The sequence below is a fragment of the Dermacentor albipictus genome, chromosome 8, assembly GCF_038994185.2.
Source record: "Dermacentor albipictus isolate Rhodes 1998 colony chromosome 8, USDA_Dalb.pri_finalv2, whole genome shotgun sequence".
Classification (NCBI taxonomy): Eukaryota; Metazoa; Arthropoda; class Arachnida; order Ixodida; family Ixodidae; genus Dermacentor; species Dermacentor albipictus.
This window is the reverse complement of record NC_091828.1, coordinates 122,597,501-122,882,500: the sequence shown is the minus strand read 5'-3', so window position 1 is coordinate 122,882,500 and position 285,000 is coordinate 122,597,501. Positions and strand designations below refer to the sequence as shown.

Genomic DNA, 285,000 nt, shown 5'->3' with positions numbered 1-285,000 from the left:
CTACTGTTATTAACTTGCCTCTCTACTTGCATGAGTCAGACTGTGTTCATTGTAAATGCGCACCTATTCCATACGTGGATTGTGTGAAATATCTCGGAATCTATTTTGATAGTAATTTATCGTGGCAACATCACTTATCACTTGTTTGTTCCAAACTGAGGTCAGTAGCCTGGCTGTTATTTAATATCAAAAGTATTGCGCCCTTGTCTGTAAAAAAGATTATAGCACAGGCACTAGGTTACAGTGTGTTAAGGTATGGCATTACAGTCTTTGGCTTTTGCTCGGATCGTTGGAGATGCAGGGTTGACCGGATTATAAAAAACATTCTTAAAAACGTTGCGTACAATTCCCCAATAGTAACATCTGCAAACATCTTCCGTGAACTTGGGCTACCAAACTTCCATTCATTACTTATAGAAACAGTTGTCCTTAAACATTTCTGGAATTCCGATTTCAAACAAAAACGTGCCGCCGCAAGGGAGCTTAGAAAACATCTCCGTTATGTTGTTCCACGTTCAGCCACAAGGTATGGCGCGGCCAGACGCTGTGCTTATGTGCCTGACATATTTAACAAACTACCAGAAGAGTTATTTAACGCGACATCAAAAAGAACGCTCAAGCACATCCTAAAACAGCTAGAGTAAAATTACCCTCTTGTACATTGCTTTTTTCTTGCATCGCAATATTTACCTCTTCAATTTTTGTTGTATGTAGATAAACAAATGTTATCTTGTTCTTATTTTTTGCCTTTCATTTTTTTCTATTTTTTTTTCATCTCTCATCAATTTTTGTACATCTTTTGCCTTGTCTATCATATTCATTGGCACGGTCCTACAAGCCAACTAAGGCTTAGACCGGCCTGATTGTGTTGTTTTGTATATTGTGTGGCAATAAACATTATTATTATTATTATTATTATTATTATTATTATTATTATTATTATTCTTATTATTATTATTATTATTATTATTATTATTATTATTATTATTATTATTATTATTATTATTATTATTATTATTATTATTATTATTATTATTATTATTATTGCTGTTGTTGTTGTTGTTGGGCTGTCACGGCAACGCTGAGGGCCACCACCCAATGCTTGCGTCGGCGGTTACGCAAGCAAGACGTCAGGAGATTGGAATAAAAACACATTGGAATGCTTTTACGATAAAGGGCCCCTAATATCGGTTATCCGTTAAGAACGTGCATGCACAAAGTGGCCGAAGGTTTTTATTTCGACAAGTATATGGTGGTGCATGCCAATCAACATAATATCAAGTACAGCCCTTAAATTGTCTGTTAGGGCAGATACGTAGTGGCAAATATCCTGCGTCCCAAGTTGCTGTATGATATGAAACAGAGCATCAGCTGGCACTCGCAAAGTGGGGAGAAGAGGCAAAGAAACGTTAGCTTTAAAGCGATGACGCAAAGCAACGCACATAACTTCGCTTGAGCAATCGTATCATTTCTTTTGTGTAGGTAGCCGGAGACTTATGCTGTTCCATTTCAACCGTTTTTGGTTGGTCCTTGGTGTTAAGATTTGATCATGTTGCCGCTGCCTGCCATCTTCAATTGCATTGTGGTGCAATCCGTTGTCGTGCTCCGTGCTTTGAGCATAATCATCAAATAGGTTTGGAACTACTTTCTTTTATCTGTTTCATGCTGGCCTATTATTCTTGTACCGCTTTACATTTCGCTGTTTTCACATATATACAAGAAATTGCAGTTATTGCAAGCTATTGTTTAAGCCACAAACCCTAAGTATTGAGCTAAAGCTTGTTGTTCACCTATGCCAGATGGTACTGAAATATTCAAAATTGAGTCATAAAATCATGAAATAAAAAAAGGATAGGCACAAGAACTTTCTGCAACCGGGTGTACTGCTGTCTGATAGTTGAAAATGAACTTGAATGCTACAAAATGGCCATATATGCTGCAATCGGACAACTTTGGCGGGTATATCATGAGCATCAGCCAGATGTGCTCATGCACTAAGGATATTTGGAAGTAATATTGTTTGTGTCAACTCGGTATGCACAAGGGACATAGGGAAGGTATTAAGCAAAACATATATTATAGTGTTAGGCTTAGGTTATTCGTAATGTTGGTGGGTTAAGCCATTGTCGACCATCTTCTTTTTTTTTTCGTCTTTTCGATTCACGTTCATACTAAGCAGAATAAAATAATTTGAATTATTTTCCTTATTTCACATGTAACCAAGAATGTAAATCTTTACAAAAACAGGAATTTCAATGCAAACCCATTTTTTTTAATTGAAGCTAACATCTCTGAGGTGCCTCCCATAGAAGGTAAGGAAACTTTGATTTTTTTCTTGAAAACTTTATTGCACTTTTTTGTTTCAGAAGTGGTCGCGAAGCCTATGAAATCGGTGGTTTCACTTGAAGGACTTAAGCATTGAAAGCGATAGCAAGGTTCCGCGTCGCGCTCCAGGTTACGAGGGAGACCCCAGGATGATAACGCGATTACGACACTGGAATGACGAGAAGGGAAACATGATGATGCAACGGCCAGTACAGCGTGACGACGACTACGTCGCAAGGCAGTGACGACGATGGCGTGTCGACGATTACCTGATTACCATAAAATGGAGACTAAGGCATGAAGACACTGGGACTTTTACGACAAAATGACGATGTTGAAATAACCCCGATGACATGGCAATATATTCAGTAAACGCAATAAACAGCCCTGTCTGCTTGTGTTTACGCGAATACCGGACACGCTAAAACTCCGTTATAATGATCGTTTGGCCGGATGGGTCAAAACAGCAACCACTTCTTGTTGTTGTGTGCCCCATTTGGCGACGTCGATCAGTGTTTGAGGCATGCTTTATTCAATGCATACGGCGGCCTTTCCAAGTTTTTCTGTTGAGGAACCTGCCCGCCTACTTGGAATGGAATGGGTATGGTAACAAATGAAGTGGGGGATCGCGCAGAGTTTATTCAGCTCCTGTATAAGCAACGATCACACATTAGGTTTGCCGAACTATTTTTGACTCTAGCTCCTCTAATTTGTTAGAAAGACCGCGGCATTTCCATTATAAAATGGCAGGACGCTGCTTAGGTGAAAGTTTAGCCATGATGAACACCTGCTGGTATCAGTTGCGTGAGTTTGTTCCGGTCGTCAAATACTAGAGGCCACATGGTCGAATCGGTGGGCGATTCTCTTTGCACGGGCGAGAATGGCAAGGTAGGCGTGGCAATAATAGCAGGCGGCAACGTCGCTTCGAGTTCCTTCCACCGGCTCCAAGTCGCCGGCGCCCAAGACGATGACCGAGACCTCGAGACGGTAAATCCTTGAAGGAACCAAATGAAGTTTCTCTCTCTCTCTCTCTCTCTCTCTCTCTCTCTCTCTCTCCGCCGGGTAAATACCCGTGCTTTCCTTTCTCACAACAGTTGCAGCTGCCGGGACAGGAGCGCTACCTGTGCTTCCAACTCAGCAGTGTCTTGGTCTTCAGCTACCTCGGCCTTATTGAGCGTGTTCCCGACAGGGTGAGAGACCTGCTTCCCCTTTTTTGAAGTTTTCAGTGGCTTAGAAAAGGACGGGCCTGCTTGGGGGGTTATCTCTGGGTGCGGCTCAGTGTGGTCTACCAGTGGCAATTCCTGGAAGCGATGGTAAAGCAAGACAGGCTCCGGTTTGTGCCACGTTGCGTTGTGCATCCGGGCGCGAGGCACGCTGCATGGTAGAGCATGTATGGTATGTGATGTCGTGCCTTTCTGACTTGCGAAGTCCGCATCGATCGCGGGACTTTCCCTCCGGTGTCGTTCGTTCGGGTTCCGGAGATGTTGATGCACAAAACTTTTGCAGGCGTCCGCATTCTCCCAGGGTGAGGTGTACGGCATTCGCCTATCCCGTGCCGCATGTTACGTTGGCGACACAAGGAGATGCATAAGTGGCTTAGCGAGAGAACATGCTTCTTCCTAAACGGAGCGCTATCTGAACAGCTGGAAGACAGGAGTGAATGCGGCCTCGAGCTGCGGAGCCCTAAGATAGTAGCAATAACACGTGACAACAAACTAGTCATATTCGAAGTTCCGGTGATACACAAGCCATTTTCGACGTTACGTCAGCACACGGTCTGAGGTTGCAAGCAACAGTGCGAAAGCTTTCTACGGTTGGCAATACGAGGTCCACAGCACTACCGCCCGTATTTTGCCAAAAACATACACCGTCACAGCCCCTTCTCGTCCGCCCCCTATCCCCTCCCTTCTTCATCCTGCGCACATGCGCCTTTAATGTAAAACAAAAATCAATCGATATTCTGAATTGTGTCACATCTCGTAACCTTTGATTCTGCTGAGTAATAGAAGTCTATACATATATAGACTTCTATTATTCTCATTCCTGTAGTATAACTGATGGTGTGCATGGCAGACGCTGTACGTTGCCAATACGGTTTGCAAAGGCTGCTCCTTCAATTGCAAGTAATGTTAAGCATTTTCTCCTGCATTCCAGATTTGTCTGCCTGTGAGCGTAAGCAACCTAGTTTCAAGACGCGCCACTTTAGCAGGAATGCACTTGAGCGTCTAGACAGAAAGCTGCAAGACGTCGAAAAATTGCATCTGTCAACGTGAAAAAAAAAGTAAGGAGAGTGCAATGAATATGTTGATATGTTTTAATTGAATGTTGATTTAGCACTTACAATCCGTAGAACGGGCATGAGAATGCCGATTTAGAGAGTCGGAACTCTCAAACCTTTGCTCAACTGCTCAATTCTTCTTCGACGCTTCTCTTCATTCGCCGCTGTGGTAGAAATGTATTGCATTTAGAAAATATGTTTGAAGGAATAGCATATAGTAATTCAGACGATTTAAAACAATCACTCACAGGGAGCGTAAGCTCCACGCAGGAGTTCAGCCAGAATTTATCGTTCCGGCTTATCAAGTTAGGCAAGTTTATCATTCTGGGAAAGATTACTTGTTCAACACGACATTGACTTCCTTATAGTGCAATTCCGTTAGCCGTTACAAGGGATAGCCGTTACAGCGGGAACACATAAAGAAAGTTAACAGCTGCAAAAGCAACCAGAATAATGGTAAGTTGATGTCTTATTCTTCAACGGACAGCAATACTTGAAAGTTTTTGTTCATTTCAGTAGAAAACAACATTCATGTAGCGACAAAATATGCGATACAAAAAAAGTCGCAGTTTCACCCGAAAGGCGGAGCATCGTTTGCGATAGCAAATAAGTAGACAGCTATGTGAAGTAAGGATAGTATGTTATCAGGTATTTAAACTGGGAACACCTGAGGGACTCAAATGTTTTCACCGTGTGTCGGTTGCGTTCGTTGTCTCCGGACATACGGATGCACCTCCCGACTGGGTTACCACGACGTGAAGAGACCATGCTCTACCGTCTGTGGCTAGGTGTTGCCTTTACGAACTCATATGCTTTCCTCATTGGAATGGCCAACAGCCCCACGTGCGACACATGCAACATCGACGAGACGCTCGCACTTATTATCTGTGTGTGCCCGCGATATTATAGTGCTCAGAGACAAGTGATGTGCAGAATACTGCACCAGTTGGACAATCGTTCACTATCAGAACTAAAAGCTTTAGGCCAATGCTCCGAAAGAACATCCGCGTTGAAGGCCTTACTCGCGTTATTAAAGTTCCTGCGGTCTACGGGGCTTCACAACAGACTCTAAGAATGCGCCCCCTACCGCTTTGAGGTGTACGCGCTTTGTTCGTGCTTCTCTCTTTCTTTCTATCTCCCCCTTCCGCTCTGTTTCTCTTTTTATCCCCCTTACCCCTTCCCCCTGCGCAGGTTAGCCAACCGGAACTACCTTTGGTTAACCTCCCTGCCTTTCTCTGCATTATTTTCTCTCTCTCTCTAAACTTGGAAACATTTGCTTACTAACTGAATCAACAAGCATGGTGTCAGCGCGCACAAGCAAACATGAACACATCACACTCGATGAGCGCAGACACTCGCCGTCAAAAGACTGGTGTGAGGAAGCATGGTAGCAGCAGCGAGCGAAGTGACCTTCGTGCGGTCCATCGCTTCAACGCAAACAGCGGTGAGAACACAGCGCGCACAAAGGTATGAGTCGTCTGCAGATCCCTTTCAAGATACGGCGTGCGCCACCGTGCAAAGTACGCACTTGTTGTGGAAGTCAAGCCGCGCACCTTTCCCCTCTCTCTCCTCCATATATGGCACGCGAGACTGAGCCGTGATCGTCGTTTTCCTTCGCGTGCTTTCACTCGCACGTACAGCACACGACTCACGGCGATTATTTTATCGCCCTTGGAGTTTATGCGGAACATTGCGGGGACGGCGACGGCAAAAATGCGCCCGGAGTGTCCGTATATTTCCTATGGCAATAAAAATAAAAGGTGTTCTATAATTCAGTTATGCTAAATATTCACGAAAATTTTCTTACACTTGAAACCAGCTGCAATGGCCAAGTGACTACGGCGTTGCAGGGCAGTGCTCGAGGGCGAAATTTTGGTCGTGGCTGCTGCGACATTCTTCGATGGAGGAGAAATACAAAAACGCTAGAGTCCATTGATTAAGGTGCATGTTTGAGAATCCTGGGTGTTCGAAACTATTCCAGTGTCCCCCACTACGGCGTGCCTTATAATCATATTGAAGTTTTCGCATGTAAAAGCTCAAAATTTATATTTAGTTTGTTTTATATGCTCACTGCCACCAAATCTGCGACGTTTCGGGCAGTTTCAGTGCTGCCTATTAAATCCGCCGCCTATTGAAGAGAGTAGGACAGGTTGTGTGCCAATGTACAAGGCACGTGCACCTCCCCAATTTTAAGTTTCGTACGCTTTTTGTGCATGCGTGGCCAATTCATGCTTCTCTCGTTCCACTGGGTCTCGAGTTTTAGGCCTAATTATAACACAAAGTTGTGCGTGATGTATAAATTTCTGTAATTTCCGGAGAATAAACTGTAAATGTTAGGGCGTCGTGGTGCCTGCATGTCCCTTTTGTACTTCTCCGCTGTACAAATGTTGTCCAATTTCGCAAGCCAACGCGCCAGACACACCGCAGGGCTGCGAAAAGGCGAGGTTTCGTACTTTCTGAGTGCCCTTTGTTGTTAACTGTTAAAATAACCTATGTAAAGAAGAAGGAGCATAGAGAGGTCTAACGCAACTGCTTTCTACGGGAAATTTTTCGAGATAAAGAAAAAAAAAGTCTCAGGGGAGCGGCGCTTGAGTTCCCGCATCGCAGTCATACGTTTCTTGCCTCGCACGTAACGGATGACGTCAATATATGTTCTGCTTTTCTTTTACAATGGCACTCTTCCGGAGATTACGTACATGGTCTGACTCACATAACTGGATTAGGCTGCGCCAAGAATAGCTATCGCATGACACATCGGCCTCTTGCTCCATGGACTGCAATACTGTTACACTAGTGAGGTTTTCCGTTTGCTGTGTACGGCTAAACTGAGTCAAAATCATGTGTTTGAAGTTATTCTAAAAAGTAGAAAACTAGCCCCCCAACAAGTATTACTCAGTTACCGTTATTCTACAGTGGGCCCCTTTCTTTGTGTTCCTTGCGCCTGTCCCGTCTCGCTTGCTGTGTGTTGTCTTTTCCCCTCTTCTGGAAACATGCACCAACTAGCCCCCCAACAGGTATCACTTAGAAAAGGCCCCTTTGCACTTTACGTGGATCAGAAATGGCCAAACGCTGGCATGAATTTGTACCAGCTTTATCCCAACTCTGGCACTTGAGCATAGCGCTACGGAGTCCAATTTAGGCCCAGTATTGAAGCCAGGATTGGGCTAACATCGTGACAGTACAGCAGCCAATGTGCAACTAGCATTGCACCTGCGCTAGGTTGTATTGTTACCTTTATGAACGCCCACATCGGGCGCCAGTGCCCGCTTTAAGACGAATGCTTCAAATGCACTGGTTTGAGAGTGCTCAGCCGATATTACAGCCAACCTATTGCCAGTGGCATTTGTTTTATTCACTTACCCTGGGGCCCATATGGGCATTACAAGCTTTTTTTTTTCTGCATATGGGAACGAAGCCCATCAGGACGTAAACGGAGGAAGGGGTTGAGCTGGGCGGCGTCAGCTGGAGCCAGCTTAATTTCATCACACCTCCCTCACGGGCGTCGCGGCTTGACTGCTGTCAACTCCAGCATACAACAAACGGCACCTCGTGTACTGACCCTGCTTACACTTTTACCTGGTACAATTTCTTGCGTTGCGTCTGCTTTTTTAAACGAACTGGTGGCCCTCGAAAACATCGCACTCGTTAGCGTAAGCCCTTATAACACACACTTTCCACTGACTATTGGCATAAATCCCTGTATTTACACTCTTTCTTTCACACACACTTTTCTTAATTCCATTATGCCCATTCTTTCTGCCCATTTTGTTTCCAATCTTGCTAGACCTGGGTCTCTGGCTGAAGCGTCGACGATAAACAGTTGTTTTTGAATGAGTACACCAACCTAGTTTTGCATATATACTTTGCCGGACAAACAGAAAACGAACTTTTAAAATTCTAACGCCTTTATTTTTCCCCGACAGAAAGGGTGGTGTACTGTGTGCTCAAAAAAATTGTGCTGCACTGGAATACACTGTACACAATGAAAGTATAGCCTGGAACACGACTTTTCAGCATTCAAACAGAAAGCCTTTATTGGTGTTGCGGAGCAAAAATTTGCAGAAATGAATCACTTTGTTCTTTCATCCATGCAGTGGAGTGGACGTCCCGGGTGAAATTATCCCTTACTGCCACATGCTGCTGTAAAAGAACATTCAGCCATCAAATTCTAGTAATATTAAAGAACTCAGGTGTCATGGGCGACAAACAGAATACACAAGTGGAGACATATATTTGCAGCAGACCGGTATTTGCTAGGCAGAATGGAGCCAGATATTGCATCGCGATTGCGTTGAGGCGATAGCAAATCTGAATGAATAGTTCAAGGCTCACAAAGAAAAACCCTTCAGGCTGTCTTCAGTTCGCCAACGTATTCCACGTGATAGCAGCCACAGTCTCAATTAGTGATGGGCATGTTACTGCAGCTGGTTACATTCCTGAAGAGCAGTACACAGTATACAAAGAAACATAATATGGGGTGCCTTTTTAAGTGCGAAACCGCGAAAAATTTTGTGGCTTAGTTTTGTTATAATAAGCCCATACTCCAAAGAGTCGTCTTTGCCCACATCGAAAATCCAGTACCGCTACTTGAATAATTACTTATCTTACTAAATTGAACTTTGGTAATCTCGTTTCATTCCTTTCGTAATATTTAATACTCTATTTTCACCAATTTTCAATTACTTCTTTGTTGTCCAGCCCTCGACACCCAGCGGTGAAAGCCAATTCGGCCATCTGTCCAAAAGAACCCTGCCCTAGCGTATTCGAAGGGATATTCAGCAAATAACGTTACTTTGGTGCAACACAAATGGTTTGCTTAATCCATTAATGGCAAGCATTATATACCACATTACGCGAAAATCTGTCTGCGCAGTCGTCGTGACCTAGAGATGGTACCAAAAATGCTCGACGGGGCAAAGAGTAAAAACACATTGAAAATGCTCGCGTTTGAATCAAATTTCTCAGTGAGGTTCCTGTAAGCAAAGTAAATTAATGGCGTTATCGTGCACATCCGCATTACTCCATGCTACGCTGTGTAACATACGCGCCAATCGCCTGAACTTAGTGCCTAGCCCTGACGCAAGAGAAGTGTGCACGCAAGGTTAGCGGGTGATTGTGGCACAATGCTGCCGGAACCGAAGCGTACAAGGCACAATGAGCTCCGCAACTGCTTCTACGTCCTCCGAAGCTGTGACCAAAGTTTCGTGCAGTTCGCCCAGTCCTCGTCAACGATATCTACCGAAAAATAGGTTTGCTGAGCGGTACTGGCATCCTGCACATCTATTGTAAGCACGGATGCAGCTGAGGAAAGCAATGAACGCGTCACCACGATATCAAACATCACCGTGCAAACGCTAAAACTGTGATAACGGTATACGCGGTACTTTCCTAAAAAAACAGCAGCAGCACCATGTTTTCAAACGTATTTCACTTCAGCAGGTGAACACAAGCCACGTACCTGGGCGTCTCCTAGTTGTGGTTGGTCGTGGAGTGCGGTGGTAGTAGATACTTTGCGGTTGCCTATCAGGGATGGTATCTCTGCGTGTAGGATTCTTGGGACTAATGGCTGGGTTTCCTGCGAGAACGCAGGCGGGAATGTTTCCCTGTAACTTGACAAGAAGGCAAAGTGCAGTAAAAACGAGCAGTGCACTTAATCTGAAAGCCTTTGCCATAGTCCACAGGCGGAAGAGTACGTGAGGCGCAGCTTGTGCGCTTATACGCATGCTCGACAATAGATAACAAAATGAGATGAAATATTCACCTTTCTTCTCTTAGATGTTCCATTGTTAGTCTCCGGCCGGTCAGTACAATTCTGTTCATCCCGCTTATGCGCTGTTGAGCACATGTTAACCATGAATGCCGAGAAAAAAAGTACATTTACGTTTTCAACTTTGTTCTCTCCGGCGTAGGCGCGTCGATGCTTTCTGCGAGTGTTAACCTAGGAGTGTTAGCCAGCACCACGACTCAGAAACCTAACGCTCCCTGAAGGATTAGTTCTTGTAGTAACACATAAATACCGCAGAATGTGGATGGGAGAACGGCACCGCGGTAGCTCGATTGGTTGGGCATAACACGTGTAATGTGAAGACGTGGGATCGTTCCCCACTTTCGGCAATTTGTTTTTCATCTACTTTCATTTCTATTAATTTGTCATTTCTTTAATTCAATTAGAAAGTATAAGTACGTTTCCCTGTGTTGTCCTTGGTGCCTTTGTTTATTGGCTTCTCATACTAAGATCAATAAATATTGGGCCCCTCGGTTAACGTACACACACACACACACACACACACACACATATATATATATATATATATATATATATATATATATATATATATATATATATATATATATATATATATATATATATATATATATACGTGTGTGTGTATGTGTGTGTGCGTGTGTGTGTGTGTACGTGTACGTGCTAGATAAGAATGTTTTTTTTTAGTGTGAAAGTATCCCTCGAATACACGCAAAGTGCTTCGGGTGGGAAGTCTCGCGGCAATTTCGCGTGCATTTACGCATTTTTTTCAGGCACGGAAAAACACTTTTATCTAGCACCTACTGTGAACAAAAAGCTGTATCGGTAGTTTTCCATGTCGCTCTACATTTTCTCATGGACACTTTCCATCTAATTATGATATTTCAGAAGTTGTATAATTATTCGGACTAATGACCTAATTAGGTGGAATGAAAAAAAAACATAATTGAAGTCTCCCCAAGTGATGGCAAACAACATTACCTGGGTTCTCTCCTGCTACGTGCCATTCGCATTTTTTTTTTAATTCTGGGTAAAGTTAGGTGGCACAGCCTGTATATGAGTTACGCAGGCTCCGTAGGGCGGTAAATGCGCTCCATCTGCGCGCTACTGTCTGTTCCACCATGCACAAGAAGCGTTTCGTGACTTGCGTTGTTGAGGTTGTTTATTCAATTCCGCTATCATGTGGGAAGAGATGTATAGGCCAAACTGATCACTGCCCTAATGAAAGGCGAAAAGAACATGATTACAATGGGCACGCAGCTATTCAGGGACGCATGGGAATTTACTGTCACCAATGTAGATGTAAGCCGAATTTTTATCGGTGTTGGGGGGGGGGTGGGGGGAGAGAAAAGCAGAAGGCAGGGAGGTTAACCAGAATACCGTCCGGTTGGCTACCCTACACCGGGGGAATGGGAAAGGGGAAAACAAGGATGACAGGGAGAGAGAGGAGGGAAGGAAAGAAGGAAATTAGTGGTGAGTTCGCTGACGCGTGTGGTCTTATACAAATATTATTAATAGTCACAGTTGTTCGTACAAGCCCGTCGTCCTCAAGAAGCACGAAATCACCTTCACCTCTTTATGGGCCGACGAGTGTGGTGTTCCAGCAGCACCTGTACAGAAAGCGGCCGATTGTCCAGTTTTTGGATAGAGTTCGCAAGTTCTTCTTTTTCTGCGGCATTGCGTGGACAGTGGCGCAGCAGTTGGTGGATATTTTCTTCGATGCCGCAGACCTCGCATGCTGCACTGTCGGTCACTCCCATTAATGTAGAGTATACCTTTGTTAAGGAAACTCCTAACCAAAGACGACAGAAGAGCGTAGCTTCACGTTGAAGAAGTCCTAGTGGAGGTCGGAGTTCAAGGGAGGAGTTTAGTCGATGCAGTCGAGTAAGTCGTAAGTTTGTCGAGTCACACTCGGTCAGTGAGAGACTGCGTTCCAGGTGTCGAAGCTGCCTTGCTGCGTCTGTCCTCCAAAGCGGAATTGGAACGCTCTGCACTTCTTGGTGTTTTGTGCGAGCAGTGTAATCGGCGGAATCATTGCCACTGATTCCACAATGGCCAGATACCCTTGAAAGGCAATCTCGTGACCTTTTCGTTGGGCGTGATTGTGAAGTTTCACGATTTCGCATGCCAATTGGTCATGACATCCGTGTCAGAGAACTGACTGCGCATACTGCAATGCCGGTTTTGAATCACAGAACACAGCCCATATTCCAAGTCTTTCAGAATCAATGAATTCCAGTGCGCGGCGCAAAGCCGTTAGTTCTGCCGCCATTGAGGTCGTGACATGCGATGTCTTGAAACGCAGTGTTATTCCTCGCGTTGGTATAACCACCGCACTACCAGAACTGGACGACATAGTCGATTCATCGGTATAGATGTGCGCGTAGCTGCTTTGCTTTTCATGCAAAAGAAGTAAGCGCAGCTGTTTTGTAGCAGGGGCCGGTAGATCTGTCTTCTTCTGTAGACCTAGAATCATTATATGTACTTGTGGACTGCTCAAGCACCATGGAGGAAACACTGGCTTGGCTGCAGGTGCGTACCTTTAAGTAAACGACGCACGATGTGCACTGGCAGTAGCGCTAAATGTCGAGCAGGGCCTTGCAGCAGTGAGGCTCGCCACGATGTGGGAAGAGGCCCTAGCATAATGTCTGAGATGGATACGCATTATTTCAACGGTAATGTGCATCGTGATTGGGTAATCCTGCGCAATGGCAATGGTTTCAGCCGTTGATGCACTGCGCGGTAAGCCAATACATATATTAAGGGCTTGGGCTTGAATGCTCTGAACCGTACGCAGGTTAGTCTTGCAGGTGTTGGATATTGCACGCAGGCTGTACCGCAGGAATCCAACGAACAACGTTATGTACAGCTGTAGCATAGCGTGTATAGATACTCGCCAACCTTTTCCTGCAAGGAGGCTGAACAGCTGGCAGATAGCAGTCAGCCGCTTTTTCAGGTAATTCACGTGCTGAGTCCAAGACAGGTCTCTGTCAATTACGACTCCCAAGAACCTGTGACTTCTGCTGTATGGTGTAAGTTGCCTATTAATAGATATACCGTAAGCTGGCATTGGCTTCTTCGTGAATGCCACCATTGCTCACTTCCCGCATGGAATTTCAAGTCCTTGTTGACGAAGGTAGCAAGGTGTCATTGTGGCTGCCTTCTGAAGCCGAAGGCGAAGCTGAAGTCGTGTTACACCTGATGCCCAAATGCAGAAGTCGCCCGCGTAGATGAGAAGTCGTACGGGGCTTGGCAGGTTGTCAACTAATCCACTCAGGGTGAGGTTGAAACGAGTCGGGCTAAGCACTCCGCCTTGAGGGACTCCTCGGCCGCCGTAATGCTCGGATGTCGGGCCATTTTCTGTTTATGTCCAACTACTTACTCTGTAAGTAGTTGGACAGCCACACATATATATTACCACCTTTAACTTCACCTTTAACCTTCATTGGCCGCAGCTATCATCCCTTTGTCACAAGTTGGCTGAATTCATTAACAACCTTAGATTTCGACTTATTTCAAGTTGTCAGAGAGCCCACTCGAGGAACTAATGTTCTAGACATGATTTTTACTAACGCTCCTGAAACAGTCGGTCCAATTTCTTGTCTAGATGGTTTTAGTGACCACAAATAACTTCAGTTACAAATTAACGTGCCTTTAAAATTTGCGGGAGTGACGGTTAAACAGATTCGCGATAATAATAGGGCTAACTAGGATGAAATGAATGCTTACCTGGATGCGTTCTTTAATGAAACCGTCTTGCCGTCCTTCCAAAATTGTAACATTGATGATAACTGGGTACTTTTTAAAAATGCCATTTTAGCTTTAATTGTCAAGTACGTTCCTCTAGTCACAATAACGAATGATAAATCTAAGCCTTCGTTTAATAAGTATATTCATACTCTACGTGCTAACAAACATACAAACGTACTAAGAAATCGCGTGAGCCTAATTTGTGGGCTGAATATACAAGGTGTTTAAAGAAGTACTGCGCTGAAGTAACCTCGGCTAAAGGCAAGTACTACTTCCGCGACCTACCTTCATTACTAGCTTCTTATCCTAGAAAGTTTTGGCGAACCATTGCTCCAGACAGCACTATCCATCACATATAGCTACAAAAAGATAACCAAATGGAGCTGTCAGATCAAGAGAGCGCATATGAATTCAATAGATTCTATTCATCTGTGTTTACTGTTGAAGATCATTCCAAAATACCCATTATTCCTGATCATGAATTTCGATGCATGGAGCCCATTGCCATCACAATTCAAGGAATCGCATGCCTCATTACTAACCTTAGTATCTTCCTCTGCTGGTCCCGATAACATATGCTCTAAAATCTTGGAGAATACATTGTCTAGCTCTAGCAAAATATTATATCACGTTTTTTTCTCAATCGTTATCGACAAGCCATCTTCCACTTGACTGGGAAGTTGGAAAAGTAATTTCAGTGTTTAGAATTGGTAACAGCAATATGGCGGAGAACTACCGCCTTATCTCGCTCACTTACATATGTTGCAAAATACTTGAGCATATTACTGCGTGGAATATTTTTAACCACCTCGAGGTTAATAACTTCTTTTTTAATAATCAGAATGGGTTGCGATAATCTTTTTCGTGTGATACGCAGTTACTGGAATTCACCCCTTACTTGCACTTTAACATGGATAATAACCTTTAAACTGATTGCACCTTTCTTGACTACTCACAAGCATTTGATCGCGTTGCTCACTGCCGCCTCATCTCTAAGCTATCTGCTCTTAGACTAGACTCCCTAACGCTAACTTGGCTTCGTAACTTTCTATCTTTTCGCAAGAAGATCACAGTAGTCAATAATTTTGCTTCTTCTTTTTCTCATGCCACATCCGGTGTTCCGCAGCGTAGCGTGCTAGGCCCAATTTGCTTTCTTTTAATTTATATTAATGACCTACCTTCTAACATTTCCTCTTGCATGCGACTATTTGCTGACGACTGCATTGCATACCGCACTATTGAAAGTCATAATGACCATTTGATCCTCCAAATGAACCTTAACCTCTTTTATGCCTGGTGTGATAACTGGCTTATGACGTTGAACTCGAATAAGTGCAAAACAATTTTGTTTACTCATAAACAGTTACTTTCAAACTTCATGTATTCTATAGACAGCGTTTCGCTGCCCCGTGCGGTGTCATATAAGTACTTGGGCTTGCATCTTACATCCGACCTATCATGGAAATTGCATATCACCAACATATATGTGCTAAAGCGTCACAAACGCCGGGTTACTTGCGTCGAAATTTGCGCCATTGCTCAGCTCATACACGCAAATTGGCATATTTAACCTTCGTCTGTTCACAGCTTGAATTTCCTTCGTCCATCTGGTCTCCTCATCAAAAGTATTTAATCTCAATGCTGGAAACCATACAAAATAGAGCCGCTCGGTTCATTTCATGTAACTATAAACGCCATTCGAGTATAACAAAAAAAGCCGCCAGCAACAACACCCGCACGTGACGTCACTGCACTAACCCTTTAAAACTAACACGCCGAGGATGACGAGGCCGCCTTTGACGAAGATAGGTCCACCTATCGAAACGTTGGCCAGCCTGTCTGAGGCACTTCAACCCTGTTTTAAAAAAGTTTATACCAAAATTAGGCTAGGCATTTCACTCCAGGCGTTAAGTATTCGTCGTTCTGTTGTTCTTTATTCTTAATAGACAAATATATTCGCAGCGTAACGACATCTCCACTGCCACTTGAAAAAGCATTACGTACATCCAGGCGCCTTCATAATCACCTCAGCTTCAAACACATATTTGGTAAAACTAAAGCTTTCAATTCCTCGGCTTTGCCACAAGCCATCGCACTTTGGAACGACCTTCCATATGTCATTGTTTCAATAACTAACCGCTAACATTTCCGTGAGTGCTTATATACACATTTTACAAACTGAGACTGTATAATGATGTATTTTTTTGTTCTCCTTACAGTTACTTTTCTTGTTCTTGTTCTTGTTCTTGTTCATGCTCATCACGTATTTTATTGTATAATCCCCCATCACTCAATGCTCCCACCGGAACCTGTGATGTACCTTTAAATAAATAAATACGTCCAGCGGCTTCTAACGCGCTAAGGATGGCTTCATGGGTGACATTATCATAAGCCTCCTTAACGTCTAGAAACAGACCAGCAGATAGTCGTTTACAGGCCTTTTAGTGTTGCACAAATGTTACCAAGTCAACAGCGTTGTCTGTTGACGAACGGCCAAGCCTGAATCCAGCCATAGCATCTGGGTAGATTTCATAGTACCTTAAGTACCATTCCAGACGTGTTAAAATCATGATTTCCATTGTTTTGCCGACACAGCTGGCAAGTGCGATCGGGTGGTATGAGCAAATGTCCAACGGTGACTTGCCAGCTTTGACAAGTGGAATGAGGCGATCTCAACTTACGCTCAAGATTCTTGAAGCTGACGTCATAGCAAGGCCTAGCAGCACATATGCTAGTGCGTCTAAAGAAAGAGCAGAAAATCTTGCGGAAAATGGCCAGAGACGGATCATCACACAGAGATGCTTCTGCAGCGATAAGGCGACACCACTCTCGGAAACGAAAGTCTACGACATCCTCTTTCGGTTCAAGGGAAAAGTCTCGTCCGGCAACGCCACCTCCTGTTCCATCTGTCTCCAGTAACAGCACGAATGTCATCGATAAAAGCGGCCCTGCTTTTCCTGCTTCATCAAGTGAGGTGTGGCCAGCACTGCCGAAGACATGCCACGCGCCAGAGCCACAGCACATGACTCGCCACTTAACGTCAAATGTCACTTCAGTTGACCAAGTGCGAGACAAGGATTCCCAGGTGATTGCTATGCTCAAATCCCTCACGAATGTCATGCGTCTACTACTGACAAACATGGACACTCCGGCTGCTCGTAGCGCACTGCAAGTGCTGGACGCGCTGACTCCAGTACTTGAAAGCATCGCATAGCACCATGGCCCGCCCCTCGCTGCCCTTCCATAAGGAAGTCAAGAAAGCATCTTTACTGCAGTGGAATGCCCGTGGTCTCAAATCGAGAATTTCAGATTTCAGACACTACGTTTTCGAAAACCGATTTCCCATACTTGTGATTTGCGAACCGAACGTGCAGAATGTTATACGCATTTCTGGCTATGAGGCATTCATGTCCTCTACCTGTGGTGATGTAAGCAAGGTAATCGTATATATTAGATGTGATCTGACATACGTGTTGCACCCAGTCCCGCCGCACGACGACAACCAGTACGTTTGTTTAATTGTGAAAACGAACAAGTTTACGTTCACACTCGTTGCTGTTTACCTTGCTCCTTCACGCGGATTCGACTCTAAACGACTGCACGACGTGCTATCAGCGACACCCCACCCTACGATTCTCACCGGAGATTTTAATGCTCACCATCCGCTTTGGGGGAGCTTGAAGATGGACTCCAGGGGAAGGAGACTAGCATCCTTTGCCACACAGCACGACCTTCACTGCCTCAATGATGGTAGCCCAACATATTTACGTGGGCTTACATACAGCAGCTGCCTAGACTTGACCCTGGTTTCTCGGCGTCTCGAAAGAAACGTGCAATGGTTTCCAGACATCGAATCCCGTGGAAGCGACCACATTCCGACGTACCTGAAGATCAAGGGACTATTTAAATGCCCCTCCACGACACTCCGGAGAATTGACTGGTCGGCGTTTCGGTCGCACATGGAGGAAGTATGTCAGCGAGGGAACCATTCAAGTCTGGAAACCGAAATTCAAAAAGCCATGCAAGATACTACGCGTGCTTTTCAGCCTTTCCCGAAATACGAAGAATTTGAAGCCGAACTGCAGCGACTACGAGCAGTTCGCCGGCGGGCTGAAAGAAGATACAGGAGAACCAAATCCATCCATGATCTCAGAGAGGCAAGGCGGATGCAAAAGAAGATTCAACGCCGCATTGACGCACTTCAATCTCAAAGATGGAAACGTTTCTGCGAGTCGTTGGATCCACGTCAGCGATTATCTCAGATATGGAGAACTGTGCGTGGACTTCGTGTATCACCGCAACAGCGTGTTCCTTTTAAGTCCCTCGCTTTACAACAAGGTCGCAGCGAATTAGACCTTGCCGAAGAATTTTGCTCAAGACTTGCCAGCTCGCAGCCTCAACGCGCCCTTACACCATGTGCCACTCCTGTGCCACGGGACTCCCGCATGGATGTAATGTTTTCGGTGGAGGAGCTTGAAGCGGCACTAGCGACTTGCAGGCGCTCTTCGTCACCTGGGCCGGACGGCGTTACCTATGCGGCGCTCGCCAATCTTGGGCAGAATGCACGCCTCATGCTGCTAAACCTTTACAATGAGTCTTGGCGCAACGGTTTGGTTCCACGTGAATGGAAATGCAGCCGCTTGGTTCCACTTCTCAAACCTGGTAAATCACCGTTAAACTTGTCATCGTACCGCCCCATCGCTCTGGCCAGCTGCATAGGGAAAATAATGGAACGAATGATTTTGACGCGCCTGGAATGGTACCTGGAAAGTTACAACGTGTACCCAGATGCTATGGCTGGCTTCCGGCGTGGGCGCTCATCCATAGATAATGTCATCGATTTGGTCGCGTATGTTCAACATCAAAAACGGATGAAACGACTCACTGCGGCATTATTCCTTGACATAAAAGGCGCCTATGACAATGTAGCACATTATGCCATTATAGAGGCTCTGATTAAAGCAGGAATCGGTGGCCGCACTTTTCAGTGGCTGTGCAGTTATTTGACTGACAGGCATTTCTTCGTGATGACCGAAGAAGGCGCCACGACTCAACACCAAACGTTCTGTGGAGTACCGCAAGGCGGAGTGTTGAGCCCGACGCTATTCAACCTAGTGCTCGTTGGCCTAGTCAGATGCTTGCCCAACACAGTTCAAGTATCAATCTATGCCGACGACATCTGCATTTGGGCGTCTGCTGTAACACGACTGCAGGTACGAGCACGGCTACAAAAGGCAGCTACCTTAACATCACTGTACTTGCGAAAACAGAACTTAGAGCTGTCTTCAGAGAAATGCTGCCTTGTTTCTTTCACTCGGAAGGAAATGAAGCGTTATTCTGTAAGTGTCAACGGCCAAGCAGTTGCACATGCACGTAAACACCGCTTTTTAGGGGTAATTATCGACCGCGACCTATCATGGAGCCCGCACGTTTCGTACCTAAAGAAGAGGTTGCTGACAATAATACATCTCCTCAAGTTTCTCGGCGGAAAGTCATGGGGCACGTCGGTGCGATCAATGCTGCATCTTTATAACGCCTTGTTCCTCGGCTTCGCAAGATACAGCCTCCCTGTGCTTGGAAACACCTGCAAAACAAACCTGCGTGTACTCCAGGGACTACAAGCTCAAGCCCTAAGGACGTGTCTCGGCCTTCCGAGGTGTGCGTCTACAGCGGCAACGATTGTCATAGCTCGAGATCACCCAATAACAACGTACTTGGTAACCGACGCTCTCAAAGCGCATATTCGCCACGTTGCCCGACTACCTTCTCACCACCTTGCCGCTCTACCCGCAGAAAGGCCACACGCAGCTATCAGTCGTATGATTGTTGCCAATCGCACCTCATTGCCAATGAACTACATGCCTGCAGCAAGACCATCCACACCTTTATGGTGCCTGCACAGACCTGAAGTACGCCTCACCATCCCAGGAATCACTAAAAAGGCTAACATGCCGTCGTTTGCCCTGAAGCAGACCACATTACAACTTATACATGAGGTGCACAGCGGCCGCGTACACGTTTACATCGATGGCTCAGTCACATCTGCAAGTTCAGCTGCTGCTGTGGTGATACCAACAAGATCCATCGAAATACAGCTGAAAACGTCGCATGTATCATCAACGACAGCTGCTGAACTGGTAGCCTTGCGTGCGGCTCTCCATTTCATTCAGGAGGAACCACCGCATGCATGGTCAGTCTTCTGTGATTCCAAGGCAGCCCTACAGAGTGTACTCTCAGCACTGCGCCATGGATCACATGAACAGCTCGTCGCAGAGATCAGAGAAGTACACCATCGCATAGTTGACGAAGGACACGATATCATATATCAGTGGTTGCCTAGTCACTGTGGCATACACGGCAATGATCGAGCAGACGCAGCTGCCCGATCTGCCCATGACGGCGTCAGGTGCGTTGCCATTCCTCTTTCGCGAGCCGACGCAGCGAAAAAACTTGCCGTACTGGCAAACGACCTGACATTAGCTCAGTGGAATTCATCCGATTTCAGAAGTGCACGACTTCATACCCTGGACCCTACTTTACAACTCCGTATTCCGCCCGAACTTCCACGACGCGACTGTACCCTTCTAGTTCGTCTATGGCTTGGAGTAGCATTTTCAAATGCGTACTCCTTTCTTATCGGAATGTCCGACAACCCACTTTGTGACTTCTGCGGGTGCAATGAAACAATCGCGCACCTTCTTTGTGAGTGCTCTCGTTTCAACCCGCAAAGAGCAGTCCTCTCAGCCACCCTAGACAAACTGGACAAGCGCCCACTGTCAGAAAACAAGATCCTTGGACACTGGCCTACGCGAACATCAGCGCGATCGGCTATGAAGGCACTGCTGCGGTATTTAAAAGACACTGGACTTTCTGACAGATTGTGACTTCACTGTGTGACTCAGGATTGTACGGTGCACTGCATCACAGTAGGAACGCCTTTGCGGGCTGCGTGACAGTGCCCACAGAAACAGTTTGTGTGTACATGCGTGTGTGTGTAGTTTCTTTTTTTTTAATCCTTCTCCCTCTCACCTATTGCTTCCCCTTTCCCCTCCCCCAGTACAGGGTAGCCAACCGGAGATAATCTCTGGTTAACCTCCCTGTCTTTCCATTGCCTTTCTCTCTCTCTCTCTCTCTCTCTTGCGCCTATCTTCACAGGAATATTTCTTGATCAGTTTAGCCGCGCATGACAGAATTGCGCGTTCTGTGGCTCGTGATGGGGCAGTATTCTCTCGGTGTCACGTTTTGGGAAGTGTTGTGACGACATTGCTATATGCTTTCTTCCGGCTATATATACCGTGCAATCTGCCTATAAAGCCAGGTGGAATTCAGCACTCTGTTCCTTTTTCTGGCCGGCTCGGCTTGTTTCTTCCTCTCCATGTTGCGCTGTACCACTTTTAGAATGCAATGCCAACTCACCCAATTCTCAGCGCTAGCGAACCTTACATCTCACGCTTTGCCGGGCCAAGCCTTAAATTAGATTGACCTGCACTGAAAGCTTAACGCGCTGGACACAAGAAATGTGTAGCCTGGAACACGATTTTTCAGCATTCAAAGAGAAATCTTTTATTGGTGTTGCGGAGCAGATATTTGCAGAAACGTGTCATTTGTTTTTGTTTGTTTGTTTGTTTTTTCATTCATGCAGCAGAGTAGACGTCCTCCATGAAGTTATCCCCACTTGCCAAATGCTGTAAAAAAACATTCAGCCATCAAACTCTAGTTACATGACAAAAAATCAGCCGTCATCGGCAAAAGTCAGAATACACAAGTTAAGCGGAGACATATATTTGTGGTAGACAGATACTTTCTAGGCAGCCTTGCCACTGCGTTGAGCAGGTAGCATAACTGAATAAAGGGTGGAAGGCTCGCAGAAAAAAAAAAGCCGCTCTAGGCTGCCTTCAGTTGCTCAACGAATTCTTTGTAATAGCAGCCGCAGTCGCATGTAGTGATCGAAATTACAATGCAGCTGGTTAAATTGTTCAAGAGAAGTACACGTGCATAAGGCTCATTCGTTGGATATGAGCAAAACGAGAACAAGGTAAAAGCGTGAGCCAATGCTTCTACAAGTGCACCTTTCATTTTCAAAGCGACATATGAATAAATAAAGGCAAGTCCGCATATCGAAACGTTTTCTTTTGGTTTACATTGTTATCGATTTGCTCGTCGCCTTGAATTTCCATATCCCGCCTTCCCCGTGTTTACCCTATCTTCGTTGGATACGTTTTCTTTGCACACGAAATTATTCAGCTATTTGGGGGTCCTCAGTAATATGCTGCTTTGCATTACCTTGCATCTGAAGCTTTTATTGCGAGAACAAATACGAAACACCGTTTAACGCTTTTTTGAGCAGCGATATAATTTATTATTGGCACAGTAAATAAATCATAGAATATATGAACACAAATGTGTTGGGTGTAAGGCATCGTCAACCTTGTAACTGGTTTGTATTTGATTCCTTCATTCTTTGTTCAAGCGAGCTAACTAATAAACTATAGTGTCTCGCATAATTAGTTTCGCATAATCGAATTCTAGTTTTCAAGTATTCTTAGATAAGTCTTCCAAACAAACACAGGCGCTGTAAAACATTGCACGATTGGGGAAGTGAATGTTGAAGCTAGAACTGAATGTGGGGAAAAAAACGTTTTCTCTCAGTGCGCTTTTTCACGATATCTTTACGCCTTAAATGGATAATAATATTTGGGGTTTTACGTGCCAAAACCACTTTCTGATTATGAGGCACGCCGTAGTGGAGGACTCCGGAAATTTTGACCACCTGGGGTTCTTTAACGTGCACCTAAATCTAAGCACACGGGTGTTTTCGCATTTCGCCCCCATCGAAATGCGGCCGCCGTGGCCGGGATTCGATCCCGCGACCCTTAAATGGACAGCCTCTCGAGTTCATTGGCCTTCATTCGTTTTTCTGGCACTACATGGGTTCGTTGGGCATTGGCGTGAACGAAGATGTTTAGCACCTTGACTCGATCGAGGAAAGAATAAGGAGCGCTGTACGCTGTGTACACAGCACTGTGCTTGACAACTCGCACATTGAAACAAAATCAGGCCGAGCCGGAATTAACTTCTATTTGGAAACACACGGATGCTTAAGTGGCCGACTTAAGGAACCAGGGAAAACAGGGGGAAGGCGGGAGGAAACGTTTCCATAAGTGAACTTTCCGCTGTGAAAAAAATATTTTTATTCCGAAACAATTTATTGAGCTTGATTTAGCTTCTTAACATGAAAGCCATGTATACGCTACGCCGTGAGTGGTTTTTGATTGTAGCTTTTGTAATTGATGGGAGTGGTTGCTCTGCTTGCCGACCAGCTAGCGGGTCGCCATCTAATTACAAGAACGTCGATTAGAAGTTTCTGCACGATGGCGTAAATACCGTTGTAGAGTTTTAAAGAAACACCACTGGGGAGCGCCACCATGTGACTGTGCTCTACCAATTATTGTCGTCAGCAGCAGCAGCATATTTATCATCATTGCAGCATGAAGGCCTCTCCCTGCCATTGTACAGTGCCAACCGATTCCAACTATAGCGCCTCCAAATTTTCTTATTTCATCAGCCCACCATATTTTCAGCCGCCTTCGACTGCCTTCATCTTCTCTTGGCACCCCTTCGGCAACTATATTTGTCCACTGGTTATCCGTCCAACGAATTGCATGGCCTCCCCAACTCCATTTTTTCTCTGTATGTCAATTACAATATTGGCTAACCCCGTTTGCTCATTGCTACACACCACTCTCTTTCTGTCTCTTAACGTTACACCTAATATATTTAGTTTCATGGCTCTTTCCGCGGTCCTTAACTTCTTCTCGAGCCTCTTTGTCGACCTCCAAGTTTCCGCCCCATATGTTAGCACCAGTAGAATGCACTGATCGTACTCCTTTCTTTTCAATGATAGTGGTACGCTCTAAGTCCCGATCCCCCAATTCCTGCCGTATGCAATTCAACCCATCTTTATTCTTCTGTAAATATTCTTCTCATGATCACGGTCCCCTGTAAGTAATCGACCTAGATAAACGTACTCCTTTACATACTCTAGAGGCTTACTGGCAATCCTGAACGCTTTTTCCCCTGCCAGGCTATTTATCAATATATTGGTCTGCTGCATAATGATGTCCAGCCCCACTCTTGCACTTTCTTTGTTAAGGTCCTGAATTATTTGTTGTAATTCGTCCCCATTGTTGTTGAACAAGGTAACGTTATCTTAATACCGAAGGATTGCTGAGATATTCGTCGTTTAGTCTAATTCCTAAGCCTTCCCAGTTTAATAGCCTGAATACTTCTTCCAAGCTTGCAGTGAATAAGCATTGCAGAGATTGTGTCTCGCAGGTAACTTTCTATTTTTGTTGTGGAGAACCAAGGTAGCTGTCGAATCTTTGTAGATAAGCTCGGTCCCAATAGGGACGCGCAGACCTTATCGCCTGCCCTCGCTGGAGGGCTGCAGTGGAAAGATAAAAGAATGTGGCTGCCTTTAGTTTTATTCAGGTTGCTTCATGGCAGCAGTGAGAATAGAGAAACTTTGTTTGACCAACGTTTATAGTTTCCCACGGTGATGTTGCGTATTTCGCATTTTTAAATACGCGATACATTCATTTATGTATTGGAAATGCAGATACTGATACACGTCTTGCCAGACGTATCAGGATGCACATACAAGATATCCAACGCCTATCAAAAATACTATCCACGATACATGTATCTTCGATAATAGCCAGCACTGCGCACACGCCAATTGCCTCAAAAGCTACTTAGCGTTGGTACAAGAAAATTATGCGTGCAAAACATACGGGGGATTGTGGCACAATGCTGCTGATACCATTTGGACAAGGCGTAATGAGTTGCGGAAGTGTTTGTACGGCCTTTGAAGTTGTGGCCAAAGTTTCGGCAGTTCCCGTCAACGATATCTACAGACGCTTGCTGACGTTGTGCACAGCTGTCAGCACGGATGCAGCTGAGGCGAGCAGTGGACACGGGATCAAACATGACAGTGCCGACGCGATAGCCATGAAAAGGGTACGCAAGGCATCTTGTTAAATAAGTAGCAAAATTTCAGAATATTACATTTTACGTGGCGAAACGGCGCTTACATTATGAGGCACGTCGTATTCAGGGACTCGGGGATAATTCTGACCACCTGGGGTTCTTCAACATGCACCCAATGCATGGTACACGGACGTTTTTGCATTTCACTCGCATCGAAATGCGTCTCCCGGTGCAGCGATTAAAAAAAAATAGTGGGGTTTTATGTGCCAAAACTCCTTTCCGGGTATAAGGCACGCCATAGTGGAGGACTACGGAAATTTCTACAGCCAGGTGTTCTTTAACGTGCACCTAAATCTAAGCATACGGGTGTTTTCGCATTTCGCCCCATCGAAATGCGGCCGCCCTAGCCGGGATTCGATCCCGCGACCTCGTGCTCAGCAGCCCAACACGTGCCGTGATTAGGCACCACGCCCTCGGACTTAGTAGGGCAACGCCATAGCCACTACGCCACCACGGCGGGTGTTAGATGAATAACAGCAGCAGCGTGTTTTCAAGTAGATTTCGTGGAAGCAGTTCAACAGAAGGCACCTACCTGGGCGTCTCGTAGTTGTGGTTCGTCGTGTAGTATAGTAGGTAGGTCGTTGTATTGTATTAGGGTATGTATCTCTGCTTGTAGGATTCTTGGGACTAATTGCTGGGTTTCCTGCTAGAGCACAGGTGGGGATATTTTGCCGCAGCCTGAAAATAAGGCCAAGTGAAGTAAAAACGACCAGCATGCTTAATTTCAAAACCTTTGCCATAGTCCTTGGGCCGAAACGTACGTAAGTCGCAGCTTCTGCGCTTAGCTTTATGCATCTCAGACAATGGATAAAGAAATTGAAATGAAATGGTAACTTTTATTCTCTCCACCGCTGTATTGTGAGTTTCCTGCTGCATATTAAAATTATGTTCATCTTACTTATGGGCTGTTCAGCGCAGGTTAATAATCAACATAGAAAAAAAGCGTACCCTTTTTGAACTTTCTTCCCTCCAGCGCTGAGCTGTCCCTGCTTTGTGCTGCCAATACAATGGTGTACTTGTGGCAGTAGCGTTTATACGGACGTTCGAGTCGCGTTTGCTCCGTCGCCGCCGGTGTCGCTCTGCTGTCCCTGGGAAAGTCGAAGTACTAGAAGGATTCCCCGTACGCGGTGTGTGGGTGCTCACGCAATCTGCCGTGGGTGCTGGCACGAGTTGAGAAGGCTGGTGGCGTGATTCTCGCCCTGTGCCTTCCAGCATAATGTTGGAGGTCGCGTGATTGATCCGCGGCGCCTTGAGGCCGGGCTAGACGAGCTGGGAGCACGTCTCTCTTCCTCTTACAACCACGAAGTTTCAAAGAGAAGCTCTGCGACCGGTATTGCAATTTGTTTAGCCGCCAGCTCGCTGCTATAAAGGCGCTTGCCACCCGCGTGCAGACATCGACCACGCCTATTGTTGTATCCTTCTTTCTTGTTTCAGTTTCATTTCTTTCAGTGTACATATCGTCATCATCATTCAATAGGATTTCCTATATAAGTTGCTTTACTGTGACGAATAAAGAGAGTTGCATACTGCGCTTGCGTGGTCCCGTGTCATGCGTCTGGTCTGAGCCAGACACCACACCTATGTTTACATCTCTTGCATTCTCGATGTATTACTTCTTTGTTGCTAGGCTGACGAACACATTTGTGACTATAATCTTGTACACGTCGTCAATAGCATTGATAATGGAATCTTTTGATTAATTTTATGCTCTTAAATAACATCCCCAGCATAGACTTCATTCTCAAAGTATGCCGCCACCTGTAGGCAGCCACGTCTCCCACGGTTTGGTAAAGCAATGAAGTGGGCTACTTAGTGAACGTTCATGATTGTATTGCGCGTAGTGTTGCACTGACGATTTTAAGTGAAGGACAGGACGCGGGCGTACGTAGAGCCACGTACGCTACTTACGTCCACGTCCTGTCTTTCACTTAAAATTGTCAGTGTAACACTACGCGCAATATAATCATGATCCCACGGTTTATCGCGTTTTCTCAACACGACAGCACTGTCGTGTTGCAACAAGCATTGTTTGTCGAGAGCTGAAAGCGGCACATGAAGTGAGCACCTTCTCCCAGGCACCTGTACTTTCTCTATCCTTTCTGTTCTAGATAAAACCCACCGTCCGCCCAGATTTTCAAACTTCGGCTTTCATCCTATGTGCCCAGTGCGCGCTCATGAACCACAGTATATACCCACGTCCACACCACATTCTAGCTACTGGTCTTCTCGGTCGATGATCACAAGCCTGAAAGGGTTGCAGTGTAAATTATTAAGTGCCGTTTGTTTCATTGCATAATTACCAATACAACTGAGCCGTTAACAAAGACATCTACAGTAGTAGTCAACTGGACTCTGCATACAAGTCCACTTGGGATAGCCTGGGTGCCTTCAGCAGCCCGAGCGCCGGCGTCGGAGGCAATTGCGAAGCTCCTCTTCCGCCGCATCAGCTCCCTCTGGTAGCCGTCACGCGGGGAGTGTAGAAGTAAATGGGAGAACAGAAAGATAGCTCGACGAACCAAGCCTCGCAACTCAGCTGCAAGATGGCGCGTGCCCTTCATACAGGCTACTTTGTATTGTCCGACCACCGCTGGCCATAACCGACCGAAATGAAAATGGTGAAAGGGCCAAAGAAAATTATTGAGAGTAATAGTAATCGCAGTTATAATATGATAACAATTACTCGATATTCCTATGTGAAAATAATATTATTAATATTATTCCTATATTACAATATTACTCTACAAAAGCAATTATAAAGTAATAGTAATCCCGCGCAAGCCACTGGAGGGGGTGTGAGGAGAGTGTGAAATTGAGCCGCGATCACCGGCTCACCCACGCCCGTTTTCACTCGCACTACAGGATACGGCGCACGCATTTTATCACCCTTCGACTTTATATGGAACCTCATGGTGACGGTGACGGCCGAAATGCGTCTGAAGGGTTCACATAATTGCTGTCGCCATAAAACAAAACAAATTATGCAGATCCCCAAGGATCTGGGGATCGGTGCACGGAAGCATTAATGAGCTAAGAAGGTGGAATGGCGCATCACAATAAAACCTGCACATTTTAGAGACGGACGCGTGCCTCAGCCACCAAAGTTAGCCATGCATCAAAAATGAGCTTTTGTTGTGCAATAAAGTGTGTTAAATTACAACGCACGCCCTCAAACCACGACCTCAACGCTCAAAGCAGGCTGGTGAACAAGCAATTGGCAACCACGGCATGGATTCTAAGAACACTCGACGAGAGATACAAGTTGGTAGAATTCGAGGAAAGGAATAGGCTCTGAGTAATGAACGCCTTTTCCAGGAAGCGTTCGAATAAAAAGTGGACCTGGAAAAGCTCTAGTGGTGAAAGAGCAAATGAGATAGATTTCATACTTTGTGCTCATCCCAGCATAGAGCAGGATGTTGAAGTGATCGGTAGAGTAAAGTTCTGTGATCATATGCTAGTGCAGTCTAGGACTCACTTCTATTTGAAAATAGCACTAGTAAAATTGGTCAGGAAGAAACAGGCCAATCTAGACGCAGTAAGGGTAACAGCAGACGAATTCAGGTTAGCAATAGCAAACAAATATGAGGCCTTAGAACATACAGATGAAGAAGACAGTGAGGCAATGAATGTAACTGTAACTACGCTGGCTTCAGAAGCAGCAGTCAAAGTGGGAGGTAAGGCACCAAGGCAACCAGTAGGTAAGCTTTCCCAAGTAGCAAACGACCTAATATAGAAAGGACAAACGATGAAAGTGTCAAACTCAAGAGATAAAATTCGCGGCTGTCAAAGCTAGTCAACAGGGAGAAAATCAGGGATATTCGAAATTATAACGTGAGAAACACTGAGGAAGCAGTAAAAAAAATGGACGCCGCATAAAATCAGTGGCAAGGGAACTTGGCATAAGACAAACCAAGATGTATGCACTGAAAGATAAGCAGGGTAGTATCATCAGTAATCTCGAAGATAAAGTAAAAGCAGCGGAAGAATTCTATACTGACCTTTACAGTACCCAAATCTGCCACAAATAGCTCAATTCGAAGTAGTAATGAACAGGTTACAGAGGCTCCTTCTATAATTAGCAATGAAGTTAGAAGGGCCTTGCAAGACATGAAACTGGGAAAAGCGGCAGGAGAAGATGCAATACCAGTCAATTTAATCGGAGATGTAGGACACATAATGCTTGAAAAACTGGAGGCCCTTTATGCAAACTGTATATCGACTTCAAGGGTCCCAGAGGACTGGAAGAATTTCTATATTATACTTATCCACAAAAAGGGAAACGTTAAAAAATTGAGAAATTATAGGTCCATTAGCTTACTTCCAGTGTTATATAAAATATTCACCAAGGTAATGTCCAATAGAGTAAGGGCAATACTGGACTGTATCGGTACATGTATCGCCTCCTGGCGCCGCAAGAATCACTCCTGTATAATTTATTCTTCAAATAAAATTCCAGGGGGGAACACTGGCCCTGGGAACGTTAAGCTGCCACGGGAATGATAGCTAGCGCACACATTTGTCTTAAATTCGTTCTTGCTTCTTCGAGCAGTCTTGTGACTTTATTTGTAGCGCTTATTCTGCCATTTCGGCCACCCTTTGAGCTAACTTTATACTTCTAACCTCAGATGGCAATAAGATCCTGCGCATATGTATATTCATTCTAAATTGGCGTACTATTTCCACAGCACTAGTTGTTCATGATGATCAGTTTTACGAAGTCCACGAAAACATTTGAAGGAAGACGGGAAAATGTTTAGAGAAATTCATGTACTAACCATAATTTTCATGGTGGGTAAACCGTTATGCTTGCAGCTGTTATAGACACAAGTGCCAGAGCTTGCTCTAATAGTTTTGAAAGAAACTGTAACAGCGCTCCGAAGTCCAATAGACGGTGAAGGAAGTGTACCGCCTCCCGGATTGTGCTCCAGAAAAAAAAAAAAACCTGGGAGTGAAGCAATGCTACGGCTAATACGGCATATGAAATAGCTTTTTTTTTTACATCAGACGTTAGGTGACGTTATGCCAGAGGGTCTGCATGGCGAGAAACCTCCGAACTGTTATAATTTGTTTTTCAAATTCCTGGTAGGTTTATCTGCTACAGCTTCCACACCGTCATTCCTAAATGTATTTCACATACTACAATTAAATCAATAGCACGTAAAATTTATTTCTTGATGTCAGAATGGTGTATTCTCGGTTTCCAATGTTTTCTTCGTCATTTCACAATCAAATCCAAAAAACTTGAAACTTGTTAGCCGTGCACCGCTTCCATTCGGGGTTATATCTTGCAGTACCTTTTTTGAGTACATTACTGGCGATAAACCCTAGTAAATTATTGAATTTATTTACACGTTTTAGAATATGCGGAAGACACAGTTTCAAATTTAAAAAGCTTACATATAATGTTCCCACTGATTACGGTCCGATGCGAACATTTCTCGGATCTGCAAAAGAAAGAACGAAATGCACGTGGAAGAATTAAGGTATCCGCATTCTGCTACTGTTAGCAACTATGCAAACAACATTCAGCGGCACTGGGAATCCTCCCTCCGTAGCCCAAAAACAAGTCATCGGTGAAGCCCAGGCCGCTGCAGGAAGCCAACTGATTCCAGTCCGCGTCTACGGGGGAAGTAGACGGTGAAAGCGGGAACTGCGTCTCCCCCCGATCAGCCATACTCTCTTACGGGTGCAAATAAAGTGCTCTCTTTCTCTCTCTGGCCTAAAAAGTGCGTTTTCCGACAAAACTCTTTGTATTTACCAATGCCACAGCAAAGGACGGCGGGAGATTAGATAGGTGTTGTAATTGAAAGTATTCTGAAATTATTTTTACGCTGTTAAAGCTTCTTCTAAGTATTCAAGAAAATACGTCCGAATCCTTTGAAAATAGAGCAAAGCGGAACTTGAGCGATTCTCTCAGGATCTCTTTATTCATGTACCCTAAGGCCTTTTACAGGTACTATATATGGCTTGAAAAAAGCAATCCTTAAACATTATACATAGCACAGCAATCAAAAAAGAAGTAAAAATTCACGGGGAACAGATTCACTCATAATGTATAAAAATATAGCCAGGCAAAAAAATATGAGTGCACTAAAAAATGACTTTTTCTCAGTACATAGAAAATGACAAATACATGTCTTAACACGGCAAGCTGGGCGAGTTGGTAATTGAATATGTTCGTCTGCTGAACGCTGAACACGTTCGGCATCGGCTGTACCCATAAGAACAAATGCATGTCGTCTGATTCATAGTTTTATGCAGCCAGCACGTAAGTTTATTCAAGAAAGCACCATGTTTGGCCTCGGATGCGATTTCATCTGGCAGTATATTCCAATCATACATTGCATACATGCATCGTTTGATGCCCACTCAGTGTGGAGATGGTTTTTCTTATGAGGACCGATATATGGAGTGCTCGGTGTGGAGATATCACCTCTGACAGGAGTGCTCAATGTGGCTGAAGCCACTCTTTCGGCCATGGGCGCGAAGAGGAGAGAAAAGTGGCGATGCAAAACATGCAGATCAGTAGATGCGTCCCAGGGTAGTTCAAGTCAGTCCACAGTTATTGCTGAAAGCTATCACTGCTGGATTCCATTCGCGAGCAAATCGAGTCTATTTCCTTAATTACCTCCAAAATAGAAGAGTTGCCATGCCTGAAGTCTGAGATCGTAGCAGTGAATACAAAAATGCAAGAAATACATGACTTGCAAGAAATGCACTGATGGGCAGTGAAACCGCCTGTTTACTAAGACTGGAAGCGTAAAAAATACAACATAGCAAGGTGCTGTTTCAGAATATGGCACCCTTTCATGTGCACTTCTGGCGAGCTGCCACATGCACTGATGCATAAAAAGGAACAAGGGCAAGAGGCAAAGTTACTCTGCAACCCACGTGACGCCTATAAGAACATGTGTCTGTGAACCTTGATATTTTCACAGCAAATGAAAATTTGTTTTGTGCTACTTGGTTAATCACACTGCGGCAACAACACAAGGAGCAAGGACAGAAAACACATCAAGTAGGAAAATTGGGAAGACAAGGTAGACCAGTGAGAAAGGCTTGAATGAGATACGTTAATGAAAATGTCAAAGAATTTTCTGAAAGAAAACTTGCACCAACAAATGATAATATGAAATAAAAGGACAGAAATAAGAGTAATCGCAAACACGCATAGAAGCAGGCACATATTCACACAGAAACGTGAAAACTACCGAAATTTGAAATATAAGGAAATGGGGGAAATAAAAAAAATAGACAAATGGAAGAAAACATGCACACACACAGTTTTACAAACAGACGCGGGTTGAGGTATTAGGAGCGGGTTCACAAGGTGCTGTGCCGACCTGCTCGTATGTTTTTCTTTTCTTTCACCGTTATCTTGACATTGTCTTAGGAATGTTTAATATCAACATATCACGAGAATCGAAAAGCAGCGTGGAGCTGTGTAGCGGGAATGCATATCGAGCGCTGGCAGCAAACCTTATGCGTGATTGTGTCACAGCACGCATTTTACAGCTTGCGCGTGCAGTAAGCACCGATGTACAGCAATCAATTGACAGTGCTACGCAACGCTCCAACACCACCGCTAGACTATCGGCTATGCCACTGCTGACAACGATCGTTCACGCTAAGCTGGCAGCAACAAATCTTTGCGTTGGAGGATGTTTCCACAAATTATTTCTTTTGAGACACTGGTAGGTTTGCTTCACGCGCACGCTCTTCTCATTTCTCCTGAGAATGGTTTTGCTCCATCACTTCACCCCGTCCTACCAAAAACGCATGCAGCGAAGAAGTACACAAGAACACACCCACCGCTAACAGTAGGCACCGGACTTTAGCAAACTTTCCTTGTCGTAAGGCCCCTTTGGAGCTAAACAAAACAACATGTAACGAACGCGCAGAATGTTTGTTTGTAGTGGTGTGTCCCCGAGAGATCTTGAGAGGCAAAGCGTAGCGCAGCGTCAGCGATGATCGCCGCAATGTTTTTTCGTCGGATCACGGCTCAGAATAAACACACGCTGTAAAAATGGTGCATAGTAAGCTCGCAGTAATATTTACAGCATGATAGAGCATCACAAACAGTTCGAGAATCCACTCTGACTACGGGCTGACGCACAAAGCTGGCGCGGCTTGGCCCACTTCGAAGCGCGGGCGGCCATCTTCTCCTTTGGCGGGGTCACCAGCCGTGCGGCTCATGACGTCAGTCCAAAGTACGCGCCCATTGATGGATGCTCGTGTGCATCCGCCTATGGGTAGCAAATGCTAGTTTGTTATGAAGTTGTACCCGGCTATAAACTCATATTTTTCCGCAATCCCCTGAAACGTATTCCTGCCATCCTTCCTTTGTTTCTTCATTCTCCTTAGTATAATAATTGCTCCTGCTCTCCTATTCCATACCTTTCAGGTGTCAAATATCTGGGCGTTCATTTTGATTCCAGCATGTCTTGGAACAACCATTTAGTTAACGTTTGTGAACGGCTGCGCAAAATAGCGTGTTTGCTTTACTCTATCAAAGCATTATGCCCAATTTATATAAGGAAAATGATAGCCCATGCATTAGGATACAGTGTGCTCCGCTATGGAACTTATTCTTGTTTACTTTTGTTGAGTGTTTTGGCGCAATAAGGTTGATTGCTTACTGAAATCTACGATTCATGCCGTGATGTATGGTGTTCCAATTCCCAACAATTCTAGTCTGTTTCTTTTCTACCATATTCCTTCATTCAAGTTGTTATTTGAAGGAAGTGTTATTCTCACGTACCTGTGGAATAATGAATATTGCCTCCCATGCATCCCTCGCTCGAAGATTTCGCCCAAGAGATCATTTCATTTTGCCCAGAGTGCGAACTAGATATGGAGAACGTGTTCGTGCTTTTTTATGTTCCAAGTGTCCTGAATGACCTACCAATTAGTGTGTTCTCTTTAGGCAGTCGGAAAGACGTAAAGTATATTATCTTTAATTTGTATGCTTGATTTTTTTTCTTTTCTTCCTGCTTAGTTCAGTTATTTTGGTGATGTGAACCGACCTTGGTGTATGTTCTGACTTGTCCCTTGCTGTCGGGCACTGCCCCACAAACCATCCGTTGGCTTGGGCTGCAGGCCCATATTTGTACCCTGTAAATCCACAAATGTATAAGTAATTTATTTTATTATTTAAGTAGGTATTTGACAATGCTGCTATTTTTCAGGGGCCAGTAATTCAAGCACGCAGATTACCGTTGCGAGACGGGTTTTACCATAGAGCAAGTTCCCCATTTTAAGTGATCTTGTGGTGGGGAGCTATGTACCCTAATGCGCCAGCATATTGAGCACCTTTATAAGCATCATTGCTTTATACCATATATTCTTGCGCATTCTAAGAACGCGAGAAAGATAACCATGCGGAAATCAACAGCATTGATTGGCAATAGAAAAATCAAAAAGGATATTTTATCAAGCTAATAAATTTAGTAAAATTATGATACCTTTGAAGGCGTGTATGTGTTCAGTGAAGAAATTGAGGCGGCCGGTATTTGTTTCATTACGTAATTACGTACACAAATGAACCGTTAACTAGTACATAGTAAACTAGGAAGTAGTACTAACAGTGAAAGGGGCTTTACATATAAGCCGATGGGTCGTTTGTGTGCTGTCTCTAGCGGTAGGAATGTCGGCCTGAAATGCGACTGCCATGTTTTTCTCCCGCTGCCTGAGTCTACTTCAGCAACCTTCGCATGAGGAGAGGTCGTGGGAGAATATGGGGGCAGCTCTTCGTTATCGCTCAACCACACCATCTAGACTTTGCGACGCCCCAAAGCTCTCCCGCGAAAGCGCGTGAATCTGAAACAGCTATAACAGCTGGCCTTCGGTGCCGAACGTGCCCCGCAACTTTTGTTAGAAGAAGCATGGGCCCCTTTGTGTCAGCGCCTTTGCATTGGCTGTGTAGGTCCGACCACCGGCCGAACACCAGCGACCACAACAAGCACAGCGAAAGAGTCAAATGAAGTTATTCGCTTCAAGATGCACCGTGAGCGTAATAATGCTATTTCTACGCTCGTACAGGTTCACACTGTCATGAGTGTCTTCACCAAACGAGAATTAGTTCAGGAATAATGCAACCAATACACACCTTAACGCCCGAAAGGACATCTAGGTCTTTGCGTCGATGGTCTAGGAGTAGGAGGTGGTGGAGGGGGTCTCACGGGCATGCTTGGTCTTCCTAACATACTCCTGGAAGCCGTACCAGGGTTTCCCGCAGAAACAGATGTGCTGCTTCTTTGTTGCAGCATTAACAGAACACAAAATATCTACAAAATAACAAGAACCTTAAAACATGGGACTTTGTCCATAGCGTTCAAGGCGCAAATATGTACTTTCACTTGGAACCCGACTTTCACAAGCACTGCTGAGTTGGATCGCTTGCGGGAACATTAGAACAATGTTACTCTCACACTTGGAGACCTATATTAGGATATCGAAGGCTAAAAGCACTTTGGGATTCTATAGTTCTTGAGTGCAAGTGAAAATGTTACAGGTGCCTTCAGGCGGGTAAAGGTCGAATTATTTTTGCAAGGGTGAAAGGCCGCCATGCATTGTGTCTAGTTGACGTTTTCCGCTAAGTAAGCGCTGCTTTGGTGCTTTTGTTCACAAATGGATGTACATGCCACCATAGCTATAGCAGCAATCAGTACATCGACCTGTGACTACAGCAGACGAAATAAGGAACGCAATAAGAACAAAATGTAGACCCTTATATTTTTGCAACAATTTGATTTAAAAATGTGTCTCCAGTCCCCTTTTGCTAATTAAGGAATAATGCAATGAATACATACTTTAACGCCCGAAAGGACATCTAGGTCTCTGCGTCGGTGGTCGAGGAGTAGGAGGTGGCGGAGGGCGTCTCACTGGCATGCTTGATCTTCCTGACATAGCCCTGTAACCCGTGCTAGGGTTTCCCGCAGAAACAGATGTGCTGCTTCTATTTTGAAGCATTAACAGGAGACAAAATAAGCGCAAAATAAGAAAAACTTTAAAACATGGAACGCTGTTCATAGCTTACAAGGCAGAAATGCTCCACCGCGCATCAGCGTGGTCTATATATTCCTGTGTAGCGTGTGAATAACAAAAAATGTCTTTATTCCGCACGTGTTTTCCCACTTGGAACCCATTTTTCGCGTGTAGTGCTGAATGGATGTCTGGCGGAAAAATGAGAACAATGCGAGTCTTTCTCACTTGGAGACCTGCGTTACTATATCAAGGGTAAATGCACTTTAGAATTTTTGATTTCTTCAGTGCGCGCGAAAACGATTTAAAGAGAAAAGGCTGCCAGTGAGAATAGCTTCTAGAGTGTTTGAAAGGGACGGGTGGTCGCTTGGGCCCAAGCAATTTTCCTTCTGCAGAGTGTTCTTTATTTCAAGTATCCAGAGCACATATATACAGGTATATTTATTTTGTTTATGTATATATTTAGAAATACTGCTAACCCTCTCTCGTGGGTCATTACAGGGAGCGAGAACATTCTCCATGCAAAAGTTTACACATACTCAAGCACTTATATACATATATGTGCATATATGTAACAACTGGCACAACAGTAACCATAGCTGAAGCTCAAGCTAATCATCAGAATTAATGACGTAAATGCACATGAGCTAAACCCACGAATTCAGAAACATCATTTGTGTTGACCACATCTTTCGGAAGCCCGTTCCATGCATCAACTGCATCAAGAAAAAAAAACGCCGAAACAGATTTCTTCAAGCGAAATAAATCTGAAGCACTCGCGTATGATTCGCCCTCTCACTTCATTTCCTAGGCAGTAGTACGTAGCCGCTTTTGTTAATAATAAAACCGCCTTTCATCAATTGAAAAAGAAATTTAATCCCACAATGTAGATAGCGAGCAATGGCGCATCTATCTTCTAGTGCTGCCTTTAGGTGAGTAAAAGGCAAATGATCTTTGCAAGGGTAAAAGTACACCATGCTTTGTGTCTGTTTGATGTTGTCGATTAGGTAAGCGGTGCTTTGGTGCTTTCGTGCCAAAACGTATGTACATGCCACAGTAGTTATAGTAGTAATGAGCACATCTACCTGTGAATACGGCAGTCGTAACCAGGACCACCGTACGAATAAAATACATGCCCTTATATTTTAATACCATTTACATAATAAGACGGTCTCCAATCGACGGCGTGAGAGTGCTTGGATAGCCAAACTGTAAACGGCAACCAGTACGATTACGACTTACGACGTAGCCTCAAATTATTCCCATGGTGACATTGACATGCATTTTACCTTATTATTAGTCTAAGACGTTACAACGGACTGGGACTTGGCTTGCACCACTACTTCATCATCATCATCATCAGCAGCAGCAGCAGCAGCCTATTCTTATGTCGACTGTAGGACGAAGGCCTCTCCCTGCGATATCCCAAAACCCTTCTTCTGCGCCAACTGATTTGAACTTGCGCCTGTGAATTTCCTAATTTCATCACCCCACCTAGTTTTCTGCCGTTCTCGGCTGCACTTCCCTGACTTTGGCAGGCATATTGTAAATCTACTGGTTATTCATCCTACGCGTTACATGGCCTGCCCAGCTCCATTTGTTTCTCTTCATGCCAATTAGGATATAGGCTGTCCCATTTACTCTCTCATCCGCACTGCCTTCTTCCTGTATCTTAACTTTACGCCTAACATTTTTTGTTCCATCGCTCTTTGCGCGGTGCTTAACTTGTTCTCGAGCTCCTTTGTCAACCTCAAAGTTTCTTCCCAGTATGTTAGCAGTGATATAATGCAGTGATTGTGCGCCTTTCTTTCCAATGACAGTGTTAAGCTCGCAGTCAGTGTCTGGCAATACGTTCCTTATGCACTCCAACCCATTTTCATTCTTCTGTAAATTTCCTTCTCATGATCAAGGTCCCCTGTGAGTAACAGACATTAACGAACGTTCTCCTTCACATGCTCTAGAGGCTGGCTAGCGATCCAGAACTCTTGCTTCGTTGCCAGGCTATTGATCATCATCTTTCTCTTTTGTATACTAACCCGTAACCCCACTGTTACACTTTCTCTGTTAAGATCATCGATTCTTTCTCGTAATTTGTCCCCTGTGTTGTTGAACAGGACAATGATCTGCAAACCGAAGTTTGTTGAGATATTCGCTGTTGATTCCCACTCCTAAGCCTTCCAGGTTTAATAGCTTCAATACTTCTTTCGAACCTGCACTGACTAGCATTTGGGAGATTGTGCTACCTTTCATGACTCCTTTATTGACAGTTAATTTTGTAATTTTCTTGTGGAGAACCAAGGTAGATGTAGAATTTTCGTAGATATTTCCCGCGATATTCACGATCTTTCCTGAACCCCTTGATTAAGCAGTGCTTCTATGACTGCTGGTATCTCTACTGGATCAAATATAAATTCATAATCTGTGAATGCCATACGAAGAGATTGATTGAACTCCGCAGATTTCTCAATCGCCTGATTCAAGACACGGATATGATCCATCGTAGAATATCCCTTCTTGAAGCCAACATTTCCTCTTGGTTGAATGAAGTCGTGTTGCCCTGATTTTATTGGAAATGACCTTGATGAATATTGTACACAATATTGAAAGCAAGCTAATGAGCCTATAGTCCTTCAATTCTTTAACATCTCCTTTCTTGTGGATTAATATAATGTTGGCATTCTTGTAGTCCTCTTGTACGCTTGAAGTCATGAGGCGTTGCGTATAAAGGGCCACAAGCTTTTCAAGCATGACATCTCCATCTCTGTATAAATCGATGGTTATTCCATCTTCTCCTGTCGCTTATCCCCGGATCAGTTCTTGCGAGGCCCTTGTAACTTCATCCTCTTCATCACTTCGTCGAAGGAAGTTCGCACTGACATTCTTTTAAAGAAATCTCGTCGCACACTACCCAGCGGCTGCCCCTGTACTCCGGAAGCCTAAAGCATATAAACACGTTGCGTCAGTTTGCACTAACCATTCGTCTGATGTGGGCTCAAATGTAACCTGAGGAGAACTTGAATGCGCTAGGCAGCGATACGCTGCCTTCACAGTGTCCCTTCTCCATTTATCCAGCCCTTTAAGCGCCGAATCGAACAGGGTACAGAGGAAGGAATGTTTCTTATTCATGCGCTGCACATTTTACTTTTGGTGTCATGCAACAAGTTTCAAAATGCAAGTAATAAATGCACGTCTGTCTTCTACATGATGGTGATTGCCTGAGCGAATAAAAAAATTGTGCAAACTAAAATACCACCATGATGGTAGGCAGCGTGAGGGCCTCCGGGAACACTAAAGAAAGAACCAAGCACCACAAGCACGTGTGGCGTTTGTGCTAGCGCTTGTGGTCTTTGGTTCTTTGTTTACTGTTCCTGGAAGTCTTCGCGCTGCTTATCATCATGTTTTATAGCAGATATCCCGATCGAATCGCTTGTAAAATAACATTATAGAATAACATTAAAGAACATTATAGAAGAAGACTAACATTATAGAATTACAAGATAATTTTTTTAATTATGGGGTTTTACGTGCCAAAACCACTTTCTGATTATGAGGCACGCCGTAGTGGGGGACTCCGAAAATTTGGACCACCTGGGGTTCTTTAACGCTCACCTAAATCTAAGTACACGGTTGTTTTCGCATTTCGCCCCCATCGAAATGCGGCCGCCGTGGCAGGGAGTCGATCCCGCGACCTCGTGCTCAGCAGCCCAACACCATAGCAACTGAACAACCACGGAGGGTTACAAGATAATCACGCAAAGCAAATGGTATAGCTGAAGCAGCTTTAACAAATATTTGCAGCATGGGAGGACAAGGAGAAAATATACCAAGAAGGCAGGGGTGTTGAATTGAACAGCATCTGGTTGTCTTATCTACGCTGGGGAAAGGGAAGGGGACATAGGAAGATGAGAAGGGGAGGGAGAGAGCGGAGGAGGAAGAAGAAACACGGTGAAACCACTCTAACTCGAAAGCGTTCACACGGGACAGTCACCCGCAACAAACACATAGGTGCCTTTGCTATTTGACGAACTGCCGATATTTTAAACTTAAATAAATCTTAGAATACGAAGTGCGGTTTTCAGCAAAACAAAACACCAAACAAATTACATGCAGGCATACGAATTAAATAAAGAAATACTGTTAAATATGCAGGCTGCAAGAATATAGAAAAATATACATACTGCAGAAAGCTTACAGGCTTAAGAAAAAAAGTATTATCTCCCTATCACTTGGGACAATATTTAAGCATGTAGGGACATATGTTGCTGAAGCACTAAGCATGCCGCTTTTCTATATTTCCATATGAGAACCGGAAACCATTCATTCATGCGAACTTATTTGCACCCCAAAAAGAATATCTGGTTCACTTAAAAATTATGCGAATTGATATTTCACAAAATTGCAAGTCGATGTTGAATTCAATTTATACAGGGTGTTTCACGTAACTTGAACAGAGTAATTTTAAAAAGTGGTTAACCGCAGCTGAAGGAAACCAAAGACATATGGTTTGCCATCATGTGGCACTCTTCAGAGCATTTTTTTTATATTCCACCTAATTCGTTAGTTAACTAAGAATATTTATGAAAAATTCTTGATATTCACTTGAGGGCCAAGGGCATTTTGTTGCGTTGTAGAGGGTGTTCAGAAACGACCAATCCGATTTTTGAGGCAACGTACAGGCTGCGTGGAAATCTTTTTTTTTCTCTTAGAGAAAGCTCAGAAAATATGAAATAAAACAAAGCCATTGATTTTTTCGTTTCTTACAAGTAAATTTTCTTGATTTCCTACTTGACACACCTGGCGCTTCTTAAGCTAGTGCATTCATTCGGTGCCAGCTGAAAGGAAGAAAACCGGGACGAAAGGAGTTTCAAGTGTTGTTGTTTTTTTTTGATAAAGAAGGTGCTGTTCTCCAGACACCGTGCGGTTACTTTGAAATCTTCAATGAGGCTTCTAGAATCTGCCGTTGCCCTTTAGAGTTCGCCTGCGCCCTGAAGACTAATATGGCAGGCCATTTTAACTGCAGACGGATTGTAATAAGGCTATTCACTCTACAGTAATTATTAAAGCATGTGTGAAAAAGAGATAATATTTAATGGCAGAAATGTTGACACGTCGGCCTGAGTACATCTAGACTGCTACTTCACGCTGAGGAAGGAGTTTTGGACAATAACAGAGATGTGATGTGAAGAGGAAGGAGGGTGGTGGTATGGTGAATATAATGAGGACCGCACAACATACTGTTTCTGTGCAATGCGTACGTGTACACTTCACACCACAGCACAGTCATCTTCAAGAGCACTGGAGGTGGAAGCTACTGCAGTGTAGCTAGGAGGCTGTCTATAGCGTCCATAATTCTTGCCGCTGTTAGCGCCACTGGCGCATTTAAACCGGACAGTAGCAGCTCCAGGGCGTCGATTATTTGTCGCAGCATGGCTTTGATGGCTGATGACTTTGACGACTGATGGTGATATCTGAGTGCACTGTCCTTGCTCGCGCTGACAGTGTAAGGTAAGTAAGTAAGTAAGTAAGTAAGTAAGTAAGTAAGTTTATTTTCCAGGTTCAACTGGAAGATTTTCTGGCAAAAAGCTGCATGAGCAGCTTGACTATGTAATTCACACGTACTATGTATGTCCGTGTGCGCAGCGGCAAGTGTGGCCACACATTCGATTCCGGACTTGCGCGGCTGGCTTGAAGCAATGGTTTGGGGAGATCTATCGATGCCGATTCAACTACCTTCTGCTCCACCTACGGAACTGGAGCCCGGGAGTCCTCGTTTGGAACTGCAGCTTGTCCTCGCCGACGACGCGTTCGTCTCCTCCGGTGTTGCACTGACGCAGCCGCCTCCTTCTGGGGCGTACTTGTTTAGCTCATTTGCTTCAGCATTTTTTTTCTCCTTTTTTGGTTTAGGGCAGTCTTTGGAATTGGCCTCGTGGGGTCCATCGCAATTCAAGGACTTCGTTTCATTTACTGTGCATGAAGATACGAAGCACGTAATTTTAAATAATGCTTGCAGTCAGGATAACATACTCAAAGATGCCCTAATTCAGTGATGAACAGTAGTTCTGGTTGTGCATGTAAGTTCACGCAATCAAGCGTTTGGCGGAATATTCTCTATTTAGTAAAATCATGATTGAGAAACTGGGATCACTTAGTCTTTGTACGTAGCACTTGTCCCCAATAAAAATTTCTCGCATACGTTTTAGAACAGATGTGTTCTGCAGACACCCACATGTTGGAGGCTTGTTCATGTTTTTTTTTTCTTTTAAATAAACGTTTTGATATATATATATATATATATATATATATATATATATATATATATATATATATATATATATATATATATATATATATATATATATATATATATATATATATATATATATATATATATATATATATTGTTCATGAAAGAGAAAATTGCCGTTGAATCGAGTGTACAAAATGCATAAATTTCTATGAAAGAAAGCTTCGCAGTTGAAAGAAAATTCATCGTGTCCAGAGTTGCAATCCAGGACTAAAGGTTTTTTAAGGCAGTAGGCCTACCATCATAACTAAGCAGAAAACACCATTAACGCGCGATCCCATACCCGACGAAATACTCTCAATATCACTCGAAACATGATACATTGTACAGCACACTGACAAATGGGCCTACAAGCGAGCATTCAGCTACCATTGAAACGTGGAGGACCCATTGCCTCGTGAAACATTTTCCGGTGTTTTTAGAAGACACCAATTGCATAGGGAACAGCATCTTTGGACCAACCAGTAAGTGTAGGTGCTAAAAAGGCTCCGGCAATAATATTATGAACTGAATGTCGCGAATAACAGTTTACGAAGGATATCAACTTCTCAGCATTCCAATGACGTCACGTCTACTGAAATGGCTATTTTTATTCCCCACCAAGGGACAGGTATACGGAAGAAGTGTGGGGAGGGGGGGGGGATTGCGCTTGTCGCCATGACAGCAAACCGTATTGTCAAAATATTTGCTCAAACTTAATTGTGGCTTCTTCGACCTCTTTGGCAACTTCGTCATCCACCATCTTATTATGCATTTCATTTTCGCGAGACTACAGACAAAATCTTAAACATTCTAGACCTTTTCTGTCCAGACAAACCGCAACCTAAGTATGAGGCACACCGTGGCGGGAGACTCGGAAATACTTTTGACCACGTGAGATTTCTTTAGCGTGCAATGAATCCACGGCAAACAAGCGTTTTATCGTTGCGCCGCCATCGAAATACAACATACGCGACGCGCGCATCAAGCACATAACCCCAATGCTCAGCACAGCACTGCCACGGTCACTGAAACATCACGGCAGGTACACAGGGCTATTTACTTTGTTCAAAATTATTACAAAGTACTATCATAAAGCAATGAGTACGTTTGCGCAAGACCATGAAACCTGCTTCACTGTCTCTTTCAAAAGCCACGTAATGTGTGACAGTGTGCTTTCGTCTTTTCGTCTTGTTTCTTGGAGAAGCCGCATTGAAATCAAACAACGAAATTGAAAGGTAGGTGCAATGTAGGCATTATAACATGTTTATTATTTGCAATAAAGTGGTCAAAAGAGAATCGGTAACTTCATTTATTTATTCGTCTGCTTCCACTTTGCGTGGCATCGCACAGGAGAGCACGTCTTCAAAATTTTCACAATGGTGATAAAGCAGCCTCTCAAAGCTTGAACGACCCTTGCGATATTCTTCTCGTTGTAGGGCCTGCAATATAAGCACTTTAAATTATTAGAACATCTGTGATTAAAATCAGATTGGGCTGAATAGAAAACAAACATCGCAAGAACGTGAACTGCCCTGAATATTTAAATAGACTACAAAAAATCGTAAATGATCTTTACCGCGAATGGTCATGATATTCATAAAGTTGTTGAAATAATACATATAATTAAAGACTAAGCGATAATTTGGAGTGTATATTCCGGTGGCGAATTTGAATCACAGGCGCAGAATATCCCGTTGGCCGGAAGTAAGCCAGCCATTCCAACCGTGCGCCACGCAGCAGTTGCATAGACAGGCAAGGGTATCCGATGCGATGACAATCAGTGATCGCTCCAATACGTTACGACCCCTGCGTTTAATAGAGACAGGTTCGCTTATCCACGCTTCGGTATTCGGATAAATCTTTGGGAGACATTCGGACAAGTCAGGCTCTCCTCAAATCATTTCCCTTTCCCTTCCCGTTTTAATGCGAAACCATTAAACGGCTCACGAGGTGGAAAATTCGGCGTTGGCAGCGTGACCGCACGGTGCTACAAGAAAGCTACGAAGTGTCGTCCTTCAGTGGGAGTCACACCACTGAAGACATTAGTGCTTATAATGGTGAATGTAATTATTGCGCAGTTAAGACAGAGTTAAGACACTCGAAGCCACAAGCTTTAGTGGGTTCGAACCCACGAGCTTCGGTGGGAGTCGAATCCACGAGAATTGGTGGTATTTAAGGTTAAGCTTTTTAATGCACACTGAATTGAGATTATAGCTAATTAGGGCACTAGAACCTACGACCATTGGTGGTAAATAAGGCAGAGGTAATGAAGACACAGTGAATTAAGGTAGAGTTGATTAAGGCACTAGAACTCAAAACCTTTGGTGGAGTCGAACACATGAAATTTAGTGTTAATTGAGGAAAAGTTAATGAAGTCACAGTGAAGCTGAAGGTAATCAAAGCCCTTGAGCCTACGACTTTTGGTGGGAGTTCAACCCAAGATGTTTGGTGTTATTTAGGCAAAGTTTGTGCCGGCAAAGTGAACTAAGAAAGAGTGAATTAAGGCAGTAAGCCCACTACCATTGGTGAGAGTCGAACCCTCGACATTTGGCGTTAATTAAGGCGAAGGTAATGAATGCACAGTGAATTAAGACAGAGTTGATTAAGACACTCTAAGCCCCTCCCTTTGGTGCGAGTAAAACGAAAGCTGTTTGCCACACTGCTTATATTGCGCGTAAAGGCACCGCATGACAGCGCTCGTAATTATTTTTTATCTCAAATGCGTGCCAATCAGTCGTTAAGGCAGAGCACAATCTGTCTGGGCATAGGTCGCAAATTCTAGATAGTCTCGATAGGTCGCAAATTCGCAAAACCCGGGTCAAATTGATTAATGCTCCGTGTTTTTAAGAAATCTCGATAATCGCATGGAATTTTCGATATTCATTACAAAATATCTTAGAGCCAGAATATGTGCACATCACCTAAGAACTCCTGGGCCAATACCACCGTGCTTCTTAAACTCATAACCGTTAAAAACATAATGATCTATTGGAGAAAAAATGTCGTTAGTTTATTCCTGTCATATTGACAAGCGTTATGAAAGAATGACACGATATGGTTCGCGCACAAATGTGTTTTATATCGCTCAAGCGAAAACTGACTGCATTTATTATTATTATTATTATTTGTTTTGCACACATATACACATATACACAGGTAACAGGAAAGGGAAAGCGAGGAGCAGGCTGGCAACTGCCACCGGAAGGGGCACAACGCCTGCCTACTCTTCTGAAGGGAGGCGACAGCAACACAGAAATGGAAGATAGGAAGGAGGGGAGGAAAAAGGAAAAAGGAAAGGAGAGCAACAGGACAAATCGAAAGACCAAAGTAGAACACTGCAACAGGACAAATCTAAAGACTAAAGTAGAACTCTGCAGCCGGAATTAAAGTAACGCCGCGTCGAACAGCCACCACAATTATCAACCACGTCCATGGCTAGTTCGCTATGCGGCTGATTGTGTTCTCCACGATGAGACGCCAAGTGAAGCTGCACGTAAGCACCGTTTCACGTAATCACCTGCACGTAATCACCGGTTCACAATATACACTACAAGGTGTTTGAACCCGCCACCTCCCATCTTCGAAGGAAGAAGCGTTAGGGTACAGTACTGATCACACACAGTAGGGCCGGTCACTAAAGGTCACGCTGCAACTGAATGTCGAATGTTCATGCTACAAACGTGAACCTAAGTTAGTTAGGTCTATAAAGGTTAGTAGGGCGCGATGGGCCTGATCACGTTTAGATGCGCAGCCACTGGGGTATAAACATTCCTCGAGTGTCGCACACCGTAGGCCAAGGAGATGATAGTTTCTCACTAGTGACATGCGCTGCGCATTGAAAGCGGGACACTCAAGTATAAGGTGCTGAAGTGTCTCGTAACAGCCACAAGACGTACACAATGGACTTTCCGCACGCCCTTGTCTGTATAAACGTTCGTGCACGTTCACGCATTTAGTCTTACTCAAACAGAATACCAGCCAGACGAAAAAATTATAACGGACGCTAAAATTCCCAATGACCCATCGAACATAGCATTTTAGGGCTAACAGTGGATGAATATGCGGCCTAAATACATACTAATATGTCGAAGGAAGGACGTTAGGATCAAGCATGAACGCAATAACCAACTCAGCTTGAGTGCTGTAATGCTGCCGGACTGTACCAAAAGACTCCTGCACAACCTTCTCGAGCAACTTCTGGCCAGCAGCAAATATCAGAAATATTTGCGATTAAAAGGTGACCAACTTTACGCTATGCTTGTTTTATTTACGAAAGTTTGGTTTTATTGACTGGCCATAGAAAAATTCTGTCAAGTTTAAGAAATTGCTTCTTGCTATTATGTTAATTGACTGTTTGGTTTAGCTTCCTATGTCATCCAAGAAAACGACGCTTTTATGCCTCGTCATTGTAACATTACATTGGCTAGAGCAAATCAGATTATGTATGCAATGTGTAGAGAGAAACAACACGAGAAATTGCGCACCTCCATGAACCGCTCGATTTGAAAATCCACCTGATGATCCTCCACATGGAGGCCGACGTGTAGTAGGACGTGTAGTTCGAAAACCGGACTTGAAAAGAGGTTCAGCATGGGCGAATTGTGGACATAGTCTTTCCACTGTCGAAAGGATAACGGCTGCAGCGGCCAAGACGAACACAGCACGCGAACAGCAGAAATTTTTCATATCGAAATAGCTTGCACTTCAGAAAGCCATGGTTAGCGCCAGCAGCTACGCTTATATCTATGCTCAAACAATGGTCATACAACGCATATTCTCTCTTCTTCGTTTCATTTCAGTTTGTCTCTGAGCTTCGTATTTCGCGATGCTTTTTGCGTCATTTCTATGCCTAAGTCTGCCATGTTATCACTTACCCGCTGGAGACGTTCCCACCTTTTGATGCAATTTCAGGATGCCGTGTTATTCTATACAATGCTGCCATAGCAGCACGGAATAACTGCGGGAAAGATGACTCTCTATACGGAAACAATGGGTTGCTCATGCTATATTTGAAAGAGGTATATACAGTGCCTTCTTTGGTGTCTCTATACGCGACACGATTGCGTATAACGTTCCACGTTTGCAGTCAATGTCCGCTGCGCGCCTTTTGTCGATATGCGGGATTTCGCCAATTGTGCGCTCACAATACCTTTCCTTAACCAGCTCCCATAGCGCATGATATCTAGACGTTCTTAAGTAAATGTCCCTGGGAGCATCTGGCCTCCATAGAGTAAATGAGCGAAGAAGAAACCAGGCGTACGCAGCCGTTTTCATGAGATTGTCGTCACACTGTGCACATTCCTTTCTATGCATGGTGTCAAGTCTCGTATCATGGCGACTACTAAGCTAGACTTATCATAGACATAATTCAAGAAGTATTTAAGTTATAACAGAAAAGTAACCTTTATGCTCACTGGTGAGATTTGCTCAAATTTGTTACAGAGCTAAATTGGAAACACAACACGCTATTATTACCATCGGTAAAATTATTTTCGATATATAACAGATTCCGCATCGATAGTATGGTCACTGTGCTTCCGAACGACATCGAATACGTAGAAAGCATGGCTTGCTTGCCCATTGGCACAAAACGCTACTCGCAAACACTTTCATTGAAAAATACATAAGAGTGGTAGACATCTGTATTTTTTATCCACGGAGAAATAAAACAGTAATACACTCTTTCACGTGCTTTTTCTTCACGCACAAGCACCCATGACGTAGGTTTGATCCCACCCAGCCCGAGAAAAATTTTCAAGGTTTTTTGTTTTTCGCTCGAAGAGATCAAGGAACGCTTACACACCTAGATGGCCGCAGAGTGGGTGAAGTAGCTCAAGAAAGTTAACCGCGTAAAACATAACCACAAACGGCCGGCTCATATTTATACGAAATGCAATACCGTTTCCATTATGTGCCTATCGCGGGGGCGGATCACCATGAAGAAACAAGGACCATCGGGTGCATAAATATCACGCGACAACATAGAGTTCCGAAAACACCTTGATGACATTATTGCTTTGGTTATGCAATAAATCGCGCTTGGGAAAATAAACAACAAACCATTGCATCAGAGGCGTAACAAAGCGAAACAAACACATCCGGTGTTCAGAAAATTCGAGTGCAACATTAATGATGTCATTGCCGGGTGATTTTTATAGAGTAATTATTTATTGCTAACAGGAGAAATAATTCACTGCACCCCTAGTGCCTTCACACTGGGCTAGTACTTGTTGTGGGAACATTTAGAGCTAAATAAAAGAGGACAAATAAAACATTGACAACCCGCAGTGGCGTCTGCGTCAGCAGGAGTTCTGTTTATTGCGAAAGCACATACCCGCGCACTTAAGGGCCCGACCGTCCCGAGCTCAGCAGTGCGTGGCTTAGCACTGTCTGGGTAAACGATGATCCCGGCGGTTGAGCTGACGCCCATTGTTTGGACCTATATGGCCCCTTGTCGGAGACAACGAACCTCTTTCGCCTCACCTTCACGCAGACGCCACTCCCGAACTGACCCACCTAGGCGAAAACTGTAGTTGCCTTTTTTCTGTCTCTCCCTCCAACATATGTCGTTCTTTGTCATCAGACGTTTCCCATCTTTTTTACTGCGATTTTTCTGAGTAATAAGGGTTAACCTTGCGTTTAACAACCAACCTTGGCTGTACGTGTTTGGTGCGAACGTATTTCATGCGAACGCAAAGTTAGGGTTCACAGGATTCGTTTCTTACAAGTTTTTAGAAGTTGGGCTCCACTGTAGGTGGCGCTCGTTACTGCCGAAATTGGTATTTATACTTGTTGAGAGTTCTTTTGCTACTTTCCTTGATCACCATCAGAAACAACGGCGCATAAAAGAAGTCTAAATGTTTTTCGTAACCAAAACAAATAGTGCCAGCTGGTTTATGGGATTCATTCTGCTGAACCAGGAAAGGCAGTGAGGACAATCTAGCCGTTACTTGTTAGGTTATTTGACCGAAGCTCTTGGCGCAGACTACAAAGCATCGAAGATGGCTAGCAGCGATCTCGTTTTGGAGCTCCGCGGTGCTAAAGAACATCACAAGCTACTTAAGCTAGTGTCTCACTGTGACATCGCAGTGGCAGTACCCCCGGGCCGCATGATGAACACAACCTGTGATGTCTCGGTTGATGACTTGATGGAACTCACAGAAGCTGAACTATTAGAAGGCTGGAATGAGTAAAATATAATCAATTTTCAGCGACTTATGCAAAGATTACTTGTTATGATCGACACGTGTAGTGCACGCCGTAGCGATATCATCCGATACAGCACACATGACATCCACAATTTTCTGTTGACTGCTAATCAACCTCCAACCTGTGGTAGATAGGGTGAGAGGCTGACGGTCCTCCACGTCCACCTAGAGTGTCGGGAAGCAGAATCTGAAAGAAACACCTTCCTTAAGTATAGTGCCAGCACATCCCTCTTCGTCCGTAATATCACTTGGTGCCCAACCGTTTTGTGACCCCGAAGGAGCCCTAGCATTTTTGAACGATGATGAGTTGCATGTTGTTAGTCCAAGAAATGTTGCTGCGATGGATGTATATTATAGCACATTACTCAAGACCCTTGGGTTTCAGGGGCCCTGTTAAGGCAGTGGTGTTTTCTGACTGACCAGTACCTTAGTAGATCATGTCATCCTTCTATAGTGACTCTCTTGGGCTCATACACTTCACTACTCATCGACATTACCTTATCACAAATTCATTTCACGCGCTTTACAGAGACTGTTTCAAGGCCTCTATACGGCCACGTCACATCTTGCTCTCGTAATTCATCGATACATTTCGAGCTCATTATGATTTGCCTAGCGCTCTTTGGCCATACTAGACCTTTGCGCCACAAAACAGCATATATCATCATCAAACAGTGAAAAACCTAAATGAAACAATAGGTAATGATTTAAAACAAGAAATACGAAAACCTTTAGATCTATAAATCAAAATAGCAATTTATTATCATTAAGGTGCTTGGGTTTATTAAAAACGCTGTGCCTACTGGAGCGAGTTGGAGATACTTAAACCTCAATTTGTTTTTTTTTCACCCAGCATTCGCAGTAAAGCGCAGTCGCAGCTAAAATGCCTTGATCTTCTTTTTACATATACCGAATTGCGAATTAGGCATTGTCTATCGCATACACATGCCAGACTTTTCTACAGTAGTGACGCACGAGTTGCTTCAGTTCTCTTGTTTGGCGCATTTTGGCAGACATACTGAACAGGGCACGTTTTGAACCCACTTGTACATTGTGCATTGTTATCAAGAGCGTGCAGCACTTTGCACTCGATGTATTGAACATTTTCGTGGAAACCTTTAAATTATTTCCTGTAATGTACTAAATACGAGAGCTTGCGTTAAACATACCAAGACAATTTAGCAACTTGCCAATCAAGAATCCTGATTATTTTGACATTTATTGTGTAACTATCAGGAAGTGCAGGGGTTCTGAGCTTGGCTGGTTGGTTTACGCTCACCAGGGCAAAACAGCGGACACTACGAGATGGTTGAAGCAGAGAAGACAGTGGGCTGAATATTAAGTGATATTTACAGCGACGTATACCTCTGCCCCCCTAATGCATTTGTCGTATCCGCGGGCAAAAATTAGGGCCTTTCCCGTAGGTGGTGCAATACCTGGCCAAACCGCGGTGGAGGTTAAGCAGACTTTGGGCACTCTGCTCCTTATAGTAATGACACATAATGAAGAATTATAATATGAATCCTGATTTTCCTGTTATTTGTGTGTGTTTGTGCGTCAATAAAAAAGGTGAGCGTGGGCGGATCCCGGAGATACTGAAAGTTGTGATTTAATAATAATAATAATAATAATAATAATAATAATAATAATAATGATGATGCAATAACTCAATCAAGATGCATTGTTGGAAGTCGATTGGTATACTGGAATCATTTGTGAACAGTACACGAAATCATGAACAGGAGGCTTTGCCATGTACGCAAAGGACCAAATCTATGTAGGATCATACACCCTTGACTCCTAAGAGGCCACCGATTCGACAATGCCACTGGCTGTGGGGATGTCTGTGCCGTAAGAAAGAAGTAAGGAACTGTGATATCCACTGTGCATATGCGTCCAAGCACACACAAGTGTGATGTCGAGAAGTTCATGACCACGCGCTTTGCATTGATTAGCCGTGATGACGCTACCCCAATGATCAACGCTGGTGATTTCAATGTGGGCGTTTCAAAACCAGAAAGGAAATGGTTCCCTCAGTTTGAGCTAGAAGAGTTTGTTTCGAAGTGCCGCACCAATCCAAGTCACTCGCCCACTCAACAGCGGTTGTGGGTAGATTTCACTTTGCCTAAGATTCTGTCTAAGGTTCAAACCGAATGAATCAGTGTATATCACAATAATGACAAGACTATTGTCACTACTATTACCAAGTGACGAAAATAAATACATGTGCTCAGTGCGACGTGCTACAGCTTCGCTGGTCATTCACCTTCAAAGAGTGCAATGGCTTCTGATTTTTTTTTATTCGGGGACATGTAGAATACGGAGCACGTTAGAGAATAGACACGAAGTGATCTGGAAGAAACAGGGCTGGCTGACACGAAAATACACTGAACCATAGCCAAAGATCAGGGCACACGTGATAAAAAAGGTGGTTTAGCAGGTATAAAGTTATGAACAAACGAAGGAGGCAGTTAAGGTAAAGGCTTGCAATACAAATCAACAGAAAAGCTTCTCGTCTCGGCGGCCACCCGCTGACTTCTCAACAGTGCCACTAGATAGCACCACATATCGCGAAAGAAGCCTGAGAGATGAGCCCTGTTGCCGCATAACAGGCACGTACCCAGAAGGGGCCCGGGGGGCCCGCCCCCCCCCCCCCCCTGATGCTAAGTGGCATACGCCCCCCCCCCCCCCTTTTTGGAAGGCGGTAGTTATCGGCATCTACAGCGGTGTGAAGATCAGTTTTCTCATCAATTCGGTGTCCGCGTGATTAACTCTAGATGCGTTCAGTTGTCACCATCTATTGCAACGATCACGTGCATCGCTGTTGCGCTGTTGGTTCAACCTTCTTTATTTAGACTGATCCGGGGAGCAGGAAAGGGATTCAATTCGTGGTGAAGTGGTCTGTGTGCTCGCGGAACGTGTTGCCGCCGGAGACAATGCCAGTTGCATTGCCAACAATGCCCATCACATGCTTAAGGTGCATTATCTCTATGACATGATCCTCATTAAAGCTTTTACTCTATAAATCGCTCGTATGCTCAAAACTGTAACATAAATGCTCGGTGTGAGATCCCGGTCTTGAGTGTCTCATTCAAACTTAGGAATCGGTGCAAAATCGCAGCGCAAGATTCATACTTCACAACTACTCTCGTCTATCTATTGTCTGCCCACCATGAAAGCTACTTTGAACCTTTCTCTTCTTTCCTTATGAAGGAAAGTGGCTCAGAGACTCTTTCACAAAATTTGTCATCATCGCCATCTTAAATGAGTCCTTCTATTTGAGCCAGAGTACATTTTATCCCGTAGTTATCACCTCCATAATGTAGGCGTCCCGTTCTCTCGAACTAACTCATATTTCTACTCATTCATTCCTAAGACAAGTAACGATTGGAACCACCTGTCCACCTCAATAGCCGAGATTACCGACACTGACTTGTTTAAATCTCCTATTGAAGTTATTGTTTATTTTCAGTAATCTGCATTTTGCTGCAACATAGTTAACTGTTGTTTCAGTTGTTGTTTTCTGTATTACCACATTTCTGTGTTAATACATCTGTTTTTCATGCATTCCGCTCCCTTCTGTAATGCTCACGGGCCCTGAAGGTATGTAAATAAATAAATAAATAAATAAATAAATAAATAAATAAATAAATCACCAATTCCTTTCGCATTTATTATTTCCTCGAGTGACGGCTTGCCGCGACGCTGGCATATCATCGGAACCTTATGACTGTCATATAGGTTAGATAAGGTGGAAAATAAGATCACGCGAGACAGCGTCCATGATATAGCCGCAATAGCCGCTAAACCCATAAGAAATATAAATGTCCCCTGTTACCTCCTCTGATTTTTCCCTAACTGTACAGCACTTTTGATGCAAAGTTGACAACTGGAAACAAGAGTCGCAAGGAGTTGAAAAATTAAGCGGTCTACTAAGGGAGATAGCCGAAGCAACAGCCAAACAGGAAGGAAAAACGAAAATTAACAAACTTAACCTTTTCTCGCGAAACTATATATGGATCAACGTCTTTTTATTTTAAAAGGAAGTAGAGAAAACACCGCCACAAGGGGAGAAAGATTCCATGTGTTTTTAATGACGCTTCTACCGTTATCAGTCTAACCTCCTGACGTAGCCACTTCTCTGCTATGTTCATGTGGGTGTTTTTCTAATCTTTCGTGGCAGGCGCAGGATGTCTAGAACCGCAGTGTCCTGCGCTCTATGCGGTTGTATGGTACTAGCAGCCACGCATCTTTACGCAACTTCCCAAATAACAATACGAGTCGGTTTTGGCACTTAATTTGGTAGAGCAATCAACGAGGGATCTAAAAGAAATGTGATTGTCCCGCAAATATAAATTTTTCTGTATTTCCCCAGAGATAATTATAAAAACGCTAGTAGAAACATTTATTATATACTTTCGCTTGTTTACTTGTTCTTGGCAGGGTTCTTCCTGCGCTTCTTTCCTCCGCGAGTTCGTTTCATGTGGTTCCTTGTTTGTCAGTTTCTATCACACAGGCGTACACCTGTGAAATACTCATTATTTCATTTCTCTTTTGAGGTTTTACGTGTTTTTATGGCGCATGGTGGGCATTATTCGCATTTGCAATAGCAAAGGTACCTACCCCCCGAAAAAAAATCATCGGTACGTGCCTGCCGCATGCCGCATTTCTCAGCACTGGCACGCACCAGCGCGCCATGTATTTCGGAGGCCACACGCAGGCTTCGTGGCGGTGCCACAAGATGGCGCCGAGTGTTCACAGGGAAGCACGAAAGAGGAGTCCTGATGCTGTACACGCCTCATAATAACTAGTTTTGACGGTGGCAGTATGTAGTGTCTCTATATTGACTCAAAGATAACGCATTACCGCCAACAGTCATTGTGAGATCGGATACTGCAGCATTATTGTTACAGTCCGAGGTACACTACTTGGGGCATGTGCACATTGCCGAAGGCCTCTGTGTGGACCCGCAGCGGGTGCCAGATATTCATGAAATGCCGGCATCTAATAAAATTAAGAAAGTTCCATGTCTATCTGAGCGCAATAAATTTTGCCCAGCATTTCACTCCAGACATGTCCATAGTGACCACCCCGCTTCGAGCTTTGTTGCGCAATGTAATCGCATCGGTCTTTAGAGAAAAACCGCAAGAAAGCTTTCAGAACTTCCATGAGGCTCCGATAACAGCACCGACACTCGGTAATTTGGATCGGACAAAGCAGTTACTCAACTTAAACAGCTTTGCTTGACACCCACTTTCGCAGGACCAGGAGGGCGTCACTTTTTTTTCTCTGTATATAGCTACGCAAGAAAAGGTTGCGTTACCGAATGATGTGGCCATACAAGTGCATTTATACGAAAAAAGGAGCGCTTATGCCCCAAGAGCACACGCTTTCTGTTCGCGCAATGAATAGTGCCCTCACGACAATGTTGAAAAACAATCTTTCTACCTTCAAATGTTCTCTCCGCTGCGTTTCGTAGAATACATGCCCGTACGTCCACAAGATATACCTGAAATGTGTTGAGTAGTAAACATTTAGCAGAAATGAATGGTGAACATTTTGTACTTCATAGTCGTCTATATTTATCAATGACCACATATGACCACCGCTTCTTGTTTATAAAATGAATAAGATACTCGCTTTAGAATATAATACAGCTTAGTTCATTCACTACACAGTATCATTGCAGCAGCATAGGTGGAACCGCTATCGAGCATTACATGCGGCCTAGTGGATGCTTTCCGCTAAATCGGATATTTTCCTGAACATAATCATAGCCTTATTTGGTCTCGTACTTTATTGTATATACGAAGCTTACCATTTCTACGATTATCTTTCACAAAGCGTACTTTTACTAGGTCGGTTTCTGTGTAACCTCACTTCGGACATCTACAATAAAAAACACATTTCCTAAAGTGATATTTGTCCCAGGCTCTCCAAGGGCAACAGAGCGAGGCTTTACAGATTACACCACTGACTAACAAGGAGTTTTCTGCTCCATTTTCTGCTCATTCTCGCACAGGACATTGTGCTACCACGACATATTTATTGAAGTTCCAACTACTATCAACGGCCCTTTTCTCCTTGATGACAGTCTGTATGATGAGTGCTTGGGAACTTCGAAGTTTCACATTGTTTGCTTATTTCGTTTTTTATTAGTAAATATTCTGGCTTTCCGACTTGACACGCGCAGCACTTCTTCTTAGGCTATAGTGCACTCGTTCGTTACCAACTGAAATGAAGGAAAGTGGGGACAACAAAGTTTCAATTACCTTATTATAAATCACGTACTTTTCTCCAGGCATCGTACGGTTATACCTTAAAATGCTCTATGCTGCTTGCAGGAGCTGGTGTTGGGCTTTAGAATTCACTTGCCCCTAAAAACTGATATGGTAGGACATTCTAACTGCCGACAGATTGTAGTACGGTTTTTCACTCTACCGGGACTACAAGAGCATGCGATTTTGAACAATGTCTGCAGTCAGGAGGAAATACTCAAAGATAACCTATTTCCGGGATGACCAGTGGTTCGTGTTGTCAACGCAAGTTCACGAAATCGCGCGTTTTCTGGAATATTGTCTGGTAAGCAAAATCTTGTTTAAGAAATTGAGACCGCTGATTCAGTCAAACAATCTTTTTTACGGTTTGCACTTCCTACATAACCCTCGTTCGCAATAACGCCAGTTTCACGGCGAAAATATTACATACGTTTTGGGACAAATGTGTTGTGCACAAGCCCGCATGTTGGAAGCTGGTTCATGAAAGAGAAAATTTCCGTTCATACAAGTGCGCAAAATTTCTGAAACTTCTCAAAAATAAAGCTTCCCAGTTGAAGAAAAATCAAGTCCGGAGGTGCAACTGACATCTAACGGCTTTTCAAGGCATAGCCTTTCCATCACAGCTAGGCAGAAATTACCATTAGAGCACGATCCCTTACTCACCAAAATCCTCTCAATATCACCCGAAATATGATGCCTTATGCAGCACGCCGAGAAATGGACCTACAAGTGAGGATTCAGCCGCAATTGAAACGTGAAGGACCCAATGCCTCATGGAAAATTTTGCAGTGTTCTTTATAAAACACCATGTGCATAGGGGAACTGCGTATTCAAATGAACCAATAAGTGTAGGTGCTAGAAAGGCAGCAAGAACAATAGAATGAAGTGAGTGCCGTGAATAACAGTTCACCAAAATTTTCGACTTCTCAGTATTTCGATGAACTTCACATGTACTGAGCTGCCTATTTTTCTTTCCCATCAAGGGATGGGTGGGGCTGGATAGGGAAAATTGCGCTATGATAGAGCTGCGAAGGGAAAGCTCTTGTCGCGATGGCAACAAGCCGGCTTATCTAAATAATCGCTCCACCGGCCGCGGGGGCTCAGTGGCTGTGGTGTTGCGCTACTAAGCACGAGGGGACGGGATCAAATCCCGGCCGGGGCGGGATTTGATCGATGGGGACGAAATGCAAAACGCCCGTGCGCCTAGTGGTGAAAATTATTCCATTGTTCCCCCACTACAAAGCGTGCCTCATAATCAAATTTTGGTTTTCACACGTAGAGCCCCCAGAATTCAATTCAATTCAAATAATCGCTCCAATCGAGATGCCCCTACTTCGACCCTCTTGTTGATAACCTCGTCCACATCTTCTTGTGTGTGTATTTTGTTTTGTTGTGGATTGGTTGTCTTTCTTTTTCTTTTTTATGCGAGGGCACAGGCAAAAGCTTAAATATTCTAGACAATTTCTCGCCAAAAACACAACCAGAATATGAGGCACGCTTTGGCGCAAGACTCCGAAATAATTTTGACCACCTGGGGACATGAAACATCACTCTTTGGCCTGGTTCCCTGCGCACCTTAGAACCATTGAGGGTGCCTCGATCAACCTCAACGAGGAGGCGCACTCGGCTGCACGAAGTTTGACTGACCGTGCGCTGGGCAACGCGTGCTCTCCTGGGCGACCTGAGCCTCTCTGCTCGTGCAACGAAATCTGCAAATATAATTATTTGTCAAGAAGACTCCTACCTTCGCCGCACTCCTCGCTGTGCAGGGCCCAGGCAGTCGCTCTCAGACTTCTGCAAACAAGCACTTACCCGAGCCCCGCGGCGCTGCACACAATGTACCCCGAACGGTTCCCAAGCCCGGACTGCCCTCTGTGTGGTGATTATGCGGACTTCGAACATGTCCTGTGGGGCTGCGCCTCTGCCGGTCCCCCTTTCACTCAAGAGAAAATGATGAAGCTAATTAGGGCCCAGGGTCAGGCCTCTCAAATCCTGGCAGTCCAGAGGCTTCGCGAGAGGGCCGTCAGGTTTCACCTGATGGTCCCCGAGTGGGCCTAGCCAGGTGACGTGGTGTTTGCTTACGTCTATAGTGGACCAAATAAAGTTGTTTCACTCACTCACTCACCCACTACCTGGGCTTTCTTCTGCGTGCAATGTATGCATGGTAAACAAACGCCTTTTACCATTGCGCCGTCATTGATATACGGCTGCCGCATCCTGGATAAAACGTACAACCTAATACTCAGCACCGCGTCGCCATGGTAACTGGTCTATCACGCTGGATGCAAAGGGAATTAAGCTTTTTACTATAATGTTAACACAGACTATCATAAAGCAATGAATACATTTGCGCTAAAGCGTGAAAATTGCTTCACTGCCCTTCCAAAGCCACTGAATGTGCGGCAGTTTGCTTTCGCTCCACGCCTCTTTTTTTTTTCGGAAACTGCTTTGAAATTGAAATCTGAATTTTCGCAAAATCGCAATTTGAAAGACAACTGCAATGTAGCATTATAAGATGTTTATAATTTTCAATAATGTGGTCAAATAAGATTCGGCAGCTTCACTTTTCTTTGCTTCTGTTTCATGTGGCGTCGCACAGGGGCACGTCTTGAAGGCTTTCACATTGGTCATAAAGCAGTCTCTCAAAGCTTGACGTTGGCTTGCGATATCTTTCTTGTTGTAGGGGCTGCAATAGAAGAACATTCAATTATTTGGACGTCTGTAGAAAAAAGATTAAGTTTGGGTTGGGTTGAATAGAAAACAAACATGGGAAGAACGTGCACTGTCCTCAATATTTTAGGAGAATACAGTAAATGGTAAATGCTCTACGCCGCGAACGTTCATCATATTCATAAAGTTGATGTGATCGTAAAAGTAAAGTATAGGCATATTTTTTAGACGAAAGTGTATATTGCGGTGAGGAATTTTAATACAAGGCGCAGCATATTCGGTTGCGCAGGAATAACCCGGCATTGCAACCACGCGTCACATAGCAGTTGCATTGACAGCCAAGGGTATCAGATGCGATGGCAATGAGCACTGCAATACGCTACGAACCTTGCGTTGACTGAAAGGAGGTTCCCTAACCCACGCTTCGGTATTCGAATAATCCTTCGGGAGACATTAGGACAAGTCAGGCATTACTAAAACCATTTCTCTTTCTTTTCCTGCTTTAATGCGAAAGCATTGAATGGCTCACGAGGTGGAAAATTTGGCGTGGGCAGCGTGACCACACGACGGTTCAAATAATCTATGAAACCTCGACCTTTGCTGGGAGTCTAATGAAAAATGCCAGACTACCACTACTTCGGCTAGATGGCACCACCTGACTACACTCCGAAACACTGTTTGTAGCGAATGTGTGCCAACCGGCACTTAAGCCAGAACACAAACTCTCAGGGCATAGGCTGCACTGTTTTGGTAGGTCACAAATTCGAAAAAACCAGCCCCAATTGCTTAACGCTCCATGTTTTTAAAAAATCTCGGTAATCACACGGAATTTGTGATATTTATCACGAAGTATCAACGATACACGAAAGAAACTGCAGGAGCGAGCCTCCCTTCTGCTACGTCATAGGTAAGCGCCCCTTGAAGAGGAGTGCCATCAAGTTTAAGCGATGACATGTGGTGGCAAATAGCAATAAAGCACGTCACGGCCGATACTTGTCATGCAAAATGTACCATGTCACTATCTGCCGTGACTGGTTCACATTCAAATTCTGTCGCACTTTTTGTGGCGGGACATATCCATCTGGTTTGACAGTGAGGCAGGCTTTTCTGTGCTGCGGACACATCCGGATATTGCTGGACTGAGCTTTGAAGCTAAAATATGAATATCATAAATTCGGTTCAATTTCTATATATAAAAAGTATGAGATCAAATTATATGCGACTGCTTCGAAATGTATTATATAAACAAGTGGCCCCAACGCCATGCTTCCTACGCTCACAACCATTTTAGAAGAAGAAAAAACGATCCATTCGTAAAAACACCGTCGATTTCTTCCAGTCATATTCAGAAGCGTTATCAAAGAAAGACGTGAAATGGTTCGTGAACAAATGCGTTTTATATCGCTCAAGGGAAAACAGACTCGATCTCATATTGCTCGAGCGGAATACCAGCCGGACAAAATTATTATCAGGGAAGCTACAATTCGGAATGACTCCTTAGTATAGCATTTTTGTACTAACACATGATAAATAGGCGACCTAAACAGATACAGTTATGTTGAAGGAAGAATGTTAGGATCAAGCAAGCACACAATAGCCAACTTAGCTCAAGATTGCTATAATGCTGCCTGAGTGTACCAGAAGACGCCGGCACAACTTTCTTCAACAACTTTTGGCCAGCAACAAATATCAGAAATATTCGGGATTAAAAAGCGACCAATTTTGCACTATGCTTGTTTTAATTATGAAATTTTGATTTTATTGTCTAACCGTAGGGAAATTTCGTCAAGTTTCAGAAATTGCTTCTTGCTATTGTTATGTTAATGGGCTGTTTGGTTTCGTGCCCACATTACACTGGTTCAAGCAAATCAGATGAGGTATGCAATGTTTAGAGAGAAACAAAACGAAAAATAACCCACCTCCATGATGCGCTTGCACTGAAAATCTACCTCCTGTTCGTGCATGTGAAGAAGGACGTGTAGGAGGACGTGTAGTATGGTGTCTAGTAGGATGTCCCTTTCCCGCACAGGACTTGAAGAGAGGTTCAGCATGGGCAAATTGTGGACATAGAATTTCCACGGTCGAAAGGATAACGGCTGCAGCTGCCAAAACGAACGCACCGCGCGAATTGAAAAACTTTTTCATATTGTAGTATCATGCACTTCTGAAAGCTGTGGTGGCTCCAGCAAGTGCGCGTATATGTATGTTCAAACAATGCTCATATAACGCATCTTCTTCCTTTTTTATTCATTTTATTTATTTACAGATACTGCAGGCCCTTCTCGGGCCCATGCAGGAGTGGATACTGAGAATACAAACAAGAGAAGTAAATTTGAACTAATTACTTGACATAATTGCAAAGATATAATACATACAGAAGTGAAAATCAAAAAACAAAAAAACATGGCTATACACTGGACATAGATGACAAATGAATACGCGGACAAGGCAATATTATCAACTCAGTGGGTACACCACTTGGACTCGAATTTCAACAAAAGTTGACATTACTAATAGATTCAACAAATGATTCCAGCGAAGCCGAGTTCACTGCTTCCTCAGATAACGTATTCCAATAATAAATTGCGCGAGGAAATAAAGAGAACTTGTGAACATTGATGTGGCTGACTGGCTGTCTAATAGTTTTACTGTGGTGCGTTCGCTCTGATCGTTTGAAAGGATCCTGAAGATATCGTTCCCGTGATAGCTTAAAGTTCTCATGATAAAGTTGGTAAATAAATGTTAATCTAGATATTATCCTGCGCTGCTCAAGTTTTTCTAGGTTGGCTCTATTACGTAAGTTGCTGACACTAGAGTGACGGGAGTAAACAGAATAAATAAACCGCAAAGCTAAATTTTGTACTCTTTCGATTTTATCAATCAAGTATTGTTGGCAAGGGCTCCAAATAACCGATGCATACTCCAGTTTTGGTCGTATTAGCGCTTTGTATGCGTTTAGTTTTACTGCAGGAGGGGTATTTCGCAGTTTCCTTTTCAAAAACGACAATTTCTGTAGTGCACCCCGACAGACATTTTCAACATGCGGCTCCCAATTGAAGTTACTGGTAAGTGTGATGCCTAAATATTTAACTTTGTCAGTTCTTGTGATGGTAACGTTACCTAAAGAGTAAGTAAAGTCAAGGGGCTTCTTTTTGTTGCTAAACGTAATGTAAGCTGTTTTGGAAGTGTTTATTCTCAATCCCCACCTTGCGCACCATGCATCAATGGAGTGTAAAGAATTGTTCAATTTAATTTGGTCATCTCTGTTATTTATGGCTGTGTATACAACACAGTCGTCTGCAAATAGTTTAATCTGGATTGGTGGTTCGACGCAATGATGAATATCGTTAATGTATACCAAGAAAAGGAGAGGCCCGAGGACCGAGCCCTGCGGAACACCAGAGTACACATCCAAATCTTCGGAGACACTACCATTTATGGCAACACACTGCTTTCTATCTCTTAGGTAGGATTCAATCCATGCCACTACTTTCTGTTCAATGCCAATTGCCTTAAGTTTTGTTAATAAATCTTTATGAGGAACAACATCAAACGCCTTTGAAAAATCCAAGAAAATAGCGTCCGTTTGGCCTTTTATATTGAGTGTACTAATTAATTCATCAGTTATTTCAGCAAGTTGGGTTACAGTAGATAAACCAGATCTAAAGCCATGCTGTTGCGGATAAAGCAGATTGTTATTTTCTAAGTAATTAACAATGGCCTTAAAGATAATGTGTTCGAACATTTTACAACAGGTGCTAGTTACAGTGCTTTTTGTTTTCATTTTAGTTTGACTCTGGTGTTCGTATCGCGCATTGTTCTCGCAGTACTAGTAGGCCTAAGTCTGAGTGGCTCTCACTTACCCACAGGAGACCATCTCTTCTTTTTGTGCAGGTTAAGGAAGCAGTGTTTTTCTGCACAATGTGGTTATAGCTGCAGTGAATAGCTCCGGGCAAGACTGGTCGCAATCCAGAAACAATGGGTTGCTCATGCTACATCTGGAGGAGGTATTTGCAGTGATTTTCTTAGTGTCTCTAAAAGCGACACGTTTGCGTATTACTTTTCACGCTTGCCGTCAGTGACCGCTGCAGGTCATTTGTCGATGTGCATCATTTCGCCAATTGCCCGCTCACAGCACCTTTGCTTAACCAACTCCCGTAGTGCATCATATCTGGACGTTCTTAAGCAGAATTTCCCTGGGAGCATCTGGCCTCCATAGAGTAAATGAGTGAAGAGTAAATCAGACGTAGGCTGTCGTTTTCATGAGACTGTCGTCACACTGTCGGCATTCCTTTCTATACATGGCGTAAAGTCTCGTCTCTGGGCTTCGTACTGCGCAACTTTTTTTGCTGAGCTTCTAAGCACAAGTCTGCCATGTTATCACTTCCTCGCTGGAGGCGCTCACACCAGGTTATGCAACTTTACAATGTCGTATTATAGCTGAAGTGAATAACTTCGGCAAAGACGGGTCACTATCCGGAAACACTGGGTTGCTCATGCTGCATTTGAAAGATATATATACAGACCCTTTCTTGATATCTCTATATGCGACTCGTTTGCGTATTACTTCCGTCAACGTCCGGTGCGCGTGATTTGTCGATATGAGTCATTTCGCCAATTGCCCGCTCACAATACCTTTGCTTAACCAACTCCCTTAGTGCATGATATCTGGATCTTTTTAACCAGAATGCCCTTAGGAGCATCTGGTCTCCATAGAGTAAATGAGCGAAGAAGAAATCAGGCATGGGCAGCCGTTTTCATGAGATTCTAGTCAAACTGTTGGCATTCCTTTCTATACATCGCGTCAAGTCTCCTGTCATGGTGACTAGAAATCCAGACTTACCGCCGACATAATTCCAGAAGTGTTTCAAATATAACAAACCAGTAACATTTCTGCTCACTGGCGAGATTTGCTAAAATTTGTTATACAGCCTAATTGGAAATACAACACACTATTAATAATATCGTTAAAGTTGTTTTCAATAAACAACAGATTCCTATCGATAGTATAGCTACCGTTTATGCACATTGGCACAAAACGCGACGCGCAAGCACTTTCACCAAGAAATCAATGTAAGTGATAGACCTCTTTCTTTTTAATCAAGAAAGAAATAAAACAGTATTACACTCTTTCAGGTGCTTTTTTTTGCCACAAAAGCCCACAGATTTGCTCAAAGTGCACTCTAATCATCAACATCCATGTTCTAAAACCAATAATGATTTGACATGTGCTACACTTTTCCATAAGCTACCCTCCGTTAGACAGCCTTTTTTCACTGCGTGTGAAGGAGTTTAGCGAAGAAAGGGATGTCGCACTCCCCGAACATCACTTCATGCTTCCAATTAGGCTGCTGTCACCATGAAAATGACAGGTAATGGAATGTGACATATGTTTTGTAAAAGTTACTATGCATGCTCCCGAGCTCAGTTAAAACACGTGGGTGGGCTAGTTGGTTAGAATACATGATAGTGTAGAAGCGCGACTGAACGAATACGTAGAAAGAAACAAATACACAGTGCTTCGATCGAGAAATACATACACCCATCGAGAAATATATACCGAAAGAGCGGAAACAAACGTGACAGCAAAAAATAACATTCAGTTGTGCATGTCGATGAACCATACACTTGTGCAAGGCATGTGACGACGTATACTGCAATTGTTACAAAGATAAACCGAGGAATCGTATCTCCTTTTCAGACAGCGACACTGATGGCTTGCTCACGCACTTTTCCTCTGGTTTCGCAGTTTCATAGGCCTCCACAATCTCCCTTGCCATCCTGCTAAGAGCCCTATACATAATGGAAGTACTTTCAAACATGGATTTGCAGTACCAATAACGAGCTTGCTATACGAATGCAATTCACTGAAGTTAAAACATAGTGTTCTTGCTCTCCATTCTGTTATGTTATGCAGCGATTGGTACCTCTTTATCTGAATCTCACGTATTGTACTCCCGAACAAGCATCTTCGCTGCAGAAGCCTATGCGGTATTGTCGACGATGAAACACACAAAGAAATTAAAACTTCAGAGGACAATAATATTCACAAACTCGCTAAGCGTCATAAAATCTTCAATGCAAAAAGAACTGTTTTATTGAGCATTATTTACTCTTGTACAATATTTATTCATTTGGTAGACATGTGATAATATGCCGGGTTCCTGGACATAGAGGAATCGAGGTTAATATGTTTGTAGACGAAATCGTTGCATCAATTGCATCGCAAGGTATTGCTCTTACCGCTGCTGCCATAGATCTGTAGTCTGTCCTATGAAAGAAGCTATGAAGCCACTGGCAAAGCTTGTGGAACGCAGAAACGAACAATTAGCTTCACGTGATTAAGCCGTAGTAAGGTTATGGCCCTCCGCAACCAAAATACGAATAAATGATGTCCTATTCTGTCGACTGAGGATAGGACACACGTATGGCATTCACAATTTTCTGCTCACTGTTACTCAACTTCCAACCTGTCTTAGATAGGGTGAGAGGCTCACTGTCTTCCACGCCCTCCTAGAGTGTCGGGAAGCCGAATCTGACAGAAAGAAACACCTTCCGCTAGTATACCACCACCATATGCCTCTTCGTCCGGTAATGTCACTTGGTGCAGAACCGTTTTTTGAGACCAAAGGAACACTTGTATTGGGAATTCGGCATTGTCTATTGTATGCACACGCCGGACTTCTTTTGTACACTAGTCACGTACGAGTTGCTTCAGCTATCTTGGCGCATTTTGCCAGGAATACTGAACAGGACACGTTTTGAACCTGCCTGTACATTGTGTATTGTTATCAAGGGCGAACAGCGCTTTGCACTCGATCTATTGAACATCTTCGCTGAAACCTTTAAATTATTTCATATAATGCACTAAATAGGAGAGCTTCTGTTGAATATACCGAGTGAATTTAGCAATAAGCCAATCCAGAATCTTTATTATTTGGACATCTATTGTGCAACTATTAGGAATTAGAAGGGTTCTGAGCTTGGGTGGTTAGTTTACACTCACCACGGCAAAACAGCGGACACGATGAGATGGTTGAAACAGAGAAGACCGTGGCCTAAATATTAAGTGATTTTTACAGCGAACCAGTATACCTTTGCCCCTCCCCCTCTCCCCCAGTGCATTTCTCGTGTCCGGGCGCAAAAATCTGGGCTGTTCCCGAAGGTAGTGCAATACCGCGCAGTCCTACGATGGAGGTGAAGACTACAAGCACTCCGTCCATAATAATAATAATAATAATAATAATAATAATAATAATAATAATAATAATAATAATAATAATAATAATAATAATATAGGTGAAATATATAAATCGAGATTTTCACGTTTTTTTCGTGTTTGTGCGTCAAATAAGGTGAGCGTGGGCTGTTCCCTGAGATATCGCAATACTTGGCCCACCAGCGTCAAAGGTGATGCAGGCTTCAGACACTCCGCCCTCAATATGACTAGTAATAAATAATAATAAAAAATAAATCAATCAAGATGCATTTTTTCATGTCGATGGGCACACTGGAATCGTTTGTAAATAGCGCATCGACTCACGAGCAGTAGTCGATGTGTACCATATGCGCGATGTGTGCCACATGCGCAAAGGGCAAAATGTATCTACAACCATACACGCTGGACCCGCAAGAGGACAATGACACCGACTGTGGGGATGTCTGTGCCTTACAAATTAAAGACTGAATTGTGATATCCACTGTGCATATATCTCCTGACACACCCAAGTGAGATATCTAGAAGTTCAATAGCAGGCAATTTGTCTGGGTTAGCCGTGATGACACTACCCCTGCGATCATCGTTGGAGTATCCAATGTGAACATTTCAAAACCAAACAAGAAATCGTTCAGTCAGTTTGTGCTAGAAGAGCTTGGTTTGAAGTGCAACACCAATCCATATATTTAACTTGGGCCAAGGTTCTGCCTAAGGTAGTAAGCGAACCAGTCAGTGTATATCACGGTACTCAGAAAGCTATCGTCACTACCATCATGAAAGTATGAAAATTAATGCATGTATCCTTGTCCAACCTTATCTGGTGGGATACGGCTTCGCTGGTAATGCGTCTTCACAGAGTAAAATGGCTCCTAGTTTTTTTTTTTTTTTACTCGGATACATGCAGAATATAGGGCACGCTAGAGAAAACGCACAAAGCGAACTATCAGAAACTCGATCGGCCGGCTGGCAGAAAAATACACTGTAACAGAGCCATGGAGCAGGTCATACGGAATAAATAAGGTAGTTTATCAGGGGTCAAGTTATGAACAGACGAAAGATGCACGCAATGAGTGCAAAGGATTACAACACAAACCAACAGAAAAGCTTTTCAAACATGTGACAGCAGTCCTGGAAAGAACCAAACTAAGAAACAAAAACAGCATGCATAGTAGCAAGAGGCAAGCTGTGCCTAATCCATACTGGGACTCGAGCTACTTAATCTCTTTGTCTAAAAAGTGACAAATAGAGCGCTTATGCATACTGTTGCCGTTTTATAACTGCTGTGCTCTTCAGAAAGACTTCGCATGTACTCTAGCCATGGTACTTCAATGCACGTGCGTCATTAAACAGTGACGAACAATCACATGTGCTGCAATAGATTGCTCTGTTCCTACATGTTTCTGTGATGAAATTGGCCTGCTCGTGTAATCTGTCATCGATATACCTTCCATTTTATCTAACATAATGTTTTCTCCATGATCATGGAATGTTATAAGGCACGCTTTTCTGCACTCTGTGAAGGGGGTTGCCGTGTTTTTCTCGCAGCAAGAACTCCTGTTTTCATCTATTCCTCGGTTGCACAAAGGGGCCACCTGGTTCCGAGAACAAAATACTATTTCTACACTTAATTTCATACGAAGTGTCCATCGACTTCAAGGGTCCCAGAGAACTGGAAGAATGCCAACATTATACTAATCCACCAAAGGGGAGACGTTAAAGAGTTCAAGAATTATGTGCCCATTAGCTTACCTACATTATTGTATAAAATATTTACCAATCTAATAATGGCAACAGTGTACTTCAGTCAACCAAGGGAACAGGCTGGCTTCAGGAAGAGATGCTCTACAATGGATCACAACTATGCCATCAATCAGGTAATTGAGAAATCCTCAAAGTACTATCAGCCTCTTTATATGATTTTCATAGATTACGAAAAGGCATTTCATTCAGTCGAGATACCAGCAGTCATAGAGGCGTCTCGTAATCAAGGCGTAAAAGACGCTTACATAAATATTTTGAATGTATCTACAGAGATTTCACAGCTACATTATTGCTCCACAAGAAAAGTAATAAGACACCTATAAAAAAGAGGGTCAGACAAGGAGATAAAATGTTTCCAATGCTATTAACTGCATGTTTGGAAGAAGTCTTCAAGCTATTAAACGGGGCAGGCTTAGGAGTAAGGATCAACAGCGAATAACTCAGCCACCTTCGATTTGCAGATGACATTGTCCTGTTCAGCAACACTGGGGGCGAGTTACAACAAATGATTAAGGACCTTAACAGGGAGAATGTAAGAGTGGGATTGGAGATTAATATGCAGAAGACAAAGATGTTGATGAACAACCAGGCAAGGGAACAAGAGTTCAGGATCGCCAGTCAGCCTCTTCAGTTTGTAAAGGAGTATGTTTACCTAGGTCGATTACTCACAGGGGATCCTACCTTGAGCAGGAAATTTACAGAAGAATAAAAAGGAATTGGAACGCATACGGCAGACATTATCAGATCCTGACTAGAAGTTTACCATTATCATTAAAAATAAACATATACAAACAATGCATTCTACCAGTGCTGACATATGGGGCAGAAACTTGGAGACTGACAAAGAAGCTTGAGAACAGGTTAAGGACCACACAAAGAGCTATGGAACGGAGAATGTTAGGCGTAACGTTAAGAGACAGGAAGAGAGTGGTGTGGAGCCGATATTCTAATCGATATTAACAGAAAAAATAGGGAGCTGGGCTGTCCATGAGATGCGTAGGTCAGATAACCGGTGCACCTTTAGGGTTACAGAATGGGTCTCAAGTGAACGGAAGCGCAGTCGAGGACGGCAGAAGACTAGATGGGGCGATGAAATTAGGAAATTCGCCGGCCCTAGTTGGAATCAGTTGGTGCAGGGCAGGGGTAATTGGAGATCACAGGGAGAGGCCTTCGTCCTGCAGTGGACATAACATAGGATGATGATGATGATGATGATGATGATGATGATGATGATGATGATGATGATGATGATGATGATGATGATGATGATGAATATTATTATTGCTACATGGTGATGGTGGTGACATCCGCCCGTTCGCAGTCTTCTTGGGCCTATGTTACAAATTATGAATTTAAGTTCAAAACGAAAATAGAAAAATGAGGATAAAGTACCTGCTCAAAGGCTTTGCGTGTTTATTTAGATGTTAGATTGTCAGCTCCCGCTATGACTTATGCAGAGGAAATACAACGGCTGTGTCGATGATGTGGGTCTACGCATAAGTACATCACAATCAGCCTGGCAGCTGCTAGAAATCGGTAGTCTTATTGAAAATTGGATAGAATAAAAATTGTTGCATGATTTTGTTTCAACAGACTTTTCAACTGTTCTTCAATCCTTTGTGGAATTCATACTCAGGATACTTTGAAGGGTTACCACAAATGTCATCATTTCCATCACGTTCTCTTTTCTTTGCAGCTTGCGATGTCGAATATTACTTTAGTTTTCATGCTTAGACCACTGCTAATTCGCCTTCTTGTTCAAGATATGTTGAATTTTCTCGTATTGCATACCTGAATTCTCGCGTTATCGGGGAAATGTTCATAGCTACAATCTTGGGCATCTTAAATGATGGATCATTTATTTTCGTAGAGGAGTGTGCAAAGGGCTCTTCTAGAATCAGGGGTGGCAATAGCATTGAGACGCAAGTAATTAGAGGCACAGTTAAATAAGATATAGTTAATACACTCGAGCCCACGGCCTGTGGAGGGAGTTGAACCCACGACCTTGCATTGTGCGCACCTTTTGACGAACGCCGATGATCACGTGGCGTCTCGACGCTTCTGCTGACATGACCGCTCGAGTCACGTGACTCCGCCAGTGGTGCCACAGGACGTCGCCGCACTTCTGCTGACGTGGCCGCAATGCATTCGCATTCATCCACGGAGGGATAACTGTCTTTTGAATTTTATACATGGCTTCAAGGCAAAGTAAGGCTACCCGAAGTAAAGAAATAAATATATCCTAGTTTTCTGTCAAAGGGTTAGGAGAAATGGTATGCACATCGGGCGTCAGAGATTTTGTATTTTTTCCAAGTTCCTCTGAACAACTTTGTTTAATTTGCAGATACCTAGTAAAGCCATTCCTCAATATGCATACTAAGCTCTATCTAAAAATATTGAGAAGTGTCTTAATCGTGAATTTTCATATTTGCACATTTTCGTGCTTTTTTTAAGATATAAAGAAATCCTGATGCACTTAGTGGGTTGAAAGTCCTGACAAATATTTTCAGTCAAGTGCACTGTTCACTGACTTAAAAGAATAACCTTCAGAGTGTAATTGCCTTGAAATGAAAATTTTCGACATTAATATACCCGTGTAAGTGCAATTTGACAAAGAAAATTTTTTTTATTTGAAAGATCTGTTCCAATTAACATAATTGCTTTCATTCGCGTAGATCCATGGGGCAAATTATAATGATGGGGCAGAATCTCGCACTCGAAGTTTTGCCTCTTGCGGAGATAATGTTCATTTTGTCAGCCAAAACAGGGTTTCCCGGAAAGCGTGTTCTTTCTTTGTTTCTTTGTGTTTTTTTACTATGTTAGCTATCAAGCCGAAAATTTATCAGAGCCGTAATTTTTCAGAGCTTTTACCAGTCATTTATTTGTGAAATCGCTCCTTCTGTGAAATCCTTACTTCTGTAGCTTTTCTTTATTGAATTACTGTTGAATATTCGAGCGAGCTACTAGTGATCTTCGTGGTGCTCGAACTTGAGAGGGCGGTTGACCACGTTGTTGTCGATGACTAGAAGGTGTCTCCCGCAATATCTGCCCCATTTCTTCTATATCGCATATGTATCTTGTTTGCACATCAAATATTATTGAGTTTTCTTCAACGTAAATAGCAAATGAGGCAATCATAACCGTCTGTCCTGTCCACTTCGTTTCTTCCCGCCCGTATTTCCGCTCGACACCAAATGATGCACCAATTCACCCCACAGACTTCGTTTCCAGGCATTCCTGTTTTCAAGGCCTGCAAAATTACAACCACGACGAAATAAATCACCATGGCACAAACAAGCGCGCTACCACTAGTCGTCAGTAATGTCAGTTCGTGTAAGTTTTGAAAACTGTGAAAAACTGAAATCGTTGATAAATCCTCCAATCTCGCGTGTAAAAGCAAGAAAAAAACTTTTTTCACATGTTTCTAACTATCTTGAAGAAAGAGATCGGTCAAATTGCTATTAAGCTAATCCGATATCTTAGCGGGCAGGTAATCGTTTCGACATGAAATCTGGCGAATACGTTTCTCAATAAATTAATCATCTTCAGCAGAAAAATTAGGAAAACGTTCTTAAGGTCTTTTCCTAACTATCCTCTCTTAAAGACGTCGAAGTAGTCCAAGCGGATGCAGAGCTATAGATTACGTCTTGTGGGCCGATCAAAGCAGCTTTACTGTTGTCGGCGTACGTTAACCCCCCCCCCCCCCAACAACGCTGACGAAGGAAAAAAATTTGAGAATACGTGAACAAAAAGTGACCTTCATGCTAAAACACCAGAATGCAAAAGTGGGCGCACTACAGGCCATTCGTTGTTTTTCTCTGTGAATGATGCATGACGCATTTGTCCGTCCTAGCAAAGAGACTACCCGTATGTAACTATAATGCTAAATAGTAAAACACTATAACACTGTATACGTAATGCACGTAACACATAAGTATGACCAGCAAATAATTTACCAATCAGGCACCAAAATAGTTTGCTGTTTATTTTCAGCTTTTAATCTGCTTCGAGGAATTCCGTAGCGGATATTCTAAGATTGGCGGGCCACTTGCACATGGGGCTGCTGAACTTTATGTGGCCGGTTCCGTCTCGGTGGTTTTGGAGGGGCTGCTGCAATGGAAACACATTTATTCGTTGTAAATGCTTTCCTTTTAAACCGTCTATTTCAAAGCTCTGGCAATGCAAGGAATGAGAACATTAGCACTTCAAGTGATGATTTTTAAAGCTTCTATCTTTCCGGTGACTGTGGCATCCATATTGCAAAACCCGCCTCTTCCAGTGCCTTCAAGCGTAAAACCAGCGTCTTTTTTTACAATACATCTATCTGGGGGTTCTGACGGTAGCTGGAGGTCACTGGGACACCGGCAATGTCACTCGAAAAGAGCTGGACACATTGGACGAGACGCTGGCTTTACGGCTGTGACGCTGGGGTGCACTACATGCAGTATGTGCCCTAAGCAGGCAAGTTGTTTCTGGAGTTTGCTTCCTCGTACTTGAAAATGCGTTGGTTGCATTTTGTGCCGCACTAGTTGCAGTACGCCAGGAGTAGGCGCCAATGAATATTGAATGCTTGATACAATTTTATAGAGAGATACTAGTGTCATGTTCCAAATTATGCTGTATTTTGAGGTCATAAAAGCCTATTTCGGGTCGCTGCTTGGTATAAAGGTTTCTGAGGTGTTCCGTTTATGCATGCGTATGTCACAATGAAGATCACTTTTGTTTCTCGCATTTCCATTTTAGCACTGCGCATGGCTGTGTTCACGAACGAACATTCTTAAACGCAGATAAAGATTCGTTTTAGTAGCTCTTTATTTCTTTTCCATGTCAATTCACGCGGCGTAAACGAGGGTTTATAACTCAGCAGCAGTGCATGTTTACATTTCGTACACGTTCACCGTACTCCTTAAGTTCTCAGTATGCGTGATGTGTTGTGGTTGCGGTTTTATATTTATTTGTAAACGCTGACGCAACTGATGACTGCGAGTTGTCGCATTGTTGGGGAGCCGGCACGCAATAAGCAAACCCAACAGTCATTTCGACGCGTTCAAAGGGACACCAGGAAGCCCGCCACTGATCGATATTGTCGTACCGATAACAAAACTGGCGTTACTTCGGAGGTGCGACGATTTTTCTAATTATACTACCCTACACACACCCAAGCGTTCACCAGGCACCCACGTCGAGATCGTACCCTTCCACGGAACGTCAGGCCTGGAGCACCCGCTGAGTCTGTCTACACTCCGATCGGCCCATGTAGGCTGACGAATATACAAGTCTAACGGCGAACAGTCAGTCTATTTTTCAATGTTTGCGTCAATGTTTTTTTTAAATGAAACGTTCTTTCGTGACTATGGTGCCCGCACGGGAAGCGATGAGCAAAAGTGAGATGCATTGTAAGCACACAAATGTGCGGTCGCCGAAAGCTTCCAGGCGAAGGCTTCTTCCACTGCAGCGTGCCTCATATTCAGAAAGTGGTTTCGGCACGTAAAATCTCATAATTTCATAATTTAATAATTACCATCAAAACACTGGCCAGCAGGCCCGATGCCGCCAGGCTATTTTCTGCCCTCAACAAGCTTACCAGTCTTTGTCCTCCTATAGCTGCAGCAAGAGATAAAAAAATGAGATTCCAAAAAAAAATTTTTCCCGCCCTTTGTGAGGTTGACTTGCGAAGTGGTCTACGACATACGATTGTCTTGTGGGAAGAATCATATTCCTGAGGCTGCAAGGTGTTTTTAACTACCTTATGCAAGGTGTGTTGACGATCGATACCGAGGTGACGCCGTCAGCATTTTAAAGAAAGAACGCGCGGTGTTGCAGGAGCACTTATTACTCTTGCGGTTGTGAGGCATTGTTTCGGGAAGCGAAGATACTTGGCAAAAGCTGCAACGAGCAAGCCCTATTGTGACTGGAAGTATATTGCCCAGAAATGCTGTGTCGGTGCGCCTTTCTTTGCACGCGAAAGAAATCCGATTGCTGCCTTCAAGTAGCATGTACAGTTGACCGCTTCTTTAATAGTACCGCGCGACTGTCGACTGGCCAGCCGACCAGCGCCTTCTAAAGACGCGAAACAACAAGATCAGCAAAAGTAGCGCATGCGCACGTAGTCCCCTCGAACTGCAAGTTTCGTCTGCTAGGCTCATCCTACCAGCCCGACACGGCCCCCGGCAGGATGTTGTTGTAAAGCCTGTTGTTGTCAACGCGCAAGGCACCTTGCGCAAGGTGCGGGCACTTGCATCCAGAAAACTTTCTTCGTACCAGTTCCTGAGCCTTACTAAATCGACAACCGCAGAGTCGCCGGAAAAGTAATGTGATCTAAAAACAATGTGCTGCTTCTCAGTGGCTGCTCCTCAAAGTTTTCTCTCCTGTTCTTGTTTTTTTTTTATTCTAAATTTAGATAATCGTTAATAGGATGCATGTGTAGTCCACAAGAATGTGTGTTTGCTCGTGGTAACGTAATAAAATACTTGCTTAGAATTTTAACTGAAACTAATATTGAAACTAACAACAGCTCTGAATGCTCATCTGGACCCAGTAGGGCTGCAATGACGGCTATTAGCCCACATGACAATGCAGGGTATGTATGGTGAACGAACCCATTGATTTATTGAAATTAGTCGTTATTTCACTATACTGTGAATACGTATTATTCGAAAATAAAAAAACCAAGATGATCGCTCACTTCAGCAGTGATGCAAAATGAACCGTTTCGTGCATGTATCACTAAGACAGGGCGATGCATAATGAGAACACACAAAACACTGTAGGACAAGCGCTTTACAGTAACAGGTGATTTTAACCCTTTCTACGGGTCTGAATCAATGTGCGGCGTGAGAAACAGGATCTGAGAATGAACACCGTCTTCTCAAGAAAATCTTTTTTCTTTTTTTGCGATTTATGCAACGTCATTTCTGTCACTTCAGTATTGCCCTCTGTGGCGTCCAAGATTAAATCCCATCAGCGCTGTCATAAAATGCATGGCGCACTAACCTCTGCAAACGTTTTAGCAATTGGTGCCCAATAGCGCTGTGCTCAGAGTGTACTCAAGGTCGATCCAAATAGGTTGCGAAGCTTCGGGCGAAAAGCGGTTCAGTACAGATTGTCACCGACATCAGCAAGGGGGGTTATGGGAGCAGCGATTGAAGCGCGAGTATGTTTGAAGGGAACAAACGTTGGGAAAGAAAAAAGCATTTTTTTTTTAATTCAAGCGAGACACAATTAGATTCATTCAACGAAAGTAAAATTCCTGGTCAATTTTATATATTCGTGACGAGTTAAAAAAATAGAACTTTATTCAATTTTATTATTATTAATAAATGCATTTATTTTCGGCGCCCATTGTCAAAGGGGGCGTTGACGCCACTATCACTCGCAATGCAATGCACGTCTTGAAATGGGCAGAAAGGCGCGCTCGTAAAGTTCACCTGTTGAAATACGCCCCACTCAGAGTTTGCACTTTCTTGCTTGTCGAAGTTTGTCTGAATTTGGTGAAGCGGGTAGCTTCATCGCTTCTTAATCTGATCAGTCACAAGTAGCGAGTTACGACCGCCAGATAATTGTGCAGTTGTTTTCGTGGGACTGCGCTGGCCGACGAGCTTGGCGTCCGACGATAGGATCAGCACTCTACACCTAAAGCTTTCGTCGGCCTCCAAAGAAAGTATGTTTAGTGCAGGGGTGCGATTTCGACAACCGTATGGCTGGCTTTTCCTGCAGCTCGAAACGCCCATCAAGTCGAATGGCGGGGCATTTGAATATATAGCTCCAAAAGCAGGCCAACTAAACAAATTTCGCGCCTTCGAAAACAAAATGACGTCACTTCTGCTTTTAACGGACATGGCGTCACATTATTTTTTCTTCCGCCGGAAGTGTTCCCACCACATACAGATGGCACTAAGCCCCATGAACCACCGATGGACCGCCATGTTTTGAACGTATGGGCTCCTATGGAAGCTTCGCTACCAGGTATATTTACCTGGTAGCGATTTACCTAGTACCTGGTTTACTTGGTGTATGTCTTCCAACGAATATTGCCCCAAAGGCAAGAGTTCCAGCCCCAGTGGCAGTAATGGACAAGGTTGTCATAGGTTAAACAGTGAAGCAAAGAATTAGAATCCGCCTTAAATTAAATTAAATTATGAGGTTTAACGTGCCAAAACCACTTTCTGATTATGAGGCACGCCGTAGTGGAGAACTCCGAAATTTTGACCACCTGGGGTTCTTTAGCGTGCACGTAAATCTAAGTGCACGGGTCTTTTCGCATTTCGCCCCCATGGAATTTGTGTTCCCGACTATGCCTCGGCATTGACTGCAGGCTTTATAAGAAAAAGCAAAGGCCGAACGCATGGCTACAAGCCTTATTTTGAGCCTGTGGGTGCTGCCGCGGTAATAAAAGGATGATGTGCTTTTCTTTCTTTCTTTTTATCCTGTTCGTCATGTGATTTCTACAATAATCACAGTGCCCCAAAACGCTGAAGCGAATATTTGCAGTTCCAGCAAATGTGACTACATAGTTTTTCTAGAGCTGATGCCCCACACAATTGGCTTTCCACAAAATTTTGGGTGTTTGCACATGCGGCGACTTGTTGCAGTTCGGCCTCTTTCCCAGATCTCTGAGACCTCAGACAGGGTACATTAACATAAAGTGACAAGAAGCCTATAGTCGGCTCAATAAAACAGGCGCCATGCGACAGCGTCTAAATAACTTATGACCAAATATCACGCTTTCAAGACTTCGAATTTAGTAAGTGGATTTCTCGAAAGCAGCATACTACTGTGCTAATATTATCCGAAACTCGTGACGAAAGGCATCCATAAATTACTCCCTTTTCTTTTTTTACTTTCTCCTTTAGACGAGACAAAATATGCATATAAGTGACGTCGAAAACAAATTTTGGCTAGGAAACATTCAGGAAGGCAAGATTGAGCAAACACACCTTATGACCAAGCAAAACTCTTGCTTGGGCTAGTTGGTTCATGCTTGAATGAGTAAAGGCAAGGCGCAGAAGACCAGGACTGAAGAAGGACAGAAACGATAGGACCAGCGCTGGTCCTGTCGTTTGCGTGCTTTTTCAGTCATGGTCTTTTGCGCCTTGCCTTTACTCAGTCACTTATGACCAAGTAAGCGGATATTTTTGTAAGGGAACTGCGAGGCTTAAAGGAACTAGGACTTTCTAGAATTGCTCTTTTCTGGATAACAAACATGAGGAGCCTACATAATAATGCGGGGGAGCATGCAACAGTCTACGATATACTATTACTGATTAAATTTCTCATATTTAACTTCTTAGTAGGGTATCTCTCAAATTACGTTAACTGTTACGTGATGTATGCGAGGTTCGTCCGCTATTTGTTTTCCATGCTATAGGCCGAGGAAACAGTCTGGCGATAGTTTTAGACGAATAACGTAGGTACGCAAAGTTAAAAAAACAAATTACCTACCTTTTTTAATACGGCTGCTTTTTCTATCTGCACTTGGTTTTTGAGCAAAGTAAGGATTGTTTGGCCGTGGACCTGGAGCTGGGTGAGGATAATACACTGGTAATGAATGATTTCTCATAGGACCACGTTTTTCACGATGTTTTCTCCCACAACATCCAAAAATCGGAGAAGCAAGGGCAAATGGGGTATTCAGATTTTGCCTATTCGAAAGAATAGCGGCCATAACAGCGAAAGTGGCCACAATGTGGAAAATGGTAATTTTAGCCATGTTTAAGGATAACGGAAATCTGAGAGCTAGAGTTAGTGATGGCCAGTACTTATATCCCCATTCAAACAATATATATACAGCATCGGTTTCTTTTACATATTTCAGGGGATTTTTTTTTTTTTTAGCAATCCGACTGATCGTGTTCTTTTTCGTGGCGGAACTATTGTCTTGGTGTTAAGCGACTCTGCGTTGGCAAGCTATTCTTTTCGAAACAATTCAAAATCACTGAATAACTCATGACAATTGTTCTGTACTGCAGTGCGCGCGCATAACTAAACCATCCAGGTATCCACTTGGTCTAAGTGCCCCTATACCGTATCTTCCAGACTATAGTCCGCACATGCTGTATAGTCCACAGGCGCGAATTCCGGGAAAAATTAAATGCTTTAGCTTGTCTACAACCACCTAACAGTAGGTAAGAATTTTTTTTATAGTAAGCCAGTAAAAGCCTGCGTCGATTATTGCACTTCCTATAGAAGCCAATAATACAGAAGTAATAAACCGGCACGTGTAAATTTATTTCTATTTTTTAGCAAATAATGGTCATTGGGGGATTTTCTTTTCTTTTTCTTTTTTTTCGGCGGGGAGGGGGGGCGCTGAAGCGATTCGTCACTCCTTTGCTACAGATTCCCTCGCGCGGCCGTTAGCAGAAGAAAACTGGTGCGGACACGTAGCTTGCTAGCGCAACCCACCACCCCGTTCCAAAGGGGACGCTCATAACATCCATCCATCCATCCACGTCACGGTCGCCTAGGCGACCTTACGGTGATAACAGCAACAACAACAACAACAGCAATAATAATAATAATAATAATAATAATAATAATAATAATAATAATACCTATATTACATAGATGCGTCAATTGAGGGAAAACACACCACAGCTTCGCTGCTCGTCCTTCTTCACAGAATGGAAGGGCTGATGAATTGTTTTTAATGCTGCAAGAAATACTTCAAGCAAAATTTGTCAACTTTATTATCAGCACGTTTCGCAAACCTGCACGGTCTGAAATATTCTATGAGATCACACAGTAGCACGACGATCTGATAGCAGCTGAGTGGGTAACAATCCACGGCGCCATCCTGCAAAAGCAGTGCATTTATTCTTCATAATTTCATTCGAAAGGCAAGTGCACAGAAAGCACCAAGAATTTAATATGAGCTTAGGAAAATATTTCCCCTCGATTTTTGAAACCACGATAGTCAATGTTGAAACCTCTACGTCATGATTGGTCAACAGAGTTATAGAAATCAGCAATATAAAGCTATGTTGTTTTTCACTAAGGACTCTGTTTCAGTGTATTACCTTGAATAATTATAAAGAAAATATGAAGGAAGTAAGTGCGCAATCCTTAGCGCGCGCTCATATAAAAGTTGCAATGGCTGTGAAGTGTACACGGTGTTTAGGCGTTGAACGTCATCCAATACACACAGCAGGTACTTTCGCAGTGCCAAAGACCGTGTGCCCAATCGGCACGTCCTCAAGCGCGCTGGTTAAAGGACTTGTTCGCTATACTGAACATCAGTATTCCTTCTAGCAGAGCTTGTGTGATTACACGTACTGATATACATATTCCTTTCTTTATGTGTTTCTCCCTTCTCCACAGACTTAGTTTTTTTTTTTTTGGTCAGCGTCAGTGTATTTCGCTTTGCACTTGTTTCGACAGTGTTATAGCCTGGCTGTATCTGTATTTATTGGATAATATTTTGACATAGCCAGCCATTCAGGCTCGAATTCCCCTTATAAGGTTAAAAAGAATTAAAGAATACGTTGCGTTTTTGCAACTATCCCCTAATGAAATGCTGCCGCCGTGGCCGTAATCGAATATTTCGTTCTCCAGTTAAAATCGTGACACCTTAGGTCCTAAGCTACCACGGCGGGTTCTCGGTGGGTTACTACAGCTTTGCAGCGATTCACGTGGCACCTAACGCAGCGAGGTGAAAGCGCTCCGAGCTCTTCATTCAAGCTGTTAGGGTTAGCGGGTAAACTCGCGCATGGCTGAATTTCAGACTACTTCTTGTTCCGTTTCTCACCCCAGAAGGTCTAGTATGGGATAGGTTAAAACGCAGGGTGGCGAATTGCATCACTGGTTCATTCTTAAATGGTGGAGGTGTGGCAGTGTTTGAGGTGCTGGGAAGTCTTTTGGAGCTCTCCACGAAGAAAGCTTCTTCCCTAGAGTAGCGGTGGTGCCCTACTACGGTAAGAAAGAGTCCCTTTCCTGATGTGGTGTTGCAACACTAAATGTTTTCAACTGGTACCAAAACTAGAAACAAATAGTTTTGTTCCCTTAAACCCTTTAACGGGAAGCTCAACCATATTGTTGACCTAACAAAAACATATGCAAAAGCTAGACAAATCTAAATATTAGTCTGTGCCTCTCCATTTACATCTGTTTACGTGTCTGCTTAACAGTGGCATTCACGAGAACGTCAGTCGTGAGCAGCACTAGATGTTTTGATGACAAAACTGGAAGACTTCGTCATTGTCTTCTTAGCGCACGTGGTGGTCGTACTATCGCCAATGCGATTTTTCTTCCATTATTTAGGCAACCTGTTATTTTTGATCCCCATAAAGGTGCATCTCGAGAACACGAATTGGCCTTGCCAAAGCAAGTACCAAACGCAAGATTTTTACCATACATTAACCTCCAACCAGCTGATCAACAATACCTTTTATCTACTTTATCTCGCTTAGTTTTTAGAGAAACATTTCAATATTTCAGCTGGTGTCTATTTCAGCCATATAAAGAAGAAATGAAGCAATAAAAATGTTCTGGAGAAGTCGTTCGTATCTTGCCAGTTAAAGGGTTAATATATTCGATGGACATGCCATGATAAGCGCTTTTAAATGCATTTATTAAGTCCTAATAGCACGATGAAGTGCAAAGCATTTCAATAAGTATATTTTCAAAAATAATTCTAGGGCGTAAAAATATCGGCAATGTTATCACGCATTGTATACTTTCTCCGTTCTTCCTCAAGTGAACGTTTCTTGCCAGCTGGGGAGTACGAATAGGCATGGCCTCCCTGTGGCTGTTTCCCTGCCTAAGGCTCATTTCTATACTTGTCTTATTGCAGGGTCACACTTATGGTATGGTCGCACTCTTCGTTTGCAAGGATATTGGAGCGGTGCCCATGCATGTGCGAGCTTCCGATAGGGAGTAACTTATGCTCATGAACAATAGTCCCTTGTCTGGCGTCCACACACTGTCGCTTGATTTTTCTAGTCGATTTTTTCACAATCGAGAGTGAGCAATCGTTTATGCAATATATATGCAAATATTATTCCGCTGCTGCGTCTAGCACTTTAATTTTACTTTGGCTTGTTTATGGCCATATTGTTTGCAGATCGAGCGTGTTTTCGTACCATGTTGAAAAAGCATTCCAACGTCACTTTAGGTATAGGTTGGAAATGGAATACCATGCAGCATGCACAATGAAGAAGAACGGAGAACGGTGCGTCGGCAAGTGCAGTGTATCCTTCAATAAGGAATGAAACGAACAAATTTGGAGGACGCGTAAGCTTCGCCTTTAAGAGTGAAACGCGATAGCTTTCCAAGATCCCTAACTGCTTTTCATGTTTCCTGGCAACTGCACCTTAGCTAACCGTAATGCTTTCCTGGAAACGCTAGCGGCGAACGCTATGCACGAAGGAGAGATTTATGGGTCTTTTCTTAAACAATTCGCTAAAGTTCATATGTCTCTTTTTTTCTTCTTGAATCAGTATTTGATGTTTGTTGTTTAACACCATACGATGTGCTTCCTTTCTCTGGATCCCATATTTCATGCGTGTTATTCAATGTAATTTGGCATATTTTTTTTTTTTGTCTACAAGCTTGGGATTGACACTTGCTTTGATCCTGTGCTGCCTGTACATATCCCATTATTTCAATCTGAGCAGCGCTTAAGCCCCTCCCTCCCTCCCTCGCTAGCCCACTATAATGCCTTGCTGCCGCTGAGGCTACTGTGCTAAAAAAATGCTATGTAATGTGAGTATCTAAGCGTTAGCTTTGGTGCAGGTTAGATATTCTGGCGTCTGATTTCGAGCTCGCGGAATTGCCTGGCAGTCCGAAAGTCCGGCTGCATTCAAGACAATTCAGTGTAAAAATGTGTTTTGCAGCAGTGGGGTTTAAAGAACTATATGCTTCAATATGATGATTGAGTGCTCGCCAGCGTCCAAAGTGCACGTTGCCTGCACCACAGCGAAAGCTTAGATATTCGCTTTACACGCTATTTATTTAGCACAGTACCCTCAGTGCCAACAAGACATTATAGAAGACTAGATGGGAGGGAAGGAGGGAGGGTGCTTAAGCACTGCTCAGTCTGAAATAATGGAATATGTACCGGTAGCACAGGTAGCACAACCAGCAGCGCCGATCAAGCCACAATCGCCGAGGTTCCCACAAACGGAAATATGCTCAATTCGACGAAGCGGCCGCAAACGTTCCCTTCGCCACCACCGCACGTGGGAAAAGGCCAGGCGAGATTGCGCCGGGTCAAACACTTCCACAATGCAGCACAGTTGGTGCGTTCCGTCACCCGCGATACGCGGAGGAGAATGCCCTCTTGTGGTGTTCGGCGGAACTGAGTTTTGCGTCAGGTTATTGAGCTATCCTCTCCTAATGGTGGGAGCATTCTCTGACGCCTGTTTCGTCTCTAGCACCTCTGTCGCTTATCTCTAGCGATAGGAACGACGCCAACGGCGTGAAACTGAGCAACGAGCTCGGAACAGCTAACACATTCAAACATGTAACAATTTTTCCAAAAAGAAGATTTCAAGTTTACAGCGTCTTGGTCTGTAATGCAGCAAAACATTTTTACCGGTGTGGGTTGTGGATCATAATGCGATCTCAAACAAAATGAGGCCGAGCACCCCAACTTTGAGCTTAACATATTTTTAAGACAATTCTGCCGCAATTTCTGATTACACTTCAAACACATTCCCGAAAGAGGGAACAAATTTTAACGGCTGCTTCCATCTCTGGGGTATATTTTAAATCTGGTCTCTAATCTGTACAGCTGTCACTGAACAATGGCCCTCTAAGTTTGCGTTGCTCGTAGATGGTCGGCAGAAACTCGTAGCTTAAGTAATTCGACATATAACGGGTGAGAAAAAAAAAAGACTGCTGCATTTTAGTTGGTGTGTCCTGTTAACAGAATCAATGCTACAAATATTTTACGAATTATGTCATCATTTGCTGAACTCTAGAAAGAAAGATAAGTAAATCATAAAAATGGCATATTATTGCGTTGCATGGTAACCTCGGCTCACAGTGACGCAGTAAAACTCTTCGAGGCCAAGTCATACCATCCGCAAGCTGAGCGGACTTTAATATTTCACGGCTGAATTTGATGGCGTAGCGTCTTTCCTAATTTCTTCAAGTTGGTATTCTAATAAGAAAATAGCTGTCAAGGTGCAGAATTATTTAGTAGTACTTCGTAGTTGTGAAGTCACTGTTTCATGTCCCAAGGCAATCTTTTACAACAATAATTACATTAAGATTCCCTTTGATATTTGGCACCTGGGGAACATGCTCGTTAATGAAAATTATAAACAAGCATTGTCGAGAAATGATGTTAAATCTTCATATAGAGTATTGTTTTGTATTTTCTCAAATGAAAAGGCCACAAAAGTAAAAGCTAGGCAACACTTGTGTTGCGGACTCAAAAATGATTTTAACAAGTGCCTCACACTCCCACAAACATTTCAGAATACGAGGGCCAAACGTGTATAGATTCTGTACCAGCTAACGTTAGCCAAGCTGTTCAACAAAAAAACGATAAAAATATAGCACAAGATTAAATTATAATGCCGAAGGTGTCCGCTCAGCAGAGTTGTCACGAATGAACACCGTAGGTCGTAAAATTGCATATTGCATTGTGTTCTTTAGTCGTTTTCTTTTAGCAGCTAGGCTCACGCTAGATGGGACACCCTGTATTTATGCGTAATGAAGGACGGCAAGATTAGGCTGCCAAATAGAGACAAACTTTTTCCAAGCCCACTGTCAACCATGGCAGAATGCACCGGGGTGCACTAGCAGCTTTCTGAAACTTGCCCTACCATCTCACAAACGGGATGGATATTTGCGGAGAGAAAAGGTGAACATATAATTTTTTTTAGCTGGATTCATGACAAGATGCCTTGCAATTCCGAGAATTAATATACACTTTTGTGAAATTCACTGACTCTTCCTTTTCATGTCCTACGTAATCACAGAACTGTTGAAGTTCGGCCAAGTTGGTGTGACATTCTTCTTCAACGGCCCAAAAAACAGGGGCGATGCGACTGCACATATGCACAGCGCTGAACTTAGAACAGGTGTTATTGAGGTGATTTCCACTGCTTAAATACGGTGGCAACCAATCTTAAATCAAAATGCATAAAAGTGCACAAAATTGACGGGAATGACAGTACCTGAGCACATGGCTACAGTGCAGCGTGTTGTGAGATAATAACACAAAAATCCCTAGAGAGATTATAGAAGCCTATGAAATCCACAAATTCAAAGACAAATGCGTAAGCGCCGCCTCGACAGCTCTGTCAGAACAATGCCTCCTTTACTAGATGCCTGCCGCGTCGCTAGTCTTCCCATTGGAGCGGAGGTACCCGTAGTTCAGGGTAGTCGCGGACAGACGGCGCTCGTAGCCGACCCACTTCCTGTTGCGGAGGAAGTGACGATTACCAGGCTGGCGCACGCTCGACCAATGGCTTGACGAGAGACCGCGGGTCCTGCCTCCGGGATCGCAACAAACGCCGCTAAAATCTCGGAGGCAGGGCTACGTGATTTAGGTTTGCAGCGCCCACTGCAGCTAGTGCTCGCAGCCGACCCAGGTTAACCCCGGTGGGGAAGAGTAAAGAGGAGAGGGGCAGGAACCAGCTTCGCGGCTCACGCGGCAGGCATTTAGTAAAGGAGGCATTGGTCAGAAAAAGTACTGCGTTTTAAAGATAAATAGATAAATAGGAAACACGTGCACAGCTGTTCATGTGTCGCTGTAGCCCTGTGCTCAGGTACTGTCACTCGCGCCAATTTTGTGTATCTTTATGCATTTTGATTTGAGATTGGTTGCCACTGCACTTAAGCAAGGGAAATCGCCTCAATAAAACCAGCTGTAAGTTCATCGCTATGTATGTGCACTCGTTTCGTCTTTGTCCTTTGCGATGTTGAAAAAGGTAATCACAGAAGACAGTGTCTACGCATACTATGTATAAGAAAAAACTGATTACAAGAAATCATATTAGGTATATGAAGTATAAAAAGTAAAACAGTTTACCTACCTCTGGGAATTGGGCTTCTAAGACTTCGTCGGTGTCGCTGTTGCCCTTGGAGTATGTGACTACCGTGTTTATTACCAACACTTGTATTGAAGTGAGGCTTATATGTTCGTACTTTGCTTGGCGAACCGTCACGTTTAGAACGAGATTTGCTTCCACAACACCCTGGAAATGGAGAAGCGAGGGCAAATCGTAGGCCTTGGTTTTCAATTGCTGAAAAAATCATCGCCACAGCAGCCAACGTGACCAGAATTTGCAAACTGTTAAACTTCGTCATAGTGTTATTTCATGCAGGACTGAAAGCTACGCTTCGAACTCACTGCTGCTTTTATACACGTTCAAACAATGCATAAGACGTGTTCATATAAACATGTCTTATGTCACTTTTTTAGTTTTTTCATAGAGCTTCGCTTGGTTTTGTGCTATTTTTTGATGATATTATACATGAATCCGGCTTACCGGCAGATTCTTTGCACTTTTCTGCCAGGTACATTGTCTCCCTAAGAAGCAGCTCCAAGACAAAGTGTTTTTCTATTCTAAGCAGTTAAAGCTGCTGTAAATAGCTCTGTGCAAGATAGCTCACAGTACAAATGATCTGTGGTATTGAGTGCCGGACAAACTTTCAATAGATGGTATATATATCTCAATTCGATCCTGTCTGCTAAATGCTTATGCTATCAATGCAAAGGAGCAAAAATTAGTTTTAGAAATACTTACCTATGTTGTGTCACATGTGGCACATGTGACATGTATGACCCTCGTTGCAGTGGCATATAAGTCGAGCTGATATGCGGCACACCTGTGACGACTAGGTGAATCTGCACCATTGAGGCATTTCTGCAACATGTTTCTAAAAGCAACTGTTTGCTTGGCATTTGATTCAAGTTTAGGAACTACGTAACAACCTCAAAGAAACATCATTCCTCACAATATTTGTACCACTCTATTAGCACACGTTTCGAAATGAAGCAGCGAGAGAGTTCGGCATGAAAAAAGGCAAACGCAGCTCAGCAAGTCGAATGACTTCTAGACGCTGCAAAAAGGCTACAAACAAGTGTCATACCACGTAGCTATTTGGAACATTCCCAAATGATGCCGGCGCTGCAATGTTTATTCCTTATCGACCTTGATGAAGCGGGCAACTGCTGTGTGATAGGGAGCTACTTGATTATCAATCCCTCTCTAAAGTAGAAGTACGTGATATTCAAGGACTCTATACATTCGTTGATCTGCTAAATTGTCAAAAAAGAAAACGTTTGCCCTGGTCGAGTGCGACAGAAAAAACGCCACCCACAGCGGCTATACGAAGTGTGCCTGAAACGCGTCACGAATGGTCGGCGTACAAAAGGCCCTTCGCTATATTCCTAGTCTCAACTGCCTGAAAACGCACTTATCTGTCGCAGTCACTATATTGCCGTATTTTGTATAGTTTACTTTGTTGATGGCACTTGTATTTTGTCCTTGCCTATTAACTTCCTTTTCCTTGCATTCCACAAAGCCTAGAAATCTGGAAGTCAAGAAGTGAGGCAACAGTTATTAAAAATTATTATTCAGGCCATCTGCATTCAGACCATCAGCCAAATTTTGTCTGTGCCGCCCGTTGTTTCCTGACCAACGGAGCGCAATAAAAACACGTAGAAGGTAATCGAGCACTCGTCACAAAGTACAAAACATAATTCTAACAATGTTTTACTTATTTGCACATGTGCAGGCTTCACTTTCCGCTTTTCATGCTCAGTTCGTAACTCGGGATACTCTGCATTTCAAATTTTACAGCTTTTGACCGGCACTGAAGTAAACCAACCTGATGTTGCCAAGTTCATGTAGGTCCCAGCAAAAATACCCAATAAAGCGCGCCCCTCACAATGTTTTTCCCTTTACTAAGCCGTATGCGTGACCATTTGACGCTTTCTTACGAAATTCCATCAATTATATTGTTCTCGCGTAGTGACTGGCTGCTGTGTTTGCAGTATTTACAGTGTTCTGCATTTGTGTGCTCTATGTATGATCATTGATAAGCATAAGATTTGTTCAGTTTTGACAGAATCTTATCATATCCTTGCCTACGCAATACCTGAAATTGAAGTCCAACTGCAGCAAAGAATGCTCTGCTCCTGTCCAAACGTACACGTCACACCAGCGTTGCGATCGTCTCAACAATCGCCATGTTGGGGGTACAAACGCGCTACGTACAGGCTGTAAAAGTAGCGAATAACAAATTTGCCAATGGTTTTCTGCGCCTGTAAATTACTTTCAACTCAATATTTTCACAATATGAAATCAATGAGCGAATACCTGAAAGTATAAAGAACTCAAAGTTCGCTTAGCCGCAAACACTAACGGCGGCCGAAAGCTTGACATCGCAAAAGCAAGAACTTTAGTTCGCGATCGTCCCATAGCTTAGTTGGTTTTGATACAATCTCGACCGGGTGAGGTGGGTTTTCACTGCAAGAATCTAGAAACGACGACGAAGGCGGTCATCGTAATGATGAAAAAAGTTGAAAGGGACGTATTCACTTCATTGGTAATTGTTTTTGACTATCGGAGTCTCGAGCGGTTCTTCTCGGCACGAGGGCCAGGACGGCCTTAAATAACCCCTCGTAGTCTTGCGGTCGTCGACGTCTTCTTGGAAAACATGGGTAACCTAGCTGTGCAAGTATCAGTGCCTTCGCTAGGTTCTGCAGTCGACGAGCTCTTATTACACTCAGAATGCTACGAACAGACACATGCCCCACGCAAAACAGACTACACCACTACATGCCTGAGCTTAACCCCTCGCGGTCTTGCGGTCGTCGATGTCTTCTTGGAAAACTTGTAACCTGTGGAAGTATCAGTGCCTTCGTCGGGTTCTGCACTCGATGAGCTGCTGTAACACTCAGAATGCTACGAACAGACACATGCCCCTCGCAAAACCGACTACACCACTACATGCCTGAGCTTAACCCCTCGTGGTCTTGCGGTCGTCGATGTCTTCTTGGAATACTTGGGTAACCTATGCAAGTAGCAGTGCCTTCGCTAGGTTCTGCAGTCGACGAGCTCCTGTTACACTCAGAATGCTACGAACAGACACATGCCCCACGCAAAACAGACTACACCACTACATGCCTGAGCTTAACCCCTCGGGGACTTGCGGTCGTCGATGTCTTCTTGGAAAACTTGGAACCTGTGGAATTATCAGTGCCTTCGTCGGGTTCTGCAGTCGATAAGCTGCTGTTACACTCAGAATTCTACAGACACATACCCCACGCAAAACAGACTACACCACTACATTCCTGAGCTCTACGACAAGTCTTATTGAACCAATTGCAACACATCCCTTAACGTCTACCATTTACTCTGGCCGTGCTCGCGAGCTCACATAAACTCCGAACCGGACAAGCGCAAGTATGACGAAGCAATCCGGAGTGAAGAACTCGCTTCCCAACTCTGGGCCATCCAGCACGTCCACGACGCCGCCAGGAAACTCAACCTCCCGGTTCCGTCGTGGGAGACGCCTATTCCATGAGAGCCCAAAGATCTCGTGGCCTGCAGGACCTCGAATAATTTTAATTCGTTCCTTCCTTCGGGGAAGAGGGCAATTATCTCGACATGGGAACGCACACTTGAACGTTTCTCAGACTTTGCAGGTTGATCACAACAGTTTCCAAGTAAGCGAACGGGCATTTGACCTCCGTGACGTAAATGAGTGGACAGTAAAGCGCACGTGCGCTGTCGTTGTCATATCAGTGTCGCCACGCTTCGACCGTCACGCTTCGGTCTCGCCGCGACCTTCAAAAATGAAAAGTACATACCATTTTATAGTGTTTATAGTCAAACAGCCAGCAGCAAGTTGTGTAATTGGGAACATACTTGGCAGCCCACATTGTCTGCTCGGCTAAACAGCCGTCAGCTCATACATAGTGGTGCAACCTAGTGAAATGCTTGGGTCGTTTGGTATGTATGTCAGCGATGTTAGATACATGCCAAAAAGCGTCTGAATTTCTCAAAAAATGCTAACTGCATTAAAATAGGATGACTATTCTGCGACCATTTTTAAACACAGTTATTGACGTTAGGTATACATATCAAAAGCAATGCTACTGTGTTCATTTATTTCTGCCGTTCGCGTCAGCTGTTCACTTATTTCAGAATAATCTTCGTCGATTTCTGCAATAACCTTTATTTTGTCTTGATGTGAAACAAGTTAAATTTATATTCCATTTTTGTGGTTGAAGAAATCTATTTTCGGAGCGGTATTCAAACACGCGACAGGCTGTTGCACAATACATTCTGTTCGGCCCTTTCTTTTCCGGAACTGGGAAGAAGGAAGAAACTGGTTGAAATAAACGGCAAGCATCACAGAATTGCACGTTGACTCTTGCTGAAACTCAAAGTTAATCTGGCACGTCAGTATCGTTGTGCAGATGAAGCCCAATATATAATTTTTTTTCCGTAAAAGATAGAGCTCTTTAAATAAAAGCAGAGATGTGTGCAGGCGTATCATTGTCCGCCTGCGCGCTAATCTGCAAGCAAAGAACAAAGTTCAGTAAGATGCCCAAGAAGAAAGATGGAAGAAATGAAAGCAAGATATCACTTGATATCTTTATTTTGATTTTGAGTCCTACTTTTCCAAATGCGCGAGTCGTCTTGACTTCCCTGCTGGCTTTTTACATGATATATGACTCGAAACACCCGCTAAAGTTTTAACAAGGCGCTTATTGTTTGAATTTAACCAAATAAGGGGTACATGACGTTGCATTCATATAAAGTGCCAGAAGCCGTAGTGTCAAAGCCCGTGTTTATAAAAACTGAGGCATTGGCATTTTCAAAGCAGTGTGTTTTTAATGAGCGGAATAAACTTTGGCCTTCCTCCTTCGGACACTGCGAATTTACGTGCTGTATTGACCGGGAACTTAATCGAATCTTCCAAGACGACAACCCCGTGAATGAGACACTGCACCATCTGCTGTGATTTAACATGGCCTGCAAAAACCATTTTTCCTAGCACCTTGGTCACTACAAGCCTCCTGTTACAACTTTGTCTTTGAGAAATTGATCAAACATATTTATTCGGTGAAAATTTGAAGCAGCACAGCTCCTCGAAGTAAATTATGCAAAGCGCCATGAAAAATAAACCAAATAGTACTTAGGGCCAACGTCACCTCAAATTGCCAGTGCCCCACTTTCAATTCAGCGTACCTACCATTAATAAAACAAACCCTCCCACTTTATCAAAAAGCTATCGCTGATTGACCATTAACGTGCTAAGGAATTTCATCTGTGTTTTGTTTCAGTACTTTTGGCAATTTGTGCTTCAGTGTATCGTGTACCACACTAAAGCCACTACGTTGTTCTCCAGCGTCGAAAAACTGGCCCTCTTTGCGAGGACGGAGTAGGGTGATGGAGAACACCTGTACTGCCGCGTAACCTGTTACAGCAGCGTAAAGTCGTTGTTGACAAGCGGAAATGTATATAGGTTCAACAAAGTGTCCCAGTTGTAAGCAGTTGCCGTCACCGTGGTTTCCATGTTTCTACCACGTTTTCATATCCCAAGAATGCAGATTTATTTTATTCTGCAATTTCCAAACGCGTTCGCGCATTTCTATGAGCGCTTGTCAAGCACAATGCTGGCGATGTTTCGATGCTTGCTTCGAACGAGAACAAGGGTGACCGAGGAGCCGCTTTCTTTAGTTACAGGCATATGCAGCCGACAAACAAAGCCAAGGAATCCACAGAAGTTATACGCAGTTTTATTTGAAGTGTGGAAATGATAAACCTAAGGGGAAATGAAAAACTGGAAAGAAACAACTTGCTACCATTGATAGCCCAACCCACAACATACGCATCACGCGTACTTTGCACTACCAAAGTACTACATTTTTGGGTATTCGCGTGCATGTAGAGCATCTAACCCAGAGTGTGTTAGCCAGCACAACTCATGGCCACCGCCGCGGATGTAAAACATCTTTTTGACCGATGGCGTCACGTTGTGCGCGAAAGGGCCAATTTAGGGGCGCTATAACGTAAAACTATTCCAAACTTTTCTATTCCAATTCTGCTATCAGCCCCTCCACGATTGGTCAAAAACTTTTTTCGACCACCCCCACTTCACCTGTCTGTCACGCGGCGTCACGAAAACCGCGATACCTCCCCATCTGATATGATGCGTGCACACTGATTATGCATGATTTGACAGCAAAAAGAAAAAGAGTTATTTCTGATTCGACCCATTCTCGCCATTAGCCCTCAGCTATTGGTAAAATGTTTTCGGGCTGCGCCCACTTCACCTGCCTGTCATGCGACTTCACAAAACCGCAAGAAGTCACCGCGTCAAAGTGACGTGTACGCGATAAAGATGCATTAATATGCCGAACAAAACTGAATTTTCTTCGGAATAGCCACAGGCTGCCCCGTTCCGAAAGGAATAAAAGATGGCTGCCGCCGATCACTGAGACGCTGGCTACTCGCACCTGCCGGAGAGCACGCGTGTATTTGCGTATAATAACACTTCTTGCGTGGCCGTGTAACGTTTTCGAGGCCTTTCGGCACGTTTACCAGCTCATTCTGCCAACACTTCTTTGCTGAGTGTCAGTAGTAGTAGTAGTAGTAGTATGTTTATTTGGCCATATTATATACAATACAATATGCCCTCGAGGTGAGGCTAAAGGAGGTAGACCAAGCATACCTCCTGACAAGGCCTAAACCCCGATCACACATCATGGAAACGGGGGCCGAATGGACACAGAGGAAAAAAAAAACAATGAGCAAACATGATCACAATAGAAAATAGTTAATGATAGACAATAATAAATATCCATTAACAATAAACAAAACATTTCATAATATGCACAATCAAAAAAGAAAACTAAGTATACAGAATTAGCTGAAATTTAACCGGGGGGGAAAAGAGTCGTCAGTTTTTTCTTAAATACAGACACACTATAACTTTCTAAAGCAATCTGAGTAAGAGACTGGTAAGCATTACATAATGTTATAATTTGATAATCGGTTGTTTGTTTACCATAAATTGTTCTGGGTCTTGCAGTAGATAGGGCAACGGAACGTAGACCATACGCAACGTTTCTCGAATTATAAGTATTAGAAAAAGAGTTAAAGTCATGTTTGACTTTATAAAAAATGTGAAGAGCCAAACTAAAATTGTATAAGTGAAAGAAATTGCGAACATGAAATGTTTCGAAAAGATTAGCTTCAACAGATGAACTTGAACTTAATGAACGTAGAGCTCTTTTCTGGAGAGAAAGCAGTTTGTGTGAATCAGTTTTGTTGCATGTACCCCACACTAGGTTGCAATACACCAGGTGAGACTGAACAAGGGCAAAATATAACTGTTTTTTAATTTGTAGTGGGAGGAGATGTCTAACACGATAAATAACATAAATAGATCTGGCCATTTTTAGTCTAATGTAGTTTATATGATCACTCCAACCCAAATCGCTACGAAAAAACACTCCAAGGAACCGGCAACTATGAACTTGCTCGATGTTTGAGTCATTAAAAAATAGTTTGATGTGATGATCTAATGGTTTGTTTTTTGGATGGAAAAGCATAAACTTTGTTTTGTTTACGTTTAATTGAAGTTGATTAACATAGAGCCAAACCGCTAACTCCTCAAGCCAGGTATTACATTGGTGTTCAAGTACTTGGAGACTGGAGCCGGAAAAAAAGAGATTAGTATCGTCGGCATACATCAGGATATTAGGAGTTAATGGAATGTTTACAATGTCATTAATATAGAGAATAAATAAAAGTGGTCCCAGAATTGAACCCTGAGGGACACCGAATTTTATCATACCAAAACTGGATTTTACATCATGAATCTGAGTGTACTGTATCCGTGCAGTTAGATAACTTTCCAATAGTGAATTTGCCACTCCACGGATCCCGTAAGTTTTTAATTTGTGGAGCAGTATTGTATGTTGCACAGAATCGAAAGCTTTGCGCAGGTCGAGAAAAATTCCAACAGAAAAAAGCTTAGTTTCAAAATTGTTAATTATAGAGTTTTTAATATCTAACAGAGCAGATTCTGTTGATTTACCGGCCTGAAAGCCATACTGTTGGGGGCAAATAAGATGTTTAGCGAAACCGTCACATGCACTTTAGTTTTAGCGTCATTCTTAAGCTTCCGTTGCATGCCGCCGTGATTTTCGACCGGCCACCACAAGCTAAGCAAGGGAAAGCCGACAAATCGCAGACGCCGGCACCACCCTCTTCATCCGGTTATCGATTTTCAGTGCACTGGCTCTGCCCCAGTGAATCCCTCTCCACTTGAGCGTTCTCCTCGCCTCTTGTCAGCCAATTAGATACGACAAGCCGCTCAGTGTAGGCAATGTCATTCGTTTTTCAAGCAAACAGAAGTGATCTCCTATGAACGAGGACAGCGTTTGATTGGTCTGTTCAGACAACCCTGCGGGTGACCGCCCGGTGCTTGCGTCGGTGGTTACGCAAATTTGACGTCAGGAGATTGGAATAGAAACATATCGGAATAGTTTTACGTTATAGGGCCCTAGTTTGCTACAACCATATGAATCCAACATATAATTAGGCAAAGGAAAAGACTGGGGACTGGGGATTGAAGGCTTTGATCTTTTGTAGAATCCATAAACTAAACGGAAATGAAAGTGGATGAAAACCGAACTGCCGCCGGCGGTATAGTGGTACCCACCGCCCCCGAATTACGCGTACATTCAACTACAAATTCTGCTACGGTAATGGCTGTTCCCACGTACACATTCTTGGGTGCACTTGCGCATATGTCCAGGCTCGTTTCCTCTCAGGGTGAACATGCGAGCGTGGGGCTTAATTCTCTCAACGGGGTGCCACTAAAGTCACCGTGCTCGAATATCGAAGAAAGTTTGCGCAAGTTTAGTCCCACTTGGAGGCCTGGCGTCGTGCGATCTGCTGCACTGTTCGGGCACGACAGGCATTGCGTTCCGGTGAAGGAAACTTCCCTCCAAAGAGCAAACGGTTGTGCCTGCTCAAGCCAGCCACCGTATGCAGGCGGCCGGTGAATTCCCCCACCCTAAGTTCTATGAACGGCATCGGCACCAGAAAACTGTTGTTCTTTGACTGTAAGGGAGTTGGCTTCTCAGGTAATATTTGCTGGTGATAGCAACAGAAAGCAAAGAGTTGCTACCCGACATACAATTCCCTGGCATCGATGCAGTTCATTGGTATGTCTACATAAAGTGCATGTAGACGGTTTCGCCATTTTTCATACTTATGCGACGAAACCGCATGCCTTTTCCACGCGATACAGAAACGCAAGACTAGCTTCTCCGCGGCGGCAATACTCTGCTGAAAGGAAAGTTTTATTCTCGGCAACTGGCGGCTCTCCTCGAAAGGCCAATTTTGTGCAAGGTCATGCAGTTGCCAGGACGTGGCGCCTTCTGCCTAGCAGTTTTTGCCTTGCGTGTTACGTCACACCAACACGTTGGACCTGAGTATAGTTAGAACATCATCTGAGAAGTTTAAGCGCAAGGCTACACTTTGCTGTCATTGTGGATGCTTCGCTTTTCTGAGAAACATTATTTTTATGCACCCTCTTCTCTTCACATGGTTCAGTAGAACCTTGCGCTTCTTACAACATGTAGACAACGCATATCTAGTACTCGTGGTAGTTTTTCTGCCCTCCGGTGCAGGTTTGCGAAATGAAATGTTCGAATCATTGCATAGTCATTCTAGTTGATCAGTTGATGTTTCTTTTTTTTTGGGGGGGGGAAGCCTCATGACCAACGTTCTGGCTGATAGACGTGAAAAGAGACTCGTGCTGACTCTTTACTGAATGGAGATTTGAAAAGAGACTCGTGCAGCTCTCTTTATTGAATGGAGATTTTCCTTCTGAGCTGTCTTGTCCTTGCATAGTCTGGCTGACAGACACGGACAGACAGACAGACAGACCGACAGACAGACAGACAGACAGACAGACAGACAGACAGACAGACAGACAGACAGACAGACAGACAGACAGACAGACAGACAGACAGACAGACAGACAGACAGATAGATAGATAGATAGATAGATAGATAGATAGATAGATAGATAGATAGATAGATAGATAGATAGATAGATAGATAGATAGATAGATAGATAGATAGATAGATAGATAGATAGATAGATAGATAGATAGATAGATAGATAGATAGATAGATAGATAGATAGATAGATAGATAGATAGATAGATAGATAGATAGATAGATAGATAGATAGATAGATAGATAGATAGATAGATAGATAGATAGATAGATAGATAGATAGATAGATAGATAGATAGATAGATAGATAGATAGATAGATAGATAGATAGATAGATAGATAGATAGATAGATAGATAGATAGATAGATAGATAGATAGATAGATAGATAGATAGATAGATAGATAGATAGATAGATAGATAGATAGATAGATAGATAGATAGATAGATAGATAGATAGATAGATAGATAGATAGATAGATATCGTCAAGGTAACAAATGTTCCCCAAGAAATTCATCGCATTTAAATCTATCAAAACGAAAACAATGACCCGTGGATAACTACAACACATGCCGTTTGGCAATGACACAAAGACTTACTGCAAAACGCTGGTGCGATGAGCTTCAGAAATGCTTCTTTAATGACTGTACTCATCTGTATAGCTCTTTCCTTAGTGCAATTCCTACAAGTGCACGGGCTCAATATACGCAACTCCTAGTATTGTGATCTGGGCCAGATAAGTTTATGGATACTGGCCTGCTCCAATGAAATGCATTTGTTATTCAAAACCTGCAAGAAAAGTTTGAGAATCATTACTAGCACTCAAACATTTTTTCCTAACTGCATTTGTTCTGTGGTTACTACTGATGACAGAAGGCAAAATCAAAGCTTATGACATTTGAAGAAATGATGGCTTAACAACAGAATTCATTGAAAAATATTAAAAACCTGGTATTCTCTGCGGGCCCTAGTATGTAAATAGAGTCATCAGGGTCAAAGCATTCTATTGAACGACGATAACACGTGCTTTTGTAAACGACAACTCTATCGCATTTTTGGTCTGCATACTTTTCTGTGAACGAAAACCGAGGCCCATTATGAACACCAAGTACTTGTGTTGACCATGTCTGCTGCTTTTCTTTTTTGTTTACTCTCTGCAGCGCCATTACACCACAAGTGAACCCAGAACAAAAAGCCGTGCTTCAGCGATTTTTAACCAAATAATTTATACCAGAAAGTTCACAAACATCAATACTTTGTCACAATAAACACAATTGCACTGTTGTGGGTTTTTCGGCAGCCTAAACACTCTCTCTGCACCCCAGTTTTATTTTCAATTCTCTACAATGTGTGTATTTATTAGCATAACAACATCAGTGCCCCTTTACTGCAGTTTACTTGCGTTACCTCATGATGCTAAAGAGGTAATATGTGCGAAAGACACGTCCTATAATATTAAAGGCGTTCTTGTGCTTCAATTTCTACCAAGCAAGTACGAGCTTCTTTCTCAACGTGCTGTCCTGAGCGGCGCTAAAAAGCCAGTGACCGGCATGTGAACTATGTATGTTGTTACCTATGTATGTTGTTATTTCCGCCCTTGTCCTGTTAGCACTACCTAGGAACCAGGTATGATGAACCGTCTACTACCCGACTGGAAAGGCCTTGGCCTTTCCAGTCGGGTAGTAAACGGTTCATCACTGGAAAGGCCTTGGCCTTTCCAGTGATTTTAGCTATCATCGGGCACGTTATATTATCACAGTATTTGACGGATCTCATGCAGCTGCAGCAGCTGTATGGAACCAGTAGCTTTATGTGTATGGCGTCCTTGGTGGGGAAGCAGAGAGGCACAGCTTTTCATTTTTATTTCTTATCCTGCTATAAGCTTTTTTACCACTAGCTTCGAATAAATTTTACCAGCTCGGTTCTGGTTTATATAACAGCTGCTAAGCGTAGGATTAGCAAAACCTAACTCATAGGTCATAGGCACATCATGCCTTATGCTAACCCTTAAGTTCGTGCTTTAGTGGTTGGAGCTGCGAAATTTACTAGTATGCATATCTGGCCATCGAACTATTATTCCTTTATAGCGTCTGTCATTTGGAATGTCAGTAGTCTGTTTGTCAGGCTATGCTAGTTGTTAATTTCCCTTTGCGCACTGTAATAAATCATATGAAAAAGAGAGAGCAATAAATGGGCAGAAGAAGCCGCACTAGGTCTATGTGTGGTCGACAACTTTGATCCTGTCTCACAGTGGCTTCCGCATCTGGAAGGTTGCGTTTTTTTTTCCCTAAGCTTTTATATTTAATTCGTCTTTAGACACAGTGTACGTTTTTGTTGTTTGTGTGTGTGTAAATATTATATATTTAATGCTCACTCTACTTCCCTGAGAGTATTTCCATGCAATGAAAAGGTGCAGTGGCTGAAGGTTTAAGTTTCCGACTGTCATTCTCTTGGATCAGCGTGTAAATGTAGAGGAACCAGTGCGCTTTTAAGTATTTATTTTATTTATGAACACATCTAAAAACACTTTGGGACTTCTACAACACAAGGCGACGCCAGACGCGAGTATTCAAATGACTATACGCCGCTTCATACACCAGGTGCAACGCTGTGGAAGCTACGCAAGTAGTGCGGTCTCCAAATTTTATCACTCCGCGCGTTCCGTCTATCCTTCGCTGGGCGCCAGCGGCGTTTGCTCGCGCGAGCATGCACGTAAGGTTTCCGCGACGGGATGCAAATAAAAAAACAACGAAAAGCAAATTGGTATAAAGCAACGTGTTAGCAGCCAAATGAGCGCATGGTTTCTCTGCTTCTAAGAGTAAATTCATGTTTTCGTGCAGAACTTGCCTTATATAAAGAACATATTCACAAAAATCGGCCAAAAGACACTGAACTATTTCTAAATGCGAAGCAGCCACTGCAAAAAGTATCTCTAGCCTCCACAGCGTTGCACCTTATGTATGAAACGGAGTATAGGGGAGTTAAAACTTGCATGCACCTCTGCCGCGGGTCGGCCCACCATTGCACTACCTTCGCGATCGGTCCAAGTATAGGGAGTGCTTAACGCCTGCTTCACCTCTTCTGCGGGTCGGCCCGCCATGGCACTATCTTCGGGAACAGTCCACGTACATGAAGAGTGCTTAACGCCTGCTTCACCTCCGCCGCGAATCGGGCCGGTATTGCACTATCTTCGGGATCGGCCCACGTATAGGGAGTTCTTAACGCCTGCTTCACCTCTGCCGCGGGTCGGCCCGCTATTGCACTATCTTCAGGATGGGTCCCCGTATGGGGAATGCTTAACGCCTGCTTCACCTCCGCCGCGGGTCAGGCCGGTATCGCACTATCTCCGGGATCAGCCCACGTATGGGGAGTTTTTTGCTTACGAACACGAAATTTTGCTTGGAGGGTTGAGGTATACAGCGTCGCTGTAATAAATTGCATCGCCACATAAAATAAGTATCAGCGTATACAGGCAACCTTTTCGCGCGACTTAACTAATCGTTTATGCATTATCCCGCTGAGTGAAGACTGGGTTGACCTCGGCGTTCGCATTCTGACAGCCAGCGGCATTTGACGGTACACTATTAGTGGACCGTTACTTCTTGGTTGTCGAGTGTTTAGCTTTCTTTGGGAACTAACCGGAGTGTTTTGTGATTGTCTAACCGTTTCTATGGGCTCATCCCGAAGATAGTGCAGTCTAATGCAGTGGCTGAAACCGCATGGTGGTACCGCTGGTACCGGGCGTTGCCACGGTGGTAAGAGGACGCTGTGGTTTGTGACACTATGCCTGTTTATCTGCGACCAGAGGTTATCACAGGTGATGCAACTGGTTCCAGATTGGTCCTTGAAAAAGTAGCGTTTAAATTAACGGTAGGCTTCCGCGTAAGGGCAAGGTACGGTGCTAAGGGGAGCGTCCCCCATAACACGTAGTGCAGTTGAGTGCCACCTATAACGACGTCCTAAACCCTGACAAACGCAATCTTGCATAGCGACCGAGGCCGCTTCTTCCTAAATTGTTCGCCCAACATTGTGAGGAGGCATTTGTGTTCGCAATTTAGGCATCACAGGCTGGCATTATTTGAGCAATCTACTTTCTTTTCGTTCCCTATTTTTGATTCTGATAGACTACTATTGGCGGTCCCCATATTTTATGGTCGCTATTTAGGTCACTTTGCATATCTTAGTAACAATTTCTCTCTATTCCGCCTTCCAGTTCTTCTGAGCAAGAAAGTCTACTAACAAATACCTATTATGATAAATTATAATCGTTAATATACTGTTATTACGAAGTGCCTTCTTAAGTCGGAAAAGTATTTAGACAAAAGTTGAGGAAGAAACTAGCGCTCTTTTACGTGTTCTGTCTAAAAGCAAGGACATTGTCAATCTCCGGCCCGGTGATTCGAGTAGCATTAGTGCTTTATAAAATCGTTGCCATCGTGCGCCCATCGCGGCGATCAGATCGGTTTGAGTGTCTCATTAGCCACGTTTTCGCTGCATGGCAAGAATATTTCAGCCACCCCCAGTCAGCACCAGCTGAATGAAACCGAGTTCAATGCGCTATAGCATTAGGAGTGTCAATCTCGAAAAAAGTGCACGTGTGGGAAGCCTGAGAAGCTGGTCACGTGGTAGAGGTGTAAAGGGAACGGGAGCTCTTAGACGAGCGTGCGTATATATATATATATATATATATGTGTGTGTGTGTGTGTGTGTGTGTTTGTGTGTGTGTGTGTGTGTGTGTGTGTGTGTGTGTGTGTGTGTGTGTGTGTGTGTGTGTGTGTGTGTGTGTGTGTGTGTGTGTGTGTGTGTGTGTGTGTGTGTGTGTGTGTGTGTGTGTGTGTGTGTGTGTGTGTGTGTGTTGGTATACATGAGCCGGGCATGGAGAAGAGGGAAAAGTGGTAGATATACATGATGTTGCACATCCACTGCCATGGCCATCTATGGTGGCGCAGGTTAACACCCCCAGGGTTAGCTATAGTAATCATCATGAGCCTATTCTATGTACACTGCAGGACGAAGGCCTCTACCTGCGATCTCCAATTACCCCTGTCCTGCGCCAACCGATTTCAACTAGCGCCTGCGAATTTCCTAATTTCATCACCCCGCATAGTCTTCAGCCATCGTCGACAGCGCTTCCCTTCTCTTGGCGCCCATTCTGTAACCCTAATGGTGCGTCTATTATCTAACCTACACATTACATGGCCTGCGCAGCTCCATTCTTTCTCTTAATGTCAATTAGAATATCGCCTATTCCCGCTTGCTCTCTGATCTACACCGCCATCTTCCTATCTCTTAACCTTTCTCCAAGCATTATTCGTTCCATCGCTCTTTGCGCGGTCCTTAACTTTGCTCTCGAGCTTGTTTGTCAATCTCCAAGTTTCTGTCCAACGTGTTAGCACCGATAGAATGTATTTATTGCATGAAAGCCCCAGAATGACCGCCACACCTTGTAACTAAACGTGACTTCAGAAATAGAGTGTGCTTTGCTCGAATGCTAATTAGCGCCGACAGTCATCGTAAGATTAGTTCTGCCGTGATATTTTTGCTATCTTCTATTTTTACTGGCTATTAGTCACAACTAAATCACGAATTAACTAATCGTTTATGCATTAACCCGCCGAGCGAAGACTGGGTTGACCTCGGCGTTCGTCTTCTGACAACCAGGCAGCGGCATTTGATTGTACGTTAATAGTGGACCGTTATTTCTTGGTTGTCAAGGGTTTAGCTTTCTTTGGGAACTAACCGTAATGCTTTGTGAGTGTCTAACCATTTCTGTGGGCCAGTCCTGAAGATAATGCAATCTAGCACAGTGGCTGAAACTGCACGGTGGTACCGGTGGTACCGCGCAGTTCCACGATGGTAAGGGAACGCTTTGGTTTCTGACGACGCGCCTCTGCGTCTGCGACCAGCTATGGTCGCAGGTGATGCAATAGGTTCCGAATTTATCCTTGAGGAAGTGGCGTTCAAATTATCGGTAGGCTTCCGCGTACGGGTAAGGCCTGGTACTAATGGGAGGGCCCTTGGTAACACATAGTGCAGTTGAGTTCCACATATAACCACCTCCTAACGCTTGATGAACGCGTTCTTGGATAGCAGCCAAGGCTGCTTCTCACTAAATTGTTCACCCAACAGTGTGAGGAGGCATTTGCATTCGTAATTCAGCCATCACAGGCTAGTAATGTTTGAGCAATCTACTTTATTTTGGTTCCTTATTTCTGTTTCTGATAGCCTACTATTTGTGGTCCTCATAATTTGCGGTCGCTATTTATGGTAATTTTTGTATTTATTAGTGGCGAATTCTCTATATTCCGCCTTCCGGTTGTTCTGAGAAAGAAAGTCTACTAACATACACCTATTATGAGAAATGGTACTCGTGAATGTGGCTGTCATTATACGAGGTGCCTTGTTAAGTCCGAAAAGTATTTAGACGAAAGTTGAGGATGAAGCTAGCGCTCTTTTACGTGTCCTGTCTAGAGGCAAGGACATTGTTCAACTTGAAGTCCTGAGGTTCGAGTAGCATTTTTGCATTTTAAAATCGTTGCCATTGTGCGCCCATCGCAGCAATCAGGATGAAATTGAAATTTATTCTGCAACAAAAGAAAAATGTTGCGATGAGATCGGTTTGAGTGCCTCATTAGCTATTTTTTGTGCTACTTCCGCAACATGACCGAAAAATGTCAGCCATTCATTAAAGCCATGTAACCCCGTCAGTGTCAGCTGAGTGAAGCCGACTTGTTTAATACGTAGGGGGCGAAAGGGAACGCCTGTTGCCGCAACAGCGCGCCAGGTGTTGCGTGAGGGGGATTCCACGTCACCCTCTCTCTCGCTTTCGTATGATGATGATGATGAAAACGTTTTATTTAAAGAAAAAGGGGAGGAGAGTTAGCAGAAGGGTGGTCGGATTCTTACCCCCGTATTCAGAAATGCATCTTAACTTGAAGCCCACGCTTAACTTTATTTAAATGACGCCTATCGTGAACGCACCAAAGAAAACGCTGCGAGCGTCTTGGGTTCGTTCGCACCAGGCGTCATATACATCAAGTCAAGTACGGACTTCAACTTAAGATGCATTTCTGAATACGGGGGTTATTCCGGAGTTTTGTTGGCTAAGGCCGCCGTCCTAGCTCTTTCCACGAGGGCTCGCTGGTCCTTGATGGTTGAGCTGGACAGGGCTGCCTCCCATCCTTCCCAGGTTGGCTGTTTTATAGTTTCTAAGGCACTATTAACCTGGCAGGCCCCCATACCATATGGTACAAATCTGCTTTCTGCCCGCAGAATTTTCACTCGGCCGAAAAGGATTGTGGCTCAATAGCATGTAGCTTGACTAGGTTATTAAATGACATCGTTTATAATCTTCGTAGATGACATTCTTCTGAGTTGTCTAATCCCTTAGTTGGGCCCGGATATTTTCGCCGCGATAAGCGCAAGTGTTGTAATACGTGTTATTCTGCTCTTTCCTTGTCCACGTAAGCTCTTGCCTGCGTTCTAAGTGCGCCTCGGTAAGGCCAAATCAAAACGCGCCAAGCGTCTCAACGCACTCGTTTGCCCGCGAGGGGTTCAAAGCTCGAAAAATCGCTCAGCGGTGTTCAATTGGACATTAAACCCGTCAGGTAATTAAGCCAATGAGCCGATAAATTATCGATGTATTGTATTTCCTTTTCTTTATTTGGGCCTTCGAAACAACGACGAAACACTTGTAAAAAATTATACTCCTGATAGCTTATGGCTAATTCTTTGGAACATATGTACCCTTATGTGCTTTAAGAAACTCGAACATTTGCGTGAGCTTATTAGTTGCTTGCACCGTAAAACTACATGGAACAGCTTCTTGCGATAAGGAAGCTCACGCGGAGATTGCAAATCTAGCACGTAAATACACGGTTTTCGAGCCCTCAGTTGGAACAATCCGTGTGCCTCTTTTGAGCGGGAGCTTTTCTTTAATTTGGTGTGGGGGGCTTCTTGTCTTGCACGCATTCTTCTGCGCCTGCATATCTGCTCAAGACTTGTGCTCTGCTCTCGGCTCGAAAAATTTCGACAAGTACTTGTGCGACTGCTTGGCAGAACTGCAGCGATGTCAGAGCGGGCATAGTGGGCTCGTCAGCTTGCAGTTTGACGTACATGATCTAGAAAACGTTTACTCCAATGTGACGTAATTCAAAGAACACTCTAAGGTAGTTTACTATTTTTGACTTTCACTCGCTTCGGAAGATACCTATGAGCTGGCAGGACGTTACTAGAAAGGCCTTCATTTCTTCTGCCGACGTTATCATGATGTTCGCGTTCTGCTCAGCATACCGAACTCTTTCTTTTACAAGCATTTTTGTGAAGCTGTCCAACTTCGTAACAGCATTAAATATATTTAGTTTTATAAGACCCGAATCAGGGTGTCAGGGTATAGGACCCACTGGTTGTCTGTACTGGGGAATACACTTTATTTCTCTGCGTTGCACGGCGGGGGAATTAGCAGTTATTCGCTCTTTTGTACTTCTATGCACATAGTTTCTGGGAGCAGTAATTGCGAGACTTTTGGCTGACACACCTTATCTCTTTCCCTTTTTTTGGTGGTTTTGAATATTCTGGCTTCTCTGGCCGGGTGTCCTGCGTGAATTTATGTACCAACGTCTTCAAAATCTTCTTTGTCAAGCTGTAAAGCAAACTCGTTGACGTTGTCATCAAAATAATCATATAGAACCTTTTGTTCAGATACGAGGAATTTGCCTGGTTTTCCTGTATTGAAGAACAATGCAGACATTCTGTGCGCTCTTTCTGGCTATACCAAGCCCACCAGCGGCAGTAGAATTGACATTTACGTATTATAGATGCGTAAGTGACCAATGCAATTTGACTTATTATCTATTCTATTATAATGCTCACTATGCTTATATTCTTATGGAGTAGTTATTCTTCTACGTTTGGTGTGTTTACATGTATTTATCTCCAATCACTTCCTTTCAGGGGTTACCCTTTCAGCCATGTGCTAAGCGACCTCCTTCTGAATAAACACCTGTGCGTGTACTCATTTATGGCGACAATAACGTTTGATTTCATTTGTTATAATATTCAGCTTTAATGTATCTTCTGAAGTGTGAAAATTGTTGTATCAAAGCCGAAAAAATTGCTGTAGCCGACCGACGTGCGTGTTGAAGAATGCACTGGTTGAAACTGAACTACACCTGAGTCACCATCGTTAAAGCAAAAGGAAGCACGTCCGTGTCCCCAATGCTTTTTTGGACAAGTCACTGCTTCACGTATCATGTTTCGCGCTCAACTAAGATAAAGCCCAGACCCTGAGGGGCTTACCTATCCTCCCTACAATTATAATCATCTTTATTGCCCTGCATTTTCTTTATTTCCTTTTATCTTTATATGTTTATATTTGCTCGAAATAGGGAGCACGTAGTGGGTGATGTATGCACGATCAACATTTACATGTTTAACAGATCGCGGTTCTTCCTTGTAAAGCCCTAGAATTTAATGTTCTTTTTGTTTTTGTTTGTTTATCGCTTCCCTAGCTCCCTATACTTTTTGGACACAGAGAGCACGAGCCAATGAACGTGAGATAATACAACGTTCATGACAGAAAAATAGCTTTTGCAGAGTGTTAATAAAAGTACGAAGACAATGATTGGAGACGATTATCGTAGTGGGACACACAAACCTCGGAAGGTGTAAACTTTCCTTTAGAGTGTAGATTGAGTATGATCGCATAATGCTCTTCTTTTTCATTGTTTTCTACCTTCTTCTTTTTCTCGTCGGCTCTCGATAAAGTTCAATCATCATCACCACCATCATCATCGTCATCATCTACAGAGGTGCTGTAGAACGCGTAAATGTATGCCGCTTATGACGCAATGCACACTTTTGTCCCCGATTTCAAGAACAACATGCAAAGCGCTTTGTACTTTCTTTTGGACTGTCATATTTAAAGGGACACTAAAGCGAAACAATAGATCAGTATAGTCTAATGAAGCATTGTTTGAGAACCCTGCAGGCAGTCATTTAAAAAAAATTGTTTGATTATTAGATGAGAAAATGAAGGTCCAAGTATCAGTATTTTAATGTCGCGCCGAAACCCCTGCGCCGGTACGTCAGCGTGACGTCAGGGATTCCAAAGTCTATTTTCGCATTTGGGCTGCGTTGGCTGAATAAGGTTTCCCGAAACTTGCCATGTTTAATATTTGGTTCCTTTAGAACACAATGTAATCAATGTGTACCGCTATATGTAATTAGTAGACCGTAGAAGATGCCATCAAAATCCAAGACGTCACAGCCCCCAGGTGCGGGAACTTAAGTAAGCGTCGCCACCCGTATTTCGTTCTTGCGCTTTTTCTGGCTTACTAAACGTCTTATCGTTGTAAGAGGGGTGCTTTTGGTGTTGTAGAACGGCAATTTACTGATGCAGAAGAAATTATTTTTCACTCTAGTGTCCCTTTAAATAACTAATCAGTGTGCAGGCATAGATCAACTGCTTTTCGGTTACGGTTTGGTTACGCAGTAACCTGAAAGAACTTGAGTAAGCCAAAACGCCCCGAAGCAGCACCACACGCGGCTGTCCTGTGACTGATGCGCAAACATGCATTGGCTGCATATATTATGCCCAATATTCCAAAGCGGAGCAGCGCGAAAGAGGTTTTACGCCTTCGCTTTCTCCCAAAAGGCGTTGTTTTCTGTGAATGAGTCTTGCTTGCATCGATGTTCCGCCGTGCAACTTAAGTTTCGCGCCATAGTTTTAGCCCAGTGTTGAGAAGAACTTCTCCACACTTCTGCGCCGCGTATGACTGCTCAGCTTAAAAACATGATGAAGTGGCAATTACATAGACACACTTGAGTGTAAGCTATGATTTGATGAGGCTAGCTTTATGTGGTGTCGCCGTAGCACGTCTTGAAGCATCGGTCTCAAAGTAACAAATGTAGATCTCAAAGGCTATACTTTAGCGGTATAGTAAGTCATGGATGTCTTGTTTTCAATATTTAATGCTAAAATGCCCAAGACATGCCCAGATGAGTGTGTCCTAGGCTGTACTTAGTCCATAGCAGCCCCGCACCGTGTGACTGTCAAAACACCTAATGAATACTGCAATGAGCATAGCGTCGAAGACGCATTTGCAACTTTAGGTTCATGCAATTGGCAAAAGCGTAGCCTTCAAGATTTGTATTTATTATCGAAAGAAAGAGGCATTGTGGTTTATATTTGGTGTGCAAAGTATAAAATCCAACTGACCTATCCATAAAATTTGAAAAGAGATGCCTTTTTTTTATTTTTTCTGTCACCAAGAAGAAATACAGACTTTAAACGTGCAGCGCCATTCTCGTACTTCCGGCCATAGAATTTCGTACAATAATCGATGCTTTCGGCTTCAAAAATGCCCTATTGCTGTTAGTGTCGGCGATGCGTAAGAGTGTGCTGCATATTCTTGCAGCACCTATAGTGGTGGTGGTAGGAAAGCACCTGCGGCATGTTTTTCAGACTCGCGCAATCGTTTCTGACGAATACAACCTGCAAAAGCATAGCCCTCGAGATTTGCTTTTGTTGCTCAGAGGAAACCATAGTTGGCTGTGGCTGCGGTTTCATGCTCTCAAATACTTTGCTTATTTCTGTAATACATTTGTTTAGTTTTATTTTTTGCTGCAACCATTGCAGCCGTGATGTGTTTTTGGCACTGGCACCGCTTAAAAGCTTGGCCTCCGAGATTTCTTTCGTTGTTGCTAATCAGAATAGGTGGTGCTTAAAACCCGATGTCAATGACGAGTTTTTTGCTCTCATAATCTCTTCCGTCGCATTCATTTATCTACAAGATTAGCATATGAAATTCAGAGGGAATATTTTGTATGAGACGTGGATTTGGACCAACGTTTTTTAGATATTTGGGCACAACGTATGAAAAAAGATGTGAGGTTGTTACCGCCACCTATTTTGTTGCTTGACGTTCATATCCCGAGATGCGCTACCACTACGACAGCACCTTTTCATTACTGGATTAGCGGCGCCATTGCCCTGGATCCGTGAATCTCGTCCCGAGGTTAGTGCATCTGTGGCTGGTTGCAGTCGGCTCGCCCGCATCGGTGAACGTCAGCCTCAGGTGTTCTCGACACCACGCCCTTCGCGCAAGCAGTGCCTGCTCTCTTCTCTCGTTGATTTTCCTTGAGATCAAGCTCGGCCCGGCTAAAGTTTTCCGACCACGAGAGGCGTACCCGAGCTACGACTCCGGTGCGACGACCGCCGCGGACGCCATGGATAAAGAAAGCATCAAGAAACAGATCGAGAACCTCCGGTATCAGGCACAGATGGAACGGTGGCCCCTTTCCAAGTCTATCCAGGCGTGAGTGCAACGCCTTCATTTTGTCCACGTTTCGTCCGTAGCAAAAGCGTCGAGCTGGCGCTGCCGCGTAACCAGGCGCTCTGAGGTGACCGCCCGGCTTGCCCTGTTGGGCGGAGTGTATTTAGCGTGCGATAGTTTCGAGCTCTGGTAGGGTCATTCCTTTCGAAACGCCATTTTTCTGGGAGTCGTTGAGCCTCGCGTCAGTAGGAATGCAAAATAAAGTTTATCACGAATGCAGCAGGAAGTCGTGTGTGAGTCTTATCTCAAACGTGCGTTTCGTTTACTTCGTGTTTTGAATCTTAATAGCGTTGGTCCTTCGTAGTTTCGTGATCGATAATCCCCGGCGCTTTTGTTGGAACGTGACCCGCTGTTCTGTTGCATTAGTACAATATTTCTGGTTTTTTTTTTCTTTTTCGTTCACCCATACTGTTGCTTCAGCTATACCAACGCCGTTGTATCTTGTCGGTTCTGTGCACGGTTACCGAAAGAATCCGCATGGCGTTCGTGATCGTACTTTGCGTCAAGTCATTTCGAGTGATTGTTGTACGTGTATGCGGTCCCATGCCTTCGTCTCGAGACGGCGGCGCGCGTCCGAAAGAATGTATAATGAAGTCTGCGTCGATTACCCACCCTAGAAGTCACGCTTGAGTTAACGTGAGGCGGGCTTGTTGCTCCGTTTCGGATTTTGCCCTGAATGTGCGGCTGCGTCGCACGGCGCTCTTGTAGTGCGGCGAAGCCGTACGTTCTGCAAGAAGAATATTGTGGACCGTGTTTTTTTTTTTTTTTTCCTTCGGCGTAATTAGATTTATAGAACCAGGTCGTAATTTGTGGGACGTCCGACCGCGTCTGTGCTGGCTTTTTGCTTTATTTCTTCTTCTTACTGTCTTCTGACATAATCATTTGAGTCCATCTTTTAGCATTGATCGCTGAAAAGTTGCATTTCATGTGGACATTTCACTCACAGGCGGTTCATATTCTCAGTAATTTCGAAGTCGGGTTCTGTAGTGTGACTTCTTTTATCTGTAAGCGTGCTAGCGCCCTTTCCTATTTTTTGCTGTCTTATAGCAATCTGTGATCTTTTCATCGCGATGTTAGAAAAGCTGGCATTTTGTACACTGCGCTTTTTCTTGTGATATTACTGTGTTTCTTCTTGCAAACAAAGGTTAGGTGATGGCATTTAATTTAGCACTTCATGAAGTATGCTCAGAAAATTTCTATGCTCCTTACAATGTTGCTTTTAAAACATTCCTAGCGAGCAGCGCACCAAGTAAACATGTAATTTGCTATTGTACCATCCTCGACAATTCATTGATTCTCAATGACAAATTTAATAATGAAATGCGTACGGATTTATGTGACCCTAATTGTGTATTCATATGCAAGACCACTTGCGTGTCATGCAGGCGAAATGTTAATCTTTATTCTGTCTTAAGAGAACTTCTTGTTCGGCAAGCTGGTATCTACTCATTATAACTATTTTATTGTGCCAAAAACCACACAGCACACAAGAGAACACAACGGGAAAGAGCTCTGTCCCGTTGTCTTCTCTTGTGTGCTGTGTGGTTTTTGGCACAATAAAATAGTTATGTTCAATTTGTCACACCACTACTATCATCTGAGTATTTGTTAGCATTGAAGTGCCTGTTACCCACTACATTTCGTCAATAACCAATAGCATTGCTGTTGAGGGTGCAGATATATGTTGCTAGTTGTGTACAAAAAATGTGTGTAAATAAACTATATGCAAAATGCTTTTGTTTTTTGCCCAGTTAACTAAAAGTTCATTTCATATTTTAGTTCCTCATCGTGGACTAGTACGCAAATGATGGTCAATGCTTGTAAAAGCTCCCATTGCAGGCGCATTTGCTGGAAAGTAACTCGGATCTCAAGGCTACTGAAGGATGCTGCTGTTTGCTTGTATGATTCGTGTTGCAAATTGCATCCTTCAAGCTTTCAGCCACTGTATATCTGTTGTAGCGTCTTCATCACCGAGAGTCCACATCAGTGCCCCGTGCATGTGGCTTAAACCACAAATGAACAGAATGCACTTTCGTTCTTGACAGGGCTGGGCAATGGTACACCTCATCAGCCGCTGTTGCATCGTCCTGCATGCATCAGTTGTAGAATATAGGGCAACTATAAATGTATTACATCAAGCTTTTAATGGTCAGTGCCAAGACTAGCATGCACCCTCGCAGCATACTGTGCAGCTTTGGTACATAAAACACCTTCTCATCTTAAAGGGATAGTGAAGAGAACTTCAATTTCATATATATGTTTGAGACCACAAGGTTTAGATAACTTCTGCACCGTTCTATTGTTTTCTAGAACTCCAAATTATTGTTAAATGCAGGAGTAGAACAGACATACAGTGTCCGTGGCAACTAATCGGTGCTCGTATTGCTGTATGCTATGAAGCACAAAAAGAACAAGTGCAAAAGCTGGTACTGATGCAGAAGCAACACCGCAGTGCTGTTTCCCGGCTGTGGCAGGTGCATTTGGATGGAGGCAAGATGCAAAAAAAAGAAATGCTTGTCAGCTTAGGCTTATGTACATGTTAGTACTCCTAAGGGTCAAAGTTAATCCAGAGTCCCCCACTATGGCATGCCTCATAAGCACAATGTGGTTTTGGCTCCTAAAACCTCGGAATGTATTTTTTTTTTTAAGCCAAAGCTCTGCTTTTTGTGCCGCAAAAATGCATCAAGAAGCCCAAGTCCCCCACTCTTCTGCATGCTACGAGTTTATAACAGGCGTTTGTGTATGCATGTAATATGCCCTTTTTTTTCTTTCTTTTTTTTTTTGTCAAGATTTATCTCCACCATGCTTTATTGCATTTTATGAATGGTTGTCTCAAGGTCTGTGATCACAATACTTCTGAAGACGGTTTTAAAAATTAAGGCTGATGGCACCAATCATGTCAGGCAAGCAGTATTCATGCAGCAGATAGTATCAGTGCTTCAGCCTGCAGATGAGTGACATTCAGCTGTGACATCACTGCTACACAATTCAATATCACAAGAATTAACAGATTTTATTTACCCATGCACAAGTGGATTTCACAAGAATAATGGCTAATGTATGTTGCTGCTGAAAGATGGCTGAGTTGTTTACTGATATAGTTGGAACATAAGAACTGCTGAAATGACAGCAAGTACAACTCTAAGCACTCACTGCAGCACAGCCATTGCCGATCCCATGCACTTCGAATTCAGTGTCTCTCTGTTCAGAAGTGCCAGTAGGTTTGAGGATGTATGTGATGTTTCTATGCGTTGTTTGGTGATGCATTTTTCTTTTTTTTTCTGTCCTACTGAAAGATATGTTTCATTCACTGATTGCAGGCTGCGGGAGTACATTGAGGAGAACGAGCGGACAGACCCACTAATCCACGCCCCCGACAAGAAGAGCAACCCATGGGCCGAGAAAGGCAAATGTCTCATCATGTGAACCGAGGACATCAGTGCGCTCCTGACTCCTCCTGCCGGCCTCCTGGTTCTGTTGCTGGTCCTCTTCTGGCCATACTATTACTTTGCCTGAAACCAGCAGGCTGGCAGGGATTCTCCGGACGAAACGCCCTAACTCTTGCAGCAGTCGCAGCAGCATCACTCTTCCCACTTCCGGAGCCCCGCTCCGTAGGCCACCGCGAGCCCTCGGGAAAGCAGTGTTATCCAGGTGTTGGTACATTTTGGAGAACACCACTCGTCCTCGTACGTAGAGACCATACATTTCTCTAGAGTCTGCCAAGACAATAATGTGTCAGCCAGCACCGAAACTTATCGTGTCAGCGTCGCACCTGTCCATAGGAAATGGTCAGAAATTAATTCTGGTTACAAAAATGGAAGAAACAATTCAGCAGTGCACCCCAGCCAAATGTACCCAAAATTTTCTTACTCTTGAGGAAGCAGTTGCACTAAGTTCACAGGAAAGCACTAATTCCAAAGGGTGTTTTGAAGTTTAGCTGGCCGTATCTAAAGCAAGTCCCTTTTCAGAACTGTCATGTTTCACAATTTACTGTACGGACCCATGTAGTATCCACATATTTTCTTTTATTATTATTTTTTATTATTTTTTATTTAATTTTTGTGATTCCAAGTTTGGCTTTACATGGAGACGTATTCATAACTTATTCTTGTGCTGTAAAAATTTCATGCGGAAAGCTGACCTGTTTAATTAAAAAATGAAACTACTGATGGACTTGCAAGGGGGAGATATATAATAGTGCAAAATAAAAAATAAAAACTTGCTGGCATAAGACGGTGGTTACTGCTTCATTTCAGCAACACTGATTCTGTTGCCTTTGGAGATAACTTGCTTGATATCTGGAAGTTGAGTGTGTTCTGTATAATGGTGAAATCTGAGAATATTTACGGTGAACTTTTTGTTCAGCATGTGAAAGGTGTCAATTACACCTTGCTGGCAATTTGCCATCACAGCTACAAGTTTGTCTTGTACTTGTGGATTTTAGGGATATAAGAGGACACTGCTTAAAGAAGTGACCACATGCACACAATATTCAAGCGACAACGATAAGTCATGCAACGAGCGGACCTTGTCGCTTCTTTACACCATTCTGCGAGCCTACCGCACGAACTCGACATTTCAAAACGAGGGAGTGACAAACTTCCATGTTACCAATTAATGCAATCATATGCCTCCAGAAAAATTGCAAATGACCACATATCTTTTTTAACTACAGTGTACCACATCTGGTTTTAATTTGGCATCCTCACCAGTAAAAAAGCACTCCCCATCGGCAGTGTTAAATGCTGTGGCACCATCTGGTGGGTATAAATCAAAACACTTTCAAAGCTCTTTGTGGCTCATTAGGCCTAACAGCATCAAAACAAACGGCTCATCTCAACACTACAAAATATCTGGAATACTTTGCCCTCAGCATGGCATGAAACTAAGCGAAGGCTAATTTCAGCATTTATTTTGTGTACAAAGAGCAAGTAGCAAGAGCAAATTTGGATTGAAGAGAGTGGCCTATGTGTAGCCATGTTACACAGTCACGGTGACCGATGGAATCCACTGCCCAGACTTCCCATGAAGAATGAAATTTTCTGGGTGGCCAAAAACTGGCAAGCGATGGCAACCGATGGCCCTCTGTGGCAGTCAAACTTGTTGTGGTTGCTTGAAATGGTGTGCATGTGGTTGTGCCTTAAATCCTGTGGTGTGTGCTGCCTGAAGTAGTATGCTAGTCCACTATGTCCGAGTGGCAGCGATGGAGGGAGAAATGGTCTGCTAGCGCTTTTGCAAGTGTTGCTGTAGTTTCAGTGCACTGAGTTTGTATATTAAATGCATGGAAGTATATTTATTGCAATGATGCTTTTGTTATGATATATTGTTGGCATTTGTGCTACCTTTCATGTGCACAAATGGAAGTTATTATGCCGCACTCCTTTTTGTACACTTCCTTGCAATCTTGTAATTGATACTGCTAAGTTTTATCCTTATTTTGTGCAAAGCTGGTGCGTGTAACTTCTTTTTCAGCACCGGTTCAGCAAAGTCACTTTCGTATTCAATTGTACCACCTTGGTTAATAGATTCACTTCAAAGTTGAGCATCAAACCACTATTTTGGTTCTAGAAGAGGACTTTCAGTGAGTGCTAGTCACATATTTTGCTTAAGGAACTGTTCTTTGCAAACCAGCAGCTTACTCGAATACTGTGAGAGGCCTGCCAGTCCTTTTCACTCTTTGTTCCCTCTCATGGGCACCATCGAGGCAGCTTTATACTCTGTACCACAATGCGTTGAGCTTCTGCATGTACCCTTAGTGATTATATGCTTATTGAATGCAGCACAAAATTTCTTTCCTGTATACCAGGCAAGTTTCTGCCTGTACTTCGTTTCGCAGTCATCCGGCAGTGTCGTGGAAAGCTGTAGGGCGTGTGCCGCCACTTGAGATTACATGACACTCTGGTGCTAAGGAGCATTCACCATGATATAACTTTTGATTGGCTCGGCTCCTCAGCCAGGAGGTGCTTCTTGGAAACTGGACTGCTGAATCAGTGCGTGTATAAAGTTCCCGTAGGGCTTCACAGATTATGTCTGTCAAATGGCCTCGAAAATTCATTGGTGGCAACAGCCGGCAGATTCGAGATGATGGGAAAGTGCTGTGACTGTTTGCTATTTGTGCTGCTCTGCAAAGCATGCATCAACCTATAGAAACTAAAAAGCAGAGACAGTAGTCTGTAACGTCGCAAGCCCCACCGAAAGCATAGATAAAAATGCTTTGGTGCCGGCTACAGTTACAGCTCCAGTTTGTTGCTCCCTGGCCAACGTTTACAAGTTGAACCAATTTACCACAATAGACGAGGAAGTGAGGTGAGGATTGATGGCTCTTCGACACATCTTTACTCAAGGACTCCGCACAAGTCAACATTCCTGTGAGCTTCCCTTGTTTTAGTTGGCCACTAGTTAATGGTGGCCACTACAGGTTCATGCCTGCCACAGCTTTCACTCCGCTGCCCGATAGTCATGCGATGCAAGTGTAGTTCGCAGCTCTTCCACAGTAACTGCAAAGCTAGTAGCGAGATTGGTAGGCGTGCAAGAAGAGAAGCTGCTGCTAAGCGTAGAGAAAGAAATGCACTTGAAACTACTTCACGGGCCATCAGTAGGGAGGTGGAACACCAAAACATGACCACTGCCATTGCTGCGACTGCACACCAAACCAAGCCTGCATCATGTCCTCCTTCCCGTAAAGCAAAACATATGCCGCTACAATAAATTTAAGAACATTTTGTACAGTTAACTGAACGTGGTGGTTGTAGCTACCAGATGTACTTGCAATTAAAAGCTGCCGAAAGGTGCGTTCTGTTCAAGTCATGAAAGGTTTCTGAGGTGACGATAGGGTCAGTAAATCTTGTAATACCTTAAAGTAAGAGCCTGATCAAATTGTGGTCATGGGCAGAACACATTTCATTTATTTGCGGTGACAACTGTTATTTTGCTATTAAAAGCTTTGCGTTACTGCTAATGAGTAGTGGCAAGCTTCCGGCATGGAACTAAAGATATTGACTTTCAGCTCATTGTTCATGTGTGCATTTTTTCGCGTGCTTCTTCTTGTTTGCGGCCACTCAAAGTATTACAGACTTTATTGCTATTTTAATTACGCAATAGTATTGTAGTAACTGTTGTGGCGCAGAAGATTTTGCAAAATTTGTTGCGGAACAAACATTTTGATTAGTCTTATTGCTTGTGTACATTGTGCTAGGTCCTGCATCACTGCATGAGCATCCAGCCATAAAAAAAACAGCAGCTTCATCTTTTTAAAGTTCTCAGCTTAGCAGTATTCAGCTGGGCTTAATGACTAAATTGCTTATCTCAACACTTCGTGCCCCAGCTTTCTTATCATGATCAACACGTTTTCTTAAGCTTACCTGTGTATCGAGTTTGGCAATGGATGGTGATATACTGACAAAATGAGTGCAAAACACTGCAGTTCATTCTGCGGCCATGGACGTAATTTGCTGCATAGTGATAACCTGGTGATCCACTTAACAAATGAGTACCCTTGTATGATGTGCTGCCGTTGTAAGCTTTATGACCTTCCCACAAGGATATCTTGAGATTCACTGCCCCTCAAAGTTGAAGCAGTGTTACACATACTTAAAATGGTAGGACACATGCTCATGAGCACAGGGTTTATTGCTTCAACATAATGTAGTGCTCAGTGCTTTAGAAACCTGAACTTTGGAGCAGCTAGTCACACTTTCTGGATAGTTTCATATAGCCGAAGGTACGTCCTTTATGTTATTTTATTTTTCTTATGAAATATCCTGTGCTTGCGCTGGCTACCTTTTTGTTTATTCTGCATTATGCTCAGATGAATTGTGCATTATGCATTAAGGTGCAAAATCCATTTTGAGACAAGTTTGGGCTATTTAAATACATGCACACACACACATCTAGGCAGCATTACAAGAAAAGTATCCGTGTTTTACCACAGTGATTTTGGCTGCTCTGAAACTGTGGCACCATTTCCTGGCACCTAACTCATCAAATGTAGCATCACTCATCCTTTCGTTTTTGCACCCACAAAAGATTCTTCATTCTTGAGAGGCCCGCCCACGTGGCTTATCTTTAACAGTTGTACTTTGGGAGCTTCCATTGCCAGAGAACCAATAGCATGTGACGAATATTGCTCACGCCTTGAAGCAAGCCAAGTGATAACATTTGGCTTTTCATGCACACTGCTACCAACTGTTAATAGCAAGACACCAGCTCGTGGCCAGCAGTACCCCCAGTGGTTGGGCTCATGTTGTGAAAGACACAAGTAGTTCATGTGCACAACATGCTGCAGGGCATGGGCAGCTGACACTGACAGCATTTGCCAGCAGCTGGTGCTTTTAGCTGCATGTTGGGTGTGTCCATGGCCCTAGATAAAACCACTGCATGCAGCAAGCACAACTTGCATCCTTCACAATATGGATGTGCCTTGGACATGGGACATCGCTCTTTGCAATGCCCTCACCCATGGCACTGGCGTTTATCGGTAGGCAGCACAAACGATACTGCTGGCTATGCACTTGTGTGTTGCTGGTAATGCAGTGAAGTCCTATCGCACAGATGCATCTCTTAAGAATGCTGTTGTCTATTTAAAAGCAATGATGTATCTGTAGATGTCTAAATGCTTTTCGTGACGTGCCTGGTGTGACAGTTGTTCAAGACCACAGCCAGAGAAGTCTTAAGGTGGTATTGGGTGATGCACAAAATAGGTTATTTCTTTGCACTACTGTTTGCACATCATGGGCCTGCTTTTAGCTACAAAAGAGCTCCTTTTTGGTGCATATGACATTGTGTAATGTTAGACCTATTGGTGCCACCCTGCCGGAGCTTTGGGAATGGCTCCTGCAGCAGCAGTACCGACCGGCAACTGAAACGCGGGCATCTGTAGTCTTCAATTGAGCCATGTGTCAATGGCTGTGGGAGAAAGAGCAAGCATGGAGACAAGTGCAGTATTTTTGGTTCCATTGGCCTGTGTTATCGACTGATGCTAATGTATCTGAATAAACCTTGCTTCTTTTTTCTTCTTTGTGTACGTTCTTCACCATTCTTTGGGTCTGCTCTGGAAAAAAACATTCTGGCCCCACACACTATGGGAATCTGTGCGATGCAAAACATTTTACAGGTGCATCTTGCAGCATTATCTAACATTGAGGGTCCGCAAAGCAATACTAAGTGTACAAACGTGTTTGTGTAAATTGAATAGTTTTGTGTGTAACGACAGCAGCATGGCGGTGTCGAAGTTAACCGTATTGCGGCAACAGCATTATTTCTTCTTTGGCTGTTCGACACAAATATATAAATGCTGATTGCTGTGTTCTACATGCTGCGTCTTCAAAATTGAAAAAAAATAAACGCCTCTATTCCACTCCGTGAAAGCGGATGCACAGAGGAGCTGCGGCTGACATTATACACGCACCACCACTACAAGTGACTGATGTTGTGCATGCACATGTACGGAAGTGCAGCATACACCTTCATTCTTCTAGGCTCTCCGTAAACTGCAGGTGTGGTATTGAACTGTAATTGGATTCTTCAATGTAAATTGCATTAGAAAATTAATGAAGTATGAACTTGAGGCATCATTCGTCATCGGACGACAGCGAGAAGCACGCGGGACAGAATCTAGCAAATGACCTAGAGTTCTGTTCTATGTGCTTCTCACTGTCTTCCGTTGCCTTTCTTGCGCTATTTGATGATGTCTCAAGCTTGTAATAAGCAGCAACTATAGCCCAAGTTTCTTCTATAATTGAGCTACATAAAGTACGACTTAACCAAAGTGCATACATGAGAGCTTCCGATTGTAAATCAAATATAGTACAAAAATACTTATCTCTGTTATGAGTAAACTTGTAGACAAAGCCCTTTTGCAGCTGCAATTTGAGGTCCGTCGAAGTGGGCACGGCCGCTACGTGGTGGTACTGTTTTTTTGTACAGTATGCCATAATGTCGATTACGGTTGCAGCAAACGCTTTGCTGTAGATGCAATGAGCAGAGCACCCACGCATAACGGTCGGCTACATTGTGTGCACACGCACGTCGCTCATGTATGTGCGCATAAGAACAGCATACATCCAGCTACACACAATGTGTATACAAAGCATACAATGGGATTGGGAATGATATTGTGGATGAGTGCTGCTAGTGTTTGAAGGTGCTGCCGGTGTGGCAGATTAACTAGCACTGGAATGATTTTCAGTACACAGCTATGAAAAATAGTGGAATCTTGAGACTAGCACTAGTTCTTAGATATTGATCCCCATGTTCAGTGATGAAATAAACGAGTTCCTCACAGGTGCATCCCACTCTGCTTGAGGGAATCTTATGTGAATATGATATGTGGAATGCTGATGGAGTTCTCTTTAAGTTTGCTTGCAGATCTCCCAAAAATGGCGCTAGTCTGGGGGTGCCCATCTTGTACCTTCAGAACTGACTGAATCAATTCTGCAGTTGCAGTGTGTTCACAAAGTTGCTAAACTTGTGAATGGGTTGTTATTGTGCAGTTTTTGAAATCTATGACTCCAATGGAATTTGAGCCAGCGAAAAGTATTGTATCATGTGTCTTGTAACTTTTATAATGGGAGATGACTGTTCATGAAACAGCAAGTTGAGAGGGACACTGGAACTTCATATTCTGGGTTAGTATGCTTAAGCTGTGTCTTCCTGCTGTATGATGGAGCAACAGCTGAGTGTATACTGCTTTACTGAGGTTGATGTGAGATGCCATCATAGCTCATCCCATTTATTATCAGCTTCAATAACAGTCTCTTGCTTTAAATCGAAGCCTTCAGCTAGCTTCTCGTTGGCTTCATCGATGCTCATTCCAACGGGGTTCATCTGGAATGAATGCCAAATATTACATAACTTATGATTTATTCATTTTAGTTGTGCTGCGTGCATGATTCATCCTAATACAGTTGCATTACTGCAACCAAACAGACTTAACCGTCTAAAATGGCAGAGATCACAATTTCAAATGACTTTTTTTAGTGTGGAGAACAGCTAAACTCAAATTTCAGGCCCAGGCTGTGCTAACCACATGTCACTGCAACGTCACAGGTTTTTATGCTGCTATTTGGATATTCTATGTTAAGCAAAATCTGGAAAAGCTCAGTTGCTTCCTGGATTGCACACGCATCCTGGAATTTCGAATGTTTAGCAAATTTTTCACACGTGGTAGTTTGAAATGCATCATTATATTTCAGGCTGTGCCTAGGCTGTGAAAGAAGAAATGAAAGAAAAATCTTTCGCAGCAACCGTGTCGTGGACACCGCTTTTAGAACCCCCAGGTATAACTTGAATGTTATGATGAAAGAGACTGGCAAGGTACTTGTAAAAATGCACCCAAGACGGCATGACGCACTCACCAACTTTTCTCAGAAAGAGGTCTTCTAAGCAGCACCATTAGCCTTTTAAGATTTACCTGATTTTGACGCCTATCTGAATGCCAAAGAGTGCATACATTATTTCAGGTTCGTGTATGCTTTACTATAGGCAGACATACACTCTTACATACTCTTAGATGCCTTCGAAACTAATTTGCAACTTTAATCAAAAGTCGTGCTTCACCCACATAAGACTAACCAGAATGATGTGGGATGCCCTCTAGCAGTTCACTTGACCCCCCCCCCCCCCTTATTTCTTACATATTTTCCAACTACTCTTCATTCTAACCTTTCATCGCTGGAGTCCTGATGCATTAGCTAAATATCTCCCCTCCCCCACCTTTTTTTTTCCCCAGCAAACCGTTTTCAGAACAACTTATTAGTGCTATTAATTCTGGAGCTTCGGCTTATTAGTACTATATTGGCTTGCTTGTATGCGTAGTTATCCACGTGAAAAGCTTGGAAATACTGAAGTCTGGTGCACCATCCTAGCAGCTAGCTGCTTACCCTGATGTCTGTGTCCCGCATACCCGGCGGGCACACCTTGATGGTCTCGTCACAGAACTCGGCCTGTAGCTTGAGGTTGTTCTTCACCTTGTACTTCTTGTAGAAGTTGTGCAAACTCGACGTCAGCTCGTCCCGGTAGTTGTCTGCGGTCAAACAAGGCAGCCAACTTTGATCTATGGCGATGCTGGTAAGGACGCCGTAAAAACGGGTAATCGTGGAGTGTATCAACCCAAACCACTGGCTTGCCCTGTCCCAACGCAGCCAAGGGTCCTGCTGTATATTCGCCCATTTTATTTATTAACTTTCTTTTCTGAAGCAAGGATTTTTGAATCGTGGCCGTGTGCGTCGATGCCACAGGATGCAATGAGAGTGTTCCTGCAGCTGTAGGTGTTTTGTTGCAGCACTCGGGCTATGTGCTAGCGTACACGCATGCTGCAGTTTCTCAAGTCGACAAGTCCGTAGCGGCTGTTTCTAGACTGTGTGTGCATGCACCTGCACGCGTGCGCACTAGCGCTCTCTCTACCTCTCCCTATATTTCTCCTTTCTCACCCTTATGCCATTCACCATGCATGGCAGCAAACTGCATAGGCGTTTTGGTTAAGAGGAATGTTTGGCTTTGGGGGCTCCTATATCTAAGTACGAGGGCGAATCGGAAAATCTTTACCCATATTTTAAAAAAATAACAACTACGGCTGTATATGCGAAGTCACGTATCCATTCCCAGCGGTGGACCTTTCTTGGACCAGCCCGGCCTTATCTGCCGGTAGCTCCGCGGCACGGCGCTGCTGTCGGTTGTTCAAGATGGCGGTTGTGCTTCACTTGTCCACGATATCCACGACGTACGAGCAACGAAGTGCGATTCGTTTACTATGGAGCAAGGGACGAACATTGAAATCCACAGGGAAATGCAGCCCATACGTGGGCTGCATTTCCCTGTGGATTTCACGTATGGGGAAAGGCGTCTCGGTTTAGGAAGTGTGAGGTGGTGATGGTATTATGAGTTCGCAAAAGGGCCGTGAGGACTTGCATGACAATGAGCGTTCGGGGAGGCTGCGTGCGTCGCTGACTGAAGACAGCGGCATCTCAAATCTGGGATGGGACAAGTGTCTGAACCGGTGTGGGACTATGGGGTAACGTGCGTAGAATAGTACGTATATTCGTAATGACTTGTATGTACCTTACTTTGGCTAATAAAAATAGAAGCAAACACTTTATGATTCGCCCTCGTACACGGGAAGGCAGAAATCGTTTTTCTTGGCAACACCTGCACCAAAGTTGATCAGGCTTGTTGCATTTAAAATAAAATGTTAAAATCTTGTGACTGTTGGCAGCGAATTCTTGATTTGGAATGTCAATGCTTTATCAAAATTCTCGAAAATCGCAAATTTTCATTACGTGAAACTAGGAAGTTTAAAACTCTGTAACTCATCAATAAGAAATATGACAATTCTGTAAATTCTACTCATAGTGCATCTAAACCGGACAAAATTGATGTGCTCTACATGGCTCTGAAATATACCACTAATATGAGAATGGGACTTTTGCAACACACTTATAAAGAATGCAACGAATTAACGTAATATATAAACGGATGTATCAAATTTGTCCGCTTTGGGTTTTCTAACAGATGCAGTTTACGTAAACTGCGATATCTGTTCTTGGTACAGAACCATGATTAGTACATTTTGTACGTCTATATTTTTTTTCTCAAACATGCGCATTTTCAAATTTTTCTTTTTCTTTAGATTCAGGCCCTAAATCAAAACTTTCTCTCAACTGCAACAAATTTTATTAAAATTGGCCCAGTGGTTATCTCGGAGAAGCGCTTCTGCATTTTACACGTATTTGAATAGGCGGCATCGTGGATGGGCCCGGCCTTCTCATTTATCTGTTTCCCTCAACACTGAAACTTGTCTGAGTTGCGCCCAGCACGCAATGTAGCCTTAACAACTCGATGTGGTCCGAATGCTGTGGTGCCGACAAAATGAACAGAAAAATTATATCGCACCGTTGCTGTTTTCAGTTTTGTGACTGTGGCTGTTAGAGTTTTTGGTGAGGGGACGCTACAGCGGGCTTGTATGACGTCACTGCTCCGAACGTTGCTCGTATGCTACAAGTATACAGCGACTGTGTCCGCCTGCTCCCTTAATTCACTCACCGAGAATAAAGTTGCAGGCCTTGAGCATCTTCGGAGGGCTGTGCCTGTAGACGACGAAGTTGTCCGCGTTGCACAGGCTTTTCAGCGCGCCTTCCACTAGTCGCTTGCGACCTTGGCTCTCCGACAGCTTGGGGTGGAGCTCTAGAGATGTAAAATTTCATCAAATTTTGAGGGCCGTGTGAAAAACTTGTTTCTTTCATGTTTTCTATTATTAAATACGAAACATTGAAGAAAGGACGATTGCGCACAGAGCTATGAAAAAACCCGACACATTCATTTGTCTAACATTGAAAAGAATATAATTGTTACATTGTTGCATGACAGAAGTCCCAGCAGAGCTTCCGGGTTCAGAATCTAGGCACAATTCCACGTTGAGGCATTGATTTCTCATCAAAGCGTCAAGACCGACGTTTGTATCAATCTGTGTGCGATTCATTTGCGCTTGACGCGTCAACGCTTTGCTTTGCAGCGAACGAAGCCTACCGGACATTGTGGTTCAAGTGCACGTACACAAGTTTTTGCACGCGATCCCCCTGCGAGCCTGTTGCGTAGCGTTGTGTGCACGTTTGCAAACTCGGACCAGTTTATTTCGCAAGCCGCAGAAGAAGGGGGAGTCCGCAGTACGCGACAGGCGAGGGGGCTCAAGGGTTGGTCGAAGCGAAGTCCTTGCCACCACGTGGTTGGAGCCAGGTGCTTCACAGACACCACAAACTCCTGCTTTTGACCAAACGTTTAGATACGTCGAGAGGAGTAACATCGCAACAGAAGAATTCTGCGGGGAAGCCCTGTATTTCTTTTTCTTTATCTTTTTTTTCAACTTTATCCTGGTTGGAAAAAAATGTTTCTTTTTTCTCGAAATTTTAAACGCCTTTTTTTTTTTCAACCGCGTACATTTTTATGGAGCTCTGCGCAAGAGCGGCTGAGTGCTGAGCAAGAACTTTATTACCGGAGATCGAAAAGCCTTTCCCGACTATCTAGGAATTTCAAATTCCGCTTTTTTTTTCTTTTCACATAGCGTATTACTGAAACAGTGTTCTTTTGTGTCTCAACTTTCGGCCTCACAAATGCCGGTCGAGAGATGGATGGCGACGCCATCTTGAAATTTTTGCATCAGCTGCTCATGACGTCATGACTTTGGGCAGTGTGCGTTCGGGATAACTCGGTGCTCGTAACTAATCAACGTTTTTTTTTTCAATAAATAAAATGATCACATTGCGTTCTAAAGGAACCAAATCCTCCACAAGTGCGTCTCACTGACCTTTTCTACTCAAAAACACGCAAAATACGAAAAATTACTTTTTAAGTTCCACGGCGTAAGATTGGATTGGGTAAACTTCATGAACGGTCCTGCAGGACGCGCGTCAACGCACAGTGGGCGCCTCCCTCACGTACCGGCGTTGCCGTTTTCACGCGAAATTCAAACTACTGTACTTTGGCCTTCATTAGAGACTTTTAGCGTGTCCGGTATTCCGGCAAGCGCGGGCGGTTTGGCGGTTTAGCGGCGGCGTAAACGTGAGCGGCCAGGTTGGTGGCGCCAGCTGGTGGCGCAAAGCTCAACCACACAAACACAAATCTAATTACTATATTCTGCTTAGCTGCTGTTGTAAATTTTTAACAGTGGCGCAATCGTGTTCACAATTACGCCACTGCCAAAAATTTGCACCAGTCGCGAAGCAGGATATTGTGGGTTACTGCAGTTTTAGCTCTGTGTTTGTCTGGTTGAACTCTACGCTACCAGGCGGCTGCACCACTCTGGCCGCTCACGTTTACGCCCCCGCAAATCCGGCAATCCGCCCAAAGCGCTACCGTTTGCCGGAATAGTGGGCAGGCTAAAAGCATCTATTTCCTTCGAATAACCGAGCGTTTCCGGCCAAATATATGAAAATAAATTCAAGGAAGAATGCTTGAACGATTATGAATTAATTTAGTGCAGCCCTTTAGTGTCCTTTACGGTGAGAAACAACGCGTTTCATGTCACGAATCTGCATTAGCATTGTCTATTGGTGAAAGTCAATTACGAATGTAATGTATCCAGCAGCACTGTCCTCCTCGGAGGGGTTGTTAACCTTTCACTTTTCTAAGTGTTTTCTCCTGGTGGCCGACACTTTCTATTTGTCCGTTAATCACTTTAGTTCAATAACTCAATGAGTCACTTAATGAACAGCAGTGTGCAAATAAAGTAGGAAGACGATGTCCACTATACAATTGGCAGTGGTGTCGCAAAAACTGCGCATTCCCATAATCCTAAGAACATATATAAAAGTCGTAAGGTAACCAACGAAAATACGAATTCTGTCTACTTCTTCGTAGTATCCATTCCGCGTACATGTTTATTTGTGATTATTCCAAACAAAAACGAAAAGTAATACGTCCACCACACGAGGGTGTTCCTCCACACATTCGAAAACTTTTACACCCTTTGGTAGGGCGTATCTTGCGTGCATTTCTTTTCGCCAACACCGTTCGCTCGCTATTGCCAAGAGCGTTATGTCACGCGCATGCCGTTCGTAACCTGAAAGTACCGGGCGCGCAGCGTTAAAGAAAGGGAATGCACGCTTACAGGGGACGGCTATTGCTTGGGGACAAGATGAGCCCTAAATCATGCGAATTGTTCTTTGCAATTACCTGATAGCACTATGCTCTATGTCCTGTCCTCGCTGGGCGGAGCCACGAACAGTGACATATAAGCTGTCTTTCCTGTTTTCTCTCAATGGTTAGTAAATACAAAGAATGAATGAATGAATGAATGAATGAATGAATGAATGAATGAATGAATGAATGAATGAATGAATGAATGAATGAATGAATGAATGAATGAATGAATGAGAACGCACCACCTAGGATAACTATGCAAGACTACTTTCCGCCCGTTTTGTTTTTTCTTCGATAGAAATTGCTCTAGTTATAACGCCGAAATGAAGGCCAACTGTGGAACTTGCCTTGCAGGATCGCCACGCATCCATCACACTGCAGACCTGCAAGAAAGCGTATAATTACAGACAAATAATGAAGCGGGTTGTCTTGGTGGAAGTAAGAATGAGCTTTGCGCGTATTTCCATCATTTTTCTATTGGTATGCAGGGGAATTTAGATGGAGGATAAGCTGTGAGTCGGATTATACGTATACCGCGTTAACACTGCTTTCGAAAATTCATTTGAAACTTTCGAGGTTTATCTTAAGGCAGTCCTGCGCAATCTTGTCCGGCACGGGGTGAAAGGAGACCTGCTACCTCTACGACTGCTGCTTCTCTCGCTTGGTACTACAGTTCTTTTTAACAGGAAAATTAAGTGTGCGTACGTGGTTTCTAAAGAGCGTCTTGTTCCTATCTGGTCGAAGAGTACAATTATTTTACGCCGAATTTCGCGCTACATCGAAGCACTTTCGCTTTTTCCTTCATATCCGGGCACATAAGAACAAAATACAAGACAAAAAGCTAGTTTCGACTATTTGTGCGGCTCTGAACTGTGACAGCACTTATTCCCGCAACGCAGTCCTACATAGTTTCTAGCAGCCGGAAGAAAATATACACAACAAAAGTTCACAGTCAAGTGACGCCTTTTCTTCCACGCATTTTTCGCACTGCTGGGAAGAATGTACCACCAACTTGCCCAACATATTGCTACGGCACAATATGTGCGATCACGAAAGGCCAGCAGTGTGAAGACGACGACGACGATTTAGAAGCTAGCGCGGGCTGTTGCCTCTTGGCCAAGCGCAGCGTATTTTCCTTGTAAATATATTTGTACATAGCTTGTCGTCTGCGTCTTCCTACGTAACATATTTGGTGGAGGTGGACGTTCCCTGTACCTCGTCACGGAGCTTAGCAGTGGATGGTACGTCGAGCCTACCTTCATGGCTCCCGGCGACGCCAACCCGACTCCACCGGCTCCGACACCTGCTGCCACTTCGACGACCTACATCACCCTCTCCGCTCCCCGTGATCCTGGCGTATTCTCGGCAAAAGATGGGGAAGACGTCGAGGACTGGATCAGCCTTTACGAACACGTCAGCCGCAATAACCGGTGGGACCCAACTATCATGCTCGCCAACGTCGTCTTTTACCTCGGTGGCACACCTCGAGTTTGGTATCGGACGCACGAAGATGAGCTGACCAGTTGGGATTCGCTTAAGCAAAAGCTTCGAGACTTGTTCGGCAACCCCTACGGTCACCAACTTGCCGCGCAGAAGGCGCTTTCCGGTCGTGTGCAGACGTCAACGGAGCCCTACGTCACGTACATTCAGGACGTCTTGGCTCTGTGCCGCAAAGTTGACACCCACATGACTGAGTCAGACAAGGTTTCCCACATCCTCAAAGGCATTGCCGATGACGCCTTCAACTTGCTCGTTTGCAACAACGTAGCCACGGTGGATGCTGTTATAAAAGAGTGCCGCCGCCTGGAACTCGCCAAAAGCCGACGTATTGACCAGCAGTTTGCCCGTCTGCCCAACACCCCAGCGACATCTTCCTGTGCCGACGCTCCTCGTCCCAACAACACTGCCGATGTTACCAGGATCGTCCGGCGTGAGATCGAGGCCGCCTATCCGGCTGCCTTCGACTCCTGTCCCACCCCCACATCTGCAGTCACGGTCTCACTTATCCAGGCAGTTGTCCGCCAGGAGTTTGAAAACATGGGTCTTCACACCATCTGCTCGGCCCATCGCCCTGATACCCGCCCGGCTTCTTCGATTTCGCCCCGTCCCGCATCTTCTTACCCACCACGTTTCGACGATGTTACGCCGAGTTACCATCGTCGATTTCATCGAGCTACCCACTCGCCAAACTTTCCATTTTGTATATAGTTTTGTAAGTCTACACCGGTACTCACCCTGGCCCGGTGGCTTTTCCGCGGCAGTCGCTGGAGTCACGTGGAAAGTGGCGATGAAACCGAGCAGGAGTAACCCGTACATCGTGGACGAACGACTACCTGGCGTAGCCATGGCGTGCGGACGTGTGCGTCTATACATCCCGCCAGGTGCTGTGCTTTCGCTTCTGTACCGGCGTTCGAGGGAGTGCGATAGGCGGCCTTTTCATTGGCTTCGTGGCCTAAGGAACGTCAGTGATCCATACAGCACGGTAATTGTGTGCAGCATAGGTTTCTCTAGGTGGAGGGGGAGTGAAAATCCGCAGCTGCACTGTTATGGGAAAAAAATGTGGACCTTCAGATAGGAAGAGGACGAAGTGAAAACTTCGTGACGTCAACATCGTGGCTACTTCAAGAATTAGATAAGAAACCCTACTTCCAAAGAGCAGACGCGACAACACCTAGTGGGAAAATAAAGAACAAGAGATAAGACAAACGAGTGGTACTTTGTTGAGACTCGTTGATAGTACCAAAAGAACATGACGTGCATGCCCCAGTTTTGCCTGTACTGTCTGCAACTTCGCCGGCGGGACAGTACGCCTGCCTTTGTCACCGCTTATTGTTCTCGGCCTCGATAAGATTGGAATGGAAAGGTCCGATAGTAGCGGAGTTTCTATCATACGACGCAAAGCTCTGTAGACGCTGCGATTAGATAGCGCGCGTATAGCTACCGATACGTGACCTTATATTGGCTTGCAGCGGAAATCGTCATGGACCTTTCGCGAACCATATAAGCAGGCAATGTGATAGCAGAGAAAATGTCTTTCTAGCGGCAAAGAGCGCAGGATATCACTATCACTTCGGGCCTACATTTTAACTCGCCATGTCTCCAGAGAGCAACTTGCACGACGTTCGGTTCAGACGCAACGTTCTCATAATGGAAGTCGTCTGGAGTTAAATCTGGCGTGTGTTGCGTTCAACGAAAGTGTCTTCATCAGGCTTAGCGATGCTAAAGGCTCTACGAGCTGTTTTAGTAAACGATGCTTCTTCGATAGCAAAGTGGTCGCCGCTATTACCACGAGATTAAGCTTGGTAAGCCGCTAGCGAAACAACAACCGAAGGACATGTTCCGAGGCCGGCCTGTCCACACAATCTGACCATGACTTCATTGGATGTGAACGCGTATATACAAGGATCTATTTAATTGTTTACGAGTACTGAAGGACTACATTACATTCTAAAAGAACCAGAGAAGTTCACCAATTTACCTGGACCATTTCTTCCTTTCTTGCCGCCGCTTCTCCTCTCTCCGCAGAATGTTCCTCTTATTTACAACTAGTAAACTCGGTTTAGCGCTTACTAGGCCAAACATCTTGTCCTATGGCGCCTGTCAATTAGGCTCAAGCCAAAGGTCAATGATTGCTGTTATACCTAATTTCATTGAAGCGTCAGGAAAGATTTGCTGCTAGGGTACCGGCTGTGGGACGCTTCACTTTGTTTTCATTTTACCTAAAATTTATGCATAGGCCCTCTATAGATTTTTATTAGCATAGTGCAGGATGTAGAAGTGATAGGTACGGTAAAGTACAGTTATCATAGGTTAGTAAGGGCTAGGATTCACCTCAATTTTGAGAAAGAAAGAGTAAAATTGGTCAAGAAGAAACAGGTCAATTTAGAGACAGTAAGGTTAAAAGCAGACAAATTCTGGCTGGTGCTTGCAAACAAATATGCAGCCTTAGAACAGAGAAATGAAGATGACAGAGGTAATGAATGAAACCGTAACTAGGCTGGCTTCAGAGGTAGCATTTGAAGAGGAAGGCAAGACACCAAGGCAACCAGTAGGCAAGCTCTCCCAAGTAACAAAGGACCTAATAAAGAAGGGACAAAGCATGATAGTGTCCAGCTCATTAGATAAGATAGATTTCGCGAAATTGTCAAAATTGATCAACGAGGCGAAAATAAGTGACATTCTAAATTATAATGTGAGAAAGAATGACGAAGCCGTAAGAAATGGACGCAGCCTGAAATCAGTGAGAGGGAAACTTGGCATAGGACAAACTAAGATGTATGCACTGAAAGATAAGCAGGGTAATATCATCAGCAATCTCGAAGGTATAGTAAAAGCAGCGGAAGAATTCTGTACTGACCTGTACAGTACCCAGAGGACTCAGGATAACATTCGAAACAGTAATGAACAGGATACAGAAGCACCCCCTATAACTAGAGATGAGGTCAGAAGGGTCTTGCAAGACATGAAACGGGGAATAGCGGCAGGAGAAGATGGAATAACAGTCTATTTAATCAAACATGGAGTATACATAATGCTAGGTAAACAAGCGGCTCTCTATACTAAGTGTCTATCGACTGCAAAAGTTCCAGAAAACTGGAAGAATGTGAACATTATACTAATCCACAAAAGGGGAAACGTTACAGAATTGAAAAGTTTTAGGCCCATTAGCTTACTCCCAGTATTATATAAAATACTCACCAAGATAATGTCCGATAGAATAAGGGCAACACTGCACTTTAGTCAAGCAAGGGAACAGGCAGGCTTCAGGCAGGGATACTCTACAATGGATAACATCCATGTCATCAATCAGGTAATTGACAAATACGCAGAGTACAATCAGCTTGTCTACACGGCTTCCATAGATTACGAAAAAGCATTTGATTCAGTAGAGATACCAGCAGTCGTAGAGGCACTACGTAATCAAGGAGTACAGACCGCTTACGTAAATATCTTGGAAAACATCTACAGAGATTCCACAGCTACCTTAATTCTACACAAGAAAAGTAGGAAGATACCTATAAAGAAACAGGACAGACAAGGAGACCCAATCTCTCCATGCTACCCACTGCGTGCTTGGAAGAAGTATTCAAGCTATGAAACTGGGAGGCTTAGGAGTCAGGATCGACGGCGAATACCTCAGCGACCTTCGGTTTGCCGATGACATTGTTCTATTCGGCAACACTGCGGACGAGTAACAACAAATGATTGAGGACCTTAACAGGGAGAGGGTAAGAGTGGGGTTAATATTAATATGCAGAAGACAAAGATGATTATGAACAACCGGGCTAGGAAACAAGATTTCAGGATCACCAGTCAGCCTCTAGAGTCTGTGAAGGAGTACGTTTACCTAGGTCAATTAATCACAGGGAATCCTGATCATGAGAAGGAAATTCATAGAAGAATAAAAATTTGTAGGATCGCATACGGCAGACATAGCCAGCGCCTGACTGGAAGCTTACCATTATCATTGAAAAGCGCATTTTACCAGTGCTGACTTGGAGACTGACAAAGAAGCTTGAGAAGTTAAGGACCACGCAATGAGCAATGGAACGAAAATAGCTAGGCCTAACGTTAAGAGAGAGAAAGGGAGTGGTTTCTATCAGAGAGCAAACGGGTATAGACGATATTCTAATTGACATCAAGAGAAAAAAAAATGGAGCTGGGCAGGTCATGTAATGTGCAGGTTAGATAACCGTTGGGCCATTAGGGTTACAGAATGGGTGCCAAGAGAAGGGAAGCGCAGTAGTGAACGGCAGAAGACTAGGTGGTGCGACGAAATTAGGAAATTCGCGGGTGCTAGTTGGAATCGGTTGACGCAAGACATGGGTAATTGGAGATCGCAGGGCCTTCGTCCTGCAGTGGACATAAAATAGGATGACGATGATGATGATGATGATGATTTGCCTAATGCTTCGTTTTTGATGTACGCCTTTGCCCCCGTTTAATATATTATTAGGCACATTTTTCAATCCACCCAGCGGGGCCAATACCCCTGTGGGTACGATCCATGTTTTGAGGCACCAACAATTACGGCACTGCCACACGACGGCCTGCTCTACTGAATTGTTCGAAAGAAAGAAGAAGACGAACAAGCAGTGAGCGAACAGGCATAGTGGCAAAGAACAGCTCTGAGCAGACTGAAATGTCGACAGGAACTCCTGCAAGCACTGACCGAACGTGTGAAGGACCGCAAATAGCTGCCGAGGACGACGCCGCCGTTGTGCAAACGCTGAATCAGCGTCCAGCGTGGGTCCGGTTCTTGCTCCCGGCGAGGCCTCGAAATGCCCTCGTTCGAACTGTTCAGCTGGTCATCGCCGTGCAAGTGCTGTACCTGGTCAAAGAAGGCGCCATCACCATCCTGTCGAGTCGAAGCTCTTCCGCTGTGTTGCCGGGCTACGCGCAGCAGGAAAGGAGGTAAGCGCCGAAATAGCGATCTCCGATTGAGCGTTGGCGCCTTTTTCGATATGAATTTTAAATAATGTAAATTCTGGGCTTTTACGTGCCAAAACCACGATACGATTACAAGACGCGTCGTAGTAGTAGAATCCGGTATAATTTTGATCAACTGGGACTCGCACAAAAACCGCTTTTTTTTTTGCATTTCACCCACATCGAAACATGGCCAGGACGTTAGAGTGGTGGATGGATGTTATGAGCGTCCCCTTGGAGCGGGGCGGTGGGTTGCGCCACCAAGCACTTGCTATTATACTGCCTAATGTCCTACTTAGGTGAAACAATAAAAAAAGAAGAAAAAACACTATGAACTCCCACAACCAAATTTTCTGATCCCCTATTGCGAGCTGTGTGAACTCCCACGCCCAAATTTTCTGATCCCCTATTGCGAACTGTGCTTTTGTACGTCTCCGTTTTTTGTCATTGCCCTACTTTTATTCCGCCAATCCTCCAATCGCCTCTTACTAATCCCTATTGCGGACTTGTTTACTTTTCCACTGCTCTCGCTGAACCCAAGGGCTTCGAGGAGGCCAGTGGTGCCTAAATCGACCGGTCAGGACATGTGCACGTCGTGCCATCTTTCGGCCGCCGCAGCCTAACTTCATGGGGACAGCACCAAAATTATATGTATATATCTTACCAACGAAATCCTAGAAAACGACTCGCGGTTATACATACTAGAGACCCACTGGGACATTCCGGTAAAATTCCAGTAGCTTGCCGCCGAGCACGCAGGTTGCGAGGACATTTTAATATTTTACGATAGAGCCTCTGGGACTCTCCCATAGCTACGGTGGGGCGCGCAGCCACCGCCGAGAGATGGCGCGACGCGTACATGTCTCGTAGAGTTACTGTATATGCTACCTGCGGTAGCATATACAGTAACTCTAATGTCTCGAAAGAGGAAAACCAGTTATTCCCGCCCACCCACTTTGGCTTTCTCCCAGCTGTGTCCGCACAAGACATCATCTGGGTGCTCAAAAGGGCCGTTGTGGAAACCGGAATCCCAGGCGCAGTGGGCATGATCATTGGGCTCGATGTGCACAATTAAAGCATTCGACAACGTGAGACACCAGGCCATACTTATAAACCTATCGGACATGAGTGTTGGGGCACGGGCGCACCGATACATCATTGCCCTTATTCGGGTCCGGACAGCCACCTTCAACATTGGAGGTATCAACAGTCCACTGATCAATCTCGGCACTAGGAGAACACCCCAGGGTGCACTACTGTCCCCTTTTCTTTTCAACTGTGCAATGAGGAACCTACCCAAAGAACTTAACAAGATCCACCGTCGACGATAACTTGGAAACCTGTAGGCTTTACACCATAGAAGCAATGATTGAGGAAATTTTTTGAGAGGACTGTGCAGGGCGATAAAGATTCTGAGGACGCTGCCCTGGAGTCGAAGAACCAGCAGCGTTCACAGAGGACGCAGCCGACAACGTCCTGGATACCTCTGATAATTTTTTGTTGTTTGTTTCCAACAACGTGAGGGCCCAGAATAAGTTTTCTAGCAAGCTGTAGGTGCATTGTCAAATTTGAGACTGTAGACAAATTTGCAGAACAAAACAATTACTTAACAAGCAACAATTACTTAAACAAGTGCGCAAAAATGTGCACACTTGTGCTTGTGTCATGCAAGTGTAATAAATGTATTTTTCGTTAACCTGGTTTCTGTCTTGGATCTGTTTCATTCATTGATTTGTGGCTGAATATGTGCGTTCATAAGAAATACTATAGGTATTCACTTTTGTGAATCAATTTAGTCAACACGTACTTCTGATAACAACACACGGTCGCGGTTCCTTTGGGAGTTCGTCTTATCCGCGTATATGAGGCGCATTTTCACAACAAATAAAAATGAAACGCTGGAGAGATAGTGTTTCGCAACCAGATCAGATGCTTCCACTATATGTGGATGATCTTGCACACTAGTTCGCATAAGTTAACCAGACACGAGGTCTGTGGAAAAAAGATCTGGATGCCCGCGAAGGCTGGGTACATAACTTTTCAAATTTCTGTGGCGTCTGTTTTCGCATAGTTAATTTTGGTCGGTAAGGAAGAATATATTGTATCTTAAAAGAGCCAAACACTGAAATTTTCCAACCTTCAAATACCCTTACTGAGCCACAATGGCTCAAATACAAGAAAAATAATTTCAAATTGATGACGTCTTGATGTACCAGAGCTAAAACTTCGGCAGATGCCTAAAAAAAAAGTTTGGACTTTCATATGCTGTTCAAACAAGATCAACCGATTACCGCGAAATAACGAAAATGCCATTTTTAAATATACTTTCCCGTATAAGCTTGTTTAGTGTTTATTGTCTTTGTAAGAGCTATACACAATGATAAACATAATTTAGAAGCGTCGCCCCTAGGAGGGCAGAAATTGACACTTGCCGTGAAACCCGTGTCCACTAAGCCTTTTGCGGCCGACTGCACGTGCAATATGCACTAGGCACGAGCGGCGACGCCTGAATAGCACGTACAGTCGCGGACAGAATAAAATGGACCACGGGATCTCCGAAAACGTTCAATTCCCGAGCAGACTGTAGCAGTAACCAGTAAAACTGCCCACGACAACGTTGTTAGCATATTCTAGTCGAGGTCCAAAATGCAAATACCAGATTGCGTTGTGAGGTTGCGGAGATATTCAGCTTTTTCTTAGATTTCATGGTCCATAATATTCTGTCCGCGACTGTACGTTTTGCCGCAGAGGGTCACTCGATCATGCGCTCTGCAGAGCAATGAACGCGTCTGCTCGCGCCAGTTAAGACGCTGCTGTGTATACAAACACAGGCCCCAGTCTTGCTATGCGTGTTTCTTAACGCTCGAAATCGTACATGAGCATCAACTGACCCAACGTTCGGCCCTTTTGTACCCGAGACAGAGGAACCGGACCGCGGTGCAGACAACTGCGCCACCTGCCGGAAGAGCGGCTCCTCTGTTGTGCACCGTGGGATCGCGGTTGCCGCGACAGGCGTCGGTATTGTACCCCGCGGACGGCCTCTGCACTTGGATCGCCTACATTCACGCGCGCTACAATCCCGCCTCAGCAACCCTCGAACCGACGCCTGAACCCGGTACGCCCGCTGCAGCGACACCTTTATACCGCACAGGTAGTGTACGCCATAGAGTTTCTCACTATATTACCTAGAGGGAAATCTGGCGCTGCTGCTCTGTGGTATGCCGGTATATTGTGACTTCGGATTGGCATCGTTCTCGGAGAGCCAGGCAAGCACCGTTCCGTCTGTCACAATGATTCATATTCTACTAGAAGTGCACGTAAAAGATGTTTTAGCTTTATTATTACACAAAAACATGTTTTGTTTAACTATAAGAACTTGTTATTGCATATACAATTATATGATACGTCAAAAGTATCAGCGGGCACCTAAATTTGGAGTACAGAGGACAAGATTTGCGCTAGCTTTGAAACAGTTTGTCGCCAGTTCTCGCTTTTCTTCCCTTCGTCATCATGCACTGTAGGCGAGTAGAGATGCAATTTGCGTGAATGAAACCATTTCATGGAGATTTCACGTTAAGAACTCGTTGTTTGTGTAGTCATATCCACGTTTCATACGAAGCCTCTTACAACACCAGCCAACACAAGCCTCGCAGACACATATACCGTCATTCCCATGACGGCACGGCGCCCCTTAAGTAACTCCCATAGACGGTGGCGCCAGATTTCCCTCTAGGTGTTATAGTGAGAAACTCTATGGTATACGCGGAGTGCGCGCCGACAGACTCGCCACTGGTGGCGGCCTCGCAAAGTGCACTCTGGAAATGAGGCAGCTGTCCGCGGTAGCTTTCCTCATTGTTGCTCGTGCTTCTCTTGCTTGATTCACGTTTTCAGAGCGAAATAATAAACACCCGTCGCGTGTGCGGTGTGGCCAAAGCTTCAGGGCATGTCGGAGATCAGTTCCTGTGCGTTAGGGTGCTCAAATAGCTACGGACGCTTGTTGGCGACACGATTCTAGTAATTCTCGTGAGGCCCCACGAACAGAAACAATGGATCGCCGTCGCTCGGCGGGAAACTTATTGTTCTCACGCTTTCTTTTTTTGCCACCTCGCTGTTTGTCGGATACAACTGAAGAAGGCAGGAGAGGCCCCGCCCAGATGACCGAAGCGCGGCAGCCGATTGCCTCCGCGACTAAATTAGTCCCGCTGACGAGACTCGGCCCTGTTCGAAGCGAGGGCCTGCAACCAAGCGCAGCCAACAATGTATTCGTTAAAACTGTGACACATATAGAAAAATTGTGCAAACTCTTTATTTATCTTAAAAGTTCTTTTTTTTAAGTGCTGACACATGCACCTTTGGCTATAGCTTCTACTATGCTAAGGGATTCAAAGGAGATAATCGGCCTGTCCGTATAGCCGCCGGTGCTTTTTGCGTCACGGATGAGCACTGAGGAGACAGAGATGACGCGCTGTGATATAAGATGAAAGCGAGCGCCTTTGTTACAAATTGTGAATGCACTTAGCCCTCAAGCCATCAGCCAGCGTTCACCTGTGGTGCATCAAGCACCGGCTACCGTGAAGGTCGATAATCCTGTTTGACCCTCTGAGCACTGTCGCCTACGTGTGAAGAGTTTTCGAGTCGTCTTGCGTAAGGCTGTGTAGTGATTCTGAAGGAGAACAGCGGCTCCGAGTAAAGCTCATTATTGAAAGTGAAAATTTGTAATCCGCCCGAGAGGAGCGTCAACCTACAACGAAAACCGACGCCGGTTTCCCAGAAAGAAAGCTTTGAAGATGAATAAAATGTCGACCTGGTACGGGTGCCTGGGATCAACGCTTTTCCCTGGTGTCGCTCAACCATCAGGGCTTACCCGGTTGCTACAGCAGATAGCCTTGCGGAGGCCGAGTTGTTCAACTTGAAACGCCTATCAGCATCGTCTGAGAAAATCATACCTACGGAAGATGTGAACCTCCAGATGTTCCGTACCAAAAAGTTTACGAATTCCACGTGCGATAGCTAAGACTGCCATAACACACACTTCCAACTCCGCCATACTGTCGAATTTAGTTGTATGCCTTATTTATCAGCCAAAAAAAGCATAGTGACTCTCTAAGTTGAGGAGAAAATGTATGGCTATGGAGGAGGGTAACTTGTAATCCTCCGTAGCTCTCTTAACACGAGACATTTCACACCAATTGTGGTGCGAATGATTAACTTTAGCTGTACCCTACGCGTCTACAAAATTTGTCCGAACTGTTTCAGGGGCCCTTTAACAACTATCTGGAACAGCCAGAGCTAAAGAGGTGGCAGATTCTACAATACGATGGACTATGACAACACCCAGAACATCGCTTGACCCCTCGATCCCCCCAGCGTCCGTGTCCGTCAGACCACTGGAATTCAATACGGAAAGGGCATAATTTGCGGCACTAGAGTTACCGGAGGCAACTACTAGCGTCATGGCTACAAATATTTTTTTTTGAGAGCGCAGCTCTTAGGCGCCCGTTCCGCCGGTGAACGTTGGCGTTGTCCCTCGTAAGCGAGCGAGCGATCACAGCGAAAAATGAAAGTGAACGCGGAGCGCAGCGGTAGGTGAAAGAGGCGGTTGCGAAGAGAGTGTGAGGAGGAAAGCAGAGGAGGAGGACGCAGCGGAACCATGAGGCGGAAAGTGGAGAAGGAGGGCATGGCGAAAGCGTGAGAAGAAAAGCGTAGTGCCGCGCAAGACGGGCTTTGCGACGACGATGGCTACGAGAGGGCGCCAGAGTAGCGTGCGTCGTCTGTTCGCCGAAGCGCTGCATGAGCGTAGGTCTGCCTGCGGCGGCTGCTGTGAATCGCGCCCACGCGTCACTCACGCGCTGCCTCTCGCGATCTCCCGGTTAGCGAGACAGTCGCGCCACACTTCGCTCCGCTTGCAACGTGCCCCACGAGACATATTGTCTGTGCCAATCAATATATCGCGAAATGAAAACACGTATAGAGCTTTGCTCAAATTTAACATTAGGGAGTATCGTAATCGTCGATGAATTTTTTTCAATGTCCTCCCGCAGAAAGCTCACGCGCCTGGTTTGAGCTGCGGCACCGAATGATCCTGTACAACAAAACTCGCTGGCTGCCTTCCCTAGAGTGGTCTCACTTTAGGAAGACTCTTGGCGAGAACATCACCGCGTCCCAGGCGCGCTCGCTGAACCGGACACTGGTCGACATGAACATGGCCGGTCTGTCAATGCTAAACGTGCGCGCCGGAGTCAGAGACCTGAGGCCGCTGAGCAGGTCGTTGGCCACTTTGGCGGGTGCGAACCCAGGCATGTTCCTGGCCCTCGGCCTCCGCCTGTCGGGACTCGTGGACAGCACGGCCACCAGACTCGTGCCCGGTGAGTTGATCGCGGTGTGGTCGTCACTCGTCCGCAAGAACGCTGTAACCAGCCATATAGACGTCGGACTCTGGAGTTTTGCAAGACGTATATAGCGCCACCTGCCGGTGCGAAGAGGCAGTAATTGAGTAATGCGTAGCCCGACCCCCTTGCTAAGTTGCCTATGTAGGTAGCGATTGCGAAACAACTATTTAACTAGATTTTGGTCCATATTGCGAGTGTTTTGCGCAAAGCGCGCCGCCGAACTGCCACAAAGCGCTTGCTGGCTCTGTCTTCAGACTGATGGCAGAAACGACGGCAACCGCGATAGCTCCGCGTGCTACGAAGAAACGCCGCAATCGACGCTACTGTTGTGTTGTAAACTGCCATGAACGTGAAGGACTGAATAACAACGTTCAGTTTCACCGATTTCCGTCGCGATCGTATGAAGGGGAAAGGCGAGAGCGCTGGATACGGGCCGTTTGACCTGTCGGGTAATCGAATTACTTGCATTCCCCACAACACAGCGGCTCACATGAGAAAGTGCGACACTTTTGTTCTGCTGTAATTGTGTTGCGTAGCCTTCACGGAGGACCGTGGTAACCAAGTAAAAACTCAAGAATCTGCAGCCGGCACTTCGTTGGCAACAGAAAAAAACAACGTTGCGAACCATCCTGTGTATGTGCGATTGATATTTTCACCTGTCAAGACGTCCGGCTCCGCTTGACTCAACAAGTGGAACGGATAGAATTGGCAGGTAAGTTTAACCAAACATTTTGGTTCGTTTATAAATTCAAAATCCTATTCTAGAGCATCGTTGTATCACGAGCTCATTTCTACTTTCGGTATTTTGTATGTCCTGCGCCGATACAACAAGCAGGTTTGGCAATGTGCTAAGCCTGCTCAACTGCGTTTTTCATATGTGAGCAATAAAGTTGCTGTAGGAGTACTGGATTAGTAATTGCGAAGTAACGCACGTGTGTAAAAAGAAAAGAAAACGCGGCGTTTATTTACATTTATTTGTGCACTTGTTGCTCGAAGCGTCTGCGAAAAGTTCAAAGGTACTGAGCGATGCTGTAGCTCCTGCGAGAAAGAAATATGCGTCGCGTAGGCAGTGTAGGAAGCTTACTTTCGTTATGATCGCACGCTGTTTGCTGCCATAGAAAACGTTTTCTGTTTGCTGTCCTGAAAAAAGGCTATGGAAGGATTTACTCTGTAAATAATTGGGAGAAAAAACTTTATGGTAATAACATGCATAAAAATATAGGAGATACATAAGTCTTGTGTTCAGGACATTTTTAATATGAACCAATTTGAAATGCTTAGATTTTTATGCTGCTATGCCTATAAACAAACCTGATGCTCTCTGTACTTGCGAGCTGCAACACGCCGAAATAACACCTAGCTGAGACTTCTTTTATATTGTACGCGTACTTCGCCCTGCTGAGCTTCCTCCCTTTCCGAAGCGTGGATGGGCGGAAGAAGCTTTCTAGCTCCTTGATTTTTAGGAAACCGTGCATCAATACAACCGAAAGCGGAGGGTCCATTGTGGCCTATGCACCTTCGCTTGTGGACAGCTCTTTTCGCACTACCCAATTCACGCCAAGTCTGCGATGGGGGCGCTGGTGACAGGTTTTTCCGCAGCGCCGCCTGGGCAGAGTCTGAGGTCTATAGTGGATGGCTCTTCTCGACAGCCGGCGCAATGCTGCCCTATCGAAAAACAAACAAACACCCACATACAATAATCCCATATGAACACCATAGGAATCGCATATAAAACATGTATGTTATGTCCTATGGGACACCCCATTAAAAAAAATATAACCCACACGCCCAATATGTGGTTATATAGAGAACGACTTCTTGGGCTAGTCGGCGTTGGTGGTTCGACACAGTTTTCTTAACGGAAGAAAATCGGGAACAGACTAAGAAAAAAAAGCCAGCTGATCGAATGAGCAGAATGTTAGGCAGGCTGTACAGTTACAACAGCGTAATCAGAAGCGCGTGCTTTCAGTTCAGTTTATTTCTTTAATAAGGAGGAGACATACATGTTTACATAAGTATACAGAAGGAGGTCCCAGAGCATGTGGCTGAAAGGGGACCTCCTGACAGAAAATATATACATTAAAGAAAATACAAGGCATAAAACAGCAATACAGTAGTCACAATGATGAAGAATATTCAAAGTATAAGTACAAACTGTAAAGTAACATGAAGTCAATAGCTAGTCGTACAAATAAAACAGTAGTTTAGGGCATTCGCAACATAACAAACCAAAATACTTATAAAGGCTATAAATGAGAGAATAAGAAAACTAAAGAAAAAAGAAAAAAACCGGCAAGGAAATGAGCAGGAGTGAGGTGAATAGCTTAGATATGTGGATTATTTTGGCTATCTAGTAGGAAAGTGAATAATGTTTTCTTGAAGGAACTCAAAGAAGAAGAGTCCTTGACATTTAATGGGAGGCTGTTCCAAGTGGATACTGCTGCGAAGTATCCAGATTGTTTTCCATAATTAGTATGTATTAGTGGTAATAAGAAATTGTTGTTAGCTGCAAACCTTGTGCGGTTCAAGTTAACCAAAGTAGCCGTAGAAAATATATTTACTGGAGAAGGATTACGTATTACCTTAAATAACGTTATGGCTAATTTATATTTAACAATATTTTTTACTGAAAGTATTCTGTGGTTGAAAAGCATATCAGAAGCACTGCAGTTGAATGAGCTGAATGACAATATCCGGATGGCTTGATTCTGCAAATGCTGTAGTGGTGCTATATGAGTTGGATATGTGTTACCCCATGCTGTAATGCAATAATTAAGATGGCTGTGAATAAAAGAATAATACAAGGTCAGCAATGTTGGTTTGCTAAAATAATATCTAGATTTAAGTAAAATTCTAATACCGGGAGAAATTTTGCGCTTTAAATAGGCGATATGCTTCGTAAATTTTAAGTTTGAGTCAAGAATTATTCCAAGAAATGAGCATTCATTAACTGCACTGATGTTAAGAGAGTTTAGGTTGACAGTGGGAATGAACTCTGGTGTCCTGTGATTCGAATGAAAAAGCATAAAAGACGTTTTGGTAGGATTTATGCTTAGCGAGTTAAGCTGGCACCACGTTAAAATATTTTTCAGATCAGTGTTTAGCTTAGTAGTCAGGGAAGTTAGTGAACGATCGGTAGCAAGTAATGTAGTGTCATCGGCGTAAAGAAAGGCCTCAGTTTCTGTTAAACAACCGGGTAAATCATTTATATAAAGCAGGAATAGTAGCGGGCCAAGTACAGACCCCTGCGGAACCCCTTTATTGGTTATTCTGAAATTAGAAAGTGAGGAACTAAAATACACAGCTTGTTGTCTATCTGTTAGGTAACTTTTTATAAGTGCTAATGCTGGGCCATCGATGCCTACTGCTCGTAGTTTAGTAAGTAAGATGACGTGGTTTATTGATTCAAATGCTTTGGATAAGTCGATAAAAATTGATCCTGCGTAGAAACCGGCATCTATAGCGCCTTTTATTTTATCCGTGAAAGAAAGTATAGCACAATCAGTCGAGGATCCTACCCTGAAGCCGAATTGATTTGGCGAAAGAATGTTAAATTTTGAGAAGTACTTAGTTAAGCGTTTTTCAAGACCTTTTTCGATAATCTTGCTACAGAAAGGAAGAATTGCAATAGGGCGATAATTAGAAATGTAGGAGCGGTCACCCTTTTTAAATACTGGAATAATTTTTGCTTTTTTCAGTTGACTAGGAAATACTCCAGTCTTAAAGATTAAATTGATAACATGCGATAACGGGCGAGCGATAAGATGAGCTACTAATTTAATGTTAATAGAACTGATTTCGTCCAGACCTGCCCCTGTAACCTTTAAATCTTGTATGATATTAACTATTTCATCTGGGCCAGTTGGAAATAGGTACAATGATTGTAAGCATCGTTGAAATGATAGTTGATTATCAGTGGTATGATCAGAGGAATGGTCACAAAAGAACTCATTAAATGCGTTCGCGATTTCATCTGCTTGTTCATACGTGCCGTCTGATGAATGAAGCGTACTTATTGGTTTAGCCTTATGGCTTCGGTTCAAGAAGGAATTTATTACATTCCACTGCCGTTTTGTATCTGTGCCGGCTTCAGCTATTCTTAATTCATAATATTTTCTTTTGGCTACCCTGAGCAGACGGTTTAACAGGTTACAATAGATCTTATAGCGAGTTTTGAGTCGAATGTTAAAAGGGCGGTGTTTAACTTTTCGGTACAGGTTATCTTTTTTACGTAGGCTAGTGAGTAGACCATTGGTTAACCAAGGGTTCTGTAAAGCTGGGACATGTCTTCTGCATTTTACAAAGCTTGTAGAATTAGCGATACATTTCTTTATGTTGTCCGAGAAGTCATTAAATGCAAATTCAGCGTTTGATTCTGAAAACACAGAACACCAATTTAGCTCACCAACGCGAGCGATGAAGTCGTCTTTATTAATCACGGCTTTATAGAATTCATGACAAGGTTTATGTAATTGATAAGGAAGTTTAAAAAAGACAGGAAAATGGTCAGTGATGTTAATTTCAAGTATACCGCAAACTGGAGGGCACATAAGGTTGGAAAATATGTGATCTATTAAGGTGGCCGAAGCCCCTAAATTACATCTAGTTGGAAGCGAAACCAATGATTCGAAGCCAAATCCATGAAGGCAGTTAGTGTAGGCAGTAGTAGCAGAGCTGCAGTCATCCAGAAGATTGATGTTAATGTCACCAAGAAGCACAACATTGTTCTTTTCTGAAGACAAGTTACCAAGTATACCGTTCAGGTCATTGCAAAAAGCAGATATGGAAGTTGAAGGTGAGCGATACAGGCAACCGACAATTGTCTGGTTCGCATCTTCCAGTTCGATCCACACAGCTTCACAGTTTGGCATTGAAAATGATATATCATGTCTTCGTTTGTAACGCACATTTGAAGATATAAAAACAGCGACCCCTCCGTAGCTTTGATGAGGGCGGTAGCAATACTCCGAAGCATAAGAGGGAAAGCCAAATAAATCATTATCTGCATCTGAAAGCCACGTTTCAGAAATGCAGATGAGAGAAAATGTGTGGTCTAAAGATGCTAAAAAGTTGTGGATTTCATCATGGTGTTTTTTTAGACTTCGAGCGTTAAAGTGAATAGCAGATAGGCATGGGTTCCTAAAAAAAGATTTAAGTTCTTCAGTCGAAAAATAAGATGACATTATCAAGCGCAACAAAATAGGTTAATATTCAGACCCTCCTACAACTACCGGAAGACCGATAAATCACCCTCTGACAAGATACGAAATACTCGACTGTCGCTTGTCTTTCTTGCTTTTATTTGGCAATTCTCGGTCCATAGAAATTGCCATCCCTTTTCCCTTTTCAGGGATTGAGCCTTCGCAAACAGCACTTTGTTTTCTCTGGTCAGGTGATCATTAATATAAATAGGAACATGATTCGGCCCTGCGAAGCCGAGATCTTTAGAATTTAGGCGAGCCTTTCGTGCCTTAGAAACAAAATCCTGCTTCTTAGTCCTTGAGCAGAACCGAGCAATAATGTTCTTATTGCCCGTTCCCGACCTCGTTGGGACGCGGTGTACAACATCAATGTCGTCGTCAGAAATGGGACAGCCTATTCTTTCACCGACGGCTTTCATGATCGCAAGACAATTCTCGCCCTGTGTGCATGCTAGTCCCTTGATTCCACATTGTTGATTCCGCTTTGTACATATAATACTGCGTAAACGTGCAGTAAGAAGGGGCAACAAAGAGCAGGAGAAAAAAAGTTACTGACGGCAAGAACTTGAGGAATTTCAGGCATTGTATAAGGCCACTGATGTTTGGCTATCAGCATAGAATTAGTCTGAACAACTCCAGAGGAAAAGATCCCCACAGTGTCCATGCATTGAAATCGGTAACCGCAATGTCGCGGCCATGTTGCCGCTCTGTGTCTGTGAAGTTGCGCAGGCGCAGACGACCAGATGGGATTCAAGCGAAGCGAGCAACTAGCGCGATCCTGAGACACCCCTTCGGCGTGGTGGCGCCATCTAGCTCAGACACCTGAAAACGCATCCTACGGAAGGAACTTCGCACATTCTCCACGTCAAATGCTCGTCCTTGCAACACATTTGGAATATGTTTAGCGTTGCGAAAATGAGAGGGGTCAACATGGCGGGGCCCTAGCGGTCGCTATGTTTTTCGCCATTTCCTCTATAGATCGTGCACTAACTCTATGGCTATCAGTGGTCACGCTTCTGTTAGGCAAACCTCAATTGCCAATTTCCAAATCGCAAAAAAATAACAATAATCCTAGAAGTGCAGCCCTTACACGGGTATCTCCGGTATCGCTTTTATCCGCTTGGCATAGTCTAACATTTGGCATTGTCTAACACATGCAAGTAGCAGAGGGTCGATGTCTGTTTTCGGGAAATTACGAATTCTTGCGCTTCCTTGCCTCTATTTTTTTTAGTTTGCCAATATTCGCCAGTTCTCGTAAAGAGAATGGAGGCCTTAAATATATATTCTGTTTGCTGGGGTCGCTACAATTCGCCTTTGTCTCTCAAATGTGACATATATTAGTCAAATCGTTCCGGCGGTTGTTTCATGAAAGCCTTCCCGCATTTTACATGTATTTGAATATGGAAGTCGGTGTAGGCCCCAAGCTAAAGCTTCGGGGCTCCCGAAAAAAAAAAAAAAGAAATAGCCTTTGGCTATAGTGTATAGAAATTATACGTGCTTCTTTTAGTCCCATAGATGGGTAAATAGTTCCATACTTTTGCGCAGCTGAACTCCTGGACGCCCTGTTGACACCCCTGAGCCTGTTTGTGCTTGAGACCCACCTGCCTGTACCGGAAAGGAAGTGCGTCACCGCGCCTCTGATGCCCCTGTTTCCCTACGGCAGCCAGAAGCGCCCCACGCTTACGTTCCGCGGTGTAAAAGCATTCTTCTCCCAGCCGGCCATCAGGTTCATCCATCCCAATGCCACGGTGAGGGGAGATACTTTGTCATCATCATCAGCCTGGTTACGCCCACTGCAGTGCAAAGGCCTCTCCCATACTTCTCCAACAACCCCGGTCATGTACTAATTGTGGCCATGCCGTCCCTGCAAACTTCTTAATCTCATCCGCCCACCTAACTTTCTGTCGCCCCCTGCTACGCTTCCCTTCACTTGGGATCCAGACACTTTGTGCGTGTCCCTAAAGTATAGCTGCAATTAGATTTGGCAGAGCCTAAAAAAGAAGTATACACATTCAACGCAAATGTTTGAAGGAATATGGAAACCGGGACATTTGGGAAGCGGGTAAATAAATGCTTTAAATGTTTTTTTCCTTCGTTTGCAACATATTTTGCGGCGTAGTGATTGTGTGCCCGCCGGCAAGGCGCGGAAGAACCCCGCCACGTGACCACGGATTACGCTGTCTCCGGATTCGGTCCACTTCTCATCACGCGAGTTTCAGGATCAGCCTAGTTTGCTTTAACGCTATCTCCAGCGCACGCACTCCTCACTTGGCAAGGTGCAGATCGAGCCAGGTGTGCCAACCCTGGAAAAGAGTCCCTAGAAAGTAGCGGTATACTCCTCCCCTAGAAATAAGTGCAAAAAAAAAACAGCGTCATATTTATTCCTTCGAGAGAAAAAAAACATTCCGAGCAAATTAACGGCTGGCTTGTTTGTGTAGTTCTTGTAACCTGGACATTTCTAGCACGTTTTTGTGCGTTGTTATGCATGTATTAATCTTTATTGCCATCACGCCGTTAATTTCCCGGCATCCTTCATTAGTCGCATTTCGCAGTTTCTTCCCTTTTTCATGCGTCTGCCACTTTTCTCATAATTTTGCTGCAATAAATCCTTTATCTGCTGTTTTCGTGTTCTGGGTCGCCCTGCAAACTCATTGCTATGAAGGAACATTTTGCAATATTTATTTACGATACTTCTTTTCATGTGAATTATGGAAGTACGACATCACTAAGGATAAAGCTCTACTTCCTCATTAACAGTTTGCATGAATATTGCGCTAAGTACTGCTTGAAATGCAACGAATATGAATTTCAATAAAAAAAGAGCTTCGTGCGTTTGTCGTCGCAATGGTAAACAGCGGTGCAAGGGCCTGCATAATATCACTCGATGACGCATGCAATGTCAGTGGTCACAAAAAGTCAAAAGGAAGTCATGGCCTCCTAGACATGCAGGGTCGTGGCAGCCATTTTGGAGGAGGTTGTGTTTCACCGAGTCCACTATAGGTGCACTGAGAGCGAAAGACGGCCGCAGGGGCCGACGGGAGTGACATCTCCTACCGCTGGCTATATTGCTCTATGATTCACCCACTTGGCTATATTACTCTATGGTGCACCCACTTGGGCCTCGTCGTTTTCGCAGCCAAATGCACTGGGAGTCTCTCGCGTCACTGAAGACCATCGAGTTTCTCACTATAACACCTAGAGGTAAATATGGCGCCTACGTCTATGGGAGTTTCTTAAGGGGCGCCGTGCCGTCATGGGAATGACGGTATACGTGTCTGCGAGGCTTGTGTTGGCTGGTGTTGTAAGAGGCTTCCTCTAAAACGTGGATATGGCTACACAAATAACGCATTCTTAAAGTAAAATTTTCATAAGATGTTTCCATTCATGCATATCACGTCTTTACTCATCTACAATGGATGACCAAGCGAAGAAAAGCAAGAATAGACGAAAGCCTGTTTCAAAGCGAGCGCGAATCTTGTCGTCTGACCTGCAACCTTAGCGGCCCGCGGATACTTTTGGCGTATCACAATTGTACATGCAATTACAAGTTCTCACGGTTAAACAAAACATATTTTTTTGTAATAATAAACCTAAAACAGCTTTTGCGTGCTGTTTTACTAGAAAATGAATCATTGTGACAGACGGAACGGTGCTTGCCTGGCCCTCCGAGAACGATGCCAATCCGAAGTCACAATATGCCGGCATTCCCATGCATACCACAGTGCAGCAGCGCCAGATTTCCATCTTGTTAATATAGTGAGAAACTCTGTGCTGTAGAGGGTATGCTTATTTCTTCAGGAACGCTATGCGGGAGACGTAAACCTCCACGCGCCGGCCTTGCATGCGCGTGGACACCGTGACATCACGACGGCGACGGTGCCAACGGCGCAAGTACAGTCGCGATCAATTTGAAGGTGATCGCGCGAGCATCGACCGGCGGGCCTTCCAAGCAGCATAGCGGCCGATTTCGGAACTGCGAAGATAAAAATTGCGCTGCCTTCTTCCCCTATTATGCTCTTCCAGGCTGCAACCATAACCCCCAAGACGAACTAGCCACATTTTTGTGTTTGTTTCCCTTTCATGACAATGATCTGTGTGCGTCGCTTCCTCATGCATATCTTGGCTAACAATGACGCCTCTGTGCAAAAGCTCATAACGCAATCAAAATGAATTCGCAGGTTATGCCGTGAACAGTGACGGGAGTGACAGCTTTTCAGAGAACACCAAAAGTGAGAGAGGGGAGCTATCTGATGTTTCCCTCTTGACCGACAGTGATGACGTAACATGGCGCTGCTCCTAGTTTTGGTCGCCGCTCGAGCGATCACCTTCAAATTGATCGCGACTGTACGCCTCTATCCTCCGATAAACTGGATTCTCAGGGGGGAGAGGTGACGTCTCGCTCAGGCACGCTGCGTGTCGCTGCTGGCCGGTGCCGTGCGCTTCCGTCTGGCTGCCGACGCGCGCCCTGTCGGCAACGCCTCGAGTGCCGCGCCGCCGACCAAGCCTGGCCGCTCCTCGTGGCCCCGTCACGTGCACGTGCCGGGCGAGCCGTGCTACTCGTGGTCCGTGGTCCCGGCGCAGCTCGCCTGCCTCCAAAGCCACGTGGCGTTCATTCCCGACGCGCCCGCCTGGTACGCCAGCTCGGAAAGCAGCTTCTTCGCCTTCGACACGCAGGAGACCTTCCTTCGCAAGTAAGCGCCGCTCACAGCTGCGCAACGCAAGGCTCGGGGTCCTCTGCGTGCGCAAGTGTTTGCCGCTTCCTTCTTGCAAGGGCTGCGCTTTTAAAGCGAAAGCTTTACTGGCCGTGAACTTGCGATTTCGCCGGGGCGGTGCTCCGAGGAGGCACATGACGTCACAACGCGCGCCTCGCCGCGGATATTTCTCTCTCTCGCTCCCTAGTGACTACCGCGCATGCGCTACTAGTAGCACCGAGCCACAGGTGTTCCGCCGCTGCGCAGCGCCGCGCCTTTCCGCCGCCACCGTTTGGTATGACGTCGCAGTGCGTTCCTCGTCGTTGCGCTCACCTCCGCTTGCTTCGCCAGCTGCGTCGCATGCCTGATAACATGTCCGAGGATTGAAAAGGAGAGCTCGCGTGCGCCGCAACCACAGTTGAGGCGGCAGTATGGACGGCGACAATTCTGATAAACGGGAGGAGGCCTGTAATGGACATCAGAACAAGAAGAGGAAACGAATCGTCCAGGAAACAGACGAACAGCGCGCCGAACGACTGGCTAAACACCGCAGCATAACCAGACTAACCTGGACTTGCAATCAAGATTAACCACGGCTAACCATGCTATGGTTTAGCTTTCGCAACGTATACCCTGGCATAGCCGAGCTAGCCACTGCCAATTTTTAAAGGGACACTGAAGAAAGCCCTTAAATTAATTTTGATTCATTTTCCTGTTGAATTCAGCGCTCACAATGGACGGAACCGTAAAAAGAAAGAAACACACGTACAAATCAAACGAAAACGCAAATAAGAGAAATGTTGAAGAAATGAAAAGGCAAAGTGTACAAAACAAGCAGAAAAATGCATTTCAGCATGCCCAGAAAAGAGGCGATAAGCATAGCCTATAGTATATTGAAGTCAGGTGTTCAGGTCGGCTGCTTCCCGAAATTCGTTGGTCGCCGGTTCGACCCCTAGACGAACGCCTTTCCGGTGCAGTCGTTCGACCATGTGATCTGACCAGGCGGCTAGCTGCAGTTCGATCGCGGGTTGGGTTTGATCCCCACACTAGGAGATAGATAGATAGAATAAACTTTAATGTCCAACGGAAAAAGGTGATCTACCCACCCCCCGACGCACAGGTCAGGGGGCGAGTGCCGCCGCCTCAGATGCAGGCTGGGAGGTCTTGGGTCCCAGCAGCCTCTTCGGCCAGTTGGACGAGCCGGAGCTGGAGCTCAGGGTCCGAGCTGCGCAGCAGGGTCTCCCAGGTGTCTCTACTATCTATTTTGTGCGTTCCCCCGGGAGAGTACGGACATTCCCATATTATGTGGTCGAGGGTCCCTCTCGCCCCACAAAGATTACATTTATCGCTCCTGGCCTCGGGGAACATGTGGTTCGCCATAACCGGGTGTGGATATGTATAAGTTTGTAGTCGTCTCCACGCGACTGCTTGTCTGTTGTTTAATTTTGGGTTGTTGTTGTTTAATACCAGTCTACGAGCCAATCTATAATGCTGCGTGATCTCCCCATATTTTAGCATGCGCTCTCCGCTCCCTCGGTCATCGAGGGGCCCCGTAGCGGCTCGGCGGTAGAGATCTCGAGCCAGCTCGTGGGCCGCCTCGTTGCCGGGGACGGCTTCATGCGCCGGAGTCCAAATTATTTGAATTTTTCTATCTAGCTTTCTCTGGCCTAGGATTCTGGCCGCTAAGGGCGAGATCCTTCCCTTGCTAAAATTTTGTATGGCAGTTTTGCTGTCACTGATCACAAATTTCGCGTCCGTTCCAGCGCAAGCTAATGCGATCGCAATTTCCTCGGCAACTTCTATGTTGCGCCCGCGCAGAGTGACAGCAGTCACGGGAATACCCCGGCCGCTGACGGCCGTTGCCACCGTAAAACTGCCGCTACCTCCCGCCGCGTCTACATAGGCCACCTCATGCTCCGAGATATTACCGAATCTAATTTTTAATGCTTCGGCTCGTTTATGCCTCCTGTCTTTGTTATGTTCCGGGTGCATGTTTTTTGGCAGAGGGGGGATAATCAGATTTTTTCTAATTTCCCTATCTACTTCCACCTTTTGGGTGGGGCCTCTGTCCGGGTTTATTCCAACTTTGGCCAATATGGCTCTTCCTGTCTTCGTGGTGCTAAGTCTCTCAATTTGAGAGATTCGCACCGCTTCCGCCAGTTCTGCCCATGTGTTGTGCACTCCTAGAGCCATCAGTCTCTCTGTTGATGTACACATGGGCAGTCCCAGCGCTCGTTTTACGCATTTTCTCATTAGAGAATCAATCTTTTCTCTTTCCACCACTTTCAAATCGAGATATGGCGTTGCATAGCTCACCCGGCTGAATATGTACGCCTGTATCAGCTTAAATAATTTTTTTTCCTTTAGCCCTCGGCCTTTGCTGGCCACCCGCCTAATTAGGCTCAGGGTCTGTAATGCGTGATTCTGCAGCCTCTTGAGGGTCTCGCCATTGTAGCCGTGCGACTGGAGAATCAGGCCCAAGATTCTAATTTGCTCTACTATTGGTGCCTCTTTACCCGCCACCTTAATTTTGATCTCCGATGGTGCCTTGCACCTTAAGTGTTTCGGATTGTATATAAACAATTCTGATTTCTGCGGCGAGCATGCTAGGCCTCTCTCGGCCGCGTAATCGACTATGATGTCGGTGGCGGCCTGGAGCAGGCTTTCGACGGCTGAATCACTTCCCCGGTTGACCCAGAGGGTGATATCATCCGCATATATACTAAATTTTAATCCCTCGAGCTTTGCCAATTGCTCGGGGAGTTCTCGCATAGCCACGTTGAAGAGTAGGGGAGACAGCACTGATCCTTGGGGCGTACCCTTACTCCCTAGCTTAATTGTGGGGGATTCCAGCGTTTGGAACCTCATGCAAGCAGTTCTTCCCGTCAGGAAGTCCCTGATGTATGGATATGTCCTGCTACCTACATTAATCTTGTTCAGCCCTTCAAGGACCGCCTCATGATTTACGTTGTCAAAAGCCTTCGTGAGGTCCAGTCCCAGAATTGCTTTTGCATCTTTAGACCTTGAGTCTATTATATCATGTTTGATTTGGAGCATGACGTCCTGCGTACACAATTGAGGTCGGAACCCGACCATCTCATGTGGCCACAGATCGCCCTGCTCCATGAAGCCCATCAGTCTGGTCTGGACGACGTGCTCCATCAATTTCCCCACGCATGAAGTAAAGGAAATTGGCCGTAAGTTTTCCAATTGCGGAGGCTTCCCGGGTTTTGGTATTAAAGTAATGCTTGCCGTCTTCCACTGTTGTGGGAGCTCGCCTTTTTCCCAACATTCCTGCATGTACTTCGTTAGATAGCTAATGGAATCATCGTCTAAGTTTCTGAGCATTTTGTTCGTTACCCCGTCAGGGCCTGGAGCCGACTTCGTTCTGAGTCTTACAATCTCTGCTCGCACTTCCGCTTCTGTGATGGGGGCGTCCAACGCCTCGTTAGGCGCTCCACCGTAGTCGGGTAGTGGAGTTCGCGATCGTCTTTCGCGACCACCAACGTCTCAATTAATTTCTTCATGAAAATAATCATCGTTCCCTACGAACGCGTGCCTAGCTTTTGCCAATCTTATACCGGATTGAGTTTTCGAGCTTGCAGGGTCCAACAAATGCCGGAGGATGTTCCACGTCTTGGAGAGGTGCATGCTCCCCTCCATTTCGTCACACTTGTTGGCCCAATTTTGTTCGCATAATGTAAAAGTATAATCTTCGATTTCCGAATGTCGTCTCAAAAATCAGAAATGGAACCGCAGCCCACACTAGGAGAAACTTTTATGCGTTGCATATTGCAATCACTCAGTTCAGCCCTTGGGCGCGGCCGGGCAGCCACCATTGACCTTTAGCGCAACCACGTGACGTGACGTCACGACAGCCGGAGGAAAAGCTGGGCCCCAACTCGCGCAATACCCGTGACTGTGATATGTGACTCTCCTCATCACGTCGTCGGCAAACCGTTGTCGCCATGCCATCGGGTTTTCATTTCACGATCGTCAGGAATTCGTCATGCATTCATTGCAATCACTCAGTTCAACACTTGGGCGCGGCCGGGCAGCCACCATTGACCTTTAGCGCAACCACGTGACGTGACGTCACGGCAGCCGGAGGAAAAGCTGGGCCCCAACTCGCGCAATATGCAACGCATTCTTGGCTTAACCAAGCTAAGCCTGGCCATTTTTTTTTTTGTTGTTGTTGCTCCCACTGGGAAGCTTCACTTCTGAGAAGCTCGTATGTGTTCTCTTTGTAGCTTTGAGCTACAGTCCGGTGCAGGTATTACAATTTTCGCTTTCATGTATATTCATCCACCTTGCGGGCTTCTGGAGAACTGCCGTATGCTCTGCCCCAGCTTCGATTTGTCGATTAATTCTACTTGAATATGCGGTCTGCATGCATCCTGGTTGGCTGAGTTGGTAGTATGACCTCTCCGGAAAGACGATGGTGCCGGGTTCGATACCCCGACAAGGGTGAATTTTGCGTGCGCTGCGAAGCTATCTTTCTATATGCGAAACCACTAAGAGTTTTCATTTGCAGCTTCGCGTTACTCTCGTCTGGTTAAAAATGTATTTCTCTTTCATGAATCTTAAAACGCATTGTAACCATTCAAAGGCGCTTCAGATTACTCCCGATTGACAGGGTGCGAATGAGGAAATCGCGATCCTGGAGCCGCCGTTTCGACAAGTGCATACAGAGAGAGGTAAAGAATAAACATTATGCAAAAGAGCACGCGAGCGTTCGTAGCTCCTCCGCGTAGCAGTAGGTGCTTCCCTCAGTCCAGGAGACCTTAGCCTTAGCTGCCCTTCTCGCTCGGCTGGCCAGGTCGAGCTGCCGACCCGGAGCTGGACAGCCCTGCGCGCCTCCAATTTCCGTGGGGTGGGGTGGGCTGCGATCGCAACACACCAGATCTCAGTGTGGGAATTTACAAGAGCACACCGCAAGGTGTACGGCGTGGCAAAGACTCGAGTGTGGATATGCGTTTGTTTGGAGCTTCCGTAATACCACTGCTTCTTCTCGCATGAGAGCACCATGAGGTTGTTGCAGTGTTTGTCGAGAAAGGCGACAGTGTCGTAGGATGTGCGTGTAGCGGTTGTTGGAATCTCAGCGCTGACACCCTTTATTGCAATCGCACCGCTGGCACGAGTTGTTGCAAATGGGTCGCAAGCCCCAAGGGTAGCGTTGGCCTGACGGCCTGGGGCACAACTGGAAGCATCCGAAGGTCCGAGCAAAGCATGAGTCGACTGCTAAAGAACAACTTGTTTATTCTAGCATCGCAAAAGAGCGGCCGGTCAGGTCGACCGAAGTGGAGAGACGGGAGAGCACGTTACTCAACAGAAGAAATCGGAGCGCCTCTCCTGGTGTCCGGGGGCAGCTGCTTTTATACTCTCGGAGTTGAGGGCAAGAAGGAACGTCACGGGACGAGGCCACGTGACGGCGAGGCACGGACATGCTGAGAGACATGTTGAGACGAGTGTAGTGACGCATCCGCCGAGCCGGCGCCGGTCAGACCTCCTTGCTTCACACTTGGGGAGCTCCTCTCCCCGGCTGCCGCGCTTTGACAAGCGTGGGCACCAACATGCACACACACACACACGCACACACGAATACACGTGGCATCGAAACATGCCTGGACGCGCTTGGCGGGGAGGCGTTGAGGCAGCGCTCAACGGGCCAAAATGTCCGTTGCATCCGCGCCGGCTATACCGCGCGTCGTAGGCAAAACGTAACAAGGTCAATGGTACGAGCTCGGCGTGGAGCTGCTCGGCGTTGACCCTCTCGCGACTTCCGGTGCGCATGCGCTCGGGCGTGCAGGCGTGCGTCTGCTGATTGTCGCGCAAGGACTCGCGTCCCGGAGTCCACACGATTTGTATGTATACGGTGAGAGCTGGCGCGCTCCACTCAGAATGTGATGTGCGCCGTGGGAAATTTTGGCCCTGGAAAAATTCCTGCATCCCGTCTGAGAGTCTGTCAGAACTACGACGCACTCCAAGTGTTGTGGTCTTGTCGTGATGGCTATAACGCTACCGCCAGTTCCTCTGCCTCCTAAGCGCTCGCTTCGGAAATCAACGGGGGGGGCTCCTCTTCATCGGGACGACAATGAAAACAAGTACACTCGTCGATGATGACTGATCGCGTTTTTTTAAAATTCTGATTCCCTTTTCAATGGGGCAGCGACAAATAGTTAGCGACACCGTTTGAGCCAATCAAGTTCAAGTTAATCCATTGCAGTACATCTTTTTGTCTGTCTCTACTTTGTTTCTTTTTCTTAGTTAAAGTCTCATTATCTCTAATGTAAAGTTACCTGTGCTTGTAACCACCTTGACTCAATCTCTTCCCTGTGCTCTTTCCACCACTGCTTCGAACATGTCTTGCCCATCTCGATCGCTGACCAGTTATAATGCTCCTATAAGCTTTGAACCCTGCGCATCTGAAAGGTGAACAGTTCCTACATTCCGGTCTGGGCGAATGTGCCGAGCATTGTTGAAGGCATTCCAGTGCCGTGCGCTGAGCCGTCTACGCATTTTGTTTCTGCAGTGGACGTATGCCTGATCATGTTTCGAATATTTGCTCCCGCGTGTTTTCTGCCCCGTGCTCAGCTATAGGAGCTCCAGGGGCGACGCCTCCTCCCAATGAATGCTTTTTATGCGTTGCATATTGCAATCACTCAGTTCAGCCCTTGGGCGCGGCCGGGCAGCCACCATTGAGGGTATGAGCCATTGTTCATTGCTGCGCGTCTCATATGTGGGTCTATTGTCTTTTAAGTTTGCTATGTTTGTTATTAAGTTGCTTCTATTTTTATGCGTTGCATATTGCAATCACTCAGTTCAGCCCTTGGGCGCGGCCGGGCAGCCACCATTGACCTTTAGCGCAACCACGTGACGTGACGTCACGACAGCCGGAGGAAAAGCTGGGCCCCAACTCGCGCAATATGCAACGCATTCTTGGCTTAACCAGCCTGGCCATTTTTTGTTTCCCCATTTCCGAGCAGGGCCCGACACGTCCTGATGGAGCACCTCGAATCCGAGATGACGACGTGCCTGGCGCTGTACTCGGTTGACCTGGAGGCGCCTAGGGTATCGTGCCCCAACATCTTGAGCCGCTATCAGCCGCTGGCCATTAACGCCCTGGATGTGCTCCGACTTCTCCGCCCTTCTCAGCTTGGAGGAGCCTCCGTTTTCTGGAGCCTCTAATGTTTCTTTAATTATTATTATGCTTTTCGTTTTTCTCTGTGCGCGGTGGCCTGGACAGTTCGACTCCGCCGATCACTCTCCCCGGCAGGCGTGGTTGTTCATTGATAGATTTTCTTGTGCTGCCCCAAAGTGCCAGAGTCACTACAGAGGGGACAGTGATACATACGTTGTCGGAGCATACTTTGGCTGTATATAAGTACTGTTTTCTCAATCGATCATGCGATATAGTGCTGTAGGTTTCTTTTTGTAACATTCCCGGGTCATGTTATTTTGTTCAATATCTAGAAGTGTCTCTGTTAATGTGTCGAGAAGATGGATTTTGTAAGCAGTGTGTTTATTTGTTAGTGATGAACTTGAAACTGCTAAAACGGATTGTGGCAATGTGTTAGCCTCAAGCGATAAACGGCTCTTGGGTACTTGTCAAGCCGTTGCGATACTTTTAGCCCTAAGGATCGTTCCGCTCCTGGAAGAAATAAAAGCGATTCAATACGCCAAATCATATGATCACTAGCGTCGTTAGATTCCTATTTGTATAAGACTTGGTCATTTGGCAATATGAACGCTGGAATAAATAACATTGAGCAACGTCATATTTAGCAGCCGCAAACGAATTTGGAGGAAGACTCTTTGATCAGTTGCTTGGCAATAGAGTTTTATCTAAAAACAATGAGAAACAACCATGACCAACATGCAGCCGACATGACTGATGGGAAGGTGCTGTGCGCTGTTTAGGCGGTGCTCTAGCCATGGTCACGTGTCGCGTTTGAGTGTGTGCTCCTCAGTGTAGCGCTCTTTCTTGTGTGTCGCGTGTACGTACCTTGGTTCACGTGTAAGGTGGTAGGCCACACACACACACACAAATACTTTAAATCAGAAGCCAGAATTTAAATAACTCTGTTTTCCTGAATAAGCACGTCATATTTAATTTAATCAACTATTCAAAGTGCAGAAACTGTTTCATTTTATTTTTTCGACAGGTAAATTTTGTCATATAATGTGGTAAAAGTCCTAGTTTCTCCAGCAGTGATAAGTAACCAATGAATTGCTGAATTGAGTGAAACTTTGACACCAACCTAGGTAAGTGTGGGATCATATGCAATGAACTAGGACAAATGTACTGTGATGTACATTAAGGAAGTTTTTAGGAACCAATTTCTTTCGTCTTAGTTGGTTGTACACATCTTTGTGAGGAATGAGTGCAAAATTTCATATCAAAATATTCATTTAAAAATGTTATCAAAGTTTGCGCAACATGAGGTAGAGAAATATCTTGTCTTGAGAAATACGTAAACAAATCTTCAAGCGATGTGAAAGATGTCAAAACTACACAGAGTCCTAAAATGCACCAGCTTCATAGCTGGAGCTCCCACTAGAGTCTGCTTTTGTTAGTGCGGCTTCTCGGCGACAACATAAAATGAAAAAAAAAAGTTTTGTGAAATAAATTTATATAAAAGAAATAGTATTGATTTCCGGTTTCTCAATACGAGGGTATGGTTTGGAAAACTCATTGTATATCCCAAACTAATGGTGGTAAGGAGATAACTCTTTGCAACATGTTGCGGAAGGTTAGGCATACATAAAGATGAAAAAAAAAGAAAATCAATCTTGTGTAAAAAATTGACTTTTATAGCTGTCCTACTACCTTAATGTTACTGAATTTGGACAAGAAATGAGGTAATATCAGCCTGTCACCATGACGTCGGCCTTGGCTGTTCATTCTTCGGTATGTTAGTTGACCACGAGCGATTTCTTTTATTTTTTATTTCGATTTGTGGAATTCTAATTTCTTTCTCTTTTATTTCGATTTGTTCGCCCCTTAGCGTTATATATAGCATTTGCTGCAACACTGTTGTTACCTAATATGCCTGTGTCCGTTTCGTTCTGCTTGTGCCCGTGTTCACACGCCTCCTGTTCAACACCAAGAACCCTGGCCAGCCTGTTCAAGTTCCGTTACATGTGGCGTGTTAAAGTTAATACAAAAAGGAACCCCTTTATTTTTCGTGGTCAAGAGGGAGTCCAGTGTATATTTTCGAATTTGCCAGAATTCTACCGCACATTTCTGGCACGTAAAATGGCGAAACTGAGAAATCAGATATCTTACTTTGATACACCATTGGACATTGCCGCGACATCGTGACACAGCAAAATTCGCAGACGTCGTGTAGGTATAAGTTTCTTGTGACGATCAAGGAGCGCTTCGGAGGTTTCTTCGGATTGGGTTCGCCGTATGTCGACCACGGTGATCTCAGGAATGGAACGAACCAGTATATAATGACGTAATGACTCATCCAACTAATTAGGTGCTATAATGCAAAGCTACTCCAAACTTTTTCTATTGCATTTATGCAGTCAGCCCTCCACGCTGTGATGTGATAACTTTATTTGGAATCCGGCGATTGGGAGGCCCGGGCCTGGGGCCGCCTAGATGGCCACTGGGAGCTGCTGCTCCCGTGCGGCTTCCTTGGCTCGCTGGACGGCCCAAAGTTGGTCTTGGAGTTCTGAGCTGAGCAGCACGGCCGACCACCGCGCCCGTAGATTGTCTGGGGAGGCTGCCATTTTATTTTGGTATATTTCACATCCCCACAACATGTGTTGAAGGGTGGCTCTAACAGACTTGCATAGCTTGCACATATCGCTCTCGTATATATCGGGGTAGAAAGTTTTTAGCTGCACGGGACTCGTATAACGCTCGGTCAAACATTTTTCGGGCCACACCCACTTTGCCTGTCTGTCACGCGACATCACGATAACCGCAATAACTGCCCACCTGATATGACGTGTTCGCACTGATTATGCATAATTAGACAGAACAAACAAAAAATGATTTCCGATTCTACGCCTTTTTCGCAATGAGCCCGCCGCTATTGGTTAAAATTTTTTTCGGGCTGCGCCTACTTCGCCTATCTGCCACGCGACGTCACAACTCTCGAAAACTCGCACGTCAAAGTAACGTCTATGCATTAGAGATGCTCTATTATTTCAAACAAAACTTTTTTTTTTGGAATATGCAGAGACTGCACCATTCGTAAACGAATAGAAGATGACTGGCCGTCGATCGCTTTGGCACTGGCTACTCGGAGGTGCCGAGGCGAATGACTTCTTTGCGTTTTATAAAGATATTGTGTAGTCGTGCAACATTGTTGAGCACTTCTGGCCGCAGGTACGACATAGCTCTGCCAACTCATATTCGCTGGCGATCTGTTTTAGTGAAATTTTAAAGCCTCTCGTTGTATGCCGCCGTGATTTTCGACCAGCCTTCGCAAGGTAAGCAAGGGGAAGCGAGCCGATCGCAGATGCCGGCACCACCCTCCTCATCTGATTCTCACTACACAAACGCGGCCCCACGAAACCGTCTCTAGTTCTGCCTGCTCCTCGCTTGTTGTCAACCAATTGACAAGAAAAAACCAGTCATGGTAGGCAGTACCTTTGCTTTCAAAGCAAACAACAATAACCTCCCATATAAACGAGGAGAGCGTGGGATTGGGCTGTCCAAACCTCGCCGCGGGTCGCCGCCCGATGCTTGCATCGGTGTTTACGTAAATTTAGCGAGAGGAGATTGAAAAAAAAAATAATGGAACAGCGTTACGTAAATGACCATGAATCTGTAAATGGCACGAAGGAACTTCTGAGATGATTACGCTCTTTCTTCCGTGCTGAATGACACCACTCCGTCAGAAATGGAACAATTTATTACGTACCAATATAACAACATTCACAGACATAGTTTCCGACGATCCGAGGGCCGGTTAAAGAGATATGGAGCGTCGGTTGCTTTCCGTACAGGCAACGCACATGCCTGTGGGCATGTAAATTACGTTCACGCATTTGTACCTAAAATATATATAAAAAGCAAGAAATTCGTATTATATTTGCTTGCATTCGCACCGTTAACCATTGCACCACGACTGTGAACGCATATCGCGGCGCAGTGAAATTTGCCAAGAGGAGTGGTCTCGAGAACCCGTCAACCCGTTTTGATGATGTGGAATGGTGATGCAACGGGGCTAGTGCTTCGAGGCCGGAACTCGGAAAGAGCGGCGCCATTATTCAGCCAGCGTGTCCGTGATCATGCACGTCAGGGACTGGCTCCGGAAAGTGGGCGTTGCCGGAGGTACGCACACGGCCGAAATTCCGGTCATGGCTTCCGGGTACTCGGCGGGAAACTTGTAGCTGTCCTCCAGCTGCAGGTACACTTCCGGTCGCTTGATGGGCCCGTTGAGCACGCTGCTCGTGCCCCCGATGACGTAGATGTTGGTGTCTGCGAGCCAATCAGAAAAAAAAGCACCGCAATATTAGTTTCACTGTGGCCTTCGCGCATGCATATTAGTGTGCCAGAGAGCCGATCAGTTGTATTGAGCATCAAAATTGTGTGTACTAGGCTAGTACAAAGCTGCAAAAGTTGGTGTAGGCTTAGTTTAGGAGAAGCAGGCAGATAATGAAGATAAATAAAAATATATAAATGATGGGCTTTTACGTGCCAAAACAACTTTCTGCTTATGAGGCACGCTGTAGGGGAGGACTCCGGAAATTTCGACAACTTGGGGTTCTTTAACGTGCACCTAAACCTAAGTACACGGGTGCTTTCGCATTTCGGCCCCATCGAAATGCGGCCGGCGTGGCCAGGATTCCATGCCGCGACCTCGTGCTCAGCAGTCCAACGCCATAGCCACTGAGCAACCACGGCGGGTTACAATGGGAACAGAAAACAGTACAATTTCATGGACCTTCATGCATAAATATCAGTCAGCCAGTCAGATACAATGGTCAATGAAAGGAATGTTTCAAGTGACTACAAAGCTGGACTAGTTTGTGCAGGCTTACACTAGGAGAAGCAGACAGACGAGAATACAAGACGATAAAATTTCACAGTTGCCTTCATGCATATACATAGTCTCCTGGTCAGGGGATCAGATGTAACCGTCAATAAAAGGAGTGTTTTAAGCGAACAGAAGGCTTCAAAAGTGGGTGCAGGCTTACGTTAGGAGCAACAGGCCAACGCAATATAAACGTGTAATAATTACCGTTCTTCACAATGACCACATGCTTAAATTTATGTGCATGTGCACATCAAAATTAAACCCCGTAATCCTCCACTACAGATTCACCCACTTACTTGCCAACTCATGCATCAGTCCATCAGCCAGTTAGTTGCACACACACCAATGCTCAATGAGTAAGCGAGTGAATCAATCGTCCACTGAATCAATTTATCAGTAAACAATCTAAGTCATTCACTCAACCACTCGGTGAATGAACGAGTCAATCAGTCAGCCAGCCAATGATCCACTGCCGATCATGTATTAATCGCTCAATCAATGAATCAACAATCGCACAACTAATGAATGAATGAATGAATGAATGAATGAATGAATGAATGAATGAATGAATGAATGAATGAATGTACTAATCAGTCTGCCGATCGATAACTCAATCAATCTACAATAAACTCACTCATCCACAAAACAAAACTACGAGTTAACTTAACCGGCTAACAAATAATTTAATCAGCAACCGCCAACTAACGCCCTCAAGTGAATCAGTCGACCCGTAGCAGTCAACCGATCGATCATCTAACGAATCAACTCACTTCCTCACTGAGTACTATCTAGCAGCCAGTCGATCGATCGTCCAACGAGTCAACCCACTCCCTCCGCGAGTATAAATGCGTTTAGTCGCTCGCTCCACTCGACCGTGCAGTCAAAAAAGTCCCGCCTCACCGGCCACGGCGACAGCGGCCGCGTGCCTCGAGTGCACCGTGCAGCCCACGTGCGCCCAGCCGCTCGGCTCGAGCACGTCCACGTCGCGCAGGCTGACCAGCGACAGCCCGGGCTCCGAGTTGTCGTAGCAGCCGCCCACCAGCCACAGCTTGTCGCCCAGCGAGGCCGCGGCGGGGAACGCGCGGGGCTTGGGCAGCGAGTGGCCCTCGGACCACCTGCGAGGGGGGTGGAAAGGGTTTAACCCACCGCCGATCGATCGATCGATCGATCAATCAATCAATCAATCAATCAATCAATCAATCAATCAATCAATCAATCAATCAATCAATCAATCAATCAATCAATCAATCAATCAATCAATCAACTTTATTTCCATTGGAATAGGAGGAGTACGGGACTAAAAGCTTGAGCAGCTTGACGAGTTCCCGACCCCTTTACAGTTGGCATGATGATGAATGTGGTGTTTTGTGACGCAAGGGCCGAGTATGACCAAAGAGCGCCAGGCCAGCGGTAACGAGTTCGAAGTGAAGCGTTAAATTACGAGCAGTGGATGTGACGGGGCTGTATAAAGGGGCCTAAAAGACGGTCGCTGTAAGGTGCGCAAGAGCTACACGTAATAAAACTGTGACAATGACTATGAAGCGTGTCAAGGACGCGAAAGATACATTGTTAAAGAATTACAATGTCCTAAAATTGGTCACAGGCTAAAAATTCCAAAAATCACTACTGCCGTAACAGAGCCCTTGAGGCAGAAGGACCTGAAGGCGCGGGCTATACACGGACTACTCGTCGTTGCTCCCATAGTTTGGCGTAAGTGGATATTCACCAGTGTATATATATTTGCCGGCTATTTGACAAGAGGTATTAGAGCTGGGCAGATCGTTGTAATGTGTAGGGTCGACAACCGGTGGACCATCAGAGTTACGGAGTGTGGTGCCAACGGAAGGGAACCGCGCATTCGAGGGCGCCAGAAGATTAGCTGGGGTGAAGGAATTGATAAATTTGCAGGAGCAAGTTGGAGTCAGCCAGTGCAATACGGGGGTTATTGGAGATCGCTCGGAGAGGCATTCTTCCTGGCGGTCAAAATAAAGATAGGCTGATCACGATAATGACGATGACCAGAAGCAGCGCTAAAGGTTTGCAGGCTATGTACTCACTCGCCATGATGTGCTCACACTCGTCGGCCCTTCACGGTCTTAACTAGCGCCCGCTTGTACTCCCCAACGGTCACTCGCGTTTATAGTTGCCTCCATTCACACGTACTACCTCACCCACTCACGCTCGTATTCGCGTCAGCTCTTTCTCTCTCATCCGCGATCGCTCATCGGTATACCTACGTCCACTCACATTTGCCGATGGTCATTCCCGTTCTTACGCACGTCCACTGCACCCTCCACCGATCGCTAACGCTCTATCTTACACCTGTGAAATTCAGTCTTTATTTTTTATTCAAGAATTACCCCGCATTGCCCGAATGCGTTATAGCACGGGGGTTACAGGAGGGGAAAAACAAGATTCACTCGTACGGCACACTTGCTCTTCACACAGCTGATTCCACTGCACAATAGTTTTGAATGAAAAGGAATTTGCAAACAAGTTCGTCCTGGCATGGTATACTGGCAGGTTTTGAGATAATGATCATTACGCCTAGAAACATAATGCGGCTGTTTAAAATATCTTTCACTGCTAATTTCAGTGTTATTGTTAAATGTGAGAAATAGAAAAAAAAGTATCAACTTTTTCCGCCGAGTGGAAAGCAATGCCCAATTGAATTCGTATTTCTTTCAGTACAACTTTCTCTCCGTCGATACCGCCCCAGGACGAACCTAGCAGCTCGTTTTTGTACTTTTTCTAGTTTATCAATGGTGTTCTTTCTTTTTTTTTGCGCGGGGTCCTAGACAGCACAGCCGTATTCTAAAATCGGTCCCACACATGTTAGGTAAGCAGTTTTCTTTAGGTTTGGCTGTGAATATGTCGAATTCCTCTGAATAAAGTTCAGTGCCCTTCCAGCTTTTACAATGACGTCATCCACATGAGGAGTTCAATGTCATTCAATGTACTCCTGGGTGAATGTGCCCGCTTATGACTGCGGCTGAGCAAATGTGGTGTTTAGAAGCAGAGCACCAAGTCTTGGGCTCGATATTGGGACCTGCGGTGGCTACATTCCTCAAGGGGCTAAGTGTCAAAGTTCGCGGGTTCTCGGATTTCGGGCATTCGTTGACGCGTACAGGCGAAACCGTTTCGAAGTGGTGGCTGCTGTTAGTATTCTCATTCCAGATTTCTGAAAGTTATGAGAAATGACTATGTCTCGCACAGACTCAAGACCCTTTCTCTCTTGTATGCCATATCTACGGCATATTGCGTTCTACAGCGCAGCATGACGATGATTCATATGGGTACCATGTAGCCGTGGTTTCACGGCTCTGTGAAGATGTCGTTACTGCATGCAATTGAACAGGAGAAAGCAGGTTCTATTTCTGCGAATGTGCCGAACAAATTGCAACGTAAGAACAAACGTTCGCGTGAAGAGCTTTCTCTGAACGTTAAAACAAACAACTACGCGGTTGAGAATCACTACGACGATTTCCGCCAGCTACGGCGTCTCTGATTCAGCTCGGGGACGTAAAAGTACCACGAGTCGTCAGCCGCTGCCGACTCACGCGTGCGTCTTCGGGTCGTAAATGTCGACCCTGTCCACGGCGCGGTACAGATCGTCCGACTCCGGCACCATGCCGCCGACCACGTAGATGACGTCACCGACCGTGGCGCACCCAACGGCCATGCGGGGCACGTCGAGGGGCGTGCCCTCTCGCCACGTGTCCGACGCCGGGTCATACTCCTCGGTCGATGCCACGGCCCTGCGTGGCAAGCAAGAACGCGCAGAGCGCACGGAAAAACAAGATGGTCATGAAAAAAAAAAAGAAAAACCCTAACAGCAGGACACGTTCACAGTCGCCACTAAGCCCTCTATGCTACTATGCTACTACTATGCTACTCAAGTCACTTTCAACTCATGGTTTTTTTTTTGTGTGTGTGTGTCTGGGTTTTCTCCTTTCTCTTTTTTTTGTCTTTTGTGTTACTCGCGCGCTGACCGCTTGACCGGCCGTTTTAATGCCTCAAAAACATGCCGACAACGACTCCCCCTAAATACCTCCTAACCTTTCGCATCCCCAACACGCTCCCAAGCTCCCGTATTTCTTAAAGATTTCACTTTTCTTTTTCTTTTTCTTTCACTCCCCCCTTTTTTGTCTGTCTTGGTGCCGCCCTGGCTTTCCCCGCCCCCCCCCCCTTTTTTTTCTTTTTTTTCTTATTTTTCTGCTTTTATTTCTTTTCTTTTCTCCCCGCGTGCCCACTCTCACGCTCTTGTGCCCTCGTCTTGAAAATGAAGCTCACAGACGTCGGATGACAGCGCTTGTTTCTTCTTGTAATCTCTCTCTTTAAAACCAGCCGCCAGCGACAACACCCGCACGTGACGTCACTGCACTAACCCTTTAAAACTAACACGCCGAGGATGACGAGGCCGCCTTTGACGAAGATAGGTCCTCCTATCGAAACGTTGGCCAGCCTGTCTGAGGCACTTCATCCCTGTTTACAAACTTTATACCACAGTAAGCCCTCTATAGACACTTGAACTGCGTAACTGCGGTGAATACACGAAAAGCAACTCTCCCAGATGCGTCCAAAGTACATGCGCAGGCCTTTGCATTTGATCGGCGTATCGGTAGAAATAAGAGATGTTTGTAGACTTCGCGGAGAAAGTCAGAGAAGAGAGAAAGAATAAAAGTATTGTTTCGTTTTTTTCATCCCCAGCTAGTGCCCTGTAGCTGGAAAATCTCTACTTATCTAATATATATATCCGTCTGTCTATCTGCTTGTCTATCCAGTTGCGAAGAGGCAAGAGGAGGCTGTACCATTCACGGAGAAATTAAAAAAAAAGTTTTGCTTTGTTTTCGTTCATCGCAAAGTGTCACACTGCAGCTTGGAAATATGGTCACGTTGCAATATGGCAAAAACTATTAACTTTAAAGGAAGCGCAGAGTTTCAGTCCGGCATCTTCGCTGATGGTGCGTCGTCGCCGACACTCAGTTCACTGCGACGTCCTGACCTTCCGCAGAAGCGCCAAAACAACAGAACGGCTGGCTCTTATGCACGTGGCAATATCTCATATGCAACCTAATCTGTCTGCTTGTGCATGCCACATATAAAAGCGTGTCTGCAATAGCCGTAAAAATCTACGAATGCGTGCTCGTGTTTTAAGCAAGTAAGCATGTGCAACAAGTACGCTGCCTTGTCAGGTGTCTTGTCACTTTCCTCGCGTCCTGGCCCTTTTCTTTCTTTCTTTCTTTCTTTCTTTCTTTCTTTCTTTCTTTCTTTCTTTCTTTCTTTCTTTCTTTCTTTCTTTCTTTCTTTCTTTCTTTCTTTCTTTCTTTCTTTCTTTCTTTCTTTCTTTCTTTTTTCTCGATCACTTTGTAAATATGCTTCAAGCAAAATCTTCTTAATTTTGATGCCACATGATGCATGCTGCATACACATTCCATGACCCACGTCATCACGCATATAGGGCTGAAACAAACAAACAAGAAACGAGGGTTAAGTAATTACTTTCAACGTTTCCAATTAAGCCAGAAACCTGAAAGTTTCGCGACACATTACGTTAACGTGGCCCCCATTTCCGCTAAATATAAACCTTGTGTAATGCAGACCTCTTTCAGGACATTGGGAAACGTGGCTGGAGATTACGGCCGCGCGCGACAATTTCGAACACGTATTTAAGAAAGTTTCTGCAAAAATTTTATTTATTTCATAAGCATTTAACCTTGCGCACAAAATCGTCTTAGTGGTCAGTCCAATGTCGTTATGCTTAATCTTGGTGGAATGTGTAGTTATGCCAGGGGTTCATGCTAAATTTTGCGACGCTCGTAAAGCTTAATCACATCCGAACAGAAGCGCTTGAATACGTGATTCATTGTACATGCCGTAACCAGCCCGAGCACTTCAAATTTTGCGTACGCGCAACCAATAACATGCGCCTTATTTTCACCAAATGTAAACAAAAAAATCTGCCTTGCTTAGTTGCCCGAGTAAATTCGAAGAAACCACTACAAACCTTGTCTAACACATTAAAATAATTTTAAAAAACTACGGTTCAGTAATTATTCGTCATGCTTCTAATAAAGCCAGGAACATGAAAATTTCACTTAACGTTACACTTAACATACCTCTTATCGTCACGAAATTTGAAATTGGTGTCCTATGCAATTGCTTTAAAACCCTGGGAAACATTGCAGATTATGGCAGTATGGCACCATGGAACGCATGAATAACTCTCCACAAAGGCTGTAATTAACTTGCACGGATTAAACATTTATCACTCACAACTCGCATCATGCGTCCTACTGCAACGAAATATGAATAGCGCGCCTCGCACAGCTGAACGAGGAGACCAAATAAATGCGTCTACGTGCCTCATATAACGCATAGGAAATTGGTAGAAGAGTATTTAGCAATATTAAAAGCACACAATCAAGCTAGATGCTGCACGATTTTGGCACACATCACCCATAAAGCGGCACCATTTCCTTTAAATGTGAAATCTTGCGGTTTCTGGACCTGCTAGAGAAGTGGGGAAGCTTTCTTTAGGCGTTTAATAGAAAACCTCTAAACGGGCCGTAAACGAAAGTAGAGCAATGCTTATCCACGTCTAATTGACACACATGCTTCAAAATTAGGCTGAATATCGCCCCTAAAATTCCCCACATTTACACAAAATACTTCGTGAATGATCTTGCTTTATTTTTTTCCGGAAAACCATCAAAACGAGCATATAAAGTAGCATAAACACCATCACTGTAATACATTCGTTTGCACCTTCTGGCATATTGTTTGAGCCCCATGCAGTTCAAGGAGGTTCGAGGGGGCACCAGAGGGGTACAGTCCCCGTCAACCCTCGTATTGCCTTTAGACTACACGCATCTCCAACATCTGTGACGGGAATTCTATGAAAAAATGAAGTTTTCGTAAAAGAGCTTTCCCTTTGTCCCCTTGCCGAGATCCCTTGTCAAGAAAATTAAGCCCGCCTACAGAAACAACGTAAACAGCCATGGAACAATAAATAATAGTAATAACCTTAAGAGATGGGAAGAGAGCGGTGTGGATCAAACGGTGATAGCCGATATTCTAGTCGAAATTTTAAGAGAAGAGTAATGGAGCTGGGCAGGCCATTTAATGCGTAGGGTCGATAAGCGGTGGACCATTGGAGTTAGAGCATTGGTGTAAAAGGGAAGCGCAGTCACCGACGGCAGAAGATTAGGCGGGGCGATGAAATTATGAAATTTGCCGGCGCAAGCTGGGAATCGGTCAGTGCAAGACAGGTGCAACTGGAGATCGCTGGGAGAGACCTTCTCTCTGGGCAGTGGACAAAAAGATATGATGATGGTGACCATGATGATGATGATCATGATCAAGATCATCATGATGAAAACAGTTGCTCCAGGGTGAAGCGCCCCTTCTGTCACCCGCTGTTCATCGCCATCATAGTTGGGCCTCGTGCGGAGCTAACCGTGCGCACGCTAACGCTCGGGTCACAGCGTCGCCACGTGGTGTAGCAAAGCTGTGCAGATTCGTGCTTGGTTCCTCTCGACAACAGGCTGTCTAAAAGCAGCACTCGTGCAGCGCTCGTGTCAAGGGGGTGGGAGAGAGGGGGGGGGGATATCCGCGTTAGCGGTCCAGACTGTGTTTCCTTTTTTAAACCCGGAGGGAGGTATTAATAGTCGTTCCACCGCACCTGTGTCTGTCTGCGACGCGGATTGTCGGGCAGCACAGAAAGCCCTCCGGAACCGCACTGGTGAAAAACAACAGTGAAGGACTGAGTGTGCTATACGACTCAGCGAGGTCGAACGAGACAGAGGCTTCACGGGAAGATATATAGGTGACTTGAGGTGACCACCAGTGGCCTCAGGTTTGGGGGCTTCCGGTTTGGGGGCCATCGTTCTGACAAGCGGTCTTGTCTTCGTGATATGATGGTTAGCCGAATTCAGCAGAATGCGTTGTTGGGCAAGTTGGTTCATTGTATTTGGAAAGATTGGATGCGCTTTGTGGACGATCACAAGGAAGAAGACGGGACAGGCGCCTGTCCTGTCTTCTTCCTTGTGATCGTCTACAAAGCGCATCCGATCTTTCCAAATTAGCCGAACTTGTTGGCATGAAGACCCTATACGGCAAACATTCAAAACATGATACAGAAGATTAGATTAAATTATGGAGTTTTACCTGCCGAACCCACGATCTGATTATGAGGCATGCCGTACAGTGGGGTATTCCGGAAATTCGGACCACCTATGCTTCTTTAACGTGCACCTAAATATAAATACACAGATACCATCGCATTTCACCCCCATCGAAATGCTGCCGCCATCATCGGGATTCGGTCCCGCGACCTCGTGCTTAGCAGCCCCAACGCCATAGCCACTAATCAACCGCGGAGGGTTGGACAAAAGATTAAGGAAGGCATCCGTATCGTCCATTCTTCTTGTCCGTTCGTGCCGTTCTTTTGTGCTGCTTGCCGCATTATGCTGTTTTCGTAAGCTGATTCTCCCAGCCCCGGCGAAGACAAGGCCCATCGTCGGAATGTTGGCTCCAGGCTGAGGCTTCGCTAGTTCGGCTACTGATCCCTCGCTAAGTCTGCACGATCAGGACTGCGTTGTCCCTAGTTATCCTATAAGGTGTGGTTCTGAGTGCTTGATTTAGTTTCACTGGACATACAATTCTACAGGAGAAATATTTGAGATTCAGAATGGTGCAGTTTGTCGCACGGCGGAGCATGTTTACCAAGCTGTGGGTTCCCAGCTGAGCAAGCAACCAGAAGTCCCGCTTCCGGCTTGTACCGCCCAAACCGAGATGTACGGTCACTCACTTTTCTATATATAGAGAGAGATGAATAGGTCGATGATATGATACGAGCGTTCCCTTTGTAAGTGGGTGATGGCTATATATGGTACTATCAGGTTCCTCTGCTCATCTCACGTTTCCCCTACTGTTTCTCAAAATCCAAGGCATCGGACAGGTCAGCTACGTTCAATGTCGGGTAGACGACAATATATTTCTCTTTCGTGAACCTTCTTACACATTGCAGGCTTCTGCAGAACTGACTCGCCATATTCTCCGTCCGTGTACATCGGTTGTCGAACACTTCAGCGTCGCACTACCACATGCAGGCCTTCTTAGTTAGCTCGGGTGAATAGAGCGACCGCCTCAGAAAGGTGCAGGTCCCGGGTACAGTACCCCCCAGACCAGGATGAGTTTTCTTTCATCTGCGACCCTTTCATTCTGAGCAACATATGTGATATGGGCTTTCTTCGCAACCCCATGCTACTTTCAACATGGTTGATAGTATTCTCTTTCATAAACTTTTCTCCACCTAGGGGATTACCACAAATATGATTTACCACATCTGCGTTTATGGCTGGATGGATACTGGGACGTTCATTTTCGGAGGACTGATCGATGCATGGATAGCCGGAGCATCCCTTCTGATACGGCGTGGTGGTGGATTCTGCCTAGCTCGTCACTTTTGCCCCTTCTTCGGCACCTATTATCAGCCTTTAGAATTGAGAATTTGTATTAACGAATCACTGATCGGGAAAGAAGATTATTGTCTTAAAATCTCTTTATGCTTTCCGACTTGGCGCCACAAATACACGAGTCGTATTTTAGTATTCTCCACCGCAGATTCATTAAGCTTTTCCGTTACTATGCCTCAGTATCGATGCACGTGGCAGGGTTTAGTATGCCCTCATTGGCCTTTGGATGGATACCGTCACACGATAACGAAATATACTCCATGATTTCTGCACTATTTTCACATGCTGCGTAAAGGAGGGATGGATGGATGGTGTTATAAGGGTCCCCTTTGGAACAGGGCGATGGGTTGCGCCACCAAACTCTTGCTATTATGCTACCTAATATCCTACCTAGGTTAAAGAAGAAAAAAAAAAGAAAGAAACCTACGAACTCTCACAACCAAATTTTCTGATCCCCTATTGCGAACTGTGCTTTTGTATCTCCCTGTTTTTTGTCGTTTCCCTGCGTTTCTTCCACCAATCCTCCAGTCGCCTCTTACTAATCTCTATTGCGGACATGCTTACTTTTTCCCTGCTCTCGCTGAATTCAAGGGCTTCGAGGAGGCCAGTGGTGCCTAAATCGACCGCTGGGCAGCCGTCTTTACATACTAATAAAACATGCTCCATCGTTTCCCTAGCTTCACCGCAGCAAGCACATGCTTCTTCTTCCTTCTTATATCTCGCTTTATAGGTGCGCGTTCTAAGGCATCCCGATCTCGCTCACCGGACTCGCCGTCCGGTGACTCACCGTCCGAAGCGACCCCTGCCGCCGAAGACGAAAAGCTTGTCCTGGTAGCACGCAGCGCCGTGGGCCGCGCGACCCAGCTTCATGTCGGCCTTGCGGCTCCACTCCATGGTGTCGATGTCGTAGGCGAACGTGGTCTTGCAGGCCACCAGCTCGCCGGACTTGCGCGTCTCTGGATCGAACCCCCCTGTATGGGAAAGGCGGAGCCCGCACGGCAAATAGACCATTTAACAAATCTGGTAAAGCTGGTTTAGCGGGTGCGACACCTTTATGCAAAATAGTGTGCACATTTAGTATAGTATAGAGCGTTCGTAATCAAGAAAAATGGTCTTAAACGTGAGACCCGATTCACGCCGAAGCCGAGAAAACGTGGCAGCAGCTCTCATGATCGACGCTATCTATATTTGTGTATCATATTTATACGTATCATATTCATTACTTGTACTCAGTAATTAAAGCGTTAATAATAAACACATGCATGCACATCAGCGCAAGATATATTGCAGCTGATCCAACTCTATACAATTTTTTTAACGAACTCACTAGTGCTTTACCAGTCGTACAGTTCTTCCGGTGATTATTACTAAAGCCCACTTTTTAACAAGCATTCTTACGGGAATGTAGCGCCAGTTCAGCGCGGACTTCTAACTCAAAGCGGGTAGCATAGCAGCGACCGGCAAAACACGACGTCTAAGATCGTCGGCGCATATGTGTGAACGCTCGTTCTGGCGGCTGATGTGAGTTGCGAGAGCCGTGCGGATTTCAGCGGGCGCAATTATTTCACTTCAGCGCAGCAATCTGATGGAATGCAACAAGCAAAATGAGAGGTAACTACTGGTGTTCCAAAGCGACAAATGGCCTAACCGAGAGGTGGAGAAGGTCCAGGTTAATTTCGACCACACGGATTTCGTTCGTGTGCGCCTAGAAAGTACGGCACACGTCCGTTTCTTACTTTCCGCCCCCGTCAGAAAGCAGCCGCTGCGATTGGGAGACAAACCCGCAACCTAATGCTCATTGCAGCCGAGTCATTGAGCCACTGTGGCATGAGATAAAACGGAAGATGCGCTGTTCCTTATAGAAGGGTAGTCGCACAATCTAGATATATGCGATGATTATTATTAGTTTTTTTCATGCCCCTGCGATGCTTCAAGAGGCGCCACGTGGCAACGGCATCTTACCGGTGACGTAGACGACATTCCCGATGAGCACGGCGGTGTGGTAGCTGCGCGGCTCGGGCATCATGCCGCACAGGTCCCAGCGGTTCTTGAGCACGTGGTAGTGCAGGACCACGCGTCCTGTTTTTTCAGACACCAGGCGGGAGACAATGGGAAAGGCCTTAAGAGGAAGCTTTAGCTCGGGCCCAACTCCGACGCGGCCTATTCAAATACATGTAAAAACGCAAAAACGTTTTTCTGAGATAACCCCTGGACCGATTTTAATGAAATTTGTTGCATTTGAGAGATAAAGTTAAATTCTAGTGACTGTTGGAAGTGGAATTTTGATTTAGGGCTTGAATTCTGTTAAAAAGATTTTCAAAAATTCAGAAGTTTGAAAAAATTAGAAGCACGAAGTTTACAAACTAATAGCTCAGCATCAAGAAGAGATATCATGGTTCTGTGAACGGCATCCATTAGGTCATTCAAAGCGGACAAATTTCACATGTCATTTTACATCTTACGTGAATTTGTTACGTTGTTTACAAGGTTTCTGCAAAAGTCGTAATTACATATCAATAAAAATTTTTTAGAATCTTGTATAAGATGTCACATTTGTCCGCTTTAGATGTGTTATTAGGCACAATTCACAGAATCGCGATATCATTTTTCCTTGCTGAGTTACGGAGTTGTAAACTTGATAGTTTCGTTTTCTGAAAATTTGCGATTTTTACCAATATTTAATAAAAAATTGAAGCCGTAAATCGAAAATTCGAAACCAACAGTCACTAGATTTTAAGTTTTTCTTTTAAATGCAACAAACCTAGTCAAATTTGGTGCAGTAGTTCCCGAGGAAAACGAATTATCCTTTTACATGTATTTAGATAGGAGCACCGGAGCTAAAGCTTCCTCTTACAACCCCCGCCGAAAAACTAAGCCGTGTTCGAGCTCACTTGGCTGCTGGACTTACTCATTGCCTGTATATTTATTTATTTATTTATCTATTATAGATAGATAGATAGATAGATAGATAGATAGATAGATAGATAGATAGATAGATAGATAGATAGATAGATAGATAGATAGATAGATAGATAGATAGATAGATAGATAGATAGATAGATAGATAGATAGATAGATAGATAGATAGATAGATAGATAGATAGATAGATAGATATATAGATAGATAGATAGATAGATAGATAGATAGATAGATAGATAGATAGATAGATAGATAGATAGATAGATTCCAGACAGTTTCCCGGTGGAACGTTGCGGTATAGGGGAGGAGACAGCATTTAACAAAATGAGCTGTTCAGCGTTTTAGTATAGTTGACCCACGTGATTTAGATAAGAGCAGCATTGTAAGTGTATATGTGCGTAGTACCGTAAGACGGCAAGTACGTGAAAGAAGAAAAAACACCTTCTAAGTCTGTATACCAACTATCACGTGTTATAAACAAACGTATAAACGGGTTACGTCCTGTTTGCCTTCCAAAGATGGCACCATCTTGTGCTGCTGATGCTATCTAGAGCACGCTGATTCATAATTGCACCAACCATGTTCTCTCCTTTTGCTGGTGCAAATACGTTGCCAGAAACAATCATTACCGCATGTTGCGTTTATTTTAATGTGAAACGCTCCTTTCATCTCGCCGGACAAATTATGCTAGGTAGGTAGGTTCCTGTTTCGAGGCCTCTTCAATAAAGAGCTACATATTCGGTGACGGGATTTCAACCAGCGTTCCCCAGCGCAACAGCATGATGCTGTGCCCATTAGGAAACAGTCGCATGAATAGCCCGACGGAGTAACAAACTTGACACACTACTTCCCGCGCGCGAGATAGCGCTTTCAGATGGGTGCCGCGCTTATAACGTTCAATAGCGTCGATACATGGAGCCTAAATTTTAGCGGCCATGACGTATTTCCGGCTCTGCAATCACTTCCGGCGCTTGCAGTCCGCAATATCATAGCCTTTGAGATCTGCTTCCGTCGCGCTGGGCCGTGGATTAGGACACCACCTATTTGCTTCGCTCCTGCACGAACACTGTTGTTTTCCCTCCCTCCCTTTGGTGATAGCTAGCCCTTTTAGACGTCATGTGACAATGCACAGCCTTCGGAGTAGGCACAGTTTACCCAGTGAACTACCATTCAGGACCGGCCGATGATTTAACGGATCAAATTATAACACGTCACAGCCGCAGTACAGCAAATTATTGAAGCCATCCTTGTGCCGCCGCCTTGCCCGGGTGTTGTAACACACACGCCCGCATGCGTGCGACGTACTTCCCTGAGCAAAAGCATACGGACGAGTGATTCCGCGATCAAGCCGATTTTTATTTCTCCGCCTATGAATCTAGCCTGTAACTGAGGACCGCATGTCCAAACGTGGCATTGCGAACTTTTCAGTGCACCCATCAATTTCAGTTTACGCCACTGAATTACAAATCAATTCAATTTTTTTCCGCGAGCCTGTGGTTCGTACACTTTTGCCTGAGTGTGTCGATGCCGCACCTCAAAAAAGGAAATGCGAGATAGTTAGCTATATCTACAAAATTCTTTCAACATTAAGTACCACAGTGTGTGGGCTCTGCACACCTTTTCCTCTTTCTCCTTCTGCGAAAACTAATACAAAATGCAAAAAAAAAAGATTCGCGCCTTTTAACTACGATCAATATTTATATTAGAACGCGACAAATAACGTCGTAAGGTTAAGTTAGGTAAGCCTACGTTCCGGGAGTTGTCGATGCCGCACCTCAAAAAAGGAAATGCGAGATAGTTAGCTATATCTACAAAATTCTTTCAACATTAAGTACCACAGTGTGTGGGCTCTGCACACCTTTTCCTCTTTCTCCTTCTGCGAAAACTAATACAAAATGCAAAAAAAAAGATTCGCGCCTTTTAACTACGATCAATATTTATATTAGAACGCGACAAATAACGTCGTAAGGTTAAGTTAGGTAAGCCTACGTTCCGGGAGTTGTCGAAGCACTTGCCGTTGGCATAGTTGAGTGGATCTCTCGGGTCGAGGCCGCCGAAGGTGACAATGACCGGAAGCGTATCATCCTGCACCTTCTTGACCCTTCTCAGCTTCCGGGCAAACGCCGGCAGTCCGCTGGCATCACGCAGCCCCAGCATCTCTCTGCAATGTCGTTTTGAATTTAAGTGGACCCGCCGTGGTTGCTCAGTGGCTATGGTGTTCAGCACGAGGTCGCGGGATCGAATCCCGGCCACGGCTGCTGCATTTCGGTGAGGGCGAAATGCGAAAAAACCTGTGTGCTTAGATTTAGGCGCACGTTAAGGAACCCCAGGTGGTCGAAATTTCCGTAGTGCTCCACTACGGCGTGCCTCATAATCAGAAAGTGGTTTTGTCACGTAAAACCCCATAATTTAATTAATTTAATTTAAGCGGCAACGCTTAAATTAAATCAGCAACGCTTATCTCTCAAGCTCCGTTATTGCAAGTGAAGACTCCGATCACATATTTTTTGTTTTTATTACGATACGCCTTCTGATATTTCTCATATTATTCGTCACGTTCTAGATTAACTTAGAGAATTACATTCTGTGGTTTTATGCGTCAGAACCGCAATCTGATTATGATGCCACGCAGTTTTGGGGTGACTAGTGATTAATTTTGACCAGCTGGGGGTTCATTTGAGTACACGCAAGCAGGGTGCACGAGCGTTCTTCCGTTCAGCTGCCACCGAAGTGCGGCCGCCGAGGCCGGAATCGAACCCGAATCGAACCCACGCAATGCCACCGACACAGATAACGTGGCGGGTCTTATTTCTCAATGAGTGCCTGGCATGTATAGCGTATAATCTATTATACAGGATATTGCGGTGCAGGTGTCCGTAATTTGAGTAATATGGTGCAACGTTGATGGATTTGGAGGATATACCTATTTGCAGAAACTATTTTTACTTGCGAGTTAGAAAAAAAATAGTACATATCGGGCGCTTTTTGTGCAATTGTACTGACGTACAACTTGAGTTTGCATCTTAAAAAAGTAACTTTTGTAATGAAAGCTTTTTCTTTCTTTCTTTCTTTCTTTCTCTCTTTCTTTCTTTCTTTCTTTCTTTCTTTCTTTCTTTCTTTCTTTCCTTCTTTCCTTCTTTCTTTCTTTCTTTCTTTCTTTCTTTCTTTCTTTCTTTCTTTCTTTCTTTCTTACGCCGAAATGTGAATTTATATCAGAGAGAAAGCTGGACCTTTTCGCATGCGCCTACTATGCTAACAATTTTCTTTCAGCAACAAGATGTCGCTCGGTCCGAGAGATGCATTCGCGCTGCCATATACGGAAATTACTTAATGTTGTCGCCGACTCGGTTGCGAAAGAGTCTCGTGTAATCAGATTGCGTGCGCATTGAGAGCGCGGTTGTATTTTCTCGAGTGTAAGCCCGCACGAGCGATTACTCTGGAATGCACTGCGATAGGTGCCCAAATAGCAGGCGGACTTGACCCGTGAAATCAGATCAAAGGGTGAGGGGGTATTCTGCGAGGCGCTTTGTCTCGCAGCGTTCCCCCTCCCTCTTTCCCTCCCCTTTGTGACACGCCTTTGTCAAGCACCCGTTTGCCTTCACAGCAGTCTTCCCGACAGCTGTGCGCATTTGTTGTCAGGATAAAGCAACGCTGTTTCCCGGAGGACCTCTCAGAATCAGAATCAGTTTTATTGTGTTGATTAGAAAGATTACAAGATGTTCATATACAGGAGAAGGTCATGAAGTAAGAGACTGCAGTGGGATCTCCTTTACGAACTACACGTAATAAAACACAAATTACAGCAGTCTCAACAAATCGTTAACATGGAAGAACTACAGGTTTTAGTATGAATAGCATGACTGAAGAATTACATGTGCATAAGTAAGAAAAAAGGGGGTTAACCGAGGGGCCCGATTTTTATTAGTCATATTCATAAGAACCAACAAACACTGACATCAAGGACAACATAGGGAAGATTACTTGTGCTTAATAAATGAGATAAAGAAACGAAAAATTATTGGAGATTAAAGTGGATGAAAAAGCAACTTACCGCAGGTGGGAACCGAACCCACAACCTTCGCATTTCGCGAAAGTGGCTAACACACCCAGGCTTCTACTAGGACGCGTAAATACCTAAGAAAGTGGATGGGAAAACGGCGCCGCGGTTGCTCAATCGGTAGAGCATCGCACGCAAAATGCGAATGTTGTGGGTTCGGTTCCCACCTGCGGCAAGTTGTTTTTTCATCCGCTTTAATTTCCACTGATTTATCGTTTCGTTATTTCATATATTAAGCACAAGTAATTTCCGCTATGTTGTCCTTGGGGTCAGTGTTTGTTGGCTTCTTATGATACGTGCATAAGTAAGTCGCATAAAAAAGCGCAGTAACGTAATCTCGTTGACGACTAACAAATTATCAGCGTAAGTGACATGACGTCACATGGAGCCTAAAATGTGGCGGCCACGACGTGTTCCCGGCTCTGCAATCACTTCCGCCGCTTCCAGTCCGAAAAAGCATAGCCTTTGAGATCTGCTTCTGTCGCGCTGAGGCGTGGATTCGGACAGCCCTATTTGCTTCCCTCCTGAGCGAACACTGCAATATTGTATTGAATATTGTTATCGACATAGCCAAAATTTGCGAACTCGAATACATATGTGCTGTATATGCATGCTGGAAGAAAGCGTCTCGCGTGTCGACGTGATGTGGCACCTGAGGCTGTGTACACGTGTTGCTCACTTCGTGCGCTTGAAATCGTCGTCCACACGCACGGTGATGCCGTGGTGCGGGTCGTTGGAGGGTGCCGCGGGCACGTAGTGATAGAAACGCGGCAGGCTCGGTCGGCTCAGCGGTGTGCGGAGTTTCAGCGCCTCCACTCCGAGGAAGGTGCTCGAGTCGACGGCCAAACGACTGGGGGGCCAGTGACCCTGCGCGACAAACAAACGGCCGAACCCCGAACACGGGGAAAGAGCCAGTTGCAGCAGCTCGTCTTTATTGAGGCACGGCGTTCCATGGGGTCCACACTTGGCTTAACAAAAGCGCGCGCCGGGACAGAGAAAGAAAAAATACGCAAGGAGAGCGCTTGAGCCATTTTTAAGGAATTTCTTTCGTTCTCCCTGTTATTTATATGTGCTGTCTACAACGGTCATATTGACACAGTTAACGCCACTTGCAGTGAGAGCTGGTTTTTTAACAGGAGACTCCTGGTTGTACACATTATACAGAGAGTGATGTCTATTTTTTAGACATTGTCTAGTAATGAATCCACGCAGCAATGAAAATGCGGAAGAAGGCGGGTCTTCTCACGCATGTGTAGACTACAATAAGTGATAGAAGTGGTACGAAATAAAGACAATCGCAGAATACAACCGTACAGACATTGTAGTAAGCCAATGACGGAACTAACACGACACTGCACCAACAATGAAAGCTGAATGCGGACGTTTATATAGCCACAAGCTTGGCAATGTGTTGTATGAAAGACCATAAAAGTATTGAGTGTTTCTTTATTTATTTCCAGTGTTTGTTTCCAGGTTCAGTGTAAGAGAGACAGCAGGCTCGCGCGCGCGTGAAGATATATATATATATATATATATATATATATATATATATATATATATATATATATATATATTACGGGTAAGGAGAACCAGAAATGAGCTGGAAGAAACCGAACGAGTGTCCGCATGAGCATTTAGGAAAAACGTTTATAGCAAAAAATAAGCATTGTGAGTAGTCCTATTCATCACTGACAGTGTGTATACCGTTACGTTGTAGAGTGGTTAGAATGACCGCGTTCAGGTGTACAGCTCCACGTCTATGCCGTCTTTTTTATTGTTCTTTTTAACATACTTTTTGCGGGAGAAGTTTCTTTTAATGGTACCAGCAGAGATACACCTTGGCTCTTGGTGTAGCCATCATGTTTCCTGGCAGATTTCCACCCAAAATGACGCGGTCAATATTGATGAACACGTTTGCTTTCTTATCGCTATTGAAATTTTCAGTATCGTGTCTTTTTTTCCTTTTTTTTTCGGAGGAGACGCACCGCCAGCACTGGGCTTTTGTTATATTATAAAACGAATACAGCTGTTTATTTATTGTTATGCAAAACGAAATGACATAGATAGTGACAAATGCTCTCTCGGTATCGCCCTCACGTTCCTACCTGGCGTCAGTGGCATGGCGGAACGGAAACGCGAAAATGTACCGGTATACATCAGGCACACTAAAAACGTTAAATGCGTAATAAAGCTGCTGTCCCCCAATGAAGGAGTTGACTGCCAGTGTGGTCCATTGTTTTGAAATGCTGTGATTTGTCTCATCCAGTATACGTAGTACGTACTCCCTCCGCATTGTCATCGACGTCACCAGCGTCCGTCCTGGGTCTGGGATGAGGCGTCGGCTTGTGGCGCACTTCGGGAGGCACCTCGATCTCCTCGGTTGAGCGGTCCTTGTCTGCGAGCTGCGTGATGGAGTGTTCTTACGCGTCACCCTGTTTTTCTTTTTTTTTTGTGCGTAAACTGTTTTCTTTTTTTTTTCGTGCGTAAATTGCGAGTTTTGCGAATATTGTAAAAAAAGAAAAAGGCGAAGTGGAAAGGGCGCGCAAGTGCAGTATTTCTAACGGGATTGATCAAAGCTTTAAGATCAGAGATACAAGATTGATTGATCTAAGATCATCAATAACGGTATGATCTGTCGCGATGCCTGCAATTTCTTTGCTTTCTCGCGGTTTTTATTTCTCCTGCTTTTTTTTTTATTGCTTTCTTCCTTTCCCAAATTTCTCTTGCGCTCATATTTTACCACTAGTATTGTATAACACGCTGTGTTTATTTCTGTTCAATTCGGTTATACTTGTTTTAGTGCCATTCTGTTATATTTCGTTTCACTTGTACAATTTGCCGCTAATACTGTATAACGCTCCACGTTTCATTCTGTTCTTTGCTTTGTGTGTGCGTTGTCACCCACTCCCATCTGCAATTCCTCGGTGATTGAGGGTATCTAAAACAAACAAACAGACAAACAAACAAACAAACAAACAAACAAACAAACAAATAAACAAACAAATAAATAAATAAATAAGCTGTCGGAATATCACGCATACTCTTTTCAGACTGACCATAGCATTTTTTTTTTTAATTGCCCGTGGCAGACAGCGATCTATTGCTATACTTGAGCGGCGTTACTCGTTTACGCGGACATTCTTTGCACGACAAATCGAAATTCACAATCAATTATTTACATTATTTCAACAATTCAGTTTCTAAATAATTGTGATGTGGCACATGCTGCAAGTTACAAATTATGGCCGGCGAGTTCGCAGGGCGTATTCACTTGGAACGACTTCTGAGAATGACACTATAGTTTGAGGTTGTCTTCATTCCCAAACGGTGCAACGAAATACGTCGGCATTGGAGTTATTTTTGTGTTTCAATGCATACATAGGCGTTTTGTTAAGACGGTTAGCGAAACAACGGTCCATTTTTACTCCGAGTTTGATGGCGCAGATCTCGAAATTGGTCTCATCCTCAGAGTTCGTTCTGTCTCGCAAACTCCCTGGCTACAATTCGTAAATTACAACACGTGCTTCAAAGAAATTAGTTTAAAAAAACTTAATTAGTAAAATTATGTCTGTTAGTATATTATGTCTTTCGAGTTGTAGTGAAAGTAGTGGTCACCTCTTCGCACAAGCCAGTTGAAGTATTAGAGCTGGGCCATCTACCACAGCCAATTTTTAAAAATTCTGTTCAGCCAAAAAGAAAAGAACAAGCACTTGGTTATTACTTTCACATCAAGATTGCAGCGACATGTTAACCTCAGAGGAAGCATGCATTACATGCGCCAGCAGCCTGCTTCAGATCATCGCGGTCGCTCGAAGCAAAGAGCATCGCTATATGTACTAACCAAATTTTTAGGTGGCTTGTGCGACCTTCTCCGTTTGTCCTGGTCGCCTTGGTCCAGTTTCAGTGACGAAGGTGCCCTGGAGCTTGCGCCGCTCTGGTTTGGAAAAAAAAGAGAGCCGAGGAAAGATACCGTGCCCCAGGAGGGGTAAAATGTGATGACTATCCTCGTACGATGCGAATGAAATGCCCTCAATAACAGAAAGATCATGTCTTCCTGCGTCGATGTGTTACAGAAAGAAGAAAATGTTTAGGCTTGCTTGCCAGAAACCTGTAGAAAGCGGCAGAAAAAAAAGCAAAAAATAATAATAAAACCTGGAGTTGTGGAACATTTTTTCTTTCTTGCAGCCATTGCTCATCCATCATTAGCCACAGTGGCCACAGGCTCGGTGCTTCGAAAGCATTTATGTCTTTAAAAGTCGACGTCAGATTCTTGCTGGAGTATTCAACAAACTAAGTGTCGAAGGGTCGGCTTTTCGAATGAATCGGTTTGACGAACTGCGTGAGCTAAGCGTTATTTGAGTCACTTACGCGTGCAGTACTAACTTTTACCAACTTTACCGATATCAAGTAATTGCTAGATACGTTCAGCGAGCCCGATTCTCGACTCTGAATTTTAAGCGTGACGCTGCCTAACGCAACGCTTTTTAGCTGTCACGTTAAGTAGCACACAACGTGAACTAGCGTGACATGGCAGCGACATAGGCGGCCACACAACGACACTCGTTGTCTGTCTGCATGAGACGGACTCACATAACTATGTGCAGCGCAACGCGACTGGAAATATTAGAAAGTACTTTTTCAGTGCCGAAAATATTCCCGTCTGTCTTTGTACATCATTGCTTGAGCTATAGAAGATAAAGCTGCTGCACCAGCCATTGCTGCCATATGCACTTGCACAATTTCTCACTCGTAGCCCAAGTCCAGCTACCGAGTTTCCACCAAAGAAAAAGAGAAGAACCAGAGCTATGGGCGCGAACAGAGTCTTACCTTCAGCCCTGACCCGTCCGTCGATTCCGGAGGCACTGTGACTGCCGCCAGTCCTGCATGAAAGTGCAAGATGATGGCGGCGTTCAAGGGGTCCCTGAAACACTTCTGTAACTATTCACAGAATGGTCTCACTACTAAAAGGCGTCACCTCACGAACCTCTCGTCGCAAAACTATTTCAAGTCCTTCCAAGTATAAGCGGAGGAAGCTATCCTGAGGTGGGCTGAGGTAGTAGAGGAGGCCTACCACGAGTAGGATAACCTCCCTCGCCTTCTTCTCGCAGCCCCTTTCCCTTTAAGATGGGATAAATAAAGTTGTGTGTCTCTCTCTCTCTCGACGTAGTCATTGAGCGTTTATTTTGAATGTTTATTTTGATCTTGAATGCAAACACGCAATACAATCGTACCAACGATCGGCTTTCTCTCTTCTTTCGTATCCACTAGCACTTTTGCAAGCCACACAGGGAACTTGTCAAGGGGGCAAGGCTCCGCCCAAAAGTAGAGCGTCTCACCGGCGAGATACGGGGAGATAAGGTCCCTATAAATAAACGGCGAGAAGCCTCGTCGCGGTAACCCGTGGTGTCAACATCTACTCCACGCAGCACTCCAATCTCGGAGGCCACGCAGCTACGCGCCACTGCCATGCCTTGACCGGCAGTGCAAAGATGGATTGCTTTTTTTTTTTCGTCTTTTTGCTATTGCGCACAGATCTATTTTTCAATTCTTTACCTCCAAATTAGCGGTAATAATATTACTGAGAATGTTATCGCGATCACGAAATCAGCCAATAGCTGTTGGTGGGCTTCGTTGCTTGCGATGACGTCACTGCGAAGGCGAGAGCGAGCAATAGTTGACGGTTCTTTGAGACGAAATTGTAAATTCCGTTTTGCACGTAGTACAAGAATACTTGGCTCACATGTTCGCAGGAGCCTCTTCTACAGATCGGCAACGTTTCTTTACAACGTTCAAAAAGTGTCCCAGGGCCCGTTTAACCATGCACGTTGCGTAAGGTTAGTTTAAGCACTCGAGAAAACGGTTAGGGACAACGGGAAAAAACACGGTATGCTTGTCATCCCACGGTGACAGGAGAGTGCGTTGAGGTATTTTTGAGGTGCCTTGGCTCGAATTCTTCAGAGTAGTGGGATACGCGGCGCAATGTTAACAAATCGTCCAAATTGTAAATAGCGGTTTCCTGCACGTGATACGCGGCCGAGTTGGTTGCAGGGATATTTTTTCGTGAACATCTCGTTGTGAACGTCTCGGGGTTTTCAGAATTGCCGACCGCCGAGTTGCGACGGATGCAAGGGAAAGCTTTACCGAAAAAGGAAAAAAAAAAAAGAGCTAGAGCCTGCTCTGAAACTTTCTCACCGACACTGAATACTCAGGTTTCATGCCTCACGTCTGCACAGCGGGCCGTTAGGGACGCCTTATAGTGGAGGTTACTGTTTCGACTTTGACCCCCCCTCATTCTAACACACGCATAAATCCAGAGTGCACGAGCACTAGTGACCAGAAATGATAATATAATAATATTATGGGGTTTTACGTGCCAAAACCACTTTCTCATTATGAGGCACGCCGTAGTGGGGGACTCCGGAAATTTGGACCACCGGGGGTTCTTTAACGTGCACCTAAATCTAAGTACACGGGTGTTTTCGCATTTCGCCCCCATCGAAATGCGGCCGCCGTGGCCGGGATACGATCCCGCGACCTCGTGCTTAGCAGCCTAACACCATAGCCACTAAGCAACCACGGCGGGTGACCAGAAATGAGGCAGTCACTGTAACCGGAAATAAAGTCGGCAACCTCGTGCTTGGCAGCCACAAAACTACCACGGCAAGTAGCTTTTAGCAAAATAGAATCTGTACTTCCTTCCTTCTTTCTCTTTTTTTTTCTTTTTATAGCGCTTTCCCGTTTTTCAGGTGTCGAAGAAACACCGCACAGTGCAGACACGGGTGCGACGCCTGCATAGCGAACATTGTTTAACTGCGCGAGCAGACGAACCACAAAGACAGCGAGGGACAAGGACGGGCGCAGTCCTTGTCCCTCGCTGTCTTTGTGGTTCGTCTGCTCGCGCAGTTAAACAATGTTCGCTAATATCTACCAACTCGCCCAACAACAAGTTCTACTAAACGACGCCTGCATACCTGTGAGTTTCTTGGGCAGGCACTGGCAGTCGAGGAAACAGAGCCGCTGCCTGTGGTACACGTCCACGTCCTCCACGGACGTGCCCTCCTGGCAGGTCATCCCGCCGACGACGTAGATGCGGTCGTCGGCGCTGGTGGCGGCCACCGCGTGACGCGGCCGGGACAACTTGAAGCGGAACTCCCAGCGACCGCGGATGGAGTCGTACGCGAGCACGTCGACCACGTTGGTGAATCCCGCGGGGTCGCGACCCGAGGGCTTGAGCCCGCCCGCCAGCCACAGTTCGTGGTGGATGGTCAGAGCCGTGCAGTACGCGCGGGGCTCCGGAAGGCTGGGGCGACGTACCCAGCTGCAGTGGGAAGTGCGCTATTCATCGTCGGCCCGTTTAATGTGCTCTGTAAAACGAAAGCCATTCTCTCCCAACGGTCCACAAGTTTGAAGGTTTCGAGGTTTTATTTAAAAATATTTGGATGCAGGAAAGTATGCGGTAAATATTAGTACAGAAGGAGGCCCCAGAGTTTAAACTGCCGAGGGGACCTTCAATGCTAAGTACAAAAAATAATCAAATACAGTGGCCCTCTTATGCGTCAACTGAGTCCACTTTGTCCACGCCATATTTTCTCGCCTCGTCCACGTGACCCTGTCCCTCCTCCAACTTTAGCTCCTTTCTTTTGGCACCCATTATGTAATCCTGATAGATCACTTAAGCAATGAACCTGCGCGCAACACCACTTCTTTCCTTTCGTCTCACCTGGAACATCAGCTACCCGCTTTTGCTATGCTCTTAGTATTTTGCTAGGCTTTCAGTGGTGACGCCTATGATATTCTGTTCAGTTGCTGGGTGCGCTAACCTTGGCGTCATTTCATATATCGCTATCGTGCTTCGTAGAGTGCTTCCTTTTCCCTGATTTTTTTTTTTCCGTAAGGTCACAGGTCGGGACTGGGAAGAATACATTTGAGGTTATATGTGTCCCGAAGACGTTGCTTGTGCTGTGTGCAAGGAATTACCACTTCATCAGACACCGCTTCTACGAACTTCTCAGACCGAAAGTTTGAGCATTTCTCGGTCAGCAGAGCTTCAGACAAGACACAAAATTTAGTGTCGTGACCCATCTAGGAATGGCTGCTGGTCGACTTGTGGGCAGAGAACGTGCCGGTGATGGTTTTCGTTCGAACGTTTCAGATCAAGCTTTTAAGCACGGCTGATACGCCTGTGCTCTGCATACGCATCCGTCTTGTTACGTTTGTTTGATACGCATACGCATAGTTTGCATGCGCACCTGCGCTCGTTCGGGTCCGTGGTGTGCACGGTGGAGAGCACCTCGGCGGGCACCATGCCGGAGAACACCTGCCTCTTGGTGGTCACCCCTCCGGCGACGTACACCATGCCGGCCAGGCAGCCCACGCCGCAACCCATGATGGGCAGCGGGAGGTTCCGGTACGGAACCCAGCTGTCCGACGCCGGGTTGTACACCTCCACCGAGTGCAGGATCCTGGGATGACCACGACTTTTGTCACGACGCGAGCGACTGTAATTGGTTCTTCGATGACAGCGATAGTGGAAAGGAGGACATTCCCGTTGGCCGCAACTGTGGCTTTCCAGCTTTATACTGCCTCACCCCTGAATGGAGCCCGACGGCGTGAGGTGGGGTAATATGTGCAAAGGAAAGGGAGCAAGGATAAAAGAGACGTTAGATAACAGGAACCAAGGGGGGGCCGTGGATCAGTTGGTATAGCATCACGTGCTATCTCGCGGAGATTTCGGAGATTCGGCTACCGCCAGTGGTGAGCTGTCTTGATTTCCATTTCTCCTTTTCTTTGAGTTTGTTAATTTAGGAAAGCTTATCGCAAGCTTATCGATCATTCGTAACTAATTTCATTCATGTAGTGGCTACCATGTAGTGGATTCATGTAGTGGCTACCAAATGATATGACTCGCAAATATGAGAATGCGTATCTAACTACCCTTGCTAGTGTAACGAAGGCAGAAGCAGCCATACGTATTCACGACGCGTCGAGTACATGAGATGCTCGAGCTGACCCAAGATAAGAATGAGTTGACCTAGAATTTCCCCTATTGGGTTATTTCTACTTCATATATTGCTCAAAAACATACCAACTGAAATATGAAAACGTTTTTCCAAAAGCTAAGCGAGATACATTTGATCAAAAATATTGTTGAGCAGCCGAATAAAGTGAAATGCACGGTCACAGACTGACGTTCGGTACTTGCTTTGGCAAGGTTAACGTGTGTTCTTGAGATGCGCCTCTACGGAGATGAAAATAAGTGTTTGCTTAAACAAAAGAAACAATTTCCGCCGCGACCAAAATGCGATGCGCCATATGAAGAGACCAGGTTTTGTCTCAAAAACACCTGCTGTGGCTCACAGTCGACATTATCGTGAACACCACAGTTTAGAAGGTAGATAACAACGGTAACTTTAAAAGCAGGGACTAACATTTGCATTCGTCTAGTTCTTGCAGATGTTATTGTTAGGTCAACATTATTGTTGAGCTGTCAAAGGTTTTAAACCGTAATACGTGAATAGCTTTATGCGCCATCTGTTATGCGTTTAATAAACTTTCTTTACATCAGAAACAAACAAAAAGACACAGGTAAAGTGGCATCAAAAAAACACTGCAAGACAAGTGAATGGAGCTGACGCGGAACAAACAACGAGCTGCTCACAACAAGCGGCCAACGCCAACGCTGCAGTAATTCCTCTTTTCAACAGGCGCTGTCTCAACCATTGCTTTTTTTATGCGAAGCATATTACGAGGGCTCAACCCAGCTCCTCAGGCGCGGCGGTGACCATGAAATCACGTGACACCGTGACGTCACGACAGAGGAGAAGTGGCTTTGGCTCAACTCTTGCAAGACGGGCTGGGTGGGAATCGAACCAGGGTCTCCGGAGTGTGGGACGGAGACGCTACCACTGAGCCACGAGTACAACGCTTCAAAGCGGTACAAAAGCGCCTCTAGTGAATGCGGTGTTGCCTTAGAAACGCGCTGTTTCTAAGGCGTGCGTCTCTTGCTCAGGCGCACATTTCGTTGCCGCGCCGAACGCTGCTTTGCTCGACGCTCACCGCGTCTAATGCGGGGCGCGTAGTCGCTGCCCTGTAGCCCATTGTCTTACACCCCTTGGCGGGTCGACGGGAACGCTGTCGCGTTCCACTCTTGAAGGCGAAGAAGTAATGCATGAGTTGTTTCTTCGTCTAGCCGAACCAAATATAGCCAAGCAACAGCAGTTCACCAGGCTAAACAGTGGTTCAACAACTAAAATAAAGGCTAGTATGCTTCGCATCCTGGGCTTAACCTTACCTAAGCCACAGCCATTTTTTTTTCGTGGCCGCCTCATAATACCTGCTGTTTTGTGCTGCACAAGCCACGTGTGGAAACGGAGAGCCGCCACTTGCTTTAGCTGTTCTGGAACGTGCACACAGCGTCCTGCTTGCATATTCAAAACGTGCGATGCGGCCGTGTTGAAGCAGAAGTGCTGAAGATGTTTCTGAACTTACGTTCGCTGATATACTTATTCACAGGGTGTTTTAGTGAAGACTCTCCTGAAGTAGGGCATTCGAAGCACCATAACTTTTGCTGGGTAGAAAAGAATCACGTCAGCGGAAAGAATTCCAAATGCGATCATTTAGGTCTAGACAACAAACGCACAGACACAACGCGCACAGGCGTGTGTGTAGGTGTCGCTTCTCGGCATGTTGCTAAGATGGAGTCGTCGTGTAGGTACAGTACGTCTGCTTCAATTTTGTTCATTAATGCTGCATAACTATATTTTTAAGGGGCACGAATGAGGAACACCAGACCGGTACAGGCTGATAAGGCCCTCTTTGAAAATTTTATTTTTGTTAATTTCACTATAACATGTTTTGATTTCGCGCCCGGAATCTTCAACGCCGGTACGTCAGTGTTACGTTACGAAATTAAAATTATTCTTTTTATCGTATTTAGGCCGCGTTGGCTCAATATAGTTTCCGGAAGCTTCTCATGCTAAATCTTTGGTTCCTTTAAAACTCAATGTAGTCTATTTTTTAAAATTAACTTGGCCCTAGCACACGTCGTCAAAATCCATATCACGACGAGCCACTGCAGGAAGTCCGAGGCGACATCGCTGCCCATCTTTCCTATTTTCGCTTTCTCTGGTTTGCCAAACCTCTACTCGCGGTATGGGAGCGGCATTTCTTGGTATTGTACGAAGGTTTCTTTTACTAGACTAACACAGGTGAAATCATTTGTCTATTTAGTGTCCCTTTAACACATAATCTGTACAAAGGTCTGAGTTCTTCACATGCGCGTTGCCTTCTGGGAGTTGCAGAAGTGGCCCACACAACCGTCCTTGCGTACCGAAAGCCGCACCCCTGCTTGCGCTCCTTTGTGCTCGTTTTCGATTCTGTTGTAGGGTTCGAGGCCGGCGTCCCCTAACTGTGGGCGCACAAAGATCTGAGACTATTCACGGCTATTCACGGCTATTCACGGCTATTCACGCGGTATTTGGGGTACGCTGACCTCCACTTATCTTACGCTAACCGTCTGCATCCCTTCTTTCTAGAGTTTCTCTATTTTGGCCGGCTTCGAGTGAAGTGCAGCTGCAAGATTAAGACGCCAACAAACACTGACACCGAGGACAACGTAGGGGAAATTACTTGTGCTTCATAAATGAAATAAAGCAACGATAAATCAATGAAGATGAAAATGGATGAAAAACAGATTGCCGCAAGTGGAGAACGATCCCACAACCTTCGCATTAAGCGATTGTTGTGGAATCGTTCCCTACCTGCGGCAAGTTGTTTTTTCATCCACTTTCATTTCCATTAAGTTAGCGTTTATTTCATTTATTACGCGAAGGTTGTGGGATCATTCCCCGCCGGTGGCAAGTTGTTTTTACATCCACTTTCATTTCCGTTAATTTATCGTGTCTTTATTTCATTTATTAGGCACGAGTAATTTCCCCTATGTTGTCCTTGGTGTCAGTGTTTGTTGGCTTCTTATGACATGACTAATAAAAATCGGGCCCTTCGGTTAACCCCTTTTCTTCGCGTGCAAGAGTAAGGCTATACTTAAATAAGTTCCGTGGCTTTACGTGCCAGACCAACGGTCTCATTACGAGTTACGCCGCATAGTGGAGTACTCACTCTCCAAAAAAGGGAGAGTGAGTTGTTGACAGTCGGCGTTCGTGTTGTCCACTTCTCTTCTCTTGTGTCCTGTCTGCACGCCTCACCATTTTTTGCATAATGAATCCTTACCAACTAGCTCGGCTTTCTGTCGTTCTAAGACTCACTCTCCCTTGTCGTCCTTGCCGCCGACGACCATGATCTTCTCGTGGACCACGGTGGCCCCGTGGCAGGCCCTGGCGTGGAGCATGTCGGCCGCCTTGTCCCATCGCTTCTCGCGAACGTGGAACTTGAACACCGAGCGCTGGGCGCGGGCCTCCCCTTTGCTCACGTCGGCGGGACTGTAGCCGCCTTGCGGTGAAACAGTGTTAAGCCGAGACTGCAGCAGACTTGCCGACATACAGCGCCACAACCACGCGACATGAAAGAATGAAACTGCAGAAGCGTTGGCCGTGTCTTTGCGCTGCTAAGCACGAGGTCGGGGATTCGAATACCGGCGACGGAGGCCGCATAACGATGGGGGCGGAATGCAAGGGCTAGCGTATCTTGCATCCCGCCTTCGACGTTCTTCACTTCTTGGAGAAGCGTTCTTCAGTTCTTGAAGAACGTTCAAGAACGTTTTTCGTTGTGCCTTCAGTTCTCCAACGTGCTTTTGGCGCATGTTGAACAAATGCAAGGGGGTCAAAATTGATTCGAGGCCATCGACTGACAACGTCCCTCATCCTACTGTGCAATTGCGAGACGTTAAACCCAGTAATTTTATTTTTAGCATGTTCAGTCACAATCTTTGAGACAGCGAACACGCACTGTGGGTCCATGCCACTCTAGTGAGCGGCTAGCACACTCTCGAAGTGTGTAGGTTTAGCGGATGCACTCCCTGATCGCGCTCGCGCGTTGACTCTGAAAGTCTACAGCCAGTTCGTAATCAACGCGCATGCGCGTCAGACCGCATGCGCCGACATGTCTGGATTCCATGCGGTGGTGGCGGTAGCAGACGACGTGGGAGAACAGCTAGGGAGTGCGTCCGCTAAACTCACTAACCACGAGAGTGCGCTAGCTGCCCGTCAGAGAGCTCTGCATGCACCATGTGCCACGCGCTCCCGTGTTCGCTGTAACAAAGTTAGGGACTGTAACACAAAGAACAGAAAACTTACAACTGCAGCGTTTGTTCCCGAGACTGTGCAATAAATACTGACAAGGAAATAAAAATAAAAGGAGGCGGCGGAAGGTAGATTGCTCATCAGTGGCCATACCATGTACTATCACGTGACACCCCGGCAACGCATGACCCTGCAGGGAAACCGGCGGAACGAAACTGCATCGCGTGGTAAGGGTCATGTAATAGCACTCGGTATAGGCGGTGATGGGCAATCTAAATAATTTCCTTCACTGGAAGGTTGTGTCCAATTGATTGTTTTTTATAACAGGTTCGAAAGGATGGGCTTGGCTAATGGTACGTGTTTAAGAGAGTTATCGGTGCCTCGTGCCACCTCAACCATGCTATTGATATCATCAAAATTCGTAATTTTTTTTTCTTGGCACAACAGAGTGTGCACCCACCTAGACTTCACGCACTGCTTTGGTTCACGTGTGCTTCCGCACCTTCCTCATCAATATCCAGATAGCACAAAATAGATACATATCTTTTTGTATTCAAGCTAAAGGAAAGACGGGTTCGAAGAAGTCAAAAGCATGAAGGATGCGATTCGGTTGGAGATCAAAATGTTTACAACCGTTGCTACACCTAATGGTCGAGTACTTGGTGAAGTACACGGATATCAAAATCCCCTTTAGAGATTGTTTAGTGCCTATGGTGTTGTGTGACTGAGTTCGGCGTCGTAGGTTCAATCTTGACAGCGGCGCCAGCATTACCATGTGGGTGCATAAAAAAAAAACGCTCGTGTGCCGTGCATTGTTTGTCCATGTCAAAATTAATTCAGGATTTCTCTACTACGACATGCTTTATATCAAATCGTGGTTTTGATACGTAATGTCATTGAAGTTAATACTTTTTGTAACATCTTGGGATAGCAGATTAGCAGATATACGACCGATTTTACCCTCTGATAATATTGCGCAGATTTTTTTGTTTTTTTTATAACGTCTTCAAGTCTTGGAGGAAGTCTTGGCGGACTCTCTACAGGAAACTCTAGGCAGACCGCCAAGCAGTGCCTCGCATCAACACATGTCTGACGGCGTGGACATGCCGACAAAGTTTCCAGGAAGTTTCCGCGTTGTCCCAAGCGTTTGATTTCGTCTTGATGAAGCCGTGCAGCGGTAATCCTGTATCGCTTTTGGGCTAGCTGAGTAGCGTCTCTCTGTACGTCGAGAGTGTGGAACAATAGTAGTGCCAACTATGCAAATATCTACCATTTTGCCGAGAAATGTTTTCGTCCGTTTCATACCGAAGACGTAGATGCAGCCGGCGTAATAAACAACGGCGTGGTAGTGCCGCGGCTCGGGCAGAGGTTGAAAGGTGAGCCATTGATTCAGCTGGGGCTTGAACACGTACGTCGACTTTCCTGCATTGCAATGAGCGCCCCTTATCGACCAGAGTATTTCAATTTCAATTTCAATTTCAATTTTATTTTGCCATCTTACAATACAGATGGAGGGGTTGCAGAAAAAAGCTACACCAGGACAGCTTGACAAGTCTGCAAACCTAAAGTTCAGCAGGGAGGCAGTACTGGAACTCGTACAAAAAGCAAACAAACAGATAAGTATATAAAGTAATCACTAAAGTATACACGAAACAGCAATACGTGCACACAAGTAAACTCAAGCCATGTTATTTAAACACATAATATGAAGCTCCTCGCGCGAACAAGAAAACAAATCGAAATTTATGAGGCTATCACCATTAAGAAGAGATGGAATAATATAGTGAAGGCGTTCTTGTCCAAGTTTAAGTCGAGGTGTCGGTACTATCCATTCCTCGCCATGTCTTGTTGGATAGCTTAACATTTTTTTTCTTTAGTTTAGTTTTCGTAGAATATATCACTGAAAAGGAAGAGCGTCTTTTTAAAGATATTTACTTGCACGGTTCCTAAGCAACTGGGAGAAGCTCCGCACGCGAGTGGTGTGAGATCTTGTTATCCTTTCGAGTTATTAGAAACGTGACGCTTCTGGCATAAGCATATTTAACGATCTTTGCAAAGACAACTGCAACCTAACTGCGAAGGTAACGCTAAATTTCTCAGCACCTAACAACAAATTTCAATGCAGATAAAATGACGTAAGGCGTCACCGAGCTAATTTTAGGTGACGTAAAGCCAACCATATCCCTTATAGTAGACGACGCTTATTGCTTCTCTCGTGCTCTGAGTTCGTTTTATCTGGGAAGGCACGTCATATCTAAAGATTACGTGAAGACGACATCCTAATCTCAGACAGAAACTACGCGTCGCACCGGCCGAGACGTCGTCAGGCTCCTGGAGGTTGATGCCGCCTAGGATGACGACGACGGCCGAGTCCGAGTTCTGCACCTTGCCCACCAGCGACACCTCCTGGAGCTCCTCCCTGGCACTCCTGCGAAAGTGCTTGCTCAGCAAAGCGCTCGTTGGGCGTAGAGCCTACGGTGACGCACTGTGACGTCACGCTTGAAATGCACGACAGGCGTCGAGCACGCTTATTAGCGATGCTCGGCAATAATAAATAATAATAATAATAATAATAATAATAATAATAATAATAATAATGTTTATTGCCACAAAATATACAAAACAACACAAGCAGGCCGGTCTAAGCCTCAGTTGGCTTGTAGGACCGTGCCAATGAATGTGATAGACAAAGCAAAAAAATATAATAATAATAATAATAATAATAATAATAATAATAATAATAATAATAATAATAATAATAATAATAATAATAATAATAATAGTCACGGAAAGAGCAAAGTGTTCGTCCGGGCTAGTTCGTAATCCATGCTTATTACTGTTTCAGCGCAGAATCTACAAAAAAAGCACACAGATCTGGATACCCGGCAATGAACGTTAGATGGAAGTTAGCGTCTGTCCTGTTCGTGTATCTTAGTTCTTTTTTGTTGTTGTTGATTCTGTGCAAGACGGTAATAGGTATAACGACCCGCCGTGGTTGCTCAGTGGCTATGGTGTTAGGCTGCTGAGAACGAGGTCACGGGATCGAATCCCGGCCACGGCGGCCGCATTTCGGTGGGGGCGAAATGCGAAAACACCCGTGTACTTAGATTTAGGTGCACGTTAAAGAACCCCAGGTGGTCGATATTTCCGGAGTCCTCCACTACGGCGTGCCTCATAATCAGAAAGTGGTTTTGGCACGTAAAACCCCATAATTTAATTTTTTAATATTATTAGGTATCAGGAAAAGTTCTGGTATCATCAATCATCAATCTATGACGCACAATTAATGAAGCAATAAAGGAGAAAACATTTTCATGGTAGAACCCTCGAGCTCTCCATTGCAACGTCGGCCTATTGAAGCCGAAACCGCAATTGTACATCCGTGCTAGCGTTCTACCTACTCGCTGTCCAGTCTAGACGCACACCAACTGTATTATTGAACTTAACGGATACGCTGCAACGTCACACATAACAGGATACGCTTCACGCCAGCACACCCCTGAAGAAGCCGCTGCATGACGTCTACCGACAGCCAACTAATTCATCTCTCTCTTTACACTTGAGCTCTTCCGCCCCACACAATATCCGTCCTCCTATCGCCTATGTGGAGCAGAGCCCACAGTACACCACTCTGCCTCGGAATGCCCGTACACTCCGGGATACCCACCCATTCACCTGCTCACATCCTCTTCCTATAAGATACTGCGCTGACCAGGGGAGGTATTCTGTAAGAGTCCACCTAGTGGTTCAGAAGAACTTCAGTTTGGCCTGGTTGGTGATTCGTGCTTATCATATTGACCTCAAATAGAGACGGGGACAGCGGAAGAGAACACAAAAACGACACGGGCAATTTCGTGTTTTCATTTCGCGCATCAATATTTTGTATCATGATTATATAGGCACATGGTTTATATTAGGAAGAGAACGCTGTGAGTAGCGTAGTTGCTGCGCAGAATCTGTTTCGTGCGGCACGCTGCAAACGGAGCAACTTGTGGCGCGACTGCCTCGCTAATCGGGAGATCTCGAGAGGCAGCGCGTGGGTGACGTTCGGGAGCGCCGCACGTCAGTCGCCGCAGACAGACCTCCGCTCATACAGCGCTTTGTTTCCGCACAGACGACGCGCGCTACTATGGCGCCGCATCGCAGCCATCGTCGGCACACAGGCCGTCTTGCGCGGAACTACGCTTTCATTCTCATGCTTTCGTTCAACCAACGACGAGAACGGCCCTTCGTCGCGGGGAAATCGTGCCATCGGTGTCAGCAGCGACAACACCCAAGGGAGAGTCACATCGAGCCTTACTCGTAGCCACGCGTCATCGCCCCTTGCAGAAGTAGTGATTCCCGTCGCACACGCTGGTACATCGGACTGACCGCAGCAGATGAGGCAGCGGACGAGCGTAGCCCTTCCCACCTCACGCCACCCAGACCCCCCTTCGGAAGCGTAGATGAGATCGCCCACGCGGCTGCGGATGCCGTGGCCGCCGGCAACTCAGCACATGCGCAGGAGGCCGTCTGCCCTTCGCTCCTCCTCCACTTTCCGCCTCATGCCTTCACTGTAGCCTCCTCCTCCCCTTTCCTCCTCGCGCTCTCTTCTTTCTTCTCCCGCTGCGCTCCTCGTCCGCTTTCATCTTTCACTGTGCTTGTTCGCTCAGTTACGAGATACGACGCCGAGGCAAGCCGACGCTCGACGCAGGAACGGGTGCCTAAGAGCTGCGCTCTAAAACACAGCACAGTAACACACGTGCTATCACAAGTGCACTAACAGGAAAGTTAATAATAGAGTCTCATTGAGGCCTGTATCCCGAAGGAGAGTGCTATAAGCACTTTAACAGGGCGCACTTGAGATTCCGGACGTCTCCACGGATCCAAGAAAGACCCCCAGCTGGAGTCGCGTGTCGTATGTTTGAAGCGTGCCTCAAAAGATCTCTCATGTTTGTGAAGCGACTACATAAGTAAACCGAGTGACAAAGACACTTGGTTTGCTCCTAACCGTGATAAAAGCATAAACATACGCTCACCTGCCGTCTTTTTTTGCAGGCGAGGACGACCTACTGCCACTCTCCTCGGGTCCCGAAGCGGTAGGCCGCTTGCCCCAGCCAAACATCGTGGCACCCGGCTACCAGGAGGACCGGAGGGCTCACCACATGCTCACCGCCGTCCGACTGTCGCTCGGCGTGCTACTTCTTCGTCTTCGTCTTCTTCCTTCAAATTTCGGCACGTGCCCACGGGGGGGGGGGGAGGTAATTGGCCATGGTTATCAGTGGAAACATAATATGAACTTCTTGCTTCCTGTTAACTTACTGATCTGTACTATTCATATTTAATAAATAGTAAACATAAATTACTTTCTGTTTTCGTTTCTTGAGTAGTGGTCATGCCAATTATGACGGAGAGGCTATCTTATGAAAATAACGCGATCCAGTGTTAATAACCAGGAAAATGTGCTTAACACGAGGGTCTCCCAGTCGCAATGACGTACTCATGTGCTATCTAACACACTTCCTTTCGGGCTCGGCCGCGGGTACTTGCCCCGAAAGATAAAATGTCAACCGCCGAGAGAGGAAGTCTCAAACGCGATAGGGGCGGCTCTAAGTAGGCCTTTCCTTCGGAATTACATTTTTGGCAAAATAGGAGGAAATGGTCGAGTGATTCTATACTCCCACGTGATGCAGAAAGGTTCGATGGTGCGAAACCACACCATGGTGTGGGTTGGCACCATCATTATAACCCACACGGTGGTACGTACCCACAGATTAGAACGTTAGACATGATTGGCATTATTCATGCACACGACACAGTCCTTAATATATCACGCATCATTATTTTACAGCGAAGCTGTCTACGGCTATGATCCCAGAATTTATTCGTGGCGGAACGTCGACAGAGAACTATCATCGTCTATGGCTCATACCCCCAAATGCAGTGGATCATACCACCGTAAGGCAGAGGCTACAACCACTCAGCAAATTGAAGCGAACAGTGCATACATTCTTTGAAATCCCGCATACAACACACAGAACAGCATACGTTTCAGTAAGGAACAAACCCAAAACAAGCATTCGAATCACAAAATTTATGATAAGGCGCTCCTGCGCCTACATGCAATGCGAAGCACGCAGCGCACCCCGCATACGCTTCCCGGTAAAGATCACTGTTTCGCAAGCTGCCGCTGCGACGGCAGCTTGACTGTAGCATACGAAGCAGGAAGTGACGTAACTACACTTTCGTACGTAAAAGAAGAACCCGCCCAGCAATTGGTTTGTGTTGTGACAATGCTATGGGAAGGCCACATATAGTGAGGACTCCCGAAAAGCACCGTGCATATGAGGACCGGCGAATTTATTTTCTCTCAGGTCCACTCTTTGCAGGTGCATGAAGTAGCGGCACAAGCCAAGTCACAGGCCGTCGAAACGTCTTAAGGTAATAATGAGCTAAAGTACATCTGAACGTCGCCACATGAATAATTTCAATCTGCGCCGCAATGGGTAATGGTAATTCACTGTCCAGCCACCTTCACAGCGTGAACTGGAGGCAATTTTTTTTACCTAATTTTTAATCTTTCCTTTGCATTTTTGAAGTTCTTGTAGTTATATATCGGCCGACTTTTTTACCGTGCCTCGTTGTGGTCACGTGCCATACTCAGCAATTGCAGTGATAACACAGCCATTAGCCGCACGTTATTTTCATCTTAAGTATACTAAGAACATTAATGTGTCCATGTGTTCTTACTCACACAGGGATGTACGCATCGCCATAAAGAAATTCATTGTTGAATCTAAACGACTTCATTCTCGATCGTATCAATCATGTCATTATTTCGAAAGTGCCGCGTTTTTAAACACACACACACACACACACACACACACACACACACACACACACACACACACACACACACACACATATATATATATATATATATATATATATATATATATATATATATATATATATATATATATATATATATATATATATATATATATATATATATATATATATATATTCTTTATTTTTCCATGTTCGGTTAGATTACCATTCACTGAGTCATCCTATATTTTACTCACCTTAACTTATTGATCATGATTATGGATTTCAAACTTTATTCGCTTAGCATATGCGTAAAATGTGCCCGACTCTTAATTAGCCAATCCCCGCGAGCGGGTATGAGCCAAGCACTTTAAGGTCGTCGTCGTCGTCGTCATCATCATCATCATCATCATCATCATCACGTGTTGCTGTTGCTTTGCACCTTTGTTACACTCTTAGTGCGCACTCCTCGTCACTATGCTTCACACGTTCATTTTGATTTCACACCCATACAACTTGCCTGCGCCACTGGAATGGCGTCAACCTGTCTCGCCTCAACGAGCCGACGATGCAAACATATCGTGGTATTGGCTATGCTTCAACGATTGTATCACTGCGAGGAATCGATCCTACAGCAAAAAGAAAAGGAAGAAAGGAAGGAATCTTAATATACTTTAGTATAGTCGAAATTCGGACTTATTGGTTCGTAACCTTCGCGTTGTGTAGCACAGAGGTATGGACCACCCGCCGTGGTTGCTCAGTGGCTATGGTGTCGGGCTGCTGAGCACGAAATCGCGGGATCGAATCTCGGCCGCGGCGGCCGCATTTCGATGGGGGCGAAATGCGAAAATACCCGTGTACTTAGATTTAGGAGCACGTTAAAGAACCTCAGGTGGTCGAAACTTCCGGAGTCGTCCAGTACGGCGTGCCTCATAATCAAAAAGTGCTTTTGGCACGTAAAACCTCATACCTTAATTAATTAGGAGGTAAGGACAAGACGGCACACAAAGCTCAAACTACCAACAAAAATTTATTTTTCCAGAGCCCAATTTTATACGCCCGCGCAATGCCTCCACGCATGCGGAAATCACTGCCTCCTAAGAAAAACAAGTTCCTTTCCGGATAGGTTAAAGGCTGATTATGCACTAAGCATCTAGTCTGACATCATTTTCAGCCTCAATGATTTCACTTGTGAACGTGTCATGCATGAAGCTTACAACGGCGCATGGGTCACACTGAACAATGGTTCACATTCACAGAATTTACAATGAATACCGAGCCCACCCATGGCGTGCATTTTTCACATTGGTATTGTGTTTTCTAAGTCTATCATTAAGGCACTTACCCGTCAGCCCGATATACTTACCGCAATAGAGGATGACCCATTAACGACATTACCAGTGCAGAGAACGACGCGGATTCTGTGTTTCTTTTCACACATCTTTGGTTTCTCATCGCCGTAGTTACGGCGGCAGGGCCTAAGAAGCTTCTGAGGGGCAGAAAACATTGCTTGTACTTTTGATTTTTCTGCTACTTTTCAGCTAATGGAATATCTTGCGGTAATGCTGTATAAGAGCTATGTTCTTTAGTTTATCCGCTGGAGGCTGCTCTGCGGCTTGCGGATGACGACCGAATAGCATACATAAAACGATTTTTTTAATTTTTGTTCATGACTACCTTGCTTTCTTTTGACAGTGACTCGAACGCTAACTGGTTGCGCGCCCTTAGTATGCTGTCTCACTTCAGTGAAAGCTGTAGCCCCTTAACCCTCGCACATGAGCAGCGATAAATTTTTGTAACTGAATTCCTTGACAGCTTATTAATTGTCCACCCTAATCGTCTTTGCTGGCACTATTAACCACGTTGCAATAAGCCTCTCTTGCCTTACAACTGGGCACTAAATTATGGGAACATGAATTATCAGCTAGTTTAAATAATCAGTCAGAGCGGCTGTCAGAGGCCGGCTATTCTTTGCATGTGCAAACCTCAGTTGTTGAAGCCTTGCTCAAAAAACTTCGTCATCCGGCTACCAACCAATAAGTAGACTCCAGAGGACAAACCAAAGAGCCTAGGTGCTATACCATATTACCACAAGATGTTCCGTAATCTGGAGGAAAAAAAAGAAATAGCAGAATGATCAAAACAACAAGTAGTTGACGCAGCCCCCCGGAAACTTCTAGCCCTCTGTCACCCCAACTACGGCGATAGGAGACCAAAATAGTGTGAAAGGAAACACAAAAACACCTTCGCTTCTTGCACTAGCAATGTCGCCTATGGGATCACTCTCTCTTGCGGTAAGAAGTATATCGCGTAGACGGGCGAGTGCCTTAATGAAAGACTTAGAAAACACAATAAAAATGTCAAAAATGCACGTGGTGTGTGGCTCGCTATTCATTGTAATGCCATCTTCGACTGGTCGTTTCTGAGCGCTCTGGAGCGCTCTCGCGAGCGGTGTTGTCTTCGGCTGGTTGAAAGAGGGTGCCCGCCCTGCGTTCGGCTGGTTCTTCTCGATTGCTCTCCTCCACCTTCGAGCGCTCTGAGGCGCTCCGAGCCCTGTCGTCGGAGCAGTCGTCGAAATTGAAACGTCATCGCAGAGCCGCGTCGCTGCTGTTGGCGACGGCCCACCGTAACCTAGGCAACCTAGGCCACTGCGACGAACGCTCGTCCCGCCGGCGCGTCCGCCGGTTTTCCCGGCAGCGCCGGGAGCTTTCGATAAGCGAAACATCTGACGTTGGTAGTAGTCACGTGGTTTAGCATCTGCCATTGCCTCCTCCGAGAGCGAGTCGCACGTTTGGCTTGCGCGCTCGTCCTCTACCTCTGAGCTCGGGGAACGCCGGATCTGCCCGACTCTGCTTCGGGGGATGGAAGCGACCAGCCGAAGATAGCATAAGTCATATGGATGTGAACCACTGTTCAGCGCATGAGCCATCTTAAGCTTCAAGCACGACAAGCTAACAAGAGCAATCATTCAGGCTGAAAATATGTTGAGATTAGTTCCTGTGTGCATAGGCATCTCGTCTGGTACTCTTCCTGATAAGGAACTTTTTTTTTTTTAGGAGGCAATAATTTGCACATGCGTGGTGGCTTTGTGCAAGCGTATAAAATTGTGCTCTGGAAAAATAAGCCTCAGTTCGTAGTTAGCGCTTTGTGCGTAGACTTGCCCTCCGGCTAAAACCTGCATGCAAGGAATGTTTGATGTAATAAAGTTAACAAGAAAATCTAAAGGCATTTTTAACTTTTATGTAGAGAGTAAATTGTTCAGGACTGAGAGAGGAGTTTTTCGTAGTTGTGGAATGTAGTCACGGAGGCCTTCAGTTCGTCCTCTGTGAGGGACGTCTTCAGGAAGTGAAACGAATACCCGGAGCTTCGGAATGCTTTATCTCTCCTAATTTGCGTCACTATCTGCGTATTCGGAATTTGCTCTTTGGCGTCGCTTTGTTTAGCTCGAAGCCGCCTACGCGCTCCCTTCAGAACACGTCGAGAGAGATTAAAAAAAGAAAAAAAAGGAGGCAAAACAGAAAACGCACGCGAAGAAAAGCTTCCGATATCCGGCATTACGAGCGGAAGCTCTCAACGGCATCCGCTGACGTCAGCTGTGTCACTGGGGCAGAATACGTCTGTCCTGTTTGTTCCTTATTTCTTACATACATTTCTGTTGTCGCTCGATGGCGAAGTATCAGCAAGGCTGTTTTTACGCTAAGGTCACCAGGCACGCTACTTCGCGCCCCATAGAAACACATGCTTTCGCGAACGTACGAACTTGGGAGGCCTTCGCTCTCCCGTATGGTTGCTGAAACAGCCGTCCCGTGACCGTAACCGCCGCCATGACGCAAAGAAACAGTCGCGAGTGACGTCTGCTACGCCTCTGACAGGTGCTCGCGCCACGTGAGTCTCTCGCAGCCAATAGCAATGGCGCGTGCAAACAGCGCGAGTGAAGACTCATCGCCTCGCGTTTCTGCCAGTTTGTACAGCCGGCGAGAGCACCGCTGTGAGGGTCCTGCTTAATTTTGTCGGCGAAAGCTTTTTTTCCGTCGGCAACAGCGGCACGTTTTATAGCAGACGGCGTTTCGTAAGCGCTTCCCTTGCTTGCTGTTCTGCCGTGAGCTGCGCTAACTTTGGTGCTCTTTTTTTTTGTTTTGTGAACTCGTTGTTCAGTGCAGCTGGGCTTGACCGCTGACTCTGGGAAGTTTCCCCCGTTTCGTCTTGTAAACACATTACTCTGGACTTTGGCTTCCACGGGCTAGAACGTCGTTGTTTCGCCCGGCGAAACAACCGTTTACGATTCTCAGTTCCGGGAGGCTTCTCCTGGCATTGATCGGGTTTGCTTCGACAAGCCTTGTGCGGGTCAGGACTTCATGAGCTACTGAGTAATACAGAGGATTCTTTAACGGCGCCTGGAACTTTATTTCGTTGTGCTCAAGCGCTCAGGCCAAGAGCTGTGTTCTTTCGCACTGGCGTCATGACGACAGACTGTGCTTCGTCGGCAACAGCTGAACCCTGCCTGGAGGACTGATCTCAAGGAACGTACCTTACACGGGTAGCATCTGCAATGATCGTCGCACGTCCAAGCAAGGCTGGTGGTAAGTGTAAGTTGCTTTCCTTTTTTTCTTTCGCCTTAACAATCATGTCCGTCTGTTAGTAAACGAAAAAGAATGGCTTCCGAACTATGACAAATATAGCAATGACAATGCAGAATCGTGCATCAAGAACAGGAAATGTGGACCATGTGGACCATCAGGAAATGTGGACCATCACGTTTAGGCCATATTCTGCATACTTTTTTCACGTAGTATGCTAAATGTAACGGAAAACGCTTACGCACGAACTTGTAAAATGAGACGACAGAACTTTGGAAACTTGCGCAAGCACAATTTTTTCACATCGGTTGGGAAGAGGCGGATATTGTTTGCACGACATATGGCAATGCAACATAGACAACAGAGAAAGCTTCATTAGTTAGCTTTAAATATTCATATTGAGCACATGTCCTTGTTACGGAACTGAAGCAGAGCAGTCGGTAATTGTCCCATTACATGAGCAAAAACTTGTGCCGATAGCACTAATTCCAAAAGATGCGTGTTCGGTGCTGACGTATTTCGCCATAAAGTTTAGGTACGTATTTCTCAAAAATTTGTACTGCAGGTACAGGGTTTCTGCCATGTGGATATTATCACGGCCTTAATTCCGCAATTAGGACGTGCCCAAAGATTGTATTAGTGAAACTGTGTTAATTAGCTAACGTGACACTGCGATTTGCCATGCGATTAAGTTCTTTTTCAAGCATTATAGCTCAGTATGTGACGCAACTGCGTTATCTACATCAGATGAGTTTTGGCGAGTCTGCTTTTACCAAAAAGCGTCACCTAATTTGCCAAAATCTTAACAGGGCACGTGCGCTGTTTAAAAAAAAATCGGTTCATTCGCTCTTCCCGATTGTGTTCCATTAAACATTGGCGTATGGAATCCGACAAATCAAGAACGAGGCGGAACGTGTACAAATTGTTATTTAAGAACGTAACTGACCACCATATATATTCGGGAAACTGCACATTGAGGAACGGGCATGCTTGACGTCACTTTTCTTTGTTTTTCCCTTTTTTTTGGTCAAAATGTGTATTAGCAAAGCCACAAGTTTTGATAGATCACGGATGTCAAATTGCTCTTATGTCACTGATGTTCGCCACTCCTTCCTGACGACAGGACGTTAAGACGGGTCTCTGTTGTCCTGCCCCGTTGCGGGGTAACCCTCACCAAAGCAAAGTATCAACAATGGTTAGTGTGGCAAAATGGGCGTGTTTGTACATATTCGAATAGATCATTCACAAAAATGTTGTTGGAAAGTTCAGCGCTCCTTCATGTCGTCTCGCCTCTGTCCATGTTTTTTTTTCTTTTGTACTGTTGCCTTTTCAAGTTAACAAAAGTGAACTCGGTGGCCAGGTGCGCATGCCATTTTGCCCAAAGTACGGCAGTCACTCATAGCCAAAGAGACGAGTGAACACTGTACATAATAGCATCAATGGAGAGAAAGCCAGCTATAAAACAATATTGAGCAGCAAAAACGAAATCAAATGACTTTTATATTTCAGAAAGGCAGCGGCCATACGGCTCTAAGCCGCCACATGAGGATGTTTGAGAACACGTAGGTGTGGGAGAGATTTTTACAGATGAAGACTCGTGCCCAGAGCCTGGCAATTGTGCAGAAACCATCGCGAATACTTTGTTAGAATGTCTGAGTACCTATGTTTTACTAGAATGTCGGAGCGCCCATATTATGTTAGAATGTCAAAGTGTCCTACCAGTGGTAAAATAACTTGTCTCATCAGCAGTGGAAGCAGAAACCGAGGCTTCAGTAGCATGGCAATATAAATGAAACTGGGGCTGTGAAGACTAGTAGAATACAGCTGTGAGGTCGTTGGCTCAATAAAACTGACATTATATGCTCTGAGTGATGCAGCGTACAATATAATGATGTTTAAATATGTAAATGCATCAGAGAGTTTTCAAGAACGACCGTAGGCTGTTAAGGGGTTACTACTACTACTACTACTACTACTACTACCACTACTACTAACAATAATAATAATAATAATAATAATAATAATAATAATAATAATAATAATAATAATAATAATAATAATAATAATAATAATAATAATAATAATAATAATAATAATAATAATAATAATAATAACATTATTATTATTATTATTATTATTATTATTATTATTATTATTATTATTATTATTATTATTATTATTATTATTATTATTATTATTATTATTATTATTATTATTATTATTAGGTGGCCCCAGCTAACTATGCAAGAACCTCACATTGATATGTTTCTGAACATCAATCAAATGCTTTCCGCTTTTTGAATTGAAAAGCAATTTTTTGTAATGCTTTTCAAATAGATCTGTTCAATTGGTCGGTTGTTTTAACCAGACGCTTTTCTCCGTCGAATAGTGCTAGGACAGCTCGAAGCAGATCTATTTCAACGAAGACCCAACGTACCCGTGTGGCAGTGGTAAAACAACTTGTTTCATCAGCAGTTTGCTTCAGACGATAATCAAAAGCCATGTCAACTAAGTCGCATTATTTTACGTTACTTTATTTTGTTTCAGCAAACGAAAATGCACCAAGCAGCGTCTCCATACTAAAGTGATTAGCCGTTATGGAAAATAAATTGCCTGAGATAATTGCCCCATAAGAGGTCCGACAATCCATCCCGCAGTACAGTAGATCTGAAACCGAAAAATGAGTTAAAAAAAAAGTCGCCGTTTCGTCTGATAGGCGAAGCGTCGATTGCAATAACAAATTAGCACACCGCCATACGAAGTAAGGATAGTAGTATTATCGGCCGTATAAACTTATAAACATGACACACTAACTAAATTAACAAGCACGGTGTCACGAGCGCACAAGCAAGCAAACACATCTGACTCGGTGACCACTGAAGCTCCCTGTCAAAACGCTGCCGTGAGGAAACACGGCAGCAGCAGCGAGCGAATTGACATTCTGGCTGTCTATCGCGGTGCAGTATAAGAAAAACGCAGAGTACCGCAATATTATTCTTTTTATATAATTATTGTGGGATATCTCTTTGCGGGCCTACTGGAGCTCTGAGAGGAAGCAACGCTGAACAGGGCGCGAAAAATGGCTATGAATCGCGCTCCCGTGCTGAAAGGCAGCTCTGTCTTGTCATGTTAGCATGAGTCGCATCTTCGATTTGCAATAATAGAAGGGTTTGATAGTGCCTGTATGCGTATTCGTTATGTACGGAGTACTGGAGACGTAAACGGGAGGAGCTGAGCCTGTGTTGTCATACTGTGAAGCTGAATTCACCTAAAGGGGCACTGAACATTTATTGCGGCTAATAGGTACTCTGTGTAACCCGATTAGCTGCCGGTACGAAGGCGGCAACATAATCATTCGTGCCCATAGATACATATCCGAACCCGGTGGCCTACCACGGCTACTACCCGGACCTTTACACGGATAGATGTAGATTCTGTGAAGAAAGGGCGGACTTTCAACAGATGGTTTGGGCTTGTCCTCGTACACCTATACAGAAGAAAATAATTAAGACCAGAGAGCAGTGGGAGACCGCGTTGCTCAGCTGTGCACCGGAAGACCAACTCAAGGCAATCCAGCAGGCCGAAGATGCCGCCAGGGCCCAAGGGCTCGAGGCCGTCATTTAGGTAGAGAGGCCTAGGTCTCACATCTTCTGTGCACAAATAAAGTTTATTCCTCCTCCTCCTTCCATAGTAGTTCTGTTCTGATGTTTCGGTGAGAAACAGTAAGACAACGTGCTTTCTCTGACATATTTGTTGAACGAAGCCCCACAAGGTGTCGCGACTAGCGCTGCTGCTGACGTCCTCGTTTTGCGGTGTTCCGGTGTTCCGTAAACTGGATACGTCTGCGGAAAGACTAAATCTTTGATACGCATCTATGAGGAAAGCGATTCCTCAGAAACTTGCTTCTGAGAACTTCAATAGTGGCAGAAAACTTGTGGCAGCCGGTTCGTAGAAGCCGAGAGAGGATGTGTAGGCGAAACATTTAGTTTTCTAGAGAGCGCGTGTGAAGCTGGAAACAAAGCTATAGACAGGAACAGCAGCATATGTAGAGGCACAGCGCGCGGCATAATTTTATTTCAGCGTTCGAATTTGGCACCCAGGGGCAAGAATTGCGAAGCGCAATTTTGCCTTCAAATTGAGTAACCATCTTGCGGAAGAAACATATAGCGGGCTTCCGCAAAGCATGATGTAGTTGGCTGAACTAACTAAATTATCTAAGCTTTGAACTTTGGCAGATTTTGTATGCATATTATGCTGTAACTACCGTGAGCCCTTTGATCGGTTGTCGACAATTTATCGAGAAATTATTTATCTTATCGACCGACCAAACAACCTATCGATTGCGTGAACGACTGATTGACTTATAATACGATGACTGGCGGACTGATATCTTAGTCCGAGCAATAAACTATTGACTCATTGATTGATTAACTGGTTGAATAGGCCAATCTTTGTTTGAAACCATGGGTGGTTCAGTAATAATTCAGTGGGGTACCTTTCATTCATTCATTCATTTGTTGTGGATAGATAGATAGATAGATAGATAGATAGATAGATAGATAGATAGATAGATAGATAGATAGATAGATAGATAGATAGATAGATAGATAGATAGATAGATAGATAGATAGATAGATAGATAGATAGATAGATAGATAGATAGATAGATAGATAGATAGATAGATAGATAGATAGATAGATAGATTACAGTGACTGGCGGATTGATTACCTCACCCGCACAATAAATGATTGCTCCGTTGATTGAATAACTGACTGATTAGGCCAATGTTTGTTTGGAATGTGTGGTTCGCCCAGTACAAATTCAGTGAAGCATTTTTCATTCATTCTTTCATTATTTCTTTCTCAAGTCATATATTCACTGAGTTAATCATGCGTGTATTGATTGATACATAATGTAATGATTGGCGGACTGATGACCTAACCTGTGCAGTAAACGTTTGATTCGCTGATTAAAAGAAGTCGCAGTTTCGAAGCATCGATTGCGATAGCAAATTAGTGGACAGCTATACGAAGTAAGGATTGTGATTTTGTCAGCCGTATAAACTTGTAAAGATAGGCATACTAAGTTAATCAGCATGATGTCACGCGCGAACAATCAAACATGGACACATCTCACTCGATGACCCCAGAAACTCGTTGTCAAAACGCTGGATTGGGAGGAACTGCGGCAGCAGCAGCGAGCGAATTGACCTTCGCGCTACGTCTCACATCAACGCGAGCTAAGCCGCGGAAACACAGCGTGCGGCAGGACCCGTCGCAGCTGGCGTTCGAGAGACAAGGGTCCGGGTGGGTGAACACGGCCGCCCGGAGTAGATTACGGCCCTCTCCCTGCCCTCCTCTCCGAGCCTTGCGCGCGGGAAGGAAGACAGCGCGGCTTCCTCCCCGCTTCTCTCCCTTGCGTGCGCGAGATGGAGCCACGATCGCCGGCTCACCCTCACATGCTTTGACTCACGCATAGGGCGCGCCGCTGATTCGATCGGCCTTGGACTTTATACGGAAACCTCACGGCGACGTCGGCACAAGAAATGCGCCTGGAGTGTCCATACGATTGCTATGGCAATAATGACTGATTGATTAGGCTAGCGTTTGTATGAAACCACTCAGTAATTGAGTAATACTTGTTGGGGGGCTAGTTGGTGCATGTTTCCAGAAGAGGGTTATAGCGCCGAAAAAACACAACACACAGCAAGCGAGACGGGACAGGACATGCGCCTGTCCCATCTCGCTTGCTGTGTGTTGTGTTTCTTCGGCGCTATAACCCTCTTCTGGAAACTCAGTAATAATTCAGTGAGGCATTTTTCATTCAAACATGAAGTTATATAAATATACACTGATAGAATTATTTATTTATTTATTTATTTATTTATTTATTTATTTATTTATTTATAATACACCGATTGGTTGACTGATTACCCAACCCGTGCAATAACCGATTGATTATTTGATTGAATAACTGACTGAATAGGCCTATGTTTGCTTGAAGCAGTCGTTGCTTCTGTATTAATTCAGTAAGGCATTTTTCATTCATTAATCCATCATTTCATTAACTTTTTATCTTCGTATTGATCGATTTATTGGTTGATTTCGAAGATGCGAAACTACAGCACGAAACAGCATCCAGCACAAGAGCGCTGCGCCATTTGCGCCATTTTTATAACGCGCACACGTACACAGCAAAGGCCCGCTTTGCGACGACGTTGCCGAGCGAGAGAGACGTAAAAGTCACTCGCGCTGTTACGCGAGGACAGAGCGTTGATGCAACAGTCGGCCTTGCACACAGGTTTGCGCTGCAGTACGAGCAGGCAGGCACTCGAGGCGGAAAAGACGTACCGTGATGACATCATCGCAGGCGCCCGATGGCTGCCAGTTCCAGGCGTTCATTTGGCAGTTGACGTCATATTTCAGTTTTGTTTTTCCGAGAATACAGGTTATAAAAAGCTGGTTGAGAGCCGTTCATGAGAAATCAGGGTCAGTGGCGTAGCAACAGGGGGGGGGGGGGGGGGGGGCGGGGGGCCGTGGACCCCGGGTGCAAGGGGCCAGTGAGGGGGTGGGGGGGTGTCATATACGTCTGAAGACACCCCCCTTTCCGCCGGCTACACCCGGGGAGGGGGGTGACAGAAGACCTATGGGCCCCGGGTGCCAGACGACCTAGCTACGCCACTGATCAGGGTACTGCTGTACTCCAACTATATCTCTCTGAGACGTGTAGAGAGCATAACGGTTTCATTTCTTTACAACTCACTTGTTATTACCGCGATAAATGTTACGAATTCAATAAAATGCGCTACGTGTGTACATTATTTTGTGCCCTTCTCGTGTCCTTAATCCCTGTCCACGCTACAACTCGCTCGATTCACGATGAACAACAACCGAGCCCACAATGCCACTGTCACAAAATGCATGGTTTGCTTAAATACCATGGTTATAGTGCACAAAGTAGCACTTCCTTTTTTTGCTGGTTTGTTAGCCACATACCTGGAGATGTAACAATTTGTGGTAAATTGGTATGTTGATACCACGCTTCGGATGGTGACACCATTCTGTTGCAGTTGAAATCTACTTCATGGGTGATTTTCGTCCTCAGTGACCATATGACACCATTACACAAATAAGAGTAGATTTTCTCAAATGACGGCGACAAAATATAGGAATAGAGCACTGACATATGACACATCACAAGTCTATATCAAAATTACAATCTTATTTGGTTGTTATTTGATGTTTAGTTAGGAAAAGAGTTAAAGCTGTTGTCCAAAGCAGTGTGCAACTGATCTCAGGACAATACACATACACGTTTCCATCGGGACATGAGAACGCAGCCTGTTGTTTCTGGACTGTTACGGGCGGGGATATAATGTATATATTTGGCGTAATTTACAGTGCCCTAGGTGGGGCACTCAGGAGGGCGGCTACAAAATGACATGGGAGTGCCAGGAACTGAATTACCGGAACAGCTAGCGAATCCACCAACGAAGGTATAACATACACAAGGAAAATCGTTTAGATAGCAAACATTCATTTGCACGCAGAAAAACCCGCAGGTTCTGACGCAGACGCTAATACTATTCAACAGATGCTCACGCGAGCTCACAACAGCAAGTCAACAGCGCAGTAGGGTGGCTCCCCGAGAGCTCTCGCACACGGGTGCGTTTGGCACCAAGGAGGTGTCGATGGTCTCACTGACGGCATGAATCGCGGAGCTAACCGGTTCCAATGAGCTGATACCGGCACCTTCAAATGCCATATAACACTTCCTCTATTTTCTTATTTTATTTCGCTCACGAGGGCGTTCAGTGCAGCGCGGTTAGCACACAGGCAAACATCAAGAATAGTGCAGCCATACTCTCCTCTGTGTCCGTGTACAAGTGGCGCTGCACTGAACGCCTTCGAGATGGCGCACCAAAATCAGCCCGAGTGCAACCGTGATTGAGGTCGCCTCGAACGTGTGCCGTTCTCTTCCTTCCATTTTTCTAATCCTCTTTCCTACACTTTCCTTGCAGGGATCATCCGTCTACCCTGCCGTCTTTTCGCCTCTCCTCTTTCTCTCTCACTCTCTCTGATAATGCGGAATTCACTAGGTCTCCTGATGCCTTCCGCCTCAAACGTACTAAATGTCAAGTTCGAAGCCACCTCCTGTCTCAGCGTTCGCCACAAAAACACATGATTGATTGATTGATTGATTGATTGATTGATTGATTGATTGATTGATTGATTGATTGATTGATTGCGGTGAATGAGTTTAACATTCCAAAGAAAGATTCGGACCTTGCGAGACACGGCCGGCAACGGGCTGCGTGTTTACCTTTATCATCTGGGGTTCTTTGGCGGCAGGCGTCTTAAACCATATTAACGAATCTTTCTGCATTCCGCCCCATCAGAACGCGGTCGCGGGGATCGAGAATCGAACCCGTAACCTCGCGCACAGCAGCGGAACGCCGTGTCCACTTAGCTACAGCGGTGGGGAAGCGACTGGAGTGTGCTCGTTCATTTGTGAGACTCGCTGTCAAAGCGGTACTATGAGAGCACAAATCGTCATCACCAAATCTAATTATGCCCACAGCAGACCAAAGATTTTTCCAAGCGCTCTCCAATTACATCTGTCCCGCAACAACCGAGCTCGCTCTGGATTTCTCAGCTTTATATACTCGGCAGCAGTGTCGGCTCAGCTATACGGTTATTTTCATGTCTCTACTCGTTGCTTTCGGCCGGCTGCTAATTCATTCGGTCACATGTCCAGTGCGATCTAAGTGGCCGCAATAATGTACTAGCATTTTTGCCGAACGAGATAGAATGTGTTGGTAAAGAAGAAAGATTAGCTTAATTTATACAATGAGGCAACATTAAAAAAAAAGAAAAACTTGCGGGCACCTGTCGTAAAAGTACCTTCGCTGTTCGATGCTAGAGCGTGGCGCTGCGCAAACGCTTTCTACGTTTTTAACCGCGTGTATGCAAGACAGTGACTTTGTAGAAGATAAATAGCACGATGTGTGCCGAGGCCGTCATTGGCGCGCGAGAGAAATAAATAGATGTAATTGGCTGTACATACAATGACGTTACCCAGAAGAAAGAAAACAAAGCACCATTCATAAAAATGTAATGAATAAAATTCACAGGGAGCGGATGAAACATAGCACAATTAGCGATTGGGTGAAAGATAGCACAACTTGCGAAATAGGACCCTGTCTTTAAATGTGACAGTGACTGATAGAACAGCGGTTAAGGATTATTCAAGGGTTGTAAAGGTCCATAATACTGCTCAAAACTTACGCAGAAATACAAGCAGTGTCGCGTCCTTTCTCTCTATCTCTGCCTCTCTTTCTACCTGTCCATAGCCGAAACCACAAGGAAAGGCACCGGATTCCGTCAAGCTATTTTGCTGACCTAACTGCACTGATGCTGTGCTGACTAGATCTCATATTCAGATTTCGGATACATTAATCCACTTTATTTTTCCATTTTCAAGTACACAACGAGCGCGGTCGAAATACCCCACAGAAAGGTTGGCTTGAAGCGGATCACACACCTGGTTACCGTAGCAGCTACATTCGTAGAAGAGATAAAGCACCTATAGGTTACAGAAACTAAACCAAAAGTATGCTAGAAGTACTGACTACACCGAAGAACGTGCAAACATATAGGGGCAACCTGCAAAATGAAACGTAGGTTAGAGCCGAATCCAACAACACTTCGCATTTCCTCGTGAAAGCTCCGCACGGCGCACATGTCACGTGTTCTCCGAATGCACACGGCACCGAACACATACGTGCGCTCTTGCGCAAGCAACCTCCTCGCGCGAAGAGCAACGCGACACGTAAACGTGTGTATGTAGCGTGAGTCACCACCACCCCGCCATAGCTGTGCCAAAAAAATCGATGCATAGGAGCTTTTAACCGCGGAGTGAAAGCAAGTTTCCGGTGGTTCAAGCCGCACCCAACCAGATCTCGCATTTCACCATCGCAGATCGGCACGTGTGTGGCACACGTCGCCAGACTTATCCGAAACCACCGATCCTCACTCAACCACATTCGCGCGCAAACGCCGCTGTTATACGCTTAAAGAGTATCCGCAGACGCGCAAGCGAATCGAGCGCGTCAGTGGCGGGCCACCATGTGGCTTTATACCTGCAGCGCATGAACCGACGAGCATGTCGCATGCGCATGTTGCGTTTTTTTCACGGTCGTTCGCCATGTGCGCGTCGGGGTCCCTTGGTTTCCGCGGCTGGTATGCGCTGCAGCTGCGCGCTTAGCAGCGGCCAACTGCGGAGCCTCTTGCGGCTGATTTCGTTCTGTTTCTCTTTTTTCATCTTAAACGCACGCGTGCTCGATGAAGGCTTCGCGACAGGCAACGAACAAAGCTGGTTACGTAAGCCAACATTCATGGTAACGACAGACTTACCTGAATATACCTGTCATGTTTTTTTTCCCTCTCGTATACCTCCAGTTCCTTTTGAAAACTGAACAAAAGTTTCGGTTGATGGTTACCGTTTAGGGCTAAACGCAACGGTGCGCTGACATATTGAAAACTAGGCCTAGTATAACTTCACCATATTTTTGCACCATTCAGCTCAATGCTAACGTCGGAGTGATGCGTGCATAGCCGGTTGATTATAAGATTCTTTATGGAGTAGGCGACGTATAGCACTCCGTCCAGTCACAATGAACAAAAAAGAAAGGGATCGGAATAGAATGGTAACTTTATTTCAAACAAGGACTTTATGGACATGATCACGCAGCTCTATAGGGCGTAGGTGCCAACAACCGAGTGGATGTCGATGCTTACCTCGCCATGTCCAAATGACTACCTATGGCTGAAAAGTACAACCCTGTCCAAATTCAAAGCTGCCTATAGCCATTACGACATGCTCGCCGATGTAAATAGGATCAGGGATAAATAGCCAAATGGCTGCATATAGTTATTTGTCCATATCCAAATGGTTATGTGAAGAGAGAACTTGTGTATGGTTGTGAAGCTTTAAACCCATAGTCAAACGCGGATGCATGGAGTGCGACCTTGTTAACTGCTACAGCAGTTGGACTGCGGATATATTTACTGAAACTCATCCCCCACCCTTACTATATCGCTGGCACCTGCCACGTTCTCGGAGTAATGAACATGACTTTCAAGTTTATTAGCATAAATTGTACATACGAATGGATGAAACGTGTTACGTGTTCGGCAGGAGGCCCAAAAGTGAAAAGTACTGAGCAGAATCAAAGGAACATAATCCATAAAAATACGGGCCCAGGTCTGCCACAGCCGACGACAAATGGCTGGTGACATAATGGGCAAGCGTGCTCGAACGAATAAGTTAAGCCTTTTCCCCCACATCTGCATAAAAGTATTGGATAAACTTTCAGGCGCTGCAGCGCCTCAAAGCAGTGCACGCAGACATGTCTGCGTTGCTGTATTTTTTTTTATGGCTTGAGGGTGACGCGGACGGATCGGCTGCAGGTGCACTTCGGAGCCGCCAACAACAAATATTATTTCACCTGGCTTCACTCTTTCCACTTTTCCTCCTGAACACTTCCGTTTACTTCGAAAGCTTTCGCATGGGCAGCTAGTAAAAAAAAAATAATAATCACTGTCGCACAAGCCGGAATTCGTGCCCAACGATAACGCATGAAATCGGAAAAAGTATGGTACGTCTGTAACAGCAGTGGATAACCCAAATTTCTTATAACACACAAAATCGGAATTACAGTTCAGTGAAACAGCATTCGTTTTCGCTTTGTTAACGCTGAACATAATTAGGCAACGGCGTTTTCCGTAATAACTGCGCAATAGTTTAGGAAAGGAATCGGGCCGTGATCGTGCGCGCTATGCCAGTGCCAACTTTACAGGTGATCTTAGGGCCGTATCAGGATTGGCTGGAGTTCGCTCTTATGAATAATTCTGTTGTAAGAGGTTTTCCTGAATATAGAACCTGTATTCGTCTTCGGAATACGTTCTTATGTAGAGCCATTCCTAAGAGCATGATGTCAGCCAATCAAGATGTTGGACATAAAATGAGCGGTAGGGGGCCGGCCACTGACAAACGGCACTTAGGAGCAAAAAAAGTATTTTGAATTCGGCCCCAGTGCTCGGAAAACTACACACACATGTGGCGGCATCGAATCGAATGACGCAGCTAACATCCGGTCATTTCATGCATAGGAACGTGAAAGCACTGTAGTGATGGATCGGTCTTTAATCGCAACGCTCAGAGAACGTGCCACAAAAACTGCGTACAGGTTTGAGGCAGAATTGGCAGAGCTTCTCGTTCGAAATTTCTTCTTTTTTTTATTATTATTATTATTATTTTTTGCCATTGGCTGGCTCCAGCCAGTTTAGCGAACTCCGACAACGACGCTGCAAAACGTTCGTGTACTTAAGTTCAGGTGCACGCAACAAATATTCTGGCAGTTAAAATGAATCCGGAATCGTCCACTACGACGTTCCCCACTGTGCACTTCAGGGACGTGAAAGCCAACAATTTAATCAGTTTATAAATTCGACCCTTGGGGCCGAAAGCGACTCGCGTGGGTGATAACGCGGTAAACTGATCATGCTAGATAACTGATGTTTTATCAGGACTGCAACGCGCAAGAAAGAAAGAAAGCGCGTGACAATATACGCACCTATGATCTCACCAGCCGCCACTGTGTAACTGTGTAACCCAGCAGCTGTTCGCTTGCTGATCATGTGCCCATCAATCCTCGGCAACTCTACACCTATAATCCGCGTGCCTGGTGCGATTTCAATGTACTACGTCACCATATCACATGGCAGCGCGATCGATGAGGGTAGGTTACAGGGATATGTCGTCAATCCACCTCCAGCACATAACCCGACACTTAGTTATTCGCTCTCAGAGTCATAATTTCTTAACGGTTTCCCCCGTGTGTCAGGTCATGCGGAACCGCAAAAGCGACATAGAGCATATATTCCGAATGCCCAGATAGGTTGTGCTGCATCGAATTGAATAATTCAATACGTGGGCTTTTACGTCCCAAAGCCACGATTTGATCATGAGGCACTCTGTATAGATGGGGGACTCGGGATTGGTTTTGATGACGTGTGGTTCTTTAACGTGCATTCCGTTTCCATCGAAGTGCAGCAGCCGTGGTCGGGTTCCTGCGACACCAAAACTTAAGTATACATCAATTTTTTTTATTTGCTGTCTGGCTTGGTGCGTTATCTACCATTTTATCAGACATTCCCCCACAAAATCATGCAGCGAAACAACACATTGATATTCCGGGCACATTCGTAACGTCCTGCTCAAGGAATATATTGTGGGAAAATTATGCGTGGAATACAAATGTATCTCCGAATTTTTGTGGAGGGATCCAATGAAATCTGCGCTAGTCTCGGAATTTCTATTACACGAATGTGTCTTGCGCACTGACACGGCTTCAACGCTGCGTAGTTGAAACTTGTGCCTTTATGTCTATAGGAAAAATGTAATTGGGGAATATTAGAGAATAAATACTTGACTACACTGGATAAAACAATTTGCACCCTTAAAGGGAATAAAGATGTAAATTATTTTACAGTGTACTAAGTATTGCGGATATTCTGGGCCGAACGTTTTTCTTCGTTAGCGTTCTTTGCCTCTGGTCGGCTATCTGCCTTCGCTAATTATGTGTCCATCATCCTCATTATTATATTCATTATTGCCATCACGTTCGCTCGTAAGGATATATGGTTGACACTCATCTTGTTGCACATATAGTTAGTGAATATCGTCGGACAAAAAATTCTTAAACAGCGCTTACGAACGGTAGACATGGTGGAATCGGCCCTCGATGTCCAGCGAAAAGCCTTGACGAATGTCATGTGTAGTGAAAGTAGTAGGGATTTGTATGTTTGACAACGTCTTTGTTATGTTTTCTAGAGGATAGCTTCGCTCTGCGTCGTTCGTTTTCGAACAAAATGCAATAAGCAAGTAGGCTGTCAAGGTGAGATACTTCGAGGTGGTATAGGCATGAGATGCAGCCGTTTGGTTTCTATGCTGCTGTCCCGATGTTGATGGGATTATCTTCTCCGCTTGAATCTGGATCGTGGATCCAACTTAGGATGAGCGGCCATGTCACCATGCGTTTTTAGGGAACCTTCGCCCACTACCAGCAGTTTCGTGGTTAACTCTCCACCGGTAATGTCGCTAGAACAAGCCGTCCTTATTCTTCGAAAGCGCATAGAGGTAATGGGAAATAGGGTGCAGAGGGCGATGTTAGAAATGGTGAGGGAAATGCAGCCATAATGAAACACAGAGTGCTATGGGGCTACAATAGGTACGAGATGCTACGGGGTATGTGGAAAGGTGTGGTGGTTCTAGAACTTACATTTGGAAATGCGGTTGTTTGCTTGAAATCAGGGGTGTAATTAGGATTCGATGGCTACCATAGGTCAGTGGGACGCCTCGCATTGGGCGCTCACGGGAAGTCTACAAATGAAGGATGCATGATGCAGGATGATATGCAGGATGTGCAGGGTGATATGGATTGGACAACTTTTGAAGTGAGGGAAACTTACAGTAAAATCAATTATTAAGAACGACTGAGGAATATGGAAGAAAGTGAATGGGCTGGGAGAGTGTTGAGGTATCTGTGCAGGAAAAACATTGATTCATTTTGGAGGAAAAGAACAACGAAACTTACCAGCAAGTATGCGGCCTGTAGGGTGGGCAACACAGCAACAAAGAACGTCAAGCGGAAAGTCAGAGAGGCTGAAATAATCTCATGGGTGGCGGCAATGGAAAAGAAACCTGCCACGAGTGGAAAATGCCTTAAGAGGAAAAGAACGAAATCAGGAAAGAAACGATTTATGATAACTCAAATGGAAGCTCATTACTTTTCGAAGCGAGATCGGGATGCTTTAGAAACGCACCCATAAAGCGAGATATAAGAAGGAAGAAGAAGCATGTGCTTGCTGCGGTAAATCTAGGGAAACGATGGAGCATGTTTTATTAGAATGTGAAGGCCTCTGCCCAGTGGTGGATTTAGGCAGCACTGGCCTCCTTGAAGCCCTTGGGTTCAGCGAGAGCAGGGGGAAAGTAAACCTGTCCAAACTAGAGATTAGTAAGTGGCGATTGGAAGATTAGTGGAAGTAGGGAAAACGACAAACAGCAGAGACTCGCGAATCATTCTCGTGAATCAGACAAATCAGATTCGTCCCGTAAAAGGCGGTCCTCGGCGGCGCCAGTGACGGGACACGAGTTAACCGTACGGAGAGCTCGCTGAATCAGTTGGCACGTGCGCGTGGCCGGGAAAACAGGAAAACGTTTTCGTAGCTTCGCGAAAAAAAAAAAAAAAACGCAGTTCGCAGGAAACATCACCCACGAGTACCGGCTGCTCTCCGTTCTGTGGAAACTGCGTGGCGATCGACGATTACAAGAGTGAGCGTGCCCGCTTACATTCTATCCTCTGGTATTCACGTAACTTCTATTGCGTAAGTCTTCGTGCGCCGATACCTCAGTGCCGATGCAATGTGTGTGACTTCGTGGATTTCAAGGTAAGTTATCGTATTTAAGCCTTTTGAACGCGGGCAACGGGATGAGATAACGGAACGATTCTTTGTCAATGATCTATCGTCCTTCTCGCGTTACTTCAGTGTTCCGAGCACGGAGCTACCCAGTACGTTAACGCTGTGATTGGCCTACGTTCTCACTGGGTAAAAACGTAAAAACTGGGCTAACGATAAAAACCGAATAGAATCGAGATAACGGAATCGTTACATTATAGTAGCTGTGTTCTCCGAACTTACATATATGCATATATATGCATATATATATATATATATATATATATATGTGTGTGTATATATATAGAGAGAGAGAGAGATAGAGAGGGAGAGTTTCTCACTATAACACTTAGAGGGAAATATGGCGCCACGGTCAATGGGAGTTTCTTAAAGGGCGCTGTGCCGTCATGGGAATGACGGTATATGTGTCTGCGAGGCTTGTGTTGGCTGGTGTTGTAAGAGGCTTCGTCTAGAAGGTGGATATGGCTACACAAACAACGCGTTCTGTTAGTAAAATCTTCATAAAATGTTTCCATTCACGTAAATTGCATCTTTACTCACCTACAGTGCACGACGAAGCGAAGAAATACAAGAACAGACGACAAACTGTTTCAAAGCGAGCGCGAATCTTGCCGGCTATCCACCAACTTTGGCGGCCCTCTGATACTTTTTACGTACCATGTAATTGTACATGCAATAACAAGTTCTCATAGTTAAAGAAAACATGTTTTTGTGTCATAATAAAGCTAAAACAGGTTTTTACGTGCTGTTTTAGTAGAAAATTAACCATTGTGACAGACGGAACGTGAAATGTGTATATATATATATATATATATATATATATATATATATATATATATATATATATATATATATATATATATATATATATATATATATACACACACACACACCTGGGGCCTTTACGGAGTCAAAACGACGTGCTATTTACGCGGCACGCCGTAACGGGCGACTACGGATTAATTTTGACCACCCGAGATTGTTTAACGTGCACCTAAATATAAGTACATTACAGTTTTTCTGTTTCGTTTGTTTTTTTTTTTTCGCCGCCAACTTAATTGCGGCCGCCGCGGGTGCGATCGAACTCATGCTGTCGAGCTTGGAAGCGCAATGCCATATATCCACTAAGACATATATACACACCCTGGTGGCTCGGAACTTGTCATGTTCAATCTTTTACCCCTATAAATTGCAATTTAGCCCTTACTTACCGATGAATCGGTTAACAGACCGGAGCAGACGCTGTCGAAATGCATGACCTCACGTCGAACTGCTGTTGCAACTCGAGAGCGCAGTCGCCACCTGTGTCTTGTTTTGTGTATATTTTTTTACTTGCTACCACGAAGGAAAGAAACAAAGTGGGGATAGGCCTTGACGTCACGTTCTAGATGCCGGAAGTGCAGCCGTGTTCGTGTGCCATCTTCATTTGCGCCTCCAATCAGCTCGCCGGAGGAACTAGGTGCACGCGAACTTTGAACTTGCATTGCTACGAGCCACCCGAAGTGTGCGCTGCCGAGGCGTAATGATAGAGAATGAAGTGATAGAACGAGAAATGACAAATCAATCACATGTATGTGATTGATTTGTAATACTTCTATGACCATTATATGTGTATTTTTCCTTGATGATCTTCGTGACTTCTTGAGTAATGTATATGATGTGTAATAATATGTATGTACGGTATACATGCGTATATTTGAATGAAAGAGTGTGATGCTGCTTCTGCCTAAATGAGGGATGGGGGACTTGTCAAGCTGTTCAATGGACAGCTTTTTTTCCTCCAACCCTCCATCTGTATCTTACAAGATGGAAATAAACTTTCATTTCATTTCATTTCATAATGTTAACGGATACGACAGTGTATTACATTGGAAAAGCGAGTGGCTGATGAAGAGGGAGCGGAGCTGGGTGCAAGCGACGCCGTGCTCAAAACAGATAACCTGCGGTCCAGATGTTATTCCGGAAGAAGAGAGAGCAGTCAGTGGCGATTCGGAGAAGATAAGACAGAGCGACGAGATTAGAAAATTTGCCGGCACAGGCAGGAGTCGCCTGACTCGATCAGTAAAGAGCCAACTGTCGAGACCTCCTCTATGCAGATGCCTTCGTCCTCGCACGAGCCAAATAAACTGATAAAGGTGATTACGATGTAAAAATAAAGTTGCAAATCGCATCATTTGATCGCGCAGACGAGAAAGAGGGCAGAAGCCTGCCAAGATTAAAATTTACACACACACAAAAAAAACTCTCGAACCGATGCATTCGCTCACAATTAGGCGTAATAAATGATAAGCACAAGGTTTATAAATGCTTGACAACGTGGCGTGGGGTGCAGTCGTAGATAAAGTTACGGTTTCTAGCATTCCTACTCAAAGTGATTGAAGTTATCTAGGTTCACAGCCATCATCATCATTAACCTATCTATGTTCACTGCAGGACGAAGGCGTCTCCATCCGATGTCAAATCACCGTTGTCCTGCGCCAACCGATTCCAACTTGCGTCTGCAAATTTCCTAATTTCATCACCTCACCTAGTTTTCTGCCGTCCTCGACTGCGCTTTCCTTCTCTTGGCGCTTATTCTGCAACTCTAATGGTCAACCGGTTATCCATAATACGCGTTACGTGGCCTGCCAAGTTCCATAAAGGCACCGATTCGAACTACAAACTGCGAGTTTTTTTTTAGTTCATCGCCCGCTGTCAAGGAATGTGGAGAACTGAAAAGGACGCCGGAGATATGTATCACTCGGGAATCTCGTGCTTGATAGCAAGCCAGTGACAATCGTTGCGACGCGCTCACGTGATCAGAACCGGGAGAAATAATCGTCGAGGGGAACAACTGGCCACATATATATATCACCTTCCATGACACTCGCATTCCGACGAGTGTCACCGCTGCACAGACCTCGACCCCGTCATTGACCCGGCCGGGAACCTTGCCCCAACAGCCGTGTCAACTTGTCACCTGAGTTTGCATTGCACGGAAGGCATGACTCGTGGCGTACACTCGCTTCCGTCAGCAGCTTCGCGCGATAAAGGACGAGATCCACCTTGGCTCACTTCTGTTTTTCCCACGAGCCCTCCAGGAGGAGCGCGCTGATTCCGGGTAAACATCTCGCTCAGGGCCCACCATGCGGCGGTCGGGCAAGGCCTGACTGTCCCAACGTGGGAGCGGCCCGCAGCGCGCTGAGTCGCGTACCTCAGGACCTTCATAAACGTTTTTCATCCATCCATCCATCCAGTGATAGCAGCAGCACCCCGGAACGCGACTAACAAGAAAGGCCATGGATGTTTTTTGTTTTTTTTCTAGAGAGCAGGATATGATGACGTCACAAGAGGGGTTGTTTTGCTGCACACGGCGAGGTTGTCCGCGCGCCGAGTCGCGCCTTTATCTTCGAGAAAGCGTGCGCGTGGCCCGTGAGAATCGACAGAATGCGTTTGGTCGGCGTAAGTGTTTGCATCCTCCGCGCGCGCAGTCGCGCGATACGCGAGATCGCGCGAGATGTTGAAAAACAATAAGACCTCGCTGTCCTTAACTTAACCGCGCGGAAGTTTTAGATGCCGTAGCGGTCAGACTATCGGGAAAGTGTAATGCCGTAGTGTTTCTAATACCTACGAGGAAATATGGCTCCACCGTCCATGAAAGCAAAATTTGTTCGGGGGATAGTAAAGAGTGTATAGTGCACAGTTCAACGTCCCAACGAAACTTACGGTTTGCGAGACACCGTAACGCCGAGCCCGAGGGTTCCGGAATAATTTCGACCATTGGTTTTTCTTTAACGTGCGCCTATATAAAAGCCCCCGAGTGTGTGCTTTTTTTTCCCCTTCGTTTTCACATCCTGCTCCCTATCGGGATGCGATGGGCTCTGGCAGCGCGTCGAATCCCCGACCCCTTGCTCAGCCGCGAAACACCGTACCTTCTGGCCCACCACGGCGAGTGTGCAGCTGCACTACAGGCGAACTTGAAATTAAGCTCACGCTAACGGAATACACTGACTTGGCATAGGTTTGTACGGCAGCATTTAAAATCGCTCTTTTCGTTCGTCTGATTGAATAGATTTACTTACTGGGGGAAAATAAAGAGCGAGCTTTTCCCTTTCACCAATTTCGCACATATTTCAAAATCCTTTCCGCATATGGGAAGCCAACATCTTATAACATGACTAATAAAAATCGGGACCCTCGGTTAACCCCTTCTCCTCGTTTATTTCCGCATATGGGTCGTTTTCGCACATGAGAAGTTCTCGTCAATTTCTGACTTGGGTCCTTGGTCATACTTCGAAATGTGATTAGCCTTCTTTTATTCTCATTTTTTAATTTTTTGGTGCCCGAGGACGCCTTACAGAAGATGCTGTCAAGATCGATCCCTTGTTATGGCGTAGTGGTGCTCAGCGCGAGGTCGTGGGTTCAACCTCCTACCTCAGCGACCTCTATCTGATGGGAACGGAATTCAAGGACGCTCGCGTAGTTTGGCTTCGCTGCACGCTCCAGAAACCCAGGTGGTAAGCATTATTCTGGAGCCCTCTGCTACGGTGTCTCTATTGGCCCAGTGCTGCTCTGGGACGGTAACATAAAATAAAATAAGCTAATGAATAAATAAATAAACCACTCAATCAATCAATTGATTATTCTATTGATCCGTCAATCAGTGAGTTAATCAATCAGTTATTCAGTCAATCAATCAATCAGTCCGCCAATGAATTAATCAATCAGTCAGTCAATCAACTCATCAATCAGCCAGTCAATCAATCCGTCAACCAATAATTCGCTCAATCTGTCGGCATATCGAAAACGCCTATAGGCTATGCTTAAGACTACCACGCTTAAATAAAAACTTGGAGGCATCATAATGAGCGTGGCGCGTATGATACATGGGAAATTACATGGTTAAACATTGATCTTTATTTACTCCTAATTAACTAATGTGTAGTTGAATGTCGAAGCGATCAAAACAATTCCCGGATACTCTCCCGGCTTCCATCGCTTCGTGCATTCACATTAGAAACGCGGAATGTCGTTGGGAAGACAAAGACCTTGACCGCGGAACAAAAGTAGGCCGCCTCTTTGTCGGCGAAACGGGATTCCACGCGCGCATGCGAAGCGATTAATGTTCGCCAGACCGTCGCGCCGTTCGTTCGCCGCCGAGAAATGCGCGAGGCAAGGTCCTTGCACCCTGATTATAGCGCGGATTATTTTACGTGCATCTTCTTCCGCATGTGATACCCGTGCGTTGCTCACGATAATACAGCTTCAAAAGACATTTTAGCTGTCGGCTTCTACATCGCGATACGTCAACGTCTGCGCTTCCACGCGTGCCATTTGTGCCGTTGTATCGCAAAGGCGCTTTTCTCTCTCTCTCTCTTCTTTCCTTCTTGTGTTTGTTTCTACTGGTGCTCCACCTCGCACTTGCTGAGCCTCAAGGCAATCGCGTGAGCTATCACTTCCCGATATTAAGTGATTTATGCGTTCCAGATGACATTTTGAGTGAGCCAAGCGTGTACGAAGAGGAAGCGAATTCAATAAGAACGACAGAAAGCTGAGCTAGTTGGTGAGGATTCATTATGCAAAATAGAAGTGAGGCGTGCAGACAGGACACAAAAGTAGAGAAGTGGACAACACGTGTTGTCCACTTCTCTACTCTTGTGTGCTGTCTGCACCCCTCACTTCTATTTTGCATAACGAATTCAATAAGTTGCTGTTCTGTTTGTTACTCGTCGGTCGCGTTTGCTTATGTTATCTTTGCCGACGGCATTGGCTGGAGCCTGTTCTTACGAAGCCCTTAATTACAATACTGTTTGTGAACGTGGGCCAGTATTTGGGTTGTTTCTCTCTCTCTCTCTCTCTCTTTTGAGCGATAAGAAATATACTGTCGCGTAAATATGTCGCCAGTTACTCCACGCCTCATTAACAAGAATTTATGATCATGTAGCCTTGTACACTCATGCAGATAGTTTATGTAAAAAGCACACACAATGCCATTATCACACGAAGTGTCAAAACAATAGAACAAGATTGCAAGATTACTCTCAAGCAAAAGTGCGAACGAAAAGATTGGTTTAATGTTTAACGACGCTACTGCGTAGCATGAAAGGCGACAGTACAAATAGACAACACCATATTATCAACGAAGCGTATACTTCTGAGACTTTTGTAGAAGAAAACAGCATATGTATATGCCGGCATCCACTAACAGCATGCAATAAAGCCGCTCAAACATTTTCGTTCTACAAATTCAATGGTCCCTTTCAAGCATAAGCTGCATTTTGGCACCAACACCAATCGCTCTTTTTCCGTGAAACGTCTTGAAAATCTTGAATAAAATTTTCCGGTATTTCTAAATTGAGGTTATATTCCATTTATTTAAGGGTGCTACGAACGCGCAAAGGCAAGGTAGGTGGCGACGCCGCCCTGAACTTCCGGCAACAACTGGCAGTGACGTCACTAAATTTTACAGCGTCTGCTTGAGTGTAGTTAACGTTCTTTATCGTTGAACGATGACAATGTTTCGTTAGAACGGCCCCATTACGAGATGTGCGTGCAAATCCGTGACGTCACACCGATGTACCAACGTTAAAGTATCTGCCGTAAATCCAATATATTCCGGCCTTGTATCTTTCTCACCATGAATGTTCACTGTCACTTTAAATGCAAAGATGGTGCATGGTGACGACTATGATTAGGACCTTCCTAAGGGAAACCACGGTACGCTAGAGTGTATTCCTTGTTATAGTGATGGTTATTTATGGGCTCTTGACTCTTTCGATTTGTTTTTTAGTCACAGCCGTCTGTGCCGGCGGGCTCAACTACACGTTCAATGCACATTAATTCGCGCTGGTATGCATCCGCCGCGATAGCTTAAGTTGCTATGCTGTTTCACTGCCGAGCTTGAGGTTGCGGATTCGATTCCGACCGCAGCGACCACACGTCGATGGAGACGAAATGTAAAAGCGCTCGCGTACTTAGATGTAAGTATAAACCCCATGCAAGCGATCTTGCGCGCGACGGCGACAAGCGACGCGATGGAGATGGCTGTCGCGTTCGCTCGTCGCCTACAAGTCGCACCTCATGCGAGCGATGACTTCGAGCGACGTCTTCCCAGTGTTTGCCGGTATGAGGGCAGCAATATAGGCGCCGAAACTAGCGTGACGCGTGCTTTATTAACTTAAGTTGATGTGTTTTACTGTAAAAAGCAGCATAAAATATTTCTGAAAGTCTTGCAGTAGGTTCTTATCCTTCCACGTATAAAAATTCAATCTTTGCTCGTTCCGTGCGACAATCGGAAGTACTTGAGGTATGTACATCCAGTTCCGGCTTCGCGCTATAGGCTAATCGCTCACAGCACTTCCGGGCGACGAATTCTGGATTTGCAGAACGGAGCGATTGCGCGACGAGGCCGAGCGATCCGTTCACGCGACGGCCCGATCCGTCGCTCGGAGCCGTCGCTCGTCGCTGTCGCGCACAAAATCGCGCTCATGGGGTTTAGCCTTTAAGTGCACGTCAGAGAACCCAAGGTGGTCAAAGCTAGTCCAGAGTCCCCCACTACCTCATAATCGTAATCCTTATCATAATCATAATCATTGCCTCATAATCAGATTGTGGTTTTGGCACATAAAACCCCAGATGGCAATGTCGCAACGGTACGCAGGCTGCCTGCATGAAGATTCATCATCACTCATCTACTTGGTGTTTTTTTTTACAACCGCAGAATAACGCCTAGAATAACGCACAGAAAGCAAGCGACGCCCAGGTCACTTTAGCTGCGCCTCAAATGCAGCGTGAAATTCAGTTATCTTGTATCGAGCATTTGCACTGCGGAGGTTAGCGACCTGTGCAGCAAATGGCTCGCGTTCCTAACGACGCCAACAAATAACTACGTATAACAAGACTGCCGGAAATGACTCAAACCTTCCTTACCCGAGTCCTGACTGTGCACGTTCAATAAATAATAAAACACGCATTGCCGACGACTTCAACTCCCGTCGAAGCGTGAAGAAACACAATTGATCGTTGTTAAAAAAAAAATGAAGAAAATTATTGTGGTCGTCTTTGTCCTGTTGTTTGCACTAAATATCTCTGTACTGATTGTTACCGTTGATGATTGTTAGGAAAGTGTTGCTCGAGGCCTTTAGATACTATGGAAATATGACGGAAATTGTTGGGTATCGTATAGGGTAGGAAATACGAGAGGGACGGGATGATAAACACTTGTTTAGGGTTGTAAATGTGTCATGTACATATATATATATATATATATATATATATATATATATATATATATATATATATATATATATATATATATATATATATATATATCCTTCAAACCTCCTGATGATCAACATCAACATAATTGTGAATGGAGAAAGTAATTTTGACAAATCTGGCGTTTTCACATTCGAGTATCAACAACGGCATTCTGATGACAGATTACAACGGCCTTAGCTCGTAGATGTCGTCAGTTTGCAAATAACGTAAGGACGATTGCTTTGTTCTTGTACTCCTATACTCTACATATATGCGAGCAGTGGCCTTGACATTTGGACGTCACCGGCACTTTATTCGGCAAATACATTTATTGCAGCAATTGCTTTCACTTCATTCTGGTGACAACGTACGCGGCGCACCCCTGGGATTACTGACGAAGGGCGCAAACACAAATAATTGAAATGGGCTCGTTACATTAACCCGTCCGTTGACATTCAATTTGGGGAAGGTCTTTTCCATATTGTTCACGAAGGACCAGCTACCGTCACAATTTACGCGAATAATTAGGAAACATCTATGACGGCTTAACCTTAACAAACATGGGCAAAGCAAAGAGCAAAGATTGAAAGCTTTGGAAGGAGGTCCCATTAATCTAGCAACTCCGTTGCACCTCCCCCCCCCCCCCCCCCGGCATGGCCCCAACCATTGGCCCAACCGCAACTCAGCCCTACGACCTCAACCAGAAATCTCCAACCAACTTCCGCAGGAGAAGCAAAAAGGAGCTTAATGGGCGTTCTTGTTAATCATGACGATGAACCCGCCGTGGTCACTCAGTGGCTATGGTGTTGGGCTGCTGAGCACGAGGTCGCGGGATCGAATCCCGGTCACGGCGGCCGCATTCCAATGGGGGCGACTTGCGAAAACACCCGTGTACTTAGATTTAGGTGCACGTTAAAGAACCTCAGGTGGTCGAAATTTCTGGAGTCCTCCACTACGGCGTGCCTCATAATCAGAAAGTGGTTCTGGCACGTAGAACCCCTAGATTTATTTTTAAATCATGACGATGACTGTACACCGAGCTTCGCCGCACCGCACCTCCCACGGGGTAAGCATGCAACTAAACGAGATCGTCGTTCGTCGCCACGCGTTCGTACACGACGCGGAAACTCGCCGCTCGCGATATCGTCGGCTTGTCCTCGCCTTCCTGAATGAACACTATACAGTTAGTGTTCCTGTATATGCTCTGCGGGAGCATATACAGGAACACTTAGTAAAGCAATGAAGGGGGCTAGTTGGTGAACGTTCATGGTTATATTGCGCTCAGTTTTACACAGGCGATGTTAAGGAAGGACAGGACGTGGACGGACGTAGCGCAAACTACCAACTGTTTATTACTGTTAAATAACGCGCTTATATACAAGGAGATATGGCGCGGGGAGGGGGGGGGGTATGATCAGATTCCGTGAACTTGTCATATCTTTTATACCCCCCCCCCCCCCCCCCCTGCGCGCCATATCTCCTTGTATATAAGCGCGTTATTTAACAGTAATAAACAGTTGGTAGTTTGCGCTACGTCCGTCCGCGTCCTGTCCTTCCTTAACATCGCCTGTGTAAAACTGAGCGCAATATAACCATGAACAGGAACACTATATACAGTCGGTGGTAAGCGCCGCGTATGGGCGATAACTCGCCCCCTCGATCGCGCCCTCTCCCCACACCGCAAACCAAACATGCGTCGCCCAACGAGCGCGCGCAAAGCGCACTCCTCCATTGTGTTATTTTGTGCTCGGATTCCGAAGTCGCATCTGCCGCGCTGCGGCGACCGATGAGACTTTGATCTGCGAACCCAGTCGGCCTGAACAGCCGGGAGACTTTCGTCGGTGCATCGTCGTCGTTGAACCGAGAGGGTCCATTTACTCTTTTTTTTTATCTTTTGGGGCAACAGCGACTGCTCCGTCTCTTCGTCTCGTTTTGCATGGGTGAGCTAATTTTGTTTTCGCGGAATTCGTCTAGTTCCGTTCCTTTCTTTTTTTTTTCCTTGCTTAATGGCGTCATATAGTACAGCCGGAGCTTCTGGGTTAAGGACATGTGAATTGTGCGAACGCCTTTGACTATTGTCGCGCGTAACATCGCGTTACTGTGTGCCTTTTTCTTGTTTGTTTTTCTTCTCTCTTCCTTCTCCTTTTATTCCCTTTACCCCTTTCCCCAGCACAGGGTAGCCAGCCGGTATTTACACTGGCTAACCTCCCTGTCTTTCCTTCCCTTTTGTCTCTCTCTCTCTCTCTCTCTCTCAGAGTATTCATTCGCAAGAACGTTCTCACGCTAGAAAGTAAGGGCAGTTGGCAGGCGTGCGATCGTCCTATCGAACATAACATTATCGAAGGTGACTAGTCAGTGGCAAAAGAGTTCTTACCGACGCAAAGCTTTGTGAACTCGGCCTGAGCCACTTCTACCGAACAGCTTGCAGTACGATATCGGCTTTTTATTTTCGGCTTGATGCATCTTCAGGGTCCTATAGCTCATAGCTCTAATTTATCCAGAAGTTGACACGCGTTTGAGAATAGTATGCGCGGGTCTTCCAGTTAGAGAAACGGTGTTTTGGCATGCCCCTGTGTTCCTTAACTTGGCAAGAACTACGTACACGAAGGCAGAGCTGGCAGGCATGGCCGTATCCTGCTTTTTACGTCTTGTAGCTGTCTTAGAATAGACCAGTTCGTCAAAGCTTATTGTTGTCGTTGCTGTTGTTGTTTTCGACGCTGTCATTGCTGTTGTTGTCGTCGTCGACTCTGTTGTTGTTGTTGTTGTTGTTGTTGTTGTTGTTGTTGTTGTTGTCTGTTAAGGAAGAGATACCGAAAAGTGAAGCAAATACAGGTAGGTCAGCCATACGCAGGTCCGGTTTGCTACTCTGTACACTCTAAGAAAACTGTGGCGCTTCCGAGGCCACTGTTGTCAACTGTCTTACTCGGCTGGCCGCAACGCGACCGATGACAGCAGACAGGCCGCTTCGAAGTCTTTTTACGTCTCTTGCGTTGGTAAAGCAAAGGTTGCGCTGTCCTCGCTAGGGCGCCGCTATCCTGGCCGTGTAGATGTTCTAAACTGTCCCCATAGATTTTCACAATGTGTCGCACTATCAGTGGTGCTGTTTCGCTTCCACGCCTACCGGTATTCTGGCGCAAGTCCAAGGCTATAGTATGCCAGCGCTTTTCTAAAACTCTCCACGGATGTTCTAAGTAGGCTCGAGGCATCGAAGAGCCCTGCAAAATAATTTACAGCCTAAAAGTGAAAAAGGGTGTAAATGTGTCTATAACTCACACCCTTCGGGTGTTATCTATACAACGGACACCCTAAGGGTGTGAGTTAGACACATTTACACCCTTTTTCACTTTTCAGGGTGTAAATTATTTTATAGTGCGGTGCGCGAGTAGGCCTATGCGCACGCGCGTCGATATATAGCAACGCGATGTTATATAGCGAGTAAATATAGCGCGTCCGCGTTGATCGAGAACATGGCGGCTGTCGCAACACTGCTTTGAGCGCACTGTGCGACAAGCCATGGAGGCGGCAGACGCGGGAAACGGGCGTTGATGTTGCTTGCACTGCGTGCGATGCCATTGAACCCGTCGTTCCCACAAAACCAGCCGCCAGTTGTCGCACCTGTTGTGATGGGGCCAGGATACGGCGCAGTGCATTGACTGAGCATCGGAATGCCGCCGCTGAAGGCGAGTCGCTCGCACCAAAAAATGCATAGTGTATACGTGCTTGTGTGGTTAAAAAAAAAAAACTCCCTTCCTATCTTGTTGTCACAGAACTGCGTGGTGTCATCCGTAAGAAACCGTTAAACACAAGATTTAATAATAATAATAATAATAATAATAATTGGGGTTTTACGTGCCAAAACCACTTTCTGATTATGAGGCACGCCGTAGTGGAGGACTCCGGAAATTTTGACCACCTGGGGTTCTTTAACGTGCACTTAAATCTAAGCACACGGGTGTTTTCACATTTCGCCCCCATCGAAATGCGGCCGCCGTGGCCGGGATACGATCCCGTGACCTCGTGCTCAGCAGCCCAACACCATAGCCACTGAACAACCACGGCGGGTCAAAACACACGATTTAGGTTTATGCTAGTGCTGCTACAACAAAGGCTCTGGAGCTTGTGTGTGTGTGTGTGCGTATATATATATATATATATATATATATATATATATATATATATATATATATGAACGGGTAGGGAAACAGAGCAGCTTGATTTTTGGTAATCACGGCCGTATATAGACAAATGGCAATGAAGTCAAGAAAAGCGTAGGGGTAATCATCTGTGGTTTAAATTGGTAGGTAGATAATTATGAAGAAAAGAGAAATGAAAGTAGACGAAGGGATAACTAGTTGCCGGTGGTGACCGAACCCATAGCCTTCGCATTACGCGTGCTATGCAGTACCAATCGTGCTGTATACAGCGATGGCCGTGGATTCGTCCACTAACTTGTGGCTATACATGTGAACTATAGATCTAGCCTTAAGAGTCTTAGCCAGCGCCACAATGGCGGGCCGATGTGGACCTCCCACTCTCTTTTTTTTTTTTTTTGTCCAATCGCGTCTTGTAAGCCGTGAACCTAGGAGAGTACGCTCGTGGCTAATAAATGATCGTATGCTACCTAATGGCACTTTAAAGAATTTTCATTTTTTTTATTTGTGCATGCGGGTCTGCTGGAAACATAAGCAGTTCCATATCCGACAAAATCTCTGACACGGCGGCGTGTTTTGCCATCACAGATATCGTCAATGTAAACTGCGAGCATTTTCCTATAACCGCCCGTATTTACCATCAGAGCACCCAAACTAACAGCGCATGCAGCTGCTACGGACACGCTTGTCTACAGGTATTTGAACGAGGAGGCAGCAGGGCGAAGCTCTTATATTTCAACGCTATCGCGTGTCCATGGTATTGCAAGTTCAGGCAATAGGCCAAAGCGTTCTGCTTTCGTAAATAACACAAGCTTTACAGCTAAAGGTTTTAAAGTTTGGGCGTTTTCTAACTATGTATCTGGTTCTACTGGAGAGATGGTGGTTCCAAGTGTCTTCATATACTGCATGTATACACAGGGCACGCACATAACGGATGAAAAACGTGGGCAGAAACTGCGTCCTTATTTTTCGTGCGTTTTCTGCGCGCTTTGTATGTATAGATGTTTTCGACGTTTAGAAGCCGAAGGTCTTTAGCAAACTTCCGATTTTGTCTTTTAAGCTTAGCGGGCCTGTTAAGCTTAGCGGGCAAAGAAAGCAAACACAAGGTGCAATGGACTGCCAATGTATTAGTTTCCGCAGACGGCAGCACTTTTGTTTTGCAACCAGTCAGGGTGTGTACTAACAAAAAGTCCTTACTCTAGAACGGTTCGGGAGAGCTCGTGATAGTTCTTAATAACAATCGTGAAGTTGAACGTATTATAGACACCACCTGACGTCACTCGACTAAGTCGTTAAAACTGTACGCGCCGAGGATGACACGGCCGCCATTGACAAAGACAGGCCCACCTATCGACACGTCGGCCAGCCTGTCTGAGGCCTCTTATCCCTATCTGTGAAACTTTTATCTTGCACTGTGCTTCCAACCTGATCAGCCTCCATCTTGACTGTATGGTATGCGCATGGTGGTAGTGGTGGTTGGGGTGACAGGGTTGGGTGTGCGACACAGTCTGCTTCGTGACCAAATCGAAACACTGGTGGACCCAGACTTAACAGTGCCAATGTACACGCTGGTTCCGTGGCGCATACACTGTAAAAGAATTTACACTCTTAAAAGTGAAAGAAAAGGTGTAAATGAGTCTATAACTCACACCTTTAGGGTGTTATCTATATTACGGACACCCTAAGGGTATGAGACAGATTTGCACCCTTTTTTTTTCTTTTTAGGGTGTAAATTATATTACTGTACACACTGTGAACAAACCGCGAATGTACGGTATGTACAGTCGAGAGCAAAAGTCCAGGGACCACGGCATCAGCAAACTAATAATAATAATAATAATAATAATAATAATAATAATAATAATAATAATAATAATAATTTCTTCTAGCACAGCGGTGCAACGTGAAAGTGTCGCAATGCACGACGCTGGTCAAACATGTGCACTAGACAGTGTAATACCACTTGATTTCAGCCTTTGAGCCCAGACTGCGAAGAAAAAAATGGGCGGAACCTGTGGTCTCCAAACTTCTACTGTCGACTGTACTTTGTACAGAACGCTCAGCCGCCATTCCTGTGTCTGCGCTTGCGGCTGCAGCCTTGGCCTGGCGCTCACGAACTCACGCGCGCACGCTGTCCGGCACGCGTTATACCGCGGCGTCATTAAGTCGGTCCGTGTCGAGATCAAGGTTGACATACGCGTCTGTGGTTCGCGCTTCGTTGTGTCTACATGCGCGCCGGCAAAACTCTGTCGGGACGACGCTGCGTCGCATCTACTTTCGTAGCCACATCGCGACAGGGTGTTTGCGTTCGTTCGTTCGTTCGTTCGTTCGTTCGTTCGTTCGTTCGTTCGTTCGTTCGTTCGTTCGTTCGTTCGTTCGTTCGTTCGTTCGTTCGTTCGTTCGTTCGTTCTCTGGTTCGCTTGTGTTCTGTCCGTGCACGTATGTTAAAGGGGGGGGGGGGAGATAGGCCAGAGCTGTTTTGGGAGAGTGTTGCGGATAAGTCGTGCTTGTTGTGGTCTGCCGCTGTGTGTCTGCACGTGTGTATACGTGCATGTGTGCGCGCCCGTGCCTGTTGCTTTTGTTCACTTTTGTTTCGCTCCCCCGCACAACGAAATGCACGAGGTATACGCGCACAAGTCAAACATCCGCTATGGAATTCTGGTTAGGTTTAGGGGACCAACAATGTATAAAGGTGGTTTCTGTAGATGTGCACAGACGTAGACTCTGTAGCTTCTACCGTGCTTTCGTTCCTATTCGTTCGACACAGTATCACGTCGTCATTGGCGGTGTTTATGCATGAATGAGAGTGATATGCAGCCTGGGAGGTTGATGTCGTCTACAGGTTAACCTGTCAAGTGCGCGCATGAATAGAGAGTTTTAGAATAGGCGCCCCAAATGTTTTGGGGCCCCAATGAAATAGTGTCGAAGCCACTGCGCATGCTCGAGACGCCAACAGCGTTTGGGCTTTGCGTTGGGAACGCTATTTCACCGATTTAGCGGGAGCCCAAACAGCGACCCCAAAAGCTTTGCGTCAGCAAACATGGCGGCACCCATCGAAGCGACGGCTCTAGCCTAGCACCAAAATGGTCTCGATTCGTCGTAACCGGTGAAGTTCGCAAGCTAGGAGAAGTGACTGCGGTTATCGCATTCTCTCAACTAGCGTGTGTTATGAAAATAGATTCATTAGACGCCGCTGATTTCGAATTAGATTGTGGATATTGTGGCTCATAGGCCTAACACGGCTAAGCTTGGCTGGCGAAGGCACGTAAAGTTGGTTTGTTTGAAACAAAGCGCAACTAATTGTTTGCTGCTTACAGAATAACCTATAAATTGTAATTAAACGCGAATGCACGCAAGTCAAAATTACTATTCCTATCATAAAATGGCATATTTTATTTAATTATTTCTAATACCTTTTCTTTGACGACGTAGTGGCGCTGTCAGCGCGAGACGCTATCCGTAAACGCAAAGCCCTATTCTAAAACTCTTCACTCCTGCGTGCCCCTACGCTAACACCCGCAAAGCTGTTTGGGGCGCCAAACTATTGGGGCCCCTATTCTAACACTCTCTAATGAATCATGGATGCTTTATAGACGCCACTTAGCGGGTGGCTCGGTATTTTATTTCCTTGGTAGGCTCAACAGAAATTAGTCTATATACACTCTAAGAACAGTTTACACCCTTTGGCTTGCCCCTTCTGCCACACAAAAATAATCGTCATCTGCCTTGATGCGTTTCCTTTCTTTATCGCTGCGAACCCCGGAACTTTCCAGTAACGAACGGCACGCGCGTTATCAGCATAGAACAGTTTACACCCTTTGGAGTGCCTCTTCTGATAACGCGCGTGCCGTTCGTCACTGGAAAGTTCCGGGCTTGCGGCGATAAAGAAAGGAAACGCATCAGGGCAGATGACGATTATTTTTGTGTGGCAGAAGGGGCAAGCCAAGGGGTGTAAACTGTTCTTACACTCTAAGAACAGTGGGGCACTGTTATTCGAATAAAGTATAACAAGATTATTGGTATGCTTTTGTCTTCTTTCGGGTTCATCTATGACAGCTGTAAGCTACGAATTCAACCTGCTAAACACACCGCATGCGTCTGGAATAACATCCTTTTAATGTTACGATCAACCGAAACGGTGTAATCATTTCGCAGTTACGATGGGGTGTCAATTACAAATGTAAAATCCTGTGCAATGTCCACGAGTTCGTTAATTTATGGCATGTTTCTAAACCAAAACTCATGAGCAGAGCATCTTCCTTCCCAACTTCTGAGTCACCTTTCACTACTAATAACAATTAATGGTATTTCGGGCTATTTAACTGTATCCATCAGTATACTTAAACGCACTGGAATTCTTATGGATTCTTATTCGAGTCTTTTCTAACTAGCACATCACCTCAGCTTCAGCAGCTAAAATGGTTTCAACGCTTAGTGACCGATATATATTCAAAATACACGTTCTCGGTCACATGTGCGCACTTCAACATGGCTCATACGAGCGGTTCCCTATGTTTCCCCTTTTACAGATACGCACATGACGCTTGCAAGCGAAAAATGCACAGAGTCGAAGGATTCCTGCGCAAAGTGTTCGCTACGCGGAAACGCAAAGAGCGTACGTAGTTTCATTCCTTGCGGCTTGTGAAAACACCACACGGTAAAAACAAAGAAAGCACTTTCAAGAAAGCCCAATTCTAGCGGACCTAGTCTCTCTTTTTTTCGTATGAGTGGCTGCAGTACGTCACCAGCTGGCCTTAAAAACACGCCACACTCGATAGCCTTGTGCAGAGGAGCGCTACTTAGCAAGTCGTTCAATCAGATACCTGTTGTGGTCAACTTCCGGCTACACGTCACTCGTGACGTCGTCACTTACGATTTCACCGTGTTGATGACGTAACGTTGTCGTCAGCAGTGGCCCTCAGCGACGAGCGAGCCGTTAGGCTTAACTTGAGGGCAGCAGGGGAACTGGTGGAGAGGCTATAAGAATGCGCTTGTCTCTGTTCTTCCTTTTTTTTTTTTTGTCAGCAAACGCTGACTCGTATTCTATTCGTCTGCGCAAACACTATCTATACAGTTTCGTTGGGAGCGTGTTTATACAGACGGCGCCCGTCGCGCACAAAGCAGTGTACAAACGAGTGATCGCGCCGGAATTTCAAGGTGAACAGAAAGAGAGAGAGAGGGGATTGAGGGTATGAAAACATACAAAATCTAATTTGGAGCGGCGGCATTTGTTTCCCCATCACGTCAATCAACCTTGAAAAGCGAACGAAGTTTTCGAGAGAAGACAGGCAGAAAAAGCAATTAAGGGGATTGCCACATTTTGCATTGTGCGACGGAGAACTGATACATGTACGCCGCACCTGGCGCGTGAATCGAGCGGGCTCCATAGCGTGATCTCCTAGGTCGGCATATGCACTCGTCACGGCCATCAGACGTTCGTTGTGTGTTCTATATCGGACCGCATAGCAACTCTGGTAACAGTACTCCGCTTCGCAAATTCTGTTTCGGCCTCTTACTCCTGGTTTGTGTTTAATGTTCTTCCGCGCCCACTGATGTTTGCACGAAACTTGTAGTGACCCGCTTGTGGCCCAGCGGCTACGGTTGGGCGATAGGGAGTCTCATCTATATCGCAGCACCTAACAACCAGCATAATCTGTTCATAACTTGTTCGTTGCCGCGTACTGCCTTAAAATCTTAAAAGTACGCGCACGATTAATGTTACGTAACTGCGCATTTTCCGTCTACCTCTTCTTTCTGTAATGTGTGTCTTACTTATGCGCACTTACGTATTCTTAAGTACACCTTGTTAATGAAGAGACCCGCCTTTTTGTCACGGGACAAGGAGCGTATAGGAGTAGCCGGCCACCGTGCCAATATCTCCTCGTCTACTAATGTCAGTAAAAAGGAGATTATATAGGGAGGCTTAGCCTGACGTATACGTGTCATAGTCATTAAGATATTACAGTGATGCTGCAGACTTAGACTAAAGAGGCCCTTTGTGACGCTGTGTGCACGATAATGCTTCGTTTTACTACACCTACTGGCGCGAAGGCGTAAGCGTCAACTACGCACTTATCACGTAAGTATATTTTTGCATCGTTTAGTTTTAAGCGAGTACTACCCTGCAGCAGAAAAACATTGCTAACGCATTGTGGTCCAACATAGCGCCGCAAGACGTTGCCACCAACACTGCGGTTTCCGTCTTTTGTTCCTGCACCACGCTTGGTATATAATGAGCACAGCTAACTCAACGACGGCAGTTCGGTAATAGCACTTATTCGTACGGGAGATTCATGGGGCTGCCAGGTAAGGCTTGGAATCGGTCTCGTAGGTGTTCCATGATTAGAGTTGAATTGTGAAAGGACGACGGGTGCAAACACCCGGAATGCTATATTCTGGACACCATCAAATTCCGCCGTATTGTCCAATTCGCCATCTTGTCAACTTTGATTGGTCCACAACGCTGCTACGGCCTTTCTGATTGGCTTAAAACTGGCCAACATGGCAGAATCCAACATGGCCAGTATAGCATCCCAGAACAGAAGTGGACACGCTCTTAGGTACCTGTGGTTGACCTAAATTGGTTGTTCTTGATGATGATTATGATGGGGTAGTGGTGTTGGTGACAAAGGCAAAACTTATGAGGCTAAGACTGTTTAATGAATGCTCGATTTCTTTTTCCTCGTCAGCCGAAGGGCCTCCTGACCGACCAGCTCGCCGGCGCCGAGCAACCGACTCGCCGCCTGGAGACGTAGTCGTCGACGGAAGTCAGAGCAGCACGACGCGGCCGACATCGCGGCCGACACCGCTGCACCACAAGTGCCCGCCGTCGTGCTCGTCGCCCGCCGACCCGTTCCGCTTCCGCGAGATGGACATGCTGACGGAGATGGGCGTGGCGTACGCGCGCCAGGTGCGAAACGTGCGCCGAGCCGCGCTGGCCGACACCGGTGCCCTGCGCCAGTTCTCGAGTCCCGGCCGCAAGGCCATCGAGGAGGTGGAGGAGGGCCTGTTCCAAGTGCAGAGGATGCACAGCCACCTCGTGGCCAGGGCCAACCACTTGGTCTACAGGTATGGGCTACAAGGGCCGCACCAACACCGCCTTACTCATTTCGCCGAAGAGTGTGCTGTGTTAGTAAATGAGTTGTGACATGATGTTTTTTACTATTCATTTCTTTTGCGGTTGATGAAGGTCTCAGACCTCTTAATCTGAAAGCATACTGGCAACCCTGAGGGAACCCTAAATAAAGAAATATATCAGCTTTTCAAAAGCCAGCTGTGGTTTCGGTTCTACTCTGTCATGACGTCACAACGCAGAAGGTAGTCACGTGGGAGCAGGACACTGGCAACGTTTGGACACTCACTCCGGCTAAAAGCGGTTAAATTATTTAGGGTTCTCTCAGGATTGCGAGCGTTTTGTCTAAGGCTTAGAGGTCCAGGACCTCCACTTAATGCAAGAAATGAATTGCCAAAAACTTCATGCCGGTGCTCTTTTGAGCACCTGCCTAAAGCAAATTATCCGGTGCGCCAAACACAATCATGACCTGAGTAACTAGTATTATAGTGGTATATAACTAGCCAACTGAATGACTATAGTTGACATACGTGACCACTGACTGTCTGACTGATTCGTTCACACTTCGCCGTCCAGAATGTTCGAACCACTGCCCCGCGCTTCCGCCGATGTAATCATCGATAGTAGCAACTTAAGGAGAATACATATTGATACTAGTGAAATAAATAAACAAAGATAACTAAATATTCCTACACATCATGAAGTTGTCGAAAGGGCATCTGCGATTCTTCCTTGCGCAAGGCAGAAAAATAGACTACACTCTTGAGCGAAGCTGTATAGCCTTGGATCACCTTATAGTGAATTATAAATCCGCCTAATCTATTCAGAAGCCAATTATCTTGCATTCTTTAGTAGAACTTGTTGTTGGGCGAGTTGGTAGGTATTAGCGAACATTGTATAACTGCGCGAGCAAACGAACCACAAAGACAGCGAGGGACAAGGACGGGCGCAGACTTGCAACTAAAGTTTATTCCACAAGGTACACATATAAATACACACCCGATACACATCACTGCGCGTGCGCGAAAAAAAGGGGAAGGTAAAAGAAAAGTAAAACCTTGTATATGCGAAACGCGACCTACCTACGCTCGTCAATAAACCTAATCTCACTGGTATGTAAATAAACTGAGGTGTCACTGACACATTGTTGTCCCTTCTTTTTAATATGGTACGCCTCGAGTAGCTCTCTGGCTCGGCTATCTCGGCAGCGGCACAAAATCTTTGTTTCCTTCATGATCGGCTTGCACGTGCACGCCAGGCAGTGGACAGGCAGGTGCCCATTCGTTTTATTTCTAATAGACAATTCGTGCTCACGGCAGATGTACGTGTGTCTCCTCCTCTGGCCCGGCCGTGGCTGCGCAAGGCTGTCTGTGTGCTTGAGCGCGTTCGTAGTCCGGGCGCCCTACCGTGGAGGCAATGTGCAGCGGGTGCAATAGCTGGGCGAGGTGAACTGCTTGGTCGTTTCACGTGCACTGGCTTCCCGTGCGCCTATGCTTGTAATTCATTAGTGAACGAATGCTTACTGCGATTTATGCGACCAATAAAACTACGAACCTCGATTCGTGTAGTTGTCCAATACATTACTATTGCTAACAATGCTAAGCCTGTCGGGCAAATCGGCGATATTTTTTCGTGACGTCTTCGTTTCTTTATATATGACTTTGTACCAGCGAGCTGTTACGGCTGCGTTGTTTTCTGACGCTCCCGTATGGGCTTAGCTGATCTCAGCGTAAGAAGGCGCAGTACATAAGGCTTAATTGCTAAGTTGTAGCTAGTTCGAGCCATGCCAGTTTAGTGTCGCTCTGTTTAATTTTACAGAAATGCTGTCACCTGTCTAACGAAATGCCAAAGTGCCAAAGTGCCAAGGTGTTTTGCAACAAACTCGCTCGTTTTAGTTGTTTCAGTTGTATTCCATCAAACCGAACCCACCTTGTTGCTTGTTGCATTGTTGCTGTCTCGTTGCGCTGCTGAGATCGTCGGTTCAATCTCGACTACGGCGGCCGTGTTTCGATGCAGACGAAATGCAAAAACGCTCGTTAATTAAGATCTTTAGGTGCACGATAACTTTTGATGAAATGGAACCTAAAATTAAGGGTCACTTACGACTAGCAACATATTATCTTTGCCTGAAAATCGATTGTACAGTGTATCGTATATTTTGCTGATATTGCATATTTGCGATCATGGTACCCTGTGTTCATGCGCAGGTTGCAAGATGTCGTGCTCCAGGAGGAGTCCAACAGACTAAGAAAACAGATGCACTGGATCACAACGTTGCCGGGTAAGTTGGAAACGTAGGCGAAACCGTGGGTACGCGCTTTTCGTTCGAGGACTTCAAAGTACAGAACTCTGCGAATTCACCGGACTTTCTATTGCACGCTCTGTGGCAAAAACAGAGCTCCGGAGATCGATTTTCATTAACTTGCTAATGCGTTTTCAAGAAAGGAAATGCGTGCAAGGCAGATGACTACACACTGTAAAATAATTTAAACCCTAAAAAGTGAAAAGGGGTGTAAATGTGTCTATAACTCACACCCTTAGGGTGTCAGTTGTATAACTCACACCCTAAGGGTGTGAGTTATAGACACATTTACACCTTTAACTTCTAAGGGTGTAAATTATTTTACGGTACGCTCTAAGAACAGCTTACACCCTTTGAAGTGCCCCTTCTGCCACACAATGATAATCGTCATCTACCTTGATGCGTTTCCTTTCTTTAACGCTGCGAGCCCGGTACTTTCCAGTGACGAACGGCATGCGCGTTATCAGCATGACATGGCATTCCCGACAGGAAAGTAGCGGGCGCGGCGTTTTCAAGAAAGGAAACACATCAAGGCAGATGACAATTATCGTTGTGTGGCAGAGATACACTCCAAAGGGTACAAACTTTTTTAAAGTCTATAAAAAAGTTTACGCCCTTCGCGGTGTATATTTGCCACACAACGATAATCGTCATCTGTCTTGCCTGCATTTTCTTTCTTGAAAATGCTGCGCCCGCTACTTTCCTGTCGGGAATGCTATGTCATGCTGATAACGCGCATGCCGTTCGTCACTGGAAAGTACCGGGCTCGCAGCGTTAAAGAAAGGAAACGCATCAAGGTAGATGACGATTATCATTGTGGGAGATATACACCCCAAATGGTGCAAACTTTGTTTAGAGTGTAGAGTCTATTGTTGTGCGGCAAATCTACACCACAAAGGGCGCAAACTTTTTTTTAGAGAGTACACTCTAAAAACAGTGGCACCCGCTGGGGTGTTTTTTGTCCCACAACGATAATCGTCATCCGTGCTGCCCGCTTTTCCTTTCTTTAACGCTGCGAGCCCGGTACTTCCCAGTCACGAACGACATGCACGTTATCAGTGTGACGCAGCATTCTCGACAGGAAAGTAGCGAGCGCCGAGTTTTTAAGAAAGAAAACGCAAGCAACGCAGATGACGATTATTGTTGTGGGACAAATATACACCCCAAAGGGTGCAAACAGTTTTTAGAGTGTAGAGGAGGAGGGCTGCCGCGACGGTGGGAGCGCAGGTATGGTGGCGCAGGTTTCAGGTGAGTTGCGTGACCAGTGTGTTGGTGGCGCCATCTCTTCACCCTTCTTGTAACACTTTTCACGAGTCAATCGCAGCTCGGGCGTGAATTTGGACACCACCTATTATAACTTGTGACAACAACAGTAAAATAAGACATGTTGTAGTCGAAACTTTTAAACATAATTTCGAGGTTTCAAGCAACAGCAAGTTTCATCTTACGGAAATAGGTGGTGCATAGAGTTATAAGAAACTCTACGATAATTTTTAATTCCTAGCCCTCTGCATTTCTGTAATGCCACTCACTGACGCCAAAATCGCACACACCGATAAAAAAAGGATTAAGCTGACTTACTCAAAGGACGCTGTTTTCCTAAATTGAGGTCATAGTTGTAGAAAATTTGTTAGGTTGTATGTCAAATTTGTCGCATGTCAATTCTGCTGCATGCAGAAGCGGCAACGGATAGCGGCGCATAACATGGCAGTAAGTGGCGCCGCCCAGTGATTTACGTTTTCACACATTTCGTTGCAACTGGCCAGGCATGCCCAAAATATAGGGAGCTGTAGCTTTGCGTAAACGCCTGGCAGCCTTTTCTTTTGTTGGTTACTTAACGGCGAACAAGAACGAGTTTTTCGCGGACCGCGAAGTCCGAAGTGGACGTAGTTTCACTGCGACCATGAATCTCCAGGACTTGATGTCGAGCAGCCTGCTACTCGGGCTCCTCACGCTAGATCAGATAAACGAGTTGATGCTGCTGCTCATGGCCCGAGAAGAACGGGAGACGACCGCGTCGAGCGACGAGGAATCGTCGTCGAGCCCGCGTCCTCGCGGCTGGCGTCCCACGATGAGCGTGAACGACATGCTGGCCGACCCGCTGCTCATGTCCATCATGACGACCCGTCAGATCACCGATCTCATGTACATCAGGCTCATGGAGAACAGGGAACGCGAGTACGAAGATAGCAGCAGCAGCAGCAGTAGCAGTAGCAGCAGCTCTGAAAGGTTGCAGCGCGAAGAGGCCCAGAGGCGGAGGCTGGTGCGACGTCGGCCGCTGAGGAGCAGGCAGTCAATCGCTGCGTAAGAAGGATCGATTTTCCACGTTATCCTTGTTCGTTGAATGCATGGCCGTCCTGGCACGTGTTTTAATTGCCGGCAGCTTAGGATCTGCGTGACTGACGGTGATAGTACGGCGATCAGGCTGGGCGCCGTTCTTGACAGAAATGTTGTCGCATGCGGGACTACTAGCTCCATCTGTCTTTACGGCACCTGTCTGCTACGCCGTCTAATCTGCTGATATCGTGTTCAACCTATGTCGCAAGCGAGCCTGTAGCTTTGATCGATGCCGGTTCAGCGAGCAAAGCTGTTATTACCCGTATGGTCATTTCTATTTATGGCTTCGTTGGTTGCGTGCTTGTTTTGTTTGATAGGCCATGTTGAACCCCCGGGCCGTCGTTCTCAACCGTACGTGTCGAAGGTGACAGTGTAACACTTGTAGTGGGACTGACAGTGTGTTTTGTTTACATAATGTCCTACATTGTCCTACAATGTCCTTTACATTGTCCTTCCTCAGTTGTGTGCGTCGTCAGCTGATTCTCAACATCGTGCATATTGTCAGCTTATCAAACTCCATTGAGCGTGCGGCGTTTTCTGGCGCATGACAAGTTACGCTTCACATGCAAACTTTATCATTTGCATAAGGGTTTATCATCGCTCGAAGCCGTCAGGGCAGCGATGCATGGTTCCCACACCAACTTCCGGTGTTAGCACTCCTTTGTGATAACCCAATAACATTTTCTTGCAGCCGAAAAGCAGACTTCACAGGTACGGGATCGGGAACACGACCTGATAGTGAGGATAGTTCGCATAGTGAACAAGAGGGATGCCATCTTGGCCGAGCACCATGTGGAACAACGCAGGTGAGTTCTTGAGCAGTACGTCTGCCTTCATCGCAGTCTTGGGGCATAGCGGTCAAGGTCTCCTGGGTGGGAAACCATGGAGTGGCTGTTACTTGTACAACACTGCCCTCTTGTGTGGCAAGTACAGACTGGAAGTAATGCGTACGTAGGTTTATCTTAATGCGCTGGGCTGGTCGGTTTGTTCTACAAAATTAGACTCGCAATGAAGATAGGACAACAAGTTTATGGAAAGATGAAGAATTGAGCATCAGTGAGCCACACAAACCGCTGACGTTCATTAGTCAGCCCGATTCTGCAATTGCAGGCCACCCTGGCTGTCTCATCAAAAGCTGAGCATATCGGGCACTTCACAGGATAACAGGAAAAGAAGGTGATAGGGGGCGCTAGTAGAGGACCAGTGAAGTATTGGAAATGTGTGGTGGCACATACCTAGCCTTGGGCACCGCTGTCATGGTGCAGCTTGAGACCATAGCTCACTGGATGACTGATGCACATGTCACAGCACCCTGTGATGCCATGTGGCCTCCACCTCTGCTTTCTGGGATGTCGCGAGGAGGCACGTGTCAAGCTTGAAGCCACTTTGCATTTGGCACACAGTTTGGTTTAGTTACATTAATGAGGATGTAATCATTCGTTGTTTCCTTAAGGAATTGAGGCCACTTACCATGATTACTATAGAATTGGCAGCTACCTATTGTGGCAAAAAAAAAAATGAGGCAGTATTTTTTTGTCAGTACTCCTGCTCTGAGGTCAGTACACCACTCGGCTCATGTCGTCTTGTATGAATCGCAATGGATTCCCTTTGTTTCATTGCTGCTTAAAGGGATAGAAAGTATTTAGATAAGCTTTGTTATCGGTTGACAATTGCTCAAGAAAAGCCTACGTTCCGTACTCTGCAAAGTGAATGAGATATCACTAGTGTAGAAGTGAGCTTTCACACTGATACAGCATGCTTCCGCAAGTTCTTCCCACATACCTTATAGTAATAAGAAACCATGAGAATTTATGCATTTTCGCAATGCAGCCCATGAGTTCTACTTGGCAATATGGAGCAGGCCATTTTGTTAACAAATGTCGATACCTGTTCTACAGGACTTGATGAATTCTGCCTGCAAGACCTTTGTGCTGTTCTATTTCCAGGGCTGCAAACGAGCTGCGTCAGATGGAGAAGGAGTACCAAAGGTGGCGAAGAGGTGAGTAGTCGCAGCAGCATCTTTAGTGGCACTGATAAGTTGAGGTGCACTAGCAAGCTAAGCTTTTGAAATGCTATGACAGCCACTCCAGCACCGTGAGAGTAGGCTTACAGGTTCTTGATAGACTGGAAGCCAAATGTTACCTCCCTAGTTGGGGATAATGGAGAACATCTTCAACCAAATGATGGATTTATTACAACTCTATGTTTCTGTGCCAACTCGGCTCCTTCCTGGGGGGTTGTCAACGGACCATAACTAAAATGGGAGGAAAACACGGCACGGCACAACAGTAGCCTCCTGTGTCCCGAGCATCGTGCGTGCCTCTTTGCCTGTGCAGAGGGGCATCTACAGCACTTGTAAAAAGGGTGAAAAGTTCCACCTTTCATAAGGGGATTTGATGTTATTGTTTACTTAAGGTTTCTTATGGGAGTCTTTAATCACATGTCACGCTTTTCGGGGCTTGCTGGCCTTCGCACTGGCCATTGCAGAAATGCGGTCATTGGACATGTGCGGTTGCAGACCGATTTTTCAGATGCAGTTGGGGATCACCAAAGGGTGTGAATAAATGGGAGCCCTAGAGTACTTCTTCACCAGAAAGCAGGCTTTTTATTCTGGTGGCTGTCAAAACTTGTTAAAGCATTGCTTTAATTACCCACACTCGCATGCAACCAGATTAGCTTGTATTTTGTCGAAATTGAAGGCAAAGAAAGAGCTGCTCGGGGCCTGCACCAAATCAACATTTGATGTCCAAAATGTGGGTGACTTGTCATTCTTGTAGTCTACATGTGGTGGCTTGTATACTTGGCAGGCATTTTTCTTGTTGTCTGAGTGACAAAAATTTTTGTAAAAACACATAATACTTAGTAGACTGTAGACTGAAAGTGTCCCACTACATAGCACATTTAGTCGAAGCAGCACAGCTGAATAAGGATAGCAAATCAAACGCGCAGCACAGGATGTGTGCTCTCTGCAAATTGTTTCTTTTATTAAAAGAACACCAATTCCTTGTGGTCTCTGTACAGATCAAGCATGCATACTTGTACTTGCATGCTTGTGTTCTGGCAAAAGTAATCATTGGTGGGCCGATACTAAAAGAAATTATGTACTCCCCTCCCCACCCCCCGCACATATATTGGATCATAAGTCTGCCCCTCGGATTGGCTTGTTCCACTGTCCGACCACCCAATTGCTGTGGAATATATTAGGCCAAAACGTGCAATCAAACCATAGCCAGTGCATCCTTCCTCTACTCTCTGTGTTGTGAAGGTGCTACCAATCCACTGATGAACTAGAAAATTGCACTTCCTGGTCATCATGTAGCTTGATTCTGTAGAGCAGAACAGTGTGTGCTGCAAAGTGTCCGAATTTTTGGTCAAAGTTATACGTTGCACCTGTGTGGCAAATGTCAATGCTGTGAAAACATCCTACGACATCAGTCGGCAACCGTAGTTAAGTAACTAAGTGAATATCGCTACTGACGTAGACGTAAAGTGCCTAGATTCTTGCTGATGCTACGGGGAAGTGTTTCACGCTTAGGCTCACTTTTAAGCATGCAATAGAAGATCAACATTGTTTTTTACTGCCCCCTCCCCCCTTTTGACCACTCCCTTTTCACACTGCTGCTATAATAGCCTTGGGCGATGAGGACTCCGAGTTCTTGGGCGAGTCGACGGAAACCTACGATCTTGGCACCCCTTTTCCAGACTGGACACGACCCCCCACTGCGACGGCGGGCAGTACGAAGAAGCCCGCGAGCAAGACGTTCTTGACGTTCCGCAGCTTCAAAAGGCGTGTGGCCAAGACGGTCGGCAAAGTGGCATCGAAGAAGAAGGGAAAGCGGCCGGCGGTGGCCCAGACGAACACTGAAATCTGTGTGGCAAAGTTGTGATGTCCACGCCAGTCTGCATGCTCATCATGTGTCTTTTAAGGACTCATCTTCGGGGTGCGGCAACGATGGTGGGCCCGCACCTCCCGAGGCCTGACACTTCCAGCAGTAGTGTGTGCGTGTGTGCGTGCTTGTGTTTCAGGATGCTGGAAAATGTCAGGACTGTGCAAATCCCAGCACTTCAGGCCTTGGATGAACAATGGAACGCTTGCAGCCATGTTGGGTGTCTTCTGTGCTGTGCACTTTTGTCGATGCAGTTCCTATGGGTAGATTATTTTGTGCAACAGCAGCCCAGGGAAAACGTGTGTTCTGCACTTTCCAAAGCGACTTTCACTCTCTTGAAAACGTTTTCCTCTTGCCGGCAGCTTTTCTACACCCGGGTGCGAAGTGCCAATCAAATGTGCCATCCAGAAATACCAAAGTCAACAGTGAAAGCATGTACAGTATGGCCTGCTGTTGAGAGGAAAAACCACTTAACATTCTGCAACCAATTAGTCAACTTCTCTTAAAAGTGCCTGCAGAATTTTTTTTTTCATTGCGGATGCATGTGTGCTTGACTCATTGTATCAGTGACATTTTGTTGCTATATGGTCAACTCTTTCTGTACCCATGACCAGGATGGTCCCGGCGAAGAACACCTTGCAGTGGGAATTGCTGACAAGTATATCCATAAACTTGCTCCTAGTTGAAGTTTTCAACACTAGATGCCAGCATTTGTTAATATTAATGGCATTGTGTGTAGTCTTTCTGCTTATTACGGATTGCTTGATTGCTTGCATTGGCAACATGGCTGTCCTGTGCACCCAATTTTGTGGAAATTTGGCACTTATTTTTTGTCATTTCTTGAGAGAAAATATGTGCCTGCTTAGAGCCGGCCATACGGTACGTGTGCCAATGTAAATTTTGTTACATTCGCTCATATGCTGGTGTGGGTGTCTGGCTGAAGGATGAACATGCACAAATGTATACTTAAAGGGCAACTCCGGCGATTTTTTTGCTATGTCAAGGTAATGGAATATTTAGGTTCCTGCTGTCATGCATCTGATCTAGTAGAATTGTTCCGTAAATTTGAAAATAATTTTAAATAAGCAAAAAAGTGCAAAACTGAAACCGAAACTTCACCAAGTAACCGAACGAACCTCTTTGTGTGTCATCACGAGTGTCTCCAGAGGGGAAGGTGCGCAAGGCATGCCGGTCTCGCCTGCCGGTCGAACGAAATCGGCGAAGAGCAGCTCAGCTGGTTCGTGACCTCGGATGACCATGTGAGCTGCGTCAGCTTTTCGGATTTGTCAAACGGAGACGGGTACTATTCTGGCGAATTGAGTAACCACGAATCCCCGTTTGCATCTGACCCGCTGCCACAAGAGCCAGCAGACATGCGCTGCATATCGTGTCGCAACACGAAGGCCAAGGGCAGCACCTAACCACAGATTTTATACGTGCTGCTTGCTATGTTCGGCTTTTTACCCCTTCTCAGGGAAGCACTCTACATGCCCACTGTAAGACGTGGAGCACGACTTCTCGCATTTGTATCCCACAAGAATGCCGCTGACAGTCCAAAGCACCGACCGGTGCATTTGTTTACATTGGCAGTAGAGCAACCCCACTCGTTGCCAGCTTGAGATATAATGCTAGCTGGTCATCATTGACATCAATTAATGTCAGAACATATAAACACAGGCAGATTTTCTGCATGTAAGCAGCGCTGATATGAGCCGACCACACAACTTTGAAAACAGCGAGCGGGAGACCGTAGTACTGGAGCGTTGTTATGCTGCCTACTTATCATTCTTCATATTTTCTTCATGCACCCAATGTGTTCCGTAATGTAGACACAGATGAGGACTTCGTGCATATGATCACTCGTTTATAGAACGTATAGTTTTCTTGTGGTAACGCCGATGCCAGTATTGACGCCGTTTGGCAGCTGAATGAGGCAGTTGTTTGCGCTGCTGCATCGAAGGGGCCTATGCTTGCTGCCCATTCGCGATACGAAGCAAGCAGTGCACCTCGATATCTAAATAATGAGTCTGCATGACAATACATAAAAATACACCCATGTTCCTAGTCGCGTATAATTTAGGGAGCTGCCGGTAAGTGTGGCTGGCAGCTTTCCGTCAAAAACGGCAATGTACTGATGTCAGTACTGCTCCGTGTTGTTGCTTCTCGCTTTTTGTGTGTGCACTGCACAAAATTTGGAACAGTTTATTTCAAATTCATATGTTCAACACTGAACTACAGAAGGCGTTTTCTTCATCCTGATAGCTTAATTAGCTTGAGGTCAGTAGCTCAGGTCTGCCAGCAGTAGGCGCATGAACTACGCGACTGTGACACACTGCCTTAACCTCGGCTGAACGCAATTGGCATCGGCTCACACTGTGTGTGTGTGGATGGCGAGGGCAGAAGTTGGTGCGGCCAACAATGCAACACCACTTGCCTCCCATCTCTTGCCCACCCACAAGGAACGCAACTTCACGTGACAACAACTTGTCACGCCATGCACTAACTCACGATCGTTGACTTCTCGACATTCTCGTCGCTCTCTTCTGCATGATCCCGGCATTCTCTGCATGGAACACTCCTAACATCACACACAATGTGGCCTGTAACTGAGGAGGAGGTAAGGTAAGGCTTTCGAGGAAATTAATTCATTTGTAAAAAATCTGTGTGATTCTGAAACCTGCTTTTTGAGGACATGACAGAAGTGTTCAGGGAAACATACCCAGCAAATTTCATTGACATCTGTTGTCATCAAAAAATCGCTGAAGTTGTCCGTTAAACTAGTGTTCCTAAAATGCCAAAGCAACGGAAGGTTCATGAAAAGCGATAGTGAAAGCACGGGTGGACTGCAGGTTAATTGAGAACATCAGTGGACCTTTAAACAAGCGCCGAAATATAAGTGTGTGTTTTTCCCACCACAGTGGTTATGTTTTGGTGGGAACAAAGTGCGAGAATGTTTGCATAACATGCTTCGTGCGCATATTAAAGAACCCCAGATAGGAGAGATCAACCGTTCCATTATGGCATGTCTCATAACCTGCGTGTTGCCTTGTACTTTATTGTTGCTCAATTCAATGCAGTTTTTCCACTTCACCCCTGTCAAAATGCTTTTGCAGTGGTTGGGCATCAAACCAGCAAACTTGCACTTGGCAGCCAAACACCATAGATGCTGAACCTCTGCAGCAGGTGTTATAATTTTTTGTGTGCAGGGTTGTAGCAGGGATGCGACAGCTGTACACACATTTTCACATGCCTGCTGCGTTTGCAAAGCAGTGACATGATGCCTGCTTGTCGCAGATGTGTGTGATGAAAATGTTTCTGTGGCCTTTTGTCGTGATGCTGCCGTGTGGAAAAGTGCATGCGCCATGCATCGCAAACAGTGCCTTCCATGAGCTGTTCAAAAGCTAACCAGTTGTCTTTTTTGCATGTTCAGAGCTGTGTGTGTGTGTGAGCATTTGTGTTTACGTAGCGTTGTGGTATTTATGTCTATACAAAAGCTGTGGTATGTGTTAAGTTTATACTTATCTGCAAGCGTACCCTGTCAGAACGTAAAGTGTCGCACGAGCAGACACCATGTGATGTTAATATTTTTTCTGCCGGGCATTGCTAGATGGAGAAGTCCATGGGGGCATTACTAGTAGTCAGAGACTGTCAGTGAATGCACTGGTGATAATTCATTAGTACTACATGGCTGCCTTATAAATGTGTACGAGGTTTGGTGTTGCAATAGTGCCTGTGCGGCAGACAAACTTCACTGCGTGGTCTTCGTTGCCACATAAGGCACTTGCCAGTTACCCACTGACCGCAGCCCATAGTGCCTTTGAAAAATTAGTTTGCCTATTATTGAGTGCCTTTTCTTTTTTTTTGCTCATGCTAAACAGTCTTCGAACTATGAACATGATGCCCCGCGTCATCCTCCAGCATGGTGTTCTCTTCCAGAATAGCTTCAAGCATAGCCACAAGAAGGTTAAGAAGCGTGCAGTTCACAGAAGCAAGGCAGAGTTAATGGTGAAATGCATAGTACGACGTGGCATCCGATATGACGTGCAGCTTGCCTGAAAGACGGCCGCCACAGCTGGTGGAAATTTGTTTGGCGTTGATATGACTATCCGTACCGTGCATTGCTGGAGGAGTCTACCATGTGTCCCTAGTTGATCCCATAATTTGCTAGCATCCTGCTTGTAATGCCAGTTGCATCTTGGTGTTGATCTCAAAATGGCCATTTGAATGCCGGTAACATCTGGAGTCATCGGCCGTTGCCATATTCTTGGGAAATATTGATTTCACAACATGCATCGAGAGGCTGCTTGCTCTATAAAATAAATAAATTTATTTATTTGTATATACTGCAGCCCTATTTGGCTATTGCAGGAGTGGGTATGAAAGCAGAACAATGACAAATAACAAAGGTAATATGAACAATACAGACGCAATGAAACTAACTACTTATTCAATGGTCGCTAAAAATAAGTTCAGAAATAAGTTAAATAATAGTGTTAAATATAGTGATAAATAATACGTTCATAAATGAATCGGCTACCTTCTCCCACAAAAATCCCACAGACAACATAATCCTAGGCAGCCTCTTATTGTTTGCGTCTGTGAAAGCAAACGTGTGCCAGTGACATTGTAAGCAAACGCTACCTTTAAATGTTTACAATGTGTCCCAGCTATGGTTTTTTTTCTAATTCTTTGCGCACATTTATAAATGTGCTTTTACACCACAACATTTCCCTCCCGTGATCCTTTGTCATAAATTACGCCTACTAGAGAGCTCAATGGTTGCTGGCTCTGACTCGGGATGTTGTGGTAACAGTTACGGTCTTTCACTAGGGCATTTTGCAGAGCTGGCTGCATCTCTTTGTACAATCAGTCTTCGAGTTACCTTTACTATAATGTGCAGAAAGTTTTGCAAGGGCTCACAGTTGAATACTGACATATACTGCGTGCTGGTTCTGTGCAGCGGAGTAGTTGGCTGCAAGAATTTATGGGACATGAGACATTGCGAAAAAGTGCTACAAAGCCTGGACACTCGGGCTCAAATTCAAAGTTTTGGCTTGCATGAAGCCTTTGCAACCTACAAACGATGCATTAAATTAGAATCGCCATTGTTTAGCACCGTAGAAATTTGCATTTGTCGTGAAACCCATGTCCTGTAAAATTTTGCACCCGACTCTACCTTACATCGATGCCATGTCGACTGTCAAAATAGGCCACCGCCTAATTTTAGTTGCGACTATTGCCTCTATTTCTGTACGCCTCCGCTGTGGGAGCCCAAAACTGAAGCACTGCCTTTCTCATGGCCAGATTTTTCTTTCCCTGATGTTGTGTGGACGTTCCGTGCTTTCTCTTTGCTGGTCACTTTAGTTTTGTTGGTCGCTTTCGCTAGATATAGCCTTTCACTCCGTGCCTCGCGCAACAGGCAGCTTCCAAGTACATGTGATCATGCATGCTCTATGTTCCAGTGCTAACAATACACCTCAGAAGAATTGTGTGCCATTTTTAGACCAAAAAGAAAAACTGGCATTTATATGAAATCGATAAAGACTGACCTAAGCAGCATGGCATTAAATTGTTGAGAACAAAATTAATGAAACGTTTTATGTGCTTGAAAAATTCCCACATTATGTAGGTGACAATACCCAAAAGCTTCACTTCATGTTTGTCTCCCCCGTATTTTAAGATAATTTGAACCCATTGGTGCCTTTAACTTGGCATGGAAATTTCTTTTTTATTCCTAAGTGCACACAGGGCAACAAGCCACACTACGACTGCGACCTATGTCGTAAATTGCAACGAGCCACCTGTCGCAGCTTAGCGATGTGTTGTCAACATATTTATCCACAAACCTGTTTTGGGCATGATTTAGACCGAGTTTGGGTCTGCGTATGTTATTCATGGTTCTGTTTAGAGTGTTGTTGTACTCTGCCTTGGAAAATTCAAACGCGGACGTCTGGTCTCTTGGGCTGTGACGGGTCCACTGTTACTTTGTGCACAAAACGTTCACAAATGTGGCCTCTTCATGCGAATCTATGTTGTTACGAATCACAGCAGTGGCTGTTGCACAATTTGAGAGTCGACTTTTTATGCATAATGTTTTTATTTGTTTCACTTTCGGCACCAGAAATTGCCCTAGTCACCAACATGGTGTTGCTCTGTCACTTGCGATGTTCAGCAAAGAAGTATTTTTATCAGAGTGAACGTTGAGCATTGCACAAAATTCAGAAATAAATTTTCTTTGAGAATACTTGTGTGTAAAGGAGCATTTGTGCTTGCAAGTGTTTGTTTCTTTGCCGTTCTTTGTTTCTTTACCCATTCTCTGGCCAGTACTCCAGGATGGCTATGTCCCACTGTGACACAAGAGGTATATAATCCCTAAATGCTGCTTGATATGTGTCGTATTTCGCTGTACATACACCCATCGTCACCATTCTTCTCTCGACACTCATCGTACGTCAGCTTCATCCTCATGTCATTGCGGCGTTAGGTCTCGCATTGTGTGTCCACCCGATTTGGTGCTTGGACTTTGACGCAGCTTGCAAATGATGCAGAGCATAAACTTAAAAGAATTGCGTGACAATAAAGCTGTAACCTTTGTGGTAAATAAACATACCGTGAGGTTACAAGTTGCATAGCATGAAAGTAAACAAAATACAAGTATGCATTGAAGTTAGTTGTAAAGCATTTAATTAACCTCTTCACTAAAGCTTTGCTTCACATTCCAACATACATGTTGGATGTGCACATTTTGGTCTCTTTAAATCACCTGTCGCAGACAGCACTGTTCTACCTTTGTGGGTAGGTTTCTGGGAGGGGCATAAATGAATTGCATAATAAATGCCGATCTTGAGATGGCTAGTTTAACATATTCAATAACTAACTTTTCCCTTATTCACTCTTGGACGCATTCTCAGACAAGCACTCCAAGCGATATTTAAAAAAGTGTTTGTGCTGATAGTACGCGTTTCGGGCTAAATGCGCTCTGCATGATATACGAATGCACAGAAATGGGCAATGGCTGAGCAGAACGAGCGCAAGCACCAACCACCACCGTCGTCTTCTTCGTCTTCTGCTGGTGCCCGTATTTGTCACTGCAGTACTAAAGAAAAAAGAATTTACACAAGTGGTGTAACACGTACAGTATAGCACGAAAAGCATATTGAAAAAATTTCTTGCGTCGCATCCGTAAGCCAAGACCTGGAATGGTATTCTCATACCTGCCAAGTTCAGACAAACCTGCCGACGACTACTTTTTTTAAGAACTCCCAGTGCATCTGCACATGGACAACTTGATTAAACCTTTATTTACATATTTACAAATGACCACATGAACACCAAGGTCTCACTTTTGCAAGCAATTTTTTGTTGCTAATATTGCCTTCAAGATTCCTTAAATATATAATTAATTAAATTCTGGAGTATTGCATGCCACAAACACAATTTTATTATGAGGCACGCTGTAGTGGGGAACTTCAGATCCATTTTGACCACCTGGGCTCTTTTTTTTTTTTTTAATTCGAGAATAAATGCCTCAGGGCATACAAGGGTATGGCATGGGGGTGAATAAGGATGATTTAACGTACGTCCAATGCAAGCTGCATGGCTGTATAAAATGCTGCCATGGCAGTTGGGACATGATCCTGTGACCTCATGCTTAGCAGTGCAACAACAAATCCACTAAGCAATAATGGCGGGTGCTCAAAGCTTTTTCAGAGTATGTTTGATTGTATCGAATTTCATTTCTTTGAGATTTTTCAAGGAGGACGTTTGTCATTGTCTCATCACACGTGAATGAACGGAACTCTGTTCTCGTCTTTTTCACAATGCTGAACTGCCGCTCACACTCTGCATTCCTCTGTGTTATCAACGAAATACCCAGTGTCACTTCGGTTGAGTACTACTATGAAAATACTTGAAGGTACTTTTTGAAGTTGTGCTCCTTGCTTTAAGCCATGACTGACAGAAGGCCTATGTAACATCAAAGCGGCTGACGACGAGGAGAACGTTGAAGACTCTAGTGTTGCTAGTTGCGGAACACAGCATTCGCTAGCTAACTGAATGAGACTAGAGCCGCTAGGGCACCCAACAACCCTGCCAGAGTAAATAGCAGTGCTGTGGTAAGGAAATAATGCATGCAGGGTTTTCGTACTACTTTCTTAACAATGCGACCAAATGAAGTTTCTTGTCTGTCTGTCTTAACAAATGTTAAGCACCATATACTTCAAACTGGATTGGATTGGTTTGGATTTTTTTGCAAATGTGGCCAGACAGAGCGCTGGATGCAGATAGAAACGGGGCACAACTGCAATTTCCTGGAGATTTTCTTGTTAACTGTACAACCAGAATAAATGGTCAAAATCCAGAAGACTCCCGGATAATCCGGGAGACTTGGCAGGTATGTATTCTTGAACAACCACTTTAAGGGACGTGATCACTTTCCAGAGACTTCGCGTGACTTGGCACCTGATGCCACAGGCATGTGTGGGTGACAGCAGACCTGGTGCTATGGAAGAGACGCTACGCAAGAGAGCATGCAAGAAAGGCTGTTGCCTATAGGCTCCAATGCATCCTGCACAGAACCAAAGGATCTTGAGACACCACCCAAGTGATGACTTGCAAAAGTGATCACATGCTCGAAAGTGATAGATTCAGAACACTGCCGCTGCACGACAACGCAGATGCACAGAATTTTCTTGATCACATGTGGTGTGGAGGTGTGGGCCGTGCCTTATTCCTCGCATTCCGGTAGCTATGAAGGGAGAAACACCATGATTTCGGCCAGCAGTTACTTCATCAACTGAGGCAGGAAACTACCGTAAACACAGGAGTGGAAGTGGAAGGAAAACTGCTGGTGACACCATGACAGTGCAAAATTGCACAGCACTTCCAACAGCTGAACTTTGTGCCAGGCTAACCTGACAGAATGCCGTCTCACACATCGTTCTCACGTTGACAGCAGCAGACCCCGTCAGAAATGCAGCTATTTTGACTGAGCGAGCTGCCAGTGCACTTTGTTCTTTCCAGAGGTATCGAAAACTTGCAAAACGGGGTCAAAGTTTAGAAGCAGCAGCAGCATCCCTGCTAAATCACTTTTCTCGGCACACATTAAAGTTTGAAACGCTGTTCAGACTTTTAATAACGGCAATAATTTAGTTTTGGGAGAACAACGGCTGTCACTGCGAGGACTAGTTGCAGTCGCAAGGAGGCATTCTTTCCAACGCCTTAATTGCGTAGACCACACACACTTGAGAAAGACTGGAGGAGCTAGTGTGCCGAGTTTGTAAGGCAGCAACAGCACAATGCTGCTCTTCTCGAACCCTTTTTTTTTTTGCTGCTGGCGAGGTTTCAGGTAACATTTTGCACTGTCACTGATATCTAGGAGCACTGCGCAGTGGTCACATATGGTTCTTGTCATGCGTAGGCAAAGGTCAGTTCTTAATGAGTAGGTCAGATGCTGTCAAAGTTTGGGCATGCAAAAGACACTTCACAGTGAGCCACTCGGCCAACGCAGGGTGTCGCAGTCGTCGTGAATAGTGTGCGCACACACACGCACACCATTGAAGGTCAGGAACTTGAAAGATGGCGACACAAGCGAAGAAGAGAAGTTGTCAGATGTTGCCGTTGCACCCAGACAGGTTCACAATGCTGGGGTCAAAGGGCTGCCCCTTGAACGGTGACCCATCCTTGTCCCAAGCTTCGCGGAGCAGGTTCTCCACTTTCTGCACAGATGCGACATACAAAATTGAGGTGTCGGCGAGAGCAGGTGACAAAATGAAATTGCGGTATTTATGCAAACACAAGAGAGCTTCAGCTTGCCTATACAGTAGAACCCACTTATAACAATATTCAAGCACCATGAAAATTTCATTGTTATAATCGAGTTGAATGAAAAAAATATCAAAATGGGGGATGGCGTTGCTGGTTTCGAGAAAACTATAATGGCGGGGAAGCCAGTTCTCCTTCCCACCACTTTCCCATTGTGTTTACTCCTTTAACTGTTTAACTCTCTTTCCTGCGCGCTCCGATTACGTGTTGTTAACAAGCCGGGGCTTTTGGAGTTCAAGAATGGCACTGCTATAACAACTGCAAAGAGGGGTCACGGGCAGCAAGTGACATACAAGCTATGCCGAGGCATTGCTTTGGTGGCCCCAAAAGGCGTCTTTTCATAAATGTGGGTAGGTTGCTGCGGCAGCATCTCAGCTTGAAAAATCCAGAAGAAATGCTGAGACGTGATCGCCACAAGCATCTTGCCACCTAAATACTTCCTACTGGCTTGTACGAGAAAACGGCATCTCCGTCAGCCTTGCTTGCTTTACGCGAAGCTTACCGATATCCTTCTCTAAGGCATCCAGGTGCTCCACGTAGTGAAGCGGAAGGTCCCTCACAAAAAGAAGTCCACGAGGGACGGAATCATCTACAGAACTTCAAGCGGGGACAATGTTGAGGCAGCTGCCCTACCGCGTCAGCGCTGCCGTCGTGGCCGTCACTCTCGCTATCCGTTGCAAGCACATTTGCGACTATTGCCTCATCAGTTAGAAGCACTTTGTTTACAAATCTATAGCAGGGCGCTTTCTTTACACCGGCAACGTCGTGCATTGCCGATGATCAGCAGGTGGATCAGCCATCTTTTATTTCGGCAACGAGTCAAACGAGGCTGAAAAGCAACGTGGCCAGGAACGACTTTAATGCAATGAACAAACACGAGCACGAGCGACTTAATCCGTTAGCATAATTGAGCAGAATGAGGGTCCTAGAATAAAGAACGAACTGTGAGGACCCAGTTCTGGGAGCAGCGCCAGCAGTGTTGTCAGCACAGTTGGCACAGTCCATGCATGTTTCAGAGGGCGGCATTGCGCAGAGCAAAATGGGTGCAGCCAATTCGTGTTCAGAGGGCTGGAAAGGCGACGGTAGAGATGCGTGTGAGGCTGGCGTGCATCTTTCATGGAGAGAAGGGCCTGGCGATAGTTGGGGTGGCAAGCGATCGTGCAGTGGCTCGCATATCACTTCTTCTTTTCAAGGATTTCGCATTCCATAACCTTTTGGCAGGGACAACCAGCAGCCAGACTTCATCGTTATAACTGATAATGTGGCATGAGGACATTGTAGTAAGCGGGTTAATACCCCATAGAAAACATACAAAAGTTGATGGTGCAGCAACACTTCATTGTTATAACCGATATATTGTTAAAACCGGTCATTATAAGTGGGTTCGACTGTATTTACAGAATTATAAGGTTACCAGTGACATAAATGTGAGCACCCATGTCGATGGTGCCGGCTTGTGGTGCGAAGTTTAAACGGGGAGCAACACAGATCTACTATTGCAATCAGTGACCAAGCATGTCCTACTTAGCTGCTGAGATAAAGCATTACCAGCAACCCATTCACAAACATTAGTATTTTATTTTTAAAGCAAAGCTTTCGTTGTGTCTTTCCTACACTTTGTGGTGACTGTCTGGCCAAGTAGGCACAAGCCAGCTACCACGCTACCCACTGGCCACAGAGAGGTTCGATTGGGCCCAATTCAGTCTGCAATCATTCGTGTCACCTTTTTTCATAAGAGAACTGACTGATCATCTCAAAGCATTGGAACAAGTAAGCATTGCAATAATGAAAAGATGACTGTTGCCACTCCTACCGAAACGCAACACGTCAAAAGTCCTGTCTGTCAAACACACGGATAGTGCTTTTGTCAAAGTGGTCACATGCAGCAATGTTTGGCATGCAGGACTGGAATTCAATTTACTTGTAGTGCTATGTCTGAGGTTCCAATGCGTTTGACTTCTAACAGCAATCTTATTGTGAGTGTCTAACCATTTTCAAGATCCCGAAGCTAGTGTAGCCTAATACAGCAGTAGTAACCGCATGCAGGGCATGTGGTGCCAATAGTACAGTACTACGGCGTGGCACTGCATGGCGGCATGGGAACATGAGGACCTTTCTTGCATTCTTCCCTCATGACCAGTAGCATTTTGAGAGGCTGTGCTCCTGGGCGACAACGCAAACACTGTCGTTTGAGATGCTGCGCCTAAAGGTCGCAGGCACTGTGCTAGGTTTCGAATTGGTCCTCGAGGAAGTGCCACTCAAAGTAGCGGTTTGCTCTCGCATACGGGTAAGACACGATGGTAAGGGGAGCGCCACCCGTAACACATGGTGCAACAGTGCCACAAATAGCCACCTGCCAAACCATGCTAAATGTATTCTTGGATAGTAGCTGGGGTCGGTTCATCATATTTTTTATCCTTGTCACCATGGGACGGCACAGTGTTTCCCACAAAAATTACCGGAAGGAAGCTGCAAGTGCAACGGTTCCACCAGCATAGGAATAACGGGTAGTATAAATGGATTTGCCAGAACCTCATTCTTTGACATTTAACGGCTTTTTGACTTCGTGAATTGAGACCTGCCATGATTTCTCAGTAGCTTTGATGTTGCACTGCTAACCACAAGGTCGGGGGATCAAATCCCAGCCATGGCAGCCGGATTTTGATGGGGGCAAAATGCAAAAACACCCATGTACTTCAGGAGCACATAAAAAAACTCCAGGTGGTCAAAATTAATCCAGAGTCCCCCACCACGGCATGCCTCATAATCCAATTGTGGTTTTGGCACAAAAAACCACATAATTTTTTTAGCTTTACAAATCTGTTGTTTTCAACAGCATACTGTCTTACAAATGCAACAATTCACAATGATTACGCATGTGCAAAGAGACAAATTTCCTTGCGCTCTTTAGAATACTGTGAGTGCATGGAAATGTTGAAAGAGGAAGCGCAATAAATAACGTCACAAGAATGTTTCAAGCCACAAGCACAGAAATCGGACAAATCCATGTACTTCCCATGGTAGCTAAACGATGGCGGCACCAGAGTTCCCTAGGGTAACATTTGCAGGAAGCCTTATGCTGGAGAGTATTGGCAATGCCAATTTACATATGTATGCAAAAGTGAGTGAACGGCACTACTGAAAGGGATATAAGAGGAGGAAAGGGGTCACCGAACCTCTTCCTGGGGAGTCTTGCGCCCAGCCTGCTTGAGGAGGTTGTTGTAAGTCAGCTCCTGGATTTTGGCTTGAGACTCTGGGTCTAGGTCCTCGAAGGGCTTGGTCGGGTCGATGGCACGAATGTTGATCTTGGGCTCGTTCACGAGCAGTCGGTCCCACCACAATTCGGTGGCCTTCTCCAAGTTCACCTGGAATCGGACCAGGCACTTGTGGTGTACAAAGTGAACCCTCATTGTGACGAAAACGCAAGGACAAGAAGTTGATGAATGGCATTTCGATAAAAGCGGTGGGCTCGTAAAATGTAAGGGCTCTTGCAAAAATACAGACTACTCTGTGCCTTTATTACTTATGTCGTCCGGCTGCGTGGTGCAGTTTCCTTGGCGCTCCTTACAATACAGGCACTTTGACAGTTAGTATGCAAGTTTTTTTCATTCCTACAGGCGTTGTGACCCCATGGCATACCGAAGAAACTTCCTCAAAGGGACACTAAAGGAAAATATTCAGTCACGCTAGTTTGACAGATTGTTCGTTTGTAAGTATAGTAGAACTTCATTGATGCAATCCCATTTTGTACGATTTCCTGGAGCCAACGTTCGCGATCGATGACACAAAAAATGATCGAATACAGTAGTGATTCTTGTTTGACAGTTAATACTTTCACGAAAAACACAACCTTTCAGCATTAACGTTCAATACAACACACATTCCCTGGCTGCTACATCCTATGTGAACAAGAAAAACCGCAAGGCAAGTGTGATCGTGAGGAGTAGGCGTCCGGCAAGGCAGCTTCCCTGCAGCACAAGCGTGCCTATGTCATCGGCAGCGTGCATTAAGTTTCATTTTCCGGTACCAGCAAATCTCGCAGGTCATGACACATTGCGCACTCATATATGAGAGTTACCACAGTACACTACAGGTGGCGCCACTATGATTTTCCATTTCTTTTTTTGTAATTTTCTCAATTGCTAAAGTTCTGTTCTTGCTATAAATGACAAATTTGTTATTACGGAATCGTAATCTTTCAAAATGCAGCATGACAATTTTTTTCCTTCGTGTCCCTGTAGTCTGTGACTGCACTGTCTTTGACTGCATTGTCCACAGTCAGACTCGCAGTCAGGGGAAATGAGGCCCTATACTCTTGACAAAGACCGTACATACAAACAAAGCTGCAGTCAATAGTGGCAACATGACAGAGGTGAACTTCTGCTAACAGCTCTGAACAGCTGTAAAATTGGAAAATGTGTGCCACATATGCGAAACAAGGATTTAAAACGACACATATGTACAGGTTTTCAGAGCTGTAATTTGAACAACAAAGATTTAAAAAAAAATTTTTTTGGTCTACGTGGAACCAGGAGGTGCTATGGTAGTTGAGTGCACAAATAGAATATGGCGACACCATCTGGTATGTAGGCCATGGAAATGGCATGAAATTTTCAGGACGATAACAGATGTGCACCTGTACCAACTTTTGCTTTAGCTCGATGCCTCTAGCCAAGCTCTGTCCACGGCCATGCACACTGCAAAGGGTGCATGCACTCCGACATTTTAACACGCCAGTGCTCAATCAGCTCAGAATGGGACGCATGTTCCTCAAGATAAGCAGTGAAATTTCACAATTTGCTACGTAAAAGTGTCTCCTCCATACGTCAGGCGGCTTGTTCCGGCACTGCTGTTGGCATGCGTAGGTTCAGTGCTGGTTTCCCCATGACTAAGTGAACGTGTAAAATGGAGCTGGATTGCGACAGCACAGGGTTTAGTTACGCCATTGGTCAACTTCTAGAGCTCTCTTGATGCGATTAGCATTCTTTGGGAACTTCATGCACTCCCTTTTCAGTATGTTTGTATGTAAATTTTTCCATGCCACTTTGCAACAGTGGGTATGCGCCTAAATAGACAACTTGGGCACGTGCAACTAGGCATGTGACAATTTGTAGGTGCCTGGACAGACAAGCAGAATATGAAGCAAGGAATAAAGAAGGCAGCACAGAAAAAGAAAATTAATATTCTTCCCGCGCCCCTAGGAGAGGGCGTGGACAGGGATGAATCCAGGGGATCATTACGAACTTGAAATTTTGCAGGTTGGCAGACGTGCAAAGGTGCACAGTGACAGTAGGCATTATGCAGTTAATAGAAAACATAAATGCATACTGTGACAACTTGAAGCACAGTTGGGGAAGAGCTCCAGTATAACTCGCATTGCACTCACCAGTACGTGGTCCCCGGGCACCAGGGTCCAGATGGACTCGTCGAGTTTGATGCGGGAGTGCAGGTCGTCATCAACGTGCACCGCCCACGTCTTTGTCACGAGGTCCAGCAGCTCCACCTTGAGGTGGTTGGGGTGAATGGTCACTCGGACCTGGTTTCGCGACGTCACGTCAGAGCCGACCTAATAGAGGAGCACGAGCATTGGGGTTGGACACGATGAAATTATGACAGCAGACTTTGGCAGGGCAGTCATACAGTGAAAATCGTGGGTTTCTTTATATGAATTTCCTGTATGATTTGGCATAGCTTCTCTAAGAAAACACTGTCCTCAACATTTGTTAAAGCGAGAAGCTTTCTTTCTTTTACATTTTCGCCCGTTTTTGTGGTGGTCGGTCTTTCACCACTGATGCAAGGATGCCGGTGCAAAGGGCGCGGCACTCATGATGCAATCAAGTGTTCATTGCAAAACGCCAACTGTTATACCTCTTTAACACGCACATGCTGTCGTGCTGTGTTTGTTAGAGCTGCCACAGATGTGCTGGTTAACAGCTCTGCTCTCTATAGAATTGCAGAATAAAACAACGCTACCTAAATATTTTCATTGCAACAAATACACACCTTCATGCACATGATTCTTTTATTAATGTGAATAAGTTTCTAGAAGATTTTGGCTATTTGTTTATACAATCATCACTGACAATCATCACTGATCGTTTTTTCAGCCCAATACATTATAGACCATTTCACTGTAGCACTATAACCACAGGAATTTTTTTATTTTGATATTTCTGTAGTTTGGGAAGCGAGCCTGGCTGGAAATCAGCAGAAAGAAGCGAGTGATGCGTTCCTCAAGAACAAGCAACAACTCACTTTATTTTTGTGTTCGTTCAGCCTCAACGGCTCGGTTGCACACCCTCGCACCACTTCCCTTTCCCGCACACTCCGCGATAATATTTTATCGAATCAAAAGGGGAAAGGGTGCCTGGCTGCTGCTGTGCGACCGTGAGGCCGCCACATTTCAATTGGGTAAATAAATGTTGATGCCTTTGAATATAGTCTTCAAAATTAAACTAAAAGCTAAAGCTAACAAATTCTGTTTGCGCAGGTGGTTTGTGAGCTTTGGCAGAGATTATATTGACCAACAATTAGAGCAATCTAATGCATAATTAACAAGAACTTATTAATAACCTTCCCACAATCATAATTATGGTAATATGTTTAAATTTGAAATATTAAGACACTCATATACAAAGATAAATTCATTTTGTTTCACCTGGAATGCTCCTGTTTCAAGATATTTACAAATCACAATGAGGGCTTGACGTGTTGAAATCCACATCCCTGAATGCAAAATTAGCTAACTGAGTGTCAAATTTGATGAGTGTTTCGGAAGAGAAGCACTCCGTGAGAAAGAAACAAAGTGAAGTTGTGTTTAAATATGATTGTCTTATTAAGGCGAGAGCCTTAAGCGACTCATATGCCCGATGTCCTTAAAAAAAACGCGTCGTCTTGTCCAATGGTACAAAAACTATCATCATCAGCAATGGCTCATACTCCCCCCCCCCCCCCGAGCAAGCAAAAAATGCAATGGCTTATCCCTCTCTTAATGCAGAGGCTACAAGCACTCAGCAAACTGATGTGTACAGTGTACAGATCTACTGGAATCATGCATACAAGGCACAGAAATGCGGCACCTAGTCGAGTGGTAAAAAAAAAACATGTGACCTTCTCAATGGCTCATATCCTCGGTAGCAAGCAAAAAATGCAATTGCTCACACCCCCGTAGGGCTGAGGCTACAAGCGCTTAGCAAAGTGAAGCAAACAGTGCATACATTCATTGAAATCACCCATACAGCACACAGAACAGCAGATGTTTCAATCCCGTGCTGAGAGGATGCAACACAATGTCGAAGAAAAACATTGTTGACACGAGTCTGACCCCGCTATACGAGTGCACGAAGCTGCAGCTAAGCGTACAAGGCGAGCCAAAGAAGCCATACTGCAAAAGCAGCAATGCAACGATGCAATGCGGTGCATTACCAAGTGTGCAGCAGGCTTTCGCCTTCACGTGTTACAGGAGTGTAACATGCTGCCGAACTTTTTTGATGTTTCCAATATAACCCTTTACTATAATCGTAATAGCAGAAAAGTTAAGAAGCTTTTGCTAATTATTTGCTTCACAACTTTATTTTATGTTGCATAAACTGTGTCCCCTAGAGTGCTTAAACTGCCTGTGCATGCATATTTTGAGTAGCTAGTGTAGCATATTTATTACCATTACTATTAGTTTTCCTTTGAAAGACAGTGTGTGGTTTACCAAATTTGGACGATACTTTAGCAGTAACTCTTTCATCTTTAGAAATTACTTGTGATATTCTAAACATTTTGTTTTTTTTTCTGTCTGCAGTTCAACAGCCAACTATCATTATATCTGGAGACGTGTCCTGCTATCTGTTCAGAGGTTCCGTACCTTGACTCGGACATCGAGGTCTCGAATGCTCTGGCTCCAGCAGTAGTTGTCGCGGATGGCACCATTGTAGCTCTCGGGATGGCTCTGAAACTTGGCCTGCACACTGAAGATGTACTGCAAATGCTTTACGTGCCCTTTACAAGCTTGCAGTAGCATAAGAAGTTGCAAAAAGAGCAATACGGGTCACTACACACCTGCGCCATGTATGTCGCTTGGCTGTCTACTTGAGTACCTGCGGTGCTCCTGACAACACAGACCTCTGGATCATGAGTATGAGGGTTCCTTTCATTCTAGAGGGCATTAAAACTTATTGCATGCTACAGAGATTTCTTTAAACTGCTTTAAACAGACTCGTTGTTGCAGGCAACATAGCCTGTAAATTTTTGACAAGGAGTGTACATCGACAACAGACAAGGGCACCAAAGGAGAAATGGCATGGCACTTTTGCCTTGGCATGTTATTAGGTTCAATGAAGGTCCTAACCCTCTAAACCTTAAGAAAGATACTGGCAAGTGCTGGTTTGCTTTCTAAATAATTTACTATGATACAGGCGACCCCCGTTCACTCGACTGTTCACCTAATCTGAAAGCAGTTAAGTGTCTTGGCGAGAAACCGTACATTGCTATGGAAGAAAAACTCGTCCAGTTTGAACTCAAAAGCATGTTGCTTCGGTTATTTAGATCCCCATTGAACCACTTCCCCACACCCTCTTAGGCGTGCAGTGGTTACCATAAGCTTAAAAATGCAAGAAATTCAGCAGATGAGGCTGCTTTTCCCTAGGTGTCAAACTCTTTCAAATTTCACACTTTTCACACTTTTCAGTGGTTCCTTCTACCCGTGAAGCGATCTGTTGGCACTTGTTTTGTGCCGTGTCGTACTGAGCACATGTTTAAACATGCCGGCACTCTTTGCCTTATGCTGTTTGAGTGGCACTTCAAGAGCAAGAAACAAATTGACACTACAGGCTCTTTGAAGCAAAAAAAGAAAAAAAAGAAACAGATTTGAATTTGTTAATTTTGCTGCCATTTGTTAACTTGACCTTTAGAATAACTGAACCAAATCTCGTGGTCCCGTGAGGGTTGAATTAGCAGGAGTTGACTGTACTCGTTTCTACGAACCAGTTTTTGGTTTCATTAAACAGGAGGTGAACATGTCATGACGTCACACTACAAACATACCTCGCTCGGTTCCTGTGATACCTGCAGCTGGGACTCATGCATGCAGCCTGAAGGCTACGCACTCACGTTCATTTTTCAAGTTTTTCACAAATGTGCTTAAGACAGTGCGCATACATCTACACACTTTTCAGGACTCCACTAAAAAGTCAGCTTTTCTTTTTTTTAATTTCTCTCTGACACTACCACAGACAATGTACATTTCCAGTTTAGTTTTAATGGCAAATAGAGATGCTAACTGGCCCTGAAAAACCACCTTCTTACACTTCATGTGAAAATGCATGACTGCATAACGTCTGAACATTATTCAGTACTACTAGCTTCATAATGTGCTGTGTAGTGACAGAAACTTGCTAACACTGTGAATACCGGGATATGATTGCTTAATGTTATTGAGGAGAAGAATGGTCGTTAATTATATAAAAGGGATTTAATATTCAATCAGATTCAGCCCTAGAAACTACTATTCCCCCAGGCCTGAAAGAAAGCTATGGGTTATGCAATAAGGAATAGATAGAAAAATTAAAGGTGTAATGTTTGGCGGGGCATTTAGCTTGTTGCCAACCACTGTTTCACTGTTCAACTACAATCGGAACGCTGAAATGCTCTCATATCAGACAACTACTGAACTGATTTTAATGCCATTTTTTGCATATAAAAGAGAAAGTGAGAAAAAAAAGCAGCTTGATTTAGGGCCACAAGTTACAAAAATTGCAGACAATCGGTTTAAGTTAAAAACAATATGAAAGCATAAAGTTTATGAATCTCTAATCCTGCATCCAAAATAGATATATAAAGCAGTTCTGTAAACTGCATGCTAGAGCATCCAAAGCGGACAAATGCGATGTACACCTCTTCGCTGCTCAGGTTAAATTGTTACAATGTTTATGAGGGTTTACAAAATCATACGTGAGCGCAACTTACGGATCATAGTCAGGATCCCCATTTTCATCGCCTGCTTTTGGGGCGCTGATGCTGGGGCCATCCGCCTTGCCGTTTTCTGTGGGCTCGATGTTGCCAGCGTCTCCCTTCTGCGAGCACTGGGACTTTGACTTTGCGGCGGTGGCAACGGTCTCCACCGGTTCAGCTGCCACACTCTCACTCGTAGTTGATTCAAGCGTATCGTCTGAGGTGGTGGTCTCAACTTCAACCTCAGTGGCGATTTGGAGCAACTCTGCAAACGCAGACCAAGAGAGCACAGTGAACGTCCCGTGGCCAACGCCAATCGCAACAAAACTTTAGTTAGCCCAAGTTATTTCAGTCATTTGAGACATACTTGTGGACTGCAGTATGGTCTAAGCAGGAGAGGCATGTAAAACTTACAAATAAGAACAAAATACAACAACAAACATGACATCAGTGCTCTGCATATGAGGAAATAAACAAAGTTTTAAGCTATATGTGCCCCTGAACCTCAATATAGTGAACACAGATATAACGAATTATCGGTTATAACAAAGGAAATATAAATCTTGATTATATTAATGTTCAATAGGTGTGTGCTTATAATGAATATCGGATATACCAAAAGTACAAATGTGTTGGATGTAACTTTGTTATAACAAGACCCAACTATCACAGGTAAGGCTTAGTTACAATTAAGATACTGCGCATGGAAAAAAGTCATAAGATGGGCTCGACAATGTTGTGTGTGCCTCGTTGACAAAGTGGGTAAATATATTAATCTGAGGTCGAGGGCTAACATAAGGTTAAGAAGAAAATAAATAAAATTGAGACTGTTCTCCTCTCTTAGTGGTTCAAGTTATTCAGTAATGTTAGCAGTCATGAGCTCCATCAGTGGATCAGAAAGTTTAAACGTATAAGATATGCCTCACCACATTTATTTGCATAACTTCGTTTCTTGATACTGTTGCGGTGAAGTGAAGACAAAAGGGAATGTCGACCACTGCGAAGACTACGAAAACTCGACACAGCCTGGCTATGCTCTCTTCTGTCTCTCTTAATGCTCCCTCTGTTTAAATACATCCTGTAAATAGTTTTGTTACGCGTATTCATTTGGCTAATTCATGGTGAAGACGAGTACCTAGCAATGTACTCACCTCACCATGGAATTCTGCAGTGGATGCCACATCTAGCTTTTGACCATGCCTCTTGGGGCTGACACCTAATCTATCCCTGCACTCTTGCCTACCCAGCACTTCCCAGCAAAAACATTTTGTCCATGACACATCCGAATCATGTCCCAATGACCATGCCCCATTTTGTATACAAATAGGACATCCGCTGGACATCTAGTTCCGGATATTCTGTTATGGATGTCCCAAGCATATCCCACATGGACCTGTTTTGGGTATTCTGCCATGAATGTCTCAAGGTTATCCCACATATACCTTTTTTGACATACACGTGAATATTTGTCCTCCGATTGAGGCTTTGTCGTTGATTTTCCTCATTACAGAATTATGTTTTCTCACATATTCAAATTACAATCTGAAGCTATCATGTCAGTAGCTCATGTGCACACTGTACTTTACGAATTTCCTGACGCAAAACTTGAGTAGTTTGAATAAGCCACTTGTGCTTGGCAGAAGGCCAAGAAGAATGAGGAGTATGCTGCCCTTCCACACACATGCATGTGCATAATGTATGCACGCAATGTGTTTGCTCTCGAAGCGTGGGTGCTTTGAATATTGAATTGACCACACAGCGTGCACTGCGACTGTAACTCACATTGCCTTTCACCTCCTAGTCGATGTCTGTGTTGTCATTCCTGTTCTTCCCACCTCTTGGCATACTGTAGGTCTGCCTTTTCGTACCATAAATTCTTACTAATTTGTTCAGCTTATCATTTAACATGGCCTCTGAGATCTTCAGTGTGCCTCAAGTGCTACCCAATCTCGAAGGTCATGCCCTGGCAGTGCCCCAAGTTTTCAACATTCTAGGTTCTATTCATTTAAGGCAAGCAGTGATGGCTAGACATTTAGCTAGTTTTAGTGATAAAAAAATTATATTTCTGCGAGCCTTTCATAATGCATCCACTCTTAATTAGAATGTAAAATTTTGCAGCGAGGCTGCTTTAAATGAACTATTTGAAGCTAGACTTTTCACGTAGTCCAAAGTTTTACTGCAATTGGCCATTAAAAGCTCAAATGTTCTCCTACAGTATGGAGTACTTGTACGCATGTGCAGGAAACATTATGTTGTCTGCCAACACACAGCAACACATTTAAAAGAATCTTAAGACACCTATTTCCGTAGTTCTAAAAACTGTACTGCATGCTTCTCACATGTAATGACACCTAGGAAGTGTGAAGGCTGGGAAACACTTGTAAGATATCTTAATTTGATAATGAGGCTGGCCTCGAAATGCCACACCTAGCAACACTAAATGACGTGATGTCATGACACAGAGCAAAACTTACTGACATTGTGATAGCAATAAGGTTAGGGTATGATGATGTTGCTCATAAAGCAGTAAACAAGAGTTGTACATGCGCATATTGATGCTACACTTGCTTGCGCCAGCTGCAGCAATCACACAAACAGACAAAGCCAATGTATTGTGATGCCCCAACGCATCCACCTTACGGTTACTGAAATCAATTAGTGAAGTAAAAAATGTCACAGTAAATAATTTAACCTTTTGCTTGTTGGCTTAGTATAAAAGTTGGTTTAGATTCAATCAAATACAGCAGTTGTCCTGAAAGCACCTTTAAATGGTTCCAAATGCGCTGTCACGATCAACTTCGCTTTATTTTTGATCGAGTACACTTCTGTGAGATGGGCAGGCTGGTTTCGCTCTCGCATTTCTGGAGAAAGCAGTCAAGGATCAGCTCACCTTCTTGACTATACTTCATATTTTTTAGCACTTTTAGTTTCCTCATACAATGACACTTTTCAAGTTTCATATCTTTGTACTACAGCACTATGAAGCTTTAAATTTCCTATAAATGGTAAAGATTTTCAACAAAAAATGCTTAAAACATTGCCCACAAAAAAAAAATAATGTACTGTAGTTGCCATATAAATTATCTGAAATTTTTCCTTACCCGAGAAAATTTTTTCACTTTTCTTATTTGAATTTAGTTGTTTTGTTGATGTTCATTCAGTGGATGTTGAGTGAGTTGTTCGTTTTCCATTGCGTTGTTTTCCATTTTTTCCAAATGCTAGTGCTACATATAGTACACAAAATATTTTTCTCCGTGAAAGTGTAAACTGTACGCTCTAACCCCATGAATTGCCCGATCTGCCAAACAAGCGCAATGTGCTCAGGTGAATCGGCACATTTTACGTATGTGCGTATCCAAATGAATGACATTGTATTGCATTGTACACTGTTTTTCATAAAGGATTCCAGAGTAAAAAAGAATTTGGCCACTTCTGGCCAGATTTCGGAATAACAGCATGGCACAGAAGCACTTTAAGCCCGCGGTACTAGTCCTAACCTTATCCAATGCTCGTAAGTGAGCAGATTTATGCACGAACCTTCAGGCTGGGTTATGACCGGGGCAGCAGGGCCTGCCTTCTTTTGGGCCTCATTTGCAAGCTTGTTGTACGACTCGAAGGCCTGTAAAGATGGGGAAGTTAGGCACCAGTGTATAGCACTAAACTTATGTATCACAACACAAATGTATTGCACAAAAGTTGTATCGCACTAAAGCCCTCTAAAAAACATTTGCATCTTTTGGAGCTTAAATTATCCCCACAGGGTAATCATCATCCTTCTGGTGCGCATTTCCTTTCTTCAAGATTTGGCACTTGCAACTTTCCTGTCTAACACCATGTCAAACTAATACACACATACCATTTACAACCTGAAAGTACTCGGCATGCATTAAAGAAGGAAAAGCAGGCAGGATAGATGATGATTATTGATTGGAAACAAGATAAGCCCCTAAGGGAGCAAGTTTCTCTTAGAGCGCATTCCTCGGACAATCACTTTCAGGTATATACTGTATTTATTTGAATATAGGTCATGTCCTTTGTTTCTTTCGTAAATGTGATTCAAGATGAGCTGTTATCCGCGAACCAAGCTAGCAAAGTACCGAGCTATCAGAGTTCCTCTATCGTGACCCTTGTAAATTTAGCCTGGATATTATCCAGACTGGCATTAAGAAATGCTGCATATCCAATGAACTTGACAGCTATGAGTATGCCTCTGGCATTTCTCCAGCAGTGCCAACATGGATGCCACTTGCGGCATCAACAAGGAAGGTTCAGAAGCCAATGCTTATGGTAAATAAAGGTAATAATTAGGGATATGGGTCAACCTATATTCGAACAATACTGTTTTTTATTTCACGGTGAGTTCAATACACAAGGGCCAACCTATATTAGTGTTTGACCTATTTTCGAGTAAATATGGTAATAATTTTATCCGTTTAGTTATTAGACATATTTTCAATGCGCGGGAGCTTCACATGAAGGAGGAGTGGGGAGTTACAAAATACTTTGCAGTAAGAAGATAATGGTAATATTACTTCAAATGGGTGGCTGCTTTGGTCATTTGATGAAACATTGCTTCATGCAAGGAAAATCATTTTTAGGGTGCGCAACGCAGAATGAAAAGAAAAAAAAGAAGAAGAAAAAAGACAGGACAGGGTGGGAGTGCACTCTGTCCTGTCACCTCTTTCCTTCCTTGTACATTCTGCACACTAAAAAGGATTTTCCTTGTCTGAAGCGATATTGCTTACTTTACAGTATTAATGCATGACTTAATGAATGGCAGTTTTGAAGCTCTTGATGTTGGTGATATCGGGGTTGAAGGCGAATAGGTTGTGTCATTCACTGCTGGTTTTGAAGCTGAAGCATTTCTTATACATAATAATTCAGCAAAACAGCACCGACTATCAAGCTATGGTTCAAGTGCGATGATGCATTCGTGACATGAGGAAAACGAACACTTCTGCAAATGGAATTATATTGATAGATGTTGTGGTACAGATAAAGGCGAGAGAATTGTATGGGTGCTGTGAAACCTCAGGTAAGGCAATCCACTCTTTGTGAATGAAACACTGGTACAACGAGAATATTTTGATATAATAGAATGAGCACCGAGATTTTGAATAGGTTCAAGGGCAGCAGAGAGTGTTGTGTTGGCGTTCCAGTACGCGTTGGCTGGATAAACCAGTGAACAGGGCATGTATCATGTCAATGATCATGTCACACTGGTCGTTAGGTCACACATATGTGAAGAGGTATCCCTGAAGTGATCAATAGAGAATACGATGGTGGAATTGCACAAGAAAAAACTGAAGCACAATTGTACTGAATCGCTGAATGATCAAACACATTTAAAATAATAATAAACCAGTTGTGTCTGCATTGTTTTATGCACAAACAGGCCTTTTAGTTCAAAGAGGATTCCAGAGATACTGGCTTAAATTTAACTATAGTGAAATAATTTGTGTAATTTTAACTCTAGCCCTTTGTTTTATACAGCTTTAACCGTAGCTGAATGATTCGAAATTTGTTACTAGTAAAGAATTAAAGAACTTTCTACTACCTGAACCTAGGCTTTTTAGTAGGTGTAATCTGAAATTTTGTTGCAGTTCGCTTTTAGTAGCGATAGCATGTTCGTAAGTCACCCCTCAATTATCTTGTTAAAAGCACATTTTTGAAAAATTTGAAACACTAAATCCATGCACGCCCTTGCAGGCGTGTCTTGTATAAAGCAATAAAATTCTGAGTTGCGTTAATTTTTTTTTCATTTTACTACGTTTCAATATGCACATAAGGACAACTCCGAATACACCTACCGCTCTCACTATGCGCCTTGCGACACCTGGAGAAAATCCAAGCTTGTCGGAGGGAGAGGACTTGATTCGGTAGAAGTCAGTACTGCACAAGAAATGCAATAAACGAAAGAACACAAATGAGATCTGTTGTGCATTGAAACCTTCGAACGCTTTACTAATGGCAGTATATGTCCTTTAATATAATTACTTAGCTGAGTAGGCTAGAGCACTTATTTCTGTCGAACGCTGGGCTTTATATTAAGAGGCTGTATAGTGTTCAGCAAGATTAATACTAATGCCCCACAGGCATTAGTTAATTACTTGTTTAATGCCTTAAAAGTTTAATGCCATTCACGCAGTGCTGCCTGGACATACTTAATGGCATGAAATCTCAATGCAACTTGAAGCGCAGAGCTTGCTCACAGCCCATTTGGCCTTCGAATGCGTACTCTCGCTGCCAATGTTTGCAGTTATGGCTGCAGGCCTTTCACCGGTGAAAGATTTCTGAAGCAAGCTTATAGATATATATATTCAACGTAAAGCGCATGTTTACTAATATTTTTAGTGTTCTTTTGTAAAATTTTGCTTGATATATATATATATATATATATATATATATATATATATATATATATATATATATATATATATATATATAGATTAGCATTGTGATATATATTAGCATTGTGAAACTTATGGAGTTCACTGCATCTTTTGTTATTGCAACGTTTAATGTCCTGAAAAGTGTGCATCTACAGCAATATAACGTATAATGGTATAAAAAGGCTTAAGGCCCTAGATATTTTCTGGCATTAACCTTACACATATGGCATTTATTTGGGAGAAAAATGTTAACGCTTGTCTGTTAGAGAGATTGTAGTAAGCGATCAGCTGTTCAACTACTTGGAACGTATAAATATTATCTCTCATGTGATTAATCACACGAGATCATAATGCATGCGTCCAGGAATTATGTTTCACTGCACTTATTTCAATTTTTCCCCTTTCTTTTCTCCATTCAACCAAGCAGTTATCAATCACAAAGGCATGGTTCCTTAATATCTTCGGCGACTTTATCAAGGCCACCTTTCCATTCAACATGTATTGCAAGTCAGCTACAATAATGTGACATTAGTTGGCAAAAAAAAAAAAACCTGAAAGTACCACGTAGACACCGGTTAAGCATGCGCTAGTAACGTACAAAGCCAACTCCATTGGTGACGATGCGAGAATATAGAAAATTGAGTACGTCATCTACTACCTACTAAAGCACGAGACACGGCAGCAGACGATCGAACGCATGTGCTCGCGCGAGATCTCGCGAGTCAGTACGGTGCCAATCGTCGTCTGCAGTGTAAACAAAGCCGCGCGGTGATCAAGCAGTGATGAAAGAACGCGTTTATCGGGCCAATTTAGGAGCTTATGTTATGTCTATACAAGCAGAGTGCGTAGACTATTCGTAAGAAGTCGAAAATACTAGTTCACCTTGGAGGAAAAGAAGAGATCGCCTCTGCACCTAAAGCAACCAGTCGATTAGGAATGCTGCTTCAGTAGATACAACACCGTCGCAAAGTTACATTTTAGTGCCGCCATCCCACACAGCTGTCATTCCATTTCGCTAGCATGTTGTTAGCAGATGTGATCATTGAGCGCAATGTCTTTAATACGAGCTGTTTGCCAATTTCAATACTTGGATGCGGATCTGCGCAGCCTTCGACCGCGCGCCGTAATCGGCGGACTCTAGCAGAGGGTGTGTAACAGATCGATTACTCACCGGCGATAAAGGAAATCGAAGATGGCATCTAGGAACGGATATATTTGACCTTCGTTGGACAAGATGCCCATCAGGGCAGCGTCATATATGCCCCGGCGGGAGGCATCCATGGCTCGTCTGCTTCTTTCAATCGAACGCCATTAATACCGGAAGTGCCAGAAGAAGAAACGCGGGAGCTTGTTTACGACTATCTCCGCACTTCCTAATGTGGCGCTAACGTCGCTTTTAGGTTCGTTTTGATCATTTCATAAACAAAGATAATTTACACCCAAATGATATTCAGAACTGCTCGTTTTAAATTACATGTTGTTCGAATTGGTTTTGGTGGCTTTAACTCACCTTCGCAAACGGCAAACGTACGAACTTTGAGATTAAAAATCACCGCACTATTGCAACAACGCACCATAGATGTCTCGAAGGCCATGTATTATGCAAAACCGAAGGACATTTCATAATTTGTCGCAACGTTATGAAGTTTTACGGCGCCTAAAATATCAGTTTTCTTTGCATTTATTTTTCTGTCTCCTTTACTATCGTTACGAAGCCGTCGGTACAAAGCATAGCCGTTTCTATATTATTTTCCCTTATTTTCGACAAAAACTCCATTCGAGCCATCGTCGCTTGTCTGCCCATATACAAGAAAACATTGCTTATGTGATTGACAATACGCACAAAGCGACGCGGGCATGGCTACGATCCATGAAATCGACTGACCTGCCTCAGTGACCCATTATAGGCGTGAAGTGATAGACAACCGCACCTGTTCACACTGAGAGTACTTTCTTCCCTCCCTGTCCTTTCTTTCTTTTTATCCCATAAGCTCCTTCCCCCGTGTAGGGTAGCCAACCGGACATGCGTCTGGTTGACCTCCCTACCTTTCCTTCCTTCTTTTCCTCCTCCTCCTCTTCCGCGCAAGCCCTGCCCCCCGCCCGCTCTCGGAGGCCGTAAAAGAAGTGGGTGAGAGAGCCGAACTGTCATCATCACCACAATCTCCGCGCGCGATTTCGAAGGGATGTCGCGTGCTGTGGTGCTCCTGCGTGCAGCCGTTCTATAGCACCGTTCTGTGCATTTTTTACAACTCGTTTTACTTGTGGCTTTCGATCAAGCTAAGCGACATGTCGAATGCTAAACGACCGCGAACTGATGAAGATGCAGATCCGGACGCGAATGACTCGAAACGAATTCTCGTCTACCGCAACGGAAACAACACTGAATGGCAGGTAGGTCGTAATATTCTGTTTGGAGTCTTTGGATTAGTTATATGTCACAGCGTATAGACATCTAAATACTAACATGATTATTCCAACTATTCATTTTATTTCTTTTTATTTATTATTTTTTGCAGTAAATCAAAGAAAGTCTTAGACCTTGTGGTAAATGAAAGACCTAGGCAAAATTTAGCAAGTGCTTGACAAAGTTCGTGAGCACTCTCGGTGGTGCCACTTCTTTTTGTTTGTAAAGGCTGTACGTTGTATGCGCGCATACGTCGTCTTGTGATTTGTACGCCATTCATCACTTTATCGTCTGTGAAGGTGTTCACCGTCCCGACTTCTCTGGACAAGCTGCTCGAGGAGATCGGTGCCAAGTTCGGCCTTCAAGCGAGGCGCCTTTTCACCAAGAATGGCGGCGAGATTAGAAGCATCGACGAGCTGAGGCAAGTCCTCAGATGCCACTCGCGTTAACCCTAGCGCCTAAGTGGATTCAGAGCGTTGCATAGCCTGCAGGCAATGCAAGGCGCTGCATTCCGCCCTGCAAATCAATCAATCAATCAATCAATCAATCAATCAATCAATCAATCAATCAATCAATCAATCAATCAATCAATCAATCAATCAATCAATCAATCAATCAATCAATCAATCAATCAATCAATCAATCAATCAAATCAATTTCGCGCATAGCGATTCCTTGTTCGCGTTCAATCTTCGCAGCAAGACCCCTCAATTTATAGTTCGCATCGCTCAGTATAACATGACAAATGCCGCGAACAACAGTACCACGCGTAATTTTTAACGATACGGACCATAAAATGGTGATCTGTTGCGAATTTGAGCGATATTAGAGCAGCGGCAAGCACGAAACTGTTTTTATTTTACCTGCAGGAAAAAAACGCATCTCGGTGTTACTCAATATAGCATGTAGCGTGTAGAGCTACAATAGTTGACTTAACGGCAAAATTCGGTGCCTTTCAGGAATATGGACGTCCTCTACGTCTCGTCGGGCGGGGACTTCATTTCTGGTAAGCTGCAGCTCGTCTGTTAGATTCTCGCGAAGGAAGAAGATCAAATTTATTTTGCGTTGGCAGCCTTAGGATGCCGAGCGCTTACAGTCACCGAACTTGCCTAACTCGGTGTCATGCTTAAGAAATCAGTACCAGCTCCTCCATACAGCGTTTTCTATAAAAAGGAAAAAGAAAACAGAAAGAAAATCACCGACGATTACGGTACTCCTTAAATCGAAATTTGAACGCAGCTCTATACGTAGTTTCATATCGCGGCATAATGCCTGGCGAGGACGATCTGTTTCATGTGGCACGTTGCAAAGGGAGCGAAGTCTGCCACGACCGCCTCCCTAATGGGGAGATCGTGAGAGGCAGCGCGTAGGTGACGCGTGGGCGCAACTCACAGCAGCAACCCCAGACAGATCTCCGCTCAGGCAGCGTTTTGTTTCCAAACAGCCGACGCTTGCTACTTTGGCGCCATCTCGTAGCCGTCGTCGCCGCAAAGCCTGCCTTGCTCGGCATTACGCTTTTCTTCTCACGCTTTCGCCATACCTTCCTCCTCCCCTTTCCGCCTCATGGTTCCGCTGCACTCTCCTCCTCCGCTTTCCTCCTCACGCTTTCTTCGCTATCGCCGTCTTTCCTCCCCCGCTGCTCTCCGCGTTCGCTTTCATCTTTCGCTGTACTCATTCGCTCGGGTACGAGGTACAACACCGACATTCGCCGTAGGATAGGGCGCCTAAGAGCTGCGCTTTAAAATTACCAGAGGAAAGCCTGTGAAGAAGACCGTCAATGGAGCCAGATAAGGCTTAGGAGAAATCATTTGTTAAATTTAAATGGACAAATTATAAACAAAAGAAAAATCAGAATGGACGAAGCAATAACTCACCGCAAGTGGGAAGCGAACACACATGTTCCACGTTGCGCGTGCGTTGGTTGACCGGTAAGGGGTGTTCAGATCCACGCCCCAGTGGTGGCGCCCTCTGGATAAATGCTTCAGATCTTGAAGGCTATGCTTCTGCTAGTTGCATGCGGCGGAAGTGATTGCGAGAACGGGAAACACGTCATAGACGTCGGCTTTTGGACACCACCTATTAAGCATCTTCAGTAGCCATCCTCGCGTCCACTTTGTCGGGTATTCGCGGTACGCGTGCTCAAGGATATTGGCGGCTCCAACTAAATGCTCGCCCCCCAGGGGCGGCGCCGAGAAACAGCCCATCCAGGTTCAAACTTGAAACGAAAGAGGACCTCCTAACGCGGCATGCGTTTATTGCCTCGTAGTTCTCAAGTCGTCCTGATGCCGCCGCGCACAAGCCCTAAAATGAAAAGTACGGATGTCGAAAGTCTTGTTGTGAACGGTTATGCGGGTCATCGCGGTGGAAAGACAGCAATGTATTTTCTTGTTTTTCGCGAATGAAGCAGACGACGCGCATAGGGAACTTCGCATAGGGAAAAGTTGGCTGATACTGTACCCGTTCGTTCGGAACACTTCAATGGGTCAATGAAGCCCACGAATACACGCAAAGTGCCTCGGACAGCCAGTCGCGCCGCAATTTTGCATGTATAGCGGGCGTCTTTCACGCTCGGAAAAACATTTTTATTTATTTATTTATTTGACGGTACTGCCAGGTGAATTTGGCATGCAAAGCAGGGGTGGTACACACACACATACAAAAAAAAAAAACAGGACCCTTTGCAAGCAAACATAGTAGAAGCAAAATGTTGAACGTATTGAGCAACAGAAAGCTGTATCGGGAGTTTCTCATGTTGCTCTACAATTCTCTCATTGACACTTCTAATCTAAATATAATATTGGAGAAGTTGATTAATTCATTGAGACTAAGTATGTAATTAGGCGAAATGAAAGAAATAATCTGAGTATCTCCAAGCGACGGCAAACAACATTACCTTGGTTCTGTCCCACTACGTGGCATTTTAATATGTTTTCAAATCTTGGTACACGATAGTTTGGACTCCCTGTGCATTTTCTTTGACTCGTAAATGTCAGCGCAGAGTGATGTTGCGCTCAGTAGAAATAAAGCCATGGGGCCGTAGGTTGAAGAAAATCTTTTTTTTAAGTCTTAGTCTTTGCTCTTTGTCTCTTATTGTTCTTTAGCTCCAGCAATGCCGGTGCCTTCTCTGCCGCCTGGCAACTCGGAGTGGGTTCTCCTCAACGTGGGCGGGCAGTATTGCGCCACCACTAAGTGAGTGATAATTCTTTCGTGCTGGCTTGGCGCTCTTTGGCCATACCTGGCCCTTGCGCCACTAAACACCACACATTCATTCATTCGTTCAATTCTTTTGTGATACACCATAGGCATGTAACGGGGATCCTTTGCCGGGAAATGCTGTTTGTGTGAGAGAGTTGTCAAAGGGCGTTGAAGGCTGAACCCCTCCTCCCTAAATATATATATATATATATATATATATATATATATATATATATATATATATATATATATATATATATATATATATATATATATATGAGTGTGCGTGTGTGTGTGTGTGTGAAGGAGAAGAAAGGAACCGAGAAGCCCGATTTTTATTACTCATAGATTAAGAAGCCAACAATCATAAATTAATCGAAATGGATGAAAAAAAAAAATCTGCTGGCCACAAGTGGTGGACGATCCCACGTCTTCGCATTACCCGTGCGATGCTTTTACCAACTGAGCTTCAGCGGCGCCGTTTTCCCATCCATCTTCTGGGGTATTTGTTTTACTATACCAGAACTAAGACTGGGAGTGTTAGCCAGCGCCACCATTAACAAACCTTGGCCATAGATGTTATCGCACTTGGACTTTATACCTAACATCATGGCGCCGGCAGCACCGACAGCGGAAATGCGCCTGGAGTGTCCATATGTTTACTATCGCAATAATACAATGCGTAACATATTACAACTCTAATAGAATAATACAACTCTTATAACCAACTCTACCAGCCCGAATCTTCTCAGCCGGCAACAGTAATAGATGTTACACCATAAATCGCAGCATATTTCATTCGTATCTGCTATTATCAGACGAGAGCATTACCGCGTTTTACATGTATTGGAACAAGGAAACTATAGTTGTCCCGTAGATAAAGCCTCCTGCTGAATAAATATATCTGCTTCATACAGTTGAATTCGAGGTCGACTTGAAAGAAATGTGTTGCAATTGAGAACGTTAAATTCTAGCAACCGTAAGAAGCATGACTTTCATTTTGGACCTCATAGTCTAAAAACAGTTGCCTGAAATTGGTACTTTAAGAAAATTGAAGCACGAAGTTTACAAATCGATAACGCTACACCAAAAGCAGAAGTCGAAATTTTATAAGGCCGATGTCCGGTAATAATATTAGTATATTTATTATATTTATAGATTGCGTCTGTTAGAGAATCTAAAAAGGAAGAAATGTGTGACATATGAGTGTGTTTCTGTGTTAAGCATGGTTGTTGAAAGTCTCTTAACTGTACACCGCTCGCAAATTAGCGGCGTAGTCGAGGGCCACGTATGATACACCAATTTTGTCCGCTTTATATTTATTAGCAATTGCTGTCTACATACTTGCGATATCGTTATTTAATACTGATTTACAGATTTGATAACGTAGTGCTTGATGCTTTCTTTTTTTTCAGTTTCGCACATCTCAACATCTTTCTTTAAGAATTGACGCCCTAACAAAACAAAAAGAATTCTACACGGCACAGTTGCTATAGACTTCACCTTCTTTTATACCAGACATACTTAATAAATATCGGTGCAGTGTATGGCGACAGTCTCGGAAGAGAAGAGCTGTTTACGACAGGTAGCGAGGCACTGGAAGTGGTAAGGGAATACATCTACTTAGGGCAGGTAGTGACCGCGGATCCGGATCCTGAGACTGAAATAATCAGAAGAATAAGAATGAGCTGGGGTGCGTTTGGCAGGCATTCTCAGATCATGAACAGCAGGTTGCCATTATCCCTCAAGAGAAACGTGTATAACAGCTGTGTCTTACCAGTACTCACGTACGGGGCAGAAACTTGGAGGCTTACGAAAAGGGTTCTACTCAAATTGAGGACGACGCAACGACCTATGGAAAGAAGTAATGATGGGTGTAACGTTAAGGTATAAGAAATGAGCAGATTGGGTGAGGGAAACGCGAGTTAATGACATCTTAGTTGAAATCAAGAAAAAGAAATGGGCATGGGCAGGACATGTAATGAGGAGGGAAGATAACCGATGGCCTTTAAGAGTTACGGATTGGATTCCAAAGGGAGGGAAGCGTAGCAGGGGGCGGCAGAAAGTTAGGTGGGCGGATGATATTAAGAAATTTGCAGGGACAACATGGCCACAATTAGTACATGGCTGGGGTAGTTGGAGAAGTATGGGAGAGACCTTTACCCTGCAGTGGGCGTAACCAGGCTGATGATGATGATGATGATGATGATGTATGGCGAGGAAAAAGAAACGATTTCTCGCTCTCTTTTGCATTTAGATAGGGTCACCCGAGCTAAGGCGTCCCCTCTAAACTAGCCACATTGTATTTTTCCAGGACCACGCTCACTTCCTCGGATCCCCGTTCCAAGCTCGCCGGCATCTTTTCCCAGGGACCAAACGCAGCGGACTTCGCTGTCAAGAGGGACGCGCAGGGCGCCTACATGTTTGACCGTGACCCGGTGTACTTCAAGCCGGTGCTCAACTATCTTCGCTACAAGAAGCTCGTGCTCGACAGGGGGGTGTCAGCAGCAGGTGCGTGTTCATCCTCTTTCCGGCACATCCCGTGGATGCCATGTGGATATCGTTTCTCTTGTTTTTTTTTTGGGGGGGGGGACGCACCGGTTAAGGCGAACCAAGCAACGCATTACCCTTATCACTTTACATAAACGAAATATAGAGCAAACGGAGCAGATATAGTCTGGCGAAAAAAAAATCGCGATTGAAAAGATTAAAGATTAAAGATTAAAGATTGAAGATTCATTTAAGTGAAATATGCTTATACAGCACGAAATAGTATGGGCAGGAATAACACTGCGCGCGCACTACACATGCAGACACGGAACAAAACGCGTCATCTTAGGGACAACTAAGGCCTATTGACCATATCCAGATTTGGTGACATACGCTTAACTGTGACTCGCACACAAAGGTCAGATACGTCGTCACCTTTATGGAGACTGTGGCCCCGTACTCACAAAAGAGGTCCTGCGCAGGGATTGTTCGCAAAGAGAAATTCCAGCCAATCCTGATGCTGAGCATATTCTTTTACGGAAGGCGGCCGGTCAATGTCGAATCGCGATTGCGAACGATGAGCTTTGTGAATTCGGCGAGAGATTCGCGTCGGCGTAACGCCGCATTCTCGAGTAAATGCGTGTATGGAACAATTGCGTGTATTCCCGGAACAATTAGGTCACTGCCATTAGATTATTTCCTGTTAAAAGTTAACCACACCTGATTTTATGTATTTTCTTGTTGTTACAGTGTATTCACTCAATTTCGTTTCTGTACTGACTTTCAGTGTTGCTGTTATTTTGCGTTTCATTTGTGTCATCTGCCTTATTTCTTGTGAATTTTTAATATGTTATTGTTTACTTTTTTTGTATGACTTTTTTTTGTCTAACCCACTTCTGCAATAGCCCCATATAGGGGCTACAGTATGTACAAATAAATAAATAAATGGGGTGGGTCTACGTCAAGGCTGCTTTTTTTATTTGTCGGGTCTCATTACGTGAGTACAGTACCTACAGAATTGTGTTAACTCGAGTTTTTAAAAAAGTTATTCCAGAAGAACCTGTTCTGTTGCAGGTGTTCTGGAGGAAGCCAAGTACTTTGGGATCGAGAGCCTGGTCAAAGACCTCGAAGCCCTCAGCAAGGTGACGCGCCTGTGATTTGCACGCTCATTGCTCGCATGTTGCGACGCAGTGCTTCGACCCGCCATACGCTATGAGTATTCAGTTAAAGAGGCGCTCAAGGAAAACACGCCCGCCGCTGCAGCGCAGTGAGTGTGGCATATCGCGGCTGAGCTCGAGGACCCGGGTTCGACCCCGGTCGCGTCGGTTGCATTTCGATGACTGGACGCGCAAAAAAATGCTCGCGTGCTTAGATGTAGGTGCACGTTAAACCCGCGAGCTCTAGCTCGTCGAGCTCGGCATCGCAGCGCCATACCCACTGCGCGGCGGGTTCTTCAAAGTCACGAAGCCGTTTGAATCCGGAAAGACGAAGGCAATGTTGTAGGTACATGTTGTACTACTGCTCGTCACTTGCCAGTAGCTCCATAGTTCGCCCTGGTAACTTTTTTTTTTGTAGGGAGCTCTGTACGACGGTAACGACTCGCAGGAGGAAGAGAGAACCGGCGACAAAGACGACGCCCAGCCCGGTCTCGGTTTGGGCCCTGGCGAGCGCGGAGGAAACCGGCCGCTTACTCGGGATGACGTCATATACGCCACTGCGAGGATGCCCGTTGCCGACATTCGTTTCCAGGTATGTATATACGTGTTTTTTTTTTTAGCGAACCATAGGTGGCGGAAGGATCAACAGTCGTCGAGTAAGGGAGATCTTCCGTCATTATTCAAAAGACTAGCGCAAAATAGCAGGGACAAAGACAGAGAAGACGACAGGACTTAGCGCTAAGTCCTGTCGTCTTCCCTGTCTTTGTCCCTGCTATTTGGCGCTTGTCTTTTGAATAATGATGACACACCAACTAGCCCAGCTTTCTGCCTTGATCGCTTTGAGGTCTTCCGTGGAGCCAACGTTAGTAGAGCCTTGTTGAAACGCAGGCTACAGAGACATTGCTGGTTCGATAGTTGCAGATAACTTAAGAAAAAAGTATCCACGTTCCTGTGAGCCTCGGTTTTCTTCTGATACGCACGGAATGTTGCCTCTACAGGAGCGCTAGGCATACACGTGACTCAAGGCAGGACCACTGGCTCGCTCGTGCGCTCAAGCTTCGCGCAGATGTGCTATTTACCGGTTGATTAGTTAATTAGTGAATAATGAATGAATGAATTACTTAAAGAACTAATCAAATAATAGGAATGATGCAAGCCAGACGGCTCAAGGATGAGGGCAAGGCAACATTATAAAACACGAGACAGAAGGAAACAAGAATCATGAAAACAGTCATAGTGACATTGCACCTAAATATGAGAAACTGCTACATGCACCAAAGTCAGCGTTACAGGAAAATATTGCAGCTCACTGCACTATACCTGTAAGCGGAAATACATAGATGTATACACATGTACGCAATTAGATGTTAAGCGAAATGACAAATATGAAATTCGAAAAACTGATGTGACGTTGAAAAATAGAAGAAACGGTGCAGAAAGAAGTTTAAGCAATAGCGTTCAGGTGTTCGATGGAGAACCGGCGATCAGGTGACAGATTATTCCAGTCACTATTTTGATTTACACATGCTTTCAATGCCAATGCTGTTTATAACAGGAGGGTGAAAAGTCAAATAGAAATTGCATCAAAGTCGATGAAACCATTGCGAAGAGGGGCGTAGTCGGCATGGACACAAATGCTTTCCATTAATGTAGATTGTAATGGTGGTCCAAATTTCCGGAGTCCCCCACTACGGCGTGCCTCACTTTCATATCGCGGTTCTGGCACGTGAAACCCCGTAATTTAATTATTCCATGTAGTCGTCTGCTCGCTTTACTAACATATCTTTAATGAATGCTAGCTGTAGATTATGGCACTGAATGCAGATGAATGCATTACAGTGATATTTGTGCTACCACAAATGATGACGGTAAATTGAATAGAAACGAAACAAAAAGAACTCCCCCTACGATGGATTGGACAGGCAAAGCCCGGCGGACCAATCAAAGTGCCGTACTCGCTGACGCAGGCCGCGGACTTCACGGGCGCCGACCTTTCGAGCCTGGACCTGCACCGAATCAACTTCAAGTGGGCCAAACTGCGCAACTGCAACCTATCCCACACCAACCTCAGCCACTGCTGCTTCGAGGGCGCCGACCTGAGCGGAGCCAAACTCGAGGTGACGACAGCTGTGCACGGATTTCACCACGTGTGCGCAGAGCAACTCGAAAATTAGGGACGCTTCGAAACATCAAAAAATTCTTATCGAAATCGGCAACTATCATTGAATAACCGGAGCACTTCTAATATCGAGTTAAATAGGGAACATCCTTCTGCTGACAAAGGTGCAGAAAAAGAGGAAATAGGGAAAGGCGAGGTGAAAAAAGAAGGAAACAAAAAAGCTATAACGTTGAAAAAGAATTTTAGGGGTAGCGTGCAAAAGCAAGTAAGTTTTAGCACATGTAAACATCATCACAGTGGTTTAGTAGCCACGCGATCATGCTAGCAAGCACGATCGAGGCCGCGGGTCGGATTCCAGGTCGCGCTACTTCATTATTGTAAGAGCGGAATGCAAAAAAAAAAAAAGTAGATGGCAGATACCACGCACGTGGGTGTGTCGGTGATAAGCGAAGCTTCTTTTTTATGCTTACCGGAATGTGCTCACTTCTTATTTTTCCCTTCTAGGTACCTCACCGTTCCTATAATACATTGCTCAATGCATGATCTGTTCCCCGTCTGCTTCCTTCCTTCTTTTTTTTTTTTTCGCTCTCGTCTGCTTCTGTTGCCGACTTCGTTCCCCCTACCTGTGCCTTATTTGTTAAGTTTGCTGCTGCCGACTTCTGTTTCCCTTATCTGTATGACTCGTTCAGTTTGCTGCTGCAGACTTCCGTTTCCATTATCTGCAGCTGACTTGTTAAGTTTGCTGCTGCTGACTTCTGTTTCCCTTATCTGCAGCTGAGTCGGCTGCCGACTTCTTGCCTTCATGCCCCTTGCTTGGCTTATCTGTCTTGGCACTTAACCACCGGCGAATGCCGATTCTGTAGTATTGGCAATGTATACTTACGTGCCTAGTGTCACATGCTTACTTGCACATACCCTAGTGTCCCAAGTTGCCTATTCTAGCACATACTCAATGACACTTGCTCGGGCCCAGGGTTCCGTCAGTTCGGGCGTATACTCGGTGGCATGTCTCCACTGACGCATACCCAACGCCTCAAGCTGTTGTATTATCAGCAGCACAGTAGCCGGCGTCCTGGAAGCGATAGAAGAGGCAAAGAAAAGCTTCACATTCAGATGTAAGAGTGTACAGTGTTTCCGGAGAACGTTAAGTAAGCCCAGGTGGTCAAATTAATCCGTAGTCCTCAACTATGGTGCCTCTCGTAGCCTGAATGAAAGTAGAGAAAGGACACGTGACTGGCGTACTCATTAAAATCTAGAGGGAGAGAGCGACAATGAAATAGGAGATGAAAGGTAGAGATGTTAACGAGAGTAGCCGTCCAGTTGGCTACTCTAAAACGGGGGGGGGAGGGGGGGAGGAAACACGATATGAGATATAATGCCTGCCCGACCGCGTTGAAAACAAGCAACGACCACAGTCTCTAATACGATCACCATGTTAACACCCAGAGGAAGGAATGCAACTGGGCAGGTGGTGTAAGAAAAAAACCCGTAATTAATTTCAGCGAAGCTTTCTTTGCCTCTTCTCCGGGTTCTTGCGGTCGTAGCATTTTGCTTGCCTAGTAGCTAGATGATGTAACTTCTGGTTGTTGGTATGCGCCTCTGAGTATGTGCCACTTTGTGCGTGCCCGAATAGACAACTTGCGGCCACCGGCAATCTACCCATTCTCGGCCGATTCCTCAGAATTGTTATGCACCAGCTGTGACGAAAGTGCTAAAGAAATGCTAAACGTATTTACATATCTGTCGCACTTATCAGTGTGCACATATCTCATCACAGTGCCGTCGACAGGTATTATACACCGCCTCTTCCCTCTTGACACAGATTGCTTGCAGCTAAAGATGAAGCTGTCCTCGTGACCTCTACTGTTGCTGCTAACTCGCTAACTGAGAGAAGCTTCGCGTCATTTAGATTGTAAGTTCCGCTGGATTTGTGTGGATGTTCGTTGTTATGTAATGGGTGCAAGGGGGATGAAAACGCTTGTGGATGACGGTATAGAATCATATCATCATCAGCAGTAGCCTGTTTTTATGTTCACCGCTGGACGAAGGCCTCTCCCAGCGATTTCCAATTACCCCTGTCTTGCGCTATAGCTGTTTCCAAGTTGCGCCTGCAAATTTCCCAATTTCATCACCCCACTTAGTTTTTGCCGTCCTCGACTGCACTTTCCTTCCCTTGGTAATAATTCTGTAAGTCTAATGGTCCACCGTTTATCTGCCCTACGCATTACGTGGCCTGCCCAACTCTATTTTTCTACATTCCAAATATTTTCCATCATTCCCACAGAATATAATGTGCATAGGATAAATGAAACCAGGAAACTTGGAGACGGCCTTTGTTTTTCACTGAACATAGAATAGGTGAACGATTAAAGCCTTACATTCTTTCCCTGCATCAAGTGCTGTCTGAACATAACACCTAGAAAGTACATCGTGAAAAAAACTTATTTTTTTCTCTCTCTCTCTGACTGATGCGTGCGTTTCCTCCGTTCCAGACGTTACGTTATCGGTCGTTACGAGGTCTACACCTTGCCATTTGAATGTTCAAAGATTACTGACAACAAATATGATAAGGATGATGATGACCTCTCCAGGTTCTCCTCGTTTATGCCTGCGTTGCCCCTTTTTTCCAGAAAGCTCAGCTTCTCGGGGCAAAGTTGAACAAGGCTAACCTGTCGGGAGCCAACATGAATCACTGCATCCTGGGACAACAAGGCGATATCGCTTCCAACAGTGCTGACCTCGAAGGTACGTCACTTGCTTCGCTGGGGCCTGCTGCATTGCAAGTTTTAATGCGTTAGCATTAAACGTGTCGAAGAGAGCTCTTGAACGACTCGTACTCTGCAATGTGATGAACGGGGTATAAATCGTGGATCCGGGCCTCATAGAGGTGCGACGGAATCCTGACGCATTTATCTCGCATTTACCACTGGATCACCATTGAATCTTGTTGCTGGTGTCGCCATTGCTGACTTTCTTTCATTCGAATGCCCTTCGTAAAGTTTGTTCCTCACCGCCACGATGGGGCTAATAGCAGTCTGCTGCTCAGTGCCAGGTCGGGGGTGTGATTCCCAGCCGGGCCAGCTGCATTTTGACGGGGGGCAAAATACAAAAACTCTCGTGTGTCTGGATTTAGATATACGTTAAAGAATGACAGATGACGAAAATAAATCCGAAGCCCTCCGCTGTGGTTTCTATCAATTCTCCCATATTGCTGCTTTGGGACGTGCACTTCACTGAATGAGTGAATGAACGAATGAATGAATGAATGAACCAATCAATCAAACTCTTGTTTTCCACTTTTTAAACCCAACTACGTATATGGCTAGCCATGCTGAAATGAATACTAAACAGAGACATAACGTTAAGATGTGAACTACGCTCCTGAAACACTAACGGGACCACTTTTACCCATTGGAGGAGCTTAATTGGTAAGCCAGGAGAGACGCAGAAAACGCTAGACATGTCGCGAAGCCGTCTTGAAGTTCCGCATCAGCTGACCGTGACGTAATTAAAGTAGACATCGCCTGCTCGGGTCTAGTAATTTGTTCACCGGTAAAGAAGCAGCGCGTTGGCTCTTTAAATGTAGGCCCTCTAAGGTTGCCGTGCCTTTTTAAGACAATGTTTGGTAGGAGGGGCGTTTAATAAAAAAAATTCCACTGACCCACTTGCTGTGAGCTTTCTCTACATAGTTGCCACTGAGAGCCATGCACTCCTGGCATCGTTTTACGCAGCTGTGGATATTACTCTTGGAGCATTACACAACCTGATACTACTCTGTGTCATGGCATTGGAGCCATGACACAACGTGAGCGATGAGCGTATCATCATTAGGAAACTTCGTGCTTCTGAAAAATAGATTCCTTTATTTAAAGAGGTTGAAACTTGAGGGCGCATGGTTGGGAGTGCACGGGGAATGGTGAGGAATTTCATATCTACGGAAACAGTATAAAGGTTATAAACAGGGATAAGGTGCCTCAGAAAGGCTGGCCAACGTTTCGATAGGAGACGATAGGAGATAGGAGGACTTATCTTCGTCAAAGGCGGCCTCGTCGTCCTCGGGGTGTTCGTTTTAAAGGGTTAGTAGAGTGACGTCACGTTCGGTTGTTGGTGGCGGCTGGTTGTAAAGGGAGAGACTTAAGAGAATGGGCGCTGTCACCTGCTGTCTGCGGGAGCGTGCTTCCATATGTGCAACATGCTAATTGTGAGCAGGAGCATTGCTTAAGTTTAATGGTGGGCCATCTTGAAATCTGTGGGTGGGCCACTTAAGATTTAGGGGCGACTGAAATTTGGGCGTTGGCCAAGTTGAATTACGGGTGTGAGCCAACTTGAGATTTTTTTTGAGTGGGGGGGGGGGGGCGAGTGGGCCAACTGAAGGCTGCTGAGCGTCCTTCGGGTTACGAACACCTCGCGGGCAAGAGAGGGAGTTGAGACGCTTGGTGCGTTTTCATTGGGCCTTACCGAGGCACAGTCAGCACACAGAACTGCGCGTTGACCTCTGATGCAATGGTGTACAATGGCGCAACGGCATCATTTTGACCAAAAGCTTCGGTCCCGTGCAAGTGCCGCAGCTCGTCAAAACTGCGGCCCTCGCACGAGCCTATGCGGTAGCTTCTGATTTGAGACGCCTTCAACGTAATAAGTGTGTCATATAATCTGACTAAGGGTATCGGTGGTATATGCAAATGTCTCCTGCATATTTTATATGTGACATGCTA

At 44.9% G+C, this 285,000-nt stretch overlaps 7 protein-coding genes, 4 long non-coding RNA genes and 1 other non-coding gene across 25 annotated transcripts in view; 5 read left to right on the top strand and 7 right to left on the bottom strand.

Moving 5' to 3' along the window:
• Positions 1 to 42,223, top strand: part of LOC135912986 (uncharacterized) — a 126,951-nt gene extending 84,728 nt beyond the window's left edge. Inside the window, exons 2-3 of the long non-coding RNA XR_010567862.1 lie at positions 3,420 to 3,515; positions 41,787 to 42,223. This is a non-coding gene — a long non-coding RNA (uncharacterized lncRNA). The remainder of the gene's footprint in view (positions 1 to 3,419; positions 3,516 to 41,786) is intronic.
• On the bottom strand, positions 8,611 to 10,319 carry LOC135912984 (uncharacterized). The gene is made up of 2 exons (XR_010567858.1): positions 10,062 to 10,319; positions 8,611 to 8,743 (listed from the first exon to the last, which is right to left on the bottom strand). It is a non-coding gene; the product is annotated as an uncharacterized lncRNA (long non-coding RNA).
• LOC135912985 (uncharacterized) lies at positions 21,666 to 36,186 on the bottom strand. 8 transcript variants are annotated; one of them, XM_070523004.1, is made up of 6 exons: positions 35,975 to 36,186; positions 34,190 to 34,277; positions 30,561 to 30,607; positions 26,115 to 26,254; positions 25,699 to 25,809; positions 21,666 to 21,802 (listed from the first exon to the last, which is right to left on the bottom strand). In XM_070523004.1, exons 1-6 carry the CDS (start codon positions 35,992 to 35,994, stop codon positions 21,783 to 21,785), a joined length of 426 nt encoding a protein of 141 aa, XP_070379105.1. In that variant the 5' UTR covers positions 35,995 to 36,186; the 3' UTR covers positions 21,666 to 21,782. The 8 variants fall into 8 exon arrangements, 3 of the variants coding, with proteins under 3 accessions (XP_070379105.1, XP_070379106.1, XP_070379107.1); XM_070523005.1 differs by lacking the exon at positions 35,975 to 36,186 and adding an exon at positions 35,272 to 35,307; XR_010567860.2 differs by lacking the exon at positions 34,190 to 34,277.
• Positions 42,224 to 43,674: 1,451 nt separating the features above from the next.
• Positions 43,675 to 47,162, bottom strand: LOC135912987 (uncharacterized). The gene is made up of 2 exons (XR_010567863.1): positions 46,917 to 47,162; positions 43,675 to 43,871 (listed from the first exon to the last, which is right to left on the bottom strand). It is a non-coding gene; the product is annotated as an uncharacterized lncRNA (long non-coding RNA).
• A 23,274-nt stretch (positions 47,163 to 70,436) lies between these two features.
• Positions 70,437 to 77,305, bottom strand: LOC135912988 (uncharacterized). Its single transcript, XR_010567864.2, has 3 exons — positions 77,007 to 77,305; positions 71,522 to 71,675; positions 70,437 to 70,815 (listed from the first exon to the last, which is right to left on the bottom strand). It is a non-coding gene; the product is annotated as an uncharacterized lncRNA (long non-coding RNA).
• Positions 77,306 to 117,555: 40,250 nt separating this feature from the next.
• Positions 117,556 to 126,042, bottom strand: LOC135912989 (uncharacterized). Its single transcript, XM_065445595.2, has 5 exons — positions 125,718 to 126,042; positions 123,831 to 123,866; positions 120,892 to 121,032; positions 118,734 to 118,876; positions 117,556 to 117,678 (listed from the first exon to the last, which is right to left on the bottom strand). Exons 1-5 carry the CDS (start codon positions 125,854 to 125,856, stop codon positions 117,568 to 117,570), a joined length of 570 nt encoding a protein of 189 aa, XP_065301667.1. The 5' UTR covers positions 125,857 to 126,042; the 3' UTR covers positions 117,556 to 117,567.
• A 3,521-nt stretch (positions 126,043 to 129,563) lies between these two features.
• LOC135913010 (uncharacterized) lies at positions 129,564 to 153,797 on the top strand. Its single transcript, XM_065445641.1, has 6 exons — positions 129,564 to 129,897; positions 132,831 to 133,027; positions 135,954 to 136,277; positions 143,048 to 143,250; positions 145,907 to 146,193; positions 153,180 to 153,797. Exons 1-6 carry the CDS (start codon positions 129,626 to 129,628, stop codon positions 153,379 to 153,381), a joined length of 1,485 nt encoding a protein of 494 aa, XP_065301713.1. The 5' UTR covers positions 129,564 to 129,625; the 3' UTR covers positions 153,382 to 153,797.
• Positions 153,798 to 157,052: 3,255 nt separating this feature from the next.
• Positions 157,053 to 193,052, bottom strand: LOC135913011 (beta-scruin-like). Its single transcript, XM_065445642.2, has 16 exons — positions 192,869 to 193,052; positions 190,160 to 190,278; positions 189,156 to 189,272; positions 186,918 to 187,101; positions 182,904 to 183,116; positions 181,626 to 181,972; positions 179,482 to 179,534; positions 178,496 to 178,588; positions 176,937 to 177,056; positions 175,334 to 175,521; positions 172,613 to 172,758; positions 169,640 to 169,756; positions 168,465 to 168,648; positions 161,759 to 161,956; positions 159,099 to 159,313; positions 157,053 to 157,639 (listed from the first exon to the last, which is right to left on the bottom strand). The coding sequence occupies exons 1-16, from the start codon at positions 192,952 to 192,954 to the stop codon at positions 157,425 to 157,427; spliced, it is 2,595 nt and encodes an 864-aa protein (XP_065301714.1). The 5' UTR covers positions 192,955 to 193,052; the 3' UTR covers positions 157,053 to 157,424.
• On the top strand, positions 174,757 to 174,829 carry TRNAL-CAA (transfer RNA leucine (anticodon CAA)). Its single transcript has one exon. It is a non-coding gene; the product is annotated as a tRNA-Leu (tRNA).
• Positions 193,053 to 198,330: 5,278 nt separating the features above from the next.
• On the top strand, positions 198,331 to 249,011 carry LOC135913013 (uncharacterized). Of its 6 annotated transcripts, none has more exons than XM_065445646.2 (6): positions 198,331 to 199,246; positions 233,859 to 234,237; positions 236,449 to 236,522; positions 239,572 to 239,686; positions 240,827 to 240,879; positions 242,511 to 249,011. In XM_065445646.2, the coding sequence occupies exons 1-6, from the start codon at positions 199,210 to 199,212 to the stop codon at positions 242,765 to 242,767; spliced, it is 915 nt and encodes a 304-aa protein (XP_065301718.1). In that variant the 5' UTR covers positions 198,331 to 199,209; the 3' UTR covers positions 242,768 to 249,011. The 6 variants fall into 6 exon arrangements, with proteins under 6 accessions (XP_065301718.1, XP_065301719.1, XP_065301722.1 ...); XM_065445647.2 differs by having other exon boundaries at positions 198,332 to 199,240; XM_065445650.2 differs by lacking the exon at positions 198,331 to 199,246 and adding an exon at positions 224,826 to 224,958.
• A 2,858-nt stretch (positions 249,012 to 251,869) lies between these two features.
• LOC135913012 (nudC domain-containing protein 3) lies at positions 251,870 to 270,244 on the bottom strand. The gene is made up of 8 exons (XM_065445644.1): positions 270,092 to 270,244; positions 268,339 to 268,420; positions 266,066 to 266,147; positions 262,544 to 262,793; positions 260,445 to 260,547; positions 257,976 to 258,155; positions 255,766 to 255,954; positions 251,870 to 252,483 (listed from the first exon to the last, which is right to left on the bottom strand). Exons 1-8 carry the CDS (start codon positions 270,199 to 270,201, stop codon positions 252,373 to 252,375), a joined length of 1,107 nt encoding a protein of 368 aa, XP_065301716.1. The 5' UTR covers positions 270,202 to 270,244; the 3' UTR covers positions 251,870 to 252,372.
• Positions 270,245 to 271,074: 830 nt separating this feature from the next.
• LOC135912990 (BTB/POZ domain-containing protein KCTD9-like) overlaps positions 271,075 to 285,000 on the top strand; it is an 18,232-nt gene continuing 4,306 nt past the window's right edge. Inside the window, exons 1-9 of one of the 2 annotated variants that reach the window (XM_065445597.1) lie at positions 271,075 to 271,311; positions 271,624 to 271,745; positions 272,284 to 272,330; positions 274,426 to 274,513; positions 276,834 to 277,030; positions 278,084 to 278,151; positions 278,615 to 278,758; positions 280,134 to 280,283; positions 282,916 to 283,030. In XM_065445597.1, coding sequence (XP_065301669.1) covers positions 271,207 to 271,311; positions 271,624 to 271,745; positions 272,284 to 272,330; positions 274,426 to 274,513; positions 276,834 to 277,030; positions 278,084 to 278,151; positions 278,615 to 278,758; positions 280,134 to 280,283; positions 282,916 to 283,030 — 1,036 coding nt within the window. In that variant the 5' untranslated portion in view covers positions 271,075 to 271,206. Of the gene's footprint in view, positions 271,312 to 271,623; positions 271,746 to 272,283; positions 272,331 to 274,425; positions 274,514 to 276,833; positions 277,031 to 278,083; positions 278,152 to 278,584; positions 278,759 to 280,133; positions 280,284 to 282,915; positions 283,031 to 285,000 lie in introns of both variants that reach the window. The other variant, XM_065445596.2, reaches the window with a different exon arrangement.

Bases quoted from the DNA above. Each gene is read 5' to 3' on its own strand.
- LOC135912985 (XM_070523004.1), bottom strand. From the start codon at position 35,994: ATGTCCTTTCGGGCGTTAAA. The intron at 30,608-34,189 runs GTCGGTTCACAT...TTTCTTTTGCAG, and splicing joins AAGTCAGAACATACACCAAG to ATCCGAGAAATGTTCGCATC. The intron at 21,803-25,698 runs GTAGGTGCCTTC...GTTTTTTTACAG, and splicing joins CACAACTACGAGACGCCCAG to CATTTGGCAAGTGGGGATAA.
- LOC135912989 (XM_065445595.2), bottom strand. From the start codon at position 125,856: ATGTATAGACGCACACGTCCGCACGCCATGGCTACGCCAGGTAGTCGT. The intron at 123,867-125,717 runs GTGAGTACCGGT...GCTTTCTTGCAG, and splicing joins GGAAAAGCCACCGGGCCAGG to GTCTGCAGTGTGATGGATGC. The intron at 117,679-118,733 runs GTAAGCAGCTAG...CATTCATTCCAG, and splicing joins TGCGGGACACAGACATCAGG to ATGAACCCCGTTGGAATGAG.
- LOC135913010 (XM_065445641.1), top strand. From the start codon at position 129,626: ATGTCGACAGGAACTCCTGCAAGCACTGACCGAACGTGTGAAGGACCG. The intron at 129,898-132,830 runs GTAAGCGCCGAA...TTTGTACCCGAG, and splicing joins TACGCGCAGCAGGAAAGGAG to ACAGAGGAACCGGACCGCGG. The intron at 133,028-135,953 runs GTACGCCCGCTG...GTCCTCCCGCAG, and splicing joins CGAACCGACGCCTGAACCCG to AAAGCTCACGCGCCTGGTTT.
- LOC135913011 (XM_065445642.2), bottom strand. From the start codon at position 192,954: ATGTTTGGCTGGGGCAAGCGGCCTACCGCTTCGGGACCCGAGGAGAGT. The intron at 178,589-179,481 runs GTAAGACTCTGT...TTTCCAAACCAG, and splicing joins CGGACGGGTCAGGGCTGAAG to AGCGGCGCAAGCTCCAGGGC. The intron at 169,757-172,612 runs GCAAGTGCTTCG...CTGAAAAAACAG, and splicing joins TCCACTCAACTATGCCAACG to GACGCGTGGTCCTGCACTAC.
- LOC135913013 (XM_065445645.1), top strand. From the start codon at position 231,727: ATGCACAGAGTCGAAGGATTCCTGCGCAAAGTGTTCGCTACGCGGAAA. The intron at 234,238-236,448 runs GTATGGGCTACA...GTTCATGCGCAG, and splicing joins GCCAACCACTTGGTCTACAG to GTTGCAAGATGTCGTGCTCC. The intron at 240,880-242,510 runs GTGAGTAGTCGC...CTGCTATAATAG, and splicing joins GTACCAAAGGTGGCGAAGAG to CCTTGGGCGATGAGGACTCC.
- LOC135913012 (XM_065445644.1), bottom strand. From the start codon at position 270,201: ATGGATGCCTCCCGCCGGGGCATATATGACGCTGCCCTGATGGGCATC. The intron at 262,794-266,065 runs GTTCGTGCATAA...CTGCGTTTGCAG, and splicing joins GGTCATAACCCAGCCTGAAG to AGTTGCTCCAAATCGCCACT. The intron at 252,484-255,765 runs GTTCGGTGACCC...GCATCTGTGCAG, and splicing joins GCAAGACTCCCCAGGAAGAG to AAAGTGGAGAACCTGCTCCG.